Genomic DNA, 262,546 nt, shown 5'->3' with positions numbered 1-262,546 from the left:
TCAAGGTGATGGTGTCAAATTCCATGGGTACTGATGGCACCTCTGGTGCCTTACCCCAAGTGGGCCTTTTTCATGTGTGAGCATGTCAAGCTGTGCTTGATCCTGCTCTCACTCTCCGTCCATGTACATGCAATCTGAACAATGTCACTGGATAGTATTTAGGAGTGGCAACACTGGGAGCTCCCGAGGACCCTTTCCATTGTAGACAAACACCTAGAAGTGGTTAGGATACAGCGCAGGAATGAGATGAATGGTCCAAGTGGGGAAGACAGTCAAGAACTACGTTAAAGAAAGCCTTGCCCTTATATAAAGCACCTCTCATGAACTCAGAATGTCAGAAAAGTGCTTCACAGACATTGAGGTACTTTTGAAAGATGGCCGTAAAGCACCTTTGCGACATCCTGAGGTTGTGAAAGGCGCTATATAAATGCAAGTTCTTCTTCGAAGTGTGGTCACTTCAAAATGTAAGGAAATTCAGCAGCCAATTTGCACACAGCGAGATCCCACTAACTGCAATGAGATAAATGAGCAGATAATCTGTTTTTTCAGTGATGTTGGTTGAGGGACAAATATTGGCCAGATCACCAAGGAGAATTCCCCTGCCCTTCTTCGGATAGTGCCATGGGATCTTTTACGTCCAGCTGAGGGAGCAGATGGCATCTCAGTTAGTTTAATATCTTATCCGAAAGACGCCCCCCCCCCCCCACCCCCCGACAGTGCAGCCCTCCCTCAGCACTAGCATCTGGAGTGTCAGCCTAGATGATGGGCTCAGGTCTCTGGAGTGGGGCTTGAACACACGACCTTCTGGAGTCAGAGGCTGCCACTCAGCCAAGGCTGAGTCTTCAGATCAAACATTGCTCCTGCTGAACCAATGAGCACCTTGAGGTAGGAAGGGAGTTCCAGGATTTTGACCCAGCGACGATGAAGGAACGTCGATATATTTCCAAGTCGGGATGGTGTGTGACTTAGAGGGGAACATGCAGGTGGTGTTGTTCCCATGTCCTAAAGGAGGAGGGAGATTTGGAGAGGTGGAGACGTTTAGGCAGGCAACTCCAGAGCCTAGTTCCTAGAGTCTGGCAGCAGAAGTATCTAGGAATCTTGTTCTGCTTTCGAGGTCGAAGCAGAACAAACATGGACAAAAGAGCTGAATTCCAGAGGTGAGGTGATAGTGACTGCCCTCGACATCAAGGCAGCATTTGACCGAGTGTGGCACCAAGGAGCCCTAGTAAAATTGAAGTCAATGGGAATCAGGGGGAAAACTCTCCAGTGGCTGGAGTCATACCTTGCACAAAGGAAGATGGTAGTGGTTGTTGGAGGCCAATCATCTCAGCCCCAGGACATTGCTGCAGGAGTTCCTCAAGGGAGTGTCCGAGGCCCAAACATCTTCAGCTGCTTCATCAATGACCTTCCCTCCATCATAAGGTCAGAAATGGGGATGTTCGCTGATGATTGCACAGTGTTCAGTTCCATTCGAAACCCCTCAGATAATGAAGCAGTCCGTGCCCGCATGCAGCAAGACCTGGACAACATCCAAGCTTGGGCTCAAAAGTGGCAAATAACATTCGCGCCAGACAAGTGCCAGGCAATGACTATCTCCAACAATAGAGTGTCTAACCAACTCCCCTTGACATTCAATGGCATTACCATCGCTGAATCCCCCACCATCAACATCCTGAGGGTCACCACTGACCAGAAACTTAACTGGACCAGCCATATAAATACCGTGGTTACAAGAGCAGGTCGGAGGCTGGGTATTCTGTGGCGAGTGACTCACCTCCTGACTCCCCAAAGCCTTTCCACCATCTACAAGGCACAAGTCAGGAGTGTGATGGAATACTCTCCACTTGCCTGGATGAGTGCAGCTCCAATAACACTCAAGAAGCTCGACATCATCTCGGACAAAACAGCCCACTTGATTGGCACCCCATCCACCACCCTAAACATTCACTCCCTTCACCACCGGCGCACTGTGGCTGCAGTGTGTACCATCCACAGGATGCACTGCAGCAACTCGCCAAGGCTTCTTCGACAGCACCTCCCAAACCCACAACCTCTACCACCTGGAAGGACAAGAGCAGCAGGCACATGGGAACAACACCACCTGCATGTTCCCCTCCAAGTCACCCACCATCCCGACTTGGAAATATATCGCCGTTCCTTCATCGTCGCTGGGTCAAAATCCTGGAACTCCCTTCCTAACAGCACTGTGGGAGAACCTTCACCACACAGGCGGCTCACCACCACCTTCTCAAGGGCAATTAGGGATGGGCAATAAATGCTGGCCTCGCCAGCGATGCCCACATCCCATGAATGAATAAAAAAAAAAATCTTGTTCTGCTTTCGAGGTGGCAGGACCCATAGGGCTCTGTAATTGCCTTATTACCTCCTGGCATTGACTGCACTTTTTGGTGAACTGGTGCAGAGTGCAACAGTGCCCGCCTGCTGTCGAGGCAGGGGAAGTGATGCTTCAGACCTGTGCTGATGAAACTTGCTGGTTCTGTGGTGTCTTGAGAGTGATCGTTCAGCCGACCTTTAGCAGGAACAGAGCAGCGGCTGTTTTAATAGGAGGCGGAGCTGGCTCACAAGTCAGACAATGCTCCTGGCTGAGTAATGGCAAAGTACTTAGAGATTGTTTGCAGAGCTCAGATAAATTAGATAAATATGTACCATCCAGTAAGATTGGTTCCTGTTGGTTTGGTTTGATTTGCTTCAAAGCTCTGAACAGCAGACAGCATCTGATAATGTGCCAATGGTGTGCTTGCATGAATATTGTACTTTTGACCAGTGCAACAACAACTTGCATTTATATAGCGCCTTTAACGTGGTAAAACATCACAAGGAGTTTCACAGGAGCGTAATCAAACAAAAATTGACACCGAGCCACATAAAGAGATATTAGGGCAGGTGACCAAAAGCTTGGTCAAAGAGGTAGGTTATAAGGAACTTCTTAAAGGAGGAGAGGTTGAGAGGTTTAGGGAGGGAATTCCAAAGCTCACGGCCTACACAGCTGAAGGCACGGCCGCCAATGGTGGAGCAATTAAAATCGGGGATGCGCAAGAGGCCAGAATTGGAGGGACGCAGAGATCTCGGAGGGTTGTAGGGCTGGAGGAGGTTACAGAGATAGGGAGAGGGGCGGGCGGGGGGGGGCGAGGCCACGCAAGGATTTGAACACAAGCATAAGCATTTTAATATCGAAGTGTTGCTGGACCAGGAACCAATGTTGGTCAGTGTAGTTAGGTGATGATGTGAACAGGACTTGCTGTGAGTTAGGATACGGGCAGCAGGGCACATTTACACTTGTATAAATGTTTTAACTGGACTGAGAGATCCAGTCCAGTGTGATTACTTTGGGGTAGAAAACAATATCCTTGGCCTTGCACATCATGGAGTTTCTCTGGCATCTTTCTAAAATCATTTAAATTATGCCAAGCAGTTTTTTTCCCTGTGTAATTTTTCTGCTAATTAAGTTTATTTTCAAGTTCTGTTAGAATTTCTTTTTATTAATTGACTTCTAAGAACAGTACAACATAGGCTTCAAAGCGCTTTGGGACATCCTGAGGTCACGAAAGGTGCTATATAAATGCAAGTTCTTTGTTTCTAATGGCTCCTCACCATGGCAAGAGTGTTAAACTTATGTGGGAAATTGAGAAGTGAGTTTTCAGTGGCAAAACATAGAAACACAGACCAATATTTCAAAGCGCATATATAAATATATATGGAAAAGGAGATTCACTGGCCCAAAGCACCACAAATAAATAAATAAACTTTTTATTAGATTTTTAAAAATCAGTCCAGCTGTCAACAAGTCAGTTACAAGCATCAAAAGTATAAAAGGATTAAACACCTAACAAAAAGTAAAGTTCTTATTTGTACAAGAATACCTCTGTTCAAAAACACCAAGATACTAAATACCCTGACCCTTGTCGATAAGAAATCGGCAAATCAATACATCAAGTTATTTAAATTTAGACAAGACAGCATAACAAAGCTACAGGACAGCTAACAAAAGGCACTGTCATCATAATTGTGCTATTACAGTTGAAAGAGATCGCTCAGTGTCTACATGACAGCATCTATCACAGCGATGTCCTCCACTGTCAGTCATAGGCTCCCGTAAATATAACAGTGCATCAGAGAAATATAAGTGAAGAGTTCAAAAATTGTGGCTTCTTGGATTCCAAAAGATTTACAGTCCTTTTTAATCCACCTCCTCCACAGTTGGACCTGTGGAAGTGGCTTTTCCAGCCTGGGCTCTGCAAGATCCCCCTGCTGCTCCTCCTTGGTACAGATTGGCAATGATGGGTTGGCAGAGTTTTTCCAGCTCTTTCAGCTGGTGCTCAAACTCCTCCTTCTCTGCCATCTGATTGTTCTCCAGCCACAATATTGCCTGGTTGCACTGGTCAATGATCTTCTTCTGGTCTTCCTCACTGATCTTGCTTCTCACATTCTCATCCTCCACTGCACTCTTCATATTGAAGGCATAGGACTCCAGGGAGTTCTTGGCTGCGATTTTCTGCCGCTGGACTTCATCGTCAGTTTTGTACTTTTCTGCATCCTGCAGCATTCTCTCAATTTCCTCCTTACTCAGCCTGCCCTTGTCATTGGTGATGGTAATCTTGTTTGTTTTGCCAGTGCTCTTGTCAACAGCAGAAACATTTAGGATGCCATTGGCGTCAATGTCAAAGGTGACCTCAATCTGCGGCACTCCGCGAGGTGCAGGAGCGATGCCACTCAACTCGAATTTGCCCAGTAGATTGTTGTCCTTGGTCATGGCTCTCTCGCCTTCATAGACCTGAATAAGGACACCAAGCTGGTTATCAGAGTAGGTGCTGAAGTTCTGTGTTTGCTTGCTGGGAATGGTGGTGTTACGCTTGATGAGTGTGGTCATGACCCCTCCTGCTGTCTCCAGACCCAGAGACAGAGCAGCGACGTCCAGGAGAAGCAGATCCTGAACATTCTCCGACTTGTCCCCCATCAGAACAGCCGCTTGTACGGCTGCCCCATAGGCCACGGCCTCGTCGGGATTGATGCTTCTGTTCAGCTCCCTGCCGTTGAAGAAATCTTGCAGCAGTTTCTGAATCTTGGGGATTCGGGTGGAGCCCCCGACCAAGACAACGTCATGGATCTGTGATTTGTCCAACTTGGCGTCTCTCAGAGCTTTCTCCACTGGCTCCAGAGTGCCTCTGAACAGGTCGGAATTGAGCTCCTCAAACCGAGCCCTGGTGATGGAGGTGTAGAAGTCTACGCCTTCAAACAGAGAGTCAATCTCGATACTGGCTTGGGTGCTGGAAGACAGGGTTCTCTTTGCTCTCTCGCAGGCTGTCCTCAGCCTCCTGACCGCCCTCTTGTTCCCACGGATGTCCTTCTTGTATTTACGCTTGAACTCCTCGATGAAGTGGTTGACCAAGCGATTGTCAAAGTCCTCTCCCCCCAAGTGGGTGTCACCGGCCGTCGATTTCACTTCAAAGATACCGTCGTCAATGGTGAGAATAGACACGTCGAAGGTTCCACCACCCAAGTCAAAGATGAGAACATTGCGCTCCCCTCTGCCCTTCTTGTCTAGGCCGTAAGCAATGGCAGCTGCAGTTGGTTCATTGATGACACGGAGGACGTTGAGACCAGCGATCACACCGGCGTCTTTGGTCGCCTGGCGCTGAGAATCATTGAAGTAAGCCGGCACGGTGATAACAGCATTGGTGACAGTGTGGCCCAGGTAAGCCTCAGCTGTTTCCTTCATCTTCGTCAGCACCATGGAAGAGATTTCCTCGGGGTAAAAGGTTTTATCCTCACCCTTGTACTCAACCTTCACCTTGGGTTTCCCTGCATCACTCACCACCTCAAAAGGCCAGTGTTTCATGTCAGACTGGACCACTGGGTCATCGAATTTCCTCCCGATCAGCCTCTTGGCATCAAAGACGGTGTTGGGTGGGTTCAGAGCCACCTGGTTCTTGGCCGCATCCCCGATGAGCCTCTCGGTGTCGTTGAAGGCCACGTAGCTGGGGGTGGTGCGGTTTCCCTGGTCATTGGCGATGATCTCCACCTTGCCATGTTGGAAGACCCCCACGCAGGAGTAAGTGGTACCCAGGTCAATACCAATGGCTGTTCCCTTGGCTACAGGCATCTTTCTCTGGATAAAGTCGCCTAATTGAGTCCCTTGTGCAGCTACAGCCGAGTCTTCTGCTGGTAATAATCGAGCTGCCAACCGGTCTCTTCTCCACTCGATTGTCGCTCCTGCTCTCAGCTCCCCCTTTAAATAGTCTCAGCGACGCGGGGTGGGCGGCGCCCGACCGGTGATGGACGGCGACGCGGACCAATCAGAGCGCCGCTCGGTGACCTCACCGTCGGACGTTCGGGAACGTTCTGAGGCCCGCGGCCAATCGCAGCGCGGTGAGTCCGCGAGAGGCCGAGAGGCTTCTGGAAGGGGCGAGCCCGGGGGAGAAACTTCTGGAAAGAGCGAGAAGTTTCACCCGGGATTCGGGGAGAGGGAGGAGCGGAGGGAAAGGGAGAGGATGGCGGGGACAGGACTGTGGGCTTTGATCTGCTGCGGTGTCAGCGGCATCGGGACATTAAGGACCGCAGATGGAAGAGGAGACGGTGCCGAGGCCGCTCTCAGCACCAACCAGCCGTTGCCAACTCTCCAGGATTGGTCTGGAGTCTCCAGGAATTGAAGATTAATCTCCTGGACACTGCTGCAATAACACTTGGGGGGAGGAATCATAGGGGCATTGAAAAAATTGTCGGATATTTTCATTTTCTTTGAGCTTTTGTTTATTAGTTATAAAAATATAGGAGTTGGGGGAAAAACAAGCTGTTTGACAGTCAAGAACCATCTAGTTGAGTCATGAAGAGTCTGTTTGAGCGCATAACCTAGGCTGACACTCCAATGCAGCCTCTATACTGGCCTCCCACTTTCCACCCTCCGTGAACTTGAGCTCATCCAAAACTCTGCTTCCTGTATCGTGAGGATGGACGTGTTAGGTTATCAATGGTGGGGGCAGGACAGTGCGAGGCAGGACGTCATGTACTGAAACCAGGAATGCCTCCGACCAGGGTTGGCAAGCCTAGCGCAAACCCTGACCCCTTCACGGCAGTGATGACTGTATAATCCCCCACCATTGTCTGCAAAGCCATGATGGGGTTTGGCTTGCTTCTTGAGAGCAACCTCTGCTACCATCTCCTATTTTACATACGCTGCATCACTTTGGCCAGCAGTGATTCAGTGGGTAGCACTCTCGCCTCTGGGTCAGAAGGTTGTGGGTTCAACGTCCCACTCCAGAGACTTGAGCGCATAACCTAGGCTGACACTCCAATGCAGCCTCTATACTGGCCTCCCACTTTCCACCCTCCATGAACTTGAGCTCATCCAAAATTCTGCTTCCTGTATCCTACCTTGCACTAAGTCTCGTTCACCCAGCATCCCTGTGCTCACATTCCGCCAATGCCTTAAAATTCTCATTCTTGTGTTCAGATCCCTCCATGGCCTCGCCCCTCCCTATCTCTAATCTCCTCCAGCCCGATAACCCTCCGAGCTCTCTGCGTTCCTCCAATTCTGGCCTCTTCCATGTAGTGGATTTCTTTCGATTCACCATTGGTGGCTTCAGCTGCCTAACCCTAAGCCCTGGAATTCCCTCCCTAAACCTCTCCTCCTTTTAAGACACTCCTTAAAACCTACCTCTTTGACCAAGCTTTTTATCACCTGTCCTAATATCTCTATGTGCCTTGGTGTCAAATTTTGTCTGATAATTGATCCTGTGAAGCGCCTTGGGCCGTTTTACTATGTTAAAGGCTCTATATTAATGCAACTGATTGTTGTTTGGTAATCTTTCACCTCCTGGGCCTGCAAATATCAGGACCAGACGCACCCGATAGGTTCTCCAACCAGCTTTCTCCACACAAAAGTGGTTATCACATAACAATCAACAACTTTATTGCTTTGGCAATGTAGTGGAGGGTGGCTGCAAAATCGGGGACAGCACTTTCTGGAGGGTGGAAATGAGTTGGGATTTACACACCATTGGGAGGAAAAACTTTGCTCACTTTTAAGTGTCATTGGTGCTACTCGCATACAAAAATCACAATTGTTAAAGAAGCATGTCCTAAACAATTTTAAAGTAAAACAGCCTTAGCCATCAATGGTTTTACCCAGGGGCCATCACAACAGGACTCCCATTAAATTTTCATCCAACATCAACACATGCACCTTTCAAACAGAGTCACTGGTCGCTAAACAGGAGTGGAAGCTTCCCCTTCCTAACCTAGGGGCCGATTGTAGCACCCATACTGCTAACCCTGCCAAGATTAGAAGGCTTAGCACATAGTGAAGATCCTTCCCAGTCTGTGTGGTTCAGTTACTCACTGGTTAAACTCTCAGCCATTAGAGACATATTTTCCAGTTTTATATATTCATTCAAAAGGGAATTGGATAAATACATGAAAGGGAAAAATTTGCAGAGCTATGGGGGAACAGCAGGGGGAATGGGACTAATTGAATAGTTCTGACAAACAGCTAGCACAGGCACACTGGGCCGAATGGCCTCCTTCTGTGTTGTGTCATTCTACGATTCTATATACACACACACCCCAATTTGAACAAATGATGCAAATGAGGAACTTTGCAATCAAACGTAGATTTTATTCAAGTACAAATTACTCAATTTTCTCTTCCTTAGATAGTGTAAACATTTAAACAGAAGAGTTGCAGTTAATTTAAGGTGCATACATAATCAGATAAAGCAATTACAGAAATGGAAGATAATGTGATATCTACTTAGTAACCAGCACAGGTAATACTGGGCCCAATATTAATCATCTTCGCTTACAAGGTAATTTTTAGTGTTGTTCAGGCTGAGCACTAAGACGGATGACTTGTGGTCCAACAAGAAGTTAAATGTGAACAGCAGAATGTTCAAGACACAACTAAACCCTGCGATAGCCATTTTGTTCAGCTGCTTCTGACGAGCACCAAGGCTAAACGGAAGTATGGAACGAGAAGTGGACTTTCCGCCCATTAAGCCCATTCCTTCTAAAGACCATGTACGCTCTACATGGACATGGACTCTACCCATTTAATCCCCACTTACATAAAATGGAATCAATAATGGACCAATAACGTGGAATATCTCCTAGGTTAGGTCCAGGTTGGAAATCAGGGAAGGCACAACAGAAAGGATTTCACACGGATGGCATGGCCATTCTAACCTTAAATAATTCAAAGGTGTAGGCATAACTCTCCAATGGTTTTGGGGAAAGAAAGAACTTGCATTTATATAACACCTTTCACAACCTCAGGATATCCCAAAGCACTTTGCAGCCAATGAAGTATACTTTTGAAGTGTAGCCACTGATGTAATGTAGAAAACATGGCAGTCAATTTGCGCACAGCAAGGTCCCACGAAGAGCAACAGGATAATGACCAGATAATCTGTTTTAGTGATGTTGGTTGAGGAATAAATATTGACCAGGACACAGGGGAGAACTTCACTGCTCTTCTTCGAAATGGGATCTTTTGCATCCACCTGAGAGGGCAGACGGAGCCTCGGTTTAACTTCTCATCCGAAAGACGGCACCTCCAACAGTGCAGCGCTCTCTCAGTGCTGCACTGGGAGTGTCAGCCTGGATTATGTGCTCAAGACTCTGGAGTAGGACTTGAACCCATGACGAGAGCACTGCCCACTGAGCCACGGCTGACACAAGAGTCAGATGTACCATATAACCCTGGAGACCATGGTGTTCCCAGGTTCAGTGACCAGTCTGTACTGACCTTCTTGATCTCATTTGGTGCAACATCAATGGGCTCCGTATCCCTAATTTAGGCGGGGGGGCAGTAGGTCAGCTATTGATCCTGCAGCTCATCACCATCCAGTAGCCCTTTTTGGGAAGTCACCAGACGAGCACAAAATCAGACTCAGCTTCAATGCAACCCACAGTTCAATAGTCTACCATCTGGGCTCACGTATAAAAGCAGCTACTTTGGTGAGAAACTGGCTGCTAGGGCCCCATGGAACGATAAGCAGACAAATAAGCCACGTGTAATCTATTTTCTTCGGACCACTTCACTGTTTGAACCCACTTTCATAGGGCTCCTCCTCACAGCCCAGGGTTCATCCATTTCATTAAAGCAGACACGCTGGGGCAAGTTCAGCTAAGTGAAATCCACTTGCTGCAATGTCTACTGAATATTCAGCTCAAGGGTTTAAGTCGTTTACAGGCAATCATGCAGACTTTCAGTTACCGCCACGCAACTGCTACACTACCGTGGCACTTAAGCTCCCCTTTAGATACAATGAAAAAATATGAATTTATACGTGCAACTTACAACACAATAATGACATAACTTCCCTTTATCCTGTCTCAAGACCATCTGTTTTACTGACCTTGATCTGAATCAGTGATGAAATGAGGGTGGATTGATAGCTTTTGCAACTGTTACACTTCCTACTCCACTTGCTCATTGGCAATTCATTTACATTGCAAGGACAAACTTGCATCAAACACTCTGCCCCCGAGTCTACGAAGCAGGCATACAGCTTGATGAGCAGCAGTCTGTCAGTCATTATCACCTCCTCCTCCCCCCTCCGCCAAAAGAAACTAACATTTTATTTTTAATATTCAAACCGAGCAAACGCAGTCCAGACAGATCAGGACCAGAAAGTGTCACAAAGAGCATAGGAACATTGGTCCCAGCAACTGGTGCTGCAGGAATTCAGAAGCTAATTTCAGTGAAAACAAAGATCAACAAAACTATAAAGAGAAAAAGTCCTACATATTCCCCATTAAAAAAATAAAATCACAGTTGCTTTCAGAAAGTAAGCACGTGCCAGGAGAAAAAGACCCCACAGGGATGCTGACTCCAGGCCCTGGAACTCACTCCTCACTCCTCTAGGGAACACAATGCCCAAAAGGCACGCAATGCTTTCACTAGATTTAGGAACGGTGGGGGGTGGAGAAGGGGCTTGTGAAAAGTTCATACTATGTCCAAATTTGACCTGCATCTTAAAGGGTATTTTGGGCTGTACAAAACTAGCTTCAATTACTGACGACTGCAGGTCTGTCACTGGTGGAGGGACCAGTTTGAGGGTGGGAATTATACCTCCCCATTTCGATGCGAAGTGGTCACCGTGACACAGAAATCCAGAGTCATATCCCAGATTGGCTCTGGAATGCAGCACTGCGAGAAGCCTCTGAGTGGGTAGCCTCACGCCGCTCGAGCTCCACGCCGTGTGGAGTATAACTCCTTGTGTGGCGTTAAGCCAGGTTTTAAAAAAAAAAGTTTAAAATAAGAGGCCTGTTGCACATAGTGGGGACTTTACAAACTTAAAACAGGGTCTTTTAATATTTTGACAAATTGGACAATCCCGCCAGTGCTCCCAAGACATCACCAGTCTGGAAACACTGCGGATGTGTACTCTGGTGCTCCCAAGACAGTAGAGTAAAACTGGGAACCCATGGCACAACACGTTTCTACCGCCTGCATCTATCAGTCTCACGACCAGCAATATAACTGCAGCACGAGTATCACACATTAAAGCGTGTTGCCTTCTGTATGTTACCAGTATGCTAAATAGCCCCAGCAACAACACTGATGTTGGAACCAACCAGTTCAGACATAAAATAATTTACAATCATCGCTCGCAATGCAAAAGTGACATTTCTGCAATAGCGTCTTAATAAAACAAAAGATTTTTTTTTAGAAGTTACAAACATTTTTTTCCAAACATTAAAAAAAGCCTCTCTTAAAAATATTACAATTAAAATTAATGCACGTTAGAAGTTACTTAATTAATCGCTTCAAAGCTGATCGATTGCCCCTATTGAGAAATTCTTGCCGCACAAGGGAGCAGAAATTCTTGCGTGCTGTTTTAACAGTCGCCAATCCATCTGCTTGAAACAGGTTAAAAACTTAAAATGGCAAATATGGGAATGTCATCCAAATATTTTGACTTACGTGTTAAAAATAGGATGCCAATGAATTTCTGCCTCAATGTTGCTACTGAGTAAATAATAAAGCCACGAGGACAGTCTGCATTTTCTTTCCCTCAATATTAAGCCACAGAGTAAAGTACTTGAACACGTGCTAGTTTTGGCTAAGTTGTAAACCGGTTCTTTTTGTGGTGCCACTACTCAGTCCTACGATATATATTTTTTTACATTGTGTTCATTCACCTGTGATTTACCACTTGCAATTTATCAAAGTATATTTTGCATAATATTCAGTGTTTCTAAAGATAATTTAATGGGGGAGAAAAGTGTTTTTATTTTCCCAGAGAAGCTGGGATTGTTCTCCTTAGAGCAGAGAAGGTTAAGGGCAGATTCAATAGAGGTGTTCAAAATTATAAAAAGTTTTGATAGAGTAAATAAGGAGAAACTGTTTCCACTGGCAGGAGGGTCGGTAACCAGAGGACACAGATTTAAGATAACTGGCAAAAGAACCAGAGGGGGAGATGAGGAGAATTTTTTTTAACGCAGCGAGTTGTTATGATCTGGAATGCGCTGCCTGAAAGAGTGGTGGAAGCAGATTCAATAATAACTTTCAAAAGGGAATTGGACAAGCACTTGAAGAGGAGAAATTTGCAGGGCTATGAGGAAAGAGGAGAGTGGAACTAATTGGATTGCTCTTTCAAAGAGCAGGCACAGACACGATGGGCCAAATGGCCTCCTTCTGTGCTGTACGATTCTGTGATTTTATGTGCTTTTGATTCACATTGATTTCCTTGCCACTCCCCTCCGCCCGCAGTGAATGTTCGTTCTCAACAGCGGGAGGGATATTAAAACCCGGGGAATGCAACAATATCAAGCACTCCCACATTAAGGAATGGCACATTTCAGATGAGTAAAGCTCAATCCACCGTAACCCAACCGCAGAGGCAGAGCCCTGACTATATCAGTCAATGAATGACAGGGAGTTTTGTGCTCTGGACTTGTGCCAGTGAGGAGCTAAAATAAGACGACTGAGATTCATTTTGCTTAGAACGGGTTAGCTAGCAGAGAGGGAAGACTTTCATCCAATATTCTAGGCTGGATTAAAAACGATGGTTGTGCTAATCCACTGCGCCACCCAGTTCCTCCAGTCACAGACTTTCAAAAGTTTACTGGGGTTTCAAAAAGAAATTGGTGTGTAATTCTCGTGCGCACATTTGTACTACTCGTCACGAGTATCTTACATAAAATTTGCCCTCCGTGTAATTCACGTGGACCAGCAATTTAGGGGTGCCCAAGCTTTTCATAGGGGTGCAGCACGAGTTTAAATCCACAGTTCAGCTAGTTCACATAAATTTCAAAATTGCTGAAACCAAGAGATCTTGGGGTTCTGATTTAGGAATTGTCCACTGATGAGGTAACTGCACCAACAACCCCATTCCTACAGCTCACAAACCAGGAATAAGCACAAATAGGACCCAATCTGCCTTAGGCTTCATGGACCAGGCTACATCCCACATGGACAACCCCGCAACAGTTTATGAAGAAGAGCCTCACAGTAAAGATTTTGATAGCAAGTGGGCTAAGGACAGCCAACAAAGGAATACAAGTCGCCAAAACTTAAACCATCCACGTTTAAAATGGGCGGTCGCTAATATCAGCCAAAACGCCATGACCATTATCTATTTGCATTAACGTTAATTTCAAGTGGTTACAGCGTCTTATGGGCTCCATTTATTTCGGGCAGGAACAGCTGTGCTTACTCACTAGTTCGCACCTGATTAAAGTGCACTGAATGCAAGAACAAACATAAGTAAATGACACCTGGTTAATGTTCAATTACCTTTTGTGTACTTAAACCCTTCTAATTCCCTCTAAGTGGTGTGGGGGTTACAGTTTGTACCATGCACTGATTGCAATTGAAATAAAGCTGCAGGTCAGAGAGAAGCAGGAAACAACTGGGTAAAAGGCCAAACCACAGAAGGAGCATTCTTGTTATATAGTAGAGTACTGTAATAGCGCTACCATGTTATACCGGCCATCGTGTATAGCGGGCAAATCCCGTGCGCACGAACGCGTCCACTATAAGCGGTGGGGACTGTGTGTAAAACAAATACATTTTCAGCAGTTCATACAGAGAACAGAATTCTAATGCTGTTCACAGCAAAGTGGTCGATTTATGTGATAGCTCCCATTAACAAAATACACACAGGCCGAGTGGATATATATTTCCCCCCCGCCCCCCAATCCCATCCCACTGTGATACTGAGCCATAAAGACAAGAAGGTCCCAGAGAGTGGTTAGAATGTGGAACTCGTTACCACATGGAGTGCTCGAGGCGAATAGCATAGATGCATTTAAGGAGAAGCTAGATAAGTACATGAGGGAGAAAGGAATAGAAGGATACGCTGATGGGATTAGATGAAGAAGGGTGGAAGGAGGCTGGTGTGGAGGATAAACACCAGCATAGACCAGTTGGGCCGAATGGCCCGTTTCTGTGCTGTACATTCCATGTAGTTCTACGTAATTTGATCTCTGATCTGTGCTCAGATAGCTGATCGCAGCTGGGCTTGGCAATTGTCCTGTGCCCCTGGATTGAGGTTTGGCACTAGAGATAAAAGTGAAACATGTTTCCCATTCCTCATTGCTCTCTGGTAACCCCAACAGAAGGAGGCCTTCTCTTGTCCGTCATGTCTGTGCTGGCTTTTTTTTTGTGAGAGCGTTTTTCCAGACAGAAAGGAACAATGCCCGTCAGGGTCAGTCTGCCAACACACTCTCTGGAATCATAGGTGAAGAATGGAAATTTGGAGCAAGGTACTGGCGACTCGTGGACCCCACCCCCTCCCCAGCGAAAATTGGCACCTTCAGGAGAGATCTGGGGTGGAATACGAGAGACGGTATCGGAGTGGGGGGGGGGGGGGGGGGAAGAGGAGAAAGATAAACAGACGCCCAGCTAAGAAGCTGCTGGTTGAACTGATCCCCAGCTCCGCACAGATTACTCATAAGTACAGGTGCTGTATTCTCAGCATCCCATTGTTGCTCTTGACTGCCTTCAAGCCAGGGTAAAAGAAAGGATAGACCTTCTCTGTGAAGGTGACGTGGAAAGTGAAGAGGTGAGAAAAGTTATCCGCATCGTAGAAGGAAACCCTTCCTCCTTCATAGTCCAGGTAAACGCCAATCCGGGTGGGATTGCCCTTCACCTCGATCGTTTTAGGATGAACAAGAAACGCACCAAAGTTATCCTTCTCCCGGTATATGGTCCAGTAGCCATGCTTGGGAGACTGCCGGATGTCGCCCTTCCGGTTGATGGATTCCTTGGCAATGCCCAGACTCCAGTCTGTGCCGTCCCCCACATCCACTTGCCAGTAGCGCTTTCCCGACGTGAACCCATCGGAGCCCAGGATGAAGGCGGCATCGTTGAACCTTTCCGGGGTGTCGGGAACCACCTTTGGCTTCTCGTTGTACCTCACTCTGGTCGGGCCACAGAGGGAGAGGTGGGAGCAGGCAGTGGCAGGGTTGAAGGTCAGATTCGACAGAGCTGTAAAGATTACTAAACATCAGAATAGATCAAGACAGACAAACAGTTGCTTCATTGCTGTCAATTTTAATAATAACAGCATGGGCATGTTAAGAAAAAAACGGGCCCGTTTTCTCTCTTGCTCTGAAAGAAAGAACTTGCATTTATATAGCGCCTTTCACAACCTCAGGACGCCCCAAAGCACTTTACAGCCAATGAAGTACTTTTGAAGTGTAGTCACTGTTGTAATGTAGGAAACACAGCAGCCAATTTGCACACAGCAATGTCCCACAAACAGCAATGTCCCACAAACAGCAATGTGATAACGACCAGACAATCTGTTTTTTTGATTGAGGGATAAATATTGGCCAGGACACCAGCGAGAACCCTCCTGCTCTTCTTCGAACTAGTGTAATGGGATCTTTTTAGTGTCCACCCGAGGGGTTAGACGGGGCCTCGGCTTAACGTCTCATCTGAAAGATGGGACTTCCGACAGTGCAGCACTCCCTCAGTATTGCACAGGGAGTGTAAGCCTAGACTTCTGTGCACAAGTCTCTGGAGTGGGACTTTAACCCACAACCTTCTGACTCAGAGGCGAGAGTGTTGCCCACTGAGCCATGGCTGAAGAGGGATTACTCTTGCTGGAGCGCAGATCCACAAGCTAGTCTCCATTACCCTTAACCCAAGTACCCACTCTCCATGTGAGCATTCGATAAGGTGCCACATAAAAGGTTGTTGTGCAAGGGCTCGCGGGGTTGGGAGGAATATATTAGCGTGGATAGAGGATTGATTAAAGGACAGAAAACAGAGAGTACGGATAAACGGGTCTTTTCAGGTTGGCAGGCTGTAACTAGTGGGGTGCCACAAGGATCGGTGCTTGGGCCTCAGCTATTTACAATCCATATTAATGATTTAGATGAAGGGACCGAGTGTAATGTATCCAAATTTGCTGACGGTACAAAGCTAGGTGGGAAAGTAAGCTGTATAGACAGGTGAAGTGAGTGGGCAAGAAGGTGGCAGATGGAGTATAATGTGGGGAAATGTGAGGTTATCCATTTTGGCAGGAAGAATAGAAAAACAGAATATTTTTTAAATGGTGAGAAACTAGTAAATGTTGGTGTTCAGAGGGACTTGGGTGTTGGGTGTCCTCGTACAAGAAACACAAAAAGTTAGCATGCAGATACAGCAATCAATTAGGAAAGCAAATGGCATGTTGGCCTTTATTGCAAGGGGGTTGGAGTACAAGAGTAAGGAAGTTTTACTACAGTTGTACAAGGCTTTGGTGAGACCTCATCTGGAGTACTGCGTAGTTTTGGTCTCCTTTTATAGGAAAGATATACTTGCCTTAGAGGTGGTGCAACAAAGGTTCACTAGATTAATTCCTGTGATGAAAGGGTTGTAGAATGGGCCTATATTCTCTGGAGTTTAGAAGAGAGGTGATCTCATTGAAACATATAAGGTTCTGAGGGGGCTTGACAGGGTAGGTGCTAAGAGGTTGTTTCCCCTGACTGGAGAGTCTAGACCTCGGGGACATAGTCGCAGGATAAGGGGTCGGCCATTTAAGACTGAGATGAGGAGGAATTTCTTCACTCAGAGGGTTGTGAATCTTTAGGATTCTCTACCCCAGAGGGGTGAGGATACTCAGTCATTGAGTATATTCAAGGCTGAGATAGATAGATGTTTGGACTCTAAGGGAATCAAGGGATATGAGGGATCGGGCAGGAAAGTGGAGTTGAGGTCGAAGATCAGCCATGATCTGATTGAATGGCGGAGCAGCGTCGAGGGGCCTACTCTTGCTCCTATTTCTTATGTTCTATAGACAGTGTGCATCATCAGGCTATCCCGAGTGTGGGCAGGGCAAAATAAAATCACCACCAAGCCTGATCGTATCCTCACTGGACTTCCACATACTCACTTTGTAACAAGGGCCACAGGACAGCGGTCAGGGGCAGGAACCCACACTAATTTTTCCCTCACTAACTTGGAGGCCAATTGTGGCCATAGCTGACACCGGGTAACTTGAGTGCAGACTGCCAAACGTTTCTGGGGCCTGCTGGTTTGCACGACTCTGCTGCACGCTACATTTGAACGAGCACACTTACAAATGCTTACTGACGTTCCTCCGGATGCCTGGGGTCCTGGGAGGTGTGGAACAGCTCTCCCTCTGCTCAGCTGTGCCCCCAGTGGCACAACTAAGATCAGGACCTCAAGCTTTCCTCACTGCCACGACATGATCGTAACAAAGCGTTGCATGCATTTGCATCCCTGCTTACAAAATTGCCCATCCGTGCTTTGCTCAATGCGATTTCTGTAGAAAATGTCTTTTCAAGCTCTCGTTTGAAAAAGTTTAAAAGTGATATCGTGGGTAGTGAAAATCTGGAACTCTCTCCCCCAAAAAGCTGTCGAGGCTGAGGGTCAATTGGAAATTTAAAACGGAGATTGATAGATTTTTGTTAGGCAAAGGGTATTAAGGGTTATAGAATCAAGGCGGGTAGATGGAATTAGGGTACAGATCTAATTGAACGGCGGAACAGGCTCGAGGGGCTGAATGGCCTACTCCTGTTCCTAAATGCACCATGAGGCAGCACTAAACCGTAAAGGCCATAAAGGTCCCAGTCTTGGTCCCTAGCCGGGCAGTAGTAGGACGTTAACGTACTCGTGCTTCGATGTCACTTAGTTTGGGAGAGGAAGACAATTGGCCAGACCCATGAAAGGAGGGAAGAAAGTTACTTTTTAAAAAAACACACACACACACAAACAGGACTGAGAAAAGAACTCAAAATGGGGTTTGTTTTTAATTTAACAAAATGCTTCCCTGGATTAACTCTCCTCCCCAGAAACAACATACTCGCACAAATGCCAACACACGTTGGGTAGATTTCCATCTTCATTGGCTAGGCTGTAATATGGTGCAGCAGATCGCCTGCTCGTTATAGATTTTCTTTCCTCTGATTTCAAGGGAGGGTTCTTTAAAGGGCGTGCCATCTCATGCCGCCCCGCACCAGATTACTACCCAGGCAGTGAAGGCGAAAATCGACCCTACTGACTCACCTGGGTCTAAGATCTTGAACATATTTTTCCAAGTCCAGTACTGCAGAGGACCCAGGTAGTTCTCTGGCTTTACCTTCACGAATACGTGTTCCAAGGGAGGCACGGGAATCTTGGCTCTACGTTTAAAAATTAAAGTGGAAATTAGAACCATTTATTTACCGGCTTGGCAGCATTCACGGCCAAAAGCTCCACTGGCCCAGCAGAAAGTGTCCATCAGTAAACCGATGGACCCAATGGACACACTTAATTGGGGCCACATTTTATTGAGTCAGCACAGAAAAGAACAAACGAACTTGCACTTATGTAGTAACCTTTTTCGTCCTCAGGACGTCCCGAAACTCTTCACAACTAATGAATTACTTTTGAAGTATAGTCGCTGTTGTTTTTCTAGGCAAATTTGACAGCCAATTTGTACACAGCAAGGTCCCACAAACAACAAGATTAATAATGAAGTATTTCTGGCTGGTGTTGGTTGAGGGGGGAATGTTGGCCCCTGCACTCCTTCCAAGGCCAATATATCCTTTCTAAGGACTCCTGATGTGGTCTGACCAGGGCTTTGTATAGCTGTAGCAAAACTTCCTCTCCTTTACATTCTAGCCCTCTACATATAAAGGCTAACATTACATTAGCCTCTTTGATTATTTTTTGTACCTGACCACTACATTTCAGTGATGTGTACATGGACCCCTAAATCTCTTTGGACCTTCACTGTTCATAGCTTTTTACCATTTATAAAAAGTCAGATCGATCCTTTTTTGGTCCAAAATGGATGACCTCACACTTATCTGCGGTGAAATCCAACTGCCACAGTTTTGCCCACTCACCTAATCTGTCAATGTTTCTGTAATTTTATGCTCCAGTTTACAGTACTTAGTATGCCACCAATCTTTGTGTCATCGCCAAACTTGGATATATGGCTCTCTATTGCGTTATCTAAGTCATTAATAATTATAGTGAAGAGTTGAGGCCCCACCCACAGATCCGTGTGGGACACCGCTAGTCACTTCCTTCCAATTCGAGTACAAACCCATTATCCCTACTCTCTGTCTTCTACCACCTAACCAGTCTGCTAACCAGGTCAATAATTTGTCTTTAATTCCATGAGCTTTAATTTTGTAAAGGATTCCCCTTTATAACCCTCTATCCACAACAACAACTTACATTATATTAGGGATGGGCAATAAATGCCGGCCTCACCAGTGACGCCCACATCCCATGAACGAATAATTTTTTAAAAAAATTTCCAGCCTTTTCTGTTTTTATTTCAGATTTCCAGCGCTTGCAGTTTTTTCCCTTCTTATCCTCTCAGTACTACACTGGATAAGCGCCAATAGATGGATAGATTTTTGTCAGATCAGGGCACCAAGGGACATGGAGCAAAGGTGGGTAAATGGAGTTCGGGTACTGATCAGCCATAATCTAACTGAATGGTGCAACTGGCTCGAGGGGTTGAATGGCCTACTCCTATGTGCCTATATTCCTTGGACAGCTAGTTCCAGTTTTAAGTGAGCAATAAATGAGCGGATCTCTCTGCCAACAGACAGGATGCTGCCTGTGTCTTAAAAAGTGAGTGTCAGCTTTGCCAAGGGGAGCTAAGCTAGATTGTTTGTTTGTTTCCTGTAGCCAACTCTGTTTGGAGAGACTGAGAGTTGAGTCTTTGTTGAGGACTGTACAGAAATATAACCGTGTCGTAGCATGTTGCATAATCCCAGTAGCCATTGTACAGAGAAAAAAGTTACTGAAATCCCTGGGTCTTCCATCGTTGACCTGGATATTGATCTGCTTACAGGAGTGCCCAGTGTCACTGAACACGAGAAAATATCTTGTGTAAAAACAAGTATTTTTTTTCTTAAACTTCATTGCTTACAGCTGCCCCACTGACTTGTGGGATGCCCTTTATAACTCTCTATCTACAACAACTTGCATTTATACAGCGCCTTTAACATAGTAAAACGTCCCAAGGCGCTTCACAGGAGCGATTATCAAACAAAGCTCGACACCGAGCCACATAAGGAGATATTAGGACAGGTGACCAAAAGCTTGGTCAGAGGGGTAGGTTTTAAGGAGCATCTTAAAAGGAAGAGGGAGAGGTAGAGAGGCGGAGAGGTTCACGGCCTAGGCAGCTTAAGGACAAGGCCGCCAATGGTGGAGCGAAGAAAATCGGGGACGCGCAAAAGACCAGAATTGGAGGGACGCAGAGATCTCGGAGGGTTGCAGGGCTGGAGGAGGTTACAGAGATAGGGAGGAGCGAGACCATAGAGGAATTTGAAAACAAGGATGAGAATTTTAAAATCGAGGTGTTGCCGGACCAGTAGCCAATGTAGGTCAGCAAGCTCAGGGGGTGATGGGTGAACGGGACGTGGTGCGAGTTAGCATACGGCAGCAGAGTTTTGGATGAGCTCCAGTTTACGGAGGGTTCTAGTTGCTTTATGAAGTTAAGAGTTAGTTAAGAGTAAGTCGTAAAATTATATAACTGAATACTAATAAACCTAGAATCTCATTGCTTGTGGTGTCTTAACATGCAACAAAATGTAGCTAGAATTCATTACCTTTTCTGTGTTTCCTTCAGATTCTGTGAAAACAAAAATAATTCGAATATAAATAGACAAAAACCCATTTTTTGCACAAGGTATGTGAAGGGGCGATTTCATATAAAACAAAACCTTTTGGTTTGTTTGGACACTCTTAGTAACACGCCTGCAAGTTAATTCACTCAATATCGGCAGGGTTTCTGCAGAGTGAACTGATTAATGTAGATGGGACGCATTTTTTTTTTAAAAGGCGTATCTCCCCCGATGGCTCAGCTGGATGAGGAAGTGAGCAGCTGTGCCATACACGGCAGGAAGGTCGGAGGTTCGACCCCCAAGTCCATCCAGAGTTAGTCAAGAACAGCCAAGCAGCAACAGAAGCGCCTGGGGTCAGCAAGGGGTGGGGAAAGAGAGTGGGGGAACTGTAACGGACTGAGTTCCCATTCCTAATAACTATCCGGCGACTCATGTAAATGTTAGCCAAGGAACGGATTGGAATCTACTGCGATGCCACCACAGTTGAATATCCTGCCGTAGAATTTACAGCACAGAAACAGGCCATTCAGCCCAGCTGGGTAAAGAGGTTTCTCCTGAGTTCCTTTTGGATTTATTAGCGACTATCTGATATTTATGGCCCCAAGTTTTGGACTCCTCCACAAGTCTCACACCTAAAGAGCAGCCTCTTGGGTTGGATAGAGAGGGATGGGCGACGCCCATGGAACTGTGCCCAGCATGAGTCGGTGCCACCCGGAGAGTAATTTTTGTGATGGCCGCGTTGACCGAGTGCACTGGCCGCTTACGGGGCTGATAAACTGAGAATGATTTACCAGTAGAAAGGCAATGTTGTCCTGCTGGCTGATTTCCTCCTCTATAGCCTTGATGCTGGCGTCTAGCGAAGACAAATCCCTGGGGATCTGATCGATCTTCCCCTGCAGCTGCGTGCTCTGTTGGTTCACCTCAGCTTTCAGCTGCTGGAGCAGAGCAGACTCTTCCTTGTAGAGGAAACTGTGAAGCTCTTCAAAGCTTTTCTTGATGCTCTCCACTATATTCTGGGTCACATTCTGGGCCCAAGCAAATAAATGCAGTTAGCAAGATTCATCTAAAAAAAACATTCAATTCATTAATGGCTTTATTAATAGAGGCATAGAGTACAAAAGCAAGGAAGTTATGCTAAACCTTTATAAAACACTGGTTATGCCTCTGCTGGAGTATTGTGTTCAATTCTGGGCACCACACTTCGGGAAGGATGTCAAGGCCTTGGAGAGGAGATTTACTAGAATGGAATCAGGGATGAAAGACTTCAGTTATATGGGGAGACTGGAGAAACTGGGGTTGTTCTCCTTAGATCAGAGAAGGTTAAGGGGAGATTTAATAGAGGTGTTCAAAACTATGTGGGGTTCTCCCTATTTACTCTGTTTCCACTGGCAGGAGGGTCGGTAACCAGAGAACACAGATTTAAAGTAATTGGCAAAAGAACCAGAGGGGAGATAAGGAGGAGAATTTTTTTTACGTAGCGAGTTGTTATGATCTGGAATGTACTGCTTGAAAGGGGGGGTGGAAGCAGATTCAATTGTAACTTTCAAAAGGCAACTGGATAAATACTTGAAAAGGGAAAAAAAATTACAGGGCTATGGGGAAAGAGAAGAGAAGTGGGATTAATTGGCTAGCTCTTTCAAAGAGCCAGTACAGGCATGATGGGCCAAATGGCCTCCTTCTCTGCTGCACAATTCTATGATTCATGCTGGATTCACAGTCTAGAACATCGAAATTTCATTTCAAAGCATTCCTGGCTGTGATTCACTCCCCAAAGACTGTGATGTTATCAATCTTTCTCCCTGAAAGCTCTTTACTTATTCTGGGGTGCAATTCCACAGTCGGAGGAAAGATAGAGATATTTATTGGGCCAGAAATTACCGGGATTATAATGGCGCGTCAACGTCACTCGCCATTATTCATTCATTAAAAAAAATCCAGCAATTTACAGAGTAAAAGAGAAACGGGCGTGAGCTCCGATTCACCGCAAATTGCTGGACGATTTGCTCCACTCTGCCGTTAGCCTTGCCAAAGCTGCTAAAAGTCCCTTCTCACCGCGAGGCTCCTCACTGAAGTTAATGGTGGCCGTGGAACTGCTGCATTTACGACGTTAATATGAATTATTCCCGCCGCAGCCATTTAGGGCTGGCAATTAATGTCGCAGGGGACCCCGTTAATGACATGATTTATGGTCCTGACATGACACTCAACCTTGGAGGCCCTGAAAGGGACCAAGGAAGCTGTGGAGTCTCACTCCGATGGGTAGTGAATTGTTCCTAGAGATTTTTGTTTAAATTCTTTTTATTTGTCTTGGCCGTCTTTTTGTGCCAGTCTTGCCATCCACACTCCTGTTAGCTTCGGAAGGCAATAGTTTTCAGGATGCAGAACTGTTTCGACACTCAGCGATGCAAATTGGATAGATTTCTTTCAGAAAATAACATTTTGGGATACAGTATATGGCTAATTTGAGAAATGACACGTGGCCAGTGTATTATGCTTGGGGGGAAAGAGGTGTCTTTGGACCTATGGTTCCCAAAGCTCTCCACCACTGGGGGTTTCCTCGCCTCATGTCTGGGTCTGTTGTAGACTAATTGATAGAGATTGATTGTGACTGGATGGTAGAAAGCGAACTAGATGGACCTTGGTCTTTTTTTTAATCTATCAATTCCTGTGATCCTAATAAGTCCCCATGTTAAGTTAACCCTTATTTTCTCTCTTAACAGAAACATATAGGAAGTTCAGGTTCAGGTTTCTTGGGAAAATGGTTCAGAACAAAATGGACACGAACAGAAATGCAACTTGTATCAAGAGTTCGACATAAAGAAGCAGAGTCAAATCGGTAGGCATGATGCTCAGTACGGTACAAAGCAAACTCACTTACCAAGATATCCTCCAGCATACCCTCGTATTTGCTTTTTGCTAGATTGCGTTTATCAATCATGCCTTGCAGTTTGGCCACAGATTTCCGAAGTTGTGCCTAAGCGAAAGGATTAAAACACAGTATATCGAAAGCCTGCACGAGCAACGGGAGACGCAAAGCAGTATATCAGGAATTTGGTGCCTTTTTTGTCTTTTAAGTGACGACAGCACTAGGGAATTGAACTCTTCCACTTTCAGACAACAAGTGTCGGTATCAAGCACTCCTAGATCCTCAACAGCACCAATGTGGCACTTCTATTTTCCATACCAGCCATCCTGTGGCCTTTACGACTAATCATAGAACCATACAGCACTCAAGGAGGCCATTCGGTCCACCGTGCCTGTGCCGGCTCTTTGAAAGAGCTATCCAATTAGTCCCACTCTGTTGCTCTTTCCTCATAGCCCTGCAAATTTTTCCTTTTCAAGTATATCTCCAATTCCCTTTTGAAAGTTATTATTGAATCTGCTTCCACTACCCTTTCAGGCAGATACACCAGATCGTAACAACTCACTGCATAAAAAAAAATTCTCCTCATCTCCCCCCCAGACAAAACTAAGACTGTTAAGAAGTGCTGAATTAGGGACAGTTCTGTGCAATGTTCTGCAAAGAGCATTAGCAACCGGACTGAGGCTGCTTAAGCTCATTTCACATAGCGTCCTTACAGAATGGGGATGAAAGTCTCTTGCTTATAGCCAGCGGGCAAAGGAATCTCTCACTCCATCAGTCTGGGCTGGATTTGAACCCAGGCCCCAGTGGTGAAAAGAGAGTGTTTAAACCACTGTGCCATCCAGATCCTCATACAGAAACTTCTTAAGAATATATACCAAATGCATCACTCAGCAATGAGAGGAAGAACCAGTTAATCTGTTTTAGCAGTGTTGGTTAAAGGGAGAATGTTGGCCAGGCTGCCCGAACTCCCTGCTTTTCTTCAAATAATGCCACACGATCCTTTATGTCCACCAAAATCAGACAGAGGTGGCCTCAGTTCTAATGGGGGTGATTTTAAACCCCAAGAACGGGTGGGTCGGGGGTCGGGTGGGAGTTGAAAAAAGTTGTTTTTGGGTTGCGACCGCAACCCGGCTTTATTTCCGGGTTTAACTTCGGTGGGAATGCAAAGTCTGAAAATTTTGCGGTTTCTACCCAAAAAAAAACAATTTTCAACTCCCACCCGCCCCCAACCCACCCATTTTTGGGGTTTAAAATCACCCCCAATGTCTCAATTGAAGGACAGCACCTCCTGCAAGGCAGCACTCCTTCAGTGATGCACTGGGCCATCAGCTTAGATCGTGTGCTCAGTTCCTGACTCAGAGGTCAGAGTGCTGCCAACTAAGTCAAATTGACACTTGGCCAAGTGGGCGATGTGCCAGATGACTGCTGGTGTGAGACCCCAGTGTGAGCCAGCACCTTCAGGAGACATCGGGGGGTTGGGGGGGGGGGGGGGGGGGGAGTCTGATGCAAAAAAAAATTGCTAGCTGGAAGAAGGGGTCGTACTCCGTACCTTAAACTCTTCAGCAGCCTCCTGCACATTGAGAACATCGTGATGCAAGTGCTTCCTCGAATCCCGACAGTCCAGGCAGATCACCTCAGAGTCGGTGACACAAAAACGTTCCATTTTCTTGTGGTGCTCCGGACAGGTATGCTGGCCTGGTGCATTCTCCTCCAGCTTTGCATGCTCTTTGCAGATCGTTGCCACGATGTTCGAAAGCTTGCGGTTACTCTTCAAAGTGGTCGAAGTTGAGACATCGGTGCAAACTGCGCAAATGGGCTGACCCTGCTGTTCCCAGTGTTTGGTAATGCAGTCCCTGTGAACAGAGATGATTACCAAAGTACATCGCCATATGGAGTACTGATCACACATTCAGCTATAAGTTTTTCTGTTAAACTTAAAAGTAAATATTTTCTGACTAGGGTAATAAAAACACAAGCACTTGGCAGAAGTCTTGCCTTTCACGACCTCAAGACATCCCAAAATGCTTTACAGCCGGTTAAGTACTTTTTTGAAGTGTTGCAACATGGGAAACATGGCAGCCAATTTGCGCACAGTAAGGTCCCACAAACAGCAATGTAATAAATGACCAGATAATCTGTTTAAGTGATGTCAGTTGAAGGATAAATATTGGCCAGGACACCGGGGTGAATTCCCCAGCTCTTCTTTGAAATAGTTCCATGGGATCTTTTACGTCCACCTGAGAGGGCAGACGGGGCCTCAGTTTAATGTCTGATCCAAAAGACGGCACCTCCGACAATGCAGCGCTCCCTCAGTGCTGCAGTGGGAGTGTCGGCCTAGATTATGTGCTCAAGGCCCTGGAGTGGGATTCGAACCCACAACGTCCAGAGGCGAGAGTGCTACCCACTGAACCACCGCAGCTCTTGTGATCATTTTCTGGCGCAAGCCCAAAAATTACCAGGTTTCTTGAACTCAATTTCACAATTTACCATGGCGGAATTTGAACTCGCCACCACTGCATTGCTAATCCAGCAGCAAAACCCTGCCCTGTTTTGGATCCAAGACCCCGATTCAGAATAGATCGGGATCCCAGACCAGATCCAGATCCCAGACCAGATCCAGATCAGATCCCAGACCAGATCCAGGATCCCAGACCAGATCCAGATCCCAGACCAGATCCAGATCCAGATCCCAGACCAGATCCAGGATCCCAGACCCCAGACCAGATCCAGATCCCAGACCAGATCCCGGATCCCAGATCCCAGATCCCAGACCGATCCAGATCCCAATCAGATCCACATCCAGACCCAGACCCAGACCCACCCTGTAGTTCTCAGGCCCAACCACCGCAGACACTCCTGGCTCCAGGAAAGTACCTGCAGAAGTAGTGCTCACACTCCAGCTCCACGGGATCGGTGAAGATGGCCAGGCAGAGCGGGCAGGTCAGGTCCTGGAAGAGTTGGGAAATCCCCTCTGCCAGCGCCGCCATCTTCGCACCAGCCTCGGTCAGCGCCGGCAACCAATCACAGCACCAGACCTATCCGGCCCGTCACAGGCCACCAGCCCCGCAGGCAGCCAATCACGGCGCCGAACCGGCCACAGCAGCCAATCACAGCTTCCGGCCAATCATAAAAGCCCAATTCCGCCAACGAAGCAGCCAATCACAGTCTTCGTCTCGCTAGCCCCGCCCACGTGGGGGGGGGAACAATCTCACACACGTCACGGGTGCTCCAGGCCCACCAATCGAAAACGGCGGCTGAGCTGCCCGCTCAAGTCACGTGAGGCCTCAGCCAATTAACGGCGTGAAAATGAGACTGGGCGGGGCAGCAGGGGCGGAGCCACATCTGTCGGACGAACCAATCATAGCGCTCTTTCCCCTGAGTGACAGGCCGAGTCTTCCAAGCCCATGACCATTGACTCCAAATCTCTCCCAGCAGAAGAGGGGGAACAGAGAGTGTTGCAAAGTAGTTTTGCTTGTCCAGGGCTCCAAGAGACTGTATGAAATCAGTCTCCTATTACTTTTTAAATTATGATTTGTATATTCATGTTTGATTCGGAGGGGTTGGTGTGAGCACAGCACTATTCTGCTCTCTTGAGTTCTTCCCCCTCTCCCGGTGTGGTGGCTTGCGTGCTGCCGGCTCGGTCAGGTGGCGGAGGTTAAGCAGCACGGGTTATCAGTGCAAGTTCCTAGTCGGTCAGCTACTCTGAACGATAAGGCACAACTGCCGTCAAATTTGGTTGCATACCATATGGCAAAAAGAAAATGGCCCATACAGTTGCCGAAAAACTTATTCTTCCAGCGTCTCTGGATATGGTGCTGACAATTTTCTACGAGACGTCTGCTGAAAAATTGAGAAGCATTCCACTCAGTGACAATGTCTCGGCGAATATGTTCAATTGCAGAGCATTTAGAAGCCAAGCTTATTTCTCAGTTACAGTCAGCTGGGGATTTTGCTATCCAACTTGACGAGAGTACTGATATTTCAAATTGTGCAACACTGCTAGTTTACGTGAGATATATATGGCAAGATGGCTTTATGGAAGATTTGCTGTGTTGTCTAACTTTACCAAAAAATACAACAGGAGCACAGATATTCAAAGTACTGCATGACTGCATGGTTGGAAAACACAAATTAGACTGGGCTAATTGCAAAGGAATTACAAGTGATGGTGCAGCAAATATGACAGGTAGAAATAGCAGAGTTGTGAGAAGAATATCTGAGGCGGCAGGTAATGATGTTGTTTGGAATCACTGTTTCATTCACCGCGAAGCTTTGGCGTCTAAGGGTATTCCCCCTGATTTTATAGCAGTACTGAAGGAAGTAGTGAAAATTGTTAATTTCATTAAAGGAAGCTCACTGAACAGCAGGCTTTTTGAAGCATTATGCTCGGAAATGGGAGCGGAGCATACTCATTAAATGTTTCACACTGAAGTACAATGACTGTCAGGGGGCAGGGTGCTTACAATAGTGTATGACCTCAGGAAAGAAATTCACATTTTTCTGGTAAACAGTCTAACTTGGCAAATTTGTTTCACGGTGACAATTGGTTAATGAACTTGTCATATCTAGCTGACATTTTCTCAATTTTAAACAAACTGAATTTGAAGTTACAAGGAAGGGGTAGTGATTTGCGAACAGATACAAGCATTCCAAAAGTCATTAGAACTGTGGCAAGCACGACTGAAAAGTAATGGCCCGAACTATTCCATGTTCCCAACACTATTACAACACATTGAGGAGAACAGCATCAATGAAGAAAAAGTGAATGAAATAAAATGCGTCATACAGTTCCATCTCGCTGCTCTGTCTGACCATTTTAGTCGCTACTTCCCTGCAGAGGGGTTTGAAAATTTGAAGGAAAAGCATTGGGTGAAAGATCCTTTTGCTTTCGAAAATCCTGAATCAATAATGAAGCTAAACTCGATGCCTGAGCAAGAAAACGAGCTGGTGCAACTCACCTGTGGCAGCACACTGAAAACACGCCACACGTCATTCAGTTTGTCATCTTTTTGGATCAGTGCTTTCAAAGAATATTCTCTGTTAAGTAAGATTAGTGTTCTGTTGTTGCTGCCGTTCACAACGACCTACATCTGCGAGCTGGGATTTTCGACTTCGACAAGGTTAAAGAGAAAGAAACTGACTCATCAGCGCACCTGATAGGCGTGTAGTGCTTTCATCTTGTGATCCAGATTGGAACGAGATCATGAACAACAGGCAGACCTACCTGTCACATTAAGTGAAACGCAATCTGATCATTTTTTTACTGTATTTATACTGTGTTAAAAATATTTTTTAAGTGATGTCGAAGTCTAATTTTAGTTATTACTTGAAGTGAAGTGGTTAAAGCTAGCATGTATTGCCCTTTGTTGTGATTTTATGAAAACTCTAGTCAGAAGAGTCCCTGGGATAAGCGTTTTTCTTCCACTGGGTCACTAGGAAAAAAGATTGGAAAGCACTATTCCAGGGAATTAATCAATCAGGGACTTGCTACACTGTTGAACTTGGTTGCTAATAAAGTAAAGTAATTAAACAAGCTTTGGGTAAATTATATTCCTATTAATTAAGTAAAACTTCCAGTATTTTTCACCTTAAATTGTTCCTGAGGTTTTTTAAAAATATTATTTTTCTGACTAGAGTAAAATTAACACTTTTGAAAACTTTTATAGTTTTTCATTTAAACTCTCTTCAATAATAGACATACATAGACCTGAATTTCTTCTTCCTCAAAATACTTCTAACAAATATAACTACTATTCAAAATAAATAATATATCAATGTAAATGCAAAATACTGCCGATGCTGGAAATCTGAAATGAAAACAGACCATGCTTGAAACACTCAGCCAGTCAGGCAGCATCTGTGGAGAGAGAAACAAGGTTAACGTTTCAGGTCGATGATCTTTCATCAGAACTGGAAGATGCTGTTGATGAACATCTTTTAAGCAAATACAGAGCCAGGGAAAAAGTGGAGGGACAGGAAAAACCTGTGACAGGGTGGAGATCAGGGTCCAGAGGAGGTGTTTCAAAGACATTATTTAAAAACTCACCTGTTCCTCTGTGGCTCCATGGATTACAGCAGGTGCAAGAGAAAATGGGAGCGCTGGTTTAGATCCAAAGTTGTTAAACTGAATGTTAAGGATGAAAGGCTGTAAAGTGCTTATAAGATGCGGATCCTCGAGCTTAGTTCTTACTTTAACATATGTCAGTCTTGGTACAGTGGGAAGCATTAGAACATAAGAACATAAGAAATCGGAGCAGGAGCAGGCCAGATGGCCCCTTCAGCCTGCTCCGCCATTCAATCAGATCATGGCTCAACCTCAACTCCACTTTCCCACCCAATCCCCTTTGAATTCTTGCCTTTGAATCACAAGTTTGTGGGTTCAAGCCCCACTCTAGATTTGAGCACATAATCCAGGCATCGGTGCAGTACTGAGGGAGTGCTGCATTGTCACAGGTGCCGTCTTTCAGATGATACATTAAACCAAGGCCCCGTCTACCCGCTCAAGTGGACGTAAAAGATCCCATGTCATTATTTCAAAGAAGAGCAGGGGAGTTTTCTTCGGTGTCATGGCCAAAATTTATCCCTCAACCAACATCACAAAAACAGATTAGCTGCTCATTTATCTCAGTGCTGTTTGTGGGAACTAGCTCTGAACAAATTGGCTGCCGTGTTTCCTATATTACAACAATAACTACACTTAAAAAGTGCTTCATTTGCTGTAAAGCGCTTTGAGATGTCCTGAAAGGCTTTATATAACTTGCATTTATATTGCGCCTTTAACATAGTAAAGCATCCCAAGGCGCTTCACAGGATCGATTATCAGACAAAATTTGACACCGAGCCACGTAAAGTGATATTGAGACAGGTGACCAAAAGCTTGGTTAAACAGGTAGGTTTTAAGAAGCGTCTTAAAGGAGGAGAGAGAGGTGGAGGGGTTTAGGGAAGGAATTCCAGAGCTTAGGACCTAGACAGCTGAAGGCTCGGCCGCCAATGGTGGAACGATGAAAATCGGGGATGCTCAAGAGACCAGAATTGGAGCGCAGAGATCTCGGAGGGTTGTAGGGCTGGAGGAGGTTACAGAGATAGGGAGGGGGGAAGCCGTGAAGGGATTTGAAAACAAGGATGAGAATTTTAAAACCGAGGGGTTCCCGGACCAGGAGCCAATGTGGGTCAGCGAGTGCATGGGGTGATGGGTGAAGGGGACTTGGTGCCAGTGAGGAAAATGCAATCTTCTTTCCCTTTTTCCTTTCTGCTTCCCAGGTGAGCTCAGGGGTTCGACATGAAACCTCCCCAATGCCCCCAGTCACTGCCGGCCAAAGTCATGCCCTGGGGGTAAAGTGGGAGAGGGTGGCAGAGGCGCCTCTCAGCAACCCCCAGCTGATCAAAGCCCACAGTCCTGTCCCCGCCATCCTCTCCCTTTCCCTCCGCTCCTCCCTCTCCCCGGATCCCGGGTGAAACTTCTCGCTCTTTCCAGAAGTTTCTCCCCCGCTCTCGCCGCTTCCAGAAGCCTCTCGGCCTCTCGCGGACTCGCCGCGCTGCGATTGGCCGCGGGCCTCAGAACGTTCCCGAACGTCCGACGGTGAGGTCACCGAGCGGCGCTCTGATTGGTCCGCGTCGCCGTCCATCACCGGCCGGGCGCCGCCCACCCCGCGGCGCTAAGACTATATAAAGGGGGAGCTGAGAGCAGGAGCGACAATTGAGAGGAGAAGAGACCGGTTGGTAGTTCTATTATTACCAGCAGAAGACTCGGCTGTAGCTGCACAAGGGACTCAATTAGGCGACTTTACCCAGAGAAAGATGCCTGTCGCCAAAGGAACAGCCATCGGTATCGACCTGGGTACCACTTACTCCTGCGTGGGGGTCTTCCAACATGGCAAGGTGGAGATCATCGCCAATGACCAGGGAAACCGCACCACCCCCAGCTACGTGGCCTTCAACGACACCGAGAGGCTCATCGGGGATGCGGCCAAGAACCAGGTGGCTCTGAACCCACCCAACACCGTCTTTGATGCCAAGAGGCTGATCGGGAGGAAATTCGATGACCCAGTGGTCCAGTCTGACATGAAACACTGGCCTTTCGAGGTGGTGAGTGAAGCAGGAAAACCCAAGGTGAAGGTTGAGTACAAGGGTGAGGATAAAACCTTTTACCCCGAGGAAATCTCTTCCATGGTGCTGACGAAGATGAAGGAAACAGCTGAGGCTTACCTGGGCCACACTGTCACCAATGCTGTTATCACCGTGCCGGCTTACTTCAATGACTCCCAACGCCAGGCGACCAAAGACGCCGGTGTGATCGCTGGTCTCAACGTCCTCCGTGTCATCAATGAACCAACTGCAGCTGCCATTGCTTACGGCCTAGACAAGAAGGGCAGAGGGGAGCGCAATGTTCTCATCTTTGACTTGGGTGGTGGAACCTTCGACGTGTCTATTCTCACCATTGACGACGGTATCTTTGAAGTGAAATCGACGGCCGGTGACACCCATTTGGGGGGAGAGGACTTTGACAATCGCCTGGTCAACCACTTCATCGAGGAGTTCAAGCGTAAATACAAGAAGGACATCCGTGGGAACAAGAGGGCGGTCAGGAGGCTGAGGACAGCCTGCGAGAGAGCAAAGAGAACCCTGTCTTCCAGCACCCAAGCCAGTATCGAGATTGACTCTCTGTTTGAAGGCGTAGACTTCTACACCTCCATCACCAGGGCTCGGTTTGAGGAGCTCAATTCCGACCTGTTCAGAGGCACTCTGGAGCCAGTGGAGAAAGCTCTGAGAGACGCCAAGTTGGACAAATCGCAGATCCATGACGTTGTCTTGGTCGGGGGCTCCACCCGAATCCCCAAGATTCAGAAACTGCTGCAAGATTTCTTCAACGGCAGGGAGCTGAACAGAAGCATCAATCCCGACGAGGCCGTGGCCTATGGGGCAGCCGTACAAGCGGCTGTTCTGATGGGGGACAAGTCGGAGAATGTTCAGGATCTGCTTCTCCTGGACGTCGCTGCTCTGTCTCTGGGTCTGGAGACAGCAGGAGGGGTCATGACCACACTCATCAAGCGGAACACCACCATTCCCAGCAAGCAAACGCAGAACTTCAGCACCTACTCTGATAACCAGCCTGGTGTCCTTATTCAGGTCTATGAAGGCGAGAGAGCCATGACCAAGGACAACAATCTACTGGGCAAATTCGAGTTGAGCGGCATCGCTCCTGCACCTCGCGGAGTGCCGCAGATTGAGGTCACCTTTGATATTGACGCCAATGGCATCCTAAATGTTTCTGCTGTTGACAAGAGCACTGGCAAAACAAACAAGATTACCATCACCAATGACAAGGGCAGGCTGAGTAAGGAGGAAATTGAGAGAATGCTGCAGGATGCAGAAAAGTACAAAACTGACGATGAAGTCCAGCGGCAGAAAATCGCAGCCAAGAACTCCCTGGAGTCCTACGCCTTCAATATGAAGAGTGCAGTGGAGGATGAGAATGTGAGAAGCAAGATCAGTGAGGAAGACCAGAAGAAGATCATTGACCAGTGCAACCAGGCAATATTGTGGCTGGAGAACAATCAGATGGCAGAGAAGGAGGAGTTTGAGCACCAGCTGAAAGAGCTGGAAAAACTCTGCCAACCCATCATTGCCAATCTGTACCAAGGAGGAGCAGCAGGGGGATCTTGCAGAGCCCAGGCTGGAAAAGCCACTTCCACAGGTCCAACTGTGGAGGAGGTGGATTAAAAAGGACTGTAAATCTTTTGGAATCCAAGAAGCCACAATTTTTGAACTCTTCACTTATATTTCTCTGATGCACTGTTATATTTACAGGAGCCTATGACTGACAGTGGAGGACATGGCTGTGATAGATGCTGTCATGTGGACACTGAGCGATCTCTTTCAACTGTAATAGCACAATTATGATGACTGTGCTTTAGTTTGCTGTGTTATGCTGACCTTTGTAAATTCAAATAACTTGATATATTGATTTGCTGAGTCTTATCGACAAGGGTCAGGGTATTTAGTACCTTGAGGTTTTTGAACAGATTTATTCTTGTACAAATAAGAACTTTCTTAAGAGTTTTATCCTTTTATACTTTTGATGCTAGTAACTGACTTGTTGACAGCTGGACTGTTTTTTTTGTTTAAAAAAAATGTAATAAAATGTTTATTGATGTGAGGTGCTTTCTGCCAGTGAATCTCTTTTTCGATTATATATTCGTGTGCTCTGACATAGTGGTCTGTTTCTTTATTTTGCCACTGCAAATTCACTTCCCAATTTCCCACATAAGTTTAACACCATCGCCATGACGAGGAGCAATAGGTTATTCAATTTAGGTGCAATTAAGAAAGAATTTGTATTTATATAGCACCTTTTGTGACCTCAGGACATCCCAAAGCGCTTTGCAGCCTATGTAGTCCTGTTTTTGGTGTGGTCAATTGATTAAAAATAAATTCTAACCCAACTGGAAAAGAAACTTCTATTAACAGAAAAATTACACCAGAAAAAAATTGTGTGGCAGAAGTTAAATGATATAGAATAGTTACAGCACAGAAGGGGGCTATTCGGTCCACCGAGCCCGTACTGGGTCTTTGTAAGAGCAATTCAGTTAGTCCCATTCCCCTGCTCTTTCCCTGTAGCCCTGCAAATTTTTTGCCTTCAAGTATTTATCCAATTCCTTTTTTTGAAAGCCATGATTTAATCAGCTTCCACAGCACTTTCAGGCAGTGTATTCCAGAGAATAACTGCTCGCTGCGTAAAAACATTTTTCCTCACGTCACCTTTGGTTGTTTTACCAATCATAAATCCGTGACCTCTGGTTCTCAACCATTCTGCCAATGGGAACAGGGTCTCATTATTTACTTTATCTAAACCCTTCATGATTTTAAACACTTCTATCAAATCTCCTCTCAACCTTCTCTGCTCTAAGGAGAACAGCCCCAGCTTCTCCAGTCTATCCACGTAACTGCAGTCCCTCATCCCTGGAACCATTCTAGTAAATTTTTTCTGCACCCTCTCTTAAGGCCTTCACATTCTTCCTAAAGTGCGGTGCCCAGAATTGGACATGATATTGCAGTTGTGGCTAAACCAGTGTTTTATAAAGTTTCAACATAACTTCCTTGCTTTTGTACTTTATGCAGGTTTGGGTTTTTTTTTAACCATTTTCTCATTTTGTTTTCCCACCTTCAATGCTTTTTGCACATATACCCCGATATCTCTCTGTTCCTGCACCCACTTTAAAATTGTACCATTTAGTTAATATCGCCTCTCCTCATTCTTCCTACCAAAATTTATCACTTTGCAATTCTCGGCGTAAAATTTCATCTGCCATGTGTCTGCCCATTCCATCAGCCTATCTATGTCCTCTGTTGTAGTCTGTTATTATCCTTCTCACTGTCACTGCTCTTCCAAGTTTTGTCATCTGCAAATTTTGAAATTGTGCCCTGTACACCCAAGTCCAAGTCATTAATATATATCAAAAAAAGCAGTGGTCCTAGTACTGACCCCTGGAGAACACCACTGTACACCTTCCTCCGGTCCGAGAAACAACAGTTCACCGCTACTCTCTGTTCCCTGTCACTTAGCCAATTTCGTATCCATGCTGCCACTGCCCCTTTTATTCCATTGGCTTCAATTTTGCTGACAAGCCTATTATGTGGCACTTTATCAAACGCCTTTTGAAAGTCCTTATACACAACATCAACTGTATTGCCCTCTTCGACCCTCTGTTACCTTATCAAAAAACTCAAATCAAGTTAGTTAAACACGAATTGCCTTTAACAAATCCATGCTGGCTTTCCTTTATCAATCCACACTTGTCCAAGTGACTATTAATTTTGTCCCAGATTATCGTTTCTAAAAGCTTCCCCACCACTGAGATTAAACTGACTGACCTGTAGTTGCCGGGATTATCCTTACACCCTTTTTTGAACAAGGGTATAACATTTGCAATTTTTCCAGTCCTCTGGCACTACCCCCATATCTACGGATGATTGGAAGATTATGGCCAGTACCTCCACAATTTCCACCTTTACTTCCCTCAGCAACCTAGGATGCAGCCCATCCAGACCGGGTGACTTATTTACTTTACGTACAGCCAGTCTTTCTAGTACCTCCTCTTTATCAATTTTTAGCCCATCCAGTATCTACCTCTTTTAATGTGACTTTGGCAGAGAGGCTACAAGATCTACAAGGCCGAGGATATTATTTTCTACCTCAAAGTAATCACACTGGACTGGATCTCTCACTCCAGTCAAAACATTTACACAATTGCGAGTGCCCCGCTGCCCACATCCTAAATCGCACCAAATCCCATTCACCCATCACCCCTGTGCTCGCTGACCTACATTAGCTCTCGGTCCGGAAATGCCTCGATATTAAAATTTTCATCCTTGTTTACAAATCCCTCCATGGCCTCGCCCCCTCCCTATCTCTGTAACCTCCTCCAGCCCTACAACCCTCCGAGATCCCTGCGCTCCTCCAGTTCTGGCCTCTTGCACAGCCCGGATTTTCATCACTCCACCATTGGCGGCCGTGCCTTCTGCTGCATGGGCCCTAAGCTTTGGAATTCCCTCGCTAAACCTCTCTACCTCTCCTCCTTTAAGATGGTCCTTAAAACCTACCTCTTTGACCAAGCTTTTAGTCACCTGCCCTAATATCTCTTTATGTGGCTCGGTGTCAATTTTTGTTTGATTACGCTCCTGTGAAACTCCTTGTGATGTTTTACCACGTTAAAGGCGCTATATAAATGCAAGTTGTTGTTGCACTGGTCAAAAATACAATATTCATGCAAGCACACCATTGGCACATTATCAGACGCTGTCTGCTGTTCAGAGCTTTAAAGCAAATCAAACCAGACCAACAGAAACCAATTTTACTGGATGGAGCATATTTATCTAATTTATCTGAGCTCTGCAAACAATCTCTAAGTACTTTGCCATTACTCAGCCAGGAGCATTGTCTGACTTGTGAGCCAGCTCCGCCTCCTATTAAAACAGCCGCTGCTCTGTTCCTGCTAAAGGTCGGCTGAACGATCACTCGCAAGACACCACAGAACCAGCAAGTTTCATCAGCACAGGTCTGAAGCATCACTTCCCCTGCCTCGACAGCAGGTGGTAGTGTTGCACTCTGCACCAGTTCACCAAAAAGTGCAGTCAATGCCAGGGAGGCAATAAGGCAATTACAGAGCCCTGTGGGTCCTTCCACCTCGAAAGCAGAACAAGACTCCTAGATACTTCAGCAGCCAAACTCTAGGTCCTATGCTCTAGAATTCCTTCACCTTAAAACCTACCGTGAACGAGTTGCCCATTGGTACAGCAAGAGCAGTGTTTGATCTGCCTTGGCTGAGTGGCAGCCTCTGACTCCAGAAGGTTGTGAGTTGAAACCCCACTCCAGAGACTTGAACCCATTATCTAGGCTGACACTCCCGGTGCAGTACTGAGGGAGTGCTGCACTGTCGGAGGTGCCGTTTTTCGGATCAGACATTAAACCGAGGCCCCGTCTGCCCTCTCAGGTGGATGTAAAGGATCCAATATTTCTATTAGTTGTGATGTGGAGATGCCGGTGATGGACTGGGGTTAACAAATGTAAGGAATCTTACATTTGTTAACCCCAGTCCATCACCTGACGAAGGAGAAAGCCTCCGAAATCTTGTGATTTTCAAATAAAACTGTTGGACTATAACCTGGTGTTGTAAGATTCCTTACATTTCTATTAGTTGAAGAGCAGGGGAGTTCTCCCCAGTGTCCTGGGCCAATATTTATCACTCAAGCAATATCACTAATAAAACAGATTACCTGGTCATTATCTCATTGCTGTTTGTGGGACCTTGCTGTGCACAAATTGGCTGCTGCGTTTCCTACGTTACAACAGTGACTACACTTCAAAAGTACTTCATTGGCTGTAAAGCCAATGGGATGTCCTGAGGTTGTGAAAGGCGCTATGTAAATGCAAGTCTTTCTTTCTTTAGAGGAGGGGAGAAAAAGGGGGAAAAACACAAAGGATTCATTTTACAAACAGAACAGGCTCCGTGGGTGAGCAAAATGGTTGTTACATTTCAGCCTTTGTTTTGACCATTTGGTGGGGACTAGTTGGCGGCAACAACTTCACCAAGAAAGGGCAATACCTCTCCTATCTCTTCCCTACCCACCCACCCGCCCACCCACCCGATTATGCGGGGTCCCTAACACAACATAGAGATGGCCGGGGTATCAGACAATTTAATGTGGATGATTGGTGGGCGTAGAATCCTGACAGTGGAGGCTGAGAGAGGGCATGAGGTAGCGACGTGAATGCCAGGTGAGGCAGGAGACCCCGCCTCTCCTCTCCGTGCAAGGGGGCCAGCGACGTGGAAGACCCCAGACCCCCACCCCCCCACCTCCTCAACACAGGACTGACTGATAGTCTGGCATTTAAAGGGTTATGTGTAGGAAAAAAAATGCTCTGAATGAGCAGCGCTTACCTCACCCTAGTGACTGCTGGGAAACTCGGTAGCCTAGCAACGGCACGGCCAAGCAGGCAAAAGTCGACTGCATGTTTGTGATGCTGTCTATCACAAAGCCAAGCAGCAGAGTGGCAGGGACGGACAGCATTTGTCTCCTCGGCTCTCCAGCTGTATACCCACGGGTGAATCCACCCATTTTCCTTTGGGTGGGACTCACTGCCAGAGTTCAAAACTGTCGCACTCAGAAACCAACAGGTCTGGGCCTGCGTTCAGCTCCAGCCAAAGGCTATTGTCAACGTTTGCTCGAGACACAAAAGGGTTCGACCTGTTAAAAACAGACACCCCGTTGACCAAGTGGGTAAAGAAAGTGAAGAAAGAAAGAAATTGCATTTATATATCGCGCCTTTCGTGACCTCAGGACGGCCCAAAGTGCTTTACAGCCAATGGAGTACTTTTGAAGTGTAGCCACTGTTGTAATGTTGGAATCGCGGCAGCCAATTTGCGCACAGCAAGATCCCACAAACAGCAACGTGATAAATGACCATAAAATCTGTTTTTAGTGACACTGATTGAGGGATAAATATTGGACAGGACACCAGGGAGAACGTCCCTGCTCTTTTTCGAATAGCAACCGCAGGATCTTTTACATCTACCTGAGAGGGCAGATGGGTGTCAGTTTAACGTCTCATCCAAAAGTTAGCACCTCCGACAGTGCAGCACTCCCTCCGTACGGCACTGGGAGTGTCGTGGATCATGTGCTCAAGTCTCTGGAGCGGGGCTTGAACCCACAACCTTCTCGGTATCAAATGTGAGAGTGCTACCCACTGAGCCACGGCAGAACCAGGAGTTACCCCTGTACAAACTGGAAGCTCTGAGCTTGGATGGTGGTAGGGACGTTACACTTGGCCTCAGTGTTCCCGGGTTGGGGGCAGGAGGAAAGTGCAGGGTTCCTACTCCTAATCCCTCTCCAGGGTTCCTACTCCTGGTCCCTCTCCAGCTAATCCTGCTGGGAAGTGTGTGTGGGTGAGATGAGGACACAGCTGCGATGGCCTTCCATGGTCAAATAGCCAGCTGACACTACAATCATGCACGAAGAACTGCCTATTGCACGAGACACCATTGCAGTACTGAGGGAGAGCTGCACCGCCGGAGGTGCCGTCTTTCGGATGAGACGTTAAACCGAGGCCCCCGTCTGCCCTCTCGGGTGGACGTAAAAGATCCGATGGCCGCTATTTCGAAGAAGAACAAGGGAGTTCTCCCCGGTGTCTTGGCCAAAATTTACCCCTCAACCAACATCACTAAAAAAACAGATTATCCGGTCATTATTTCATTGCTGTTTGTAGGATCTTGCTGTGCACAAATTGGCTGTCGCATTTTCCTGCATTTTAATAGTGACTACACTTCAAAAGTACTTCATTGGCTCTTTGAGATGCCCTGAGGTTGTGAAAGGCACTATATAAATGCAAGTCTTTCCGTCCTTTTTCCACCTCTCCGGGTGCGCTGTGTTCGCTGGTGACACCCCTACTGCTACCCTGCTCAGATCAGCTAACTGCTGATGGAACCTGTGTCCTTCCTGGCTATGCCTCAGTACCACATAGGATTGCCAACCCTCCAGGATTGTCCTGGAGACCCGGAGTCTCTGGACATTAAACATCGATCTCCTGGACGCTGCTGCAAGCAATCTGGGAGAAAAATCATAAGGGCATTAAAAAAAATGTGTGCTTTTTTTCCCATTTTCTTCAAACACTTTTGTTTATTAGTTACAAAAATATTGGAAATGTTGGGGGGTGGGGTTTGGGGAGGGCTGTTTGACTGGGTGAGGCGGTTGGAAGTGGGAGGTCACTTGATGAAACCTCCAGGAATACTTTCGAACTAGAATCGGCAACATAGGAACAAAAGGAGGCCATTCGGCCCCTCGGGCCTGTTCCGCCATTCAATCAGATCATTGTAAACAATTTTACAACACCAAGTTATAGTCCAGCAATTTTATTTTAAATTCACAAGCTTTCGGAGGCTTCCTCCTTCCTCAGGTGAACGATGTCGAAATCAGATCATAACTGACCCGCACCTCAACTTCATTTACCCGTCTTTGCTCCACATCCCTCGATACCCTTACCTAATAGGGGCCACCCTAGTTCCACGCAAGGCAGTGCAGTCTTCACTAAGCCACCCTGAGAAGTAAATTGAGGGCAATTCGACCCCTATTGATGGTAGGGTTGCCAACTCTGGTTGGACATATTCCTGGAGGTCTCGTCACATGGCCTCCCACCTCCAAAAGCCCCGCCCAGTCAAACAGCCTTTATTCCCATCTCCAATATTTTAATAACTAATAAATGAAAGTATTCAAAGAAAATGAAATAAAAGACACAGGCAATGTTTTGTTTAATGCCCCCTGCGATTTTTCTCAGGGCCGTAGCTCGTAGTAGTGTCCCGTAGATCGACCTTTAATTCCTGGAGACTCCAGGGCAATCCTGGAGGGTTGGCAACCCTAATTCATGGGGTTGAGAAGGCGCAGATTGAAATGCATAGTGAATTCCCACCCCTGCCTAAACTCTGCATCAGGTGCAATCACCTCATGCCTTCCCCCTCGCTCTGAACTCCAGGTGTGTCGTTCACAGCTCCAAAATGCATTCATTTATTTATTTATTTATGACTGGCAACAACATCCTTCATTCATGAATGGAACAGTCTCTCCTCCCCCTCCAGTTCCTCAGTAGCAGTCTTACCCCGTTCACTTCAAACTGACCATGGATTCTGTGAGGGTGATTCTCAACTCACCCAGCCTCTGCGTTTGTCTCTCGTTTATATTCTTGGGGCTTTCAGATTCAGGTAAGGCAATGGGAAGGGAGATTATTTCTATGCAGCTGTCCACACCTCATTTGCAGTCGGGTTTCAAACATACAATCCTGAAATAAATGCAAAAAAACGTCAGGCTGGCTGAGATCGATATACTTGCTTTGTTTAAATATAGAGGCAAAAATATTTTTGGAAACTGCAATGATGTAAACAGGGGCAACAGAGCTACGGTTTAGTCCCACGACTTGTTGGAAATAGATGTTGTTTTGCAGTCAGGGGCGAAGTGAAATGTGCGAATGATTATTTCGTTTATTAAAGGCATTTACAGTGTTAAGGAACCTGCAGAATTTATCATCTCTGTCTGCCAAGTAAGATTCACGTTTCGTATGACACAGACGGAGTGGGATTTGGAAAAGAAAAATCATTTGTTTTTTTTAGTTTTGTCAATTTTAATTTTTTTTTTAAGAAAAAGCATCCCAAATTAAACTGTTTAAAGGAAAAGGGGAAGTCTGGGGAAAGCGACGGGCGCATTCCCCGCTCTACCTGGAGATCGGCGCAAGAAACGGGAAGGCGAGGGGGACCATGCACTAGGGAAGAGGTTGTGAATAAACATGCTGGAGAGGTTCAAGCCGAGGAGGGTCGGGATGAGGGCTGCGATGACTGACCCCTGCCTGTAAAAGGAGGCACCTCGGAGTCCAACTGCCCACTGTGCCTTGGCACACGATGCCCACTCGCTGTAAGGGTTACCAGGGCTCCGAGGGTTAACTTATGAGGAGCGATTACATAAACTAGACTTGAATTCCCTGGAATATAGACGGGTTAAGGGATGATTTGATTGGGGTTTTTAGGATCTTGAAAGGAATTGATAGGTTAGATAGGGAGAAACTTTTTCCGCTGGTGGGGGGCGTCTAGGACAAGGAGACATAACCTCAAAATCAGAGCCAGGTCATTCAGGAGAGAAGTTCGGAAACACTTCTTCACGCAAAGGGTGGTGGAAGTGTGGAACTCCCTCCCACAAAAGGCAGTAGATGCGAGCTCAATTAATCATTTTAAATCTGAGATCGATCCACTTTTGCTAGCCAAGGGTATTAAGGGATTTGGAGCCAAGATGGGTGGATGGAGTTAGGATACAGATCAGCCATGATCCCATTGAATGGCGGAACAGGCTCGAGGGGCTGAATGGCCTCCTCCTGTTCCTACGTTCCTATGCTGGGAAGCGCTGGCTGTCGGTTCGTTGAGTGTCACACTGGGGGTCTTATCAGCAGGAATTTCACACTGGGGCGAGGGGAGAGGGAATTTAGGATTGTGTTTTGGAGGCAGATTGCACAAAATTGGGTATGAGGGGATAGGGCACTGACATTAGCTCCTATCCAGGAACATTCCGATCGAGTGAGCGGATTAACAGATGCGTGCTTTGGTTTAAAAACAAGTCCAGAGGCTTGCGCACATAACCTAGGCTGACACTCCCAGTGCCAGTACTGAGGGAGCGCTGCACTTTCGGATGAGGCATTAAACTGAGGCCCCTGTCTGCCCTCTCGGGTGGACGTAAAAAAATCCCATGGCACTATTCGATGAAGAGCAGGGGAGTTCTCCTCGGTGACCTGGCCAATATTTATCCCTCAACCAACATCACTAAAAGCAGATGATCTGGTCATTATCACATTGCTGTTTGTGGGATCTTGCTGTGCGCAAATTGGCTGCCGCGTTTCCTACATTACAACAGTGACTGCATTTCAAAGAGTAATGCAGTGGGATGTCCTGAGGTCGTGAAAGGCGCTATATAAATGCAATTTCTTTCTTTCTTTAATTCAGTCATGGATTCTCCAGCACTATGGTGCTCTTTGTGGCAATGACTTGGTAATGTTGCTCTGTTTTTTTCTCTCTCTCTTCACTCAGGTGATATGTAATAGTTACAGTACTGCTCTAGTAACCCAGAAGGTCGTGGATTCAAATCCCTCCATAGTGAGTTGTGAACTTGAATTCAATAAATCTGCTAAATTGTGGACTGGTACCAGGAAAAATGAAAAACGCAATTGGTTCACTAATGTCTTTCAAGGAAAGAAAGAAAGATCTTGCATTTATATAGCGCCTTTTACAACCTCAGGACGTCCCAAAGTGTGTTACAGCCAATTAAATACTTTTGAAGTGTGGCCACTGTTGCATTGTAACAGAACACAACAACAACTTGCATTTATATAGCGCCTTTAACATAGTAAAACGTCCTCAAGGTGCTTCACAGGAGCGATAGTCAGACAAAAAATTGACACCGAGCCAAAGAAAGAGACATGAGGGCAGGTGACCCAACGCTTGGTCAAAGAAGTAGGTTTTAAGCAGGCGTCTTAAAGGAGGAAGGCGAGGCGGAGAGGTTTAGGGAGGGAATTCCAGAGCTCGGGGCCCAGATGGCTGAAAGCAGAGCCATCAATGGTGGGGTGAAGGAAGTAGGGGATGAGCAAGAGGCCAATGTTGGTACATGGCAGCTAATTTGCACACAACAAGGTTCCACAAACAGCAATGAACTAATAAGCAGATTATCTTATTTTTTGTGTTGTTGATTGAGGGATAAGCATTGGCCAGGACACCGGGGAGAACTCCCTCTGCTCTTCTTCGAAATAACACTGCCGGATCTTTTACGAATAGGCTGCCGATTCTCACTGCCTAGACTCACACAAGAAAAATAGCTGTTTGACAGGGGTAATGGACAGTGGCTGACAACTGAGGAACTTTTTACCCAGTGTGACACAACGCCTTCAGACGAGGAGGCGGATTTATTTCAAACGAACTGACTTCAGTATTTAGATTCCGTAATTTGATGATTCACTGTAGACACAAACTGCTATTTTCGTTCTCCCCGGTGTCCTGGCCAAGATTTTTATCCCTCAACCAACATCATTAAAAAACAGATTATCTGGTCATTATCCCAGTGCTGTTTGTGGGAGCTTGCTGTGTGCAAATTGGCTGCCGCATTTCCTACATTACAACAGTGACTACACTTCAAAAGTACTTAATTGGCTGTAAAGCGCTTTGGGACATCCTGAGGTCATGAAAGGTGCTTCTAGTGAGCGTGGAGTTTGAAGTTACCTGCTCAGTCCACCTCCTTGCCCCATTGATTCAGAGGTTTTTGAGAATTCATGAAGAATTCCCTCCATAAGCCTCTCCATCTCTCTTAAGATGCTCCTTAAAACCTACCTCTTGACCAAGCTTTTGGCCACCTGTCCTAATATCTCCTTATGTGGCTCGGTGTCTTGTTTGATAATCGTCCCCTTGGGGACATTTTATTACGTTAAAGGCGCTATATAAATGCAAGTTGTTGTAGTTGATGTTGGATGAAGACAGAATAGGTCTTGGCTTTGATTCATTGTTGCAATGTGCGTGATAACACGCATTATGTCAATGGCACATTAATTAATTGAATTGAACTCCTCTCCCAGCCGTTTGGCGATCTCAATGGTTGAACGTCGACGCCAGTGTGCTCCATGAGTCCTTGTCGATGTATCGCCGATCATTTCAATGCGCTTTCTCTTTCCTTTTCCCGTGCCATTCACGCTGAGGGGTGCTTAGTCCAATTTACACTTGAAAGCCATTCCAATCAATGACCTTTCGGTGCTGTGTCTCCTCATCAGTTCCAAAGAACGAAAGCTCGTGTCGGTGTCAATGTACTCGGGCATTCATTGAGTTGCTAGGTGATGCGAGGCTTGACACTTTATAATCTCATTAGCTACCAGGCTCTGATAATTGACTGCAGCAACTGATTGGCTGTTTGCAAAAGGGCTACTATTAATTTCCAACTCTGTTTTTATTTTTCCTTCTCGCATCGGTTGATTTTTCCAGTGGGCAATGGTTCCAAAAAACCATGCCCCCTCCACTCCCCTCCAGTTTGACTCGTATGACTCATTAACCTCCTCCAGCCCTACCACCCTCCGAGATCTCTGCGCTCCTCCAATTCTGGCCTCTTGCGCATCCCCGATTTTAATCGCCCCACCATTGGCGGCCGTGCCTTCAGCTGCCTAGGCCCTAAGCAGTGGAATTCCTTTCCTCAGCCTCTCTACCTCACTCTCTCCTCTCTCTCCCTCCTTTAAGACGCTCCTTAAAACCTACCTTTTTGAGCAAGCTTTTGGTCACCTCTTCTAATATCTCCTTACGTGGCTCGATGTCAAGTTTTGTTTGATAATCGCTCCTGTGAAGCGCCTTGGGGACGTTTTACTACGTTAAAGACGCTGTATAAATGCAAGTTGTTGTTGTTGAGGCCGGTGTTTGGATCTTGGGGACAGAATGGTAAAGTTCTGGTGCAAATCCAGCCAGAAGTGACTGCACCCAATGGGGGAGAAGTTGGTCTCTGGCATAACGGCGAAATGGTAATCGGTAGCCCGATTGGCCATTGCCCAGTTTGCACCACTGCCGAAGACCAATTTCATAGGAAACATTAGGAACAGGAGTAGGCCATTCAGCCCCTCGAGCCTGCTCCTGCTCCGCCACTCTATTAGATCATTGACTGATCAAATTTTGCCCCCACTCTTACTGGGTCAGCTCATTTCTATAATTGTTCACAGCCCCTCAGTGCAGCTTCAGCCCGTGGAAACTGGTCCCCCAGCAAGAGTCAGTGCTTTCAGGAGGGGAAGAGGAAGAAAATCGAGGGGCAGCAACTTCCCCCAAAAATAAAATGAGTGCTGTACTAAGTTACAACAACAATCTCCCATTCTCCGAAAAGCTAATCTCAGGAAAATGCTGAGTTATATTCGGCTTGTAGTAAAATTCAGCTATTTCTGATGAACTGCTCTGAGCAGCAGTGCAGCAGGTCCCCTCCCCCTTCCCCTCCCCTCCCTCACTTCCTCCCTCCCTCCTTCGCTCCCTCCCTTGCTCACTCCCCTCCGTTGCTCCCTCCCCTCCCTCTCTCCCTCCCTCACTCACTCCCTCTAGCTATCTAGCTCTCTCTCTCTCCCTCTTTCCCTCACTCACTCCCTCAATCTATTTCTCTCTCTCTCTCACCCTCTCTCCCTCACTCACTCCGTCAATCTATTTCTCTCTCTCTCTCTTTCCCTCGCTCACTCCCTCATACTATTTCTCTCTCTCCCTCCCTCCCACATTCAACCAGCAATCCAAATATTTACACAGAAAAAGTACTGGTCAGGTAGAGCATGGAGGGACGTCATCCTTCCCATGCTGCATCTGTCATTCGGTATCCATGGTTACTGAGATGGACTCAGGATCCATCCAGTTTTCAATTCATCAGACAGTCTACATTCTATCTTTTTGTATAAAATTCTAATGAGGTCAAAATGGGCAAATGTAAATTGGTTTCTGTAAACTGCGAACTGCAAGGGGTTTGCTTCTGCCTTTCTGTATGTGTGTGAATGCACAACACGCCACATAAAGCCATCGTGGTTACAGTGTCTGCTGCGGCCCAGTGGGTCGCAGTCTCACAGAGGGACCTCTGTGATCAGCAGCCTGAAAGAGGAAGACGGCTCGCTGACGTCCTCGCAGGCCGACATACCGAGGATCGGCAAATCCCTTTATGCCGGGCTGTATGACGCGAAGCCCACAGGCAGCACGGCCTCCCAATCCTTCCTGTCCTCCATCACGGAGGTCTTAGAGGACAGCGAGCGGGAGAGCACGGATCGGCCACTGACCTTGGACGAGCTGACAAAGGCCGTCCGGTCCTTCGAGAAGAGTAGAAATCCCGGAAGCGACGGCTTACCGGTCAAGTTGTACTCGACTCTGTGGGACTGGATATCCCAGACCTACTGGAAGTGTACGGGGGTATGCTTCTGGCAGGCAGCATGTCAGAGTCCATGAGGAAAGGCATCATCACCCTCATCTATAAGTGGAAGTGGGGGAGGGAAGAAATCAGAAATTGGCGACCCGTTTCCTTGCTAAATATCGACTACAAGATTCTGTCCAAGGCCATTGCCAACAGGGTCAAGTTTGCTCTGGAGCGGGTGATCCACCCAGATCAGACCTGTACTATACCCGGTAGGAAGATCTCTGACAGCCTTGTGCTGCTCAGGGATACGATCGCCTACATGCAGGACAGGGAGGGTGAACATCTGCCTCATCAGCCTGGACCAGAAGAAGGTCTTCGACAGAATATCCCACACGTACACGATGGACGTGCTCTCCAAAGTGGGGTTTGGGGAGGGAAGCCCCATTGGATCCGACCGCTCTTTGCGGACATCCATAGCGCAGTCCTAATCAACGGGTGGGAGTCAGAGAGCTTTCCGATCAGATCTGGAGTCAGGCAGGTCTACCCTCTCTCCGCAGTCTTGTTGGTATGTTGTATCGAGCCATTTGCCGCGTCCATCAGGAAGGACACAGGTATCGGGGGGGTGACGATTCCAGGCAGCGGAGGCTCGCGGGTTAAGGCTTCCCTGTACATGGACGATGTCACCGTTTTCTGCTCCGACCAGCAGTCGGTCCACAGACTGATGGGCATCTGCGACCGTTTCGAGCTGGCCTCGGGGGCCAGAGTGAAACGAAATAAAAGTGAGGCCATGTTCTTTGGCAGGTGGGAGACCCGATCCCTTGTCCACTTCACTGTCAGTTCCGAATATCTGAAGGGGCTGGGGATCTGGTTTGGGGGGCCCCTGGCCTGCATGAAGAACTGGGAGGAGCGGGTCGCCAAGGCCAAGCAGAAGCTTGGTATGTGGGTGGGGCACTCCCTCTCCATAATCGGCAGGAACCTGGTGATAGGGTGTGAGGCACTCGAGATGTTGCTCGACGTGGCCAGGGTCTGGCCCATTCCCCGCTGATCTGCCATCACAGTCACCCGAGCTATCTTCCACTTTGTCTGGAGGTCCAAGGTAGAACACGTCCACAGGGCCAACATAAACAAACCCCCAGACAAAGGGGGGAAAACTGCCCCCAATGCTGCTCTGATCCTGATGGTCACCTTTGTGTGTGGTTGCCTCAGGATATGCGTAGAGCCCCAGTACGCAAACACGTTGTCTCATTACGTGCTGGGTTTCTACCTGTCCAACATACTGAGAAGGCTGAGTCTGGCCATGCTGGCCAAGCAGGCGCAGGACGTCCCATCCAGCTAGACCGTTCCCCCCCACACCTGTCCCAGGTGGAGAAGTTCCTGAGGAGGAACCCCTTCGACCACAAGGCCGTCAGATAGTGGTTGATGTGAAACGTCCTGAGAGTCCTGCAAGGAACTGAGAGGGTGGACTCGATCAGTTTCTTCCCCGACCAGACGGTCGATGCCATTTGGCAGAACGTCTCGTTGCCGGAACTGACCAACAGGCAGCAGATGGTGGTGAGGAAGGCCCTCCCAGTGCGGTCCTTCCAACACGCACGGAACCTCGGCGCCACCGCGAGCTGCCCTCGAGGCTGTGGCGGGGAGGGGACCATTGTCCACCTCCAGATGGGCAGCCCCTTTGCACATAGGGTGTGGAGAGAGATGCGTTAGTATCTGTCCCGGTTCATCCCAAACAGCTCGGTAATACAGGACGCCATGCTCTACGGACTGTTCCTCAGACGCACACCAAGACAGATATCACCTGCGGCTGGAAGACCATCAACTCGGTGAAGGAGGCCCTTTGGTCCACCTGAAACCTGCTGGTCTTCCAGCAGAAGGAGCTGTCCACGACCGAGTGTTGCCGACTGGCACAGTCCAAGGTGTAGGAGTACGTGCTGAGGAACACACTGAAACCAGGTGCGACCTACGCAAATGTTCTATGGGGAAAGGCCACCGTGTAAGGCCATCCCACCTTGTATTGTACACCATGAACTGTATGTACAATGTATGATGTGTAACTGTATTGATTGTACCAGGACCGTTGAGTTGTACTGTATGTACCGTTGCAAATTGTATGATCTTGTATTGTTCGAAGCATGACTTTATTTTTATTCGTTCACGGGATGTGGGTGTCGCTGGCGAGGCCGGCATTTATTGCCCATCCCTAATTGCGGTGGTGAGCCGCCTTCTTGAACCGCTGCAGTCCGTGCGGTGAAGGTTCTCCCACAGTGCTGTTAGGAAGGTAGTTCCAGGATTTTGACCCAGCGACGATGAAGGAACAGCGATATATTTCCAAGTGGGGATGGTGTGTGACTTGGAGGGGAACGTGCAGGTGGTGTTGTTCCCATGTAGCTGTTGCTCTTGTCCTTCTAGATGGTAGAGGTCACGGGTTTGGGAGGTGCTGTCGAAGAAGCCTTGGCGAGTTGCTGCAGTGCATCCTGTGGATGGTACACACTGCAGCCACAATTGCATTGTATGTACCTTTACAAATTTTATGAATAAACTACATTTTGAAATTTAAAAAAAGGCTCAGTGGGTGGCACTCTCGCCTGAGTCAAAAGGTTGTGGGTTCACATCCCACTCCAGAAACTTAAGCACATAATCCAGCCTGACACTCCCAGTGCAGTACTGAGGGAGTGCTACACTGCCGGAGGTGCCGTCTTTCAAGCAAGACATTAAACCAAGCCTCATCTGCCCCTCTCAGGTGGATGTAAAAGATCCTGTGACATTATTTTGAAGAGCGGGGAGATCCCCCTGGAGTCCTGGCCAATATTTAGCCCTCAACCAACATCACTAAAACAGATTGCCTGGTCATCATCACATTGCTGTTTGTGGGACCTTGCTGCAGATTGTCTGCCGCGTTTCCTACATTACAACAGTGACTACACTTCAAGAAGTACTTCATTGGCTGTAAAGCGCTTTGGGACGTCCTAAGGTCACGAAAGGCGCTGTATAAATGCAAGTCTTTAGTGTAACGCTTCTGGTAGTAGCCTAGATGGTGTGAGGTTTAAATCCTATATTTGATAGGCAGAATTTTCCAAGACCAGCAGGGCCAGGCACAAAATGGGAGCTTATTGGAAAATCGTGAATGCACTTACCCGCGAGTTAACGGGCAGAAAATCGCGAGCACTGCACCTGTGATTTGCTGATAAGTCGTCCTCCATGTGTAAGGCCCCACCAGTGACCTGGGACCTCTGAAAACTCTGCCCACGGTCAATTGCATGGTTGGCATGGGATTGGAGTCACATATAGGCCAGACCGGGTAAGGACGGCAGGTTTCCCCTCCCCGAAAGGATTATCTCTTTACCCAACCTCTTCCAATTTAGAACTAGTGAGGGGACATTCTCATCCCAGCAAACCCTCTCCCTCATCTCTTGCCATTTACAGAAAAAAAAACAATTCAGGGTTAAGGTGCGTAGTCTGCAGGAGATCTGGGACTTACGATCTGGCAGTACATTCTAACATGCCAGCTTGCCTCAGCAGTAAGGTTCTGGGTTCAAGCCCCACCTTGGGGTTTAAGCGCGATACAGAGGGAGCACTGCATTGTGGAGGTGCTGTCTTTCGGATGAAATGTTAAACCGAGGTCCTGCCACGGGTAAATATAATCGATGGCACGATTCAAAGAGAAGGAGGTTTGCCTGGTGTCCTGGTTGGTGCCCACCCCTTCCACCAACACCACCGAAAACAGGCCATCTGGTCATTTGCTGTTTTTGGGATCTTGCTGTGCGTGAATTGACTGCTGCGTTTGCCCACAAAACAACAGTAGCTACACTTGAAAGGTAATTAATTGGCTGTGAGGTGCTTAGAGGCCTCCTGAGGATGTGAAAGGCGCTATATAAATAAATGCAAGTTCATTCTCTCCACTGTTGGGGAACAGGGAACTGCACAGTTCTGGGTCTCGCTGCTGTTGCTGTATATCAATTGCTCCTTGAATTCTCATTTTCCTTTTCCCTTCTGTCTTGCCCACAGCTTCCCAGTGCCCCAGACGTCTTGACTGTGCTCTCCGCCGTCGCCACCCCTGTCCACCAGGGTCACATGACTGCGGCCCCTGTCTTCCCCGCTACCAAGAGGATAACGACATGAAGTGTGAACTCGTGGGACATCACGGGCATGGTGGGTGGAGAATATTTAACTTAAATGGCATAGAATTCTACAACAGGCCATTCGGCCCAACTGGTCCATGCCGGTGTTTATGCTCCACACGAGCCTCCTCCCACCCCTCTTCATCTCACCCTATCAGCATATCCTTCTATTCCTTTCTCCCTCATGTGTTTATCCAGCTTCCCCTTCAATGCATCTACGCTATTCGCCTCAACTACTCCTTGTGGTAGCGAGTTCCACATTCTCACCACTCTCTGGGTAAAGAAGTTTCTCCTGAGTTCCCTATTGGATGTATTAGTGACTATCTTATATTTATGGCCCCTAGATCTGGTCTCCCCCACAAGTGGAAACATCTTCTCTACGTCTACCCTATCAAACCCTTTCATAATTTTAAAGACCTCTATCAGGTCGCCCCTCGGTGTTATCTTTTCCAGAGAAAAGAGCCCCAGCACTGTTCTCAGTTTTCATTCCCGTTCCAGTTTATATCCAGGGGCATCTGCAGTTTATCCACCAACCATCGAATCAGCGGTGTTTGAGCGGTGGTTCCATTGGAACATTCCACGGCATGTTACTGGGGGCTCCTAACTAATGAATTCAAGGACTCCGGAGGGGTCTTGATGCACTCACCAGTTTAAATGCCTACCCACCAAATTTGACCTCCTCCGCCCTGCCCCCCCCCCCCGCCATAACAAGCTGAATCCTTGGTACAGTCTGGGAATTCACCCTGCTCTAGCATCTGGTCTACTGAACTAATGGCCTAAGAGAGGAACCAGAGAAAGCTGCAGTGAAATCTGGCCCCCCTCACCTTCATTTAACACCAACTCCTCTTAAAGAGCCCCTAGCCCTCTGACAGAGCTGTTCCTATTGTTTTATTACTCACCCGGGTCCGTCTCCTTTAAACCAGCTGAACAGGGAGTAGGATAAAGGCCAGACTCGGAGTTTGAAATTTGTGGTTTGCTTTGTTAATGATGAAAATTTATTTTTACAAAATTTTATTAATCAACCGTTTTAAGGTCCCCTCACTGGGTGCATTAGCCTAGATTTTGTGGTCAAGTCTCTGGAGCGGGACTTAAACCCACAACCTTCTGACTCAGTACACCAGAGTGCTCCCCACTGAGCCGCGGCTGACACTCGATAGGGAGATTTAAGGGCCGATCCCTCGATTGGGCGCCTGTGAGTGTGGGAAGTCACGGGCCCGCGGGTCTGGACGGATAATCAGAGGGCCCTCGATTCGTGGAGCAGGGCTCCCTGTGAGAGTCGCAGCTGTCGGGAGCACCTGAAGGGCAATCAGCTCTTGAATGTCATGCAATTTCCTTTAGCAAACAGGCAGTGAAAGTTCGCAGCACAGTTACGCCAACCTTACTGTAGCAGAGAGTAAACACCACTCACTAAGTGAAAAGTTACATGCTCCTTTCGTCAGGAAACAAATTTTTTTGTTGCTTCTACCGGATTGAGCTGAGTGATCGACCCACTGCACCACCCAGTCCCAGAGGGGGAAAGGACAGTGTCTGACCCACTGCACCACCCAGTCCCAGAGGGGGAAAGGACAGTGCCTGACCCACTGCACCACCCAGTCCCAGAGGGGGAAAGGACAGTGTCTGACCCACTGCACCACCCAGTCCCAGAGGGGGAAAGGACGGTGCCTGACCCACTGTACCACCCAGTCCCAGAGGGGGAAAGGACGGTGTCTGACCCACTGTACCGCCCAGTCCGAGAGGGGGAAAGGACGGTGTCTGACCCACTGTACCGCCCAGTCCCAGAGGGGGAAAGGACGGTGCCTGACCCACTGTACCACCCAGTCCCAGAGGGGGAAAGGACAGTGTCTGACCCACTGCACCACCCAGTCCCAGAGGGGGAAAGGACGGTGCCTGACCCACTGTACCACCCAGTCCCAGAGGGGGAAAGGACGGTGTCTGACCCACTGTACCGCCCAGTCCGAGAGGGGGAAAGGACGGTGTCTGACCCACTGTACCGCCCAGTCCCAGAGGGGGAAAGGACGGTGCCTGACCCACTGTACCACCCAGTCCCAGAGGGGGAAAGGACAGTGTCTGACCCACTGCACCACCCAGTCCCAGAGGGTGAAAGCACAGTGTCTGACCCACTGTACCACCCAGTCCCAGAGGGGGAAAGGACAGTGTCTGACCCACTGTACCACCCAGTCCCAGAGGGTGAAAGGACAGTGTCTGACCCACTGTACCGCCCAGTCCCAGAGGGGGAAAGGACAGTGCCTGACCCACTGTACCACCCAGTCCCAGAGGGGGAAAGGACAGTGTCTGACCCACTGTACCACCCAGTCCCAGAGGGGGAAAGGACTGTGTCTGACCCACTGTACCACCCAGTCCCAGAGGGGGAAAGGACGGTGTCTGACCCACTGTACCACCCAGTCCCAGAGGGGGAAAGGACAGTGTCTGACCCACTGTACCACCCAGTCCCAGAGGGGGAAAGGACAGTGTCTGACCCGCTGTACCAAAATTTTAAATCACTAAGAAAAGGAGTTAAGGTTCTCGGTAAATATAATTTCTGAGGCCTGGGTTTGGGGGAGTGGCTCCTGTTGTGTGAGGGAGGGGACAGAAACCTATAAAACATCGGTGTTGTTCAACGCTTCTGTTTGCACAGGACAAGGTTATTGTGTCACATTCTAATCAGCCAGGACTCTGTTTAGAGGAGATAAAACCGAGACAAATAACATGCTGGAGGACCCACTCAGCCTCACTGCGTACGAGAGCTTCTGGCATGAGGGCTCTCCTGCACCTTTCTCTCCTCTCTTTGGTATTCGGCACACCTGTTAATTACAACTCCGGTGAGTACGACACTTTCAGGCGTGAATATTTCTGCTTAAAGAAAAAGAAAACGATGGATGGCCTTTGGTGCGATGCCTCCCGCAGTCAAACAGCCCCCGGGGTCGGGGGGGGGTGAATTTCTTCAGGGGGTTCTCTCAATCGTCCACTAAAGTTTCGATGGAAGAGACGAGAAAATGTTGCGAAATGGACGTGAACGCTTTGGGACGTTATTCTCTACGACAAAGGCGCTATATAAATGCACATCGTCCTTGTTCGTGGTTCGCCACATTCAGAAGAGGAGGGGAGAAAACCCTGGGAGAAAATCAGGCCGAAAAGATTTATCAGCATTCGCTCGACAGCGTTTACCGATCAGGGTATTTACGCGGAACTGTCCTTCAGGAGGGTCAACGGGTCTCCCACGGGCTAAATTGTACAGTGGTCTGCGGAATGAATGGGCCAAGTGGCCTTTTCGTAGGATCATAGGAACAGGAGGAGGCCATTCAGCCCCTCGAGCCCGTTCCGACATTCAATTAGATCTACCCGCCTTGGTTCCGTAACCCTCAATACCCCTCACCGAGCAAAAATCTATCAATCTCAGTTTTGACATTTTTCAATTGACCCCCAGCCTCAACAGCTTTTCTGGGGAGAGAGTTCCAGATTCCCACTCCCCTTTGTGTGAAGAAACGCTTCCTGACATCACCCCTGAACGGCCCAGCTCTAATTTTAAGGTTATGCCCCCTTGTTCTGGACTCCCCCCACCAGAGGAAATAGTTTCTCTCTATCTACCCTATCGAATCCTTTAATCATCTTAAACACCTCAATCAGATCACCCCTTAATTCCCACGATGACATGCTCTTACCAGCGGACGTCACTAGGTAGCCATCAGGAACAGGAAACCTGGCTGATTTTATTTTATTTTTGCCCCCGACCCTCAGGGGCACTGGCAAGGAGCAGGTGCATGCCGGCCTTTCACTAGATCCGCTCGACCAGGAATCTCAGTCCCGTCCTCTCCAATTGCTTCCTTTCAAACAGTGTTTTTCCCGCTGCAGATGGCCGGATTAAGTTTGCTTCCGAAATTTTTTTTAAAAAATAGGATTGAAATTGTGAGGAACTTTTCTTCTTTACTCTTGTTTCAGGTGGGAGCCCGGAAGCTGCAGGACCCGATGATGTCGTTGGCATAATCCACTCGCTATTGACCAAAGTGGAGAAGCTTGGACCCGTGGCAGTGATAGACCATGAGATAAACAGTAGGATCTCTTAGACTATTAGAAATATAACAACAACAAGGCGCATTTATACGGCACCATTAACATAGTAAAACGTCCCCAAGGCGCTTCACAGGAGCGTAATCAGACAAAATTTGACACCGAGCCACATGAAAAGATATTAAGAAAGGTTTGGCCAAAGAGGTAGGTTTTAAGAAGCATCTTAAAGGAGGAGAGAGAGGTGGAGAGGTTTAGATAGGAAATTCCAGAGGCTCGGCCGCCAATGGTGGAGCAATTAAAATTGGGGATGTGCAAGTGATCAGAGTTGGAGGAGTGCAGAGATCTCGGAGGGTGTAGGGCTGGAGGAGGTCACAGAGATAGGGAGGTGGGGGGGGGGTGCGAGGCCATGGAGGGATAGCAAGGATGAGAATGTACTAATTAGACAGTAGGGAAGGAGGGGAGAGGAAAGGGGAGGAGGGGAGGGGAGAGGGGAAGGGGAGGGGAGAGGAGAGGAGGAGAGGAGAAGAGAGGAGGGGAGGGCAGAGAGCAGGGGAGAGGAGGGGGAGCAGAGAGTAGAGGAGAGGAAGGGAGAGGAAATGAGGAGAGGGGAGAGGAGAGGAGGGGAAAGGAGGGAAGTGGAGAGGAAGGGATGGGAGGGGAGGGAAGGGGAGTGGAGGGGAGAGGAGGGGATGGGAGGGGAGGGAAGGGGAGTGGAGGGGAGAGGTGAAGAGTGGAGGGAAGGGAGATGGGGAGGGAAGAGGAAGGAAGGAAAGGGCAGAGGGGAGGGGAGAGGAGTGGAGGGGAGATGGGAGAGAGGGAGGGAGGGGAGGGGAGGTGAGGGGGCGGGGAGGGAGATGGGGAGGGAAGAGGAGGGGAGGAGAGGGGAGAGGAGAGGAAGGGAGAGGAGAGGAGGAAACTGAAGAAAGACTGATTTCGAAAAGAAATCTCCATGAGAGAATGGTTCGGAAATCCAACAGTGCCCCCACGTGTTCCAGTCCCACGGTCACATCACACTGACTGACCTTTTTCTCTCTGCCACCAGTTGCCTCCCCTCTTTACCTGGGGGAGGAGGAGAAGGGGGAGGGGGAAGGAGACTGAGGTCTGGCTTCATAGCTGAACCAGATCCTGACCTAATCAGACATCCACACCCACCTTTCCAGTCGGATAATGAACAGGGGTGAGAATCCTGGTTAATTTTTGTCCCCTCCTGATCCCAACTAAGGCTCAATCCTAGTGCCCGCACTGTCCCTCCACCTGTGATCAGCTAACGCAAACTCGGAGAGCAAACCCAAGGCCTTCCTAGTCTGCGACCCATTGGATGACATGGAATGTACAGCATAGAAACAGGCCATTCGGCCCAACTGGTCTATGCCGGTGTTTATACTCCACACAAGCCGCCTCCCATTATAATTGTCAGTCTTGGCTCAGTGGGTAGCACCCTCGCCTCTGAGTCAGAAGGTAGTAGATTCAAGCCCACTCCAGACACTTGTGCACGAAATCCAAGCTGACACTTCCAGTGCAATACTGAGGGAGTACTGCACTGTCGGAGATGCCACCTTTCAGATGAGTCATTAAACTAAGGTTCCGTCTGACCTCTCGGGCGGACATAAAAGATCCCACAGCACTACTTCGAAGAAGACCAGGGGAGCTGTCCTGGCCAATATTAATCCCTCAACCAACACCACTAAAACAGATTATTTGGTCATTAGCTTATTGCTGTTTGTGGGATCTTGCTGTGCGCAAATTGGCTGCCGCGTTTCTTACATTGCAACACGTCAAAAAGTGCTTCATTGGCTGTAAAGAGCTTTGGGACCATCCCGAGGCCATGAAAGGTGCTATATAAATGCAAGTCTTTCTTTATAGTCACCTCTTCCTATTCTGCCCCGAATCCCTCCAGTCCTTTCTCCCTCGTGTATGCATCAAGCCTCCCCTTAAGTGCATCAATCCTTCAAACACTCCACGTGGCAGCGAGCTCTGCATTCTCACCATTCTCTGTGCAAAGAAATTCCTCCGAAATTCTTCATTCTGCTGGCTTGTATCCATGGCCCCCCTTATGTTGGACTCAACCTCAAGTAGAACCAATTTCTCTACATCGACGTTAAGTTTATTCCAAGATGGTTTTATTCTCTTTGTTGAAGATGGGTCACCTCTTCCAGATTTTCCTGTCCTCCGCTACACAACCACTGGGTGCCACCTGCAGCCAACCTCCTCCCAGGCCTCTGTCGATACCGCTGAGCAAGCGGCCACTAGGGGGGGGGCGCTCTGCTGGCTCAGTGCGCCCATTCAGTGAGAAGCTGGACCTCGGAGACAAAGGGGGGTGATTTTAACCCCCAAGAGCGGGCAGGTTGGGGGCGGGTGGGAGTTGAAAATGGTTGTTTTCTTGGGTCGCAACCGCAAAATTTTCGGGCTTTGCATTCCCAGTGGGAAACCTGTACTTTTACGCTCCGACGTTAAACCCGGAAATAAAGCCAGGTTGCGGTCGCGACCCAAAAAACAACTGTTTTCAACTCCCACCCGCCCCCAACCCACCCGTTCTTGGGGTTTAAAATCACCCCCAAGGTGTGGATCCAGACGTGTTCCCCGGCCCGTGTTGAGTTATCTGATCTCGGCTGGGGCCCGCACTAGGATTGCATAGGAACAGGAGGAGGCCATTCAGCCCCTCGAGCCTGTTCCGCCATTCAATTAGATCATGGCTGATCAGTATCTTAACTCCATCTACCCGCCTTAGTTCTGTAACCCTTAATACCCTTACCCAACAAAAATCTATCAATCTCAGTTTTGAAATTTTCAATTGACCCCCAGCCTTGTTGGCTTTTTTGGGGGAGAGAGTTCCAGATTTCCACTACCCTTTGTGATTACCCCTGATTTGAGCCTAGCTCTAATTTTAAGATTACACCCTCTTGTTCTGGACTCCCTCCACCAGAGGAAACAGTTTCTCTCCATCTACCCTATCAAACCCTTTAATCATACCGCACCCTATATAATTGCTACAATTGCTATAGTTGGCTTCAGCGACCCTTGGCTATAGTGGGTAAATGTATCAACTTGGGTTCCCATTGCTGACCGTTACCCAATGCACCCTGCAGCCCAGAGACCATGTGTGAAGGTGTGTTGAGGGCAGGATTGACTTGGCTGTTCTACCATGGTATTTTACGGTATTATGACTGACATTGACTCCCGTTCCAGCAACACCTCGATTTTACAATTCTCATCCTTGTTTTCAAATCCCTCCATGGCTTTGCTCCTCCCTATCTCTGTAACTTCCTCTAGCCCTACAACCCACCGAGATCTCTGAGCTCCTCCAATTCTGGCCTTTTGCGCATCCCCGATTTTCATCAGTGCGATTGGCGGCCGTGCCTGCAGCTGCCTAGGCCCTAAGCTCTGGGATTCCCTCTCTAAACCTCTCCACCTCTCTACCTCTCGCTCCCTCTTTAAGACGCTCCTTAAAACTTACCTCATCTGTCCTGATATCTCCTTATGTGGCTCAGTGTCAAATTTTGTTTGATAATCGCTCCTGTGAAGCGCCTTGGGAAGTTTTACTATGTTAAAGGCACTATATAAATACAAGTTGTTGTCGTAATATAATACAATAGTTTATACCTCTGCCACAGAAAGAAAGAACTTGCATTTATATAGCACCTTTCACATCCTCAGGATGTCTCAAAGTACTTTACAGCCAATGAATCATTATTTTTTTGAAGCGTAGTCACTGTTGTAATGTAGAAAACACTGGTCAATTTGCACACAGCAAGATCCCACAAACGGCAATGTGATAAATGAGCAGCTAATCTTTTTCCGTCATGTTGGTTGATCAATAAGCGTTGGCCGGGACACTGGGAGATCTCTCCTCCTCTTCTTCAAATAATGCCGTGGAATTTTTTTGCATTCACTTGAACAGGAAGAGGGGCCTCAGTTTAATGTCTCATCCAAAAGGACGGCACTTCCAACGATGTGCTCGGTCAGCACTGCTCTACATGTCAGCCTAGATTATGTGGTAAAGTCCCTGCCGTAGGTGATTAAACCAATGACCTGCTGAGTCAAAGGCAAGAGTACTGAGCCAAGCTAACAATTATCCTGTGATACAACAGAGTGGTATAGAGCTGTGTTACACCTCCTGATATAATGCAGTGGTATATCATTGAGTTATACCTGCTGGTATGATACAGTGGTATATCATCGTGTTACACCTCCTGATGTAATACAGTGGTATATTATTGTATTATACCTCCTGATATAATCTAGTGGTGTATTATTGTGTTATACTGCCTGATAAAATGCAGTGGTATATAATTGTGTTATACCCAGTGATATAATACAGTGGTATATCACCGTGTTATACCCCATGATATAATACAGTGGTATATTGCTGTGTTACACCTCCTGATATAATACGGTGGTATATCATTGTGTTACACCTGCTGGTATAATACACTGGTATATTATTGTGTTTTCCCTCCTGATATAATATGGTGGTATATTATTGTGTTATACCCCATGTTATAATACAGTGGTATATCACCGTGTTATACCCCATGATATAATACAGTGGTATATCACCGTGTTATACCCCATGATATAATACAGTGGTATATCACCGTGTTATACCCCATGATATAATACAGTGGTATATCACCGTGTTATACCCCATGATATAATACAGTGGTATATCACCGTGTTATACCCCATGATATAATACAGTGGTATATCACCGTGTTATATCCCGTGATATAACACAGTGGTATATAACAATGGTGTAATGTTACGATATGCCACTAAAATTGTACAATGTACCCGAGATTCAGCACTTTTGTGGACAGAGTTGAACACTGACTCCGCTCACTTTACTTTGTCCGAGACTCGTCTACTTCCTGTTGAGATACGTAAATTGATCTGATTGGCAGTTGATGGCATCAATTGAGGCATCAAGTGTGGACCAGTTTCATAAGGGTCACGGCGGTGAAGGTCAAAGGTCACGATATGCCAGTCGCAACCACAGAGATTTTTTTATTATTATTACGACAGCAACCCCCAGTGAACCTCGCCTAACCTCCACATACAGCCGGGGTTCCACCAGCCTCGGGAATTTGTCGAGACCCTCCCAGAGCACCGAGGAACCACCGTCCACAGTGGAGACCACGGGAGAGACTCACACCGGACCCAGCAGAGAAGGACGCAAGGAGTCGTCGCGATTACTGAATGACGTGGTCTCACTGAGTAGGTATCGAGAATCCAGTCTGGATTAAGAAGGGGTGGAGGGGGAGAACAGAGAGTGGGGGGGGGGATGCTGGGGATGATGGTATTGGCACAAACCCATTTTTTAATAAAACTAATGGCGAAATGTGATGGTGGAGATATGAAAGAGGTCGGCCGCTGGGTCAGGAAGGCTGACGAATTGTTTCCGCTCCCTGGCCCAAGGGCACTGAGCCTATTGGCAGTGATCTGACTGGGATGGTGATGGCCTTCAATCACGGCCAATTCTTCACGATCTCATGGCTGCACCGTGATGCAGGCAAAGTAGGGCTTGAGTAGACAGAGCACAGCTCACCCGCTGAACCATTGTCCACTAACGATCCCTCCTTTTCACCTCTCTTCCCAGGCCTGGTTATCATCTGCACGGTGACTGGCTTCTTTGGACTGGTTGTGGCTGGTTTATGCTGGTATAGGTGAGTGCCTGCTGCTTTTAATGTCGCCGAGATCCCCTGCGCTCCTCCAATTCTGGCCTTTTGCACATCTCCGATTTTCATCGCTCCGCCATTGGCGGCCGTGCCTTCAGCTGCCTGGGCTCCGAGCTCTGGAATTCCCTCCCTAAACCTCTCCCCCTCTCTCCCCTCCTTTAAGGCGCTCCTTAAAACCTACCTCTTTGACCAAGCTTTTGGTCACCTGTCCTAATATCTCCTTATGTGGCTCGGTGTCAAATTTTGATTAATAATCGTTCCTGTTGGGACGTTTTACTACGTTAAAGGTGCTATATAAATGCATGTTGTTGTTGTTGTTGTTGTATGCTCTTTTTATGCTTGCTTTGTGCTTTTTACGTTTGACGAAGAGCCAAGCAGGCCGAGGGAAGCCCGATGACGAATCTCAACAGGGGAGAGCAGCTACATTGTCCATTTCACCCCTTGGACTTGGGTTCAAATCCAGTCCAGGTGAATGGGATGGAAAACATCCCTCTGGTCTGTCAGATATAAGGGTGCGGCAGGAATGATTTCGGGGCAGTCTCTATCCTGGAATAAAAACGGAAAAATGCTGGAAAACACGCAGCAGGTCAGGGCAGCCTCTGCGGAGAGAGAAACAGGGTTAAGGTTTCAGGTCGACGACCTTTCATCAGAACTGGAAGAAGTTAGAGATTTAACAGGTTATAAATCAGTACGGAGCCAGGGAATGGGGATGTGGATGGGAGGAAAGAACAAAAGGGAAGGTCTGTGAGAGGGTGGAGAGCAGGAGTGATTAAATGACAAAAGGGATGATGGTGCAAGGCAAAAGGGGGGTGGTAATGGGACATGTAAATAAACAAAAGATGGGTCTAGAGGAGATGTAAATAATTGCAGCAGAACCATTATCAGCACTTGCTGTCCAAGAAAATGGGAGCGGTGTCTATGATCTGAAGTTATTGAAATCAATGTTGAGTCCGGAAGGTTGTAAAGTGCCTAATCGAAAGATGAGGCGCTGTTCCTCGAGCTTCCGTTGAGATTCATTGCGTTCATCTCCAATTCCTGTTGGGTTTGGGCCCATAGCACAGAGGCATCACTAATTCAGGAGCAAATTAGTCAATCTCACCCAGAGTGACCAGAGAAAGGAATTAGGAAAATGTCACACTGGGGTGGTAAGGGGGCACTGCTCTGAGGCTGGAGGTGGGCCACGTACTTTGAGCAGAGTAGAGGGGGCTTTACATTGTATCCAATTAAGTTGTACCTGACATTCACTCAATCTTCAGAGAGGATGGAACAAGGGCAGGACAGGGAGTGTTTGATGGGACAGTGTAGAGGGAGCTTTACTCTGTATCTAACCCATGCTGTACCTGCCCTGGGAGTGTTTGATGGGACAGTGTAGAGGGAGCTTTACTCTGTATCTAACCCGTGCTGTAGCTGCCCTGGGAGTGTTTGATGGGACAGTGTAGAGGGAGCTTTACACTGTATCTAACCCGTGCTGTACCTGCCCTGGGAGTGTTTGATGGGACAGTGTAGAGGGAGCTTTACTCTGTATCTAAACCATGCTGTAGCTGCCCTGGGAGTGTTTGATGGGACAGTGTAGAGGGAGCTTTACTCTGTATCTAACCCTGTACCTGCCCTGGGAGTGTTTGATGGGACAGTGTAGAGGGAGCTTTACTCTGTATCTAACCCTGTACCTGCCCTGGGAGTGTTTGATGGGACAGTGTAGAGGGAGCTTTACTCTGTATCTAACCCTTGCTGTGCCTACCCTGGGAATGTTTGATGGAACAGTGTAGAGGGAGCTTTACTCTGTATCTAACCCGTGCTGTACCTGCCCTGGGAGTGTTTGATGGGACGGTGTAGAGGGAGCTTTACTCTGTATCTAACCCATGCTGTGCCTACCCTGGGAGTGTTTGATGGGACGGTGTAGAGGGAGCTTTACTCTGTATCTAACCCGTGCTGTACCTGCCCTGGGAGTGTTTGATGGGACAGTGTAGAGGGAGCTTTACTCTGTATCTAACCCGTGCTGTACCTGCCCTGGGAGTGTTTGATGGGACAGTGTAAAGGGAGCTTTACTCTGTATCTAACCCATGCTGTACCTGCCCTGGGAGTGTTTGATGGGACAGTGTAGAGGGAGCTTTACTCTGTATCTAACCCGTGCTGTACCTGCCCTGGGAGTGTTTGACGGGACGGTGTAGAGGGAGCTTTACTCTGTATCTAACCCGTGCTGTACCTGCCCTGGGGGTGCCTGAAATAGCATTCAGTGCCTGAAATGAGATGTATTCCAATCCCCAACATTACATCCCCCACGTTGATGAGCAGAAGATTCAACAACAAATAAACAAAGTGTTTAAAAGAACTGTTAGCTCATGACCTGTCTGGTAAAAGATGTCAGGAGGCACAACCGGTTCAAACTAAACCAAAATTCTGAACATCAGATTCAACCTTCGCTAATCTTCAATTCATTTATTCAGCAACAGCTAACTGTAAATCATTTGTCACTGCCTTTACTTCCATCAGACACCAGCAGGTGTCACACAAACCCCAAATTCAACACGAGGGGCTGGTCTGTATTACACTCCACTCCTGGTCTTACAGTAATAACCTGGACTCAGTCTGTGTTACACTCCAATCCTGCTCTTACAGTGGTAACCTGGACTCAGTCTGTATTGTACTCCACTCCTGGTCTTACAGTGAGGACCTGGACTCAGTCTGTATTACACTCCACTCCTGGTCTTACAATGAGCCTGGACTCAGTCTGTATTACACTCCACTCCTGGTCTTACAGTGAGGACCTGGACTCAGTCTGTATTATACTCCATTCCGGGTCTTACAATGAGCCTGGACTCAGTCTGTATTACACTCCACTCCTGGTCTTACAGTAATAACCTGGACTCAGTCTGTATTGTACTCCACTCCTGGTCTTACTGTAGTAACCTGGACTCAGTCAGTATTACACTCCACTCCTGGTCTTACAATGAGACTGGACTCAGTCTGTATTATATTCCACTCCTGATCTTACATTAATAACCTGGACTCAGTCTGTATTACACTCCACTCCTGGTCTTACAATGAGACTGGACTCAGTCTGTATTACACTCCACTCCTGGTCTTACAGTAATAACCTGGACTCAGTCTGTATTATACTCCACTCCTGGTCTTACAATGAGCCTGGACTCAGTCTGTATACAACTCCACTCCTGGTCTTACAATGAGGACCTGGACTCAGTCTGTATTGTACTCCACTCCTGGTCTTACAATGAGGACCTGGACTCAGTCTGTATTGTACTCCACTCCTGGTTTTACAATGAGGACCTGGACTCAGTCTGTATTACACGCCTTAAATTGGTGACCTGCTGAATTTTGTCACATCACCATGTGCCACTGTTAAAACTAGTGTAAACAATTTTACAACACCAAGTTATAGTCCAACGATTTTATTTTTAATCCCACAAGCTTTCGGGGGCTTTCCCCTTCCTCAGGCAGTGTGGAAAAGACAATTTCAAATCCTTTGCATTTTTGCGTTAAAACTAGTGTCACCGAACATGCAAATAAATGAGCGTAGCAACTCCACCAAACGCATAAAATTAGGTAAAAGGCGAACAAAAAAAGAATAGCAAATGCTAGAAATTTGACATAAAATGCTGGAGATGCACAACAGGTCGGTCAGGACCTGAACAGAGTAAAGAGCAGTTCACATTTTGTGTGTTGTCCCTTTGGCGGTTGATGAAATCCCGCCAGTCTGTGCCTACTGTTGAGTTTAGGGTTGCCAACTCTTTGGACGTATTCCTGGAGGTCTCATCACATGACTGTCCCACCTCCAACCTCCCCACCCCTACGCCCCCGCCGTTGGTCAGCCGAAAGGCCAATCCTCGCCAAGCACTGCCTTCCCTCGGCCAATTGGAAAGCCAACAGACTCTTTGTTACCCGATTGGACAATTCTTAACCAGCAGACAAACGGGCCTTTATTCCCCCATCTCCAATATTTTTATGATTAATAAACGGAAATCCAAAGAAAATGAAAAAACACACATTTCTTTTTAATGCCCCTATGCTTTCTCTCCTGAGCGTTGCTCGCGGCAGTGTCCAGGCGATCGACCTTCAATTCCTGGAGACTCCAGGGAAATCCTGGAGGGTTGGAAACTCCCTAGTTGAGCTTAACAGCAGCTCCTGGACAATCAGAGCCTTTCCATTATGGATGGTCCAGATTTCCAGCCTCGTCCTATGCTTACGGCTCATTGTTTTTTTAGGAGGTTCTTAAAACAAGCGTCTGGTCTGTTGCAGGCTACAGAAGGAGGTGAGATTGACTCAGAAGATGTCCTATGAAGCAAACAAGCAGCCTCTCCCTCAGGTAAGCTCCCCGGGCACCAATGCATCAGGCAAGGGAAGCTGGGGAGGAAGTGGAGGGAGATGGAACGGTGAAAAAGAACCAAATCTCTGTCCGTTAATGCTGGTTAAAAATAATTAAAGGCCAGCTCCAGTCGAGAGGCCAGCCACATATTAGGTACCAACCGTAGCTCAGTAGTAGCACGTCTCTGCCTTGGAGTTAGAAGATCGTGGGGTCAAACACCACTCTAGAGACTTGAGCACATAATCTAGGCTGATATTCCCCAGTGCAGTACTGGGGGAGCACTGCACTGTCGGAGGTGCTGTCTTTCGGACGTAAGAGTTGCTCCAAATGAGCATCCTCCCACCCCTCTTCAGTAACCCTACCCGCAATGAGATAATGAATGACCAGTGATGTTGGTTGAGTGATCAATATTGGCCCAGGACACCAGGGAGAACTCCCCTGCTCTTCTTCGAAGTAGTGGCCGTGGGATCTTTTACATCCACCTGGGCGGGCTTAACATCTCATCTGAAAGACAGCACCTGCGACAGTTTAGCACTCCCTCAGTACCACACTGGGAGTGTCAGCTTAGATGATGTGTTCAATTCTCTGGAGTGGGAATTGAACCCATGACTTTCTGGCATCAGAGGCGAGAGTGAGCAATTGGCTGACACTTAGTAGTCAGTATCCCCCATTCCCCATTCCCCCCCACCCCCCCAGGCCAGGGATGCAATTTTTCACACTGTTGGCTCATACTGACCTTCTCCAGCCACAATGGAAAGTCTGCATCATAACATTTGTTGGCCCCCACACAGCTAATGGTTTAAAAAAAAATTCTTCCTGTTAAAGATGGGCTCTGCATTTATACAAACAAAGAAAGCAGCAACACTGAGACCAAACCCCCAGCATCTGATTAACATCCAAATGAACCTAAATCACTGTAATCTACCAGCACCATTGTCCTGTATCTGGGACCTGGCAGGGATGGGTCGAGGGTTTAAAGTGGCTTTTACTTTTGGCGCTCCTGCAGTTGGGATCGCAGGATAGCGATGTCGGAGGTCGCTCTGCTAAAACCGGCTCCTTTATCCCGACCATAGAACTGTAGGCCCACAGAAAGAAAGACTCACTATTTACAGTGTCATCCGTGGCTCAGTGGGTAGCCGCTCACGCGCTCTGAGGCTGAAGGTCGTGGGTTCAAGCTCCACTCCAGAGACTCGACCACAAGATCCAGGCTGACACTCCCAGTGCAATACCGAGGGAGCGCTGCGCTGTTGGAGGTGCCGTCTTTCGGGTGAGACGTTAAACCGAAGCCCTCTCGGGTGGACGTAATAGATCCCACGGCCACTGTTTTGAAGAAGAGCAGGGGAGTTCTCCCCAGTGTCCTAGCCAATAATTATCCCTCAACCAACATCACTAAAATAAAAGATTATCTGGTCATTTATCTCTTGCTGTTTGTGGGATCTTGCTGTGCGCAAATTGGCCTCCGCATTTCCTACATTACGACAGTGACTACACTTCAAAAGTACTTCATTGGTTGTAAAGTGCTTTGGGATGTCCTGAAAGGCACTATATAAACACAAGTCTTTCTTATACAGTGCCTTTCATGACCTCAGGATGTCACAAAGCACTTTACATCCAATGATGTATAGTACACAGGTGAGGGGATGTATTATAAATTAGTACACAGGTAGTGGAGGTATCAGCCTACATTCTCTGTGCAAGTCTCTAGAGTGGGACTTGAATCCATAACCTCTTGACTTCAAGGCAGGAGGACTACCCACTCAGCCAAAGCCGGCACAGAGAGAAGCAAACGGCAAGTTTTTTTCACCTCTAACGTGGTCAGACATCAGCTGCGGGAACACTGAATGTTCCGAATGGAAGGAACGAGGCTCCTGCTATAGCTCATGTCTCCCTCCTTTCTCTCTCAGTTCATTGACAAGAAGATTGCCAAGAAGCTCCAGAGACACCATTACCAGCACCAGAAGAAAGTCATACAAGCCATGGAAGAGTGAGTACTCCCACCCTTTCATTTATTTCTCACTTTAAATAAGAAAATTATTTTTTTCTCCCACCCTGGCTCCTTCCCACATGACCTGCAATTTAGAGTGTGCGGACCGGACCATCTCACAGGCCTCTGACTATGTTGCTCCAAATGGGCTATTGGGAGGTGCGTCGACAATGACCCTCCCTCCCAGTCCTTGGTCTCGGCTCAGGACCTGTCCACAGTACTGCAACTGAGATAGGGAACTCGGCGGAGGGGATTTAAATCTGTGTCTCCCTCAGTGTCCCCCATTGTGTTCAAGGTTTAGTGCGTTCCACCTCTGAAAAAAGTACTCTTGCAATTGAATTCTTCCTGAGGTAGGAGAACATGGGCAATGGTCACCTTACAGTACCTCCCCATCTAGGTGACTGTTATTGATTATAGCCAATAAGTGTTGTCGGGCTATTTAACCACATACAGATATCACAGAAGAGCCCAATTCTGACCTCACTCAACTTCCGCACAAGTATCAACCTGTTTGATTCTCGCCAGAATCGCCACATCGCACCCCCCCCCCCACCCCGACCAGTGCCATCCCCCTTCTGTCCCACTTAACCCTGAGCTGAGCTTCAAACCCACCTATAGTCCATTGCCAAGACCACTTGCGCCAACCTTCCAAACATTGCCCGCCTGTTCCCCTCTTTCAAACTCTTCCATCACCAAAACCTTCATCCGTGCCTTGGTCACATCCAGACTTGATCTCTGTAGTGCTCTGCTCCACGGCCTCCCGGTTCCACCTGACACATTTTCCAACTTGTCCACAACTCTCTTGCCTAAACTTATCCCGCTCTAAGTCCTGTTCACCCATCCACTGGCTCCCCATCTTCCAATAAGCTGGCTTCAAGATTCTTATCTCCATCTACAAATTCCTCTATGGCTTTGCTCCCCTATACCTCTGCAACCTTCTCCAGCCTTACATCCCAGGTTGTATGCTGCACTCTTCTGAGTGTGGATTGCTTGTGTGTCCCCTTCTTTCCAATCTAGCATTTGGGTGGAGAGAAGACGCTTCTAGCCATGATGGCCTTGCACTCTAAAACTCCCTTCATAGGCACCCCTCGCTTTGCTACAAGTCCTCTCAAAACCTACCGCACTGACCTCACCTTCAGCCACCTCTCCTAACCTGCTCTGTTAGGGCCTCACCCCTCGGCCTATCTCTGTAACCTCCTCCAGCCCTACTTCCCTCCGAGATCTCGCCACTCCTCCAATTCTGGCCTCTTGCGCATCCCCGATTTCCTTCGCTCCACCATTGGCGGCTGTGTCTTCAGCTGCCTGGGCCCTAAGCTCTGGAATTCCCTCCCTAAACCTCTCCGCCTCTCTCTCCTCCTTTAAGACGCTCCTTAAAACCTACCCCTTTGACCAAGCTTTTGGTCACCTGTCCTAATGTCTCCTTTTGTAGCTCGGTGTCAAATTTGGTTTGATAATCGCTCCAGTGAAGAGCCTTGGGGATGTTTTACTATGTTAAAGGCGCTATATAAATGCGAGTTGTTGTTGTTGTTGTTGTTGCTGCTGCTGCGATGATTTGTCTCACAAGCTGACTGCGATTGTTGTCTATTCTCGACCCCAGGGGTAAATCCGAGGCCCAGGTGAAGCAGATGTCCACAGAGTCTGAGGCGGAGAATGAAAACGGGGAATACACCGTCTACGAGTGTCCTGGCCTGGCCCCGGTAAATCATTTCATACAATTACATAGAATTTACAGCAGACATACTGGCCATTCGGCCCAACAGGTCAATGCTGGTGTTTATGCTCCACACGAGCGTCCTCCCTCCTTATTCATCTCACCCTACCAGCGTATCCTTCTATTCCTTTCTCCCACATGTACTTATCTAGCTTCCCCTTAAATGCACCTGTGTTATTCACCTCAACCATTCCATGTTGTAGTGAGTTCCACATTCTCACCACTCTCTGAGTAAAGAAGTTTCTCCTGAGTTCCCTATTGGATTTATTAGTGACTATCTTATATTTATTGCCCCTAGTTTCGGATTCCCCCGCAAGTGAAAACATCTTCTCCACGTCTACCCTATCAAACCCCTTCAAATTTTTAGAAACCTCTATTATATCATCCCTCAGCCTTCTCTTTTCTAGAGAAAAGAGCCCCAGCCTGTTCAATCTTTCCTGATAGATATAACCTTTCAACTCTGGTATCATCCTTGTAAATCTTTTTTACATCTTCTCCAGTGCCTCTATAATCCTTTTTGTAATATGAAAACCAGAACTGTGTACAGAACTCCAAGTGTGTTCTAACCAAGGTTCTATACAAGTTTAACATAATGTCCCTGCTTCCCAATTCTATCCCGCTAGAAATGAACCCCCGTGCTTTGTTTGCATTTTTTGTATGGCTGTTGCATAGCCCCTAGTATTCTAGTCCTCTGGATATAAAGGCCAGCATTCCTTTAGCCTTTTTGATTATTTTCTGTACCTGTTCATGACATTTTAATGATTTATGTACATGGACCCCTAAGTCTCTTTGGACCTCCACTGTTTCAAGCTTTTCACCATTTGTAAAATACTCTGATCTATCCTTTTTAGGTCCAAAGTGGCTGACCTCACACTTGCCTACATCGAAATCCATTTGCCATAGTTTTGGCCATTCACTTAATCTATTAATATCTCTCTATTATTTTATGCTTCCGTCTACACTGTTTACAATGCTGCCGATCTTCGTGTCATCGACGTGAGGTGAAAATAGCTCAGCTTGAGGTTAAAATGGCTCAGGTTGAGGTTAAAATGGCTCAGATTGAGTGTTAAATACCCCCATGGCATTAATTCGAAGAAGAGAAGAGAGTTCTCACAGCATCCTGGCCAACATTCCTCGTTCAAGCAATGCCACCAAAAAAACAGATGAACTGGCCATTGCGAAATGGCTGTCGTCTCCACCCATGAAAGGTGCTCAGTGCAGTTCACTTTAGGCTGTTTCTGAGAGAAGTGATATGCTTGCAATTGGGGAAAAGTTTCTGCCTCAGTCCTCCCAACACACACCAGAAACGCGATCCAGGAAATTGATGAACGGAAAATCATGGACTGGGGGTATGCAACATGCTCTCCGCGGGCAGTGGAATATTTACCCTTATATTAAAGCAAATGGTTTCTCTCTTGACCAGAGCTGTGCTCGGAGATGCTCTTCCACATGAGGGGCGGGTTACAAATCGCCATTGTTGCCTTCTATTCACTGCAGCGACTGGCTTTGGTGAGACCACACCTGGAGTACAGTGTGCAGTTTTAGTCTCCTTATCTAAGGAAGGATATACTTGCCTTAGAGGCGGTGCAACGAAGGTTCGCTAGTTTGATTTCTGGGATGAGAGGGTCATCCTGTGAGGAAAGATTGAGTAAATTGGGTCTCTACTCTCTGGAGTTTAGAAGAATGAGAGGTGATCTCATTGAAACATATAAAATTCTAAGGGGGCTTGACAGGGTAGATGCTGAGAGGCTGTTTCCTCTGGCTGGAGAGTCCAGAACTGAGGGACATGGTCTCAGGATAAGGGGTCGGCCATTTAGGACTGGGATGAGGAGGAATTTCTTCACTCAGAGGGTCGTGAATATTTGGAATTCTCTACCCCAGAGGGCTGTGGATGCTGAGTCGTTGAGTATATTGAAGACTGAGAGCGATAGAATTTTAGACACTAAGGCAATCAAGGGATATGAGGATAGGGCGGGAAAGTGGAGTTGAGGTCGAAGGTCGGCCATGATCTTATTGAATGGCGGAGCAGGCCCGAGGGGCCCTATGGCCTACTCCTGCTCCTATTCCTTATGTTCTTATGTCCTTATGACTGTAACCTTTTGTTCTCCATCCAGACGGGAGAGATGGAGATTCATAACCCACTGTTCGACAGCTCTGTCCTCCGAGTCGTCTCATCCGGCAAACGCGACTAGCACCTCGACGCAGCCGAAGCTCATCCTGAGCACAGCTTTGAAGAGAGTCCATCGATGGCAAAGCCCTTTCCACTGCTTTGAAACATGGTCGAGCGAGGCACTGTTGTGATTGGAAATATTGGGGGGTGAATTTCCACAGGGGGTTATTCCCCTCTCCGCTGCCGTTCGCCGGAAACTGCGGTTTTACACGCGTAAGTTACAGCAGTGGAGTGGGTGAGACCCTTAAGGAAATTCACCCTGCTGCTTCGTTACAATTGTTAGAGCTCCTCCCCTCTCCCCATCCAAGTGGCTGCAGTGGTAACTGCGCTGTATGGTGCACCACTGAGCCGCGCACATAGTCCTGGGACGGTCTCAGGCTTCAGTCCCCAGCATGTGCTGAATTAAACTGATCCCATCTGGGGCGGTGGTGCTAGTTGGGACGCCAGTATCGGCCGCAGCGTACCTGCATTAGGGAGGGAGGAAATCATCCCGGGTCCCCGCTCCTGATCACTAGCCAAGAACTGTCGCTGGAAAGTGTGAACATACCGACGCCCAGGCGAGCAAGGACTAGGCACGGCTGAGAGGCCACCCATCTGCTACCTGAGCTCACCCTGTGCCGGATTCTCACCTGGCGAAGGTCCCAGAGAGTCCGCAGTAAGGGCTTGGCCCATCCAGAATTGAAGCCTTCGTGAGAAGGGGGATATATTTTTCAAAAATAAAAAAAAAACCATAAACCAGGGAAGGAAATTCCAAAACCTACCAACTCCTTAACCAATCAATGGTCACTCTAACCGTCCGTCCATGGGCTACTCCAACGCTCAGTCCAACAGTTGCTCCATTCTCCAATCCAACATCAGTCGCCCCTCCATCCGTTAGGGTTGCCAACTCTGGTTGGACATATTCCTGGAGGTTTCATCACATGGCCTCCCGCCTCCAACTGCCTCCTCCCCCCCAGTCAAACATCCCCCTCCCCATCTCCAATATTTTTATAACTAATAAATAAAAATGCTCAAAGAAAATTTTAATGCCCCCTATGATTTTTCTCCCGGGTGATTTGTTCGCAGCAGTGTCCTGGAGATTAATCCTTAATTCCTGGAGACTCCAGGACAACCCTGGAGGGTTGGCAACCCTTAATCAACCGCAGCAGAGAGGGATGGACGTACATTAACAATAAAACTCAGATGAACTTTCTGACGTTGACAGTGACTGTCTTCATTGCCCAGTGTTGCCTGCACGCAGTCACCTGGTCGTCTCGGAGGCCAGTTTTATTGAAACTTGGCTGATGGAGCAGGTCCAATTTTCTGACTTCAGACCTACCCTGAGGTCGGGGAACGATCCGCTGAGTCCAGCAGCCCCAGAAACAGTCATCGGGAGGAAAAAAACCATGGGTTTAATTGTGTAGAGGGACTGGAGAAGCTGGGATTGTTCTCCTTAGAGGAATGAAGGTTAAGCAAAGGTTTTCAAAATCATGAAGACAGAGTAAATAAAGAGAAACTGTTTCCAGAAGCAGGAGAGTCGGTAACCAGAAAACAGATTTAAGGTAATTGGCAAAAGAACCAGAGGGGAGAATTTTCTTTACATAGAATTTTACAGCACAGAAACAGGCCATTCGGCCCAACAGGTCCATGCCGGTGTTTAAGCTCCACACGAGCCTCCTCCCATCCCTCTTCATCTAACCCCATCAACATATCCTTCTATTCCTTTCTCCCTCATGCACTTAGCTACTTGCCCCTTAAACCCATCTGTGTGTTTTGCCTCAACTACTCCATGCGGTAGCGAGTTCCACATTCGCACCACGCAGCGAGTTGTTATGATCTGGAATGCGCTGCCTGAAAGGGCGGTGGAAGCAGATTCAATAGTAACTTTCAAAAGGGGAATTGGATAAATATTTGAAAAGGAAACATTTGCAGGGCTATGGGGGAAAGTGCAGGGGGGAGTGAGATTAATTGGTTAGCTCTTTCAAAAGAGGCACGAGGGACCAAACGGCCTCCTTCTGTGCTGTATCATTCTATAATGCCACAGTAGGTAGTCATCTCCGATTACTGGTGGCGGCTCTGGTGGAACGAGGTAAGAAAAGAACATATGGTTATGATTTCCAGATACACCACACCAGCGGCACAAAGCGAGCGGCTTAGCGGGAGATCTTCGGCAATGTGCCCGCAATGGTCCCGAGAGACGTCCACCGTAATACGAGGCCCCACCAGCGGATCGGGGCCTCGGAAAGTTCCATCTGCCATCTTGAGGTGGTAATCCTTGTCGCCACTGATGTCACCTCATCTATATTGCATAGCGTTACACAGTATTTACTGCACAGAAACAGGCCATTCAGCCCAACTGGTCCATGCCAGTGTTTATGTTCCACACGAGCCTCCTCCTACCCTACTTCATCTCACCCTATCAGTATATCCTTCTATTCCTTTCTCCCTCATGTACTTACAATACTGAAAGTGGGAATCAATAGAACAAAATTAGGGGTAAAAAGAAAGTAGAGTCTTAGAATCTCCCCATTGCCATTGGCCTTGGAATTATGAAATGTTTGGGAGCGTCGAAATTGCGATAGGAAGTGGAACAAAGGCGAGAGACAAATGGGAAGGAATGGGTCCAAGTTCTCTCCTTTGTCTCTGAGCACTCGTTAATTACTTTTAAGTTCTTGGTAGGGCAGAGAAGGAAGGTCGAGAGGCTCTCTGTTTAATCAGCAGCAGAGCCTCATTGTCTCTTTGAAGGTGTTTCTCATCTTATCTGTCGCACAACATCAAGAGCTGTCAATCAGCCCTCTTTCTCTGGGCTTTTGACTTGATGCCTGCATGACAATGGGAAATCTGGCCAAGGGCATTTTCAGCTGATCACTGAGGTACCAGCATCCCAAAAGCTTAACATCTGCCATTCCATCACTACAAAGAGCATCTAACCTCTGTGTGTGTGTGTGTGTGTTAAGGGGGTGGGTGGCTGTATGTGTGTGTGTGTTTGTGTGCCTGTGCATGTGTTAAGGGGATGGGTGAGTGTGTGTGTGTGTGTGTGTAAATCTCTGCCTGTGTGTGTAAGGGGGTGGGTGGGTGCCTGTGTGTGTGTAAGGGGTGGGTGCATGTGTGTGTGTGTGTAAGGGGGTGGGTGGGTGCCTGTGTGTGTGTAAGGGGTGCATGCATGTGTGTCTGTGCCTGTGTGTGTGTAAGGGTGTGTGTGTGTGTAAGGGTGTGTGTGTGTGTAAGGGGTGGGTGCATGTGTGTGTGTGTGTAAGGGGGTGGGTGGGGGTGTGTGTGTGTAAGGGTGTGTGTGCGTGTGTGTAAGGGGTGGGTGCATGTGTGTGTGTGTGTAAGGGGGTGGGTGGGGGGGTGTGTGTGTAAGGGTGTGTGTGCGTGTGTGTAAGGGGTGGGTGCATGTGTGTGTGTAAGGGGTGCATGCATGTGTGTCTGTGCCTGTGTGTGTGTAAGGGTGTGTGTGTGTGTGTGTGTGTGTGTGTAAGGGGGTGTGTGTGTGTAAGGGGTGGGTGCATGTGTATGTGTGTGTGTAAGGGGGTGGGTGGGGGTGTGTGTGTGTGTAAGGGGTGGGTGCATGTGTGTGTGTGTAAGGGGGTGGGTGGGGGTGTGTGTGTGTAAGGGTGTGTGTGCGTGTGTGTAAGGGGTGGGTGCATATGTGTGTGTGTGTAAGGGGGTGGGTGTGTGTGTGTGCTTGTGTCTGTGTCTGTGTGTGTGCCTGAGTGTGGGTGCATGTGTGTGTGTGTAAGGGTGTGTGTGTGTGTGTGTGCTTGTGTCTGTGTCTGTGTGTGTGCCTGAGTGTGGGTGCATGTGTGTAAGGGGGTGGGTGAGGGTGTGTGTGAGTGTGTGTGCAGCAACTGTTGTCAGTATGTAAATGTTACTGCCAATTTATGTACAGCAAGATCCCACAACAGCCATGAGATGAATGACCTGTTTTTTGGGTGGTGTTAGTTGAGGGAGAAATTTTAGCGAGGACACCCGGCGTATTCCATAGGAATCTTTAACATCACAAGGACAGGGAGATCGAGGGGGTCTGTTCAATGTCTCACTGAAGGATGGTACCTCCGACAATGCACCATTCCCGCAGTACTGCAATGGCGTATCAATGTTGCAAAGTGGGACTCGAACTCACATGGTTTTGTGGGGTTCGACCTCCCCCTCCCCCCAAAGAGTGCTGCCAGCTGAACCAAGCCATAAGATGATTATTGTGTAATATAACCTGCTTTTCTGGAACAGTTACCACTTGTTATCTTTGAGCAGGATTGGGTGCAAGACTTAAGTGTCAGCTGTGGCTCGGTGGGTAGTGCTCTCATCTTCTTGAGCCAGAAAGTCATGGGTTCAAGTCCCACTCCAGAGACTTGACCACAAAATCCAGGCTGACACTCCCAGTGCAATACTGAGGGAGCGCTGCACTGTCGGAGGTGCTGTCTTTTGGATGAGACGTTAAACCGTGGCCCCGTCTGCCCTCTCAGGTGGACGTAAAAGATCCCACGGCAGTATATCGAAGAAGAGCGGGAGAGTTCTCCCCGATGCACTGGCCAATATTTATCTCTCAACCAACATCACTAAAATAGATTATCTGGACATTATCACGTTGCTGTTTGTGGGATCTTGCTGTGCACAAATTGGCTGCTAAACTACGACAGTGACTACAATTCAAAATTACTTCATTGGCTTTAAAATGCTTTGGGAAGTCCCGAGGCCATGAAACGCATGATATAAATGCAAGTCTTTATTTAGAGGAGGGGAGAAAATTGGGGCAAAACACAAAGGACTAATTTTTTTAAAGCCCACTTCTGCCAGCACAAACTTGAATGGGCACCAGCCTGATATGATTTCTACCAATACAAGAGAGGGTCTGAGCTTTACCAAACCAAGAGGCTGCAGAGGGAATTATCTGTTAAATATCACGTGATGTTATATGTTAGTCACACGTCCTACTGAACATGGGAGCAGAAGGAGGCCATTCAGCTCTTTGGGCCTGTTCCACCATTCAATTAGATCATGGCTGATCTACATCTTAACTCCATTTACCCTCTCTGGGTAACCCTTGATACCCTAACAAAAATCTATCAATCTCAGTTTTGAAACTTTTTTAATTGACCCCCAGCCTCAACAGCTGGGCGAGAGTTCCAGATTTCCACCACCCTTTGTGTGAAGAAACGCTTCCTGACATCACCCCTGAACGGCCTTTGTTCTGGAATCCCCCACCAGAGCGAATAGTTTCTCTCTTTCTGCCTTAATGGCATCCTGCGGTCATGAAAGGCGCTATATAAATGCAATTGCTTTCCTTCTTTCTGATGCCAAAGATATAAAGGAAGAAAGAACTTAACATTTATATCGCACCTTTCTCACCTTTAGGACATCCTGAACCGCTTCACAGCCAATTAAGAACTTTTGAAGTGTAGTCAATGTTGTAACATAGCGAGGCACGGCAGCCATTTTGTGCAGAGCAAGTTCCGACAAACTGCAATGAGATAAATAACCAGTTAATCTGTTTTTGGTGGCGTTGGCTGAGGGATTAATCTTTGCCAGGACACGGGGAGATCCCCCAACAGCCCCCCAACCCACCCCGCTCTACTTTGAATAGCGCCATTGAATTTCTTACGTCCACCTGAGAGAGAAGATGGGGCCTTTACCTCTCCACCCTCTCTCTCCTCCTTTAAGACCGTAGAACCCTCCTCTTTGACCAATCTTTTGGTGACCCCCCTCCTAATATCTCATGCTCCGCCTTACCGTCCATTGTTTTTTCTCACAACAACAACTTGTATTTATATGGTGCCTTTAAGAAGACGCTTCACAGGAGCGATTATCAAACAAAATTTGACACCGAGCCACATATAGAGATATTAGGACAGGTGACCAAAAGCTTGGTCAAAGAGGTAGGTTTTAAGGAGCATCTTAAAGGAGTAAAAAACAGATTATCTGGTCAATATCACATTGCTGTTTGTGGGATCTTGCTGTGTGTAAATTGACTGCCGCGTTTCCTGCATTAAGACACTTCTAAAGTACTTCATTGGCATTAAAGCGCTTTGGGCTGTCTTGAGGTCGTGAAAACCGCTGTGTAAATGCAAGGCACTATCTTTGTTAAGGAAATGGGAGTCGCAGTTTCATTTCTTTGTTCACACGCACGTAGTAGTGCAAATCACATCGGAATGACGCCACTTGCAAAGATGCTATCGTGCTTCCCCAAGGACACCGCTCCTTTAAAAGAGAGAGTGTCACTTTACCCTGGCTTCTGAAAGCTGAAAGTAATTGTCTTGGGTTTAAGTGTGTCAATTTCTCGTCACTCTCCCCATTGTAAATTGTAATCTGGTGATTGTTTGACAATCTGCTGGTATCCAGCCAGTGTAAATATCTCACAGCCGGTCACCAGGGTCCTGTTGTTGAAAGCTGCGGTGTAGAATGGGTCGGAGTCAATCGGTTATTGCTTTGAAGTGCACTCGGTTAGTGAGTGTACTGCCCAGTGCGGCACTCAGCCAGGAAGGTTTCATCCCAGGTCTGTGTGGAAGAAGCACGGGGAGCGGGCAGGACATTGGACATGAATTTAGATTTGAGGTTAGGATCAGATCAGCCATGATCTTATTAAATGGCGGAGCAGGCTCGAGGGGCCAATTGGCCTACTCCTGCTCCTATTTCTTATGTTCTTATGTTCTAAGCAACAACAGTTTGCATTTATATAGCGCCTTTAATGTAGTAAAACGTCCCCAACAAGCACCTTTAACATAGGAAAATGTCCCAAGGGACGTTGCAGATGCTAAAAAGTGCCTGTCTCTGCCCCTGCTTCAGCTCATCTGCTGCTGAAACCCTCATCCATGCCTTTAATAGCTTTAGACTCGACTATCCCAATGCTCTCCTTCCCACTTTGCACCCTCCATAAATTTGAGCTCATCCAAACTCGCACCGAGTCCCATTCACCCTGTGGCTCGCTGATCTACATTAGCTCCCGGTCTGGGAACACCTCGGTTTTAAAATTCTTATCCTTGCGTTCAAATCCCTCCATGGCCTCGCCCTCTCCCTATCCTTGTAACCTCCTCCAGCCCTACAACCCTCCGAGATCTCCGCGCTGCTCCAATTCTGGCCTCTTGCGTAGCCCCGATTTCCATCGCCCCACCGTTGGCGGCCGTGCCTTCAGCTGCCGAGGTCCTAAACTCTGGAATTCCCTCCTTAAAATCTCTCCGCCTCTCTCTTCCTTTAAGATGCTCCTTTAAACCTACCTCTTTGACCAAGTTTTTGGTCACCTGTCCTAATATCTCCTTATGTGGCTCGGTGTCAAATTCTGTCTGATAATCGCTCCTGTGAAGCCCCTTGGGATGTTTTACTAGGTTAAAGACGTTATATAAATGCTCGCTGTTGTTGTCGTGGTTCAGCTTGAAATGCTGCTCAGGATTAACCTTTCCTTTCACCCTGGCATCTCCATAAGGTCCCCTTCCATTCCCTTCCTTCGAGGTCAAGAGTCCGAGTTTACCAAACCTTTCCTCGTAACTCAGTCCCTTGAAACCAAGGATCAACATCGTGACCCTCCTCAACGCCGATTTCAGACCTCGGATGCTTCATTTGTACCTCACGTGACCAGGACTGAACCAGGACTCGCAGTGCGGCCCAACAGGAGCAGTGCACAGAGTTGCCTTGGACTTTCACGCTACACACACACTTTCCCACCGAGTGCCAGCTCGTAAAGACCGGCAGTGGGAACCCAGCCTGATCTTCATTTTTTTGCCTCCCTGGCCCAAGGGCATTGAGGCCAATTATAATGGCTCTTGTGTGGCCATGGCAGCGATCAGTGCAGACTGGAGGTCAAACTTGAAACCTTCCTTCTCCTTATCTAAGGAAGGATATACTTGCTTTAGAGGCGGTGCAATGAAGGTTCACTAGATTGACTCCTGGGATGAGAGGGTTGTCCTCTGAGGAGAGATTGAGTAGAATGGGCCTAAAAGAATTAGAGGTGATCTCATTGAAACTTATAAGATTCTGAGGGAGCTAGACGGGGTAAATGCTGAGAGGCTGTTTCCCCTGGCTGGAGAGATTGGAACTAGGGGGCATAGTCTCAGGATAAGGGATGGGCCATTTAAGACTGAGATGAGGAGGAATTTCTTCACTCAGAGGGTTGTGAGTCTTTGGAATTCTCTACCCCAGGGGGCTGTGGATGCTCAGTCATTGAGTATATTCAAGGCTGAGATGGATAGATTTTTGGAATCTAAGGGAGTCAAGGGATATGGGGATCGTGGCGGGAAAGTGGAGTTGAGGTCGAAGATCAGCCATGATCTTATTGAATGGCGGAGCAGGCTCGAGGGGCCGTATGGCCTACTCCTGCTCCTATTTCTTATGTTCTTATGTTTAGAGGCTCAGAGCCACGACTCAAACCAACAGGGCTGCATCAGAGCTATCCTAACACGCTCCAGCCTGTCACTTGGTGGGTGAGCTAAAATGGTCCAAATGGCAACTTCATCTACTACTACTACTACTACTACTACAACAACAACAACTACTACTACTACTTGCATTTATATAGCGCCTTTAACGTAGTAAAATGCCCCAAGGTGCTTCACAGGAGCGATTATCAGACAAAAATTGACACCGAGCCACATGAAGAGATACTGGGATAGGTGACCAAAAGCTTGGTCAAAGAGGTAGGTAGCTGGAAGCTCACAGGACCATTGACAGAGGTCTGAGGGCATCATCTCCCCCACCCTCTCAGGCACCAGATGAGTGCAACAAAAGCAAAATGCTGCAGATGCTGGAAATCTGAAATCGAAAACCTGAACTAGAAACAGAAAGTTCTGGAAATTCTCAGCGTGTTAGGCAGCATCCGCGGAGAGAGAAACACAACAACTTGCATTTATATAGGACCGTTAACGTAGTAAAACGTCCCAAGGCGCTTCACGGGAGTGATTACCAAACAAAATTTGACACCGAGCCACATTAGGAGATATTAGGACAGGCGACCAAAAGCTTGGTTAAAGAGGTAGGTTTTAAGGAGTGTCTTGAAGGAGGAGAGAGAGGTGGAGAGGTTTAGGGAGGGAATTCCAGAGCTTAGGGCCCAGGGAACTGAAGGCACGGCCGCCAATGGTGGAGCGATGGAAATCGGGGATGTGCAAGAGGCCAGAATTCGATTTTTGGATGAGCTCAAATTTACGGAGGGGGGAAGTGAAAAGAGGGTGGCCAAGAGAGCATTGGTATAGAATAGAATCATAGAAGTTTACAACATGAAAACAGGCCCTTCGGCCCAACATGTCCATGTCGCCCAGTTTACACCGCTAAGCTAGTCCCAGTTGCCTGCACTTGGCCCATATCCCTCTATACCCATCTTACCCATGTAACTGTCCAAATGCTTTTTAAAAGACAAAATTGTACCCGCCTCAACTACTGCCTCTGGCAGCTCGTTCCAGGCACTCACCACCCTTTGAGTGAAAAAATTACCCCTCTGGACCCTTTTGTATCTCTCCCCTCTCACCTTAAATCTATGCCCCCTCATTATAGACTCCCCTACCTTTGGGAAAAGATTTTGACTATCTACCTTATCTATGCCCCTCATTATTTTATAGACTTCTATAAGATCACCCCTAAACCTCCTACTCTCCAGGGAAAAAAGTCTCAGGGAAATAGTCGAGTTAACAAGACTTAACGTGTCAGGTCGCTGACCTTTCCTTGTGAGTGTACACATATGTTTTTTTTAAATATCTAATTCGAACAATGAAAAGCGGTAAGACGAATAAACACGCAGAAGTCAGACAGATTTACACACCGGTGAGGAGCGGTACAGTGAAACTATTAGTCACACAATCAGAGCACAGTCAATCACTGGCCCATCAGTTAACAGCCCCTGATGGACTGGATAATGGCCCATTTATAACAGCAACAGGTTTGGGAGGACACACGGAGCCGGTCGAGTCTGTGACTCAGTTACTGCCCATCTCCCTGAAATGTCTGAGCGAGTCACGCAGGAATGGCACATTACATCGTCACCACAGGGGATCCTCCTCCCCACCCCCCCACTATCGACCCCCACCCACCCCCGAGCCCTTTCAGACATCAGCAGGAACGATTATCGGACAAAATTTGACACTGAGCCACATAAGGAGATATTGGGACAAGTGACCAAAAGCTCGGTCAAAGACATAGATTTTAAGGAGGGTCTTAAAGGAGGAGAGAGAGGAGGAGAGGTTTAGGGAGGGAATTCCAGAGCTTAGGGCCCAGGCACGGCCGCCAATGGTGGAGCGATGGAAATCGGGGATGCGCAAGAGGCCAGAGTTGGACGAGTGCAGAGATCTCGGAGGGTTGTAGGGCTGGAGGAGGTCACAGAGATAGGGAGGGGAGAGGGCCATGGAGGGATTTGATGAGAATTTTAAATTCGAGGCGGTCCCAGATGGGGAGCCAATGTAAGTCAGCGAGCACCGGGGTGATGGGTGAATGGGACTTGGTGCGATTTAGGATACGGGCAGCAGAGTTTTGATTGAACTGACGTTTAAGGAAGGTGGAAGCTGGGAGGCCGGCCAGGAGAGCATTGGAATAGTCGCGTCTGGAGGTAACAAAAGCAGGGGGCATGATTTTAGCCTAGAGCCCAGAAAGGGGCCGGGGGGGGGGGGGGGCGGTGGAATTCCTGATGGGAAACCCGGAAGGACGGATGTCCTTATGATTTTGACGTAAGAACGTAGTTATTTTTACGTGTCCCGCCCGACAGACCGGTCTGATTGACAGGCCGACTCACAGTCAGACGGGAGAAGAGGAAGGAAGAGGATGTGGTCAGGTAAGTGTTAGGTGGGGGAGCGGGGTTGGGGGTCACCGGGGGCGGGGGGGTGGTCGGGGGTCACCGGGGGATCAGTCATGAGGTGGTGTCAGTCATTGGGAGGGTTGGGCCAGTCATCAGGGGCTGCCAGTCATCGGTGGGCGGGGTCAATCATCGTGGGGGGGGAGGGTCAGTCATCAGTGGGTAGGGGCAGGGGTCATCTCAGGGTCGGAGATCAAAGGGGGTCAGAGATCGTAGGGGGGTCGGAGATCGTAGGGGGTGGGTCGGAGATCGTGGGGGGGGGTCACTGCAGGTAGGCTTGTTGGGCCTGGGGGGAGCACTCCTGCTCCTCTGGGCCCACAAGCTGTGCCAGAAAGGCACTTACCTGCAGTTTCGGGCCTTCTTGCCTCCTCTCACATGGCGTGAAGTAGAACGCCCGGGAATCCCGGCCCCAGGGGCTAAAATCAAAAAATCTGTATAATAGAAGCCCGCGTCCTCCTTAAAACTTTTAATGCCCGACCCACCTCCTGAGAGCGGGTTGTACACCCCTTGTCCCACCCCTGTGAAAACTGGAAATGGGCGGGTTTTAGATTTTTGCAATTATTACTGCCCCTCCCACCCCCAACCCACCCATTTTTCCAGGCTAAAATCATGCCCATGGATGAGGGTTTCAGCAATGGCCTCTGTGTATATGTTAGGTGACAGAATCAGGCTTGGCTGTGATTCCCAATCCCCACTGCCTGCCACAGTCATACCTGCAGACATTGGACGCCCTGACTCACACATGAAGAGTGGCCTCGTAGGCCAGATAGCAGAGGCCAGGACAGAAGGGCCAAAAATTGGACAAAGGGAACACGCAGTCTCTTCCCGAATAAATATCACCATGGGAAGGAATAATTTACGTAAAGGAACTCTCCGTGTGCTTTTAGAGAGACCACACTCTCGCCTCTGAGTCAGAAGGACGTGGGTTCGAGTCCCACACCAGAGGCTTGAACACAAAATCCAGGCTGACACTTCCAATGCAGTGCTGAGGGAGTGCTGCACTGTCGGAGGTGCCGTCTTTCAGGTGAGACGTTAAACCGAGACCCTGTCTGCCCTCTCAGGTGGACGTGAAAGGTCTCACGGTACTATTTCGAAGAAGAGCAGGGGATTTTTCCCCGGTGTCCTGGACAATATTTATCCCTCAACCAACATCAAGGAAATAGATTATCGGTACACAGGTTAGCTGCTGCGTTTCCTACATTACAACAGTACTTCAAAAGTGCCCAGTTCTGACAAAATGTCTTCAACCTGAAACGTTAACTCTGTTTCTTTCTCCACAGATGCTGCCTCACTTGCTGAGCTTCTCCTGCATTTTCTGTTTTTATTTTATATTAGGGTTTAAAGGCAGTTACTCAGACTGGCAAAAGGTGGGAAGTGGTGTTCCACAAGGATCGGTCCTGGGACCACTGTTGTTCACCATTTACATCAACGATTTGGACTCAGGAATCGGAAGTACAATTTCAAAATTTGCGGACGGCCCCAAATTGGGGGTTACAGTTAATACCGAGGAGGACTGCGACAAAATACAGGAAGACATTAATAAACTTCAGAATGGGCGTGTAATTGGCAAATGAATTTCAATATAGATAAGTGTGAGGTGGTACATTTTGATAGGAAGAATAAGGAGGCCACATACTGCTTGGATAATAAAAGTCTAAATGGGGTAGAGGAGCAGAGGGATCTGGGGGTACAGTTACACAAATCACTAAAAGTAGCGACCCAGGTTAATGAGGCCATTAAAAAAAAGCAAACCCAGCACTGGGGTTCATGTCTAGAGGACTAGAATTGAAAAGCTGAGAAGTTATGTTAAACTTGGAAAGAACCTTGGTTAGACCACACTTGGAATATTTTGAATAGTTCTGGTCTCCATATTATAAAAAGGATATAGAGGCACTGGAGAAGTTGCAACAAAGATTTACAAGGATGATACCAGAATTGAGAGGTTATACCGATCAGGAAAGACTCAACAGGCTGGGGCTCTTTTCTCTAGAAAAGAGAAGACTAAGGGGTGACCTGATAGAGGTCTTTAAGATTATGAAAGGGTTTGATAGGGTAGACGTAGAGAAGATGTTTCCACTTGCGGGGGAGTCCAAAACTAAGGGCCATAAATATAAAATAGTCACTAATAAATCCAATAGGGAATTCAGGAGAATCTTCTTTACCCAGAGAGTGGTGAGAATGTGGAACTCGCTACCACAAGGAGTAGTTGAGGCGACTAGCACAGATGGATTTAAGGGGAAGTTAGATAAACACATGAGGGAGAAAGGAATAGAAGGATATGCTGATAGGGTGAGATGAAGAGGGGAGGGAGGAGGCTCGTGTGGAGCATAAACACCCGCATGGACCTGTTGGGCCGAATGGCCTGTTTCTGTGCTGTACATTCTACTTAATGAGATTTAAGAATTCGGAAATAAACAGTGGAAGTGCTGAGAAGGAGGATGAATTAGAGTGGATGAATTCAATGTCTAAAAGGCGTTTGATAAAGTGCCACATAATAGGCTTGTCAGCAAAGTTGAAGCCCATGGAATAAAAGTAGCAGCATGGATACGAAATTGGCTAAGTGACAGGAAATAGAGTGCAGTGGTGAACATTTGTTTTTCGGACTGGAGGGAAGTGTACAGTGGTGTTCCTCAGTACTAGGACCACTGCTTTTCTTGATTATATATTAATGACTTGGACTTGGGTGTACAGGGCACAATTTCAAAATTTGCAGATGAAACAAAACTTGGAAGTGTAGTGAACAGTGAGGAGGATAGTGATAGACTTCATGGGGACATAGACAGGCTGGTGGAATGGGCGAACACATGGTAGATGAAATTTAATGCAGAGAAGTGCGAAGTGATACATTTTGGTCGGAAGAACGAGGAGAGGTAATATAAACTAAAGGGTGCAATTCTAAAGGGGGTGCAGGAACTGAGAGACCTGGGGGTATAGCACAGGTCAGGTTGAGAAAGCAGTTAAAAAAAGCATACGGGATCCTAGACTTTATTAATAGAGGCATAGAGTACAAAAGCAAGGAGGTTATGATGAACATTTATAAAACACTGGTTCGGCCACAACTGGAGTATTGTGTCCAATTCTGGGCACCGCACTTTAGGAAGGATGTCAAGGCCTTGGAGAGGGTGCAGAAAAGATTTTTTTTTATTATTCGTTCACGGGATGTGGGCGTCGCTGGCGAGGCTAGCATTTATTGCCCATCCCTAATTGCCCTCGAGAAGGTGGTGGTGAGCCGCCTTCTTGAACCGCTGCAGTCCGTGTGGTGAAGGTTCTCCCACAGTGCTGTTAGGAAGGGAGTTCCAGGATTTTGACCCAGCGACAATGAAGGAACGGCGATATATTTCCAAGTCGGGATGGTGTGTGACTTGGAGGGGAACGTGCAGGTGGTGTTGTTCCCATGTGCCTGCTGCTCTTGTCCTTCTAGATGGTAGAGGTCGCGGGTTTGGGAGGTGCTGTCGAAGAAGCCTTGGCGAGTTGCTGCAGTGCATTTACTAGAATGATTCCAGGGATGAGGGATAGACTGGAGAAGCTGGGGTTGTTCTCCTTAAAGCAGAGAAGGTTGAGGGGAGATTTGATAGAGGTGTTCAAAAGCATGAGGGGTCTAGACAGAGTAGATAGAGAGAAACTGTTCCCATTGGCAGAAGGGTCGAGATCCAGAGGACGCAGATTTAAGGGGATTGGCAAAAGAACCAAAGGCGACATGAGGAAAAACTTTTTTACGCAGCGAGTGGTTATGATCTGGAATGCACTGCCTGAATGGGTGGTGGAGGCAGATTCAATCGTGGCTTTCAAAAGGGAATTGGATAAGTACTTGAAAGAAAACAATTAGCAGGGCTATGGGGAAAGTGCGGGTGAGTGGGACTAGCTGGATTGCTCTTGCAGAGAGCTGGCACGGACTCGATGGGCTGAACGGCCTCCTTCTGTGCTGTAACCATTCTATGATTCCATTCTTCATTGGCTGTAAAACGCTTTGGGATATCCTGAGGTCAAGAAAGGCACTGTAAAAATGAAAGTTCTTTCTTTCTTTTCACATTCCAAACAAGATGGCAGAATCGTTCTAACAAAACTTGAAGGATTATATTCCCTGGTGATGAATAATCCCATTGATCAGAAATGGACCGATGGGCCTTCCTCCCCCCAGGGCCCTGCATTCCTGAGGAATCACCCATCCAGGCACCGGCTGCTGATCTGGCAAGTATCACATGGGAGGCATTTCTGAGTCATACAAACACTACAGACCATAATGACATAACGCTGGGACACACCCAGAGAATGTGCAGCCCCGGGTCATTGAACAGAGAGACATCTCCAGCCAATGTCCCATCAGCCAATAGCCACCTGGAACATGCCAATGGGGGAGTGATGCATTCTGTTCAACACTTTTACCTGAATCAGCCACTAATTTAGTCAATAATTACACATTGTCAGTATATCCCAGGAACCAGAGTCAACATTAATACATTCCAGGAATCCCAGTCAATATTAATACATCCCAGGAATCCCAGTCAATATTAATACACCCCAGGAATTCCAGTCAATAGTAATACATCCCAGGAATCCCAGTCAATATTAATACATCCCAGGAATCCCAGTCAATATTAATACATCCCAGGAATCCCAGTCAATATTAATACACCCCAGGAATTCCAGTCAATATTAATACATCCCAGGAATCCCAGTCAATATTAATACTTCCCGGGAATCCCAGTCAATATTAATACATCCCAGGAATCCCAGTCAATATTAATACATCCCGGGAATCCCAGTCAATATTAATACATTCCAGGAATCCCAGTCAATATTAATACATCCCAGGAATCCCAGTCAATATTAATACATCCCGGGAATCCCAGTCAATATTAATACATCCCAGGAATCCCAACAACAACTTGCATTTATATAGCGCCTTTAACGTAGTAAAACGTCCCAAGGTGCTTCACAGGAGCGATTATCAAACACAATTTAACACCGAGCCACATAAGAAGATATTAGGACAGATATTAGGAAAGCTTGGTCAAAGATGTAGGTTTTAATGGGCGTCTTAAAGGAGGAGAGGGAGTTGGGGAAGTTTAGGGAAGTAGCTTAGAGCCTAGGCAGCCGAAGGCATGGCCGCCATTGGTGGGGTGATTAAAATCAGGGATGCGCAAAAGGCAAGTATTGGAGGAGCGCAGAGATCTCGGAGGGTTGTAGGGCTGGAGTAGGTTACAGAGATAGGGAGGGGGCGAGGCCATGGAGGGATTTGAAAACAAGGACGAGAATTTTAAAATCGAGGGCTTCCCGGACCAGGAGCCAATGTCGGTCAGCGAGCACAGGGGGTGATGGAAGAACGGGACTTGATGCAAGTTAGGATATAGACAGCAGAATTTTGGATGGGCTCAAGTTTATGGAGGGTGGAAGATGGGAGGCCGGCCAGGAGAGTATTGGAATAGTCCAGTCTAGAGGTAACAAGAGCATGGATGAGAGTTTCAGCAGCAGATAAGCTGAGGCAGGGGTGGAGATGCGCAATTTTACGGACGTGGAAGTAAGCGGTCTTGGTGATGGAGCGGGTATGTGGTCAGAAGCTCATCTCAGGGTCAAATAGTACGCCAAGATTGCGATCGGTCTGGTTCAGTCTCAGACAGTGGCCGGGAAGAGGGATGGAGTCGGTGGTGAGGGAACGGAGTTTGTGGTGGGGACTAAAGACAATGGCTTCAGTCTTCCCAATATTTAGTTGGAGGAAATTTTTGCTCATCCAGTACTGGATGTCGGACAAGCAGTGTGACAAATGAGAGACAGTGTCCCAGGAATCCCTGTCAATATTAATACATGCCAGAAATCCTTATCAATGTTAACACAATCCTGGGAATTCTCTGTCAATGTTAAACACTCTCCAGTCCCTAATATCCAAAATACATTGCTAGCAATCCAAAGGAACACAGAGCTATGGAGTGTGGAAATCATTTTTATTAATATACAATTACAGAAATAACATAGTAGTAAGTTAACAAATACAGAAACAAAAATACACAATGCGGAATTCTTCAGTCACTGTGCCCATGGTACTAGCAGACATAATTCTGATGACCCCCATCAATGGACTCACACATGCTCAGTTTGAACACCTGCGACCTTAGGCCCACAACAACTTGCATTCCTTTGTGTTGCTCACGCATAAGAACACCTCGCAGCTCTTAAAAAGTGGAGAGATGGGCATCGAGCAGGAAGAGAAAATGACAAAGGCAAAGTTTAGGAGAGAGTTCCAGACAGTGGGGTGTGGCGAATGAAAGGTCAAAGGTAGCACTCTTGCCTCTGAATCAGAAGGTTGGGGGTTCAAGCCCCACTCCAGAGAGTTAATCACAAAATTCTAGGCTGAGTCCCCAGTGCCAGCACAGATGGAGGTGCCGCCTTTCAGATGAGACGTTAAACCGACGTCCCGTCTACCTTCTATTTGAAGAAGAGCTGGGGAGTTCTCCCCGATGTCCTGGCCAATATTTATCCCTAATACCAACATCAGTAAAAACAGATAATCTGGTCATTATCACATTGCTGTTTGTGGGATCTTGCTGTGCGCAAATTTGATGCCACATTTCCTACATTACAACAGTGACTACACTCCAAAAAGTGCTTCATTGGCTGTAAAGCACTCTGGGACATCCTGAGATTGTGAAAGGCGCTATAAAAATGCAAGTCTTTCTTTCTTACAGCAGAGGGAAAGGAGGTACAAGGGGTAATGCCAAATCAGGCCGGGACATGCGTCTGGAGAACGCAGCCCCTGGGGTGAGGCGTTGGAGGGGCTCCTGGCCGTCACCCAAGGAATCGTAACTCAGCATGACTCAGGGACAGAAGGAGAGCTAATTGGCAAAATTACCTGACTCAGAAGTCTCCTTTTTACTGCGCAGACAACAATCCCTTTAAGCAAACTTCAGTGAGCGTGTTATACTGGAAATTAAATCACAAGAGCTTCTCTAAATAACCCAGCATTGTGTGCGTGTGATAACAGTATTTATACGACTGGTATGGAGATATATTACAGTCAGATAAATCTGTGTTATCACACTTGAGGCCAGATATGCCGTGTCAGGGCATCGTTCCCGGACTGCCCCCTCGGATCCAGGACTTGAGATGGTAACACATTGTGGAACTGAGGAAGACAATTCGGATCATCAGGCCCCTTCCTTCCTCAGACCACATACAACCCGTTCTACCATAAAACAAAATAAAACTTGTATTTATGTAGTGCCTTTCATGACCTCAGAGTGTCCTGAAGCACTTTACAGCCAATGAAGCACTTTTGAATTGTTGTCACTGTTGCAATGTAGGAAACACGGCAGCCAATTTGCACACAGCAAGATCCCACAAACAGCAATGAGATAAATGACCAGATAATCTGTTTTAGTGATGCTGGGTGAGGGATAAATCTTGGCCGGGACACTGGGGAAAAACTCCCCAGCTCCTCTTCGAAATAGTGCCATGGGATCTTTTACGTCCAATCGAGAGGGCAGACGGGCCTCAGTTTAACGTCTGATCTGAAAGACGGCACCTCCGACAATGCAGTGCTCCCTCAGTACTGCACTGAGAGTGTCAGCTTAGAGCCTCTGGAGTGGGGCTTGAACCCACAACCTTCTGAGGCAAGGGTGCTAGAGCCACGGCTGACACAATAAATTCACTCTTGTCTTGGTAACGAGGAGGAGAAAATTCATATCGTGGGAAGTTGCCTGGGTCTGAGTGATTTGATAGAGGAAGAGGGAATTGCTGAAAGGTACAGGAAAGAATTTATGGAGAAGTTTGGGGAATAATTATAACTGCTGATGGCATTTTATTGGATTTGTGTTTTGTTAAGTGTGTTTTGATTCTGTTTCCTTTTAATAGAGTCACAATTTTTTTTAAAATTTTCAAGACAGAATTATTTTTAAAGTGGGAAATAGAATTGATGGCACAAAGACTTCATCAATCGGGCATCTCTCCATGCGGAGAGAAAGAAAGGAAATGCTTGCATTTATATAGCACCTGATTTTGTCATTAAAATGCCTCAAAGTATTTCACACAGTGGATTATTTTTGGAGTGCAGTGACTGTTGTTATGTATGTAATCACAGCTAAAACACGAACAAAACAATTGGGAGATTTTATCTTGCCCCCTTCATTATCTTGTGTGTGCGGGCATCCGTGTGTCTGTGGGTATGCGTGTGTGTCTGTGTGTGGGTGTGTGTATGTATGTATTCTCATCCTTGTTTTCAAATCCCTCCATGGTCTCACCCCACCCTATCTCCAGCCCTACCACCCTCCGAGATCTCTGCGCTCCTTCAGGCAGGATGGACCGAATGGCCTCTTTCTGTGCTGTAACATACTAGGATACCAATTTAATTTTAGAAATCAGACACCATTTCTACTTGCTGGAAACCTTTAAGGCGAGGGAGAGGTGCGGATTGCAGCAGCATTTAATTTATCAATCTCCAAAATATTTTTGGATTTTGGAAAACCAAAATATCGATTAACGATGCTGCTAATCGCTCACACACAGTTTTCACCAGTAAACTGTTGGGAACCATTAACTCCTCGCCGAAGCTGCGGGGGAGCAGAGGTGAGAAATTCATTTTTTTTTGTTCAAACGTAAAGTGTGAAGAACTTTATCGGAAGCTGATCTCCAGGAGACCATTGGAGACCAGTCAGAGAGTCTGGCCGGGGGAACATTAACATGTTGGGAGATCCTTTTCACAAGATAATGGGGCTGGGTGCCTTTGATACATTGTGAGAGGTTTCTTTGGAATGTTTTCCTTGTTTCATGGGAGTTGGATGTTGCAGCTTCGGATTTGGAGGCAAGAACGCTTTTTTTTTGTGTGTGTGTGACTGTTCTCTCAATTTTTTCACGCCTCGACTTTGAACTCTGTATCCAGGACAAAGCTTGCCGATGGGATACCATAAAGCTTGACTTTTAAGGATGGTGCCAACCCTGTCTATTGTTTCCCCTCTTTTAAATTACAACACTGAGTGAAAATAGCACTTCTGGGACGCCGCCCCAGGAGGGGTGGGAAAGAAATTAGCATCTTTAAAAAACACCAAGGGAAAGGAGGGAAGCGAAGTTGCTGCAGCCCAAGGGGGGTGGGGTGGGGTGAGGAGAGGAGAGGAGAGCCTTCCTTTCAAAGCCATCTCATTTGCTCTGCCTGTTTGAATCAAGGACGATTAGAATCGACCAAGTTCATTGATTGGAGTTCAACGCGATTGACTTCGCCTACCAATCGAGGGCTGATCATTTACATAAGAGCAGTTATCGTCCCAGAGTCTTGGAATCTAAAGCTTTACCTAGGGGGGTGGGGGGGTTTGCTTCTTGCTCTGCTGCTAAGTTACTTCCTTCTCCCCCCCCCCCCCCCCCCCCACTTTTGGAAGTCCCACCACCAGCCACTATGGCCGGCCGCCTCAACCATGAAGTCAACAGGTCCTTCCCGCCCCTCTCCAATGAAGGTCCACCGGCCGTTCGGCATCAGAGCAGCGGCATGGTGCCCGAGCCCGGCTCCCATTTCGCCCAGGATCGGATGGGGAGCATCCAGGCGCACGGTGCTTTCGGTTTCAAGGGGGACTACTACGGCCACTCGACTCCGGATTCTCAGTTCGCAGAGCCGAATAGGGTGGCGGGCTCTCCCGGGCTACCAAGATCTTGGTATCCCTTCCCCGCCCCTGAAGCTTGGCCACACGGGCATTATTCCAACATCCTCCCTGATGGCAGCTACGACTTGAAAGGAGAAGGCGAGTGCAAGAGCACCGAGGTCAAGCATCCACCAGCCGTCCCGCCCTTCTACAACCCCTCTTGGAATCCATGCTTCCTGACCCAGCTCGCCTCTCCCGGCTTGCCGGCTCCCACTAGGACTTCAGCCGGGATTGGGGCTCTCCACGCTGCCATGCACCAGAACCAACTTCAGTCTCAACCCCAGCCCCAGAGCCCCCAGGTCAGGACGGACTGTAGTTCGAGCAGCCCTGAGCTGGATGATAACGCGAAAGGGGCAGCTCCCGACAGTGGAGATGAGGTGAGTGACCCTACAGTGAGCGGCCAATGTAGCTCACCTGCTCTCCTATCTTCCTCGGTGAAAGTCCATATTCTATCTCCCAACATTTTCATCACGAAGACAACTTATCTGTCAAATCAAAACTTGTCTGTGATTTTCTTTGTAACCTACAAAGTTGGGGGGAAAAAAAGGCATTTTCCATTTGGTTTTTGGATTCCAATCTCTTACATGTTCCTGATACCCCAGGTTTATGAATGAGAGAAATCAAAACATCACCTCCATTAACAACACAAAATGTGCGTAAACGCACACCGTCTGGTAATCGGGATGTTCCAGGAATGTTCCCAGTAAGAGTTTAAAGTCCCCCAATTCCTGCAGATAAATGTCCCACAAAAAAACCCCAGATTGTTTGGGATTTCAGACATAAAGAAATGGATCACAAGAGTTTGGGTTAAGCCTCTTGGCTTTGTCAGTGTGAAATAAACCGGGGCCATTCCCATGACTTGATATCCCCCCCCCCCCCCCCCCCGTAAATTTTTTTTGATATATAAAGGGACGGTCAGGCTAAAAGCGGCTCCGGGGATTGTTTGCTAATAGTTAGTGCGGAGTCCCTGTTGTAACCTTGTCTGAAATATTCTCCCACCCCGCCACCGCCTTTGAGCTCGGGTTGTGCAAAGCGGTTGCGTAATCCGCAGAAACTCAGATTCAGGAATTGTAGAGTCAGAACTTCCAGCAAGATGTATTTTTTTTCGGGGGCAAGATTTCGCAGCTGGGGGGAGGGGGGGGGGAAATGAGAATCTATAGTGTAATTTTACTAAGTTAGAAAACAGTGTGTTCAGTTCGTATTCCCTCTACGGTTTTTATTAAATTTTCATGAGCTGAAGATATGTTTGTACTGCTCAGTGTGGAATAGTCCCCTCTGAGCTCTTAGTTGATTTTAGTGGGGGGGAGAGATACTATAATAGGCCTCATTGCCCCTGGGTTGGGGGGGGGGGGGTGATGGTGCAGCCAAGATTGTTGCTCCTGATCACTGGCCAGTGACCTCAACCCTCAGGAAAGTGTGGATGAAGATAGGATTGGAGTCGGTTGTGAATGCCCCTTGGACAGAGGACAGTCTAGGCTTGTGTTGAAGAGTGTATACTTTGGTTGAAGAGAGTGCCTGTGGAACCCTGTCCCAGCTGCTTTGGGAGGGAGGGGATCGGAGAGGGAAAGGAGGAGAAAATTGGGATCTTTACATGTATATATTTTTTTAAAATTTCACATTGTACAACTATCTCTTCCACAGTATAGCGGATATGTGAGATCCCATCAAAAACTGCATTCAAAGTGTGTCATAGAGCTAGATAAATAGGCCTTAGTGGTAAAGCTAATACAGGTGTAGACTTTTTATTAAAAAAAACTCAATGGACTATGAAGTTGAGTTCATCCAAAACTCTGCTGCCCATATCCTCACTCTCACCAAGTCACGTTCACCCATCACCTCTGCGCTCGCTGATCTACATTGGCTCCTGGTCTGGGAACGCCTTGATTTTTAAAATTCTCATACCTGTTTTCAAATCCCTCCATTGCCTCACTTCTCCCTATCCCTGTAACCTCCTCCAGCCCTACGCCCCTCCGAAATCTCCGCTCTCCTCCAAATCTGGCCTCTTGCGCATCTCTGATTTTCAGCACTCCGCCATTGGCGGCCGTGCCTTCAGCTCCGAGGCCCTGAGCTCTGGAATTCCCTCCCCAAACCTCTCCGCCTCGCTCTGCTTTTAAGACGCTCCTTAAAACCTACCTCTTTGACCAAGCTTTTGATCACCCGTCCTAATATCTCCTTATGTGGCTCAGTATTAAATTTTGTCCGATTTTAACGTTCCTGTGAAGCGCCTTGGGACATTTTACTACGTTAAAGGCGCTATATAAATGCAAGCTGTTGTTTGGTTCTTGTGATGTTGGAACAGTGGATGTGTCATCTGTGGAATGCAATCAGTTAGGGCTGGATAATGTGATTGCAATGGAAAAGCAAGTAAATCTCCAGCATATCCAGTGCCTTTTGAGAGGGGAGGGGAGAGGAATTTCAAACAGCTTTTATCTCGTTGGAACTTTACCTGTGGCCGTCTGCCTCTCTTGGTCGTTGGGAGAGTCTGTGGTGGAGGAGACAGAATTTAGAGGGGGGGAGAACTGAGATCAGTTGGGGAAGTGGAAAAGATTAGCCAGGGTTCCTGCTTGGGCGTCAGCCTCGGCTCAGTGGGTAGCTCTCTCTTGCCTCCGAGTTAGAAGGTTGTTCCGGGCTGACGCTCCCGGTCCAATACTGAGGGTATGCTGCACTGCCGGAGGTGCCATCTTGCGAATGAGACCTTAAACCGAGGACCCGTCTGCCCCCTCGGGAGGATATAAAAGATCCCGTGATCCCATGGCACCATTTCAAAAGAGCAGGGGAGTTCTCCCCAGTGTCCTGTCCAATGTTTATCCCTCAACAGATTGTCTGGTCATTATCTCATTCCTGTTTGTGGGATCTTGCTGTGTGCAAATTGGCTGCTGCGTTTCTTACATTACAACAGTGACTACACTTCAAAAATGTACTTGTTGGCTGTAAAGTGCTTTGGGATGTCATAAAAGGTGCTATATAAATGCAAGCTCTTTTCTTTCTTATCCAATCCCTCTTTGTGTTCTGTGCTCCCCGTTTCCCTCTTCAGTTGTGCTGTGTAATGTGGAGACCTGATTTGCTGGCTAATCAGTCTAGAGAACCCAAAAAAAAAAGTAATGGGATTCAGTCAGTTTGTGTGAGAGTGGGGGGGGGGTGAGACTGATTTGTACCCTTGATCAGAAAAAGAGAAAAATAAACCAGCATTTTAGTAAGTTGGGGGGAAGGGAAAGAACTAATAGGTGCACAAAACTGGGATTGTTCTCCTGGGAACAGAAGGTTGAGAAGAGATTTGATCGAGATATTCAAAATCATGAAGGGTCTAGACAAAGTAGATAGAGAGAAACTGTTCCCATTGGCAGAAGGGTCAAGGACCAGAGGACATAGATTTAAGGTGATTAGTAAAAGAACCAAAGGTGACATGAGGAAAAACGTTTTTACACAGCGAGTGGTTAGGATCTGGAATTCACTGCCCGAGGGGGTGGTGGAGGCAGATTCAATCATGGCCTTCAAAAGGGAACTGGATAAGTACTTGAAAGGAAAAAATTTGCAGGGCTACGGGGATAGGGCGGGGGAGTGGGACTAGCTGGATTGCTCTTGCATAGAGCCGGCCCGGACTCGATGGGTGGAATGGAATGGCCTCCTTCCGTGCTGTAACCTTTCTTTGATCACGGAGCAGGAGTTAATGGGTCCAATGAGCTGTAAACTGCTTAATAGAAGACAGGAATTAAAGATCGTTGAGTGAGATGATGGTTTTAGCAGCAATTTCTTTGACTGGGGTGGTGGGATCTCAGAATGAAGGTTAAACTTTATCATCACAAAGCACTTGCAAACACAGGAGGCCAGCTCCTTGTGTGTGCAGGGACTGACTGATTTAGAACCATAGAAAAGGTACAGCAGGGAAAGGGGCCATTCGGCCCATCGTGTCTGCGTTTATACGCAGAGTGTGACTATGGGGTAAGGTGGCCAGAATGGATCTTCTCCGAAGACTATTCCATGAACTCAATCTGAAACTGTCTTGAGAGGTCATTGAGTTCCAAGTGTCCCATTTAATTACTTTAATCTTTAACCACATTGACCAGCAAGGCCCCCAGGTTCGAGCCCCAGCCTGTGCTCAGTTAGCTGATCTCGGCCACTGTGGTATCTTGGGTTGGGCAGGGCCCTACAATTTGGCATCTACACCGCTAGGTTAGGGAGAGAAAATAATTGGCCAGATCGCTATCCAGTGCTGCCCATTGGAGGTACAAGTGTGTGGATGCTGAGCAAGGAACACAAGAGGAGGCCATTCAGCCCCTCAAGCCTGTTCCGCCATTCAGCCCCTCAAGCCTGTTCCACCATTCAGTTAGATTGTGGCTGATCTGCACCTCAACTCCATTTACCTGCTTTTGTTTCAGATCCCTTGATACCCTTACTTAACAAAAAATCTATTAATCTCAGTCTTGACCCCCCCCCCCCCCAGCCTTTTTGATAGAGGAGATTTCCACAACCATTTGTGTGACGGAGTGCTTCCTGATTTCACTCCTAACTGGCCTAGCTCCAAATTTTTAAGGTTATGTTCCCTTGTTCTGGACTCCCCTCCTCCCCAGAGAAATCGGGGCTGCCTCCACCTACAGCCCCATAGAGTAAATGTGGCATTAATTCAGCTAGGTGATTTGGTGGTGAAGGACTTAACTGGTAAATCTACTGTCCACAGTTTGGAACTGAGCCATACTGTCCGGGAAGGTCTCCGGTTCTATCATTAGCTTGCCTTGAGCTATCTGAGCTTAGCCAGGGCAACAACTTTTCAGTTGCCGGCTCTTGTAGAGTCAATGGGAGCGTCAATGTGTGCATGTTGCTGGTCCAGAAATGCTCCACCACAGCATGTTCCACCTTCGACTCAGCTGTTGATAGGGTTTGATGAAGTAGGGTGGGAGGAGGCTCGTGTGGAGCATAAATACCGGCATAAACCTGTTTGGCCGAATGGCCTGTTTCTGTGCTGTAAAATTCTATGTAATGTTTCGAGAAGTGTCATCACACACCAATGATTTCATTTTCATTACATCTGAGTCATGAGGTTTACAGCAAAAATATTTATAGACCATTTCTGACCAAAGCGTCTCCAATCTCCATGTGTGATTTTTAAAGAGGTATTGGGCGGGGAAAGTCATGTGGAAGGTATCGCTAACTAACCAACTAAGTTATTGTTCCATTACAAGGAACCAGCTCCAGTGCAGGTTCAGTTGTCCCTATGTCCCAAGCTCTGAATTTAAAAGTCTTAAATTATTTCCTTGTCAAAATTCTCTTAATTCTCCCTACCGAAATGTATCACTTTGAATTTTTCTGCCTTAAATTTCATCTGCCACGTGTCCGCCCATGCCACCAGCCTGTCTATATCCTCTTGAAGACTATCACTATCCTTCTCACTGCTCACTATACTAATAAGTTTCGTGCCATCTGCAAATTTTGAAATTGTGCCCTGTGCACCCTAGTCCAAGTCATTAATATATATCAAGAAAAGCAGTGGTCCCAGCACCGACCCCCTGGGGAACATCACTGTACACCTCCCTCCAGTCTGAAAAAACAGCTGTTCACCACTACTCTCTGTTTCCTGTCACTTAGCCAATTGTGTATCCATGCTGCTACTGCCCCCTTTATTCTATGGGCTTCAATCTTGATGACAAGCCTATTCGGCACTTTATCAAACGCCTTTTTGAAAGTCCATATACACCACATCCACCGCATTGCCCTCATCGACCCTCTCTGTCACCTCATCAAAAAACTCTATCAAGTTAGTTAAACAAGATTTGCCTTTAACAGATCTGTGCTGACTTTCCCTAATCAATCCACCCTCGTCCAAGTATCTGCTAATTCTGTCCTGGTTTATCGTTTCTAAAAGTTTCCCCACCACCGAGGTTAAACTGACTGGCCTTTAGTTGCTGCATTTATCCTTGCACCCTTTTTTGAACAAGGGTGTAACATTTGCAATTCTCCAGTCCTCTGGCACCGCCCCCGTATCTAAGGATGTTTGGAAGATTATGGCCAGTACCTGCACAATTTCCATCCTTACTTCCCTGAGCAACCTAGGATGCATCTCATCTGGACCAGGTGACTTATCTACTTTAAGTACAGCTAGCCTTTCTAGTACCTCCTCTTTATCGATTTTTAGCCCATCCAGTATCTCAACTACATCTTCCTTTACCGAGACTCTGGCAGCATCTTCTTCCTTGGTAAAGGCAGATGCAAAGTACTCATTTAGTACCTCAGCCATGCCCTCTGCCTCCATGAGTAGATCTCCTTTTTGGTCCCTAATCGGCCCCACCCCTCCTCTTACTACCCGTTTACTATTAATATGCCTATAGAAGACTTGTGGATTCCCCTTTATGTTGGCCGCCAGTCTATTCTCGTACTCTCTCTTTGCTCCTCTTATTTCCTTTCTCACTTCCCCTCCTGAACTTTCCATATTCAGCCTGGTTCTCACTTGTGTTATCAACCTGACATCTGTCACGTTCCCTTTTTTTCTGCTTCATCTTACTCTCTATCTCTTTTGTCACCCAGGGAGCTCTGGCTTTAGTTGCCCTACCTTTCTCCCTTGTGGGACTGTGCCTACACTGTGCCCGAACCATCTCCTTAAATGGCACCCATTGTTCAGTTACAGTATTGCCTGCCAATCTTTGATTCTGATTTACCCGGGCCAGATCTGTTCTCATCCCACTGAAATTGGCCCTCCTCCAATTGAGTATTTTTACTTTAAAGTGGTTCGTGTCCTTTTCCATAGCTATTCTAAACCTTATGATACTATGGTTATGAAGGTACAAATCGGAACAGGTTTTGTACTGAATCATGTCAGGCGAGGACGGGGTCAGACTTTGCTGTGACGGAAGGGGGTCAAATGTTAAACCGAGTCCCCGTCTGCCCTCAGTGGGTAGCGCTCTCGCCCCTGAGTCAGAAGGTGGTGGGTTCAAGTCCCACTCCAGAGATTTGAGCACTAAATCTAGGCTGACACTCCCAGTGCAGTACTGAGGGAGTGCTGCACTGTCGGAGGTGCCGTCTTTCAGATGAGACGTTAAACCGAGGCTCCGTCTGCCCTCTCGGGCGGATGTGAAAGATCCCATGGCACTATTTCGAAGAAAAGCAGGGGAGTTCTCCCTGGGTGTCCTGGCCAACAATTATCCCTCAACCAACATCACTATTATTAGTGACAAACATGATCTCATTGCTGTTTGTGGGATCTTGCTGTGTGCAAATTGGCTGCCGCGTTCCCTACATTACAACAGTGAGTACACTTCAGAAAAGTATTTAACTGGCTGTAAAGCACAGAGGTCGTGAAAAACGCTCTTATAAATGCAAGTCCTTTCTATCCAAAAGGCTGACCTTTGCTCTGTAAACTTGCGTATGAAGAATGGAAGGTGGATGGGGGTATTAGCGATCTTCACTACTTGCTGTGGCGCAGATCCACAAGTGAACACCCTCAGGAAAGATGGTGGCGGGCTGAGGGCAGGATGGTTGGAATTCACTAGGAGAGAGAAAACGGTACCTTGCTGTTGTACTAAATAGATTCTGTAACAGCTGGTGAATTTTTTTTTTTAAAAAACCCTGTAGGAAACTCCCACGTCCGAGGATTTGGAGCAGTTCGCTAAAGAACTGAAGAAGAAGCGGATTACCATGGGTTTCACACAGGCCGAAGTGGGCCTGGCCCTTGGGGCCTTGTACGGTGAGTCTGGTACAAGTTTGGTAGAACGTAGAGGAGTGAGAAATGTGAGAGTCGCATGCGGTTAGTATTATCTTTTTTCCCTCATTGGGTTTTTTGTGTATTGGAAATTTTAATTCTATTTGGAGAATAATGGATGCCTGGAAGTGAGTTAAGCGCTGTAATCTCGTCAAAGGCTGGGTGAGTTCTGAATGGAGTGACTAAAAGCTGAGCTGTTTGCACAGGGACTTCTGAACCACGAGATTAGATCACAGCCTGCCGTCTGCTCCTTGCTTTATTGCTACTTTTATAAAGTTTATTTAAGTTTGAAAATTGCACTTTTTTTTTTGTTTTTAAAATCCCTCTCTTCACCCCCTTGAAGCCAACTATCTCATTCTGGATATGATCCAACAAACGCCAACTGCTCTCCCAACACCCGGGGAAAGTGCTCATTCTTCGTGTGTCAGGTGGCGACTGCCGTCGCGCTATTTAACCCCGAAGGGCATCGTAGCGAGCCCGTTCCTGTCCTCGCCGGCCGGCCGTCCACAGACTTGTACCTTATCAGTGGGGGCTGCTGGATAGTAATGAGAGTGGGAGGACTGCTAGATTTCTCCTTTATCCCTCTCCCTAGCTTCATGCCCGGGGGGTGCTGAGGCCAACCTAGGACGTCTGCCTGTTCCGTGTGGCTCAGTCACCGTCTCAACCAGCTGGACGCACTGTAGCTTTAAGGGTCGCCTGCCTTTACTTGATTGCTGGGTAGTCTCTATCCACGTGCCCAGCTGCTTTTACAGTGGCCTGGTCCTGGCACCTGGGCCTCGATCAGCTGGGACCGACAAGATAAAGGCCAAATCCACTCAAGCTGGTGGCCAGGAAGACCTTTTTTTTCCCCGTTGAATGCGTCTTCCTGGCTGCTGGCCTTGGCAAATCCAGCAACATTATTCTGGTGTTGCCATTGGCACCAGCGTAGTGTTAAAGCTGCTTCGCTGTCTGTGCTCAGCTGAATCTCAGTGACTGTGCCATTTAAAATGAGACGGTGAACTCTGCTGTTTAACTGATCTCCTATGTCCTTTTAACAGTATGTTAACTAAGAGCCATTACTCTGCTTGATATGAGTCCTAATATGGGAATAAAGGATCCCCCTTCCCTCACTCCTGGTCCTAATCTGGGAATAAAGGATCCACCTTCCCTCATTCCTGGTCCTAATCTGGGAGTAAATGATTCCCCTTCCCTCACTCCTGGTCCTAATCTGGGAGTAAATGATCCCTTCCCCTCGCTCCTGGTCCTAATCTGGGAGTAAATGATCCCCTCCCCTCGCTCCTGGTCCTAATCTGGAAATAAAGGATCCCCATCCCTCACTCCTGGTCCTAATCTGGAAGTAAATGATCCCCCTCCCCTCGCTCCTGGTCCTAATCTGGGAGTAAATGATCCCCTCCCCTCGCTCCTGGTCCTAATCTGGGAGTAAATAATCCCCTCCCCTCGCTCCTGGTCCTAATCTGGGAGTAAATAATCCCCTCCCCTCGCTCCTGGTCCTAATCTGGGAGTAAATAATCCCTTCCCCTCGCTCCTGGTCCTAATCTGGAAGTAAATGATCCCTTCCCCTCGCTCCTGGTCCTAATCTGGAAGTAAATGATCCCCTCCCCTTGCTCCTGGTCCTAATCTGGGAGTAAATAATCCCTTCCCCTTGTTCCTGGTCCTAATCTGGGAGTAAATAATCCCCTCCCCTCATTCCTGGTCCTAATCTGGGAGTAAATAATCCCCTCCCCTCATTCCTGGTCCTAATCTGGGAGTAAATGATCTCCTCCCCTCGCTCCTGGTCCTAATCTGGGAGTAAATAATCTCCTTCCCTCGCTCCTGGTCCTAATCTGGGAGTAAATGATCTCCTCCCCTCGCTCCTGGTCCTAATCTGGGAGTAAATAATCTCCTTCCCTCGCTCCTGGTCCTAATCTGGGAGTAAATGATCTCCTTCCCTCGCTCCTGGTCCTAATCTGGAAGTAAAGGATCCCCCTTTCCCTTGCACTGTTAAGTGTGACAGTGAGCCGTACAGTCCAGGAAGGGTCCCAGGTAAGATCTCCAGTCTGTGCTGAATTAATGATCTCTACCAACTGAGCCATACGCTTGACAAAATGGAAGGCAGAAAATTCTGTCCGGAGTAGGTCGAGCCGTTTACGCGATCCTCGGGATCTACTCTCTGGGCGATTCTCGTGAGCGCTTATGCTCGGGTTTCCCAGGGTGGACGTTCTCAACCCTTTTTTTTTTTTTGCTTTCCCTCCAGGCAAGATGTTCAGCCAGACGACCATCTGCAGGTTCGAAGCTCTGCAGCTGAGCTACAAGAACATGTGTAAGCTGAAGCCCCTGCTGCAGCGATGGCTGGGGGAAGCCAAGGACAATAACAACTTTCAGGAGGTGAGTTGAAAGGGAGCGGAGGGAAGTCCTCACTAGGTTGGAGGAACACCCAGGGACTCTGCGTCGGCCAGCCGGCCGAGGTTACGGGAACAGGGGCCGCAGAAAACACGAACTGGCCAGAAAAGTCCTTCTTCAAACGCCGTTAAAATGGATATTTAGGCTGTGCCCTTGTGGTTTGGTGAGTGAGACCATTGCCTGGTGTGGCACTCGGGAGCTCCCTCTGGTGGCTCGGTGAGTCGGTGCATTGCCTAGTTTGGCACTTAAGTTCTGTTGGGACCAGAGACCCAAGTCTTGGGCCTTGACCTGGTCTGTGCCCTAAGCTGATCTCAGCCAGGGAGACATTTGGATGATGCTACTATGATCTCTTGGTGCCCATGTTGCAGAGAACACATCCGTGTAAGACAGGTACAGCATAAAATTATCAGGGCCAGTGATCTCCTGGACCAGTTTTGACCGCCTTGGGGGTGGTGGGGGGATGGATTCGGAGAGGGATTCCCCTCTAAATTGGCCTGGGTTTTTATATCTGGTCTTTCGCCTCTCCTGGGAGATCACGTGGTTTTGGGGTGTATATATTGTGATGCACAAAACATCGCAATTGTGTGGGACAGGCTGGATGGACCAGAGGGTCTTTTCCTGTCCCTCATTGTTCGTATATCGAGTGATCATTCTGGAAGTGCGTACACGTCCGGTCACGCGCACATTGCGTTAAAGCAGGATTATGTGTTGGTGTGATGCCCACCACAGTTGAATTGCCGGCCAGTACTTTCTGTTCAGGTTCACCTGCAAACGATTAAACCAGGCAGAGGGGACAGGCACAATTTTTTAAGTAGACCATTATGTATAATTTAAAAAAAAAAATTCCCTTGAATAGCTGTGCAGCATCGAGCAAACGCTGACACCGACCCGGAAACGGAAGCGACGAACGAGCATCGATAATAACGTGAAGGGGACGCTGGAGACCTTCTTCATGAAGTGCCCGAAACCGTCCACCCAGGAGATCTCCCAGATTGCAGATGACCTCAACCTGGAGAAGGACGTGAGTAGTTTTTGGTGCCAATCCGCCTGCCGCGGGTTAGCCTGGGTCACCCGGGATGGGAGGTATACTGGTCTGGACAACCGCTGCGTGTTGTAGACCCGTTAGCCGAGCCCGGGGGGGGGGTCTGCAGTACTCATGGGTGCTGTTGATGTTTGACCGGCCAGGCTGACCTATTGAGGGGATCCGGAGGGTTAGATCTATCAGCTACAATAACAGCTACTTGCATTTATACAGAGCCTTTAACCTAGCAAAATGTCCCGAGCAACTTCAAGCTAAGATTCCTCCAAACCCACTGCAGTTAATCTGCAAGCTAGTGCCTTCCTAGTGGTGTTGTCATCTCTCTAGGATTGTCCTGGAGTCTCTCTGATACTGCTGTGAGGAATCAGAGAAAAATCAGTTTTTATTTAGTTTTTTTTAATGTTTTCATTGAAAACTTTTTTTTATTCGTTATTAAAAATATTGGAGATGGGCTGGAGCGGGGATTGGGTGATTGGAGGCGGGAATTCTCGTTATACCTTTTTTTAAGCGGGTAATGCTGGTGTGAGGGACCTGTGTTGAGAGATGTCTTTTGTTCTGTACGTCCCCCCTCCGCTCGCCGCCCAGTGCATTAACCCAGTGTCTGCACCTCCTCCACGACAGGTCGTCCGAGTCTGGTTCTGCAATCGGCGTCAGAAAGGAAAGCGGGCGGCGTTCCAATTTGGGGAGGAGTACGAGGGGCTGGCCGGGTACGGGATGCCCCCTCTCCAGCCCCCCTTGCCAGGCCTGCCCGGTCCATTCTCCCCGCAGGGGTACAACGGGGCAGCCATTGCCGCCGCCGCCATCTACATGCCCCAGTTCCACGAGGGGGACTCCTACCAACACAGCGTGCCAGCTCAGGCCGCTCCAGTGCCGAGGACAATGCACTCGAGTTAGAACGTTGGGCATCGCCAAACCAAAGACCCTTGAAAGGCGGCGTCAAGATTCTGTGCACAGCGACCCATCGGGACGGACAATGTCTCTTTTTTTTTTAAAAAAGAAAATTCGAACACCGTACGCAGGCTGGTTTGAACGGGAACTTCTACCCAGTGCTTTTTAATACTTCTTTGAAGGAAAGGTGGTTCTACTTTAGCAATGATGACCTCCCAGACGGCCTTTTATTTGTGTCACTGTCTCCATGCTGAGCTGGTGCTGTTTCCTACTAATTATTATTTAGGTTTCTGGTGAAGGTGTTCATGTCCCCAGTGCTCATGTTTTTAAAAAAAAATATGTAATAGGTACGTTTCATCAGCTTTTGCCCAACGTTCGCTGATTGTGGAGAGTGGGATGCCAGTTGTCTATTGTGTGTGGCGTCCTCTCTCAAACACTCTTATTTGCTGCCCTGTCGGCTTAGGACAATTGTCCCCGAACCTTTTGGCTGCTAGGTGCGTTGGTTTTCAAACTTTTTTTTTCCTGCTGGCAGGGGGGGGTCTTGCTACAAATATTGAAACACTGGAGGTGTGTCACCCCTCTTTCACCCCTACCCCCCACCCTTGACCTAACACCTGAAAGACTGCTTGCTGCCCAAAGGGAAATGGTGCTTTCAATGCTGAAAATGTGTGTGCGTATTGAGCACGAGAAGCAATGTGTTAGTAACTCGACAACTGCACAGAGCTCGATGATTCCAGAATACCCCCGAGGTCTCCTTGTAGCCCCCTCCCTGGTCAGATGCTCCAGTTTGAAAATGTGGATCCTTTAGAGGTTGGGGCCAAGAAGCTGCTATGAAGAGATCTGGATTTCAGTATAAGATGTGAATCAAGCAGGGGTAGAAATTTGTCTCTGGTGTTATCGGGTCGGTCACCTGTTCTACGCCCCGAGTGGTATTCAGCCCTATTGTGGTCGATAGAATTTGAATATCGGGCAGGGCGTATAACAGGCGATACTACCCCCGTCTTTGTGCCAGCACCCAAGACTAATTTATACCCCAGTTTCTCGAGCATTTCTCCCCTGTCCCTACTTAAGGCCTCAAATGTGAATATAAAGTGAGTTTTTTTTTCTCTCTTTCCCCCCCCAACCCCCTCCCCATTTATTTCTCATGCTGCTGACGGGTGCTGTGCTCCTTATTTAATTAGTCAGCCTGAACGTCTGCCACACATGCAGAAAGTCCTGAGCAATCAACTCTGGTAACCTTATCACTCTCTTTGCCTCATTGCTGATTGGGGCAAGTCAGCTGGCGTCTTCTACTCCTGATCTACTCACTTCCCGCCCCATTTTTATCCCCGAGACAACATCAGTTAAAACAGATTACCTGGTCATTATTTCATTGCTGTTTGTAGGACCTTTCTGTACGCAAATTGGCTGCTGCATTGCCTACGTTACAACAGTGACTACACTTTGTTGGCTGCGACGGGCTTTGGGATGTCCTGAGGTCATGTAAGGCATTCTATCCATGCAAGTTCTTTTTCTGATTGGAAAGTGGATATTGGGGAGTGGGGGGCAGGGGAAAAGAGGAAAGAGCAAGAATGGGGTTGAAATCCCTGCCTGCAGTTGTACAGCCCGTCTACACTTCCGTGCCAAGGTCAGTATGTGAAAAATGGCCATTTGGAAATTTCTGGTGCCCGTGAGACCATATCACAGTCAGAAGTGGCAATCAGTAGGAGAGGAGTTAATGGAGAATGGGGACAAGTTTACTGTGTGTGTGGTGTGTGTAAAATGTTTTACCGGGGAGGGATAGTTGGCTAAGATGGGTTTTACATGACATTTGTCACTTGGGTTTAGAAATTCAACTTACGTTGTAAGGAACATCTACCACAACCTGCCTACTTGTGGGTACGATTATGGTAACGTTGAAAGTGCTCAGTGCAACATCAGTGCCCGTTCGAGAAGGTTATATCAGGAATTCCATATTTTGAGGGAATGAATGGGGCATTTTATGGGTTATCTCTGGTGGTACCATGTAATAGGGCCCGAGACACAGCCCCCTTCACCTTGGCAGAGCCACTGTTTTTGCAATTTGGATTTCTGGAGTCTGGCATCCTGTGACTTGCACCTGCTCAGTCTGCCTTCCTTATTCTGGTGGCAGTCCCAAGTTTTTCCCAGCAGCTGAAGAACAAGTAAATGACTTCATAGGAACAGGAATGGGCCATTCACCCCCTCGAGTCTGTTCCGCCATTCAATTAACCGCGGCGGATCTGTACCCTTGAAACTTTTGGGACCTAGAAGTGTTCCCAAGAGAAGCTGTTGAACAAAAAGCATGCTTAAAAGGGCCCTTGACCACTTATTGAATAACTCTGGACTGTTGGAATACCCTAGGGTTGAACATCATTCAGGTTCATTTAACCTGTGCCAGCAAGCTTTCACTGTTACTTCCAGGCTGTCGCCAAAGGTTGACTTTGCCACCTGGTGGCAGAACAAATTATTACATGAAAAGCAGAATTTTTTTTATTGCAGTTGTGGAACAAATCTTCTTAAAATGCTGAAAGATTTTTAAATAAGACTTGCTCATTCAACAATACAAACCCACATCTTCCTCCTGACTTTTTGAATCCTGTGCCAGCCTTTACACAGACAGCTGTGCGACTTTATACGAGGCCAACTTGCAACTTTTTGGTATTTTAACCTGGGAGTTGCTATTGCAGGAGAGCGAATTCCTCTCTGTTTACCGTCAGTCATTGCACATCAAGATACTGGGGAGTTGCTCATGTACGTTCCTGGGAGGGAGCTGAGCATTAGAGTTGGGGCTAGAATGAAATTGTGGTTTGAGGAAGCTCAGCTATCTGTGCACAAAATCCATGTCTTAACTTTGAATTTGAGATAGTTTGGGTTTCTATATAGAAATAATACTTTCAACTTTTTAAAGAGAATTACATTGTAATTTTAAATAAAAATGTTTTTTTAAAGTACTATTTTATCTTGCACACTTTTCCCCTTCCCTGCAATCTTAGTTATACTAACTCATTACACTGTCTCCTCCTCATTAGTTCCCAGGATCAGTTATCCACGGCTCATTTAGTAATGCTCTCCCCTCTGAGTCAGAAGGTTGTGGGTTTAAACCACACTCCAGCGACTTGAGCATGAAATCTCGGCTAACACCGAGGGAGTGCTGCACTGTCTGAGATGCTGTCTTTCTGATGAAACATTCAACCGAGGCCCCCATCTGTCCTCACGGGTGAAAGTAAAAGAGTCCATGGCACTGTTTCGAAGAAGAGCAGGGAAGTTCTCCCCCCTGTGTCCTGGTCAACATTAATCTTTCAACCAACATCACTAAAAACAGATTATCTGGTCATTTATCTCATTGCTGTTTGTGGGATCTTGCTGCTCGCAAATTGGCTGCCGCGTTTCCTACATTACAACGGTGACTAACTTCAAAAGTACTTCATTGTCTGTGAAGCGCTGTGGGACGTCCCGAGGTCGATAAAGGCGCTATATAAATGCAAGTTCCTTCTTTCCTGGGGAAAGTACAATTCAGTGTGAGGGAACCACTGATCTATAACTGGTGGATCAAAGCTGTATGAAAGCACCCCGGATCGATACCTCACAGGAAAGACCCCCGGTCTATACTGAAACCCCTCCCTCTCAAATCCTCAGGATGTCCCAAAGTGCTTTGCAGCCAATGAAGCACTTTTCGAAGTGTAGACCCTGTTGTCATGTAGGTAAGTGCAAATTGGCTGCTGCAAAGTGCTTTGGGACCTCCTGAGGTCATGCAAGATGTTTAATAAATGTAAGTTCTTTAATATTTGTGTTAGAATGACTGGTGTGGAGTCCAGATTGATCTTTCTCTAAACAACGTAGGCACTGGCTATCTAGCTGATTCCCAGGGAACTGGGCACGTTTGAATCAGCCTGCGGGCTGGAGTATCCAGATATCGTTCTGGCCACTGACCTGAAAGGGTTAAGATCTGCACTGGAGTGCTCCTAATTGTCCTCTGTAATAGCGACTGAAGTGCTGGAGAAGCAGGTCTTCAGTGGTTCTTCCAAAATTACGGCAGGGAGGCAGATGATTGGAAGAACCCCTGTGGAAATTAATAGTATTAAGACACCTCTATATGGTTCTTCTGCCAATTATCTTAAATCTGTGTCTTCTGGTTAGTGATCCTCCTGCCAGTGGAAACAATTTCTCCCTATCCACTCTATCAAAACCCTTCATAACTGAACACTTCTATTAAATCTCCCTTTAATCTTCTCTGCTCTAAGGAGAACAACCCCAGTTTCCCTTGACGTCATTACTTAAAAAGGTTTCCCAAACAAAGAGAAGGAAAAAGTGCAGGAACTGTGCAGGTATTGCAACGGGGAGAAGAAGCTCCTGTAAACTGCAGGCTCACTTTGAAAATCAAAATCCTAGTGTTTGTAACTTGAGTCACACGGAGCAGGAAGGTCTCAGGCCTTACTTCTGAATGAACTGATCTCAGCTGGGGGACGGGGACGGTAATAGGGATACATCAAATCAGCCTCTGTGTCCATGACCAGTATTCATCACTTAATTAATACCCAGGTGACAGCACTACCTTCGACAGCTCACCCAACCCACTCTGCAATCCTTTTTAAGCCTCTGCTATAGCACACCTTGTGCTGGCAATCTACTGTGGCTTAGTTTTAATTAGTTGGAGCTGCGTAAGATGGTGTGCACGAACAACAGCAGGACGTTCGGTGGGAGGACAATCCATAAAGTTCAGTATAGGGGACCCTGCGTTTTATAAATAAGAACATAAGAGCACAAAAAACAGAGATAATCCTAAACTTATACAAACTATTGCTCAGGCTGCATTTAGAATATTTGGTGTCTGGTTTGGGGGTCCCCTACTTCAGGAAAGATGTCACAGTCACAGAGAAGGTGCAGAAGAGATTCTGCTGCGAAGGCAGTAACGAGGGGTCTCAGCTGGGAGGAAAGACTGGAGAAACTGAGGGCTTCCTTCGTTAAAGAGGACAAAGTTGAAGACGAAATCTGCTTTGAGGTGTTCAAAATTATGAAGGGGTTTCATAGAATCGCAGCGCAAGAGGCCATTTGGCCCATCGTGCCTGTGCTGGCACTTTGAAAGAGCTATCCAATTAGTACCACCCCATCATATCTGAAAATTTTTCCTTTTCAAGTATATATCCAATTCACTTTTGAAAATTACTATTAAATCTGCATCCACCACCCTTTCAGGCAGTGCATTCCTGATCATCATAACTCACGTCAAAACATGTCTCCTCATCTACCCCCTGGTTCTTTTGCTGATTATCGATCTTCTTGCCAGTGGAAACAGTTTCTCCCTAGCCACTCTATCAAAACTCTTCATAACTGTGAACACTCCTATTAAATCTCCCTTTAATCTTCTCTGCTCTCAGGAGAGCAACCCCACTTTCTCCAGTCTCTACCTATAACTGAAGTCCCTCATCCCTGGTACCATTCGAGCAAATCTCTGCACCTGCTCCAAGGCCTTGACATCCTTTTTGATGAGATGAAGTTGAAAAATTATTTCTCGTAGTCAGTCAGTTACACATCAAGGAGAGGTGATTTAGAATTATTTGTTTTTACACAGAAGGTTGTTAGAAGGTGAAATACTCTACCAGAAACAGTGGCGGAATTGGAATCCATAATCCCTTTTTAAAAGGGAAGTGGATAAATATTTGAAAAAGAAACTTTTAAAGTGTTGGGGAAAGGGACTAAATGGAGATCCGAGACTACAGCTCAGGTACAATGAACTGAATGGCCTCGTGTGCGGTGAAGTTTATGATTCTAAATCCATGGAGCTAGCAACTTTCCCAATATCCCACTGCATAGACTGCAACAACTAAAATCGACTGCCAGATGTGACGATCCTCCATTTCCAGCGAACCTTAGCTGCAATCTCTAGTCCTTACCATACATGCATTGTTGCTGCAGTCCAAAATTAGGCACCAGAATAATGCAAAATTTAAAAAAAAACTGCAGATGCTGGAAATCTGAAACAAAAAACAAAGTGTTGGCAAATACTCAGGTCAGGGAGCATTTTTGAAGAGAACAGATGAGTTAATATTTTAGAGGCAGACCCTTAGTTAAACCAGAATAATGCACCTGTGCACTCAATGGAGATGTGCCCCACTCTTGGCATTATTGGCCTAAGACAATATGGGGGGGGGGGGGGAGGAAGAGAACTCCATTAAAAATGAACAGCTTGAAACAAAGAGTAGTTTTGCAAGAACCACATTTATATATAATTAATAATTTAGCATGCCACTCCATATCCTACATAACAACAGTACTTCATTGGCTGTAAAGCGCTTTTGGAAGTCCTGAGGTCATGAAAGGTGCTATATAAATGCACGTTCTTTCTTTCTAAATAGCATTCTTGCACCAGCATATTCTCTCTTTTCTCCAACATGAACATTGCATGAGCAAATGGGTCTCTCACCTGGATTTCAAAATGTGCAATTCATAACCATTTCAACAGGAAAAATAAATGCCACAGATTGGTGCTGCCACCAATAAGGCAAGAGGGAACTGCCAACTTGCTGCCCAGGAAGTGACGCCATGTGTGACCTCATGGGAGTCCCTATTCTAAGCCATGCCACTTCCCACTGGAGAGCATGTAGCCAGGAGGGAGAATCATAACTTCAGACATACCATGGCTTGTTTCGGACGGTAATGCTGGACATCCCACCAGGTCACTTGCTTATCTGGGAATGGTACAAAGGAAAATATGAAAAGAGAGGAGGGTCTTTTCTCTGCTTATTCCTTTTTATGTGCCTTATATTTATTCATTCAAAGACTGCCATAAGTTCTAATGTGCTCTCAATTATCTTGAAACTATCTGAAATCAATCACCCATCGACTCCAAAATAATCCTTAACAAGGAACAGAATTCAGTGGTAATTCTGGCCCGTTCCTTCAGATTACTCAGATTAATTTTTTTATTAAGGTGTTGCTGCTGACAGAACGTTTCCAACCTCTCCACCATCACCCTCCCTCCCCAACATTAATACATGCTGGGAAAAAGTTACATGGACCCTGACCACCCTCTGCTGCATCATTCAAATGTTTACTCTTAATATCTGAGCCTAGACAAAGAGTGACAACAGGCTTTTTAAACTTTGAAAGACATCCCAACAAAACCTGATCCTATCCACACCTGATGTGATGCCCGTTGAAAAATGCATACTACAGGGATCAGAAGCAGGAACCCTAGCTGATTTCCACCCACCCCGACCCAATTCCTCCCTCCCTCCCTCTCCCTCTCCAACCCTAGGGACACTGAAGCCAAATTGCACAAGGTCAGGAAAGACTGAACAGGCTGGGGGGTGGGGGGGAAAGAGGGGTGATCTAATAGAGGTCTTTAAAATTATGAAGGGTTCGATAGGATAGACATAAAGAGGATGTTTCTGTTTGTGGGGGAGACCAAAACTAGGGGCCATAAATATAAATATAGTCACTAATCAATCCAATAGGGAATTCAGGAGAAACGTCTTTACTCAGAGGGTGGTGAGAATGTGGAACTTGCTACCACAAGGAGTAGTTGAGGCGAGTAGCATAGATGCATTTAAGGGGAAGCTAGATAAGTACATGAGGGAGAAAGGAATAGGTTATGCTGATAGGTTGAGATGAAGTAGGGTAGGAGGAGGCTCGTGTGGAGCATAAAGACCAGTTGGGCCGAATGGCCTGTTCCTGTGCTGTACATTTTGTGTAATTTAACATAACTCAGCACAGATTGGAGACTCAAACCTGGTACCACCTGCTCTGCGTGGCGTAGTACGATGCCAGACTGTACCTTTACACACAATGAGCCCTGGGCAGAGGGGATTTGGTGCAATTTCTTCATCAGCTCTCGGTGTAATAGCCAACATTTAAAAAAAACCAAAAAAAAACTTTTGGCAGTTTAATTTGTACAACATTGGCAGTGATAGAGCAAGAATCTTTCTACATTCAGAGAACCAAGCAATTCAGATCAGACAATTATTGTGATGGAAACAGGGTTTCATTAACACTCCGAAGTCCACAACCAAACCCATTCTGACAGAGTAAAGTAAAATTCAGTGCCATTTACAAAATTCATGTTTAAAATCACACCTTCACCTAAATAGTATATGCTTTATGCTGATTGCTTGACAAAAAAAAAATCCGCTCTATATATATATATATATATATAGAGCGGATTTTTTTTTTGTTGTCGGTTAAATGTTTTGTGCATTTTGGTCCCCTGTCTGCACAATCAAAAACATTGACATACAATAGACCCCCTTTCAAATAGAGAAAATAAAAAAAACAAAAGCAAGGTTCCCTCAAAGATCGTTTGCAATGATCTGATTTGAACAAAGAGGCATTAAAAACATGATTCACACAAATCAGGGGTCAGGTGTTAGTACTGTACTCGCCGCTCGTTGAATGCCAGTGAATGAACTGACATTGTACAGAACGCAACTCAATCTGAATTGATAATTCACAAATCCTGAACTCAGATTTCTCATCTTCAGACATAAATAATCTTCACAAATATCAGGCATCCTACCCAGTGGATCCTGTTGCCAGGTTCCATAGTGTAGTGATTTTACCCCACCCTACAATGCACTCGAGTGTGCGATTACAGGGAAAAGGGAAATTGAAAAGACAAGATCTACTATTTAGCACCTTTTACAACACACCTGTATCGTGTATAGTGGAACATCACGCATCTAGATTCACAATTACAGCCAATTAGCTACTGCTGGTCAGACAAATTTGTTCCTCTAGTGTCTCACTGAGGTACCATTTCACCCTCCGGTAACTCACCCAATTGACCATTCTTTTTTTTAAGACTGATGTGGAGATGCCGGTGATGGACTGGGGTTGGCAAATGTAAAGAATCTTACAACACCAGGTTATAGTCCAACAAATTTATTTGAAAATCACAAGCTTTCGGAGGCTTTCTCCGTCGTCAGGTGAGTGCCACATTCACCTGACGAAGGAGAAAGCCTCCGAAAGCTTGTGATTTTCAAATAAATTTGTTGGACTATAACCTGGTGTTGTAAGATTCTTTACATTTTTTAAGACTGCAAGTGTTGGCCAGCTATCCAATTGCAGCAGCTATCACAGCTGAGCTGGATCTCATTCCCACCCAGCAGGCACACTTCCACCAGGAATGATTAGAATCAGCAGTGGGAACCGTATCCAATTTTCTTCCTGACCCGAGAGTGCCAAGGCTAACTGTGGGGCCGCCTGCCACCACTCTAGCTGAGACCAGCAAACTAGCACTGACCAAGAGTCGAACCCAAGACCTTTCCAGTCGGTGCAGCTCAGCTGCTCACTGTCTCAACCAGCTCGGCCGGGGGGAAAGTTCAGGCTGCCATTTCCAAATGGAAACTATCTGCACTCGTTTCAACAGCTCTGCTCACAATGTAATCCTGATGTGATCAGATACGTCACATTCCACTGTATACAACAATCTCCTACTCATCCACGTTTTATTGCAACACTTTTTAAAAATAGAGAAAAAAAAAACTAAGATACATTTGCTCTCCCCCGCCCTCCCTCCCTCCTCCATTAAGCTATATATAAAGTACAAAGTAATCTCGAACCTGCCAGTCAGCTCAATGCTGGCAGGTTACTGTGCAAATGACTCAATAAGCTTTAAGAACTAGGACACTATGTCCCCATATTCAATCCACTGTTTCATCAGTAGGAAAGTTGGTTAACAAAATTAAAATCTCTTGACTCAGCCCTGATCTTTGAAAAGCCAGTTAAAAACAAAAGAATTGTTCATTCAACATTTAGCTCAAAAGAATTTGTTTCAATCCAGCTTTCCCCCTCAATTGAAATGGTTATGCTCGTAGCACCAAGACATAGCAGTAGTGAGGCACGGGCTCCACCCTACAGGTGAGATTTCCGATCTCAGCCACAGCTAGAGGAAGAGCAGAGACGACAGAAAGGGGAAGAGAAAGTAACAGGCAGCACTGGGCTACTCTCCTATCTAGTGATCAGTTTGGAGCAGTGGAGGCCAGTTGCTTGCCCATTCTGCAGTAGGGGACAACACAGCCAAACCCAATCCTGTTCTCACCAGATGTTCCGGGTAACAATAGATGGGAAAGATAAAGAGATGGTACCCACCACCCCAAATAATTACATTTTAGCTAATTCTCTGAAGATTCCTGTCCACTTGCCATGAGAGTTTTAAAAAAAAATTGAGGTGGGTGAGGAAGGGAAGAGGGAAAGTTACATTGATGCAATTTATAATCCAAAATGTGCAGTACTCTCAATAAAAAGGGCCTCTACATCTACTTCCCAACTCACCTGCACAGAAATTAGCATTACAATGCAATACAATTCCCCAACTTATCCAAATTAATTAAACCTATTTGAAAATTCAGGGGCTGACATGAAAAATGATTGGTATAGAAAAAAAGTCAAATAGATTTGATGGGGAGGATGGTGATGACATACCTTTTTTGTCTTATTAAAATAAATATTTTCACAAGATCTACAGTTAAGTGCTTCAAACTTTGGAAATGTACAAAATGAATATACAATTAGGGAAATATATTTAAATTTTGCTAACTTAAAAAAATAATTATATTAAAAAAGGGATAATCATAGAATCATACAGCATAGACAGAGGTCATTCGGCCCATCGTGCCTGTGCCAGCTCTTTGAAAGAGCTATTCAATTAGTCCCACTCCCCTTTCTCCATAGCCCTGCAATTTTTTTCCCTTGCAAGTATTTATCCAATTCCCTTTTGATAATTACTATTTTCAGGCAGTGCATTCCAGATTGTAACAACTCGCAGCATATAAAAAAAATTTCCTCAGCTCCCCTCTGGTTCTTTTGCCAATTACCTTAAATCTGTTATCTCCTGCCAGTGGAAACAGTTTCTATCAAAACCCCTCATAATGTTGAGCACCTCTATTAAATCTCACCGTAACCTTCTCTGCTCTGAAAAGGACAATCCCAGCTTCTCCAGTCTATCCACATAACTGAAGTCCCTCATCCCTGGAACCATTCTAGTAAATCTCCTCTGCACCCTCTCCAAGGCCTTGACATCCTTCCTAAAGTGTGGTGCCCAGAATTGGACGCAGTACTCCAGCTGAGGCCTAACCAATGATTTATAAAGGTTTAACATAACTTCCTTGCTTTTGTACTATTTATAAAGCCAAGGATCCCATAGGCTTTTTTAAAAAAAACAGCCTTATGTCAGGTCATAAATGCTAATTTAATGCTTTTAGTTCCAAAATACTGCGTTGTCACAATATAGCTCAGTTGAAGTGCATTCTGTGAATGGACATCCTGCTTCTGTGTACTGTTTATTGTTAAAAGTCAATATCCTCCCCCAATCACTCTATGGCAGGAAGTCCTGCTAAGAAAACCCCTCAACATATTAGCGCAGAGAGAATTTTAACAGCAAATTGATCTTTAACCCCCCCCCCACCATAGGTACTGACTTGCATTAAAGCAACTCAACCATTCCTCCTGGGTGAGTCTAAACAGTGTCAGCACTAGGGGACAACACAGCCCAACCCAATCCTGTTCTCACCAGATGTCCATGCACACTTTCCTATAGAACTCATTGGATAGCGGTCAGGAGCACAAACCCGGGCTGATTGCCCCTTTCTTAGTTGAGAGATACTGAGCTCAATTGTGCTTCGATTGCTTCCTTGCCTAAGATAAGCTAACTCAGCACTAACTGGGAACTGACTGAGGGACTTTCTGCACTATAAAATCAGTTACATGCCACTTTTACCGTTGGAGACAATGGGTACGCGGTGTTCAAAGGTTCTAACTCCTGTATCTCTCCTTCCCCCACCCCCCCCCAAAATCCAAATGAATTCACCCTCCAGGTGACATCATAAAGCACGGGACAACATCAACTTATCACCAGAGGGGCTGCCCATTGAGAAAGCAAAGGAGCAAAGAGAATGGACAACATGCACATAGAATTTGCAATCTCTGAACATTCGGAGATCCACGCTGGTCAGGAAATTAAGAACATTCAGGCCAGCTCTGATTTATTGTGCAGCTTACTTGAAAGGGACTCTCCCAATTGGTGCCATTTTAACTTCCTTTTTTGGTTCTTCCGAAGATTTTCAAAGTAAGTTTACTGAAACCACGATTACTGAAGTCTTCGGGGGAAGATGAACCTGGCTAGTGGGAGGGAGCTGGATCAGCAATAACTGTACAAGGTACAGTCAGTCATTAAAACTGGACGTTGGCTGAGAAGAATGGAGCTTTGACACAGAGTGAGGAAGCTGAATTAACATCAGTAGAAACAATGGGGGGGAATTGAGGAAAGAAATTCAACAAACATTTTTTTGGTGAAGTTTGGTCAGTGCCCAGGAATGGAACATTTCGGGCAACCATTGGCTGCACTGAGCATGCCCAGGTCAGATGCTGCATGATCAAATTTGAAACAAAGTTCCTTCTACTCTTCCCCAAAGTTATTCAAAAGACACACCCTGTTGTATCAGCCAGTTTTGTAGCCTCGGATTGAGACTGCCAATTCATGCTGACGGTTATGTGCGGCACTAATTACGTTCCCCAAACTCATTTTATGCAAGTCACGTAGCCAGCAGAAAGAGAAGACGTTCATGGCATCTGGATTCAAATCCAGGCGCCAGAAGCAACGTGGCAAGTATCTGCAAAAATGACCTTTTCATTTCAACGCTTGTTAAATTCCAGATGCATCACATGGTTATGCTCAACCATCCAAACCAGTTACACGGTTTTTTTTAAATAATATATATTCAGGAAAAAGTATTAATGTAATCTTGGCTGGCAACATTATTGGTACTAGGGTTCTGATGAGAGCAGACAAAGACTTTAGCACTATTCTCTGTTGGAAGGCCAACAGAAACAGGCTTGGGCTTTTCACATCTCCAATGCCTGCACTTGGATCCTATGAAAAGACAGGTCTCGTTCACAGTCAGAGACTCAAGAATTTGCCTCTTTTTAAACTGTGTGCTATTCGTGTCAGAAGTAATATTCTTGGTACTGGTGACACACCTGGAATTTAAAAGCGTCTCAAGTTAATTTTATGCAAAGTATTATTCAAAATAGCACTTCAGATTCTGGCATTAAAAGCCCAAAGGGGTTAATAGCACATTTATTACTGAACACGCATTTGTTTTCTTTTAATTTTGGATAACTAATTTCTGCTACCATTCTCCATCATTCTTCCCAATGTTCAATACTGATTTCCCAATTCTCATTTAGCCAACCAAAATTGAAGATCTGGTACACACATGATCTTTTCAACTGCCCAACTCAAGAGCTTTCTGTAATCAAACAAATCAGCGCCCAGTCAAGTAGAAAATGTACAATGGGTGGAGCAGGAATGCAACTGAAATCTCCTGTAAGCAAACTGTGTTTGCCTATGTGAAAGCACATCTTGAGGACATGAAAAAGCACTATATGAATGGAACTTATTTCTTTCCTGACAGGAGAGCCTAGACTACATATGGAGTCAGCGGGCTCTGCCGAATTGACACAAAGAGGCTTGGCCCAACCAGTCTATTCCCGCTCCTTCATAGTCCAGTTGAGACAAATATCCCTGCTCTATTGCCTCCCCACTCAAATCCTTGGAAGCCCAAGTGCAATGCCAGTCAAAGGTAATATTTTCAACAAGCGCCTCCTACTAGAAAGGCTAACTTTCTGAAGTTACAGCTACCAAATCATTACTAAAAAATCTCCTGAAGGTGTCACATCATGCCGAGGTATGGTTCCACAGGTATCATGCGCCATCTGGCACGGCCTCACCCAAGTGTCCATTCTTCATGTATATCTGGAATGTTAGCAGTGTATGTAACTGTGAAGAGTACCACAGCCAAGCTGGATCCAGTCTTCACTCAACACATGCATGGCAATTTTCAACATAAAACTATTGGACAACAATCACTGGGAACAGGATTCCTGGTCGATCTTCTCCCCACCCTGGTAAACTATGCTGCTGTAAACTGTAGGACCTCTATTGTTATGGCTGCAATTAGTTAAGTTGTCAGATTGCACCTAGGACTTTTGCGGTCTCTATGGTTCAGTCCTCTGCAGTGCATTTACCAATTAAGGCATTGAGGATTGGCCCTTTATGTTTTAATTATAATAGAAGCCTGCTCCTCCATTGGATGCAGCAGGATTTGCTTTTATGCTAAATATTCAGAAAGTTAATGATAATCTTGGAGTTTTACAAGTGACATGAAAAATAGCATTTCACAAATCAAGAAAAGTTTGAGGGAATACTGATCTAGCCCTTCCCCCAAGGATATCAACACAATCAGACCTTCAGGCATTTTGCAAAGTCCAAGAGTCCATGCTGTTTGTACAAGGCTGCACTGTTGGATATGTACCAGTGGTAGCCCTCAGATGAGTGGCAGAAGTAATGGCACTCCCTCTGGTGGAACTAATATAATAACGCAACGCAACCTTTCATGGCCTGTAAGTCTGAAATTTGCTAGAGCCTCGACTCCCAGATATTAAAAGGGCAGAAAAAAGGCCAGTAGCCACAGCAGATTGTCGACATTTTCAACTCAAGCTCACAAAGCTTTAAGGAGAACCCTGACCGGAAGATAGTTATTGATTGTGTCTTTTGATTTGTACAAAGTTACTGTTACGTGCAGCCACAGTGGAATTCAGCTGAAGCCTCTTTCATAGCCGTGTAGTTGCATCCAACACAAGCCACGTGATACCACGCATCGCAATCGTCACACTGCACCCACTCCACAGTATCTTCCTGCGGCAACTGGCACCGCTCAGCAGCGCACTGCTCTGCAGTATAGAGCGTATGGGTGAAGACCTTGCACATGACTTTTGAACCCAGTGCGATGCTGCCCAGTGGATGCTTCCGAGGCCGCCCCCGCTTCTTTCTGAAAGAAAAGAAAAACCCAAAACGGTTAGCAATAGGCTGCTCATTTTCCTATTCCAGTACTACAATTCACTGCATCATAGTTTTTTTAGGGTATTGGCACAATCCTGCAATCTTTCACATGCAGGTTTCCAAACTCCTGCAAATAGAGCCACCAGACAGAACCTATAGCTTGTCCAGGGAAGTTGTGGGAGGGCGGTGTGGAGGAGTGAAAGAAATGGGGGGGGTCCAGTCATCCCCAAGAATGCTCTGTGGACACAAGTATTACACCTGTCAAGGATGAAATAAGCACAGCAAGGAGAAAACTTTTTAGAAAAAGACACTTCAGACTCAAAAACAACTACCATCCATTTGGCCATTATTTGAACCAAGCTTCATTCTGGAAAATAAGATGTTTATCATGCAATTAAGGTGAGTAGAACATGCAAGTACTGTATTACAATTAGAGAAATCCAGCCACAGTAGATCCATATTGATATTCTACCATTAGTGGACACCATTGCAATGTGTACTGCAGTCTCCAATTCTCTATATTTGCCCAAAATCAGATGGTCATCCATTCCCCATTAGCACGGATCTCTCCTCTCCACCACCAAACCTACCCATTAGATTTCCCAATGAAATTTCAACAGTCAAGCATACCCAGAGCACTCCAAGTGATAAATGATATACAGTAATTCACTTCACCAAGTCAATCAATTAATCTAACCACCCATTACTTCCTTAAAATGTTGAACTGAACATGCACAGCTCAATGCATAACTGGCAAATCATCTAAAGCGTTTTCCTCCAAAGCTCTGACCCTGCCGTTATAACAATATTCTACAAATCAAGATTATATTTAGAAACCCGGAAATCAGTGAAATTTACTATGATTTTCTGTTGCATTTTCCAATCCATAAAGTTTTAGACCTTTCCCCCCAAATTCCCCCCCTCCAGTTGTTCAATCCTGGGATATAATTCCCAAGTGGCCATTAATCATGTTTTGTCTGGACAGTGCACAATGGCAGTTTATTTGATGGGAATGGGGTGAGGGGGGAAAAAAAAAAATCACAGCTGAGCCCGACCTTTTCATTTATATTCATGAACTACCAGCAGGGATTGCTGGACAATGATTGCCTACAGGAACCTGGCCTATTGTCCCCTTCACTCTTGCCCATGGAGCAAAATATTAGTGTCCCTACCATTAGCCCAGCTGAAATCAGATAACTGAGCACAGACCAAGGATTGAACTGACCTCACTGGGCAGTCCCCTGGTGGCCAACCGAATTTATCCAGGCACAATACTTTTTACTTGTTATAGTTGATGTTGATGAAACAATAGAAGATAAAATGGGTTATGAATACAGCAACAAATGCATATGCTAGGCAACAAATTAAACAACCAGAGAATTTACAGCTAAAACCAATCAGCAAGTGTAGGTGCACCTACCATATGGAGAGGCATAAAAAAAATGTAATTTAATTGCCCAGATCATTGACACCCCCAACCAATTCTCTGCTCTCATCTCCTGAAGATAGCAAATAGGAGCAGGAACCTTGATAATTTTGCTCCTTCTAACCCAGGTATTGAGGGAGCCCAACTATTAATGTTTTCATCAAATATTTATGAAAATAAGGATTTATTATTAACTTGGTCCCAATAGTCACTGGGCAACCAGACAACCATAAACGGGGTAACTGTCCACTCATTAGTAATTCAGGCAGGTCAAACAGGTACTTAAAAGTTTGTTGAACGTTTTCCCCAGACGAGCCAGTGGCCTGGGTTCACAAGTTGGAGTAGCTCCTGTTTGGCTCTCAAGCTGGTCTGAAATCATGGGCCCCACTGCATTGAATGAAGCCATTCCAGGACACACAATGTCAGAGATATTATTGGAGAAGTCTAGACCTGATGGGTCTCTGCGCAATTCAGGAAACTAACATTTTTATTACAAAACATTTTTGCAAGTATATAATTTTTCAGAATAAAATGGAAGAGTACTTTAACAAAAGATAGTCCCCCTAATCTTTTATTTCCTTTCCCTTAAGGGTTGGATGGTTTCTATGGTTACAGTGGGAGTGTTTTGTTCATGACGACTCCAGAAGATACCAATCCATCGTCCTTAATCACGAGGCTTTACTAAGTACATCCTATAAGAAACTCTCAGCAAAGCACAAATATAACACGTTGAGCAAAAGGGCAAAGGGATCTTGGTGTACAGATACATGGATCATTAAAAGGTGGTAGTGCAAGTAGAAAAAGCCATAAAAAGGCAGAATGAATCCTTGATTTTGCAACTAGTGATACAGAATACAATAGTAAGGAGGTAATGTTGAATTTGTAAAAGATCTTGGAGCATTGTGTATAGTTTTGGTCACCCTGTTGTAGGAAGGATAAAAAAGCAATGGAAAAGGTGTACCGTAGATTTAATAGGATGTTCCCACGGTCAACGGGTTACAATTATGAAGAGGTTACAGAGCTTTTTTTAAAAAAAAAATCCAGAGTGGAGGTGGTTAATGGGTGGCCCGATATAACCCTTCATGATCTTGAAGACGTCTAAGATAAATAGATTATATCCACTGCTTGGTGAGATGGTAACAAAGAGACACAAATTTAAGACAATCAGAGAAAGAATTAAAGGGAAAGTTAGAAAAAACATCCTTACACAAAGACAGAAAATGCTGGAGACACAATAGGTCAGGTAGCACCTGTCAAGAGAGCCACAAATCAGTTGACACTTCAAGTATAAACCGTGCTTCACAATTGAAAGATATTACAGATAAACAGCATTTTAAAAAGGAACAGGACAAGGGAAAGGGGGAAGGGAAAATCAAACATGAAAATAAATAAAGACTTGCAAGGTGCTAAAGTGGGGAACAGGAAATGGTTAAATGGCAGAAGTGATATGCGCAGGAGACAAAAGGAGGCATAATAAGAAGCATACATGAGAATGAGGGTGTGAAGAGCTAAAGGAGGATAGGTAAGTAGAATGGCAAGCACGAAAAACTAAAAAGTCACTTTAGTATCAACTTTTTTCTTCCACCGTCTCTTGGGCCTGCTCTGCTTTGCCAACTTTCAGCATCTGCATTATTTTGCTTTTTGTTCTTTACACAAAGGATAGTTAGAACTTGGAATTCTCTACCGCAAACCATTTCTGTATCAGAGTCCATAAATTCTTTGAAAAGGAAATTAGATAGTTCTTAACTAGGAATATTAAAGGGTATGGTAAGCAAACAGGAAAAAGAGGGAGGGAGAGAGGGAGATTAAACTGGGGGAATTGTGGAGAAAAATACTGACAAAGAGTTTTGATGGGCTGGTCTAGTGCAAACAAGGCTGTTATGTGACTTGGGTTGCAAATATTTATCCTTTTTATCGTCTTCAAATGAGAAGTACCAATAATTATAAATACAATGCTGTAACAGGATATACGAAAGATATTTCATGGCAATGACATCTCAATTTATACCAAAATAACATTCGAAAAGATGGAGGTGACAGAAGGCTGTTCAGCCAATTGAAGCCGATCCCTCTCGAACATTAGCTCTACCTTCCTGACATCTACTTTTATTTTCTATAACCCTAATTTTATAAACCCTAGTTTATTGTCACTATTACTTGCTGGGTATAATTATTACCAACATCTATCATTCAGAGTAAAGGTTCTTTTTCCTCGTGTCTGTTAAAAGACAGGGGAATGAGATTAAGTGGACAGCTCCTTCAGCAAGCTGGTATAGTCTGATGGGACAAACGGAGTCCTTCTGTACTGTAAAATTCTACAGTTCCATGAATTTACTTTTTACTAAATCATTTCCATTTATTTCATCCAATCCTACTTTCTTAAGTGTACTTTGAGACCACATTTAAATTTACCTCATTTATTTATGCAGCTTAATATTTTATATACTTCTATGAGGCCCCCATTCTTTCTAGACTGTAAAGTCTTAATGTACCCTATAGCTCACTGTCTTTACACTTAGGATCAGCTTGTTGCTTTTTTCTGCCGCCTTTCCAATGCAGGTTTATCTTTTGTGCCGTGATCAAAACTTAACACGTGTTCTAAGCATGGCAGCAAATGCATTGCAAAGCCGTAGCATAATTTCTGTGGAGTTATCAGCCAGGGTTTTCTGCTACTATACTCACCAGTCCACAATTTTCCTGACCACTAAAATGAATGACAGGAAAATTCGCAGAAAGACTAATGTAAAAGTAGTAAACCGTGGCCAAATTCTTTTGTTTGGCTGTATATCCTAGCTTTCTGTTACTTTAATTGCTTTGTTACATTATCTGGACATTGAAAAGAATGCATCTACTGTTAGCCCAAGATCAATTGCTAGCTCTGTTTTAATTCTATTCTATTCATTGTATTTATGTCCCTAACCCTAATTTTTTCAACTTAGAGAACCATGCAGCGCAGAAGGAAGTCATTCATCCACATCTGTGATGACTCTTGCTCGAGTAATCCAAAACTAATCCCACTGCCCTGCTCTCTCCCCGTAGCCCTGTAACTTCTTCAGCTTCAGAAGTTTATCCACTGCTCCCTTCATAGATGCAATGGCGTCTGCCTCAACTGCTCCCTATGGCAAAATATTCCATGCTGTAAAAGCTCTCCATATAAAGAAATTTCTCTTTACCTTTCTCCATTCTTACTGACCATCTTTAAATTGTTGACACTTTGGCACCAATTACCCCAGCAGAGGAAAGTCTTTCCCGATTCACACTATCACAAACCCCTCTTAGTTTTTAAAACCTCTTATTAAATCTCTTATCGGCTTTCTCCGCACTAGTGGAAATAGTTCCAGCATCTCAAGCCTCTCACCTCAACTATAGTTTCTTATCCCTGGCATTTCCCTGGTCAATGTACACTACACAAAGGCCCCGGCTTTAATATCTTCTATAACAGGGCAGCCAAAACTGCACAACAACCAGAGCCTAATCGTTGTCTAGAACAAATTTAACATAACTGCTGTACTTTTGTACTCTTTGCCCCTATTTATAAAATCCAAATGCTAGCGACAGCATCACGTTATTCTGGATCTGGGGTTGCTGGGTACTCATACACAATTAATAAATGTGTATCTTGGCGAAAGGTGACAAAATCTTAACCTCAATAAAAAGTCAATGACAATTCATAGTCTGGTGTCTGAGGGAATCATGACGAGCAAGACTCTTTCCTTAATATTTTATACTCAAGGAACCCATAGGGACTTACCCAGTGGGTGTGATGTGTGCATTCTCTATCGAATCCCGGAGGACATGCCTATCGTGCTCCAGTTTATGCTTCTTGAGAACAGGTTTTGGTTCCGGTGATAACTCCCGAACACCCAAAGTCAACTGCCGGTACAGATCTGGGTCCAGATCAGACTCCGACTTACATTGCCGACGCTTGGTAGCACTTTGCTGCACCTCTACTGAAAACCGTTGGATTTCCTCCTCCAGCTCAAGGTCTGGAAGGACGGTGTGAACTGTCTTCCGCCGATGCTTGGTTACCGGTCGGTCACATGGCCTCTTTAGGGCTGGAGTGGTGATAATAGTGCTGTTATTGCAATGGTGGCCGTCCAACGAGAACTGCTGAAATTTCTCCAGGACCCCCTTTGTATCACCGCGTTGGCTTTTGTCTCCCCTTTCTGAGTGGAATGTGAAAAGTTGTGACTTCAGTTTGCTGATGCTCCCAATGGAGTTCAGAATCAACGTTGCCCGGGATGCAGTGGGTGCTTTTGTGAAGCTTCGGATCCTCGCCCCTTGGGGAGAGATACACTTGTCTGTAGAACAAACGGGTCGGAATCCATATTGTTTCTGAACCTTGGGGATTGTTATGGCATCAAAGTCTGCCGGACGAACACTGACCTTCTGGAACAGGAAATAGAACTCAGAATCCTGCTGACTTGCCAAGGAGCCCTCAGGGATATTCATTGCATCAGGATGACCAAACGTGACTGTGTCTCCATCTGCAAGCTCCATTCTTTGGCCTTTGGGAATGCGAATGTCATTCACGAAAGTACCTACAATGACAAAGCCATTAGTATGATTTTTCTTTTTAAAAGAATGAAATACCCTTTTATGAAAAACTCTATTTTTTAAAAAAGGTATTTTCTCTCTTTCCCCTTCCTTGCGTCTACACATGAAAGAACAGACAGTCGGCTTGCAAGCATCTAATACAGCTCAGAAAATGGCCACCAGAAGGAACACAATGCAATCTTGCACGCCTCTGTCTCTGGTTTTCTTTCCCTCCCAGTGAAGAAGCACCTGGCCTTTGTTCAGCACCTTACGGAGATCAATCACTACAACCCCGCACTAGTGATCTCACATCAAACAATAGCCAACTCCTTCTGATGGACCATCTGTCACAGGCATTATGGGAACAGAACTGTCATCTTATAATTTTACCACTTTGATTATAAGGAAACAAGTAGAAGATGCTCATATTTTCCCCCCAAATGACAAGTATTGTGATAGACAGCAATAGCCAGAGGGCTGTGATGATTTTCACACTGAAAAACCTCTTTCCCCATTTTACCCCTCTCTACATTAAACCCACCTCATCTATCTGATTCCACGTGAAAGCCCCTTGCTTTGTCCACTTTAAAACATCCCTTGACCTCATGTGCACTAATAACCCCTCCACATTAGCCCCCGCATTCCCATTACCCCATCTTCATAACTCTCGTAACCCCAAACAAGCCCTCACTCCTACCCACATTAGTTAGTCCTGCACTCCTACTCCCTCCATTAGAATTATGCTCTTATCCCTACATATTAACCCTCTCCTCACCATCTACTAAAATCTCTCCCCATTAACCCCCACTAACTACCCTCTCCTCCTTCACTCACCCTCTACTTTCTCACCCCACTACCCTCCTCCATTAATCCCCTCTCCTATTAATAGCTTCATCCCCATTAACCCTTCTCCCCTCATTAACCCTATTTTCCCCTTAACCCCCTCTTATTAACTCTCCCTCCCACCACTCCCTCCTATTATCCTCGCCTCCCCCCTCCTCAACGAACCCCTCCATTAACCCCCTCCCTTACCGTTCGTGCTCCTGTCCACGATGTAAACCCTCCAATCTCCGGCCGTGCCCCTCTCAGCCTGCAGCTCGGCGTGAACCCGGGAGATGAGCTCCTCGGCCCGGCCCGAGCTCAGGCACAGGTCAGTCAGGTCGGGCCGGCGGCCGAGGCGGAAGGTGCAGCGCTGCCCGGCCGGGAGGAAAGTGTAAAGGTCGCGGGCGGGGGGCCGTGACCGCGGAGAGCCGGGCGTCGTCGGGGCTAGGCCGGGGCTCTGCCCGTGCCCTGGGCTCGGACTGGGGCTGGGCGCCGGGCCGATGCGCAGCAGCTGCAGACACGGCTGCACTTCCGACAGCATCCTCGCTTTGACAGGCGGGTTTGAGGGGGGGGGCGACCGTTAGAGCATCGGGGCTCGCGCTCGGGGGGGGGACTCGATTGTTAGGTCATCGGGGCTCGCGCTCGGGGGGGGGGGGGGACTCGATTGTTAGGTCATCGGGGCTCGCGCTCGGGGGGGGGGGGGGGGACTCGATTGTTAGGTCATCGGGGCTCGCGCTCGGGGGGGGGGGACTCGATTGTTAGGTCATCGGGGCTCGCGCTCGGAGCGGGGGACTCGATTGTTAGGTCATCGGGGCTCGGGGTTGGTGGGGGGGACTCGATTGTTAGGTCATCGGGGCTCGGGGTTGGGGGGGGGGGACTCGATTGTTAGGTCATCGGTGCTCGCGCTCCGTCCGCGAGACACTGAAGGGAGAGGGGGGGGAAGGGGAAGGGTCCGCGTTGATCTTCCTCAGTACAAATCCCCTCCTCCTCCTCCTCCTCCTCCACACCCGACTTCAACAACAACAACAACAACAACCAGCTGCCACTTCGCTCTTTTTTTTCTCCTCTGTTTACAGGAAGCGCCTTTGAAAATTGGCGCGCTGGAGCAGCGGCGTGGAACCTCGCGAGATTTGAGTTACGATCGTTACGGAGGGTTGTGACGATTTCTATTTTTGCGTCGCCATCTTTGATAAAGGCGCGGTTCGAGTCTATTTGCAGCATTGCGCCAGGCAGAGCTGTCAGGTCTTATTCATTTAGGGGAAGGGGCATTTGGGGAGGGGCAAACAAGGCAAGGGAATACACAGTAAATAGGAGGATACTGAGAGGTGCAGAGGAAGTGAGGGATCATGTCCACAGATCCCTGAAGGTAGCAGGACAGGTAGATAAGGTGGTTAAAAAGGCATATTTTCCTTTATTAGCTGAGGCATAGAATATAAGAGCAGGGAGGTTATGCTGGAACTGTATAAAACACCAGTTAGGCCACAGCTTGAGTACTGGGTACAGTTCTGGTCACCACATTACAGGAAAGATGTGATGTGAGAGGGTACAGATGGGATTTACGAGGATTTTGCCAAGACTGGAGAATTTTAGCTAAGAGGAAAGATTGGATAGGCTGGAGTTGTTCTCATTGGAACAGAGGAGACTGAGGGGTGATTTAATTGAGGTGTACAGAATTATGAGGGGCCTAGATAGAGTAGCTAGGGAGGACCTATTTCCCTTAGCAGAGAGGTCAATAACCAGGGGGCATAGATTTAAAGTAATTGGTAGAAGGATTAGAGCAGAGCTAAGGAGAAATTTTTTCACCCAGAGGGTGGTGGGGTCTGGAACTCACTGCCTGAAAGGGTGGTAGAGGCAGAAATTCTCAACTCAAAAGTACCTGGATGTGCACCTGAAGTGCCGTAACCTACAAGGTTATGGACGAACTGCTGGAAAGTGGGATTAGGCTGGGTGGCTCATTTTTGGCCAGCATGGACATGATAGGCTGAATGGCCACCGTCTGTGCCATAAATTTTCTATGATTCCACGATTTAGGTTTCAAAATGGAGCTTACTTTACGTGATAGTGGGTAAGATAACACTAATCGATACAGGCCAGAAGACACTAGGAGTCATAGTCTCAGGATATGGGGTTGGCCTGAGATGAGGAGGAATTTCTTCACTCAGAGGGTTGTGAATCTTTGGAATTCTCTACCCAAGGGGGCTGTGGCTATTCAGTTGTTGAATATGTTTAGGGCTGAGATCGATAGATTTTTGGACTCTAAGGGAATCAAGGGATATGGAGATCAGGTGAGAAAGTGGAGTTGAGGTCGAAGATCAGCAATGATCTTATTGAATGGGGGAGCAGGCTCAAGGGGCCGAATGGCCTACTCCTGCTCCTATTTCTTATGTTCTTACGATCACAGGTTCGATCCAATGATTTGTGTTGAGTAATCTGACTTCAGTTAGGACGGTAGTTGGGACACTACAATTGGCCTGAGTGGTCCACCGGTAAAAGCAGGAAAATCAATCAGAGTCCCTGCTTCTCTAAGTGCTGTTGAAGTTTCAGATATATAAAAGATAATTGTCTTTATATATTGAAATGTGTACTCAAAGGATCTGAGAGATTCACACTGTCTAGTACGTAAGTACAAATGTTGAGCAAAGACAGTATCAGACTTGATTGTGATGCCCCCACACCTATCATGTGAAATAAAGAGACAAGTGTTTTGCTAGTATTCTACCTTAGGTAATAGGGACCATCTGTCCATTTGACTTGGGTAATTCTCATAGCTACTTGCACTTCATTTTTTGAACCATCTAAATTTCAGTGGAATTTTAATCCTCAGACCAACTGCTCTGCAAAAATGGTTACAGTGTCAGCAGCACACTTAGATTAAAACTAGCTGATTCACAATTCCCAGGCTCCAGGGAATCGCTTCACCCATCATTGTGGCTAACTGTGAAGGGCTTTAGTGTGTCTAGGTGAAGTGTGATGAACTCAAAACGTTTATATAGATCAATACTCACTGCAAGGCTGTGCAAACAAAATGAAACATATCGAACACAATTCTGTCGCAAATAATAGATGATTGGACAGAGGTAATCAAAAGAAAATCTAAGCGGGATTTGGAGGAAATATTGATATCTCTCCAACACATGGGCACCTTTGTTGTGCATAGCTGAAATTTTGATTTAGCATATATCATTCCTACAAATAAACAAATAGAAAGAGGGAAGGCTTGATGCATACATGAGCGAGAAGTGTTTAGAAGGATACGGCGCAGGGTTATTAGAGTGGGAGGAGGCTCATGTGGCCTGTTCCTGTGTTGAAGTTTCTATGTAATATAATTCCATGTAGAACAGAAACAGGCCATTTGGCTCATATTTTTGTTTTAAACACACATCCCTGCTTTTAAAACAAAAACAGAAAATGCTGGAAATACATTGCAATCTGTGCCACTGTTGACTACAAATTTATAACCTAGTGTTAAGAGTGCTTAAGAGAATGATTTGAGAGTGTAAAATGTGCAGGTACAGTATTGGGTTGTTTTGTTGTCGCTGAGCTCTTCCAGCCGGACTACAAAAGATGTGACAAGCGGCGGTTTCCGGCCGGACTGTTGTTGGTGCGACACCCGGGTTTGGCGGTTATGTGAAGCGGGAGAGCGAGCGAGCGAAACAAAATCAATTAAAGGGAAAAGAAAATAAACAAACAGCGATAGAGCGACCGCGGGCAGGGCGAGGGTAGCGATGTCGGAGAGGAGGGGGCCGGGACCGGGACCGGGGCCAGGCCTGGAGCCGCCGGCCGCTTTCAGTGTCCAAACTGGTAAAAGATTAATATTCAAATTAGGGCGAAACGTCATCAGTGACGCAGTACAGCCCGATACACTTGCAATGAACAGGGGGAGACACAGATCTGAGATAGAGAGAGAGAGACATATAGATCTGAGATATAGAGAGAGAGACATATAGATCTGAGATAGAGAGAGAGAGACATATAGATCTGAGATATAGAGAGAGAGACATATAGATCTGAGATAGAGAGAGAGAGACATATAGATCTGAGATATATAGAGAGAGACATATAGATCTGAGATATAGAGAGAGACATATAGATCTGAGATAGAGAGAGAGACATATAGATCTGAGATAGAGAGAGAGAGACATATAGATCTGAGATATAGAGAGAGACATATAGATCTGAGATAGAGAGAGAGAGACATATAGATCTGAGATATAGAGAGAGACATATAGATCTGAGATAGAGAGAGAGAGACATATAGATCTGAGATAGAGAGAGAGAGAGACATATAGATCTGAGATAGAGAGAGAGAGACATATAGATCTGAGATATAGAGAGAGACATATAGATCTGAGATATAGAGAGAGAGACATATAGATCTGAGATATAGAGAGAGAGACATATAGATCTGAGATATAGAGAGAGACATATAGATCTGAGATATATAGAGAGAGAGACATATAGATCTGAGATATAGAGAGAGAGACATATAGATCTGAGATATAGAGAGAGATATATAGATCTGAGATATAGAGAGAGAGACATATAGATCTGAGATATAGAGAGAGAGACATATAGATCTGAGATATAGAGAGAGAGACATATAGATCTGAGATAGAGAGAGAGAGACATATAGATCTGAGATATAGAGAGAGAGACATATAGATCTGAGATATAGAGAGAGACATATAGATCTGAGATATAGAGAGAGGGACATATAGATCTGAGATAGAGAGAGAGAGACATATAGATCTGAGATATAGAGAGAGAGACATATAGATCTGAGATATAGAGAGAGAGACATATAGATCTGAGATAGAGAGAGAGAGACATATAGATCTGAGATAGAGAGAGAGAGACATATAGATCTGAGATAGAGAGAGAGAGACATATAGATCTGAGATAGAGAGAGAGAGACATATAGATCTGAGATATAGAGAGAGACATATAGATCTGAGATATAGAGAGAGAGACATATAGATCTGAGATATAGAGAGAGACATATAGATCTGAGATATAGAGAGAGAGACATATAGATCTGAGATATAGAGAGAGAGACATATAGATCTGAGATATAGAGAGAGACATATAGATCTGAGATATATAGAGAGAGAGACATATAGATCTGAGATATAGAGAGAGAGACATATAGATCTGAGATATAGAGAGAGATATATAGATCTGAGATATAGAGAGAGAGAGACATATAGATCTGAGATATAGAGAGAGAGACATATAGATCTGAGATATAGAGAGAGAGACATATAGATCTGAGATAGAGAGAGAGAGACATATAGATCTGAGATATAGAGAGAGAGACATATAGATCTGAGATATAGAGAGAGACATATAGATCTGAGATATAGAGAGACATATAGATCTGAGATAGAGAGAGAGAGACATATAGATCTGAGATATAGAGAGAGAGACATATAGATCTGAGATATAGAGAGAGAGACATATAGATCTGAGACAGAGAGAGAGAGACATATAGATCTGAGATATATAGAGAGAGACATATAGATCTGAGATATAGAGAGAGACATATAGATCTGAGATATAGAGAGAGAGACATATAGATCTGAGATAGAGAGAGAGAGACATATAGATCTGAGATAGAGAGAGAGACATATAGATCTGAGATATAGAGAGAGAGACATATAGATCTGAGACAGAGAGAGAGAGACATATAGATCTGAGATATATAGAGAGAGACATATAGATCTGAGATATAGAGAGAGAGACATATAGATCTGAGATATAGAGAGAGAGACATATAGATCTGAGATAGAGAGAGAGAGACATATAGATCTGAGATAGAGAGAGAGACATATAGATCTGAGATATAGAGAGAGAGACATATAGATCTGAGATAGAGAGAGAGAGACATATAGATCTGAGATATAGAGAGAGAGACATATAGATCTGAGATAGAGAGAGACATATAGAGCTGAGATAGAGAGAGAGACATATAGATCTGAGATATAGAGAGAGAGACATATAGATCTGAGATATAGAGAGAGACATATAGATCTGAGATATATAGAGAGAGAGACATATAGATCTGAGATATAGAGAGAGAGACATATAGATCTGAGATATAGAGAGAGATATATAGATCTGAGATATAGAGAGAGAGACATATAGATCTGAGATATAGAGAGAGAGACATATAGATCTGAGATATAGAGAGAGAGACATATAGATCTGAGATAGAGAGAGAGAGACATATAGATCTGAGATATAGAGAGAGAGACATATAGATCTGAGATATAGAGAGAGACATATAGATCTGAGATATAGAGAGAGAGACATATAGATCTGAGATAGAGAGAGAGAGACATATAGATCTGAGATATAGAGAGAGAGACATATAGATCTGAGATATAGAGAGAGAGACATATAGATCTGAGATAGAGAGAGAGAGACATATAGATCTGAGATAGAGAGAGAGAGACATATAGATCTGAGATAGAGAGAGAGAGACATATAGATCTGAGATAGAGAGAGAGAGACATATAGATCTGAGATATAGAGAGAGACATATAGATCTGAGATATAGAGAGAGAGACATATAGATCTGAGATATAGAGAGAGACATATAGATCTGAGATATAGAGAGAGAGACATATAGATCTGAGATATAGAGAGAGAGACATATAGATCTGAGATATAGAGAGAGACATATAGATCTGAGATATATAGAGAGAGAGACATATAGATCTGAGATATAGAGAGAGAGACATATAGATCTGAGATATAGAGAGAGATATATAGATCTGAGATATAGAGAGAGAGAGACATATAGATCTGAGATATAGAGAGAGAGACATATAGATCTGAGATATAGAGAGAGAGACATATAGATCTGAGATAGAGAGAGAGAGACATATAGATCTGAGATATAGAGAGAGAGACATATAGATCTGAGATATAGAGAGAGACATATAGATCTGAGATATAGAGAGACATATAGATCTGAGATAGAGAGAGAGAGACATATAGATCTGAGATATAGAGAGAGAGACATATAGATCTGAGATATAGAGAGAGACATATAGATCTGAGACAGAGAGAGAGAGACATATAGATCTGAGATATATAGAGAGAGACATATAGATCTGAGATATAGAGAGAGACATATAGATCTGAGATATAGAGAGAGAGACATATAGATCTGAGATAGAGAGAGAGAGACATATAGATCTGAGATAGAGAGAGAGACATATAGATCTGAGATATAGAGAGAGAGACATATAGATCTGAGACAGAGAGAGAGAGACATATAGATCTGAGATATATAGAGAGAGACATATAGATCTGAGATATAGAGAGAGAGACATATAGATCTGAGATATAGAGAGAGAGACATATAGATCTGAGATAGAGAGAGAGAGACATATAGATCTGAGATAGAGAGAGAGACATATAGATCTGAGATATAGAGAGAGAGACATATAGATCTGAGATAGAGAGAGAGAGACATATAGATCTGAGATATAGAGAGAGAGACATATAGATCTGAGATAGAGAGAGACATATAGAGCTGAGATAGAGAGAGAGACATATAGATCTGAGATAGAGAGAGAGAGACATATAGATCTGAGATATAGAGAGAGAGACATATAGATCTGAGATAGAGAGAGAGAGACATATAGATCTGAGATATAGAGAGAGAGACATATAGATCTGAGATATAGAGAGAGACATATAGATCTGAGATATAGAGAGAGAGACATATAGATCTGAGATAGAGAGAGAGACATATAGATCTGAGATATAGAGAGAGACATATAGATCTGAGATATAGAGAGAGACATATAGATCTGAGATATAGAGAGAGAGACATATAGATCTGAGATATAAAGAGAGAGACATATAGATCTGAGATATAGAGAGAGACATATAGATCTGAGATATAGAGAGAGAGACATATAGATCTGAGATATATAGAGAGAGAGACATAGATCTGAGATATAGAGAGAGACATATAGATCTGAGATATAGAGAGAGACATATAGATCTGAGATATAGAGAGAGAGAGAGACATATAGATCTGAGATAGAGAGAGAGACATATAGATCTGAGATATAGAGAGAGGCATATAGATCTGAGATATATAGAGAGAGACATATAGATCTGAGATATAGAGGGAGACATATAGATCTGAGATATAGCGAGCGAGACATATAGATCTGAGATATAGAGAGAGACATATAGATCTGAGATATAGAGAGAGAGACATATAGATCTGAGATATAAAGAGAGAGACATATAGATCTGAGATAGAGAGAGAGACATATAGATCTGAGATATAGAGAGAGAGACATATAGATCTGAGATATAGAGAGAGAGACATATAGATCTGAGATAGAGAGAGAGACATATAGATCTGAGATATAGAGAGAGGCATATAGATCTGAGATATATAGAGAGAGACATATAGATCTGAGATATAGAGAGAGAGACATATAGATCTGAGATATAAAGAGAGAGACATATAGATCTGAGATAGAGAGAGAGAGACATATAGATCTGAGATATAGAGAGAGACATATAGATCTGAGATATAGAGAGAGAGACATATAGATCTGAGATATAAAGAGAGAGAGACATATAGATCTGAGATATATAGAGAGAGACATATAGATCTGAGATATAGAGAGAGGCATATAGATCTGAGATATAGAGAGCGAGACATATAGATCTGAGATAGAGAGAGACATGTAGATCTGAGATATATAGAGAGAGACATATAGATCTGAGATATAGAGAGAGGCATATAGATCTGAGATATATAGAGAGAGACATATAGATCTGAGATATAGAGAGAGAGACATATAGATCTGAGATATAAAGAGAGAGACATATAGATCTGAGATAGAGAGAGAGACATATAGATCTGAGATATAGAGAGGCATATAGATCTGAGATATATAGAGAGAGACATATAGATCTGAGATATATAGAGAGACATATAGATCTGAGATATAGAGAGAGATATATAGATCTGAGATATATAGAGAGAGACATATAGATCTGAGATATAGAGAGAGAGACATATAGATCTGAGATATAGAGAGAGAGACAGAGAGATCTGAGATAGAGAGAGACATATAGATCTGAGATATATAGAGAGAGACATATAGATCTGAGATATAGAGCGAGACATATAGATCTGAGATATAGAGAGAGAGACATATAGATCTGAGATATAGAGAGACATATAGATCTGAGATATAGAGGGAGACATATAGATCTGAGATATAGAGGGAGACATATAGATCTGAGATATAGAGAGACATATAGATCTGAGATATAGAGGGATACATATAGATCTGAGATATAGAGAGACATATAGATCTGAGATATAGAGAGACAGATAGATCTGAGATATAGAGAGAGGCATATAGATCTGAGATATATAGAGGGAGACATATAGATCTGAGATATAGAGAGAGAGACATATAGATCTGAGATAGAGAGAGAGAGACATATAGATCTGAGATATAGAGAGAGGCATATAGATCTGAGATATATAGAGAGAGACATATAGATCTGAGATATATAGAGAGAGACATATAGATCTGAGATATAGAGAGAGATATATAGATCTGAGATATAGAGAGAGAGACATATAGATCTGAGATATAGAGAGAGAGACATATAGATCTGAGATATATAGAGAGAGACATATAGATCTGAGATATAGAGAGAGATATATAGATCTGAGATATAGAGAGAGAGACATATAGATCTGAGATATAGAGAGAGAGACAGAGAGATCTGAGATAGAGAGAGAGAGACATATAGATCTGAGATATATAGAGAGAGACATATAGATCTGAGATATAGAGCGAGACATATAGATCTGAGATATATAGAGAGAGACATATAGATCTGAGATATAGAGAGACATATAGATCTGAGATATAGAGGGAGACATATAGATCTGAGATATAGAGGGAGACATATAGATCTGAGATATAGAGAGACATATAGATCTGAGATATAGAGGGAGACATATAGATCTGAGATATAGAGGGAGACATATAGATCTGAGATATAGAGAGACAGATAGATCTGAGATATAGAGGGAGACATATAGATCTGAGATATAGAGAGACATATAGATCTGAGATATAGAGGGAGACATATAGATCTGAGATATAGAGGGAGAGACATATAAATCTGAGATATAGAGGGAGACATAGATCTGAGAAATAGAGGGAGAGACTTATAGATCTGAGAAATAGAGGGAGAGACATATATATCTCAGATATAGAGAGAGACATATAGATCTGAGATATATAGAGGGAGACATATAGATCTGAGATATAGAGGGAGACATATAGACCTGAGATAGAGGGAGACATATAGATCTGAGATAGAGGAAGACATATGGATCTGAGATAGAGGGAGACATATGGATCTGAGATAGAGGGAGACATATGGATCTGAGATAGAGGGAGACATATGGATCTGAGCTAGAAGGAAACATATATATCTTAGATGTAGGGATGTATATATATATATGAGAGAGGGAGACATATATACATCTGAGATATGGAGAGATATGTAGATATCTGAGATATATGAAACAGATATCTGTGATATAGAGGGACATATAGATATCTGAGATATAGGGAGATATATAGGGAGACATAGATATCTGAGATATATGGAAACACATAGATATCTGGGATACAGGGAGATATATAGATATCCGAGATATAGGGAGACTTAGATGTCTGAGATATGGGGCAGACGTAGATATCTGATATATGGATATATGGGGCAGACATATAGCTATCAGATATGGGGCAGACATATAGATACCTGAGATATGGGTCAGACAAATATGAGATATGGATATATGGGGTAGACATATATATCTGAGATGGATATATGTGGCAGACATATAGATATCATAGATATGGATTTATGGGGCAGACATAACCTGGGATATAGATATATGGGGCATACACCATTGATATCTGAGATATAGATATATGGGGAGAAATATTGATATCTGAGCTAGGGGGCAGACAAAGATATCTGAGGTACGGATATATGGGGTAGACATATCTGCGATATAGATATATGGGACAGACATATAGATATCTGAGATATAGATATATGAGGCAGATATGTATATCTGAGATCTGAAAGAAGAAAATATAATGCTTCATTGTTCATATGCTTTAATCAATAAATTACTTAATAGAAGAATAATTAAGCCAGAATTTAGTGCAGGATTAAGAGATTTCTGCTCTTCTTTCAGGCTGTTGCAGGTTTTTAATGAAGCCTCTTAACTTCTTTGCCTACAGGACCAGAGGGTCTGATTCCCCCGTCACACTTCAAGGGTCGATCCCCCGCCCCACCGTTAGTGGACACAGACCCTTGGGCTGCTCTTTCCAAGGCTACCAAGGACATCCTGGAACTGAGGCAAGAGAACGAACGCCTGAGAGAGATGCAGAGGATGTCAAACAGGGGCACATTTAGAGGACGCACAGGAAGTGAATCAGAAGGGATTTGCAGTCGGGCCAGGTATGGTGCATGTCCGTCGATCGGGGCCTCCAGTTTTTTTGGAGCAGGGGACTGTGTAGATGTACCACAACCAGTGAGTGGGCCATATGTGATTACACAAGAGCGTAAGAACTCCCGCAAAACACACAAACGCAAGATCGCCCCCACCCCCATGTACAAAAATCTACAAGTCCACCATACACAATAAAAGGCAACATCTCCATAAAATGAAAACCTCCCTTACAAGATTTGGCCGGCTGGCTGTCTGTACCCCACTTACGTTTTTGTTCATCTTTGACCTGCGTTTCTCCACTGCTGACCTCTGTTCTTTTCCACGTGGTCTGGTCTGGGTCTAGTACACCGCTGGTCTCCATTGTCTGCCTCTCTCTCCCCTCACTGCCTTTTCATCCCTGTCTACTAGTCTATAATAGAGATGGTGCAGTAAATATAGCGGTTATGGTATTTGACTAGCAACCCAGAGGTTGTGAGTTCAAACCCAACGATTCGCAAGTTGCGAAATTGAATTTGATAAAATCTGATCATATGCACCAGGAAAAAAAAAAGAATCAGTATGAAAGCTGCCCTATTGTTTCCTAAAAGTCGACTGGTTCACCAACGTCCTACGGGGAAGGGAATCTGACACCCTTAGCCGGTCTGGCCTATTTGTGACTCCAGTCCCGCACCACACAATTGACTCTTAATGCCCTCTGAAGTGGCCTAGCGAGTTAATCAGTTGTAGAAATAGTCATCCACCATCTTTTCAGAGCCCACAGGGATGGGCAATAAATGCAGCCTTGACACCATTGCTCACATCCCAGGAATAAATAAAGAGAAGAAAATTATGATTTTTGTGTCTTTTGTCAAGTTGAGGGACTTCAGTTCTGGAGATGAAACTTTTTTTGACTTCTTTCAGAAAGGGTGGTATTTTACCCTTCCATCCGTTATGGTTGAACGGATGCTGGTTGCTCTCTGGACTTTCACGCAAGTGACCTATTTTCCCATGTGAACCTGGCTGGCTATTCAACTGTGGAGGGCACAAGAGCCGATCTTCATCTGGTCGTCACCTGACATCCACGTTCAAATTTTCCAGCAGAAGCTATGGGTTAGCGATCGGGAGTGGGAAGGAGTCCTTGCTGATTTATTTATTTTTATTCCTCCTCTCCTTAGCCAGGGTACATCTAGGCAAGTTGTTGCTTCCCTCCTGCTGGGGTGGGATCAGCTGACTCAGTAAAGACCAGGATCTTCTGGTCTGTGTAGCTCAGCTACAACGCAGCCTTCACCGACTGGTTGGGGAGTATTTAGTTGATCTATTTAACATGTTGCACCAATAAGGAGCATGCACATAGAATCATAGAACGATACAGCACAGAAAAAGGCCAATCGGCCCATCGTGCCTGTGCCGGCTCTTTGAAAGAGCTGTCCAATTTGTTCCACATTTAAGACGAAACACTTTAATATTGTGCCAGAAAACTGCTTGTGTGATACCCTTTACTCATCGCTTCAAATGGCTCCTGATGTCAGACAGGAAGCTACCAGACAGCTCAAAGTTTTCTGTCTGCAGACACAACTGGAGTTGTGAAAGGACAGAGGTTATAACTATCAGGGAAGACTGCACAGGCTGGGATTCTTTTCTCTAGAAAAGAGAAGGCCACGGGGTGTCCTAATCGAGATCTTTAAAATTATGAAGGGCATTCGATAGGGTAAATGTAGAGAAGATGTTTCCACTTGCGGCGGAGACCAAAACCAGGGGCCATGAGTACAAGATAGTCACTAATAAATCCAGAAGGGAATTCAGGAGAAACTTCTTTACTCAGAGAGTGGTGAGAATGTGAAACTCGCTATCACATGGAGTAGTTGAGGCAGATAGCATAGATGCATTTAATGAGAAGCTAGATAAGTACACGAGGGAGAAAGGAATACTGGATATGCTGATGGGGTTAGATTAAGTAAGGTGGAGGAGACTCGTGTGGAGCATAAACACCGGCATAGACCAGTTGGGCTGAATGGCCTGTTTCTGTGCTGTAAATTCGATGTACTGCTGGGTGCTTTTCACGTTACAAATGGACAGAGTAAACAAAGCTTTGGAGCTCCTTTTACTGAAATCCACGGGGCAGCAGTGAGCTGTTTAAATCCACAACGTGGTTATTTTCTCCCCCCCCCCCCCCCCCCCCCGATTGGCGCAGGTCCTTGGACAAGGAGAGGGCCCTCTTGACCTGCAAGCAGTCCACGGAGCTGGCCGAGCAGACGGAGATCATCACCGGGCAGGTCCGGGAAATCCATCGCTTGGCCGCGGAGGTGGGGCTGCTGAGAAACACGGTCGCGCAGCAGGCAGCTGTGATGGACGAGAAGGACGGGGTGGTGGGCGAGCAGCTGGAGGAACTGCGGGCTGAGCTGCAGAAGAGGAGGCTGGAGGTCAGGCACCTGGAGCTGCACCAGCGGGCCCAGGCGGAGAAGCTCGAGGGCCAGCAGCAGGCGGAAATCCAACACTTGATGTCCCAGCTGGCTGAGGAAAGGGACCAGTCTGGTCGGGAGGCGGAGCAGCAGAGGGGCGAGCTGGAAGACCTGAGGGAGCACTACAGGCGAGAACTGTCTGCACTGCAGGAGGAGTCAACGAAGCAAGTTGAAGAGGTGAGCAATAACAGTCAGTTACAGATCATCAGGCTTCAGGATGCCCAGAATCAACACACAGCCGAGGTAGTGTTTGGGCAGGAGAGGTGTTGCTGGAATTCGGTGTCTTAAAAGTAGGCGCCCTCAAGCCCCCATTGCCTCTTGCTTTTTCCTTCCGTATTTGTCCTTTTTATTCATAAGAAGGTCCAAGCCATATCGCAGGATGCCAACAAGTGTCGGTCTATGGCTCAGCCTCTCACTCTTGCCTCTGAGTCAGATGGTTGTGGGTTCAAGTCCCACTCCAGAGACTTGAGCACAAAAATCTAGGTTGACACTCCCAGTGTAGAACTGAGGGAGCGCTGCACTGTCAGAGGTGCCGTCCTTCTGATGAGACGCTAAACTGGTGCCCCGTCTGCCCTCTCAGGTAGATGTAAAAGATCCCATGGCATTATTTCGAAGAAGAGCAGGAGGAGTTCTCCCCGGTATCCTGGCCAATATTTATCCCTCAACCAACATCACTAAAAACAGATGATCTGGTCATTATCCCATTGCTCTTTGTGGGACCTTGCTGTGCGCAAATTGGCTGCCGCGTTTCCTACATTACAACAAGTGACCACACTTCAAATGTACTTCATTGGTTGTAAAGCTCTTTGGGACATCCTGAGGTCGTGAAAGGCGCTGTATAAAATGCAAGTCTTTCTTTCTGGAAAGAGTAGGAGAGAAGATGAATCAATAAGTGTTTTGACGGCAAGCTTGGATTTTAACGCCCCGTCGTTGTAGAAGAAATGGAAACCTGAGGCAGATAAGGAGGTTCACATCTTTGAGGCCCTGGGAAAGAATAAGTTAGACGAGGAGTCGGTGCGACGAGCCTTGATGTCAAAAAGTCAGATAGGAGGAAGAATATAGGACACTATATTTGGAGCAACAAAATAGGAAAATTCAAAGAGGCAATGACTTAATTAGTGTTGATTAAATAGAGACAAGAAATATCGTAATGGGGTGGGAGAGAGAGGTTGGAGGTTAGTGGTGACGTAAGGGTTGGCTAGAGGCCGACGAGTTTTTTTCTCTCTCTATTGTATCCTATCCAGGAGAGTAGATAAGTGTTGGAGGCTCCTCAGATTCAAGTTTGGGTGGACATGTGCTTGATAAAGAATTAGGAGTTTGCTGAGGGGGAAAAGAAATGCCTGGAACGAGCTGCCATTTTGGTAATTCCAGACCGTGCATCAGCTCAGAGCAGAACAAACCCTTCCCTGCCGTGGCTCAGTGAATTTAGTCAGTGAGCAGCTGATCTAGTAGAATACAAGTCAGAGGAAGTCAGGATCAAACTGTACAGTGCTCTGGTCAGACTGCGCCTTGATTGCTGTGTCCAGTTCTGGTCACTGAGGCGGAAGGGGTCATTCAAGCACTGTGGGCAGTACAGAGAAAAGCAATAAGAATGGCCCCTGGTGTTAGAGGTCTGAGTCATGAAGCAATATGGGAGAAACTTGGCTTTTCAGCCTGGAAAGGAGGCGTTTGAGAGGTGATCTTATAGAGAGGTACAGTCCCCAACTCTTACACCATCCACACTTAGCACGGGCAGCTGCCTGTATCGGGCAAATGGCGCTAACCGTTTGCCATTAACACAGGAGTCAATTACACAGGCGCCGCTTATATTAAACGTGCCGGCTGTTTCGGACAGTTCAATAAGTACTTAACGATTTAAAAGGCTCTGCTGATTTCAGGCAAAGTCGGGTCTTCAGTCAGCTGTTCGCACCGCGTTAAAGTGCCTTAGTGACGAGATTCTGGATTCAACTGCTAACAAGTAGGAGAGGCAGATGCTGAGTGGAGACTTCCCGTTGTTTTAAAAATACGTTGGTTACTTCCCTTTTTGGTTATACCGTCCACTGTGTATGGTGGGCAAAGCGCGTTAACACTAACCTGCCCGCTTTAAGGGAATGGAAAAGGTAAATCTGGAATGTTACTTTAAATTAAATTGCGTGCAAAGGACACGGGGACACACGCTCAAACTGGTAAAAGGTGAGCTGGGACTGATATCAGGAAGTTGTTCTTAGCACAAAGACTGATCAACACAACGAAATGGACTCCTGGATAGAGTAGAGCGGGCGGAAACCCTGGAATGATTTAAGAACCAGTTAGAAGCTGCAGGGGTAACTTTCTGGTCTTTTTGGATGGATGAGCCAATATGAGCAAAATGGCCTTTCTCATCTGCAATTATCTTGTGGGGGGGCTAAAAAAAACCTCTTGCTTCTCATTTCAACAGCTATTGCACTCGGCGGAATCTCACGACAAAGATCGCGCGGCACTACGGCAAACGGCGGCGGAATTGGAGGAAGAGTTGCGGCAGAGTCGAGCGAAGGCGCAGCGCGAGGTGGCGCACTTCAGAGAGAGGCTTGAGGTAGTCGGCCAGGAGCGGGACACCTTGCAGGAGGAAGTGAGGTAAGGGAGACAGGTCCGATCATTAGCTGTGTCAGTGTGGCTGCGTTTGCAGCATTCTCCCCTCGGGCTCACGAGGCCATGACTTTAAGTTCCACGTTAGAGTTTCAGTGCACAGTCTAGGACTTGAGCACCAAATCCAGGCTGACGCTCCCAGTGCAGTATTGAGGGAGTGTTGCATGGTCACAGGTATTGTCTTTCAGATGAGACGTTAAATCGAGGCCCCGTCAGCCCTCTGAGCTGGACGAAAAAGATCCCACAGCATTATTCGTAGAAAAACAGGGGCATTCTCCCTGTGTCCTGGCCAATGTTCCTCCCTCAACCAAAACAGATTAACTAGTCATTTATCTCATGACGAATAAAAAAAATGGTCACAAGGTCATGGGATGTGGGCGTCGCTGGTGAGGCCGGCATTTATTGCCCATCCCTAATTGCCCTTGAGAAGGTGGTGGTGAGCCGCCTTCTTGAACCGCTGCAGTCCGTGTGGTGAAGGTTCTCCCACAGTGCTGTGTGCAAATGGGCTGCTGTATTTGCCTATGTAACAAGTGCAATCATACGTGAAAAATATTTAGTTGGTGGGGAGGTGCTTTGGGGCATTCTGAGGTCGTGAAAGATGCCGTTAAATCTAAGTTGTTTCTTCCTTTCACCGTTTCAGTAAAACACAGTGCGAGTTGGAATCCCAAAATTCCTTGATCCAGCAACTGCGCACCTACATAGGCCAACTGGTGCCCGACGAGAGGCAGATGGAGGAGTTCAGGCAGGAGAAGGAGCAACTGAGCAACAGAGTGCAGGTTAGTGTGACCCGTGGCTGGTGTCGTAATGGGTACACAGCAGGGTTTTAGTCGGCTAAAACAAGGGGGGAAATTATTGGGGTGGAAATTAGTCCGGAGGGGGTGGCGCAAAACGGACAGCATCATATCGGTCGCCTGTTATATGCCCCGCCCGAAACTGAATTCCGTTGTGTTATCAAACTAAATTAAAACCCCAATTAAATTACTTATGAACACTAGTACTAAATTAACCAGTACTAAACTCAAGTGACAGGACTAAAACTAAGTTAAAATTTATTTACGGGACTAAACCAAGATTGGTGAGTAGGCCGCAACTTTTGAACCTGAAAATAAAAGTCTCATTCCCCCCAGCCCATCCCAACATCTCTTATGTCCTCGCGAGTTGTAAGAGGTGAATCGACAGTTGGAACGTTAAACATAAATTTTGAAGAAAAACATTTCCTCGGAACACTGGGATGAAAATATGGAAAACAAACACTGGACTAAAACGGGGACTGAAGTTCTTCCAAAAACTATAAGAATTTTTTTAAAAACATGTCAAAAATGAATGCAGCCCAGGTGGTTTGGAGTTGGGGCTGACCAGTTACTGTTGCGCCCCTTTGATTTGGCAGCATTTGGAGAAGGAGCGCGAGACGCTGAGAGCCACAGCGGAACTCCTGAACGTGCGGCTGACGTCGCTGATGGACATTCTCACCATCCAGGAAACAGACCACCGTAAAAAGGTACCTGGCAACAGACTGGGCTAGCCGGGAGGCAGGGCCTGAAAACTCCACCGGAGACTAGCTAACGGTATATTTATTTACAGTGGGTTCCAGATGTCCAACTGGAACAGTACAGTCCAGTGCTGTACTGAGCTATAGAGACCATAAAGACTCCGGGATCGATTCCTGGTCCGTGCTGGGTCAGCCGACCTCGTTCAGGGCGGTGCTAGGAGTTGGACAATTGGCCGCCATGCTCTTGGACTAGGGACAAAAGAAAGCAGCTAATATTCCTGCTCTTGACCACCATCCAGTGACCTCTGCTGGAAAGTGTGTGCGTGTAGGTTTCGATTGGGGACAGGAGTGAGCAGACTCACTGGGCGCTGCTCAAGTTCACGAGCTCGTTTCTCACATTTGTTTTCAGGGTGTGGGCGATGCTGAGATTGGCCGCCTTTGTTTCACCAGAATGATACAGTGACTAAAAGGATTAAATTATGAGGACCAAGTTGCATAGACTAGGCTTGTACTGGATGAGCAAAAATTTCCGCCAGCTGAATATTGGGAAGACCAAAGCCATTGGGGGTGATTTTAAACCCCAAGAACGGGTGGGTTGGGGGCGGGTGGGAGTTGAAATTGGTTGTTTTTTTGGGTGGCAACCGCAAAATTTTCAGACTTTGCATTCCCAGTTTTACACGCCGACGTTAAACCGCGACCCAAAATCAACTATTTTCAACTCCCACCCACACCCAACCCACCCGTTCTTGGGGTTTAAGATCACCCCCATTGTCTTTGGTCCCACCAGAAACTCCATTCCCTCACCACCGACTCCATTCCTCTCCCTGGCCACTGTCTGAGGCTAATCCAGATTGTTCGCAACCTTGGCATCCTATTTGACCCGGAGATGAGTTTCTGACCACATATCCGCTCCATCACCAAGACCGCCTACTTCCACCTCCGGAACATCGCCCATCTCCGCCCCGCCTCAGCTCATTTGCTGCTGAAACCATCATCCGTGCCTTTGTCACCTCCAGACTTGACTATTCCAATGCTCTCCTGGCCGGCCTCCCATCTTCCGCCCTCTATAAACTTGAGCTCATCCAAAACTCTGCTGCCCGTATCCTAACTCGCACCAAGTCCTGTTCACCCATCACCCCCTGTGCTCGCTGACCTTCATTGGCTCCCGGTCCGGGAACGCCTCGATTTTAAAATTCTTATCCTTGTTTTCAGATCCCTCCAGGGCATCACCCCTCCCTATCTCTGTAACCTCCTCCAGCCCTACAGCCCTCCGAGATCTCTGCACTCCTCCGATTCCTGCCTCTTGCGCATTCCCGATTTTAATCGCTCCACCATTGGCAGCCGTGCCTTCAGCTGCCTAGGCCCTAAACTCTGGAATTCCCTCCCTAAACCTCTCCACCTCTCTCTCCTCCTTTAAGACGCTCCTTAAAACCTATTTCTTTGACCAAGCTTTTGGTCACCTGTCCTAATATCTCCTTATATGGCTGTGTGTCAAATTTTGTTTGATAATCGCTCCTGTGAAGTGCCTTGGCACTATATAAAAAAGTTGTTGTTGTATTCCCATGAGTGTAGAAGATTAAGGAGTGATCTAATTGAGATGTTTAATGGGGTTTGATGGGGTGAATAGAGAAACTATGTCCTCTGGTGGGGGGGGGAGTCCAGAACAAGGTGGGGTGCATTCTGGAGCTGGACTTGAGCCCACGACCTTCGGACTCAGAGGTCAAAGTGCTACCACTGAGCCACGGTGGACAACAGAAAGTTAATTACGCACAGACTGTGGGGCACTGCTAGGAGAGGGTCGGAAATCCTGTCCCTCTGTGCAGCACCATTTGGGGACAATGGAAGACAAAGTGTTGCTGGAATTCCTTCCCTCTTGTGTTGCCAGCCCAAGCCAGACGCCCAGGATGGGGACAGCGCGAAGAGGCCGTCGCTGGTGACTCGCTGGAGAGAGAAGGTGTTTGCTCTGATGGTGCAGCTGAAATCGCAGGAGATCAGTCATACCAACGCTATCAACCGTCTCCAAGTCAAGGTATGTATTCCCTCCCCCAAGCGCTGCAAACTGGATTTGCCAATCTTGCTGCCATCCCCCAGACTGCTTAGCGTCTTGCATTTGCAAAAGAAGCGACCCTGGAAATCCCCGGAGCCCTGCTCCGCCATCGGAAGTACAGTGGGACAGCAAATTCCGACTGCCAGCCTGCATTCCGAATCCCAGGGGTGGGGGGTCAGTCGTGTCAGCCAGGGCTCAGTGGGTATCACTCTCACCTCGGAAATCAGAAGGTCATGAGTTCGGGACTCAGTCCAGAGACTTGAGCCCATAATGTAGGATGACAGTCCCAGTGCAGTACTGAGGGAGTGCTGCACTGTCGGAGGTGCCGTCTTTCGGATGAGACATTAATCTGAGGCCCCGTCTCCCCTCTCGGGTGGACGTAAAAGATTCCACGGCACTATTTTGAAGAAGAGCAGGGGAGTTCTCCCCAGTGTCCTGGCCAATATTTATCCCTCAACCAACATCACTAAAAACAGATTATCTGAACATTTTCACATTGCTGTTTGTGGGATCTTGCTGTGCACAAGTTGGCTGCCGCGTTTCCTGTATTACAACAGTGACTACACTTTTTTTTTAAAAAGTACTTTATTGGCTCTAAAGCACTTTGGGACATCCTGAGGTCATGAATTCATTCCACTCTGTTACTCTTGAGGTGAAAACATTCCGTTGAACTTTTCTCTTTTATTTATATTGTGTTTCTTTATCCCAAGTTCCTGATTTTTAAATCATATTCAACTGTTTTCAGGACACTTGACCACAGTGAACAATTCGCCTGAATCTGTTGCCAATTCCACCTCGAAGCTGCATCTTTTCCGAAGAATTCAGCAAGTCACACAGAGGCAGAAAAGGCCTTTGATGTGGCTGAATTTCTGCTTTGTTGTCTTGCCTCTTCTTAATTTAAACAATAAGGAAACCCCGGGTTGCCCCAGTATCAGCAAACAAAAACGAACAGAAGTGCCTTCTTTTAAAGGGGGCACAACTAATAGAAAACAAAATCATAAAAAACAAAGGAAACTTATCAAATTAAATAATAATGTCATTGCCAGTGTCCAGTCCCCACCGGTCGCGGAAATCCTCAAGCGTACCGGCAGACACCGTCTGCTCCTGCTCCTTCTCCTTCTCCTTCTCCAGGGCCACCCGGCCATGTACAAGACCATGAAAGACAGGCAGGCAGTTGGAGCCCCCTCCAACTCAAGTGCCGTGTCCAACCTTGGCCCAGGAGTTGTCTTGCCAGGAGATTTATTTTGTTATGAAACACGCAGAGTTCAAATTCTTGTACCTGTACAGATCGCAAACCTGGAGGAAGAGCTCAGGGAGAAAGGTCAGGAACAGGCAGTGCTGCTGCACAGCATACGAGACAGGACCGCAGAGATGAACATGGAGCGAGTGCATAATCAGGTGAGGAATCGTCTGAGACTGCGTGTGTGTGTATGTGGTAGAGAGAATGTCTGAGTGGTGTATTATATTAGTAGGTTCTTTCGTCTGTGGCATTCTGCTTTGAATCTCTCCCTTACCATGGCTTCGGTTGTCAGCTGTGGCTCAGTGGGTAGCACCCTCGCCTCCAAGTCAGAAGGTCGTGGGTTCGAGTCCCACTCCAGAGACTTGAGCATGAAATCTAAGCTAACTCTCCCAATGCAGTACTGAGGGAGTGCTGCACTATCGGAGGTGCTGTCCTTCGGATGAGACATTAAACTCGTCTGCCCCTCTCGGATGGACATAATAGATCCCACGGCACGATTTCGAAGACGAACAGGGGAGTTCTCTCCGGTGACCTGGCCAATATTTATCCCTCAACCAACATCACTAAAAACAGATTATCTGGTCATTATCTCATTGCTATTTGTTGGACCTTGCTGTGCGCAAATTGGCTGCTGCGTTTCCTAGATGACAACAATGACGACACTACAAAAAGTACTTAATTGGCTGTAAAGCGCTTTGGGACATCCTGAGGTCGTGAAAGGTGCTGTATAAATGCGAGTCTTTCTTTTCTTTACCACGATGAAGAAATTCTCTTTCTCACGATGGATAACCTCCATCTAATTTCCAGTTACTCTGAACGTACGGTGTGAACTGGCTACACAATTCTTTTTTTACTCTCTTCTCTCTCTCAGGTATATGATCTATTCTATTCTTCCTTCCAGACTCTTCATGGGGAATTGGCCGGCGCTCAGAACGATGCGGTGCGTCTTCAAGAGAAGGCGGATAGAGCCGAGAACACTCTGTGCCACCTCAAGGAGGTTGTCAGCAGGTAGATGGCGGGCTCGGCAGATTGGTGCTAGACACGTCTTTTCAAATTGATTGGCCACGAGTGCAAATTGCCAACGCACGTTGTTGTTTGGATGCAGAATGTTGTGCCCCGGTTAGTCTGCCCTCGGCCAACACCATCCCTCGGCTGAAAGATGAGGCATCGACTGGTGCTGGGGTACTGCTCGATTGGTACCAATTTCCGACTGGTAGCTCTCCCCTAAACGGTACTTGACAGCGGAGGTCATCCAAACTCTCCTCACCCAGTGCGCATACTCCCTGACTTTACAAACGCAGGGAAGTTATGCTAAACCTTTATTACCTCCTTAGAGCAGAGAAGGTTGAGAGGAGACTTGATAGAAGTGTTCAAAATCATGAAGGGTTTAGATAAAGTAAATAAAGAGAAACTGTTCCATTGGCGGAAGGGTCGAGAACCAGAGGACACAGATTTAAGGTGATTGGCAAAAGAACCAAAGGCGACGTGAGGAAAAACATTTTTGCGCAGCGAGTTGTTATGATCTGGAATGCGCTGCCTGAAAGGGTGGTGAAAGCAGATTCAATCGTGGCTTTCAAAAAGAAATTGGATAAATACTTGAAGGGAACGGGGAAAGGGCGGTGGAATGGGACTAATTGGATAGCTCTTTCAAAGAGCCGGCACAGGCTCGATGGGCCAAATGGCCTCCTCCTGTGCTGTAAGATTCTATGAAGGGTGCTGGAAGCCGATTTGCCACTGCCCAGATGAGACCAGGAATGGGACCTGGGACCGTCAGGTCAGAATGGCCTCGTTGGCCCCACTGCGCCGTCAGTCAGTTCAAAAGGCACTTCTTTTTTTTTTCTTCCCCTCCTTAGTTTTTACCAGAAGTACCTGGACCAGGAGGCAGAACTGAAGAAGGCTTTGTGCCGTTTGGTGAACCTGGGTCAGAGAGTGACCTTTGCCAACAAGCGGATTGATACCATCCATGGTGAGTGACCTTGATCAATCGGATTAGATTCAGGTCAATTGCCCACCTCCCCTCCTCTCTCCCCCGCACCCCCCGCCCACCCCCAATCCAGACCAATTGGCTTGAAAGGACCTGAGGCCCACAGACCAGGAATGTCTGTGTTGTGTTAGCTGATCTCGGTTGGGGTGGTGATGGTGCTGCTCAGCGCCGCTCAGGAGGTAACATCAGGCAGGCTTTGCTGCTCCTGATTCCTGATAGAATCGTGCATGGGCTTTGGGTGAGGACAGGATCAGGCACGGCCTCTCGATCTCCCCAACAGCTAAGTAACATGCCTTCATTCACCATCGAGGCTCACGTGTGAATCATGGAGCAAAGGTGACAAAGATGTTTGATGTAAGGTTGGTTGAAAAGAAACAATTTGCAAGGCTTTGGGGAAAGAGCAGGGGAGGACTGGGATTAATTGGATAGCTTTCAAAGAGCTGGCACAGGCACAATGGGCCGAATGGCCACCTTCTGTGCTGTAAGAGTCTATGATTCTAGTTTCAGATCGATATTATGGAGTTTTTATTGATTTATTTTGAGAAGACATTTTACAGAACCTTTGCTCAAAACTTTTAAATGGCTGGGTAGTATCAATGAGAGAGCAGATCGTACACGGTCTGTGCAAGGAATGGATTTGATGGGTCAAATGGCCCCCACTTATAAAGTTTTCTCTCTTTCTTTTCTCTCTCTCTCTCTTGGTTAGACCACACTTGGAGTACTGTGAACAGTTCTGGTCTCCATATTATAAAAAGCATATAGAGGCATTGGAGAAGGTGCAAAAAAGATTCACAAGGATGATATCAGAACTGAGAGGTTAAATCTATCAAAGACTGAACAGGCTGGGGCTCTTTTCTCTAGAAAAGGGGAAACTGAGGGGGTGATCTGATAGAGGTCTTTAAGATTATGAAAGGGTTCGATAGGATAGACGTAGAGAAAATGTTTCCACTTATGGGGGGAGACCAAAACTAGGGCCATAAATATAAGATAGTCACTAATAAATCCAAGAGGGAATGCAGGAGAAACTTCTTTACTCCGAGAGTGGTGAGAATGTGGAACTCACTATCACAAGGAGTAGTTGAGGCGAATAACATAGGTGCCTTTAAGGGAAAGCTGGATAAACACATGAGGGAGAAAGGAATAGAAGGATATGCTGATAGGATTAGATGAAGAGGGGAGGGAGGAGGTGCCTGCGGAGCATAAACACCGGCATAGACCAGTTGGGCCAAATGGCCTGAATCCGTGCGGTAGAGTCTGTGTAATTCTATGTACCTATTTTCTCCTCTCTCTCTCTCTCTCTCGTGCTCTCTTCCTTCTATGTCTGGAAGGGAGAGAGAGAGAAAAACTTGTTAAAAATCAGTTGAAAGTTGAAAGTCTCCTGTCATTCGGTCTCCGTGAAAATGGACGTGATTGTCAGGAGGTTATTTAATCGAGTGCAACTTTATCCTCCTTCAACATCTATACACACATCCAACAGGATCATTGGACAGTTCATAAGGAGCAGGGACCGTGGACAACCTCTCCCCTCCCTAACCTAACTGCAGAACCCTTACTGACATCACCCCAGCTGAAATCAGCCAGCTCGGCACAAACCGGGAATCGAGGCTTGAGACTTTCTCATCTGTGTTGTTCAGCTGCTCGCTGATTAATCTCACTGAGCCACGGGCTCCTGCTCTTTTGGCTGAAAGATGTTATGACCCTCAGGCCAACACCCATACTTTTTCTCATCTTTGTTTTCAAATCCCTCCATGGCCTCGTCCCTCCCTACCTCCTCCGGCCCTACCACCCTCCGAGATCTCTATGTCTCCGGCCTCTTGCGCATCCTCAATTTTAATCGCTCCACCATTGGTGGCCGTGCCTTCAGCTGCCTAGGCCCTAAGCTCTGGAATTCCCTCCCTAAACCTCTCCGCCTCTCTCCCTCTCTCTCTCCTCCTTTAAGACGCTCCTTAAAACCTACCTCTTCGACCAAGCTTTTGGTCACCTGTTCTAATATCTCCTTATGTGGCTTGGTGTCAGATTTTATTTGATAATCGCTCCTGTGAAGAGCCTGGGGGTATTTTATTACGTTAAAGGCGCTATATAAATGCACGCTGTCGTTTAGAATTAGCACGGGTTAATATATGCGCTGGAAACTGATCATTCAGCGACATCAGTAAATGGGACGAGGCGGGAGACTGCCCCGATCAGTGCCTGCAACAGGAGCTCCCATCGTGTGTGCGTGGAGCACGTGACGGTTTCTGTTTCCCTTTATCCAGGGTTACTTGCTCGGAAGGAGGCGCTGGTGCGGCTACGACTGCAGGAGAAAAGTGCAGAGACGGGACCTGACGTCGGCAGGTCAGTACTGTGCCAGAGCCGCGCGCCGTCTCGGGTTGGGGGCGGGGGCGGTGACTGTGTAATGTTGCCTTTTGAGTGGCCCCCCCTCCCCAACCCAGGGTAGACTTTTGCAAAGTCTTTTGCTGATGGGGCTTCACATACCTCGGGCGGCTGAGTGGACAATCGCAAGCCGCCCGCCTTCAAAGTCTCTCCTGTCCTGTTCCCACAGGCGCTCCTACGAGGATCTAGAGAAGGAGCTCGAGCTGCTGAATCGGGAACGAGACCAGTTGGCAGCTGAGTTGAAGCGGAACTCCCAGCTCATCGAGAAGAAGGTTACCGAGGCCAGGCTAAAATGTAGGTACTCGTCGCCGTCACCCTCTGATGGAGACCTCAACAATCCCCCGTCGCTCTGCATCGGAAATTCGCCCATAACGGGCAAATGGCCCTGGCCGTTTGCCATTTCCATCGGCGTCAATTACAGAGGCCCCGCTTAAACCATATTAAGACTGGGCTTGTATTCCCTCTGGTATAGAAGATTAAGGGGTGATCTAGTTGAGGTGTTTAGGACGATTAAAGTATTTGATAGGGTAGATAGAGAGAAACTATTTCCTCCGGTGGGAGAGTCCGGAGCAAGGGGGCATAACCTTAAAATTAGAGCTGGACCGTTCAGGGGTGCTGTCAGGAAGCACTTTTTCTCACAAAGGGGAGTGGAAACCTGGAACTCTCTTCCCCAAAAAGCTGTTGAGGCTGGGGGGTCAATTGAAAATTTCAAAACTGAGATTGATAGATTTTTGTTAGGCAAAGGGTATTAAGGATTACAGAACCAAATGGAGTTAAGATACAAATCAGCCACAATCTAATTAAATGGCAGAACAGGGTCGAGGGGCTGAATGGCCTATGACTGTCTTGGGCAGTTCAAGCAGCTGTTTGCACCTGGTTAAAGTGTGGTTACCTGTCATTAAGACCTTTCAGGCAGCCCCAAGTGACCAAGCCTGCTAAAGCTCATGGGCGGAGCTGCAGCTTCAGATTACTATCTGGTGACCGCCTGCCACTCCCACCACTTAGTACAACATAAAGGAGTTATAGAGGCTCCGCAGAGAGCCCTGTAAATTAAACCAGCTTCTAAACGGTAAGGTTTTTTTTTTAACTCTCTCTTCACTGCTTTAGGGGACCCAGAGGAAAGGACCAACCGAGGCTGAAAACGTTTCTAAATAATTGTTTTTATTGGCATTAAAACACCACAGTTTTACAGAGAGAGATGCTTAAAATCTTCATCAGTAATGCAACTCGAAGCTCAGAATGGTCAAATTCATAGAATTACATAGAATTTTACAGCACAGAAACAGGCCATTCGGCCGAACTGGTCTATGCCGGTGTTTATGCTCCACACGAGCTTCCTCCCACCCTACTTCATCTCACCCTATCAGCATATCCTTCTATTCCTTTCTCCCTCATGTGTTTATCTAGCTTCCCCTTAAATGCATCTGTGCTATTCACCTCAACCACTCCCTGTGGGAGCGAGTTCCACATTCCAACCACTCTCTGGGTAAAGAAGTTTCTCCTGAATTCCCTATTGGATTTATTACTGAGAATCTTACATTTATGACCCCGAGTTGTGGTCTCCCCCGCAAGTGGAGGAGTCTTCTGCTTCGCGAGACTGAGGGGTTAATTCCGACGTTTACACCCTTCTGGTCTGCCTCCTCAAACTCACGGAAATGGCTGTTTTTAAATCGTTCTGTCTGCTGCAGAAACAGTTTGATGACAGTTTCTCACAGTTTTCCAAGGCGTAGCTAGGCAGCTGTCTTATCTTCAACCTCGCCCCTTACCTCTGCGAAAGTACATCAATTCTCCGTTAACCTTCAATACCTTTCAAACTTGGTAGTAATCCAGGGACTTCAGACCATTCGTTTAGTTTCCCTTAAAACTGGTATTAAAAGTCCATACGGAAAAGTCACAAATCTTTCAAAACTAATAATGGAAAATGAATGTGGTGGTTTATGGATGGGTTTGCACGTACCAGTGATGGCACAAACCTTTCACAGACCCGGGGAGAAATGAGGAGGAAGGGAACCAGATACAGCAGGCAGATGGGCTGAAAGGGTACCAGACGAAGGAGCGAGACCAAAGGTCACAGAGACTGAGCCAGGCAGATGTCAGGGGATTAACTCAGCAGTCAGCACCATTCGCATGCCAACCAGTTCACGGGGACTAGTGACTGTAACGTGGTCACAAGCCTGTCATTCGATCCCTCTGTCCCTGTATTGGCGACAATTTATGGCACTTTCATATTATCAGGTTTCTTGCCTGGAGAGTTTGACCTCCAGGCAAGAAACAGGAGGCAGTGAGACCAGCTCCTGCCCTTCCCGTTCACCTTTGTGAAATGCTGGGGGGGGAGAGGAGGGGAGCTTAGCCTGGATGGCAAAGTCATAGAGCTATATTTTCATAGGTCTGTGCTGCCCTCTGTCCCCTGCAGGTCCCACTGTTTACGCCGTGTGCAGCTCACAGAGGACGAGCAGTGCGTTTGAATATATATATATATATATATATATCATAGTAGGTACAGCACAGGAGGAGGCCATTCAGCCCATCATGCCTGTCCCGGCTCTTCGAAAGAGCTATCCAGTTAGTCCCATTCCCCTGCTCTTTCCCCATAGCACCTGTGTAGAATTGTAGTCATTGTTATAATGTAGAGAAAGGCGGTAACTAATTTGCGCGCAGCAAGGTCCCATGGACATCAATGAGCTGTCACTCTGTTCCCATGAGGGGAGGGCGTCACATCTGAGCTCAGTTGGGTTTAGGTCAGATGTTCACACATGTGCACGTTTTGGCAGGCTCATTTGGTGCCAAGCTTCCTCTCCTGGCCTGGGCTGAGTTAGTTGGTCTCGACCGGGTTTCTGCTGCAGATGTCACAATTACCCAGGGTCCCTTCTCCTGATAGCTGTCCGGAGACGCCTGCAGGTGGGGACAGGATCGCAATCTGGGCGTTCATACACTCCACAACCAGATAACCTCCCGTCAGTCACCATCTAGGCACATACTTGAAGGGTAGCCGCTTGCATGAGGTACCGGGGGTGGGGGGGAGTTTCCAGTGCTCCTGGAACTGCGCCCGAACATAAGTCAGCACTTTCAGAAGAGATGGGGAGACAATTGGTTATCTCTGTAACCTCTTCCAACCCTCCGACATCTCTGCGCTCCTCCAATTCCAGCCTCTTGCACATCCCCGATTTTAATCGCTCCACCATTGGCGGCCGTGCCTTCAGCTGCCTGGGCCCTAAGCTCTGGAATTCCCTCCCTAAACCTCTCCACCTCTCTCTCTCCTCCGTTAAGACGCTCCTTAAAACCTACCTCTTTGACTAAGCTGTTGGTCACCTGTCCTGATATCTCCTTATGTGGCTCGGTGTCAGATTTTGTTTGATAATCGCTCCTGTGAAGCGCCTTGGGACGTTTTACTACATTAAAGACGCTGTATAAATGCAAGTTGAGAATCTAAACGTGCATTGGGAGAATTTGCTTCTATTTTCTTTTCCCCCTTCTTTTGTTTTAGTCGACGCAGATTTAAAGGATAGCCTAGCAGCGAGGGGGCAGCTCGAGGAAGCCTTGGAGGAGAAGACTCAGTGCCAGCGGAGACTGACGTTGCAACTGAGCGAGGCCCAGCAGCAGCTCGGGGAGAATCAGGAGGCCGCAGAGACCCTGCGAGTGGAGCTGTGCCGGCAGCAGGAGAAATATGAACAAGGCGAGTCTCTCCTTCTCCAAACTGGCAGGGGGCTGGAGCGATCATCCTGAGCTCTCCGTAGTGTGAGGAGAAAACCAGGTTAATTTGCCCAAGTGGGTTAAAGGCACAGTTACGGAACTCCCATCTTCCACCCTCCATAAACCTCAGCTCATCCAAAACTCTGCTGCCCCGTATCCTAACTCGCACCAAGTCCCATTCATAAGAACATAAGAAATAGGAGCAGGAGTAGGCCAATCGGCCCCTCGAGCCTGCTCCGCCATTCAATAAGATCATGGCTGATCTGATCCTAACCTCAAATCTAAATTCATGTCCAATTTCCTGCCCGCTCCCGTAACCCCTAATTCCCTTTACTTCTAGGAAACTGTCTATTTCTGTTTTAAATTTATTTAATGATGTAGCTTCCACAGCTTCCTGGGGCAGCAAATTCCACAGACCTACTACCCTCTGAGTGAAGAAGTTTCTCCTCATCTCAGTTTTGAAAGAGCAGCCCCTTATTCTAAGATTATGCCCCCGAGTTCTAGTTTCACCCATCCTTGGGAACATCCTTACTGCATCCACCCGATCAAGCCCCTTCACAATCTTATATGTTTCAATAAGATCGCCTCTCAATCTTCTGAACTCCAATGAGTAGAGTCCCAATCTACTCAACCTCTCCTCGTATGTCCGCCCCCTCATCCCCGGGATTAACCGAGTGAACCTTCTTTGTACTGCCTCGAGAGCAAGTATGTCCCTGTGCTCGCTGACCTACATTGGCTCCTGGTCCGGGAACGCCTCGATTTTAAAATTCTCATCCTTGTTTTCAAATCCCTCCATGGCCTCACCCCCCCCCCTCCCTATCTCTGTAACTTTCTCCAGCCCTACAACCCTCCGAGATCTCTGCGCTCCTCCAATTCTGGCATCTGCTGACGTTCACCGTCACCTAGTATAGTCACACATGACCTGGCTGATCTGGACAGCCTCCATCTGCCCTGCCACAAGCAGCAGGATTGTAATCCTCAACTCTTTGTTTCTGATAAACGATAGCTGTTACGTCCCGATACACGAAAGAAAGAACTTGCATTTATATAGCGCCTTTCACGACTTCGGGACGTCCCAAAGCGCTTTACAGCCAATGAAGTACTTTTTGAAGTGCAGTCGCCGTTGCGATGTAGGAAACGCGGCAGCCGATTTTGCACACAGCAAGATCCCACAAACAGCAACGTGATAATGACCAGGTCTGTATGGGATAATGACCTGTTTGTTTAAGGAGGTTGGTTGAGGGATAAATATTGGCCAGGACACCGGGGAGAACTCCCCCTGCTGTTCTTCGAAATAGTGCCGTGGGATCTTTTGCATCCACCCGAGGGGGCAGATGGGTGTAATAAATTGGATAGCCAGGTGGTGAAGGATAGAATACTAGAGCCTGATCTTCAGTTGCTTCAATGCCTTTATTAACAGAGACCCAAATTACCACACCCCACACCCTAGATAAGCTCTCGTATAAATGGATACAAGAGAGTGCTCAATTGATAAGCACCACCTGAATATAATTAACACTAATTGATATAAATCACATGGATTCAATTAACAACGAGGCCTCGGTTTAACATCTCATCAGGAAGAGTTATCAGAATTATTCCTTGCACGGTAAGGAAACATATGATTGGATTGACGGGCGTAATGCCATGTGGTTAGATCAGGCGATTTCTTGCAATAAGGTATTTGTTATCACTCATCTGCTCAAAAAACTCTCCTTTACACACTGCCTCCTGGAATCTTTCTGTGCAGAGCATCCACTGCTGCCCCTGTAATGCCCCCCCCGGGACGTTTGTTACCTGATGGGGCATTAACAAAGTCCGAGTGGCTGCTGTTATTTGCCCCCTGCCTTCGGCTCGATTCCCGGTGTGTTCAGGAGTCAGCGATTCGCTCACCACGTTCCCTGTGCTGGTTGTTGCAGCTCTTCAGGAGAAGGTGAGGGAGGCGGAGAAACGTACGACGGAGCAGCTGTCCGAAATGGAGAAACGACTCAACGAGGCCAGGAGGGAGCACACCAAGGCTGGTGAGTGGGAAGGTAGGGGAAGGGGAAGGGAAGGGAGATGTTCCCCCAGCAGAGCAGAAACATAGGAACAGGAGTAGGCCATTCAGCCCCTCTCCGCCATTTGATAAGATCATGGCTGATCTGTGATCTAACTCCATATACCCGCCTTTGGCCCATATCCCTTAATACCTTTGGTTGCCAAAAAGCTATCTATCTCAGATTTAAATTTAGCAATTGAGCTAGTATCAATTGCCGTTTGTGGAAGAGAGTTCCAAACTTCTACCACCCTTTGTGTGTAGAAATGTTTTCTAATCTCACTCCTGAAAGGTCTGGCTCTAATTTTTAGACTGTGCCCCCTACTCCTAGAATCCCCAACCGGCGGAAATAGTTTCTCTCTATCCACCCTATCTGTTCCCCTTAATATCTTATAAACTTCAATCAGATCACCGCTTAACCTTCTAAACTCCAGAGAATACAACCCCAATTTGTGTAATCTCTCCTCGTAACTTAACCCTTGAAGTCCGGGTATCATTCTAGTAAACCTACGCTGCACTCCCTCCAAGGCCAATATGTCCTTCCGAAGGTGCGGTGCCCAGAACTGCTCACAGTACTCCAGGTGCGGTCTAACCAGGGTTTTGTATAGCTGCAGCATAACTTCTGCCCCCTTGTAGTCTAGTCCTCTAGATATAAAGGCCAGCATTCCATTGGCCTTATTGATTATTTTCTGCACCTGTTCATGACTCTTCAATGATCTATGTACCTGTACCCCTAAGTCCCTTTGGACAGCCATTGTTTTTAACTTTTTACCATTTAGAAAGTACCCTGTTCTATCTTTTTTTGATCCAAAGTGGATGACCTCACATTTGTCTACATTGAATTCCATTTGCCATGATCCGCCATCTGCCAACATTCACCCATCACCCCCTGTGCTCGCTGACCTACATTGGCTCCCGGTCCGGCAATGCCTCAATTTTAAAATTCTCATCCTTGTTTTCAAATCACCTCCATGGCCTCGCCCCTCCCTATCTCTGTAACCTCCTTCAGCCCTACAACCCTCTGCAATTTCTGCGCTCCTCCAATTCTGGCCTCTTGCTCATCCCCGATTTTCATCGGTCCACCATTGGCGGCCGTGCCTTCAGCTGTCTGGGCCCTAAGCTCTGGAATTCCCTCCCGAAACCTCTCTCCTCCTTTAAGATGCTTCTTAAAACACCTACCGTTTTGACCAAGCTTTTGGTTGCCTGTCCTAATATCTCCTTATGTGGCTCGGTGTCACATTTTGTCTGATTACGCTCCTGTGAAGCGCCTTGGGATGTTTTACTAAGTTAAAGGCGCTATATAAATGTAATTTGGTGATGTTAATAAAGTGACGCTGCATGGGCGGAAGTAAACGTGCTTGATACAGAATCCACCTGGCAGTCGCCAGATGTCCACACCTTGAGCTGCTTTTATACTGGGTTTAGTAAGATGCTGGGGTCGTCGCTGGCAACCACTAAATAAACTTGCTAATTTTGCCCTTTCTTTTAAAAAAAAACATGTCTTCCCAATAGCCGGCCTTTGCAAATCTGACGAGCTTATTTGGGGTCAGCACTGGCCGCACGAGGTCATTCTTAGAGAGCTGGCGGCTCCAGCTCCCAGTATAAAAGCACCTTCACATCGTCGGTACTGGACTGAGGCCCGAGTTCCTGATCAACACATGCATTGAATGCAGTGCTTTGCAGTCATAGGCAGGTCCTGAGGTGGGAGATGTGCCCCTGTGGGTGTGCCATGCCAAGGTCTGTCAGGGTTCTGTGCTGCCCTCTGCCCCCCCCCCCCCCACATTGTGCCAGCCTCTCCCCCCTCCTGTGCTGCCCTCTTACCGCCCCCCCCACCCCCCAGTGCCTAAAGACAAACAAACCTCGGCAATACTGCATGTCCTGTAAACCGTGCAGCAGCCCGAGAGGGTCAGCAGGTGAGGTGAACCACTGTGCCTTTCCAACAAGTTACGTTCTGGCTAAAAAGCAGTGCTGGCAGAGAACGGCTCACCAAACTATTTTCACTTTGCCCCCGTTGAATCACTTTTAATTTGCCCCCACTGCGAGGGTCACTGCGCGTTATGTTGTCCTGTTTATCGTTACAGTTGTTGCTCTCCGTCAAACGGACCGCCAGGCAGCTCGCGATAAGGAACGAACGCAAGCCTGCGCAAAATTACAGGAAGAGCAGCTCCAGCGGGAAATCCAACGCCTCAGGAAACAGCTGCGGGAACTGGAGAGGGACAAGAACCTTCTTGTGGTAAGAGGGGGCCCGTCGTACAGAGGCCACTCACACGGCTGGATTGGTGGGTCCCAAAATAGCCCAGATAGTGGAACACGAGGCCACACAATCAGACAGATCAGGAGAAACTTCTTCACTTCTTTACTGGGAAACTTCTTCACTCAGAGAGTGTTGAGAATGTGGAAATTGCTACTACAAGGAGTAGTTGAGGTGAATAGTATAGGTGCATTTAAGGGGAAGCCAGATAAGCACGTGAGGGAGAAAGGAATAGAAGGATATGCTGATAGGGTTAGATGAAGTAGGGTGGGAGGAGGGTTGTGTGGAGCATAAACACCGGCACAGACTGGTTGGGCCGAATGGCCCGTTTCTATGCCGTAAAATTCTATGTAACCTATTAGAAATTCTTGACATTACTCCCAGATTACAGAATAGAAAATCCACTTCAAGCTGCCTCCCGCCGAAGCTCCCCCTTGCTGGGGTACCGTTCCACAGGAGACAGCGCCTCCCCCCCCCCACTCTCCTGTAACTCTGCCAAGTGGCCATTCGTTGAGCGAGCGTCAGGAGGCTGTTTGACCATCACGAGCCTAACACGGGCAGGCCCAATCCCGTCCTCACCCAGGCCCCCCCCCCCCCGGATTTCGTACCCGTGGCGGGACGGGACTTCCCCAGCCCAGCCCCGTTGGAATTCCCTGGGTCAGGACGTTCACGTAAAGCAAGTGCACGTCAGTGTTGGCTCCCGGATCAGAAAGTTGGGGGAGGGGGAGGGCCGCAACGTTAGTGGGTCTGACCTTAGGAATGGTTCAACCTGTCTTTTCTCTTCGTGCGGCCGGTCTCTCCGCTGCATTCAGTCGCTCTGCGATCAGTGGGAGAGACCCTGGCCCTTAGCGACGCAGCAGAATCTGATGGCCCTTAGCAACGTTGGACCCCCAGGCACACACCGGCATCCCATGCACCCAGCGTTGCTAAGGGCGTAAATGTTGGTCGTATCATGACATTTCCATGAGCCTGCCCGCAAACGCCTCGGTGATTTCGATGGAGAGAGGAAAGAGGGGCAAGGGCCCAGTGTAATCGGGTCCTGCCCCCCCCCCGCTGTGAATACCGTTCTAACTCCAGCAAGGCTGCGGAAACTCAGCAGCCCAACGCCCACACAGAGTCACTTTCCAGCAGGTAGTGATCAGGAACAGGACATCTGGCTGATATTTTGTTAGCCATTCCGCAGTCACTGAGACCGAGGGGGCAATTTTAACCCAACCCGCCCATTGAGGTCAACGGAGAGTCATATCGGGTGGGGTGTAGAACCGGCGATCCACCCGATCCTGTGGGATTCCTGCCCGGCGAGTTCGGTTAAAATTACCCCCCTCTCCACGGTGTCGTGCCCCTACCACAGACCCAGCTAAGGTTAGCTAATTCAGCGTACACCAGAGATCGATCCTTGGCGACTTCTTGGTTTCTGCGGCAATCATTGCTGACCGCACCGTGCCGTTACCAGCTGGGAAAAGCCTGCAGTATAAAATGAAGAATCTAAAATCTTCCAGCCGCTGGAGAAACCTGACCTGCGTGTGTGTGTTCTTTATTTCTTTATTTTGGACGGCAGGCTACACTGAGACAGGAAGGGCTGCTCAGCAAGTTCAAGAAAAGCCGTGCTGCAGCCATCCACTCCTCGGCTGCCCTGTCTGATGAAGAGGAGCTGGCCAGACCCTTACCACAGTCCCAGGCTTCAAAGGCCGGAAGCAAGGCCTACAGTAAAGGTAACTGCAAGGATTCAAAACCTCTTGGAATACAAATAGAAATAGAACAAAAAATGCTGTAAGCGCTCGGCAGGTCATTTATCGCTCAACCAACACCACTAAATTAGATTAACTGGTCATTTTCTCATTGCTGTTTGTGGGATCTTGCTGTGCGCAAAATGGCTGCCGTGCTTGCCCACAAAACAACAGTGACAACACTGCTAAAGTAATTCATTGGCCGTGAAGCACTTTGGGGCGTGGACGCGAAAGACGCCATATAAATGCAAGTTAGTCCAACAGGCCTGGCGTGAAGATCGAAACCATTACTCTCGGACTGAAGAATGTTACATCTGAGCCAAGCTGACAGCCTTTCCTGTCGTGCTGAACACCCGCGAAAGATGTTCTTCTCACCCACCCGCGCGCGACATCCAGTAAAACTGGTGGCTTGACTACGCTTGAAATGATGTATGAAAATGTTATTGGCATTCTGTATGAATTTTTAATTGGCAGGCTATCAGTGGTTGACTTAGCGATTCACTCTCCCCACTCCCTACTGCCTTTCCCCATTAACAGCAATGAAGGAATATCGCGCCTTTTAAATCTGAGATCGATAGAATTTTGCTAACCAAGGGTATTAAGGATTACGGAACCAAGGCGGGTAGATGGAGTTAAGATACAGATCAGTTACGACCTGATTGAATGGGCTGGAGGGGCTGAATGGTCTCCTCCTTTTCCTGCACACCGTGGCCCCATAATAAAGTAACATTCGCGCCAGACAAGTGCCAGGCAATGACCATCTCCAACAAGAGAGAGTCTGACCACCTCCCCTTGACATTCAACGGCATTACCATCGCCGAATCCCCCACCGTCAACATCCTGGGGGTCACCACTGACCAGAAACGTAACTGGACCAGCCACATAAATACTGTGGCTACAAGAGCAGGTCAGAAGCTGGGTATTCTGTGGCGAGTGACTCACCTCCTGACTTCCCAAAGCCTTTCCACCATCTACAAGGCACAAGTCAGGAGTGTGATGGAGTACTCTCCACTTGCCTGGATGAGTGCAGCTCCAACAATACTTAAGAAGCTCGACACCATCCAGGACAAAGCAGCCCGCTTGATTGGCACCCCATCCACCACCCTAAACATTCACTCCCTTCACCACCGGCGCACAGTGGCTGCAGTGTGTACCATCCACAGGATGCACTGCAGCAACTCGCCAAGGCTTCTTCGACAGCACCTCCCAAACCCGCGACCTCTACCACCTAGAAGGACAAGGGCAGCAGGCACATGGGAACAACACCATCTGCACGTCCCCCTCCAAGTCACACACCATCCCGACTTGGAAATATGTTGCCGTTCCAGGATTTTGACCCAGCGACAATGAAGGAACTCCCTAACAGCACTGTGGGAGAACCTTCACCACACGGACTGCGGCGGTTCAAGAAGGCGGCTCACCACCACCTTCTCAAGGGCAATTAGGGATGGGCAATAAATGCCGGCCTTGCCAGCGACGCCCACATCCCATGAACAAATAAAAAAAAGGTAGGTGAAGAGGCCATCTGATATGGAGGTTCTTGTGTGAAATGAGTTTGGGGGCATTGAGTGACCACCGGTTTAACTGGGGCAGCAGTTGGGGCAATATAATTAAAATCTTCCTCCCTCCTCTTCCCGGGCTGGAATGTGCAATGTCTGCCTGGCTGTGCATGTGAAGGATATTGACTCGGGCGAGGGCCCAGATGGCTGGTAGTGTCTGTTGCACCGTGTGCCAGCAAGATACAGCAGAGGAGAAAATGCCTGGCTGAGTTAATATGATCAAAATTAGCAAACGGGCTTAGAACCTACAAAAAGGGACGATGCAATCGCCTGGCTTCTTTAACCGTACCGTTCCCTTTTCCAGACTCCCTCGCTGAGGTTCTCGACGACCTGCAGGTGTTGACTGCGGCCGTGGCTGGGGACGCAGAGGAGAGAGAGACGACCGAAGAAGAGGATATCGTGTAGAGGAGAAAAGGAAAGTCCAAGACACCGGTTCTTCCTCGAAGATAACTGGCGAGCCAATCCTTAAGTGGTCAGATCGAAGGCTTCCTTTTAGTCTCCGATGGTTCGTTGTTTAATTATAAGAACACGCCGAAGGATAAGAAAAGGTCATCAAAGCTCATCCCTCCAATCAGCTCTCTGAAACAAGTGTTCTTTCCATCACACTGCTCTCTCAAAGCCATACTATGTTGTAGCTCTGTTCTAGGATTCTTGTCACGGGATACTCCTGTAGGCTGTGCGGATCCAGTCTGTCGTCTATGGGCGAGAGCTGATTTTTATTAAACAAGCACAGTGATTAATTGTTGCCAATTATCTCTCTTGTCCTTCCTCGTCGCCCGAAGGAGCCGACTCCTTACTAGAGTACAGTTCCATGGGCATCCTCCACTACATTACTCAAGTGACCATTCTTTATGGGTGAGCCGAGACGGCGAGCTATTCAGGTGAGGGGGGTGTCACCACAGCTGAACCTGCTCTCACCTTGTGCTGAAACATGCTTTCCAGCAGGAATCACTGGATAGCCATCAGGAGTGGATACCGCACACTGTTACTTTCTTTTCCCTCTCCTCCATAGTTCAAAGGGCACTGAGACCATTCATAGTCCCTCAGCTCACACAGCACAGGCCATGGATCAAACATGAGGCCTTCAGGTCTGTTTGGTTCACGTACTTTACTAGGCAGTGCCTTTTAACTTCTCATCTGGGATCTCTCTGCTTTAGCAGTACTAAAAAAAATTGAATTTAAATCAATTTAACCCCAGGTTTCTCAACAGCCTATCTGCACTACAACCAGTTGGATTGTGGGCAAACTGGTACAAGTAAGTGTAGGAAGGGATGATGATTACATGTTCACATTTGTTTAAGGAAGTGCACAAGATCAGGGAATGAGCTCCCAACATTCATCACCAAAGTGCAGATTAATTTTCCTTTAAGCCAACCAATGGGTAAGATTTAACCGTGTAAAAGTTTAACTACATAGAATGTACAGCACAGAAACAGGCCATTCGGCCCAACAGGTCTATGCCGGTGTTTATGCTCCACACGAGCCTCCTCCCGCCCCTCTTCATCTCACCCTATCAGCATATCCTTCTATTCTTTTCTCCCTCGTGTGTTTATCTCGCTTTCCCTTAAATGCATCAATGCCATTCGCCTCAACCACTCCTTGTGATATCGAGTTCCTCATTCTGAACTCTGTCGAGAGCCTTTTGGTACGACATACTTTATAAAGGTTTAAACGAAATGTCTATGTAGTGACCAGTCTTCAACTGTGTCGCACTGTCTTAGACAAAAGTTGTCTCAAATTCCTCTATTTTACCACTGTAAACTGTACATAGTTTATATTTTTTTTGATCAAAAGAAATGTTTTCTAATAATAAAGGGATGAATTATATTATTGATTTTTTTTTCGTCATTTGCTGTTTCATCTATCAGGCAGAGCTCAGCTTTACTTTCAAGCAAAATGAGCTTACTGTGTCTTTGCTTTGCAGTGCTGAGGGAGTGCTGCACTGTCGGAGGTGCCGTCTTTCAGATGAGACGTTAAACTGAGGCCCCGTCTGCCCTCTCAGGTGGACCTAAAAGATCCCATGGCCACTATTTTGAAGAAGAGCAGGGGGAGTTCTCCTTGGTGTTCTGGCCAATATTTATCCCTCAACCATCACCAAAAACAAATTATCTGGTCATTTATCTCAGTGCTGTTTGTGGGATCTTGCTGCATGCAAATTGGCTGCCACATTTCCTACAGTGACTGCACTTCAAAAGTACTTCATTAGATATGATGTGCATTGAGACATCCTGAGGTTGTGAAAGGCGCTATAGAAATGCAAATCTAGCTATCTTGTGAACATCTACAGCTTTGAGGTCCTGGTAAGGAATGAATTAGAATGGGAGGCAGGGGGATGAGTCAAAAGCAGTACAATGAGGTGCAGACTGGAGGATTTTAGTGTAAAATGTAGCTTTAGATGAACAAGTTGCTGAGCAATGACCATTGAAGTACCAAAATGAGGCGGGCAAATTACGAGGGATTGCTTGCCCGCTAACAGACTCTCGTATCCAGTGCCGCAGTAGGAGAGAAGTGTTGGAAGACATTCCCCAGATATAAGATAAAAGCAGAAAATGCTGGAAACACTCAGCAGCATTTGCGGAGAGAGAAACAGAATTAACGTTTCAGGTCGATGACCTTTCATCGGAACCCCAGATATAGATTCAGGTTTTATAAAGCGTGCAGTCTCCGGCTACTCTGAGCACACTGCGTCCAGCAGAACGGATTCCTGTCTCCAGCCTCGTTCAGGAGCCAGTGGTTCCTCAGCCTGGCTACGACTGAGGGCTCTGCTGAACGTACGTGAAGATGTATTAGAATTAAGTGTTCACGGATACTTAAAACTAAAGTGCTTACACTGCAAACAGTTTGCACTGTGATCACAAAGCAACTATTGAGATAGCCAGGTGATGGGACAAACGACCATAGTGCATTCCCATCAACGCTGGAAAGAAAGGAGGCACGGTGGGCGGAATATTCCGAGACAAGGGGGTGGGGGCTGGCACAACAATCCCATGGGAACCAGCAACCATCCGGAGTCTGATCCGGATAGACATCCTACACTCTCGAGCCCAAGTGATTGTTGGCACGAGATACCAGATGGAATTTTTTTTTTTAAATAATTAATTTTTAAAACACTCACCGAATTGGCAGGTTAGTCTCCAAATCTCAAACACGCACTAAGCTTCGATTTTCTAAATAGACATCCTTCGAGTATTTAAAAAAGTAACTTTCAAGGTATCAAAACAAATATTTATTCGGTATTTTGTCTCGCAGAAACATGATCATCGGCAAGTTATACAAAGTCATTAGAAACTCGTTATTTTTTTGTTGTTAGTTAACTGCAACAGTCGATCTGTTCCACAGGATGTTCAGGTTTTCAAATCCAGAAAGCTGCCTCAACAACACTTCTGGTACATAAAAAGAACACAAACTCGTGCTGTACAACAGTGACTACACTTCAAAAGTACCTCATTGTCCGTAAAGCGCTTTGGGACGTCCTGAGGTGAAAGGCGCTGTATAAATGCTAGAGCTTCAATGTTTCTTTATATTACAGTGAAACCTGTATAAACGGACACTTATTGGGAGACCCAAATAACTTAAAATGGTAAAATATACAAGAGGCACTCTGAAACCACAGACACCTGCAAATTCCGAACTACGGGCAGCCTTCAATGCATCAAGCCCTTTTACAACTTAAAACAAAGGACACGCAGGTCAGCGCGAGGCGGCAGTGGGTTTCGTGAAAGGAACGGCTTTTGTGGAATGGGGAGCTCTTTATCCAGCATCCATAGCGGCACAGAACATGCTCTATCTCTGGGATTGAATGCTTGCGCGTGGCTCTGTCCTGGGAATAGAGAAGTTTCTCTGGGATTGAATGCTCGCGTGTGGCTCTGTCCCAGGGAGAGAGCGGTTTCTCTGGGATTGAATGCTCGCGCGTGGCTCTGTCCCGGGGAGAGAGCAGTTTCTCTGGGATTGAATGCTCGCGGGTGGCTCTGTCCCGGGGAGAGCGCGGTTTCTCTACTGCTGTAGATGCTGGTAGATACTGAATTTTTTGACAGTACATACAGTGACCATTATGAAAATATGGACACTTGCAAAAAAAGGACAGCTAGTGCCAGTCCCCAAGGTGTCTGTAATTTACAGATTTCACTGTGTATGTATGTATGTGTATCTATCTATCTATCTATAAATATATATATATTTCTCCCTTAATGTAAAAAAGGATTCTACGATCGACTATAGGGAATGAAAACAATGCATAAGTTTCATCGTTTTCTTTTTATTACATTATGGATGAACAGCTTTAATAAAATTCCTACATCTGGTTTTGAAACCATCAGTGCTTCTTTTTCTTGCCCCTGGCTGGCTGGGTTGCAGCTGCCGTGGAACTCCGCTTTCTGCCTTTGCCCTCTGGTTTGCTGTCGACGTCCCCCTCCCCATCCAGCCGGTATCTGACCAGATCCACCGTCTGCTGGAGAATCCCCGTCAGGAGGAATTCTGCATTCACTACGGGAATGCCGGCGTCCAGGGCCGGTTTGCACTTGAGGAGGTCGGCCGGGCACGAAATCACCAGGGTCTTCTCCTGTCGCATTGCATTCCAAACAGTTACCAAAAAAACGGGTTAGAATCTCAAACCCGTTGTTATCGAGAGACGCCCTCCCCCCACTTAACCTGAGGGAAGGGCCAGTGCCCATAGTGCAGGACACCACTGAGCTTGAAAAAAAAAAGCAAGAAAGGGCTTGCATTTATACAATGCTTTTCACAACCTCAGGACATCCCAAAGTGCTTTACACCCAATTAATTAGTGTGGTCACCACTCTGACAATAGATAAATGTTGGAACCACAAACAGCCATCTCTTGATCAGTTCATCTCTTTTGGTGGTTCAAAGAGTGAGGGGGATGGATTTTGACCAGGACACCTCCACTGAACAGTGGGTAGCAGAAGAAGCCCTTCAGTGACTACCAGGAGGAAAAGCATCCAGCAGAGGAGACAGAGGGTCATTCTGGGAGAAGTCGGCTCAGTCACCTCCACTGAACAGTGGGTAGCAGAAGAACTGGTGTCGAGGAGCAGTTAAACCCGAAACACTACACTTGTGTTTCCCTCCCTCCCTCCTCCTCTAACCAAAAAAAAAGGAGGCACTGTGAGGAGGGCAAGCAAGTTGACTAGGAGGAGGATCGAGCTACTGCAGCTGCTGGAGGCACGAAGTCACAGCCAACAGGTAAGTGCTTGGCTGGTGACTGGTAAGTAGTTTTTCTTTCCTTTTTTTTCTTGACATTGTAGTTGTTGTTAAGCTAACTTAAGGGTTAAGTTATGGCAGGAGATCCCAGACCTGTGTCATGTTCCTCTTGTGGGATGTGGGAATTCAGGGATCCTTCCTGTGTCCCTGGTTCCTTCACCTGCGGGAAGTGTGTCCAGCTGCAGCTACTGTTTGACCGCTTGACGGCTCTGGAGCTGCGGATGGACTCACTTTGGAGCATCCGCGATGCTGAGAAAGTCGTGGATAGCACGTTCAGTGAGTTGGTCACACCACAGATAAAAATTACTGAGGGAGATAGTGAATGGGTGACCAACAGACAGAGGAAGAGTAGGAAGGCAGTGCAGGAGTCCCCTGCGGTCATCTCCCTCCAAAACAGGTATACCGTTTTGGATACTGTTGGGGGAGATGGCTCACCAGGGTAAGGTGACAGCGGCCAGGTTCATGGCACCGTGGCCGGCTCTGCTGCACAGGAGGGCAGGAAAAAGAGTGGCAGAGCTATAGTGATAGGGGACTCGATTGTAAGGGGAATAGACAGGCGTTTCTGCGGACGCAACCGAGACTCCAGGATGGTATGTTGCCTCCCTGGTGCAAGGGTCAGGGATGTCTCAGAGCAGCTGCAGGACATTCTGGAGGGGGAGGGTGAACAGCCAGTTGTCGTGGTGCATATAGGTACCAACGATATAGGTAAAAAACGGGATGAGGTCCTACAAGCTGAATTTAGGGAGTTAGGAGTTAAACTAAAGAGTAAGACCTCAAAGGTAGTAATCTCAGGATTGCTACCAGTGCCACGGGCTAGTTAGAGTAGGAATGACAGGATAGCTAGGATGAATACGTGGCTTGAGAGATGGTGCAAGAGGGAGGGATTCAAATTCCTGGGCCATTGGAACCGGTTCTGGGGGAGGTGGGACCAGTACAAATTGGTTCCAGTCCTGCCCAGATGCAGACCGTCCAATGTCCTAGGGGGAGTGTTTGCTAGTGCTGTTGGGGAGGGTTTAAACTAATGCGGCAGGGGGATGGGAACCGATGCAGGAAGTCAGTGGGAAGTAAAGTGGTGACAGAAACAAAAGGCAGTAAGGGAGAGTGTACAAAACATGACCGGACAGATGGTCTGAGAAAGCAGGGCAAAGACCAAGGGAAGTCTAGATTAAACTGCATTTATTTCAATGCAAGAAGTCTGATGGGCAAGGCAGATGAACTCAGGGCATGGATGGGTACATGGGACTGGGATGTTATAGCTATTACTGAAACATGGCTAAGGGAGGGGCAGGACTGGCAGCTCAATGTTCCAGGGTACAGATGCTATAGGAAAGATAGAGCAGGAGGTAAGAGAGGAGGGGGAGTTGCATTCTTGATTAGGGAGAACATCACGGCAGTAGTGAGAGGGGATATATCCGAGGGTTCGCCCACTGAGTCTATATGGGTAGAACTGAAAAATAAGAAGGGAGAGATCACTTTGATAGGATTGTACTACAGACCCCCAAATAGTCAACGGGAAATTGAGGAGCAAATATGTAAGGAGATTACAGACAGCTGCAAGAAAAATAGAGTGTTAATAGTAGGGGACTTTAACTTTCCCAACATTGACTGGGACAGCCATAGCATTAGGGGCTTGGATGGAGAGAAATTTGTTGAGTGTATTCAGGAGGAATTTCTCATTCAGTATGTGGATGGCCCGACTAGAGAGGGGGCAAAACTTGACCTCCTCTTGGGAAATAAGGAAGGGCAGGTGACAGAAGTGTTAGTGAGGGATCACTTTGGGACCAGTGATCATAATTCCATTAGTTTTAAGATAGCTATGGAGAATGATAGGTCTGGCCCAAAAGTTAAAATTCTAAATTGGGGAAAGGCCAATTTGATGGTATTAGACAGGAACTTTCAGAAGTTGATTGGGAGAGTCTGTTGGCAGGCAAAGGGACGACTGGTAAGTGGGAGGCTTTCAAAAGTGTGTTAACCAGGGTTCAGGGTAAGCACATTCCTTATAAAGTGAAGGGCAAGGCTGGTAGAAGTAGGGAACCTTGGATGACTCGGGAGATTGAGGCCCTAGTCAAAAAGAAGGAGGAGGGATATGACATGCATAGGCAGCTGGGATCAAGTTGATCCCTTGAAGAGTATAGAGATTGCCGGAGTAGAGTTAAGAGAGAAATCAGGAGGGCAAAAAGGGGACATGAGATTGCTTTGGCAGATAAGGCAAAGGAGAATCCAAAGAGCTTTTACAAATACTTAAAGGGCAAAAGAGTAACTAGGGAGAGAGTAGGGCCTCTTAAGGATCAACAAGGTCATCTATGTGCGGAACCACAAGAGATGGGTGAGATCCTAAATGAATATTTCGCATCGGTATTTACGGTTGAGAAAGGCATGGATGTTAGGGAACTTGGGGAAATAAATAGTGATGTCTTGAGGAGTGTACATATTACAGAGAGGGAGGTGCTGGAAGTCTTAACGCGCATCAAGGTAGATAAATCTCCGGGACCTGATGAAACGTATCCCAGGACGTTATGGGAGGTTAGGGAGGAAATTGCGGGTCCCCTAGCAGAGATATTTGAATCATCGACAGCTACAGGTGAGGTGCCTGAAGATTGGAGGGTAGCAAATGTTGTGCCTTTGTTTAAGAAGGGCGGCGGGGAAAAGCCTGGGAACTACAGACCGGTGAGCCTGACATCTGTAGTGGGTAAGTTGTTCGAGGGTATTCTGAGAGACAGGATCTACAGGCATTTGGAGAGGCAGGGACTGATTAGGAACAGTCAGCATGGTTTTGTGAGAGGAAAATCATGTCTCACGAATTTGATTGAGTTTTTTGAAGGGGTAACCAAGAAGATAGATGAGGGCTGTGCAGTAGACGTGGTCTACATGGACTTTAGCAAAGCCTTTGACAAGGTACCGCATGGTAGGTTGTTACATAAGGTTAAATCTCACGGGATCCAAGGTGAGGTAGCCAATTGGATACAAAATTGAATTGACCACAGAAGACAGAGGGTGGTTGTAGAGGGTTGTTTTTCAAACTGGAGGCCTGTGACCAGCGGTGTGCCTCAGGGATCGGTGCCGGGTCTGCTGTTATTTGTTATTTATATTAATGATTTGGATGAGAATTTAGGAGGCATGGTTAGTAAGTTTGCAGATGACACCAAGTTTGGTGGCATCGTGGACAGTGAAGAAGGTTATCTAGGATTGCAACGGGATCTTGATAAATTGGGCCAGTGGGCCGATGAATGGCAGACGGAGTTTAATTTAGATAAATGTGAGGTGATGCATTTTGGTAGATCGAATCGGGCCAGGACCTATTCCGTTAATGGTAGGGCGTTGGGGAGAGTTATAGAACAAAAAGATCTAGGAGTACAGATTCATAGCTCCTTGAAAGTGGAGTCACAGGTGGATAGGGTGGTGAAGAAGGCATTCAGCATGCTTGGTTTCATTGGTCAGAACATTGAATACAGGAGTTGGGATGTCTTGTTGAAGTTGTACAGGGCATTGGTGAGGCCACACTTGGAATACTGTGTACAGTTCTGGTCACCCTATTATAGAAAGGATATTATTAAACTAGAAAGAGTGCAGAAAAGATTTACTAGGATGCTACCGGGACTTGGTGGTTTGACTTATAGGGAGAGGTTGGATAGACTGAGACTTTTTTCCCTGGAGAGTAGGAGGTTTAGGGGTGATCTTATAGAAGTCTATAAAATAATGAGGGGCATAGATAAGGTAGATAGTCAAAATCTTTTCCCAAAGGTAGGGGAGTCTATAGCGAGGGGGCATAGATTTAAGGTGAGAGGGGAGAGATACAAAAGGGTCCAGAGGGGCAATTTTTTCACTCAAAGGGTGGTGAGTGTCTGGAACGAGCTGCCAGAGGCAGTAGTAGAGGCGGATACAATTTTGTCTTTTAAAAAGCATTTGGACAGTTACATGGGTAAGATGGGTATAGAGGGATATGGGCCAAGTGCAGGCAATTGGGACTAGCTTAGTGGTATAAACTGGGCGACATGGACATGTTGGGCCGAAGGGCCTGTTTCCATGTTGTAAACTTCTATGATTCTATGACACCAGGGGAATTTCTGTGAATAGTCCACGGGATCTTTTGTATCGGACGGGGCCTTGGTTTGACACCCGATTCGAAAGACGGCACCTCCGACAGTGCAGCACTCCCTCAGGAGTGTCAGCCTGGATTATGTGCTCGATTCTTGGATTGGGACTTGAACTCACGACCTTCTGACTCGGAGGCGAGAGTGCTGCCCGCTGAGTCACGGGTGACAGCAGGAGAGAAGAATCCCCCTTCACGATAAATTTGCCACTCACTATTGAGCTGTTTTCCTCGTTCTCCTCCCTTGAAGGTGATGATCCCCACTGGGGTACATTGCCGGCAGCCCTCTGGCATCTTATCCAGCTGGCCATTTGAGAGCCCACTGAGACGTCAGCAGACTATTCTAATGCTGAGGGGGTATTAAAGCACAGGCTGATCCTCTCCTCACCAGAAGTCTTATACTTTCCAGCAGGATTCACCGGATAATAATCAGGAGCAGGAAAAACCGGGCTCATCTTTTCCCCTCTCCGTAGCCCAGAGGTAATGAGGCCAATCGTTGTATCCCATCGTCACGTCTCTGTTACCACTCTGCCCAATAGCAGCTAAGGGTGTCAGCCGTGGCTCAGTGGGCAGCACTCTCACCTCTGAGTCAGGTCGTGGGTTCAAGTCCCACTCCAGGGGCTTGAGCACATAATCTAGGCTGACACTCCCAGTGCCACGCTGAGGGAGTGCTGCACTGTCAGAGGTGCCGTCTTTCGGACGAGACGTTAAACCGAGGCTCCGTCTGCCCTCTCGGGTGGACGTAAAAGATCCCACGGCAATATTTCAAAGAAGAGCAGGGGAGTTCTCCCCGGTGTCCTGGCCAATATTTACCCCTCAACCAACATCATTAAAACAGATTATCCGGTCATTGTCACGTTGCTGTTTGTGTGATCTTGCTGTTCGCAAATTGGCTGCCGCGTTTCCTACACTGCAACTGCGAGTACACTTCAAAAGTATTTCATTGGCTATAAAGCGCTTTGGGATGTCCTGAGGTTGTAAAAGGCGCTTTGGAATCATACAGCGCAGAAAGAGGCCATTCGGCCCATCGTGCCAATGTTGACTCTTTGAAAGAGCTATCCAGTTAGTCCCATTCCCCCCTGCCCTTTCCCCATGTCCCTGCAAATCAATGTAAATGGAATAGGTTTATATTAATTTATAAATATAAATACATGAATGCAGGTTCTTTCTAATTGTGGCACAGATTCCCTCCTTGCCCTTTAAAGATCTGCAGCCACAGTTATATTACAGGTTTCACTAACAATGAACACTGCAGGGGAAGCCCTGCAGCCAGCACAGCGAGTCTTACCTTGTACGCTCTGGGCATTTTGGGCAGTACACTGGCTCCGCTGCACTGGAGGATACTCTCCATCTGGCTGGGCTCGGGCTGCACCCCCGCCGTCACGTGCACCCGGTAATCCTGAGGGATTCGGGAAACAAACCAGTCGCAGTTCATCCCCCTCAACACGTTCAGCTTTTAATAACTAATTAAGTTGCCGTGAAGTTTTAAAAGCCAACCTTACCGGAGGATGGCAATTCCCCTCCCTCCTCCTTCCCCCCTCTACCATGTGGAAGAGATCTGACGTGCATCAGCTTGGCTCAATGGTACCACTCCCAGTTTAAACATTAGTTAGGCCACCAGTTGGAGCAGTGGGTAGAGTTTTGGGCACCCCATTAAAAGCATGTTAAAGCAATAGAAAGCACTCAGTGTACTTCCCCAGGGTGATGCCAAGGATGATAAACTATAGTTACATAGAATTTACAGCACAGAAACAGGCCATTCGACCCAACTGCCCCACACGAGCCTCCTCCCACCCTATCTTTCTACTCCTTTCTCCCCCGTGTACTTATCTACCCTCTCCCCTGGGTTATGATTACCGCCCCCTGCTCCCCCCACCCCGGGTTACAGTCACCCCCCCCCCCACCCCCTCCCTGGGTTACGATCACCTCCCACTCCCCCACCCCGGTTACGGTCACCCCCTCTCCTATGGCCTGGGTTACAGTCACCACCCCCCCCCCCCCCCCAACTCTGGGTTACAGTCACCACCCCACCCCACCCCACCCAGCCCTGGGTTACGGGGCAGTGCTGCCACGTACCTTTAGCAGCGGCTGTTCCTTGGCTTTCTGCAGGGACTCGGCCAGCTTGAAGTTGAAGTTCTGCTCTTGGTTGCTGTCATCCACCAAGAAACTGCTGGTGGGCAGGAAACTGCGGCTCTTCCCACACTTTTCCAGGATTTGGGGCGGAGAGTAGAATTGAGAGATGGAGAGAGAGAGAGAGAGAGAAAAAGAGAGAGAGAGAGAGAGAGAGTCCAAAATCAAAGTAGAAAACAAGGAATGAGACAAAAAAAATACCATAAGCTGTACAATGAAGAAGGGACATCAAAACTAGTTACTTAGGTAATGCAACTACAACAACCCTTAATTCATTATACACTGATTTGCTTTAGGTGTCAGCCTTGCCTCAGTTGGTAGCACTCTCGCCTCTGTGACAGAAGGTTCTGAGTTCAAGTCCCACTACAGAGGCACAAAATCCAGGCTGACACTCCCAGTGCAGTGCTGAGGGAGTGCTGCACTATCGGAGGAGGTGCCGTCTTTCGGATGAGATGTTAAACCGAGGCCCAGTCCGCCCTCTCAGGTGGACGTAAAAGATCCGCTGGCACTATTTCGAAGAAGAGCAGGGGAGTTCTCCCCGGTGCCCTGACCAATATTTATCCCTTGACCAACACCTAAAACAGATGATCTGGTCTCATTGCTGTTTGTGGGAGCTTGCTGTGTTTCCTACATTACAACAGTGACTACACTTCCAAAAGAAATACTTAATCTCCTCCTTTAAGATGCTCCTTAAAACCTACCTCTTTGACCAAGCTTTTGGTCACCTGTCCTAACATCTCATGTGGCTCGGTGTCAAATTTTGTTTGATAATCGCTCCTGTGAAGCGCCTTGGGACGTTTTACTATGCTAAAGGCGCTCTATAAATACACGTTGTTGATTGCAGAGCTGCAGAGGGGGAAACCTAATGTATCAACTGCAGCCCCAGAATTATGAGCCAAGCTTCCAAGCAGTTCCTTTCATTAAAGAAGAGTTTGACAAAACTTGGTGAGCCTCATAGTTTTGGTAGATGGCAGTTTCTAGCACAGCCGAGTTGTAATAACTGGGCAAGACTTCAGTGTACGAGTCACTATTGTAATGCAGGAAACGCAGCAGCCAATTTGCGCACAGCAAGGTCCCACAAACAGCAATGAGATAATGACCAGATAATCTGTTTTGCATCGATGTTGGATGAGGGATAAGTATTGACCAGGACACCGGGAACAACAACTCAGTTTTTCTTCGAAATAGCGCTGTGGGATCATTTACGTCCACCCGAGAGGGCAGACAGGGCCTCGGTTTAGCATCTCGTCCGAAAGGCGGTACCTCAGACAGTGCAGCACTCCCTCAGTACTAGAAGTGTCAGCCTGGATTATGTGCACAGGTCTCTGGAGTGGGACTTAAATCCACAACCTTCTGACTCAGAGGCGAGAGTGCTACCCACTGAGCCATAGGTGACATCTCTTGAGGTCCTGGGAAGGAATGAATTCAAGTTGGAGACTGTATGGTTACTCCTGACTTCAAAACAGTGGGGATGAGAGAGTCAGTGTTGGCTCCGGTAACGGATCTTAGTGGGGGTAATAGAGAGAGGAAAGTTCAGAGCAGAAATATCCATATTTGCATCGAAAGAACAGACAGACCAGGCTGCAATGGAAAGAGTGGGTTTAGATGCGAGAAATAAGGGAGAGGGGTCACTCAGAAGGGGAGATTTTCATTTTGCATTCTATCCAAGAGTGCGAGGGGAGTTCAAAGAGTTTTCCGAGGTACTGGAGCAATTTGCGAGTCTAAGACAGACCTCAAGGTTATTGAAGTTTATAGAATAAACCAACGCTCTTGGATTGGGCAGCTGTGGGGGGTGTCACCATTTGTCTCAGTGCTCCTGAACTAGGGAGATGGAGACATCCATTTCCTATCCCGGAAATCCATGCGCCACATCAGACAGGACAGGGTCAGGCTCAGCTTTGATGTCACTGCACTGAAGATACAAGGCGAAACAAAACAACAGCTCACCTTTTTCAGCCACTCTGGGGTTACCACGGGGATCCCCCTGGCAACGGCACACAGGAACTTGACCGTACGCCGGATGCGGTCTGTGACTAAGTGAGTGCTGTCGTGCACCGATTCCACCATCTCGCCACCGAGCTGCTTAATCACCTTCTCCCCGTTCTCATCGACGAGTCCTGTGAACATGATCTGAGAGTAGAGTAGAGAGAAGTTGGGGGGGGGGTGGGGGGGAGCGGGAGAGATACCGTGAGAAGGGTCAGTGAGAGATGCCAAAAGCTTTAAAAACCAGCTCAACTCCGGAAGAAAGCTTTTGGAGACCGTAAGCTGCGTAAAAGGGAACGGAAGGTCTTGGGCAGGGTCACTACAGTCGGAACAAAGATATAGTCATAAACATGCTGCGAACTGTGAAAAGCAGCAAAGGATGTTGTGTGCAAAATTAATTTAGCCGAGATATATTTGTGGCTAATGAAATACGTGAATATTTCACTGCTGAACTAGACACTAACAGGATACACAGGACCCTCACAGGCTTCACTCTCTACACACAAGCACACACAGGACCCTCACGGGCTTCACTCTCTACACACAAACACACACAGGACCCTCACGGGCTTCACTCTCTACACACAAGCACACACAGGACCGTCACGGGCTTCACTCTCTACACACAAGCACACACAGGACCCTCACAGGCTTCACTCTCTACACACAAACACACACAGGACCGTCACGGGCTTCACTCTCTACACACAAGCACACACAGGACCGTCACGGGCTTCACTCTCTACACACAAACACACACAGGACCCTCACAGGCTTCACTCTCTACACACAAACACACACAGGACCCTCACAGGCTTCACACTCTACACACAAGCACACACAGGACCCTCACAGGCTTCACTCTCTACACACAAACACACACAGGACCCTCACAGGCTTCACTCTCTACACACAAGCACACACAGGACCCTCACAGGCTTCACTCTCTACACACAAACACACACAGGACCCTCACAGGCTTCACTCTCTACACACAAACACACACAGGACCCTCACAGGCTTCACACTCTACACACAAGCACACACAGGACCGTCACGGGCTTCACTCTCTACACACAAGCACACACAGGACCGTCACAGGCTTCACACTCTACACACAAGCACACACAGGACCCTCACAGGCTTCACACTCTACACACAAACACACACAGGACCCTCACAGGCTTCACTCTACACACAAACACACACAGGACCCTCACAGGCTTCACTCTCTACACACAAGCACACACAGGACCCTCACAGGCTTCACACTCTACACACAAGCACACACAGGACCGTCACGGGCTTCACTCTCTACACACAAGCACACACAGGACCGTCACAGGCTTCACTCTCTACACACAAGCACACACAGGACCCTCACAGGCTTCACTCTACACACAAGCACACACAGGACCCTCACAGGCTTCACTCTACACACAAGCACACACAGGACCCTCACAGGCTTCACTCTCTACACACAAGCACACACAGGACCCTCACAGGCTTCACACTCTACACACAAGCACACACAGGACCCTCACAGGCTTCGCTTTATCAGTAATACTTTAAAAGTCTTGCATGTGACGCTGACTCTCTGTAACGTGGCGCTTCTGCATATCCTCAGCCTCAGCACGAGCAAATGCCATGGGATATCTGCTGATATTATAGTTTGTAAAGAGACAGGAGGCATTCTTGGCATCAGATACTCCTGGACCAACTAAATTACACGTGTGTTAACAGAAATACTCTGAACATTCACAATCTGCTGCTCACCTTAGGCGGAGCGACACTGTCCGGGAGGGAGCCCAAGGAGGGAGAGGAGAGCCGGGATGCTCGGCGACATGTTTTAACCTGCGGCGGCGTGCTGGTTTCCTTCTCACCGTCTGATGGACTAGCTGCCCGTGTGCGCCGTTTACGTCCCGACGACAATCCGGTCTCTTGTGAAGCGGGTTGTGTAAATTCCTAAAAACAGGGATAAGAAGGGAAGTGAGTGCTTTAGCAGGCTCGGGAGGTGTGGGGGTTTTGTTTTAAAAGAAAAGGATGACAGCTTGTCTTTAAGGTATCTCTTCCCCTTCTCCTTCTCCTTGCTCGAGTTTACACGCAGCACTTGGCATGCGAGATGGCATCCCTTAAAACAGACTCCAAGACAATTAACTACTTTTCTTTTGGGCTTTTGTCGATTTTCTCAATGGCGTTCCTGAAGGCACTGCCAGGGTAAAGATCCGCAAGGATCTACAGGCTTCCGATACATCACTCGAGTGCCCATATTCCAACCTAGCCAATGTCGGCAGGTTAGTTTAACAGTGGGCCTGGTGTCAGAGTGGAGCCTGAATCCCATTCTCACCCGACATCCACCATCACATGAACTTCCCAGCAGGATCGCTAGACAGTTGAGGAGCATTGTGGCTCAGTTGGTTGCACTCTCAACTCCGAGTCAGGGGATGGTGGGTTCAAGCCCCACTCCAGGCCAACATTTCAGTGTAGTACTGAGGGAGCGCTGCACCGTCGGAGGGGCGGCACCGAGGGAGCGCTGCACCGTCGGAGGGGCGGCACCGAGGGAGCGCTGCACCGTCGGAGGGGCGGCACCGAGGGAGCGCTGCACCGTCGGAGGGGCGGCACCGAGGGAGCGCTGCACCGTCGGAGGGGCGGCACCGAGGGAGCGCTGCACCGTCGGAGGGGCGGCACCGAGGGAGCGCTGCACCGTCGGAGGGGCGGCACCGAGGGAGCGCTGCACCGTCGGAGGGGCGGCACCGAGGGAGCGCTGCACCGTCGGAGGGGCGGCACCGAGGGAGCGCTGCACCGTCGGAGGGGCGGCACCGAGGGAGCGCTGCACCGTCGGAGGGGCGGCACCGAGGGAGCGCTGCACCGTCGGAGGGGCGGCACCGAGGGAGCGCTGCACCGTCGGAGGGGCGGCACCGAGGGAGCGCTGCACCGTCGGAGGGGCGGCACCGAGGGAGCGCTGCACCGTCGGAGGGGCGGCACCGAGGGAGCGCTGCACCGTCGGAGGGGCGGCACCGAGGGAGCGCTGCACCGTCGGAGGGGCGGCACCGAGGGAGCGCTGCACCGTCGGAGGGGCGGCACCGAGGGAGCGCTGCACCGTCGGAGGGGCCATCTTTCATGTGAGATGTTAAACTGAGGAACCCTCTGCTTCCTGGCTATTCAGTTCACTGTTGTTTGTGAGACCTTCCTGTGTGCGAACTGGCTGTCACATTCACTTACATCCAGTGACCACACTTCAAAAATAATTTGTAGGTTGAGACACTCCGAGGACATGAAACGCATTAAATAAATTCAAGGAATCAGGAGCAAGAAACCTGGTCCAGCTTGACCTCATTAGTTGAAATATAGAACCCCTAACCTGGTTGACACCAGCTAATTTAGCACAGATCAGAGATTGAACCTACGCTTGGTACGTTGATGTGCCACACCGGGCATTGCATCCACTAACTGAGCTGCTCACAGAGCCAAAGTAAAAGAGGAGCCCGTCAGAGAAGTTAAACTTGTATCGAACCTTGGTTAGACCACACTTGGTGTTCAGTCCTGGTCTCCATATTACAAAAAGGACATAGAAGTACTGGAGAAGGTACAAAAAAGATTGACAAGGATGATACCAGAACCGACAGGATACAACTTTCAGGAAAGACTGAACAGGCTGCCGCTCTTTTCTCTAGAAAAGAGAAGGCTAAACGGTGAACTGATAGAGGTTTTTAAAATTACGAAGGAGTTTGATAGGGTAGACGTAGAGAAGATGTTTCCACTGAAGGGGGGAAGAGACCAGAACAAGGGGCCAAAAATATAAGGTAGTCATTAATAAATCCAATAAGGAAATTAGGAGAAATTTATTTACCCAGAGAGTGGTTAGTGTGTGGAACTTGCTACCACAAGGAGTAGTTGAGGCAAATAACATAGGTGCATTTAAGGAGAAGCTTGATAAGTACAGGAGGGAGAAACAAACAAAGATATGCTGAGAGGGTGAGATGAAGAGGGGTGGAGCACAAACATTGGACTAGACCAGTTGGGCCGAATGGCCTGTTTCTGTGCTGTAACATTCTATGTAGGGAACACTGACCTGCTTCCTCCTGCCTCTGCCCGCCGGCCGTTTTTGCGCCAAGCTATCCGTTGGGGGAGTGATCTCAACATTTCCGTCCTGACTTTGTGGCGCTGCCACGGACCTCCGCTTGGCGCTCCGCCCTCTAATGGTGGGAACCTCGGGGCGTTCCTCCTCCGGGGGGGGGCCGTGTTCCTCCTCCGGGAGGGGACCGCGGTCCTCGTCTGTGGTGGATACGGAGACCGTCTTAGGCTTCCTCCCCCTGCCTCTCTTCGGCCTGGCCTCCGTCCGGTCCACCGGCGTGCCGGTATCTTCGCCCGCTGCCTCGGTGCCCAACGCCAGTGCCTTCCGCCGCTGCCCCCGGGTCTTCCGCCCGTCCCCGGCCCCTGGCTCGGACCCGGAGTCCCGCCTCTGGCTCTGGTCGCCGGGGACGGACGGATCCTCCTGGCCGGTGTTCGTCTCTGCCTCCGGCGCTGGGCCGACGGTTGGCCTCCTTCTGGTCCGCCTGCCGCTCCTTCGAATCGGAGGTCGCTTTGGGGCCGGGGTTTCGCTGCTGCGTTCCTCCACAGGAGGGTCGGCGGTTTCCCCTCCGCTGTTCGACGGTGCAGCCTCAGCCATTTGCACTGCCGATGCGACAGTTGCGTCTCCTGAATGTACTCTATTCGCGCGCTTACTGGCCTCAGTTGTGTGCTGTTCTTCTGGTGCCCGAGAGTTCATTTCTTTGTTCGCTTGCTGACTACTGTCTCTCTCTCTGCCTTTAGAAGCCACCGGCTGGTCTGTCGGTGCCGGGGGAATCGTTTTGCTCTCTACTTCGGAAGCATCTTCAGTCACGCTCCTTCTCCTGGTCTTTGCTGGGGTGTCAGGCTGGTCTTCTGACGTGGGAGCTGGGCAATCCTCAGCGCACGAGGCGGGGATCATCCCTTGAGCGATAAAGGCTTGCGTGACTTCTTCGGGTTTCACCGACTGCTCCACCTCAGAGGCCTCGTTCTGTAAACAGAAGGGCTGGGTATCTTCGACAGCCCACTGGTCTTCACGATTAGATTCTGCAGCCTCTTCCTCACCGGTCTCCGAAGGGTCCTGATGTTGAGGTGCAGCTGCAACAGGATAACAGTGTCAGCCATGGCTCAGTGGGCAACATTCTCGCCTCGGACTCGGAAGATCGTGGGTTCAAGTCCCGCTCCAGAGAATTGAGCACAAAATCCAGGCCGACACTACCACTGCAGTACTGAGGGGGAGCTGCACTGCCGGAGGTGCCGTCCTTCGGATGAGACGTTAAACCGAGGCCCCGTCTGCCCTCTCAGGCGGATGGAGTAGATCCCATGGCCACTATTCCGAAGAAGAGCGGGGGAGTTCTCCCCGGTGTCCTGGTCCAATATTTATCCCTCAACCAACATCACAAGAAACAGGTTATCTGGTCATTATCTCATTGCTGTTTGTGGGATCTCGCTGTGCGCAAATTGGCTGCCGCGTTTCCTACATTACAACAGTGACTACACTTCAGAAGTACTGCATTGTCTGTGAAGCGCTTTGGGACGTCCCGAGGTCGATAAAGGCACTGTATAAATGCAAGTTCCTTCTTTCCTGGGGAAAGTACAATTCACTGATCTATAAGCTGCCGGATCGAAGCTGTATGAAAGCACCCAGGATCAATACCTCACAGGAAAGACCCCCCCCCGGTCTACACTGAAACCCCATCCCTCTCCTCCAGCATCAGGACATGGTCCTCTCAAACCTCCGGGACAGAACTGCGCAGGCATTGCGATGAGCCCGCTGTCCCGTTTATAACCGCTATGTGATTATCTCACTGCATGAGAAACGCAGGCTTGAACTCACTCAGTGACATAGCCCCAACACGCTGCACTGCCCCATCTATGTTACCGTTCAACACTGGTTCGAAGGCTGCTCTGATTTTCTTCCTTACCTTTAGCATTTCCAAGTTGACTGCTTCTATCAAAACCGGACGTAAACGGCTCTGGAAAGGAAAAAAAAAATAAAGCTGTACGTAAGACATTGAAAATAGTGCAGAACAGGCTCAACCACTCAGTTCGTGTAGTTATCCCCCAACAGAGTTTATTGATTTTACATGCACGTATCAATAAAAGGGAAAAGAAATCCTGTCGGCATTTTACATTCCAGCGTCCATTAATGGTCACCTTTTTTAAATGTAGCTCTTAAAAACAAAGTAAAGAAATAAATGAACGAGCTTCTTCCTCAGGACGTCCCAAAGTGTTTCACTGCCACTGAAATATTTTTGAAGTGTAGTCACTGTTGTAATGAAGGGAAACACGACGGCCAATTTGTGCACAGCAAGGAGATAATGAACCATGTAATGTGTTTTAGCGGTGTTGGCATTTTAAACAGTGCCATGCCTGAGAGGCCAGGCGGGCCTTGATCTAATGTGTCACCCAAAAGACAAAAGCACTTTATTCCTGCACCCCTCCCAACCCACCCTCACCACCTCTTCTGAGGTACCGTTCCACAGTGCAGGTACCCTCCAGTACTTCATTCCAAGAGGGCATTCTTAGACCTGGCTATTCGACAGTGGCAGGAATTACTAGAGTCTGATCTGCCCTCACCCGATGTCACCACATGCTTGTTTTCAAGCAGGAGTCACTGGCTTGGGATCGGGAGCCCTGCCTGATTAGTGTCAGCCTTGGCTCAGTCGGTAGCGCTCTCGCCTCTGAGTCAGAAGATTGTGGGTTCAGGTCCCACTCCAGAGACTTGAGCATATAATCCAGGCTGACACTACAGTGCAGTACCTGAGGGAGCGCTGCACTGTTGGAGGTGCCTTCTTTCGGGTGCAACATTAAACTGAGGCCTAACCTCTCAGGTGGAAATAAAAGATCCCATCACGCTATTTCAAAGAACAACAGGGTTGTTCCCCCTGGTGTCCTGGCCAACATTTATCCCTCAACCAACATCACTAAAAAACAAATTATCAGATCATTATCTCATTGCTGTGTGTGGGATCTTGCTGAGTGCAAATTGGCTGCCATGTTTCCTACATTACAACAGTGACTACACTTCAAAAGTACTTCATTGGCTGTAAAAAGCTTTGGGACGTCCTGAGGCCGTGAAAGGCGCTGTATAAATGCGAATTCTTTCTTTCTTCTTTCCCCTTCCTAGTCCATGGACGCAGCAGAAAATTGGAACCCTCTCCGACTGCCACCCCAGCAGACGTTGGATACAGCAATAGACGTCGAACTTGGGAGCTGAACGGCTCAAGTTTCGCAGTGAAACTAATTAGGAGAAGCCCGTCACTTTTTAAAATAAATGTAGCTATTAAACTTTACACTTGCCCCTCCCTTTAACTCTACTTCACCGGCATTCGATTTTAAATAAATAGTAAATACAGGAACACATCTTCAACCCATCAACTCCCGTCGACATGGTTTGTCGTGATCAAGAGCCGAGGGCATTGGAGAGATACATGTGGCAGGGAAACTGGAGGGGTTTCCCCTCCCACCCCATCCCCAAGACCCCCTCTCCGCTCCTAAAGACCCCACTCTGACTGTTACCTATGCTACGGTTCCACGGGAACTGGCCGTCCTCTGCTACTTCACTCAAATGGTTTATTATTCAAGCACGAGTCTTCACGTTGATTGTCAGTAGGTTGTTCAATCACAGCTCAGCCCGAAGGCATTCCTCATCTGGCACATGCGCACTTTCCGGCACCGGGGTGGGGTGGTCACTGTACAGCAATCAGAAGCAGGATCCCAGGCCAACTTTTCGGCCACCCCAGGCAGGCCGAGGATAACTCAGAGCGAACCCAGAGCCCCCCCAGAGGTGGAGGCCAGCTGTCTCAGCACAGACCAGGGATTGAAAATGTCACCAGATAAACACACTTGAGAAATCAGCGTCTCTTGCTTTTATTCTCTCCAAATTAATACGAACTTAACAAACCAGCTCCTCTATCTGCCTTCTGCTGGCACGGTCGAGTAAGAAGTCCCTGCAAGCTTTATGATAATATCCATCAACATTAAAAACGACGATACCGGCCATTTGCGGTTGAAGAAATCGCGATTTTGTTTCGTTAAAAAACAAAAAAGACCTCGAGACCAAGCAGACAGTATACGCAAGATCCTCAAATCATTTAAATGTTGAATCTGACCATTTCATTGTAGCACAATAAAAGGGATTGCAAATAATCAATGCTGAATAAGATGACCACGGAAGATATGATATATATTTTTATAAAGTATATTTTCAAGCTCCTTCTTGCACCAGCTCTGCCAGCGATTTGCCCACCACAAATTTGCAGTTAATTGCCCCTTTAAAAAAAGTTTTTTTCTCATTGCAAAAGTTGCTACAATAATTCGTCAAGCTGCCAATCTGGGCAGTGTTGTCAGATGCGCCACTGAGTGGGGCCCAGCTGCCCAGGCAACAGGAAGAAAAGAAACTTGGACAGGGATCCGACCTCCAGTCACAGCTCCTGCAATCTATAAAGCAGCATTGGTAGATGGCCGCTCAAGTTAAAAAAAACACACAAACTATATACATATATAAAAAAAAATTGGAGACATCCCGATGGCTCAGTTGGTAAAAGCAGATTGCGGCAGAGACCAGGAGGTGCCAGGTTTAATCCCTGCTCTGTGCTGAATTAGCTGATCTCAGCCAGGGTGGTAGCAGGGGCACTAAAATTGGCCTTAGCGCACCTGGGTTTGGGGGGGGGGGGGAAGGAAGGGGGAAGATCAACAAGGATTCCGACTCCTGATTGCTAACCAGCGACCCCTGCTGGAAACAGCACATGGGGAGGTCAGCATCTGATTAGACTGCGATGCACCCCATGGCCAAACTGCCGGGCTACACACACTGTCTTGGGCTTATACATGAGAAATGGTCGCTTCTAAGTACCCCAGTGGGAGAAGAACTCAGTTCTGGAGAAAAAAAAGGTGGAGAGAAAAATCAACCAAAATAAAAAAAACAAACAAAATTTATAATTATTAAGAAAAGATGATAATTATCACACAGGTAATGTGTAGTATGAAGTTACTTTTTCCTTTTTGGAGAGGGTGAATTTTTGAGTGGAAAATGAGGGACATCAAAACTGGGTTATCGAGAGGACATTTTTTTTTCCAGTTCTTGCACTAGTGACATGAAGGCTGTGTACACTCTGGGTCAGATGCAGGGCAAGACTCCACGACAAATACCCAATGAGATGCTACAACACTGAACGCCTGTACTACTACACGTTATTTCCATTAACGCTGCACTCAACTATCTTGTGTCCAATTTGGTGTTGAATTACAGAACTTACACTGTGAAAGTTGTACCCAGAGGGAAATTAGATTGCCCGATAAGAACATAAGAAATAGGACCCTTACAGAAACATCCAATGCGAGAGGCTTGTGTCCGGACCCAGGTCAGACACTGAAAGCGTCTTTTAGCTCAAAGTTACAAACTCTGCTATGGGTATAGTTGTCCGAATCTTACCTTTGAAAGGGTCTTTGCCAAAGGTTGGAGGCTGAAAGGTGAATAGCTGTGTGGCCTCTTCCTCTGTACTGTTCGCTGCCGCAGCGCCACCTGTGGAAGAACAGAGCAGGTGCGTGATCGGACTCAATCCACGGGGCAAATCAGTTCATTCTTAAAAGGCCCACATTTTTCAGGGCTCTCTTACAGCTCGGTTGCTAAACACAAAAGTGCAACTGTTCCGATGCAATCAGGTTACAGGTTCCATGTCCACTCTAAACCGAGTTGATTGACGTGCCCTACAAGATACTTACAGGTGTCAGCCGTGGTTCAGTGGGTAGCTCTCCCGCCTCTGAGTCCGAAGGTTGTGGGTTCCAATCCCACTCCAGAGACTTAAGCACAACATCTAGGCTGACACTCCCAGTGCAGTAACACGGGAGTGCTGCACGGTCAGAGGTGCCGTCTTTCAAATGAGGTGTTAAACCAAGACCCCCGTCTGCCCTCTCAAATGGATGTAAAAGATCCCACGCCACTATTTCGAAGAAGAGCAGGGGAGCTCTCCCCTGGCCGATAATTATCCCTCAACCAACATCGTTAAAACAGATTATCTGGTCATTTATCACACTGGTGTTTGTGGGATCTTTCTGTGCGTAAATTGACTGCTGCGTTTCCCACATTACAACAGTTACCGCGCTTCAAAAGTACTTAATTGGCTGTAAAGCGCTTTGGAATGTCCTGAGGTTGTGAAAGGCGCTGTATAAACGCAAATTCTTTCTTCTGCCATGGAGCTGAGGTAGCGGCAGAGGTGGACAACACTGTGCAGGTAGAAGGGATTGCGGTGATGGATAGGCTGTCGAGTCTGAACAGGACACAAAACTTTGACACAACTGATGAAGGCTGCGTACATTATGGGCTAGAGGCTGCGTAAAACTCCCCGACAAATACCCAACAAGATGCTATAACACTGAATGCGTGTAGTACTGCAGGGTTATTTCCATTTACGCTGCACTCGTCTATCTCTTCTCTCAGACCGCCAATTTGGTGTTGAATTACAGAACTTACCCTATAAAGGTTGTACCCAGTGTGAAACTAGATTACCCATAACCATTTCATCCCATCCCTGCATGCGTTGGATCCCACTGAAACATCCAACCGTCTCTCTCTTGTATCTGGGCCCAGATCTGGCACTGAAAGCATCTCTTGGCTCAAAGTTTCAAACTCTGTTGTGGGTACTTTAGTCCGAATCTTACTTTTGATAGAGTCTTTGCCAAAGGTTGGAGACTGAAAGTTGAACAACTGTGTGGCCTCTTCCTCTGTACTGTTCGTTGCCGCTGCACCACCTGTGGAAGAACAGAGCAGGCGCGTGATCAGACTCGATCCACGGGGCAAATCGGAGCCTTCTAAAAGGGACACATTTTTCGGGGCTCACTTGCAGCTTGGTTGCTAAAGACAAGATTGCAACTGTTCCGATGCAAACAGGTTACAGGTTCCATGCCCACACCATACCGAGTTGATTGACGTGCCCTACAAGTTACCTACAGGTGCCAGCCGAGGCTCAGTGGGTAGCCCTCTCACCTCTGAGTCCGAAGGGCGTGGGTTCAAATCCCACCCCAGAGACTTGAGCACAAAGTCTAGGCTGACACTCCCAGTGCAGTACTGAGGGAGGTACCGTTTGCAGATGAGATGTTAAACCGAGGCCCCACGTACCCTCTCAGGTGGGCTTAAAAGATCCCACACCACTATTTCGAACAAGAGCAGGGAAGTTCTCCCCCAGTGTCCTGGCCAATAATTACACCTCAACCAACATCACTAAAACAGATTATCTGGTCATCATCTCACATTGCTGTTTGTGGGACCTTGCTGTATGTAAATTGGCTGCCGCGTTTCCTATATTACAAGAGTGACTACACTTCACAAGCACTTAAAGTGTCTGTAAAGCGTTTTGGGACGTCCTGAGGTCGTGAAAGGCGCTATATAAATGCAAGTTCTTTTTTTTTCTACAATTTAGCTCCATGACCCAAAAGCCTACCAACACTCAACATTTAGTCTCACACATGAAGAACAGGAGTTTGGTTGAGTAACGTGGGCAGACCAGCAGTCATGGAACCCGACTGGAGATCACACCTTCAACAACATGCAATTGTATAGCAGCTTTAACACAGAAAACATTCGACAGCACTTCACAGAGGAGAAACAGACTGACCACAGTAGAACAGTGCTGAAGGCATGGTCAAAAGTGAGAAGTTTTGAGGAGGATTTTAAAGGCAGCAAGACACAGAGGTTATGGATGAAAGTTCCAAAGGGCAGAGCCCAGATAGCTGAAGGCTCTGCCACCAATGGTGGAGAATAGAGCAGGCGGGAGAGAGAGGAGACCAGAACTGGGGAACCAAAGAGTGTGGCTGGGAAAAGACTAAAGAAGTAGGGCAGGGAGAGACCCTGGAGGAGTTTGCGAAGGACAATAGGATTTTGAAACACCCCAACAAAAACCCAACAAGATGTTATATCCCTGAATGCCTGTAGTACTGCAGGGTTATTTCCATTTACGCTGCAGTCATCTATCCGGTCTCTAATTTGGTGTTGAATTACAGAACCTACACTGTGAAGGCTGTACCCAATGGAAAACTAGAATTCCCCATAATCATTTCAGCCCATCCCTGCATCCGTCAGACCCCTACAGAAACATCCAATGGTCTCTCCATGAGGAATACGAGAGGCTTGTGTCTGGGCCCAGGTCTGACACTGAAAGCATCTCTTAGCTCAAAGTTACAAACTCTGCTATGGGTATAGTTGTTGAATCTTACCTTTGAAAGGGTCTTTGCCAAAGGTTGGAGACTGAAAGTTGAATAGCTGTGTGGCCTCTTCCTCTGTACTGTTCGCTGCCGCAGCGCCACCTGTGGAAGAACAGAGCAGGTGCGCAATCGGACTCAATCCACGGGGCAAATCAGTTCCTTCTAAAAAGGCCTACATTTTTCAGGGCTCACTTACAGCTCAGTTGATAAAGACAAGAGTGCAACTGTTCCGATGCAATCAGATTCCATGCCCACTCTAAACCGAGTTGATTGACGTGTCCTACAAGGTACTTACAGGTGTCAGCCGTGGTTCAGTGGGTAGCCCTCTCGCCTCTGAGTCTGAAAGTTGTGGGTTCAAGTCCCACTCCAGAGGCTTGAGCACAACATCTAGCACTGAGGGAGTGCTGCACTGTTGGAGGTGCGGTCCTTTGGATGAGATGTTAAACCAAGGCCCTTTCTGCCCTCTCAGGTGGATGTAAAGAAACACATGGCACTATTTTGAAAAAGAGCAAGGGAGTTCTTCTAGCCAATATTTATCCCTCAACCAACATCATTAAAACAGATTATCTGGTCATTTATCTCATTGCTGTTTGTGGGATCGTGTGTGTAAATTGGCTGCCATGTTTCCTACATTACAACAGTTACCATGCTTCAAAAGTACTTCATTGGCTGTAAAGTGCTTTGGGATGTGTTGAGGTCGCTATAGAAATGCAAGTCTTTCTTTCTCTTGATTTACAGAACACTTTGAACTGAGCTCCTCTGTCTCTTGGACTCTTAAGTAGTTGGTATTTCTCTCTGAAACCATTATCTTAAGTGATAGAACAACACAAATGCAGCTAAGACACATTTTTCTGATGCAAGTTGCTGAAAGTCTGTGCAACCGCTGAACAGTGTAAATGCTTGACTTACCCTTGAAAGGCTCTTTGTTGAAGGTGGGAGAGTGACAGGCGAACAGCTGCGTGGATTCCTCCTCAGAGGCAGCACCTGCTGCAACACCAGCTGTGGAGGAGAGAGAGCGAGTGAGTGATCTGTGGAGCAACTGCAGCTGACACAAGGAGGAATTTCCAAGATCAACGAGTCTTCGTATTTTAACCAGGAAAATACCAAAACCTAAACTGCGCATGTGGAAATAAACCAGCTTTTCCTGCTCAGTTTCTTCCCACTTTTTCTGTTGGGATACATTTCCATGAGGACTAACAGCCATCCAATAACTCGCTCAACTGGAGATTCTTCATACATGAGCCTCGACAGTGAATGTTAGCGGGCTATTCAACCGTGTGGGGAAGGCATCATGGCCGAGCACACCTGACATCGAATCATTTGCACGTTCCAGTAGAGCGTCACAAGATTAGGATCAGGAGAGGAAATTCTGACCGATTTCTAGGAAGCTGTGTTAGATTCTGATTAGGGCATTCTGTTGATTTTTGTTTTAAATATTATTTCCTCTCCCGAAGGTGCTGACTCGGGGCTGTGGTTAAGGATGCACACGAATTTGCCACCCTCCACTTCCACACCCAAGTGATCCCGACAGGGCACGTCAGCAGGATATTCTACCACAAGATGCACTGCAGTCGAGACAATAAATCAGGAGCAGCAGCCTTGCCGATCGATCTCCAGCCCCATCTACCCTCCGGATATCAAGGCCAATGTTGGCACCCCTAACACCGCCCAACTGAGATCAGTTAATTTGGCACAGATCAGGAACTGAATCTGAGACCTTAATGGTTTAATGGATCAGTCACACACGGGGCAGCATGTTTACCAATTGTACCATTGGAGGAGGGAGGGGAAATAAGCACAAAGCTACATTTCTGTTGATTTCATACATCCCTATTTAATTTTGCCTTCACGGTATACAAACACCAGGACTTCTCCATCTAACATAGTCAGGAAGTAGAGAACAGGTCACCAAGACCAGGAGCAAATCACAACAGCTAAGAACACGCTCAAGAGCTCTCAGGGTTCCAACAGTTAGAAACCTAGGAGAGCTGCCAACAGAAAACCCGACTGGTTTCCTACATTGACACTAAAAGGTCTCATGCCGGTATTCGAGCTCTGCCAGTGTTCTGGCCAACAACCAACAGCAACAAAGAACAAGTGAACTGTTCGGTGTTTGTGAGACTTATACTGTGTGCAAATTGGCTGCCGCGTTTCCTACAAAGCAACAGTGACTACACTTCAAAAGTACGTCGTTGGCTGTAAAAGATTTCGGGACGTCCTGAGGAAGTGATGAGATGCTCTATAAATGCAAGTTCCTTCCCTTTTCCCTATACTCCCAAATGCCCATTTTAGCTTAATGCAGCACACTTTAGTTTTGACTAAACACTACAAGCTGCAGGAACAATGCACGTGCAATTCAGCCAAACTCCTCATCTTACAGGGTTGATCAAGTGGTATGCAAAGTTCTCTGCTCCCTCCCAAAAGCCCTTTGGCTTTTCATTTCAAATCAACCGGTTGGAATTTTTGCATCAACTTTTGCAGCGGCAATGATAGCAAGGGACACAATCTTGATAACGATACTAGGTGTCAGCCGTGGCTCAGCGGTAGCACTCTCGCCTCTGAGTCACAAGGTTGTGCATTCAAGCCCCACTTCAGAGACTACATTATGAACACATAATCTAGGCTGACACTCCATACAGCACCTTTCACGACCTCAGGATGTCCCAATGCGCTTTACAGCCAATGGAGTACTTTTGAAGTGTTGTCGCTGCTGTAATGTAGGAAACGTGGCAGCCAATTTGCACACAGCAGGGTCCCACAAACAGCAATGAAATAATGACCAGATAATCTGTTTTAGTGATGTTGGTTGAGGGATAAATATTGGCCAAGACACCAAGGAGAACTCCCCTGCTCTTCTTTGAAATAATGCCATTGCATCTTTTACGTCCATCGGAGAGATCAAACGGGGCCTCGGTTTAATGTATCATCCAACAGTGCAGCATTCCCTCAGTACTGCACTGGGAGTGTCAGCTCCAAGGATTAATAAATACACATTAACTGGAAAGGAAAATCTGGGAATGCACTGACCGTCTGGTGTGTAATCACCTTCCCCCGTTGCCTCCTCCTGGGTGCTTGAAACTGTCAGCGTGAAGCACTGAGTTGGCTGCAGAGCGTATGACTCACTAATATCTGCATTCAGATATAAAGCATCACTCTTATTAAATCAATCACTAAAATCTACTATCGACAGACGTACTATTATCTACACTGCTTACACAGAATTTACAGCACAGAAACCATTCAGCCCAAGAGGGCCATGCCGGTGTTTATGCTCAACACGAACCTCCTCCCACCTTACTTCATCTCACCCTATCGACATAACCTTCTATCACTCTCTGAGTAACGAAGTTTCTCCTGAATTTCTTACTTGATTTATTAGAGACCATCTTATATTTACAGCCACATCGTTTTGGACTCCCTGACAAGCGGAAACATCATCTCTACATCTAAGCTGAAACATGTTCTCCACATCTAGTATCTTGTTTAAAATTCACACAACAGACTAAAATGGCTTGGGTATAATTCACTGATGTACTATAGTGCTGTATAGGCTGTATAGACTCTGGCCCATGTTTGAAATTTCCGAAAGAGCTAGTTCTGAATCTCTGTTGGGATGGTGTTACCCGTTCGAGGTGAGGGCGGAGGGAAAGAGAACGGAGTGCTTCGATATCGCACCTCCTAGGAACCAGTTACAGAGCAGCACTTGGGAGATTTAGAAGCAGGTTGCTCTTTCTGTGTGCGTGTGAACCATGGTTCAAGTTAGCCAATGAACCTCCTCTCCCTCTCTTCTTCCCTCCTGTGGGTGTGGAACACAGGCTGCTGTGATTATTTTAGTTCCTGCCTTGCTCCCATTTTCAGTGTTGAGTGCACCTTTCTGCCCTGCAGCTAATGCAGGAACAAGGCAGAAAAAAAAACAGGCAGTGCCAATTTAGCGAGCAGTGCTCCCACTGATCAGTATTAGTGGGGGCAGGGGAGGTTCTGAGTTTAGATTATCTGCTCCTTGTATAGGTCCAAGAATCCTCAATCCTATCCTCGAGTGACCCTCAATTTTGCACGCAGGGTTTACTAGACAGCAATCAGGAGCAGGAATCCTGGCTGGCACTTCCTTTCTCTAACTTGAGAGGTCCTGCTGCCAATCCAGGCAAGACCAACAAACTCAGCACAAAGGACCGAACCGGGAACCTCTGTATCACATCCAACGGAGCACATATCCAATGAACCGTTGGACAAACATTTTTAAAACCTACCCAACATAAACTTACCTTCGTCGATATCTGTATCGCTGTTTACGTCCAAAAACTCCCTCTTATCCACGCTGTCAGGTGTCTCTTTGGTTTCTCCCTCCGTGTCTGCATAGTGATCAACTTTACTGCTTCCTCCCTCCTCGCCTGGAGTGATCAAGCTCCCGCCGCTGGTCGCGGCGGCGTCGGCCCCTTGGACGTCAGCATCAGCACCATCAACGAGACTGGAACCCATTTTGGTGCGCGCGGTGGGGCCACTGCTGCTTGTTGCCGAGTTCTGTTCCTCCTCCACATCACTGTCGCTGTCCCTACTGAAATGAGGCAGGATCCCAGCTGTCGGCGGGATATCAGGCTCCCGTGAGGTGACCCTTCCCTCGTCGTGGTCAAGTGCGTCGCCCGAGTGGTCGTTGGCCACTTCTTCGGCGACATTTAAATGACTGATCGCGGAACCACCGGTCGCTGGCGGTGTCTTATCGGTTTCCTGCTCCTCTATGCCCCCAGTTTTGCAACTTACGTTGTTGCCGTGGACTGGCTGCCCATTGCTGGGTTCTGTCCGTTTTTCACTGGGATGCTGATCTTCTTCCAAGTCGGTATCACTGTCATAATGCAACTGCACTGATGGAATGTTGGGATGAGATGAGTCTCCCCCTTCATCATCACTGGAAGAAAGAGCAACGCGTTATTAGAAAACATACTCAACCTCCCTAGATCGTAGAATCACACAGCAGAAGGAGGCCATTTGGCCCATTGTGCCTGTGCCGGCTCTTTGAAAGAGCTAACCATTAGTCCCCCTCCCCCACCCCCCCACTCTTTCCCCACAGCCCTGCAAATTTTTCACCTTCAAGTATTTATCCAATTCCCTTTTGAAATTTACTATTGAATCTGCTTCCACCGCCCTTCCAGGCCGCGCATTACAGATCATAACAACTCGCTGCGTAAAAAAAATTCTCCTCTGGTTCTTTTACCAATTACCTTAAATCTGTGCGCTCTGGTTACCGACCCTCCTGCCAGTGGAAACAGTTTTCTCTCTATCTACTCCATCAAACCCTCATGATTTTGAGCACCTCTATTAAATCTTCCCTTAACCTTCTCTGCTCTAAGGAGAACAATCCCAGCTTTTCCAATCTCTCCATATAACTGAAATCCCTCATCCCTGGAACCATTCTAGTAAATCTCCTCTACACCCTCACTAAGGCCTTGACATCCTTCCTTAAGTGTGGTGCCCAGAATTAGACACAATACTCCAGCTGAGGCCCAACCAGTGGTTTATAAAGATTTAGTGTAACCGATGGTGTAGCAAGTTCACACATCCACTGTCCCCATTTTGGGGACCAAGTCATGGATAAAAGTTTGTGTGGAGTAAGCCCCGATTCCCCCTCAATGCCACCCCAACCCGCCTCCTGCTGCTAACGGAAGTGTTCCCGGTTTCTGCACACTGCGGGTGGGAATATTCGGAGAGCAGGAATTCTCGCCCACCGTACGCAGAGCCACAATCACTTCACGTAGCAGCGGCAGTGGCTTTGAGAAGAGCGAAGGGGAGGAAGTAGTAGGGGGCAGTATTTGAGGAGGGAGCATGAGAGAAACTGGAAGTTGTGCTCTAGGGTGGGAGGCGACGGTCCAGACAGTCTGTCGAAAAATCCGAATGTGGCATAGTTTTTCTTTCCTTTAAGATTAAAAATCCACCAGTTGCAAAGTATAAACATGTTTACAATTAACCAGAATGCAGCATATCTTAGAAATGCACCAATTTTGTGCCTTCAATATTTGAATTTCCTCTTTCAGGCTTTTCATGTACTTATGAACTCTGATGTACAATGAGTGCTCTCACTGGCCCAAAGAAATCCCATGAGCAACATCTACGCTGTTTTATCCACACAACATAATGCACTGGTTAACCAATACTGTCCCTGAATAATGTATACATTTCAGCAGAACTTACACAATGGTTGTGTGGTATCCCAGTACTGCATCATACCCATCACACAATATATTCTGTTATAACCATTCTTGCCAGACATATGGCTTCATTTCTGTGACTTTAATGGCACCACGACCATTTACAGGACAAAATTAATCCAATGAATGTGAGATTATTTAAAAATAGCACTCTCAATCCAAACAATACAAAACCATTGGTTAAGACATCATTCAGGAAACATGTAGTGCCTAGTCCCATAACCATGGGACTACAAGTCCCTTGTAACACACTTCAGCCCAAGGTTGTTCTGCTTGAACTGAGTTGCAGAAACAATCAACATAGAATTAACAGCACAGAAACAGGCCATTTGGCCCGACAGGTCAGTGCCAGCTTTTATGCTCCACAGGGGCTTCCTCCCACTCTATTTACTTCATCTCACCCTATCGACATATCCCTCTATTCCTTTCTCCCTCATGTCCTTATCCAGTGAATGCTCTTTCCAATCCCCACCCCATTCCCACATGGAACAACCACAGAATATTATATCCCATCCTGGAATCATACCTTTCAGGGACAACATTAGCAGAGGGAGTTTGGCGTATTGAAGCGTTTGGTTCTTGACCATCTCGGGAAGTGAAAGAGGCTGGGAATACAAAATGGAAGGCAACTTCTCATTACCATGTTTCAGTAGTCTCATCACAAATATTCATGGGTTGAAGGTTTACTCCACTCAGTATTTGTAACAGAGTTGTACAGGAGCTCTTTACATTTGCTTTTATGGTTCAGGCAGGGAGGAAGGAAGGCAGGGAGGAAGGAAGGAAGGAATGAAGGAAGGCTGGAAGGGAAAGGAAGGAAGGAAGGCTGGAAGGCAGAAAGGAAGGGAAAAAAAACAAAAGAAAAGTGTAGTCACTGTTGGAACGTAGGAAACGCTGCAGCCAATTTGCACACAGCAAGGTCTCAAAAACAGCGATCGTGTTTTTTGGTGTTGGTTGAGGTATAAATATTGGCCAGGGCACTGGGGAGAACTCCCTTGCTCTTCTTCAAAAAAATATTGCCATGGAACGTTTTACATCCACCTGAGAGGGTAGACGGGCCCCCGTTTAACATCTTATCTGAAAGACGACACCTCCAACAGTGCAGCACTTCCTCAGTACTGCACTGGGACTGTCAGCCTGAATTTTGTGCTCAAGTCTCTGGAGTGGGACTTGAACCCGTGACCTTCTGTCTCAGAGGCGAGAGTGATACCATTGAGCCATGCCTGACACTTGGCAGGATACAGTGATCTGGGGTATCCAGAGATATATCATCTGTAAACTCCCAAAAGCTAGTAACGTGGCACTATTTCAAAGAAGAGCAGGGGAGATCCCCCCGGTGTCCTGACCAATATTCATCCCTCATCCAACATCACCAAAAAGCAGATTATCTGGTCATTTATCTCATTGCTGTTTGTGGGACCTTGCTGTGCGCAAATTGGCTGCCACATTTCCTACATCTGGAGGTCGTGAAAGACACTATATAAATGCAAGTTTTTTCTTTCTTTAATGCCAGAAAGACCAAAGAAATGTGGCCTCAATGTCTTCAGGGGGGAAAAAAATGGAGGTGACATCAAATAAAACGAAAAGCAAAAGTGCAAGGGGACCCAAAAAGTGTAAATAAAAAAAACAATAATTTTTTTTTTTAAGAGTAATGAAGAAGGGAAGGTAGGAATCTTAAGAAGACTGTCACGTCTGCTTACCGGTCCTCTTCCACGGCGTGTCATCATCTTCAGACTCTTTCACATACGTGTCAGACTGTACCAGCTGGACCGGCAACGGCATCGACGACTTGGGTTGGTACGGCTGGGTGGGCGACAGTATAAGTGAGTCCTCCGGCGATTCTAAATCGCTATCGGCTGCCTCGGGAACCGCGTCATCGATAGCGGCCTCGTCGCTCTCCGGCCGAGCTTCCCGCTGGTCGGTCCCCGCTCCTGGCCTCAACTGGGGAAACATGGACTCCGAGCCGGTCTCCGATCCGGAGTCCACGTCTTTAGCCGGCGGCGCCAGCAGCAAATACTGGCAGGCGACATCTGCAAAAAGAAAGAGGTCCCCGTCGTTGATTGTGTAGCGGACATTGGGTTTCAGGATGGCGTTCTTCCGTCGGGTCTTGTTCAGGCTGTTGCAATCATGGATCAGGTGGGAATCCCCGTCGATTTCAATGACCGCATGCTTCTTGGACACAGACTGCACAGGAATGTGGATATGGCAACTCTCGTGTCTGCCGATGACATTCTCGCCTCTATACACCATAAAACCTGTGAGAGTGAAGAAAACAAATTGAATCAATTTGAAATCCACATACAACTCGTTTATTCCTTCTCCCACACCCTTTTTTTTCTTTCCTGGATGTATTGGAATATGGTTCCACAAGTAACAGCGACCCTCCAGTACCTCTTCCACCCGACCATACTCTCTCGCCCCGAGTCAGCAGGTTGTGAGTTCAAGTCCCCCTCCAGAGACTTGAGCACAAAATCTAGGCCAACACTTCAGTACCAACACTGAGGGAGCGCTGCACTGTCGGAGGTGCCGTCTTTTGGATAAGACAATAAACCGAGGCCCCATCTGACCTCTCAGATGGATGTAAACGATCCCACGGCACTATTCCAAGAAAGGGGGAGTTCTCCCCAGTGTCCTGGCCAATATTTATCCCTCAACCAACATCACTAGAATAGATTATCTGGTCATTATCTCATTGCTGTTTGTGGGATCTTGCGGTGGGCAAATTAGCTGCTGCATTTTCTAGATTGCAACAGTGGCTACACTTCAAACATACTTCATTGGCTGTAAAGTGCTGTGAGATGTCCTGAGGTTGTGAAAGTCGCTATGTATAAATGCAAGTTCTTTCTTTTTTATGCAAGCCTCCGCACTCCTCAAAAAAAACCTTTTAAAGCGTTTGCATATAATGTGACCGTGGAGCAGATCCTCACTCCATAGCAATTGGATAGCAATCAGGAGTAGAAACCATAACCAATTTTTCCTACCCTGGCATACTGTAGCCAACAGTAGCACACCTACTGGCATCCCAGTGAATATCAGCTAACCTGGCCCACGTTTTGGTCTGTTTGGCTCAGCTCTATAGCAGGCACTGGGCCAAATCATGAGGGAGCAGATCAAACCGTGCTGCTAGAGGGAGATGAAGGTTACGTACTCCCAACAAGGGGAGAAAAAGCCACCCCTCTGTAACTAATCTCTCACAGCAGTTGATTTTAGAATAGCATGGGCAGATTCCCGGGAGCAGGCATCCCCACCGTCCCCCCATCTACCCCGGAATTAGGTAGAGGTAAAAACACAAGTTTCATATCACAGCTTGAGGGAAGGTCACGTGAACCCCGGATCCTACCAAGTCAAGGAAATATAGGCCCTTCCTCATTGGTGACTATCCCAATGCCCCCAAAATGCACAAATGAAATAAATGAGTACATTCTTTACCTCCTCACTGGTTGCTATTTCTCCCTTCTCTTTGCCTGTTGAAATACTGAACTATGCTCAACACACCTGCAGCGCGATCATTTGTCTATACAAGCTTCTGTCTTCACCGACAGCAGGCGATATCGCTCCAGCAGTGGTACCCCGTAAGAGTTTCTCTCTTCCCAAGTGCAAGGGCTTTGGGGTTTTTACTTGACTGGAGAGCAGCTGACAACTGTCTAGCCCCGAAGCTCTGGAATTCCCTCCTTAAACTCCGTCCCTCCACCGCCTTTCAGACCTAAGCTCCTTAAAACCTACCTCTTTGACCAAGCCTTTGGTCACCTGTCCTAACGTCTCCTTCTTTGGCTCGGTGTTAACTTGTGTCTGATTTACGCAATGCCTTGGAACGTTTTACTACATTAAAGGCGCTATGTAAATGCAAGTTGTTGTTGTCAGCCTTGGCTCAGTGGGTCGCACTCTCACCTCTGAGTCAGGGGTTCAAGCCCCACTCCAGAGATTTGAGCACATAATCTAGACTGTGCAGTACTGAGGGGGTGCTGCACTGTCGGAGACGTTGCTTTTCCGGTGAGACGTTAAAGCGAGGCCCTGCCTACCCTCTCAGCTGGATGTAAAAGATCCCATGGCACTATTTGAAGAACAGTTCTTCGGGTACGGTGTGGCCGACAGCACTCATCACCACAACATGTGTGAGTATGTTGCCATTATGGACACATACTATATCCTGTTAAGAGGATCCCTCCCTCTCTCTCTCCCTCCCTCCCTCCCTCACCAGTCTCAGGTCTCTGGTTGCCTGCAAACACTCTGAGCCGGCCCCGAGGCTCACGATCAGAGACTCTCAGCTCTTCCTCCTCCACTTCTTCCTTCTCCTCCTCAGGATCCCAGTTCACCAGCTGCGTCTCGTCCATAGTTCCTCAAAACCAAACATTCACACTAACAACAAAACCATTTAAATAAAATACTTGATTATAAAATGCTCAGGTCAATCTCTGCCCCCTGGGCAGCGAGAGACTTCTTCAAAACTTCATCACTTTTTTTCCCCTCCCCCTTCCCCTCGGTTCTCCCTCTGCGCATGCGCTAGCGACCGAAGCCTCTGATTGGTCGACACCCGTGTCTGTCTAACCCTTCCCTACCAGCTGATTGGCTAATCCGAGTTGTTGACACCGCCCCCTCCCACCGCGCGCAACGCGCCTGCGCCTGTTTTCACCGGCTCCCGCCTCGACGTCAAACTCAACCCGGATCGGAGCTCCGATTGGCCAATAGCGCTGCCCATCAAAGCACGTATCCAATCGCAGCCGGGAATGTGAGACGTTCGCCGGGGACAGGAGGGTGGAGTGTAACGTCTCTTCGGATTGGACAGTTCAAACAGCGACCTGTCCTCTCCTCCAGCGGCCCCCCCCACGCTATGGTACATTTGTTTGTCTTTTTACTTTTCTTCACCTTGTTTCTCTATGTAACGGGAGTCAATGTTTCTTTGTTTAACGTCGTTCTTTCGTCTCTGACTCTTCTCCCCAGTTGGATTCCAGTCCCGCGACTAACTGTCAAATTTCGCCTCTATTTCCCCCCCCCCCCAACATTTTTCGCGGCTCGCGCATGCGCGAAGCAACATCTCCATCAAAAGGGATTCCATTTGAGAAAAAATTGTGCAAAGTCCAGGGAAATGGTGGGGACGTCGTGGCAATCATTGTTAGCCACTTTACAGTTAAAGGTAGGCTTGTCAACTCTGGTTGGAGGCTGGGACACGTGATGTTATGGCCACATGACATTTGATCACATGACGTCTGGACATGTTAATGCATTTACCCTATAATGATTGGATCCCTTATATTTAATTGCATTTACCCAATAAAAGTTGGGACCCCCCCCCCCCTACACTTAATTGCACTTTTTAATTCATGGGATGTGGGGGTCACTGGCAAAGCCAGCATTTAGTGGGAGGATAGAAGATTGGGAAGTCTTCAAAAGACATCAAAAAGTAACTAAAGGATTGATTAAGAAAAGGAAGATAGATTATGAAAATAAATTAGCAAAAAATATAAAAACAGATAGCAAGAGTTTCTACAGTTATATAAAAAGAAAAAGGGTGGCTAAGGCAAACGTAGGTCCCTTAGAGGATGAGACTGGGAAATTAATGGTGGGAAACATGGAGATGGCAAAAATGCTGAACAAATATTTTGTTTCAGTCTTTATGGTAGAGGACACTAAGAATATCCCAACACTGGACAAACAGGGGGCTCTAGGGGGGGGAAGAGCTAAATATGATTAAAATCACTAAGGAATTGGTGCTCAGTAAAATAATGGGACTCAAAGCAGATAAATCCCCTGGACCTGATGGCTTACATCCTAGGGTCTTGAGGGAAGTGGCAGTAGGGACTGTGGATGCTTTGGTAATAATTTTCCAAAATTCTCTGGACTCAGCAAAGGTCCCGGCAGATTGGAAAACTGCTAATGTAACACCCTTATTTAAAAAGGGTAGTAGGCAGAAGGCTGGAAATTACAGACCAGTTAGCCTAACATCTGTGGTGGGTAAAATTTTGGAGTCTGTTATTAAGGAGACAGTAACGGAACATTTAGATAAACATAATTTAATAGGACAAAGTCAGCATAGCTTTATGAAGGGGAAGTCATGTCTGAGTTCTTTGAGAACATAGCATACAGGGTGGATAAAGGGGAACCAGTGGACATAGTGTATTTAGACTTCCAGAAGGCATTCGACAAGGTGCCACATAAAAGATTATTGCTCAAGATAAAGAATCATTGGATTGGGGGTAATATTCTGGCATGGGTGGAGGATTGGTTATCTAATAGGATGCAGAGAGTTGGGATAAATGGTTCATTCTCGGACTGGCAACCAGTAGCCAGTGGTGTTCCGCAGGGGTCGGTGCTGGGTCCCCAACTCTTTACAATCTATATTAACGATTTTGAGGAAGGACCGAGTGTAACATCAAAGTTTGCAGATGATACAAAGGTGGGATGGAAAGTAGAGAGTGAGGAGGACAATAAAAACCTACAAGGGGAGAGACAAGCTGGGTGAGTGGGCGGAGATTTGGCAGATGCAATACAATATTGGAAAATGTGAGGTTATGCACTTTGGCAGGAAAAATCAGAGAGCAAGTTATTATCTTAATGGCGAGAAACTGGAAAGTACTGCAGTACAAAGGGATCTGGGGGTCCCAGTGCAAGAAAATCAAAAAGTTAGTATGCAGGTGCAGCAGGTGATCAAGAAGGCCAACGGAATGTTGGCTTTTATTGCTAGGGGGATAGAATATAAAAACAGGGAGGTATTGCTGCAGTTATATAAGGTATTGGTGAGACCGCACCTGGAATACTGCATTCAGTTTTGGTGTCCATACTTAAGAAAAGACATACTTGCTCTCGAGGCAGTACAAGGAAGGTTCACTCGGCTAATCCCGGGGATGAGGGGGTGGACATATGAGGAGAGGTTGAGTAGATTGGGACTCTACTCATTGGAGTTCAGAAGAATGAGAGGCGATCTTATTGAAACATATAAGATTGTGAAGGGGCTTGATCGGGTGGATGCGGTAAGGATGTTCCCAAGGATGGGTGAAACTAGAACTAGGGGGCATAATCTTAGAATAAGTGGCTGCTCTTTCAAAACTGAGATGAGGAGAAACTTCTTCACTCGGAGGGTAGTAGGTCTGTGGAATTTGCTGCCCCAGGAAGCTGTGGAAGCTACATCACTAAATAAATTTAAAACAGAAATAGACAGTTTCCTAGAAGTAAAGAGAATTAGGGGTTACGGGGAGCGGGCAGGAAATTGGACATGAAGCTGAGTTTGGATCGGTCAAGGCCCTGTGGGTGGTGGAGCGGGCCCAGGGGCTGAGTGGCCTACTCCTGCTCCTACTTCTTGTGTTCTTTAGATTTGAGGTGAGGATCACATCAGCCATGATCTTATTGAATGGCGGAGCAGGCTCGAGGGCCTGATTGGCCTACTCCTGCTCCTATTTCTTATGTTCTTATTGCCCATCCCTAATTGCCCTCAAGAAGGTGGTGGTGAGCTGCCCTCTTGAACCGCTGCAGTCCGTGTGGTGAAGGTACTCCCATGGTGCTGTTAGGTAGGGAGTTCCAGGATTTTGACCCAGCGAAGATGAAGGAACGGCGATATATTTCCAAGTCGGGATGGTGTATGACTTGTAGGGAAATGCGCCGGTGGTGGTGTCCCCCTGTGCCTGCTGCCCTTGTTCTTCTAGGTGATAGAGGTCATGGGTTTAGGAGGTGCTGTCGAAGAAGCCTTGGCGAATTGCTGCAGTGCATCTTGTAGATGGTGCACACTGCAGTCACGGTGCGCCAGTGGTGGAGGGAGTGAATGTTTAAGGTGGTGGATAGGGTGCCAATCAAGCAGGCTGCTTTGTTCTGGATGGTGTCGAGCTTCTTGAGTGTTGTTGGAGCTGCACTCATCCAGGCAAGTGGAGAGTATTCCATCACACTCCTGACTTGTGCCTTGTAGATGGTGGAAAGGCTTTGGGGAGTCAGGAGGTGAGTCGGTCACGCAGAATACTCAGCCTCTGACCTCTTGTAGACACACTATTTATATGGCTGGTCCAGTTATGTTTCTGGTCAGTGGTGACCCCCAGGATGTTGATGGTGGGAGATTCGGTGATGGTAATGCCGTTGAATGTCAAGAGGAGGTGGCTAGACTCGCTCTTGTTAGGGATGATCATTACCTGGCATTTGTGTGCCACCAATGTAACTTGCCACTTATGAGCCCAAGCCTGGATGTTGTCCAGGTCTTGCTGTATGCTGGCACAGAATTATCTAAGGAATTGGGAATGGAACTGAACACTGCAGTCATCCCCACTCTGACCTCATGATGGGAGGAAGGTCATTGATGAAGCAGCTGAAGATGGTTGTGCCTATATTTACCCTATAAAGGTTGGGTCACCCTGTAGTTGAGAATCTTTGCTTATGATTTTGTGCCAGCAGTTGCAAGAACTCGAAGGCTACCTATGAACAGGAGAAGAAGGGAAACTGAGGCCAGGGAACAGGAGAAACAGGTGGGGGAACTGATTTGCAGAGGGGAGACCAGTAACTAATGGTAACTCACTGAAATTGCACTGATAACTAATAGTAATACTGATTATCACTTAGATTCGACTCATAATACAATAATTCACTAATTGTCTATATTTAACTGGTCGTAATAGGTAAAATGCCCCGATATCCTACTTCTAATTAACAACTTGCATTTATATAGCTCCTTTAACGTAGTAAAACGTCCCAAGGCACTTCACAGGATCAGAAATCAGACAAAAAAAATTGACAACGAGCCAAAGGGGGAAGACAACATTCGGACTGATGATCAGAAGTTCAGTCAGAGGTAGGTTTTAAGGAGAGTTTTAAAGGAAAAGAGAAGCAAAGTGTTTCAGAAGGGAATTCGAGCTCAGGGACTAGGCAGTTGAAGGCACGGCTGCCAGTGGTGGGGCGAAGGAAATCTGGAATGCACAGGCGGCCAGAATTGGAGGAGCGCAGAGTTCCACGGAGGATTGTCGGGCATTGCTCGACAGGAAGCCAGTGTAGGTCAGCAAGCACAGTGGTGATGGGTGAACGGGACTTGGTGAGAGTTAGGATACGGGCAGCAGAATTTTGCATGAGCTCAAGTTTATGGACGGTGGGAGATGGGAGGCTGACCAGGACAGCATTGGAAAAGTCAAGTCTAGAGGTAACAAAAGGCATAGATAAGGGTTACAGCAGATGAGCTGAGGCAGGGGCAGAGACAGAGACAGGCAATGTCTCTGGAGGTGGAAGTAAACTAAATTTTATTTTAAAACTTTGTCTTGTATACAATATAGTTTGGTGTACATTAATGTACTGTTGACAATTTTAATAAACAAATTAAGGATAACTTACTTGTAATACATACTTTATGGTTAAATGTTATTAAATTAAAATAATTTTGCCCTACCCACTATATAGTGTATCACATCGGCAGTTAAATTCTCTTAAAGTACTTCAGATGGATGTTAAAGACTATTTCAGTAGGAGCAGGGAGCTTCCTGGTATGGCTAACAATACACATCATGATCGCATTCCTATTTGTGGGATCTTGCTGTGTGTCCACATGGCCACAAGTCAGTGCACTTCAAAGTAATTCATTGAATGTAAAGTGTTTTGAGATGTTTGAGGGATGAAGTAGTGATAAATAACTAAACATTTTAAACAGAGCTCCTGACTTATGCTTTTTTTTAAAAAAAAATGTTTTGTTGGAACTTTCAACATTGAGTGAGAAACCAAATCCAGCCTTGAAAAACAGGATTAATATGCTGTATCCAAATTTAAATACTGTTTCAAAATTTGTTATTCACAGTAATTTATAGTTCCCCAAAACAACCGCCACCCTAGGCCAAAGTGCATCCCACTCCAGCACATAATCTTGTTACTTCAGTGCAGTGCTGAGGGAGTGCTGCATGGTTGGAGGTGCTGTTAATCCAAGGTCCCATATGCCTTTTCAGGCAGACATTAAAAAAAAAACCAAGGCACTATTTGAAGAGCAGGGGAGTTCCCCCAGTGTCCTGACCAATATTTATCCTTTAGCCAACATCATTTATCTCATTGCTGTTTGTGGGACCTTGCTGTGAGCAAATTGGCCATTGCTTCTCCCTATATTACAACAGTGACTATACTTCAAGAAGTACACCATTGGCTCCAAAGCACTTTGTGAAAGGTGCTATATAAATGCAAGTACTTTCTTTTCTTTAACACCACATGTATCATTTGACAATTTTAAAGAAAGGACAATAACCAAGAGTAAATTTAACCAGGAAATTTTTTTATTGTGACCAACATGTGTGTGTATATAATGATAGAGAGCATAGATATATAGAATGCCCATGAATCCATGTAACAAATTCAATGCTAACACTATAAAAGAAATCCCAATTCAACAAAATGTAACATGCACCATTTCAAGCTATTAACCAGATGTTTAAAAAATGTTCAGTTATTTTTCTGCTTTACATAAAGAAAATATGGAATTTTTGCCATTTCATTATATATAATCTTATATTTATCTGAATACCTTTTTCATGGAAACTTCTTTGTCAGCCATCTGGCTCAGAAATAAAGACTTTATTCTCCGATCCGCACAGACCAGGTTCCACGTCCAGTCTGTGTTGAGTTACCACAGCAGCAGTAGGGGTGCTACAATTGGCTATAGCACCCCTGGGTTAGGGAAGGAAAAAAAATAGAATCAACCCAGATTTCATGCATCCGGTCGACATAAAGCAACCCCCATTGGTAATGCACATGTGGAAGCCAGGCTAGGACAGGATTGGACTCGGCTGTGATGCCCTTCACAGTCAGATAGCCTGTCAGCACATGCTATCAAGGTTCGCACACGAATAATGGGCCGGTGACCAGCACAGTTTTAGTAAATAATCCAGCCCCCAAGGCCCAGTATTTTGTAACTGTGATTATTCAACAAAATTGTGACTTAGAAAACAAGCAGCATTTAGTGATCTTGTTTGTTACGTACAGGAACATGCCCAAAATGCAATGAGTTATTGATAAAAACATACCGATTGATGTGCTGCAGAGCCATACAGATCAGCAAGGCCCAGAGTCTGACTGCTCGCATATGTTAATTTGGTTGATCTCAGCCGAGACCTGCTGTGGGGGAGCTACATTTTACCACAACAACTGGAGCTTGGGGGCGGGGCAAAGAAAAAAAATTCCCACTCCGACATGCCTTCCATTTATCGCCATTGGAAGGTGCATGTATGTGGATGATGATACCCCTCGTGGCCATGTAGCTTGCCAATTCAATCCTGGCTGACATGAATAGGCAACTTGGGAGTAAGTTGGAGTCACAGAAAAAAATTACAAAACTAGGTCAGTTGCTTTAGTACCAATATATAAACTAGGTGAGAAAAAAGTAATTGCAAACCACTTGTGGGGCAAGAAATGTGGCTTTAATAGAATTCAATTTTGTTTCTTCTATAACCTTTTGATAAATCATAGTAATAGAAGAACATTTATTCTAACACTTTTCCATATGAAAGAATATTTTCCTCATATCTAAAGTAAAATATAGAACAAAAAAGGGACCACCATCTCATTAAACAGTTTTGCAAGGCATTACTCAATGCTAACACACAGAGAAAAGCAAAATGTGGTCAGTAATACAATAACATTACCAATAGCATTTGGCACCTTTTTGTATTTAAATCTTCCTTTTTATGTACAAGCCTCATTGAAAACTTGACACTGCAGCAGATACAGTGCAAACATAAGTTTCAATGTATCACAAACAGGGGAGTGCTAAAGAAAAAAACAGCCCCATGTAACCATTTGGAGAGCTGCGTTAGAACACAGATTTGCAACCTGGGATCTTTAGATCCACAAAGGGACACTAAGTTATCTGCAAGCAAATCTGTCTACCTGGTCATCGGATTTCTATATTTGCTGAATTACTAGCAAGTTGATTTCTGTTGCTGCATATACTAATCGCAATTAAACACTGTCTTTTGGAAGTAAGGACAGGGGAACCCAGGGAATGCATGAATACTTGCAATGGCTCGTCCAAACAGAAAAGCTTAAAACTACTGCATTAGTGTGCGGCACTAGTTCTAATTTACAGTCCCTTCAATGCACCAACTAAAAATATTGAAAAAGAAAATTCTTAAAAGGGCATTGTTGTCACATTGGAGTTATTAATACAAAGACTTGTTTAAATTTGACAATCAAATGAAAAAATGTTATAAATGGCATGCAAGGAGGTCAGTTTAAGTTTTAAGATTGGACACAATGGCAGATACTAAGTGATCCAGTCTCAAAGTTAGGAAAATACAGTAATCACTTATCTGCCAAAAACAAAATCTGACCAATCCTGGACTAACACCATTTAAACAGAATTTTTTTATATATATAAACCAGTTGTGCACAAAGATCACAAATAGCTCTCCTGGAGGTGAAGTGGCTAAATATGCCACATAGTCCAAAGAAGTTCCAGCTTTAACCCTGCCTCCCCATCTAGTCTGAGCTGGGGCAAAAGCATGGGTGCTAAAATTGGCCTAAGCACCCAAGCTGGGGAGGTAGTAAATCAAGCCAGGATCCTTGTTCTTGATTGCTATCCATTGTTGGCAAGTGCACAGAGACAAAACGAGGCTGGGTTGTGATCACCTCGACAATCGAATAACCTGCTGACAACACTCACCATCGAGACTCACAAATGACCACTTGGCTGAGGGAGGAGAAAAGAACTTTGTTACAGAAACAAGAAGATACACATTTGCAGAGGTTGATTCACACTGATTTCATGTAAATAAGTGGAGACACAGTCACTAGAAGAGCCAGGGGCAGCCACCTTAAGATTCCTTGTTCAACCTTTCCCCATCTCCAACCTAGGCTTCGGAATAGTGAGGCTCCATACCTGGAGCAACGCCTTACAAAAATCACCCCATATAATTGCCCCAAACACGGAACGCTGCAATTCTTTTTTTTACATCTTTAGCTTCAGTTAAGGTAAATATAAGTACATTGTCATGTCACTGAACAAGCCACTGTATTTCTCCATTGCAAGACAACAGCGCCCTTTTAAAAATACATGCAAGTTAGTGGCTGTTGGCCAAATCACTGCATTCTAATAAACTACAGTATCTACTGTTCTGAAAAAGACGGCTTAATTCTTCGGGTGGGACCTTGCAAAACAAAATTCAATTGTACCTTTCCAAACACTGGACATACAGCCCTTCCCACTTCTTTCCTGCATTTTAGTACCTCCTCTATGATTGCGTGTATTTCACTTTAAAGAATTTTGTAACGCAATGATGATTTGCTTTGATTTTTCGGTTGTGGCACCATCATTCTTGCAAATTATATTGTTGAGAATAAATGTAATGGGTCTTCCAAGTTCAATGTAGAACTTCTCAGGGTCTTTATTTTTCTTGTAGGTCTCACCACCACAGTGCAATGCAACAAGGGATCCCTCAGAGTTAAATATTGGGGATCCCGAAGCACCATAGTGGAAATCTGTTTTGTACGTGATTACATTTGAGTATTTCAGTCTATTGAAAGCTTGACTTGCAATCAAGACCATGTCATGCGTATAATTTTCAGCATCTTCTCTGGTTATTCCAGATCTTAAGCTTTCCAGATGTTGCAGCGCATAACCAGCTGCCCGCTGATCCCCGGTCATGACCGAACAAGGACAGATTTTCTTCTTGTCTCCTTCTGGGTGGCCAGTGATGTAAAGGGTGCCGGTTTCTGGTGGGCTGGCACAGAACTCCATCAATCCCATCACCCCAGGGGAGCTCTCCAGTTCCAGGACAGCGTAATCAAGAGCTTGATCGTAAATCTCCAGCCAGGCCACCAGCTTCAAAGGTTGACCTTTCTGACCGTCCTCCTCGTAGCCGAAGAAGACTTCAGTGCAGTCGCGGATTAGAGCCGGCCAACTTTCGAACGGGGCGTTCTCCGCTATCATTTCCACCACGTGGTAGCAAGTGATCACGTACCTGTCCTTGAGGAGGAAGCAAGTGCCGCTGGCCTGAGCGGTGGAAGACCTCCAGGCAATGTAGCCCACGCTGGAGAGTCTGTCGGTGATCCGCCGATAAGCTCTGGCCGGGACGGGCGACTGGGCTTCTTGGTGAAGGCGGTTCAAATACTGCCTCTCCGACACATTTGCCTGGTCAGCGTTCCTGGAAACCGACTGCTTGAACTTCAACACGGCAGCGCGGCGGGCCTCCACGTGCCACTTTGGCAACAGATTGCGGCCGCCTTCGTACGCTTTCCCATCCAAGTCCTTCTTGGACATTTGCGCCGACGACTCCGCAGATTTACTTGCTTTAGGCTTTGGGCTCTTGCCGTCTTCACCCGCCTTTTTCTTGGAACCGCTCATTTCGATCTGAAAGCTTCTGCCGTGCAGTGCGTCCACCGCGTTATTGAACTGGATCTTCTTCGGCGGGTCCACCTTCTCCAGCAGCTTGTGAGTGTCATCCTCGATCTTGGTGTCGAAGCGACCATCGTTCACCAAAGCTTCCCGGATGGTCTCGCCTTCGAAGCCAAGGATGCAAAGCTTGGTCTGCCCCTGAGCTATCCGGTCAGCCAGAACGATCCTCTGGGTGGTGTTGCCCGCCGTTCTGCCACTGGGCTCGACATAGAAGAGGACATGGCACTTGTTGCGCGGGTACTCTGGAGGAACCGGCCGGTCACTGCTGTCGCGGTTCTGGGTCCGCAGGAACAGCAGCCTAAAATGAGACTGTTGTGGTAGATAGCGGCACAAGATGTCAAAGTTCACCAACCCTTTAAGTGGACCTTCCCCATAGGCAAGGATTGTGTTGTCATTTTTCGCCTTCTCTTCGAAGTCACAGGAAGAATTCAGCGCAAAAAGCAAGGTGTCATCTGGATCCCCAGTAAACGCATACTGGATATTATCAGGGTCCCCACACACACTGAAAGTGAACTCTTTTTTCTGGACGTTTTGTACTCCACACTTCTTGTTTGTGTATTTGTCTATTTGTTCATTCTTTAGAATTTTTCCATTCTTTGGACTCAACTCATCAGTATACCTGCCTGATTGGAGTTTCCTTTCTTCCCATGGGTTACCGTCACCCATCTTTTTGCTTCTAGCATTTTTGATCTGGAGAGACAGGAATTGATTATTACTTGTTTACATTTTTCTTTCTCTTGAACATGCCAAGCTACAGCTCAGTGGACACCTGCTGGCCAAGCAACCATTCTTAATGTACAAGCCTAGACATTAGGTGCTGTGTGTGTGAGTGAGTGAGTGAGTGATTACATCACACCATTCTGTTCACTCAATGTGCAAAGACACTAGCTTTCCTCTAGATCGTAATCAGGACCAAGAATCCCAGCTGATTTTTCCCTCCCTTGCCCAGGGTCACGAGGCCAAGTGACATCTTTACTCGCAAAGTTAGCTAGCTCAAGCACAGAAGAGAGACCAAGCTTATAACCTTCCTGTTCTGAAGTACTCAGCTTCACAACGGCAGTGTACTTACTAACAGCCATCAGGACAGCCAACCCCCACCCCCAAAAGGTGCCTTTTTCCTCTTACTTGTCACTCTCCACTGGAGAAGACAATGGGGATGTGTTTGCAAGCATCAGCCAGCACAGCTAGACCAGCTGCTGACAGCCAAGAGAGTAGCAGCTTGGGGTGACTTTCATGAGAGCAGGGTGTCAGCTGTGGCTGAGTGGGTAGCACTCTGGCCTCTGAGTCAGAAGGTTGTGGGTTCAAGCCCCACTCCAGCACAAGGCTGACACTCCCAGTGCCAGTACTGAGGGACTGCAGCGAAGCTGTCAGAGGTGCCGTCTTTCGGCTGAGAGGTTAAACAGAGGCCCCGTCTGCCCTTAGGTGGACGTAAAACATCCCATGGCACTGTTTGGAAGAGTTGGGGAGTTCTCCCCCGGTGTCCTGGACAATATTTATCCCTCAGCCAACAATAATACAGCTGATCTGGTCATTATCTCATTGCTGTTTGTGAGCGCTTGCTGTGCACAAATTGGCCGCCAAGTTTCCTATATTACAATAGTGACACTTCAAAAGTAGTTTATTGGCTGTAAAGCGCTTTGGGACGTCCTTAGGTCATGAAAGGCGCTGTATAAATACAAGTTCTCTTTCTTTGGGCCATTCAGCCCCACGAGCCTGTTCCGCCATTCAGTGAGATCCCCTTGATTCCAAAAATCTAATCGATCTCAGTCTTGAATATACTCAACGACTGAGCATCCATAGTCCTCTGGGGTAGAAATATTCACCACCTTCTGAGTAAAGAAATTCCTCCTCATCTCAGTCCTAAATGCCCGACCCCTAAATGTCCTAGACTCACCCTCAGATTGTTTTTCTCCAGCCCTATAGGGATGTGCCTCGCCTCTGGTCAGGTCATTCCAGCCACGCCTCCCCAATTACAGAGCAGGGAACAAGAGATCACCATCAGAGTAGCAACTGTACAAATCTGCATCTTCCCATTTAATACATTGCAGTGACAGTGCTCTAGCCCAATGTGTCACCCATACTCAGCACCAATTTATTCTGGAATTACCATCCCAGTAGGGTTTTGATGATCAGTTATATTAAGGACAGCCCATGGCAGTTGGATGCAGGAATAAAGCTGCTAACAAACTAGGATTTACATGTTCTACATCAGTCACCTATTGAGTTGTACCTGATAGTCCTGGTAATGTTCCTCAACACCCAAAGAGGAATATCGAATTAGGCATTCGGGGTCTGAAAGAAAAAGAAATCCAAGCTATTTTAATCAAAGTTAAAAGAAAAACTGCACATGCTGGAAATCAAATAAAAACAGAAAAAGGTTGGAAACAAACAGCTGGTTTGCGGGACAGGTTAACATTCCAGGTTAAGACCCGATTACCAGTTCTAATAACAGATCAAGCCAAAATGTATGACTGACTTTTCACTTGACAAAAAAAAATCTGGTCTGCTAATTCCAGCATTTTTTCTTGCCAATCTTCTCCCGAAGGATTCACAGTTGCACAAGTGCTGATTGCTCTCCGAAACCTCATTCAAGTGGTCATCAGGCACATCAGTCTGAAAGTGGGCACTGACGGACAGTTCAACAGCCCAGTCAAATCCCGTTCCTACTCAATGTCCACACATGCACTGCCAGCAGGGGCCACCAGATATTGCTCAGGAACAGGAATCCTGAACCGTTTTCCAATCCATAACCTAGGAGCACTGAAACCAATCATAGTGCCCGACCAGCAGGCCCCACAGTGGTATCTGGTAGCAGAAAATGCGACAGTTACAAAATCCATTGTACACGTCACACCTTTGTGCAAATCTGTGATATGAATTACAGCGCCAGGTTTGTACGTGATCTACGACGTGTCAGCTGTGGCTCAGTGGTAGCACTCCCACCTCAGTCAGAAGGTTGTGGGTTCAATTTCCACTCGAGACTTGAGTACAGTGCAGTACTGAGGGAGTGCTGCACGGTCAGAGGTGCCGTCTTTCGAATGAGAATTCAAAAAGTACTTCATTGACCGTCAAATTTGGGACTTCCTGAGGACATGAAAGCACTATATAAACGCAAGTCTTTCTTTTCGCTTGGTCATACACGTGAGCTGTACACCATCTCTTCCCCACATTTATTTTTCTCTGCTCCTCACCTGAAGCTGCTGATTCACCCTGGAGTCCAATTCCACATACACTGACAGATCTCTGGTACCCTCACCCAAGTCCTGCTCTAGACATGTGAGCCTAGTCAACTGTGTGCGAGCAAGTTATTCAATCAGAGTGTCACAGCCAAAACTCGATCCTGTCCTCACCCAACATTTCACACCTGCACTTTTCCACCAAGGGCTGCTGGATGGTGATCAGGAGCAGAAGTGGTGGGATTTATTTCCCCCTCCCTAGCGCAAGGACGCTGAGGCCAATTGTAGGAATTAGCAAATCTCAGCTGGGTGATAATCAAACTCCGCACAAACCTGGGAAAGCCCCCTTCCCCCACACAAGTCTGTATGGCTTAATACCACACCAGGCAGTACATTTATCTGCTGAATGATATGGGTTTTATTTTAAAAAGAGTAACTAAGTTTTTCAATGAATTATCAAAGCAAAACTCAAGCTAAGATTGCACAGCCTGTCTGCCCAGTTCTGGACCTGGCAAAAGCTGGCAGTTCTAAGCATATGGGATCAGCATGATTGGCAGAAATCTAAAAGACCCCCCTCTCACAAAATATGGAAAACAATCTTATTTCCAAAAATGGAAGCAAAGTAAAGCTGATCAATGCCATTGTAATATATATTGTGGAAGGAACATGGGTATGAAAATATAAACTAGGAAATTTTTTTAAAATGTATTTCATTTGATAATCTGTGGTTTCAAAATAAGGGCTATCCATGCTGGAAAATGCACATTTGATAGGAGCAGAGTTAGTTTAGTGAAAAAAAAATCACCTTCAACATTAAAATTTTCACCCCTCACCATGCACCAGTCTCTGATCTAGACAGGCAACCTACTAACTCAATCCGTCAATACCAGCTGCCAGGGTGTGTATAACTCAGCTCTCTACCTCAGTTCCGATATTCCCCCCCCACCCCATTGTCTCAAAAGGTCATCTCATACCTTGCTTTACGTTCCTTTGGAGAGGTCTCCCGTCCTTCCTGGGGCCACTTGCATCTTGCGGCTGTGCAAAACAAGGATTCATTGTGTGATACTTAACAGGAATCCTCTTCTTTCTCTCCCCCCCCTCCCCCCCACGCCTGGTCCAACAATCTTGTCTTTGGATGGGACAGTCTGGGCTGTAAACTTTGCCATTAACAGTTCTGGTCTCAGATTACTCCCCAGAGATTACCGCAACTTTTTGTCACCTACATTTTTCAGAACGTGAAACCCTTCAAGAAAATACATCAGTTTGTAAATATTTTAAAAATCGATTAAAATGTGTAATATAATTCTGGATAGGAGTTGAAGGTCACACCATTAGATTCATCCAGCAAGATTCGAGCCAAGGTTCCACCCTTGATACCCTGCCTCCCCAAGTTTTCCCTCCTCTTCTCCTGCAAGTCCTGATTCTTGGTGGAGTGCGGCTCTATAAGCCAGCAGCCCTCCAGTACCTTGCCCAAGAGGTCATTCTACATGTACGAGCTTACACAGCAAGTGATGGCAGCCCATTTAATATAAGCAATTGCCAGTGTAGTGCACTATAAAAAGAAAGCTTCAACTGACAACAAATTTTTGCAATGCGAACACCAACGCTACGCCAATTAAAACACAGTCGATATCCCACCGAGTTAAATTGTAACGACATTAGGAAGTTTTCAGGCAGCCCTAGATGCCAGAACATTCAGGTCTGAAATTTCAGCTGAGACAGTCATGCTGGTTTATCCTTAAAATGTAAAGATATGCTCCCTTGACTGCTCAGTTGGTAAATGCACTACAAGTGTGGTACTGATCCATCCAGAGGCAGTGCTCAGGTTCAATCTCCAGTAGGTGCTCTTCTCAGCCTGATTACAACTGGCCTAAGTGCCTCGGACTAGCGGAAGGGAAGAAATCAACCAGGGCTCCAGCAACTGATTCCCAAATAGCAATTAAACAACGGTTCCTGCTGGGAGTGCACGGGGGGAGTTGGGCAAAAAACGTGATTGGGCACCGTTTTGATGCTTTAATACCTTCAGACACTCACCGTCTAAGCTCACACATAAGAGTGCGGGATGGCTGAATTCACCAAGAGGGAAGGGAGCCTCATTCAACAAGAGCACAAGTTGGAAAAACGGCGCTACACTGCTGCAGCCATTATCACCATCCTGCACTTTCATCAGCTGACACTCCCCAATGGGAGATCAGGATTTTCGAACTTACCTTGTAAAAGAATTTCCATTGAGACAAGGTACCAGAGAATGGCCAACCCTGTGAAACTACACCCCAGCGTCAGTCACCACCTTCAGGAAAGCAGGGGGAGAACACTATCCCGTTGTGATTTGAACAAGGCAATTATATTACTGACTATCGCTACATCATCTTTCTCCGTTCACAAACACAAAGTGGTGAATTACTTTTTAAAAGGGACACTGCAAGGTTGCCAGGAAAGTTTTTGTTTCTCCATTTTAAAAACAATGTGACACAATGTCGGCATTGTCAATAGCAAAACATTTACCAAGACAAATCATAGCATCGAGAAAGTGATGTGGAGCCACAAACACCACTAAACTCTTCTAGGCTTTCTTCTTCTCAATGAGGAAATGAGCTACACGCAAAAATTAGAAAAGCCCAAGCTGCACAGTCTTGAAAGAATAGGATAAGGTAGAGTCTCAAGGGGTATATACAAAATATTAAATGGTATACCACACAAGTACACAGCACAAAAGGAAGCCATTCGGCCCAACATGTCTGCAAATTCTTCGCTGGAGCAATCCAATAACCTCCATATCCCTGAATCCTCCTCTTCAAATGTTTATCTACTATTCCCTTAAAAGCTGCAATGTTCTCTGCCTCAAGTACTCCCTCTTAATAGGAACAGGAGTAGGCCATTCAGCCCCTCGAGGCTGTTCCACCATTCAATTAGATCATGGCTAATCTGTATCTTAACTATCTACCCGTCTTTCTTCCGTATACCTTAATACGCTTGCCTAACAAAAATCACCCAGTTTTGAAATTTTCAATTGACCCCCAGCCTCAACAGCTTTTTTTTTTGTGGGGGGAAGGGGGAAAAAAAAAAGTGTTCCAGATTTCAACTACCCTTTGTGTGAAGAAGCACTTCCTGACATCACCCCTTAATTTTAAGGACTTTTAACAATTCTCTGCTTAAAGAATAAGGTACAGTGAGAAGAAAACACCAAGTTGAATCTGGAATATTACCTTATGAGTCAGGATAGTAGGACAAGGATACAAAATAAAACTAGTGAATGTAAATTTTAAAAAGTTTTTTTAAAAAAAAAGTTGTCTTTACTCAAAAGGTATGATAGGAATAATCTACCAGATAAGGCGGCAGAGTCAAAGACACTAGGGAAGTTGGGAAGTGGACGTCGGGGCTGGGTTGCTATTAGGACAAACTCTGATGGGCCAAAGGCCTGGTCTCGTTCTTCACTTCATGTTCTGACTCTCAGCCTTCATGGTTTTAATACCTCCGGTGCCTCCACTCGGCAAGGTTGCCAGGTCTGTGGCCATGCTGCCAGATGGAGCACAGGATCCATCTCAAGGGCCGGAAACATTGGGGGCAAGTTACCTACATGAGGTAGAAAAACCACAGGAGGAGGCATTAACCTCAAGTGATTGAGTCAGTGGGGAAAATAGAACCCAGTGGAGGGAGTCACTCAATGAAGCCACGATCTGCATCTGTGTCTCAGCTGACCCAGGAAGGGTCAAAAATCACAACATTCATGAAGAAAATTAAAAATATACCGTAGGTGTTCTGCTGCCTTCGTCACTTGAGGAACTCATCCTGTAATTTTATCTGACAGCACTGACAAGAAAAATGGAAAACTGTATTAGAGGATATCAAACCATTAGGACCCCTCAACATGTCCGACAGAAAATGGAATTCTGTACCACAAAAGCAGCTAGAAGCAGGGATTTAGGACCTCTTCGAAAGAATGCATCATCAGAACTGCTCTTAAAGAAGGTCCCTCCCCCAATATATAATGCACAGACTGTAGCACTAAGCCAAGCAATTGAAAAGATTCTAGGTTCAAGTTCTAATCTGTGTTCCAAGTTACATAATCTCACCCACTGCGACATTTGGGGTATGACAACTGCCCTCAGCATACTGGGCAAGCAAGTGCAAAGAGCAGCCAGAGTTCTTGCATCTGATCACAAGTTTACCCCTGAACAGAAAAGGTGTTGGGGCACAGGCTAACGTTTTTCAGTGATGCCCTACATAGTCGAATAACCTGTTGACGTTCACCGTCTCAGATCACACACGAACGGCCACAGGGGCAACATACTGGAGGGCTGTCTACACTCATGTAACCTCACCCCAGCATGATTTGAGCCTTTAGAAAAAGGGGAAGTAACAACACATTGTTGTAAACAGTTATACAGATCCTCAGTGACCTCATGTGCTTCCCACAGCAATCAATCCCACATGATGTCCCCAGAGTGGGATTCCAAGGACAGAGCACGATGGGGCTAATCATGTGATACTGGTGATGTACATGGGGCACTTGCCACACACACACACACAAATGTAAAGCTTTGCAATAGCCACTAACCAAAAAGTGAACAAAACGGGCTGAAGCCAACTAGTAACGCTGTACAAGTATAAGGAATAGATTTCACATTTTTCCTACTTGCAAACGTCAATTAAAACAAGTTCAGGATCACAAAACCAGCTCAAATATGAAGACCCACGGTTGTTCTCAAAACATACTTCTCCGTCACAACTTTTAAGGCCGCTGGAAAGCTGTTTCCACTTCAACATCACTACAGCTGCAATATGAATCCAGATTCAGACTCTGAACTGACTCCAGAAAGCAGCAGTGACGTGTAACCCAGGACTTCTATAAAAAAAGGCTCAAGGGCTCCCAAGGATCTCCTCTCCCTTTTTACAACGAGCTGGGGTTAATTTACACGTTCATACAGTGCAGTCTTGGCACCAGTGCTCTCCAGAAATTTAAAATGCTGGCAGAGCATCTGCAAACATGCACGTACCCATGTACATGCAGCGCTTACTCCCTGGCAGGAGGACTAGAGCTCCAGCCAGGCATTGTAAACAGAATACTGCCTGGATGGAGCCCATACTGTGGCTGCTAATATCACACGAGGTGAGGTAGAAATGCAGAGTGAAAGGCACATAAATACGAGCTACAAGCTTCATACACCCCTCACCCCATGGCTTAGTGGGCAAGTGCTCTGGTGTTGTACTCAGCCATACAGCACCAAAAGTCCAAATACTCGGTCTGTGCTGCGTTCGCTGGTGAGGAAACAGATGGTCTCAGTGCCCCTGGGCTGGGGAAGAGAAGAGAGAAAATCGGCAAGGTTTCTCATTATCCAGTGATTCCACCTAACCAGGTCATGTGGGTGAAGACAGATAGTAGTCGCCACCTGGCCTCACACAGGAAACAGCCACTGGCAGCAAAGAGAGCAAAGAGAAGGGGGGGGGGATGGAGAAAGGAAGAGAGAAGGGGGGGGGGGGAAAGGAAGAGAGAAGGGGGGGGGGAAAGGAGAGAGAAGGGGGGGGGGGAAAGGAAGAGAGAAGGGGGGGGGGGAAAGGAAGAGAAGGGGGGGGGGAAAGGAAGAGAGAAGGGGGGGGGGAAAGGAAGAGAGAAGGGGGGGGGGGAAAGGAAGAGAGAAGGGGGGGGGGGAAAGGAAGAGAGAAGGGGGGGGGGGAAAGGAAGAGAGAAGGGGGGGGGAAAGGAAGAGAGAAGGGGGGGGGGGAAAGGAAGAGAGAAGGGGGGGGGGGAAAGGAAGAGAGAAGGGGGGGGGGGAAAGGAAGAGAGAAGGGGGGGGGGAAAGGAAGAGAGAAGGGGGGGGGGGAAAGGAAGAGAGAAGGGGGGGGGGAAAGGAAGAGAGAAGGGGGGGGGGGAAAGGAAGAGAGAAGGGGGGGGGAAAGGAAGAGAGAAGGGGGGGGGGGGAAGGAAGAGAGAAGGGGGGGGGGGAAAGGAAGAGAGAAGGGGGGGGGGGAAAGGAAGAGAAGGGGGGGGGGGAAAGGAAGAGAGAAGGGGGGGGGGGGAAGGAAGAGAGAAGGGGGGGGGGAAAGGAAGAGAGAAGGGGGGGGGGAAAGGAAGAGAGAAGGGGGGGGGGGAAAGGAAGAGAGAAGGGGGGGGGAAAGGAAGAGAGAAGGGGGGGGGAAAGGAAGAGAGAAGGGGGGGGGGAAAGGAAGAGAGAAGGGGGGGGGGGGAAAGGAAGAGAGAGAAGGGGGGGGGAAAGGAAGAGAGAAGGGGGGGGGGGAAAGGAAGAGAGAAGGGGGGGGGGGGAAAGGAAGAGAGAAGGGGGGGGGGGGAAAGGAAGAGAGAAGGGGGGGGGAAAGGAAGAGAGAAGGGGGGGGGGGAAAGGAAGAGAGAAGGGGGGGGGGAAAGGAAGAGAGAAGGGGGGGGGGAAAGGAAGAGAGAAGGGGGGGGGGGAAAGGAAGAGAGAAGGGGGGGGGGGGAAAGGAAGAGAGAAGGGGGGGGGGGGAAAGGAAGAGAGAAGGGGGGGGGGGAAAGGAAGAGAGAAGGGGGGGGGGGAAAGGAAGAGAGCAGGGGGGGGGGGGAAGGAAGAGAGAAGGGGGGGGGGAAGGAAGAGAGAAGGGGGGGGGGGGAAAGGAAGAGAGAAGGGGGGGGGGGGAAAGGAAGAGAGAAGGGGGGGGGGGGAAAGGAAGAGAGAAGGGGGGGGGGAAAGGAAGAGAGAAGGGGGGGGGGGAAAGGAAGAGAGAAGGGGGGGGGGAAAGGAAGAGAGAAGGGGGGGGGGAAAGGAAGAGAGAAGGGGGGGGGGAAAGGAAGAGAGAAGGGGGGGGGAAAGGAAGAGAGAAGGGGGGGGGGAAAGGAAGAGAGAAGGGGGGGGGGGAAAGGAAGAGAGAAGGGGGGGGGGGAAAGGAAGAGAGAAGGGGGGGGGAAAGGAAGAGAGAAGGGGGGGGGGAAAGGAAGAGAGAAGGGGGGGGGGAAAGGAAGAGAGAAGGGGGGGGGGGAAAGGAAGAGAGACGGGGGGGGGAAAGGAACGGGGGGGGGAAAGGAACGGGGGGGGGGAAAGGAACGGGGGGGGGGGGAAGGAACGGGGGGGGGGGGAAAGGAACGGGGGGGGGGGGAAAGGAACGGGGGGGGGGGGAAAGGAACGGGGGGGGGGGGAAGGAACGGGGGGGGGGGGAAGGAACGGGGGGGGGGGGAAGGAACGGGGGGGGGGGGGAAGGAACGGGGGGGGGGGGGGAAGGAACGGGGAGGGGGGAAGGAACGGGGGGGGAAGGAACGGGGGGGGAAGGAACGGGGGGGGGGGGGAAGGAACGGGGGGGGGGGGAAGGAACGGGGGGGGGGGGAAGGAACGGGGGGGGGGGGGAAGGAACGGGGGGGGGGGGAAGGAACGGGGGGGGGGGGGGAAGGAACGGGGGGGGGGGGGGAAGGAACGGGGGGGGGGGGAAGGAACGGGGGGGGGGGGGGGGAAGGAACGGGGGGGGGGGGAGGGAAGGAACGGGGGGGGGGAGGGAAGGAAGGGGGGGGGGGGGGAGAACGCAAGCCGCTATGAGCCGGTGTATAATTCCCATTTGTAAAAAAAAAGGCCCAGGATTGAGGCCTGCGCCAATTATTTACCCTCCTCGCGCGCCAGCTGTATTGCCGCGGCCCCCGAGGCCTCGCTCTCAGGTTCACTCCCCGCCCGGCCCCGAGGCCTCGCTCTCAGGTTCACTCCCCGCCTCAGCCCAGCCCGGCCCGGCCCGGCCCTCGCTTTTTGTTTCCACGCCGTGGAGTGAGGCTTTGCAGGCCGCTCGGGGAAGGAAGGAAGGAAGTAGCGGCCGCGCCGGGTCCAAAGGCGTCTCGGGCTTCCCCCTCAGCATCACACCCCGAGGCTGAGAGCGGGGCCCCGCCGATCATCACTCATTCCCTCCCGCCCAGGCCCAGGCCCCGACTCACCCTCCGGTAACTCCGGCAACCAAGAGGAGCACGAGCGAGCTGGCCTGGGGTAAATGACGTAACCCCCCCCAACGCTGGCCGCGGCCGATTGGCTCTCGCTGTCATGTGACCTCCGGAGGGGGCGGGGCGAAGGAGAGAGGGGGGCGAAGGAGAGAGGGGGGCAATTTTCACCTCACTGGGAACCAGAGTCTTGGGTCAACAGCAACAGCTTGCATTGATATAGCGCCTTTCACGTCCCAAGGCGCTTCACAGGAGCGAGCATCAAACAAAATCTGACCCTGAGCCACATGAGGAGATATTAGGGACAGGTGGTCAAAAGCTTGGTCAAAGAGGTAGGTTTTAATGAGGGTCTTAAAAGGAGGAGAGCGAGGCGGAGGGGTTCGGGGAGGGAATTCCAGAGCTTAGGGCCCAGGCAGCCGAAGGCACGGCCGCCAACGGTGGGGGCGATGGAAATCGGGGACGCGCAAGAGGCAAGAATTGGAGGAGCGCAGAGATCTCGGAGGGTTGTAGGGGCTGGAGGAGGTTACAGAGATAGGGGAGGGGGCGAGGGCCACGGAGGGATTTGAACACCAGGATGAGAACTTTAAAAATCGAGGCGTTGCAGGACCGGGAGCCAACGTAGGTCAGCGAGCACAGCGGTGATGGGAGAACAGGACTTGGTGCGAGTTGGGACACAGGTAGTCGAGTTTTGGATGAAGATTATGGAAGATGGGAGGCCGGCCTGGAGGGTATTGGAATAGTCCAGTCCGGAGGTATCGAAGGCATGGATGAGGGTTTCAGCAGCAGATGAACTGAGGCAGGGGTGGAGACGCACGATGTTACGGAGGTGGAAGTAGGCGGTCTTGGTGATGGAGCGGATATGTAGTTGGAAGCTCATCTCAGGGTCAAACAGGACGCCAAGGTTGCGAATGATCTGGTTCAGCCTCAGACAGTCGCCAGGGAAAGGGATGGAGTCGGTGGCTAGGAACGGAGTTTGTGGCCGGGTCCAAAGACAATGTCTTCCCAATATTTACTTGGAGGAAATTTTTTCTCATCCAGTACTGGATGTAGGACAAGTAATGTGACAAATGAGAGACAGTGGAGGGGTCGAGGGAGATGGGGTAAGGTAGAGCGGGGTGTCGATAGCTTACATGTGGAACCTGACATTGTGTTTTCGGATGATGTCAGCGAGGTGCAACACATAGATGAGAAATAGGAGGGTGCCAAGCATAGATCCTTGTTTTATAATTTATCCAGATTGTTTTACAATCCAGATTGTTTTCCAATTCATATTATTATATAATATAAATTAATTATAAAACAACATGAATTGTAAATCCTTGGAGGACTCCTGAGGTAGCAGCGTGGGAGCAGGAAGAGAAGCCATTGCAGGTGATTCTCTGGATAGATAAGAATGGAACCAGGTGAGCGCAGTCCCAGCCAGCTGGACGATAGAGGAGAGGCATTGGAGGAGGATGGTGTGGTCAATCGTGTCAAAGGCTGCAGACAGGTCGAGATGGATGAGGAGGGATAGTTTATCATCATCACAGTCACATGGGATATCATTGTGACTTTGTTTAGGGCCGTTTCAGAACTGTGGCGGGGCAGAAACCTGATTGGAGGGATTCAAACATGGAGTTGCAGGAAAGATGGGCATGAATTTGGGAGGCGACAACACATTCAAGGACTTTGGAGAGGAAAGGGAGGTTGGAGATGGGGTGGTAGCTTGCAAGGACAGAGGGTCAAGGGTGGGTTTTTTGAGGAGGGATAATGACAGCAGATTTGAAGGGGAGGGTGACAGTACCTGAGGAGAGGGAACCGTTAACAATATCAGCAAACATGGGGACCAGGAAGTGAAGTTGGTGGTCAACAGTTTAGTGGGAATAGGGTCGAGGGAACAGGAGGTGGGTCTCATGGTCAAGATGAGCTGGGAGAGGGCACAAGGGGAGATAAGAGAGAAACTAGAGAAAGATGTGAGTTCAGGGCTAGGGCAGGGGGAAGGGAGGGAAACGGAAGAGGCAGCTGAACGGATGGTCTCAATCTTAGTGACCAAGAATGTTCAAAACAAAAAACTTCACATCAATTATCATGGGGGAGGGGTATTCAGATAATCTGGATATAAAATAATCTGAATATAAAATTATCTGAATTATAAAATAATCTCAATTATATAATATGAATTATAAAACAATCTGGATTATAAAATATAAAAATTTATATTATAATCCAGATTGTTTTATAATTTATATTATATATGAATTATAAAACAATTATATAATAATATGCATTGTAAAATAATCTGGATTATAAATATGAATTGTAAAATAATCGGAATGGTAGTGACCTGAATTATATAATAATCTGAATTATAAAATGTACACACACACACATTTAGTACAATCTGTAACACAGTGTATTATATTTATATCTCCAGACTAGTCATTAGGATCAACCGACAGACAGGAAAGCTTAACATTTGCCCACAAGCAATGAATCCTATCACAGCAATCTTTCTGTTTTCCAGTAGCTGCAGCGTCCCGGGCTAATACCTCTATGATGTTAATTTAGCTCCCTCACACTGTTGGGCAAAGGAGCTCTTTTTCACCGTTAGCTTCTCGCGATTACGCCGCCATTTACCGTTCAAATAAAAGTATACAAACAAAGAAATAGAAATTTACATAGAATCTACAGCACATAAATAGGCCATTCGGTATATGCCAGTGGTTATGCTCCTCACGATCCTCCTCCCTTTCTAACTATCTCTTCCCATCCTGCCCGCTTATTCCTCTATGCCCCCCCCCCCCATCCCCAGAAAAAACATTTTTTCACTTTGTTGGTGCATTTTCCAGAATTTTGAAGTGTAATTTAATTTGTTTTCTTGCCAGTTTTTGTTCAGAGTTTTGCAACAGCTCACAGCATGCTGGCGCAAATCAACTTTAAAAAGGTCTGTGTTTTAAAGTGCAGGCCCCACACGGAGATGCAATGTGGTTTCATTGAATTAGCTTTTCTCTGCATGCCCCTCTCCAGAAGCGGTGGGAGGTACTGGTGTCGGGTGAGGAATGCGTGAGAAAAGTCGGTGCTGCCGATAGTCCACTTTCTCCTCAGGTAAGCTCTGACTCACCTGTATCCACCGTGTCGGCCATGGCTCAGTCTCCATTAAAGGAGAAGGGGTTTTTGTCCACACGCAGAAATTTGCAGCTTCAGAAGAAATACATAGGAACAGGAAGAGGCCATTCAGCCCCTCGGGCCTGTTCTGCCATCTAATTAGATCAAGGCCGATCTGTATCTTAACTCCATTTACCCACCTTGGTTCACTAACCCTTAATACCCTTTGCCTAACAAAAATCTATCGATCTTAGTTTTGAAATTTTCAATTGACCCCCAGCCTCAACAGCTTTTTAGGGGAGAGTGTTCCAGATTTCCACTCCCCTTTGTGTGAAGAAACGCTTCCTGACATCACCCCTGAACGGCCTAGCTCTAATTTTAAAGGTTATGCCCCCTTGTTCTGGACTCCCCAACCAGAGGAAATGGTTTCTCTTTATCTACCCTATCAAATCACTTTAAACACCTCGATCACATCATCCCTCACCCTTCTAAAAACCAAGGGAACACAAGCCAAGTGTATCTTGGAATAAGAATGATGAAGAACGCTGCTGTTTAGTGATGCAGCTTCTCCATGAAGTTAGTTGGCAAAAGTAAAGAAAATGTGCAAAAGAACAAGAAAGGAGGGGAGATGAGATGAGAAGAAAATTTGTTTTACGCAGCGAGTTGTTATGGTCTGGAATGCACTGCCTGAAAGGGTGGTGGAAGCAGATTCAATAGTAACTTTCAAAAGGGAATTAGATAAATACTTTAAAAGGGAAAATTTGCAGGGACTAATTGGATAGCTCTTTCAAAAAGCTGGCAGAGGCACGATGGGCCGAATGGCCTTGTACGCTTCTATGAAAATCATGACCTAGGGGTGAGGGATTTTCTGACCATGTACCAGGAGTGCTGAAACAAAATCTGGGGCTGTGTAACTTTGGGGAGAGGGGAGGAATGAAGAGGGTTGGTGGGTCACCATAACCCAGCCTGATCCTGTCCTGGCTCAACAACCACATACGTGCACTTTCTAGTGGAGTCACTGGATAGCAGCTAGAAGTGGCAACCTGGCTGAGTTGTTTCCCTCCGAGACTTTAAGGACTGACAGTGGGACCTTTCTGGGCTGAATAGATCAATTAAATGCTGGTCACCAGTTTCACTAACAGTGTCATCATGGAAGCCCTCTAAGATTTTTGTTACAGGAAATTTCCTACAGGTGCTGGGGGCAAGTTTGTTTGGGGGGAAAAAAAAGGTCAGGGCCCCAAAGCCTCAGGGGCTCACTTGAGTATATTGTGATGAAAGCAGAGCTCTGTCAAAGCATCGAACAGTAATGTTTCTGTCTAGCATTTTTTCTTCTGGCCTCAGCCAGACAAATATTGTGAATTTAAAATGGACTTCAGTTAGCTGTTTTCTTAAAAAAAAGTTATTTTATCTTTGCAGGGGTTAATAAATTCATGAATACTGGGGCTCTGGAGTCCCCCAAGGATCTATCCTTGGCCCCCTCCTATTTCTCATCTACATGCTGCCCCTCAGCAACATCGTCCAAAGACATGACGTCCAGTTCCACATGTCCGCTGACAACACCCAGCTCTACCTCACCGCCACCACCTCCCTCCCTCAACCCTTCCATTGTCTGATTTATCACACTGATTGTCCGACATCCAGTACTGGATGAACAGAAATTTCCTCCAATTAAATATTGTAAAGACCGAAGCCATTGTCTTCGGTCCCCACCACAAACTCCGTTCCCTAGCCACCGACTCCATCCCTCTCCTTGGCCACTGTCTGAGGCTGAAACCAGACTGTTCACAACCTTGGCGTCCTATTTGACCCCGAGATGAGCTTCTGACCACATATCCGCTCCATCACCAAGACTGCCTACTTCCACTTCCCTAACATTGCCCGTCTCTGCCCCTGCCTCAGCTCATCTGCTGCTGAAACCCTCATCCATGCTTTTGTCACCTCCAGACTGGACTATTCCAATGCTCTCCTGGCCGTCCTCCCACCTTCCACACTCCATAGGCTTAAGATCATCCAAAACTCTGCTGCCCGTTTCCTAATTCACACCAAGTCCCGTTCACCCATCGCCCCGGTGCTCGCTGACCTATATCGGCTCTCGGTCCCCAAACACCTCCATTTTAAAATTCCATCCTGTTTTTGAGATCTTAATGTGAGCTTGCGGACATATCTATGAGCCAACTAAATGCTAGTGAGCAAACTGTCTGGATATTATGGAAGTCAATGTTAAAAGCAAATGAAAACACCAGAATGGCTGGGAAACTACAGGTCACACCCTATCTACTTGAATGGGAAAGTTGAAAAATAGCATTATGGCTTACCCAGTGGGAAAGAACACCTTTGGTCTGGTGTGTTGAAACCTACCTTGGAATTCTATAAGTAGATGGTTTTCCTGATATCTCCAACTCAGTGCCTCTGCCTGTTTCCATATTGCAGCATTAAAAAGGGCTCTGTGGAAAGTCTTTGCTATGTTTCACATCATTGGCTACTCAGTTAAAAGATTCTGGACTGAGCTGCTCTGAGTCAGATGATAGTGGGTTCAAGCCCCACTCCAGAGAATTGAGCACAAAATCCAGGCTGACCCTCCCAGTGCACTACTGAGGAAGTGCTGCACTGTCGGAGGTGCCATCTCTCTGTTGAGATTTTAAACTGAGGCCCCATTTGCCCTCTCAGGTGGTCGTAAAAGATCCCATGGCACTATTTCAAAGAAGAGCAGGGGAGTTCTCCCTGGCCAATATTTATGCCTCAATCACCATCACTAAAACAGATTATCTGGTCATTGTCACATTGCTGTTTGTGGGATCTTGTTGTGAAAGGCACTCTAGCAATGGAAGCCCTTTCTTCAGGCCCCCAGTGTTCATTTGGATCAGATCATTTAATTTCGATATAGCATGCTATTCACTTTTGACTAGTAGCCTACCTTCCGCTGCATCCTACCTGAAATTACTCGTTTGTAGCTCACTCCTCTACTTTTGTCAGAGCTGCACAAATCTCTTAGCCAGTTGTGCAAGTGAATGCATTATTTTGGAGAGCAATGGGTGATTCTCAGATTGCCTCTGTGAGGGTGTCTTGTTTTCTTTCCTTAACCACCCCTCCCGTAGTTTCCTTCTCTCCTGGAGACCTATATGGGTGCAATTTTAACCTAACTCACCTGTGGGGAAACTGATGGGATCGGGTGCGATGGTGGTTTTATACCCCACCCGATTTTACTCTCCCTCGAAGTCAACGGAGAGCGATATTGAGCGGGGTGTAAAACTGGCATTCCACCCCGTCCCATGGGATTCCCACCCATCAAGTTGGGTTAAAATTACCCCCCCATGGATTCCATGTACAATAGCCCCACAGGTAACCCTCAACTAGCCCAAATGCTGTTCTTCGCGTGACTAGGTAACACCATCCAGGTTTGTTCATATACAAACACGTGCTTTACAACAGAGACCCCTGGATAGAAGTCCTGCAAATTTCCCTCCCGACCTCTTGGGCTAGGTAACTGAAACCATATGGCCACTGCGGTCTGAGGTGAAATTAGCCAAGTCGATTCAAACTACACATTGATCCGAAAGACTAAAGATCCTAGGCTCAGACGTTAAACTGAGGTCCCGTCTGCCCTCTCAGGTGGGTGTAAAAGATCCCACGGCAACTATTTCGAAGAAGAGCTAAGGAAGTTGTGTCCAATATTTAATCCCTCAATCAACATCACTAAAACCTGGTCATTATCTCATTACTGTTTGCGGGACCTTGCCGAGTACAAATTGGCTGCCGTGTTTCCTACATTACAACAGTGACTAGGCTAAAAAAAAGTACTTCATTGGCTGTAAAGCATATTAGAACATCCTCAGGTTGTGAAAGGAGTTATAAAAATGGAAGTCTTTATAACGCCAAGCAGAACATTGACTTACCAAGTCCTTGAGATAGCAGGGATGAGCTATTAAAAAAGGGGACAAACACCCAAGTTTCCTTGCTGTATTAAATGAGCAATGGTGTACAGTGCAGAATATAACCAGCTCACCTCATTTTGTGAAGTTTAAAGGCCCAGGTGATGCCAGATTCAAGTTGTAGTTTTACGTGTATTTTTGGCTGTAATGGTGGAAGGGGGAAGGAATTAGGTTTTCCTTAAAAGGGAGAAGGATTAGCTTGAGTACTTCCTGTGGTAAACCATCAAAGACTTTAGATCCAAGTAAAATCCTTTGAACCTATTCCGAAACAGCCAGTTGTAAAGTCCGCACAGAGACCAGTGTCCTGCCCACTTCCGGTTACTGATGTAAGACACCGATCATTATTGTGCAAAAATGTTAATATGGAGCTACATACTGCCCCACACAATTTCCTTCCTTTTTAAATATCAGTGGTGCAGCAAGTGTGGGTGAATGCTATCCGATTAAAAAAATTGTTTATTTTAACTTTAGTTTCAGTTACAATTGCTTACCCCTCCCTATATTCTGCCCAATTTCTTGGCTCAGAAAAGTAATCCCCTGCCTTAATACATCAAAGGCAGTGAAAACAGAACTTGTAAGGCACACACTAAAGCCATATCCTGTCCTCATCTGACATTCACAAAGGTGCAATTGCAGCAGCAGAGGAATCCAGGATTGGGGGGGGGGGGGGGGGGATGGCAGGGGAGGAAAGCTATAGCCAACTTTCCCCAGGGGCACCAAGATTAATTGTAGTGCCCCAGTACAGGTGAGGTCAGCTAACAGCACAGATTAGGGATCAAACCTGGGACCTTCAGCAGCTTTGTCAAAAAAAGGCAAACTTTAGTCATCAGTAGTTCATTAATCTAGACAGCATCAGCAGGTGTGACTGTAGAGCCTGAAGTGGTCTGGATCTGGTGCTCACATATGTGTTCTAGCATCAGGTCACTGGGCATCAGTCCAGACCAGCAAGCAGAACTGGTTTTTCTCCCCACCCCTTCCTGAGATCAGGGGGTAGAGACCTATTGAAGCCCTGCTAACTTGAGTGACCATGTGATGGTGCCAGAGGCCTTTCTGAACTGGATAGTTTAGTTCTATACAAGCTATTTTTTTTTAAAAACACTCATTCTGGGACGTGGGCGTCGTTGGCAAGGTCAGTTATTGCCCATCCCTACTTACCCAGAGAAATTGGCGGTGGTGGGCCACCTTCTTGAACGTTGGTAGGGGTTTAACAGACCTGACTGGTTTGCTGGGGCCACTTCAGAGGGCAGTTAAGAGTCAACCGTAAACAAAAGCAAAGTACTACGAATGGTGGAAATCTGAAATAAAAGGCAGAAAATGCTGGAAACACTCAGCATCTGTGGGGAGAGAAACAGTTAAGGTTTCAGGTCAACTGCCCGTATGGAACGAAGCCAGAGTTCAGAAAAGTCTCTGGTACCATCACATGATCAATGCCAAGTTAGCAGGGCTGCAGTAGTAACAGTTATGATGAAAGGTCATCAATCTGAAACGTTAACTTTCTCTCTCCACAGACACTGCCCTAACCAGCTGGCTATTGCCAGCATTATCTGTATTTATTTAAGAGTCAGCCATGTAGGCCAGACTGGGTAAGCAAAGGCTTCCTTCATTAGTGAACTATTTAGGTTTTTATGACAATCAGACAAGCTTCACAGTAACCAGTTTTTTTTTGTTATTTCCAGATGTTCTTTTAGATGGAATTTGAATTCTCAAACAGCCATGGTAGGATTTGAACTCACAGTCACCGGATTATTAGTCCAGTAACAACCTGTAGACTTAAGGTACCCTGTTGATATTTTTAATTCTTTCACAAACTTCTAAAATGCAGTGAAATCTCACCCTGCAGAAATTTCTGTACATGCACAAAACAATGGAGACGACTTTTTCGCAAAAAAAAATTGTTTTATTTGTCAGTTCAGAAACAGGCTGGCTACACTTTTCAATATGAAAAGAAAAACAAAAAAAGGAAAAAAAAAAAGGGTGTGATCCAAAAACAGGTACAGGACATCCAAACAGTGAAAAAAAACAGACTGAAAGATTGAAAAGTGCTCAGCAAGAAGTATGGAAACAAGCTCGAGCACTTCTCGGTCAGAATTCTGGGCAGTATTTATTTCAAGGGTTCAGGCTTAACAGCAAAATGAAAGAGTTGCCCACACAACTTCACTCCACCCTCTTCAGGCTCCATTCACAAAATGGTCACAACCTAAATTGGCTGCCAGCACCTGTAAGGCATGTCCTTCCACTGGCATCACACACACCCACGCACCACACTAACTTAATAACACTGCTTCCTTTTGCAGTGTCCTTCAGCTGGGAAGGACTGTGTGTGGGATGCAACTTATCTCCATGCCCCAGTGCCAGCCAGCAATTGCAAAGATTGAAACAAACCTTATTTTTTTTAAAAAACACAAAAACAGAGCAAGGAGGAAGAAAGGTTGAGGATAGGAAAAAGGAGTGCAAATTATATTGGGTCAACTCCCAAATTCAAACCGAAATTCAACCACAGACAGTTTAAATTCCACATACAAAGTTGGAAAACAGGACATACTTATATTAAAAGTCTACAAGACAAAATGTTACTGTGTCACAGGTTGTCTAGCAACCTCACTAGCTGCTGGGCAAGTTGACAAATAGAGAAACAGGACTTGTTCTTCTCTACAGCAAGCACAATTCCATTAGCGAGTGAATAGAGATCAGTTTTGGGTGATTTTAAAATAAGTAATTTTAGTGCCAGGTGGGCTGGGATTCTTGCGACTTGCCTTTGGGATTGGGGGTAATTCTTGTTCCCAATGCCAGAGATCTACAACTGTGGATGCCAGGCCATGCTCCAACTCTGCAGCTCCATCCATTCCTCAGTTAACAAGGAGGTGCTACAGTCACTCAAGATCTTAAAAAGGGAGCAAGTAAGAGTCCAGTAACAGGCTATCATCCCCATAATATCCACTGGAGGGCAACTAATTGCCACCGAAACAGCAAGAGACAACCGCCTGAGTGACAAATAGGGCATTTGTGTGTACACACTATGGATAGCTCTTGTGCTTTATGCACACAGAGGATAGTTAGGTGCCAAAGACTAGGCTACAGAGCTTCAAGTAGGTCCAGAATAACTTAAGTCAGAAGAACTGAACCGAACACAACTTGGATTATGAAAAGGTTACAGATCTATGATCTGGTCTCAGAAATGCATTCCAAGGCAGGTACTAAAAGCATGCTGTGGGAAAATGGCCATTCTAATACACCCCACAGACATTTTTGGGGAAAACTAGACAGCCAATACTTAAATTTTAAACTACAAAGTGGAGAGGATCTCCAAGAAGATCACGCATATCAACACAGACATCAAGTTTCTACAGAGCTGCAAGAAAGCAGACAAGATCCCAACTACAGATCACGAACCCACTCAAGTCGACATACAACACAGACTACGTTGAGAGACTCTGCCGTCGTACCTCTCATACACCAGCTCTACAGCAGATGCCGCAACCTCGAAACCAAGATAGAGTCCATACTCTCAACCTGTGCTCAGGACACAGCAGACCAGCTACGAGACACCGCCAAACAGACGAGGCAATGGAACTACGCTGCCTACATGCAAACCAAGAGCAGGAAGCTTGAGAAACTCTGCATCGCCACCAGCAGCAACCAAGCCTCCCCCGGTACCACGGTTGCAACCACAGGGAAGTCCATAGTCAACTTGTCCGACCACACCCTTCAACCAGACGAAAATCGAAGTTCTCAGCCGAGGGCTCAATTTCTGCCCCACCACCAAAATGGACCATCGGTCTCGCGGCGGAAACAGAGGAATTCATCAGGAGAATGAGGCTCCGAGAATTCTTCCACAAATCCAAGATGCCAGCAACGAACCCAATGAGACAATCAACGACTCGGAACAGCAGACAGAGGGATCCTCGGTACAGCAACCGAAGAAGAAAGAGTCAAATTGGACCCCTCCGGAGGGTCGCTGCCCTAAGCTTGACACGTATGCTCAAGCTGTCAGGAGATGCGTCAACACCAGATTCATCAGCTGCACTCAAGACAGTCCAGAATGTCACCCGAGCACAACGCAACGCCATCGACGCTCTCAAGACCAACCGCAACAGTCATCAAACCAGCGGACAAAGGAGGAGCCATCGTCATACAGAACGGACTATTGCAAAGAATCATACCGACAACTGGACAACCAGGAACACTACAGACGGTTACCCGCAGATCCGACCAAAGAACACACCCGCCAGCTCAACAAACCGATCAAGACCTTCAATCCAGACCTTCAAAGCATCCTACGCGCTCTCATCTCACGTACTCCCCGCGTGGGAGACTTCTACTGCCTCCCAAAGATACACAAAGCCAACACACCCGGACGTCCTATCGTATCAGGCAACAGAACCCTCCGAGAGAACCTCTCTGGATACATCAAGGGCATCCTGAAACCCATCGTACAGGGAACCCCCAGCTTCTGTTGCGACACTACAGACTTCCTACAAAAACTCAGCACCCACAGACCAGTTGAACCAGGAACACTCCTCACCCACCTAACCTCAAACAGACCATCGTTCGCAGCAAATTACTCAGCTTTCAGGAGAACAGCGACCACGACACCACACAACCCTGCCACGGCAACCTCTGCAAGACATGCCAGATCATCAACACAGATACCACCATCACACAAGAGGACACCACCCACCAGGTACATGATTCATACTCCTGTGACTCGGCCAACGTTGTCTACCTCATACGTTGCAGGAAAGGATGCCCCGGAGCATGGTACATCGGCGAGACCATGCAGACACTGCGACAACGGATGAACGGACACCGCACAACAATCGCCAGACAGGAGGGTTCCCTCCCAGTCGGGGAACACACCAGCAGTCAAGGACATTCAGCCGCCGATCTTCGGGTAAGCGTTCTCCAAGGCGGCCTTCGAGACACAACAACGCAAAATCGTCGAGCAGAAATTGATAGCCAAGTTCCGCACCCATGAGGCCGGCCTCAACCGGGATCTTGGGTTCATGTCACACTACATGTAACCCCACCTGACGTAGAGTCATCCAGACTCAAGTCGTAGTTAGCTTGTTCTCCATACACAGATGCGGCCGGACCTGCTGCGATTTCCAGCAAAAAAAAGTTATCTGTTTTTAATACAAACCCCAGCATCTGCTACATTTAACCCTTTGTGACCCCACCTCAGTATTCTTGGATGTAATGTTTCCCTGACTAACCTGTTTGAACACCATTCACTCCTTTGATTGCTGTGATTATCTCTCTGCTGAGGTGTGATGAAGGGCAGTTAGAAAGATTATCTGTAATCACCTGGCATTGTTCCGACTACATATGCTGTGCCTATATGCATCTCTTCACTTCACCTGACGAAGGAGCTAAGCTCCGGAAGCTTGTGATTTCAAATAAAGCTGTTGGACTATAACCTGGTGTTGTGCGACTCCTTACATAAATTCTAGAAAGTAGAGACTCAAATGCAGGACATATATATCCTAGCATTACCAAATCTTTCCAACTAGTACTATCTTCAATTGTGACCCAAACAAGACTTGCTCCAAGTTTTAGACTAATGAATGCATTGCGAGTCTTGCTGAAGTGACACTAATAGCTACTGATTGTGATTTAGATGCTAGCAAAGCAAAAAGGGAATGAGATAGCACGTGCTCAGCAAGTCGAACGGAAGGATCAGTGTAACCATTAATCTTAAGGCACCTTTGATTTCTATTCACTTGCATGGAATTGGCTTCATTCAGAAGATGTCTTTTCAAGGAATGCTACCAACCCTATCCCAGCACTAGGAAAGAGTTTTGCTAAACTGGCTTCATGGCAGTGCCAGCTGTACCACAGGGAGAGACATCTAAAATCCTGGAAAAAAGTGGAAAAACACGGCTCAGAAACAGTTTTAAAAAAAACGAAAAACTAGAACTATCTTAGCATTGCAGTGGAATATTGTACTGCAGCACAGGGCTCGAGTTTCCCATTTCTCTAGCTTTCCCCTCCCCTTCTCCCCATTTTGATAAAGTCTGCTCAATAACCCCTTACAAAAAAAAAATGCACATCACCACACATGCACAGCAAGTGCAGCCAATTTCAACGTGCAAGTAGGACTTGGGATGAAAACCGCTGGTTATTCAGGTTTAGGATTGCGGTTCTAATCTTTGTAACTCACAGGAGTTCCTTACAGCACTGGGTGCCATTATTGCAATTTAATTTGCCAGCAGAAAAACATTTCGCAGCGGGAGAGAGTGATTTAAACTCGAGCCCTGTAAAAGCCCATGGACCCTGCTCGGTACATTTTTTTTTCAATATTTAAAAAAAAGTGACATTTTATGTACACAATGGAGGAAGAACGAGGGTTTTTTTTTTAAGCCTCATCTTGTTCGACCTCCTCTTCAAACTCTCCCTCTTCCTCGGCCGTGGCGTCCTGGTACTGCTGGTACTCAGACACCAGGTCGTTCATGTTGCTCTCTGCCTCGGTGAACTCCATCTCGTCCATGCCCTCGCCCGTGTACCAGTGGAGGAAGGCCTTGCGGCGGAACATGGCGGTGAACTGCTCCGAGATGCGCTTGAAGAGCTCCTGGATGGCGGTGCTGTTGCCGATGAAGGTGACAGCCATTTTGAGGCCGCGGGGCGGGATGTCGCAGACGGCCGTCTTGACGTTGTTGGGGATCCACTCCACGAAGTAGCTGCTGTTCTTGTTCTGGACATTGAGCATCTGTTCGTCCACCTCCTTCATGGACATGCGGCCGCGGAAGACAGCCGCCACCGTCAGGTAGCGGCCGTGGCGGGGGTCGCACGCCGCCATCATGTTCTTGGCGTCAAACACCTGCTGCGTGAGCTCGGGCACAGTCAGGGCCCGGTATTGCTGGCTGCCCCGGCTGGTCAGCGGGGCAAAGCCCGGCATGAAGAAGTGCAGGCGGGGGAAGGGGACCATGTTGACGGCCAGCTTGCGCAGATCGGCGTTAAGCTGGCCGGGGAATCGGAGGCAGGTGGTGACGCCACTCATGGTGGCCGAGACCAGGTGGTTCAGGTCGCCATAGGTGGGGGTGGTCAGTTTAAGGGTGCGGAAGCAGATGTCGTAGAGGGCCTCGTTGTCAATGCAGTAGGTCTCGTCTGTGTTCTCCACCAGCTGATGGACCGATAAAGTGGCGTTGTACGGTTCGACCACGGTGTCGGAGACTTTCGGGGAGGGCACCACGCTGAATGTGTTCATGATCCGGTCGGGGTACTCTTCGCGGATCTTGCTGATGAGGAGCGTGCCCATGCCGGACCCAGTACCCCCACCCAGCGAGTGGGTGAGCTGGAAGCCCTGCAGGCAGTCACAGCTCTCGGCCTCCTTCCGCACGACATCGAGGACAGAGTCGACCAGCTCAGCACCTTCTGTATAGTGACCTTTGGCCCAGTTGTTTCCTGCACCGCTCTGACCTGCAAAAAGAAACAAGTACCCAGGCGAGGTCAACAAGGCAACAGAGGTTGTTGGGGATCTCCCGCCCTTTAAACCCGCAGGCTGGTGTTGCTGCACAGTTTCTACGGCTCACCCAGCCCTCCAGAACCTCACCCTGGGGCCAATTGGCAAAGTGATCAGGAATAGGAACTCTGGCCAAACCCTGCTCCACAACCCAGAGGTTAAATATTGCAGCACAGACCAGGGATTGAACTTGGGCCTCCACTGACATTCCAAGCAGTGACACTTACCAACTGACCCATCTGAGAGGCTGGTTTAAAGTAAATTTATTACAGTTGACAACAAAGCTACTGTTTAGGAACTAATTTTGATATTAGCATACAAATACTCTGTTTATATACATACCTCTTAACTGAGGATTAACCTCCACTAGAGGTAATGGACAAATGAATGTCATTTAAATGCATCAAGCATTAATTGTCAGCAATAATTTCTAGCCTATATATCCACAAGGAGCTGTTGGTTGAAGAACATGGAAATCCTTCCAGGATCTGTAACATTTCCTAAAAAGTTTAAAGCACAGACTCCAAGTTTCATGAATCGTAACTATAAATTTTTAAACACAGTTCTTTCTATTTTGAAGATCATTTTCTTCCCTTCAGGTTCGCCTGTATCACATGCCATTCTCCAACAGAGAGGAAGGGAGCCAGTCTCCTAGTGCCTAGGCCTCAGTAGCGCCCAAACCTACCTTCCAACTCGCCCATCAGCAGCATTAACAGAGGTCCACCTTCCCACCCACAAATGCTGCATGAAGGGGCCTAGGGACACCCAGATAGCACAGAGGGATTTCCCAAACCCTAAAAAACAAAACAAAGTCAGTCATCGGGCAAAGGAAAAACCTGGACTTGTTCTTACCAAACACAAAGTTATCGGGTCTGAAGATCTGCCCAAACGGTCCAGAGCGAACAGAGTCCATGGTGCCAGGTTCCAAGTCGACTAGAATAGCACGGGGAACGTATTTGCCTCCTAGAAGTAAAAAAAAAAAGGACAGGGTTGTTTTGTAAATGACCTTCTCCACTTTAATTTTACTCAACTGGGAACATGTCTTCAGTGCAATCTTATATCACTTTTCCCAAATAAGAAGCATCAGTCATGACTACCCTCCAGTCTGGTCGCAGTGCAACTTCCACAAAATTTCTATCTGCCTTCACCATCATCCACCAAAATTTCCCCCAAGACAAAAGTCTTGTACAAGTCATTGTGCAGCCCACTAATATTTTTAGGAACACAAGAACAGGAGTAGGCCATTCTGCCCCTTGAGCCTGTTCAGCCATTCAATTAGATCTTGGCTGATCTGTACCGTAACTCCATTTACCCGCCTTGATTCCGTAACCCTTAGATTTTTGTTAGGCAAAGGGTATCATCAATCGCAGTTCTGAAATTTTCAATTGACCCCCAGCCTCAACAGCTTTTTTGGAGAGAGAGTTCCAGATTTCCACTACCCTTTGTGTGAAGTAGTACTTCCTGCCCAGCTCTAATTTTAAAGTTAAATCCCCTTGTTCTGGACTCTCCCACCGGAGGAAAGAGTTTCTATCTAGCCAATCAAATCCTTTAATCATCTTAAACACCTCAATTAGATCACTGCTTAATCTTCTATACTCGAGGGAATACAAGCCTAGTCTACACAACCAGTTGTCATATTTAACCCTTTTAACCCTGGTATCATTCTGGTGAACCTGCACTGCACCCTGTCCAAGGCCAATTTTTGTTATTTGTATTGTTTTCCTCTTCATTCTCATGAATATAGTCACAATTTTGGTGACTGTCCACCACCAATTTCCACTGTCTACCCAAGGGGCTTACATTGTGACAGAGAAAGAAAGGCAATCCCACTGCAATTACAATCAGTGGTCGATAAGTTTTGCAAACAGCACCAATTCGAACAGTTTCACAGGAGCCCAGTGGTACCTCACCCCCAAGTGGCTTTTCTCATGTACAGGACTTTACATGCAAGTACAGCCATCCTGTGGGTAGTTGTAGCTCCTAATGTCATACAGGGCCACTCATTGATTGACATCCCCCCCCGCCCCACCCTTTGCAGCCAACCTTGTCATACGCACATTCCATCAGAGGTGACTGAATAGCAATCAGGGGCAGGAACATTGGCCATTCTCGTCCAGCTCGGCACCAAACTGGGAACGTTCTCGATGTGCAAGGCCCAGCAGCACACAGGGAGGTGCAATTACCCAGAGGAACCAGGGGAGCTCCTTCAAAACGGGTGTTTAAACTACGAACATATGCAATTGACAGGCAGGAAAAGACCAGCTGGCCCATCAAGCCTGCCCCACACCTCATGATGGCCGGAGCATCCCTCCCTCCCCACCCCGCAGCCATGTAATCTCCTGGGAGAGTCAAAAACCCAGAAAATTAAAATTAAAAGTTGCCACAGAACTTTCTCCACGATTCATTTAAGGAGAAAGCTAGATAAACACATGAGGGAGAAAGGAATAGAAGGTTATTCTGATAGGGTGAGATGAAGGGTAGGAGGAGGTTCATGTGGAGCATAAACACCGGCATAGACCAGTTGGGCCGAATGGCCTGTTTCAAAAGACAAAGACAGAAAGATAGAATTGTATTTATACAGCGTCTTTCATAATCCCAGGACGTCCCAAAGCACTTTACAACCAATGAAGTACTTTTTTTTGCAGCGTAGTTACTGTTGTAAAGTACATTCTTTGTAAACCGTAGCCTGAGATCTGCAAGATGTCTGTCCACATGGCAGGAGCGCATATTTGGAGCAGTAACCCCCATCATTCTCCCCCCCCCCCACCCAAACCAGTACCTGTTGCCTCATTGTAGTAGACATTGATACGTTCCAGCTGCAGGTGACTGTCTCCATGGTAGGTACCAGTGGGGTCGATGCCATGCTCATCACTGATTACTTCCCAGAACTGTGGAGGAGACCAGAAGCTGGAGTTAGAACAGCCTGGGAGCTACACACAGAACAGATTGCCAGCCAAGTTCTAAACTCAAATACAGTCCCATTAAATCAAATCCATCTGTTGCCATTACAAGACAAAGTCCAGAAATTACCCATTTCCACACCCCCCCCCACCCTCGGTTTATAAACAGGCACAGTGATAGTTATAATCAAGTATTTAAGAACAAGCAGCTCTACTTTAAAATTTAAAAGGAGAAAACTTCAGCTGTGTTACTTGATACGAGGGAGGCGATCAAAACGAAATGATTGCTGAAGCAAAAACGTATCGATAGCCATTTCATTTCCTTCAGCAACTGCCTCCAGTCAGTGCCACAATAGCATTGACATGTTCAAGAATTTGTGGCAGTGCCTGGATTCATGGGTAGAATACAATGAGACAGTTCAGAGGAACAAAATGTGGAACTGCAGGACTAAGTTTGTAGACCTAGCAAAAAGAAAATCCACGATAAGTTTGTGTTAGTTAAGTGTTACAGAATCAAGGCGGGTAGATTGAGTTAAGATACAGATCAGCCATGATCGAACTGAATGGCGGAACAGTCTCTAGTGGCTGAATGACCTTCTTGCTTTCCTATGTTCCATTTTCAGTGTAATGTGGCTGTTGAAATTTTTCTACGGTGTCAATTTTAAAACTAAAAAGCACCCAGCAGTACAAATCAGATTTCATCCTCCAAACTTAGGCTGCCGTCTAGTGAGCATTTTGAGCCTTAGAATACTGGGGTCAGGTACTGGTGCTCATCATCATTGGCAGTAGAGATTTAAGCCAAATATCACATTGTGTGACATTAAAGTGCATTGGCACAAGTGCCATCTTTCCATATAACATAGGTTTTCATACTGGGGCCAAGGAGAAGAAAGAGTAAGAAGGCAAGAGAAGGGAGGGGAATGTGTCTGCAAGATCAGATTTTAGCCTGTCTTGAGCAAGAAAATCACTGGCTGTGACCAGAGTCAAGAATCCTGTGTTGTATATTTTTCTGCATTTGTCCAGTTAAAGCAAATAGTGTGTATTGTTTAAAATATATTTTCCACTACAATGGTGCTGTTGCTAGACAACATCTTTCAGAGTAAGGGCAGAAAGACCCCCCAACCCAGAGAGTATTAATATTCACGAGGGGTCACTCCATACAGACAAGTTCCAGAAATGTCACCCTACGGTATACAGGTTATTGATACAATACACAGCGACATGTTTTTTGTTCTCCTATCCAGAATTTTAACCTCTTTAAAAAAAGGACTATATTTTGCCAGCACCTCAGTGATGGCACATGAACATAGGGAACATTTCTAACCAACTCACACCACAGTTAAGATCACCACAAGTTTCAGAAACAAGAATGTGGTAGTCGCAATAAAAAGCAAGAACCAGTCACACTAATTGCCACCGCCCGACATAGTCAGGACTCAGTCAGCAAGTGAGAATTCCCTGGCCATAGCACAGTAACAGGCACAGATCCAAAAGTGACAGACATGGGCACAGGCAACAGTACAGCTGGCGAGACACTGCATTGTGACGGCCAGGGAAAATGCAACACTAGTCTTCAGCTAGCTGGAAAACTAAATTGGCATGGGATAAAAAGCAATTGCTAATGCAGGCTAGGAAACAGGGGAGGGGTTATAGACATTCAAAAACTGCACTTAAATTGGCTCGGGTTTAAGTGGCATCTGCACCAGTGAGTCCTCCTCCAGCACAAAGGCAGGAACACTCACAGCCGATTTATAAATAGCCCCTTGTTTGAGTCATTCAGGGGAACAATGCAATGATGGGGGGGGGGGGGGGAAATGACAAGTACATACACCAGAAATCACATCAACTTTGCACATGCCCAGGGCGGATCACATAGCAACAGCCAAGAGAACAGGTCTGCTCCATTTTACAGTTACCATGGGGAAATGAGCATCACTGCAAGCAGCCCCAGCTTCCATCATCTCCTCCTCCTCCTCCAACTAAAAACAAATCCACTTCAGAAATTCTTCCAATTGTAGTCATTTCCAGATTTGAAACATCCCGTTGCTTATTAGGGCATTGAAAATATACAACTGGGGTGGGGTGGTAGAGAAAGAGATCACTTAACAGGGGTGATGTCAGGAATCATTTCACACAAAGGGCAGTGGAAATCTGGAACTCTCTCCCCAAAAAGGCTGTTAAGCTGGGGGTCAATTGAAAATTTCAAAACTGCGGTTGATAGAAATTGAATGGTGAAACAGGCTCGAGGGGCTGAACAGCCTACTCCTGTTCCTAACCAATAGGTTTTATTGGCCTGCCATATGCTGCTCATGTGACACTCCAAATTCATCATCTCAAATTGCTCTCATCCCCAATAGCGATCAAGCTCAAAATAATCTCTCCATAAGATATTTGAGAGAATTGCCATGTGCTCTTCGCCATCCAAAAAGGCATTGCATTTCACTGAAATACTAGTGACAGGGTTTATACTAAGAAAAAATATCCCCCATGGTGGAAGATTGTTTGGGGGAGACAAAAGAAAGTACCGTTAGCATTTATTTTAAAGCTGAGCTTCCAAATGATACCTACTGTCAGGGGTTAACTTCATACGGCATTTAACTTGGACCAAGATCAACATTCCGTTCTTTCCCATCCCCCCAGTCTAGGCACAATCCTGATGTCTTTTGACAAGTGCTTGCCTGAGCAATGTCTACACTCTGAATTGATCGGGGCTGTGGCAGGCAAACACCTGCATTAGTCGGTGTGTGTGAGAGCGAGAGCGATCAATCCTCCAGATCTGACTTCTTATTAAAAACACAGCATAGCTTGGGGAGGGGATGGGGGCAGCTGGGAGAAGGACACCTCTGCAGCAAGCTCCAGCTAAGGGGTTCCGTGCACATGGGAAACTAGTTTCCAACAGGAGGCTGGAGAACAAAAGAACTGAGGTAAAAATAAATCTGCCAGGCTGATTACTCAAGAGGAGCATTCCGGCATCAGAAAATCCACCGGGAAACCAGAGCGAGAGAAGAATAAAGAACTGTAGGAGAAAAAAGATAAACGATATTGTCTTCAAAAGGCTTCTTTCTCCAGCACCAGCTTATCCTCAGAGAGGTTCATGCCTTCATTAAACCACTCACGAGATGATTTGATCAGCACCATGGCTCAATCAACATTAGAACAAAGGACAGCTTTAAAAAAGTAGAATCAAAAGGACAACTGGAATGGCCCATTTTGTTAAGCACAGAACTCCTGAGTTTGAACAAAGCAAGCAATGAGACAATCTGGCTTTGTTCCTCTCTCTCTCACTGCCTTCTTCCTCCTCCCCAACCCCTACTCTAGGTGGCTTGGACTCATGCTGGAGTTGCCACAGGCTGCCCTCCAGCACCTCACCCAATTGGTGATTTTTCAACCAAGCCTCCACTTTGAATCTTTGCAGGCTATTCAGCAATAACACCACAGCCAACCCTAACCTCATTCCTCCATCCCTCCTTCCCACATACTTTATGAGTATAGGTTAGTGGATTCATGGAGAGTAAATAATGACCCTCCCCTCCCACCACTCCTAGCAGTACCATGTCCAATTGTGGACAGCCCCTTCCATCAGCTACTCTCTGCAAGTCACCAAGCAGGCAAGACCAATCAGCCAGCACCGCACCAATCGCTGGCAAAGGAGAGAGAAAATTTTGATGCACAATTGCTTACTTCTCTTCACATTACCTCCCACATTCTCCCCTTCACCCAGATCAGATTTGCCCACAACTGTTGGGAGTTTTTAAAAAGAACCCCAGACAACAGGGTGGTTAGATTTCCCACCTCACCTCCCACTTACCAACAAGGCAAGGCGAGTTTTGCGTGACAAGGTCCACTAGATTTTCTTTCTTCCCCCCCTTCAGAAGATGGGTACAGTTGCAGGTGCCAGTAGGCCTCCAGTACTTTGCCGAAATGTACACTTCCTACATTAAGTTTACACACAGTGAGCATCAACAAGCCATTAAACAGTGGAGGCACAAAAGCCAATCCCAATCCTCAGCCAACATTCACACATGGCCATCCACTTTCCAATAGTAAATCATTGGATAGCAATCAGGTAAACGAACCCTGGATGTTTTTGCCTTACCTAGTCCAAGGACATCAAGGCCATTTTGACATCAAGTGTTGCCCAAACTGAGATCAGCCAACTCAGCAGAGAATGGGCATTAAGTCAGGGCTAGTCTGTCGGTCTATTGAAGGAAAGACCTTTTCCACCAAGCCATTGTTGGGCTTGAATGGTAGACTAGGTCTGGATTGACCCCACAAGCCATCTGGGGCAGTGTTCCAACACTAGGACATGTGATAACTCTGCAAAAATCCTAGCTGGAAGCCTTCTTTAAAAAAGCAAGTACTTCTGAAAAAGGTACACAAATTCAGCTGGACCTGCAAGGCAGACATGGCCCATTACTACATCCAGCACAGCCAAGGAAGGGAAGAGGTAGCAGATGACTGCAATTCAAGGAGAAATGTTCTTTTTTGCTAGTGTTCAAAACAGAGCCTCAAGTCTATTGTGCCCGAACTTAATTGACAGATCGTCAATACAAAACTAGCAAGTCTATCTACACTGAAGATATACCAACCATTGAAAAGTCCAGCCATTATAATTCAGCACCTCCAAAAATAAACTTTACATCAAACCATCTCCACCAGACTGGTTCTCTGGAGGTTTTAATGACCATTAAATCCATATTGCAGTCTTGGAAAGCATTAGCAACCTGGGGTTGAAGTAAATGCTACTTTGAATAAGGTTTTGAAAAAAGTCAAGTTATGATAAATAATTTTGATCTATGGTCTTTTATTACAGAGGAATTAACCTGCTGGTCCAAATAATAGGGATACTGGGATCTGGTGGCTTTATTGAATGAGGAAATCCACTCAGTGAGGTTACAGAGTTCACAGGAACATTACTATTTACCCCAGATCAATTTTAATTGCAATAGTGTATCTTTGTAGTATTAATTATAGCTAAATCATTTTTGTGGCTATGGAAACTCAGGATACACTGGGAGCCGGATGAGGGGAATGACAGATTAGCAGACCCATTCATCCTCTCAATTGAAAGGGACGAGGCTTCAGTTGAACCGTCGGCAATTGATTCCATTTACAAGAATATAATTTCCTCTGATAGTGATAATGTTTAATACAGGAAGGCTGGTACATATCCTGGCAAAGCACAAATCCAAGGTTAGCACACTGCTGTCACAATCTGGTCGCACCACAGGGCCGAGATCCAGTCCAACAAAAGCTTTCCCCGCGAGAGGCCCAAATGGCTACTGGCCAGCTCAACCACCACAGTTCACTACGGGCATCCACGGCACAAATCACCCAATAACTTAGTAACAACTGGCTGTCTATAACAGCTGCTGGGATGAAGCAGTGTTACAGTTTTATCCAACCCATGCCACACCTGATTTGGAAGACTGTTTAAAAAGTTAGAATCCATGTCCCGCTACCCTAAGCAGTCTGTAAAGTCAAACCAAATCTGGTGTAGCATTCAAGCTCCACAATATGCGAAGTCCCTTGTCTTGCAGGTCCTGCTGGCCAGAAGATCACAATTCAATATCCACTGTGCCCAAGTTATATAATCTCAGCTGGTGACAAATCAGCAGGGACATGTTTCCACAGGCACCAACCACCCTCTAGCCAACTGGTAATTATTCATACATTAATTTATACAGCAAGTCCCAATAGTTATTCAAATGTAGAGGACATTACAGTCTCACTAGACACATTCTGGTCAGCTTGGATTACTGGCTAGCAATCAAGACCAAGAACCCAAGTTGATTCTATTCCCATGGGCAACTGTGGTGGTCCAATTTCTGCTCTAGTTGAGGAACCAAACCTGCTCATCTTGTGGTTCACCTATCTTGGCACCTCTACTCACCAAGCCATTGGGGAAATCCATCATATCACCAACCATCGTCAAGATGATAAATCCAGTACACCAGATGCAGCTACTGTATTTAGGTAACACAAGCTTCACCTACAAATGTATTCTTTAAAAACACTTCATTGTTCATTTTCACTGCAGAACACTACTTGCTTGCCCCAAATGACATACTAAAACCTATTATACCATGGATCACCTCTTCATTCCTCCACAGATTGAGAGTTAGTCAACATACTTAAAACTAAAATTTTTATCTCATGACCTCTCACCTCCCTTCAACAATGCCCACACTTGTAGGGACGTACAATGTACTTTAACATGGAATTAGCAACAGGAACCTGACCAGCCCTGGAGAATGACATGCCCGCCGTCCTACATATGGTCAGCAGGGGGTGGGGGTTCCAAAGTGGACCTTTTCCACTGCACCGCACCCCACCCCCACTCCTCCTCCTCCTCACCCACTTGACTTGTACCAAGCGTTAATTTGTTGGCACATTCTCAAACCTGTGCAGTGCAAGCGAGCTGGATTTAAACTAATCCCTCAGCAGAGATCACAAGATAAAAATGAGGACGCCAATTTGACCCACCCAGGCTGGGACAACCAGAAAGAAATGGACAGATGCTGTAGATTCTAAAGCATACTGTGGGTTCCGCAGCATAGGTTCTCAGGACAAACAAAAGCACGTCACAGCCAATGAATCACTGCCTAAGTCTAGTGACTGTGACATACGCTGTCAACGCTCCCAATGACACCCCCCCTCCCTCTGAGTATTAACCCCCTCTAGCATCCCTGCACAAAGTTCTGAAAGACTGCCCTAGGAGGATAAAGCACATTGCAGAGACTTTTATTAGTATACAACAGAAATAAACGTACTGGCAAGTCAAGTACAGGAATCTGATGACCACGTGGACCTCCTAGGATTCAGAGTATGGGAAAAAGACCGAGAATTTTCTTCTGTGCCTGTAGGCAAGCATTTTGAAGTACTAATGGAGCATTAATCCCTTCCCCAAACATTAATACACAATGAAAGTGGAGTTGAGGTCAAAGATCAGCCATGATCTTATTGAACGGCAAAGCAAGCAGGCTCGAGGGGCCGTATGGCCTACTCCTATTTCTTCTGTTCAGTCGGTTTTATCTGTCATTAGTGGAGAAGAGTATGGAGGTTTTCCTTTGTGTACTGAAAAATGCCCGTTCAGAATATATTCTGCAGACATCTCCTTATGAGTTGAATACTTACTCATTTCCTTAGGCTATTCAGACCATGAATTAATTTTCTTAATTGTAAAATAAAAAAGGTTCCAGATTGCTTAGCAATGTTCAAATTAACTGTCTGCAATTCGACTACCAAGCCTTTCTTAGAAAGAGGGGGGGGGGGGGGAGGGAAGAGATGGGGAGAAATTTTTATTATATAAATGCAGAGTTGTTATGATCTGGAATGCACTGCCCAGATTCAATAGTAACTTTCAAAAGGCAATACAAACTTGAAAGGGAAAAATTTGTAGGGCTATGGGGAAAGTGCAGGAGGGAGTGGGACTAATTGGATAGCTTTTTCAAAGAGCCAGCACAGACAGGATGGGCCAAATGGCCTCCTTCTACACTGAAATTCTATAAATGATTTTTCTGACAAGTGGAGAGGGAAAACATTAAATTGAAAGCTAAACCACAAGACAGAATGATTTGGCACTCGCTATAATTGGAATTAGGTCATTAAACCAAGCGTCAGTGTTACAGACCGGTTGTACATCAATAGGGACGGAAGCCTACGACTTTAATAGAGATTCCTTTAGCAGTTCTCTCCACCGGGTATACAATGGTATTAGAACTAGATCCTTCATACAGGTGGGCAGGTCCAGGCAGAGTCAGCGTGCAGCTTCCCAGCTGGTTTGGAGTTTAGCAACATAACCAATCTATTCTATATTATCTACCTATTCAACGTAATATTAATCGACCCACCCAGCCAAATAAAAAAACACTTCCAGTTAATCTTATCGCCCCCAATCTACTTAATCCAAAAGCCATGATGTGGAGATGCCGGTGATGGACTGGGGTTGACAATTGTAAACAATTTTACAACACCAAGTTATAGTCCAGCAATTTTATTTTAAATTCACAAGCTTTCGGAGGCTTCCCCCTTCTCACATCGTTCACCTGACGAAGGGGGAAGCCTCCGAAAGCTTGTGAATTTAAAATAAAATTGCTGGACTATAACTTGGTGTTGTAAAATTGTTTACAATAATCCAAAAGCAGCAGAGCTGGCGCAGTTCCACTAAGCCCATCCAATAATGTTTAAATTATTAAACCAGAAGCCCGGGATGAGCACTGCTGCCTACAGGGGTTTAAAAAATACCACCAATTATTCATGGTTGCAGCTAAGTGCGGAACAACCCTGGTGCATTTGATCTCAGCGCGATCCTCTCCCATTACCGACCTGTTGAGAGCAAAGAGAGGACAACAAACGGGCGGGCAATGAGATCTTAAAAAGAAATTTAAATTCAAAAAATTAACCGTTTGGCGCCACATCTCCCTTATCCCATTGGCTAAACCACTTTGGCGTGTCTATAAGGGAACTTATTTCCCTCCAACAGTGACCAATAGGAGAACAGTTAATGCGAGTTACCAGAAAGTTACTTCCCTTCGAATTCAAGTTTTTTTTGGTTAAAAAAAAAATCGATCGTGAACATATATAAAATATTGGGACGTCCACCCCTCTAGGGACTGGTAGTATTCCCGATCCCTTGTTATACCAGGAGGGGATCATCCCCCTCCCCGACTTTTCCCTGAAGGATTCAACAAAGGAAACTGACTCTCGCAAATAAATCCCATGAGATCAATTTCCTTTCCCTGGAAATTAAAATAAGGAAATTGCAACGAACTGCACTTTTGCTATAAATAGTAATTAGGACCCAATTTTATCCTGGGCCAAGTACAAATTAGGAATAACTACATTCTAAAATTCATCTTTCTGCTTCTAGGTTCCCTCGCACAATGGAATACGCTAGATGGCGATTAGGGGCATGCACCTTGCGTTATTTTAAAATATATTTTATTAAAGTAACATTTGTAATTAGGCAGTTTTGTTACTAGTCATATTCAATTAATCTTAAAAAAAAATAATTTTTAAAAAAAGAAATCCTTCCACTAATGCAGCTCCTCAACGGGACCAATCGTTCCGCGCGAAATGCCCCTTGGATTAAGCAGCCACTTTTGATGGGCTTTAGAGATAGCTTGGAAATAAAAATAGCATTACAGGTTAAAATAAAGTGTTACTGATTGCGCAGATCGATGCTTAATTGCAATTTAAAAATTATTTGCATCGCTTTGTAGAACCGGTTACCAGTTTTATCTTTAAACCGTCCAATCCACACATGTGGACTATTTTCGACAGGTCAGCGAGCGCGTATAACTAAAATTTCGTTTCAAATTCCTGCGCTACTGACCCGTCGCTACCCACCGATCAGGGCTCACAATCTAGACTCGAAATAGATATTTTAATACATTAATTAAAGATTCAATAGCATATTAGCCTTTGAGAAACAAATACTTCTACAATTCATTCCTAAAAGAAACATTATCCTCCTTTTTTTATATATAAAGGTCGAAATCCGAGCTGAGCACGAGTCTGCTATTGTAATGCAAATTTGTATTAATCAGTTTTAATGTTGGGAATAAGAATTGCAACAAAAAAAATGATCGTGGATACATATTTACCTTGGCCCCGATCTGGTTGCCACACTGACCGGCTTGTATGTGCACAATCTCCCGCATGGTTTCTTTTTTTATTAAAAAAGCGTTATTAATTTGCACAAGGGACGATGGATTTAAAATAGCAATGTGTTGGCTACAGTGTAACGGCAGCGCTCCCAAACCCCAGACCCCGCTCGCAACAAAGCTTATAAATGCTGTGGCGCCAACCACAACGAGGCGCCCCTTCCCATTGGGCCGTGCAACCACGTGAGCCAGCACTGCCTCTGCCATTGGATCCAAAGTGTTGCAGTAATTAACTGCATGACGTCATTCCGTGAAAGGGACTCTGGGAGTTGTGGTCCATTTGTTTTCTTTGATTTCCCCCCTCCCTCCCTGAATACAGGTGCCTCTGTAGTGTTTGATGGTCAGGCTTGTTGGTTTATTGCGAGATAATCCTTATTAGTTGTGCCCCTTTAAAGGGCGCTTTTATTTGATTTATAGTTGATGATACCCAGTGTCCCATTTATTGGTTTAATTAAATAGGAGACAATAAGTAAATCCAGTTATTCTTACCTTAGGTGCTGGCATTTTTAGTACCGGTTTGGGTGAATTTCGATGCCCTTCCTTTATCATAGAAATTTACGGCACAGAAGGAGGCCATTTGGCCCATCGTGTCCATGCGGGCCGAAAAAGAGCGATCCAGCCTAATCCCACTTTCCAGCTCTTAGTCCATAGCCCTGTAGTTCACGGCACTTCAAGTGCAAATCCAAGCACCTTTTAAATGTGATGAGGGTTTCTGCCTCTACCACCCTTTCATGCAGTGAGTTCCACTGGGTTAACCCTCACATTTTTCCTCAGCTCCCTGCTAATCCTTCTACCAATTACTTTAAATCTATGCCCCCTGGTTATTGACCCCTCTGCTAAGGGAAATAGATCCTTACTATACATTCTATCAAGGCCCCTTATAATTTTTTATGCCTCAATTAAATCTCTCCTCCCCTCCCCTGTTCCAAAGAAAACAACACCAGCCTATCCAATCTTTCCTCTTAGCTAAAATTCTCCAGTCCTGGCAACATCCTCGTAAATCTCTTCTGTATCCTATCTAGTGCAATCACATCTTTCCTGTAAAATGGTGACCAGAACTGTACGCAGTACTCAAGCTGTGGCCCAACTAGTGTTTTATACAGTTCAAGGATAACCTCCCTGCTCTTATGTTCTATACCTCGGCCAATAAAGGAAAGTATCCTGTATGCCTTCTTAACCACCTTATCTACCTGCCCTGCTACCTTCAGGGATCTGTGGACATGCATTCCAAGGTCTCTCTGTGCCCCTACACCTCTCAGTATCCTCCCATTTATTGTGCATTCCTTTGCCTTGTTTGCCCTCCCCAAATGCATTACCTCACACTTCCCTGGATTGAATTCCATTTGCCACCTTTCTGCCCACCTGACTAGTCTATTGATATCTTCCTGCAGTCTACAGCTTTCCTCCTCACTATCAACCACACAGCCAATTTTTGTATCATCTGCAAACTTCAAAATCATGCCCCCTACATTTAAGTCATTAATATATACCACAAAATTCAAGGGACCTAGTACTGAGCCCTGTGGATCCCCACTGGAAACAGCCTTCCAGCCACAAAAACACCTGTCGACCATTACCCTTTGCTTCCTGCCACTGAGCCAATTTTGAATCCAACTTGCCACTTTCCCTTGGATCCCCATGGGCTTTTACTTTTGCCATGTGGGATCTTGTCAAAAGCCTTGCAGACTCATCGACCCTCCTCATTGAATTCTTTGAGTAGGTGATCAAGTTAGTCAAATACGACCTTCCCTTAACAAAGCCATGTTGACTGTCCTTGATTATGCCTTTCTAAATGACGATTAATACTGTTCCTCAGAATTATTTCCAATAATGAGCCCACCACCGAGGTTAGGCTGACTGGCCTGTAATTACTCAAGTCTATCCCTTTCTCCCTTTTTAAGTAACGATACAACATTAGTAGTCCTCCAGTCCTCCGGCACCATGCTTGTAGCCGGAGAGAATTAGAAAATGATGGTCAGAGCCTCCGCTATTTCCCTCCTTGCTTCTCTTAACAGCCTGGGATACATTTCATCCGGGCCTGGTGATTTATCTACTTTCAAAGATGCTAATCCCCTTAATACTTCCTCCCTCACTATGTTTATCGGGAACTAGTAAGAACGGGATATGACGCTCGACTCATCGATCGACAGTTCCGACGGGCCACAGCAAAAAATCGCATAGACCTCCTCAGGAGACTAACACGGGACGCAACCAACAGAGTACCCTTCGTCGTCCAGTACTTCCCCGGAGCGGAGAAACTACGCCATGTTCTCCGCAGCCTTCAACATGTCATCAATGAGGACAAATACCTCGCTATGGCCATCCCCACACCTCCACTACTCGCCTTTAAACAGCCACCCAACCTCAAACAAACCATCGTTCGCAGCAAATTACCTAGCTTTCAAGAGAACAGCGTCCACGACGCCACACAACCCTGCCACGGTAACCTCTGCAAGACATGCCAGATCATCGACACAGATACCACCATCACACGAGAGGACACCACCCACCAGGTGCATGGTTCATACTCCTGTGACTCGGCCAACGTTGTCTACCTCATACGTTGCAGGAAAGGATGCCCCAGAGCATGGTACATTGGCGAGACCATGCAGACGCTGCGACAACGGATGAACGGACACCGCGCAACAATCGCCAAACAGGAGGGTTCCCTCCCAGTCGGGGAACACTTCAGCAGTCATGGACATTCATCCACCGACCTTCGGGTAAGAGTACTCCAAGGCGGCCTTCGAGACACACGACAACGCAAAATCGTCGAGCAGAAATTGATAGCCAAGTTCCGCACCCATGAGGACGGCCTCAACCGGGATCTTGGGTTCATGTCACGCTACACGTTACCCCACCAGCGAACAAATGTTATCTGTTTTTAATATAACGGGTCAGTTGCTGTCTTTTCTATGTTTCTACCTCTCTATCTCTGTTTTTTTTTTGTTTGTTGGTTTTTTTTGGTGATTTGTATATTCTGTGAGACCTGGCAGGTAACACCTGTCTGTCTGCACACTGATTGCCTTGGCAACGGGCAGTTGAAAAAACTGTCTGTACTCACCAAGCATTGTTCTGTGAATTATAAATGCGATTTCATCTTGAGGATTTCATTTTCACATCGTTCACCTGACGAAGGAGGAAGCCTCCGAAAGCTTGTGAATTTAAAATAAAATTGCTGGACTATAACTTGGTGTTGTAAAATTGTTTACAATGTTTATCCCATCCAATATTTCATACTCCTCCTCCATAACTACAATGTCTGCATTGTCCCTCTCTTTTGTGAAGACAGACACAAAGTATTCATTAAGAACCATACCCACATCCTCCACCTCCACCTATAGGTAACCTTTTTGGTCTCTAATAGGCCCTACTCTTTCCTTAGTTTCCTCTTGCTCTTTATGTATTTTTAAAACATCTTTCACTTGCCAATCCTTGATTTTACTTTAAAATATTTTTTAATCCTCTCTCTTTGCTTTACTAATTTCCTTTTTAATTTCACCCCTGCATTTTCTATACTCCTCTAGGCTTTCTGCAGTATTGAGCTCTTGGTGTCTGATATAAGCTTCCCTTTTTTGCCTTATCCTACCCTGTATGCGTCTTGACATCCAGGGGGCTCTAGATTTGGGAGTCCCACCCTTTTTCCTTGTGGGAACGTATTTGCTCTGAATCCTCCCTATCTCCTCCTTGAATGTCTCCCACTGTTCTGACATTGATTTACCTTCAAGTAGCTGTTTCCAGTCCACTTTTGCTAAATCACTTCTCAGTTTAGTAAAATTGGTCTTTCCCCCGTAAAACTTTTACCCCTGTTCTATCTTTGTCCTTTTCCACAGCTACTCTAAATCTAACTGAATTATGATCACTACCACCAAAATGCTCTGCTACTGATAATCCTTCCACCTGCCCAACTTCATTCCCTAAAACCGAGTCCCGAACTGCCCCCTCTCTTGTTGGGCTTGCCACGTACTGGCTAAAAAAAAGTTCTCCTGAGTGCATTTTAAGAATTCTGCGCCCTCTATACCTTTTACACTGATTCTATACCAGTTAATATTCGGGTAGTTGAAATCCCCTACTATTACTGCCCGATTGTTTTTGCACTTCTCAGAAATTTGCCTACATATTTGCTCTTCTATCTCCCTCTGACTGTTTGGGGGTCTATAGTATACTCCCAGCAGTGTGATTGCCCCTTTTTTGTTCTTTAGCTCAACCCATATGGCCTCATTTGATGATCCTTCTAACATATATTCCCTCCTCAGGGCTATAATTGTTTCTTTAACCAATACTGCCATCCCCCTCCTTTTTTATCCTCCCTCTCAATCTCGTCTGAACACGCTATAACCAGGAATGTTGAGCTGCCATTCCTGCCCCTGTTTAAGCCATGTTTTAGTAATAGCTATGATATCATACATCCATGTATCTATCTGTGCCCCAGCTCATCTGCCTTATTCACTAGACTCCTTGCATTGAAGTATTTACCGTTAAGCACTGCCAAACTCTTTTGTAGTCTATTATCTGACCTTTGTTTCCTCTGCCTTCCAAACTCACTTACTAATTTTCTGCCTTCCATTTCCAGCTCAGCATCTCTCCCTTCTGAATCTATTCTCAGGTTCCCATCCCCCTGCCAAGCTAGTTTAAACCCTCCCCAACAGCACTAGCAAACCTCCCCACGAGGACATTGGTCCCGGCCCTGTTGAGGTGCAACCCGTCCGGCTTGTACAGGTCCCACCTCCCCCAGAACTGGTCCCAATGCCCCAAGAATCTAGAGCCCTCCCTCCTGCACCATATCTCCAGCCACGCATTCATCTGAACTATCCTCCTATTGCTATACTCACTTTATTATCAGACTACTGGTTTATTGTGATTGAATGAGTCACTTTTTCTTAAACATGGGATTGTGGAATTTCTTCACTGGCATTAAGGCTTGCATTCCACACTTCCTGCCATTCCCGCCATCCCTCCCCCCGCCCCACCCCACCCCCATCAAAGCAGCAGCTCTGCTAATAGTGTACAGAATATTTTCTTAATGGTGAAAGACTAGGTGTTGTAGAGGAGCAAAGGTGTCCATGTGCACTGATCACTAAAACCTAATGCACAGGTACGAAAAAAGTAATCAAGGCGGCTAATGGAACGTTGGCCTTTATCTCAAGAGGGCTGAAATGCAAATGGGAGGAAGTTATGCTTCAGCTGTATAGAGCCTTGATCAGACCCCATCTGGTGTACTGTGTTAGATTTGGGCACCGAACCTCAGGAAAGACATTGATCTTGGAGGGAGTACAGCACAGATTCACCAGAATTATACCAGGGCTTAAAGGGTTAAATTATAAGGACAGGTTGCATAAACATTTGTATTCCCTTGAATTTAGAAAGTTGAGGGATGATCTAGTCGAGGTTTTTAAAATCATAATGGGATTTGATGGGGTAGGTACAGAGAAACTATTCCCTCTGGTAGGGGAATCCAGGACAAGGGGAATAATCTTAAAATTAGAGCTAGAATCATAGAATCATAGAAGTTTACAACATGGAAACAGGCCCTTCGGTCCAACATGTCCATGTCGCCCAGTTTATACCACTAAGCTAGTCCCAGTTGCCTGCACTTGGCCCATATCCCTCTATACCCATCTTACCTAGGTCATTTAGGAGTGAAATCAGGAAGCACTTTTCCACAAAAAGAGTAATAGAAATCTGGAACTCACTCTCCAAAAGGCTGTGGATGCTGGGTCAATTGAATTTTTCAAGACTGAGATCGATAGATTTTTATTAGGTAAGGGTGTCAAGGGATATGGAATAAAAGCAGGTAAATGGAGTTAAGTATAGATCAGCCATGGTCTAATTGAATGGCGGAACAGGCTTGAGGGGCTGAATGGCCTCCTCCTGTTTCTACATCCCTCAGCATGTGTCAACATCCACAGGAGAGGAGAAAATTGATTTTAAAAAATCAGTACAGGAGCCCAAACATTGATGAGTGTAAGTTCGGAACAATGGAAATCCCAGAACGGTTAAGTCTAAAATTATACGCTGCATATGTGTGCATGTTAGTCTTGCAAATGAAACTGCCACATCACATGAAGTATATTTCCTATTTCAAGAGCAAACGATGCAAGAAAGAGGCTACTGAAAAATAAATGACCTACATTTCCTCCCCTTCGGGATCTGAAAATCACCTAGAACTCTTCAGATTGAATAGGCAGTGGGATGATTCCACAGCATCACATTTAATTATTTATTTCCCCATCTTATTCTGGTTTTGCTGAAGCTGCATAACATCCCTTCATCAGAACTGTGGAACACAGGACCAGGACATCTGATGGTGTTGAAGAGAGAGTTTGAGGGCATGCATGCTCTGATATGGTAGAGAGGATGGACCGCATGAAATGCAGAGAGCAGCAGTCAGAGTAATGTTGGATGACTCAAAGGTAACAGTGGTCGTGATTGGATCTGAAAGAGGAAGGGTGAAACTTAATCTGGAATCCATGCGGAATGAGTCAGAGCTGGATGCAGGTATTGAATAAAGAGATATGGCCATAAAAGCGGGTCTTTGCAAATACAAAGGTACAGACAAGAAAGGAAAGGAAAATCTGTTCTGATGAAGGGTACACATCCGAAACAACAAAACTTGTCTTTTCTCTTCTCAAGTGCTGACTGATCTGCTGTGTATTTCCACCTTTTTCTGTTTTTCCTTTTTAATTTTCATGCTATCCCTACCAGGCGCTGAGGCATAAACAATAGGAAGGTCTCAGGTTTGAACCCCTCGTCTAAGATCACAGACTCATACAGGACAGGAGCAGGCCATTCGGCCCATCATGGCTCTTTGAAAGAACTATCCAATTAGTCCCACTCCCCCCGCTCGTTCCCGATAGCCCTGCAAATGTTTCCTTTTCAAGTATTTATCCAATTCCCTTTTGAAAGTTACTATTGAATCTGCTTCCACTGCCCTTTCAGACAGTGCGTTCCAGATCATAACAACTCGCTGTGTAAAAAAATTCTCTTCATCTCCCCCTCTGGTTCTTTTGCCAATTATCTTAAATCTGTGTCCTCTGGTTACCGAAACTCCTGCCAGTAGAGACAGTTTCTCCCTATCTACTCTATAAAAACCCTTCATAATTTTGAATATCTCTTTTAAATGTCTTCTTAATCTTCTCTGCTCTGAGGATAGCAATCCCAGTCTCTCCACTGATCTCAGCCAGGGCAGCTGCAATTAGCCTCCATGCCACTAAGCTAGGATTCCTGCTCCTGATCACTATCCAGTGACCTCCTGCTGGAAATTGCACGCCTGTAGAAATTAGGTGAGGTGAGGGCAGGATCGGATTGGGCTCTGATGCCATCCATGGTGAAATAGCCTGCCAACGCCCACGGTTACACATGAAGAATTGGGAGCTTGAGCCAGGTGGCAGAGGGTAGCGGGTGCCCATGAAACCGTATACCAGAGAGTCGGTGGGGCAGAATTATCTGAGATCTCGCGACATTGGTGGAGAGTCACGGGCAGTGGGCGGCTTATTGGGAAGATCGAGGATGTATTGACTGAGGTTTTCTGTCCATCAATATTAGCGGATGGAAAATCACAGGCGATGCACCAGGATTTTCCAATTAGCTGCCCACTGCATTCGGAGCCCCGCTGGGACCACAGGGCCTCGGAAAATTGCACCCAACATTTTTGTCACAAAAGGAGGGGAAAAAATTGTAAAAATAAAAATAAATGTCGCCCTGTATATCTGCCCTCCACGGATAGGTGGATTCAGAGGCAGGAACCAGCCCTATCCCAGATCATTAAGGATAACTCATACGAAAATGATGAGCGGGAAAAGATCAACTGGTCCATCAAGACTACCCCACACTGGTGATGCCTGGAGCATCATGACTAGATGTTTCGTATCCCCTCTCCACTCCCCCCCACCCCCCACTCTGCAGCCATGTAATCAATCTCCTGGGAGAGGCACAAAAACAGAAAAAAAAACGCAGGACCAATAAGGGAAAAATAATTCTCCTACCCCCCTCAGGTGATCGAAACCAGTCCAGGAGATCACATTGATCATGCATAAGCTACCTGAGATTCCACTTACCTTCTATATGATTATGCGATCTCTGCCTCAGTCAATAGCGGTCCAGCTCCCTCTTGAAGGCAGAGAGTCAGCACACACCGTACAAGCCAGCAATGCATTCAAGAGGCTCACTACTCTCTGGGCAAAGACAAACTGCCTAACATCTATTCCTACTAGTTGCATGTCCCTGGTTCTCCCCAATCTGTCAAACTGAAATAATCATGTTATACAAGGCCCCAGTGCTGTACTGGTTTGCATATGGCTTTCCTGAGCAATATTTCCCAGCAAAATGTGATATGTAAGTACCCGTGTACAGTGAGACTAGTTAGCTGAGCATAAGGATGTTAGTGATTTAGATCACCTCAGGCAAATACTTGTGACTCAGAAGTGAGTGCTACTACTGAGCCAAGCTGACACTGATTGGGGGTGATTTTAACCCCCAAGAACAGGTGGGTTGGGGACGGGTAAGAGTTGAAAATAGTTGTTTTTTTGGGTGGCAACTGCAAAATTTTCAGACTTTGCATTCCCAGTGGGAAGCCTGTACTTTTACGCGCCCAAGTTAAACCCAGAAATAAAGCCGGGTTGCGGCTCAAAAAACAACTATTTTCAACTCCCACCCACCCCCAACCCACCTGTTCTTGGGGGTTAAAATCACCCCCCATTAACTCTCTGGGGGAGAGGGGTCAGTGGGCCAAAAGCAAGACTGCACAGATAAGTTTTGAGAGGACTCAGACTGTCACCACATTCCGAGACAGTGCTGTAATAAGTGGCTGTAGTGTCTGGAGATTTCTAAACCGGCCTCTGAGAACAAGCAGTGGAACATTAGGAACAGGAATAGGACATTCAGCCCCTCGAGCCTGTACTATACAATCAGATGATGGCTGATGTGTAACTCAGCTCTATTTACCTGCCTTTGCTCCATATCCCTTGATATCCTTACCCAACAAAAATCTTAGTGAACAGTGGTAACAGCAAAACATGAAGCCCAACACATTCTTTCCTTGGGTGTCCTGCAGAATGGGGAGGTTCTGGGTTTCCCAATATAAGAAAAATGGCTACCTCCGCCAGCACTAATGTGTTAATTTTCCGGCCAACTGAGTCATCCTCTTCCCCCCTACCCCCCCACCCCACCACCACCCTGTGAAGCGCCTTGGGACATTTTACTACTTTAAAGGCGCCGTATATATGCAAGTTGTTGAATGGGGTACAGTATTAAAAGCTGTAATGTTAGAAATTACTGCTAGTGATATCAACGGATGAACACTTAACATGTTTATAAGGCATTCCCCTGTGTACTGTTTCAGCGGAGGCACTAGCCCACTTGGATTGAATTGGACCCGTCTTTCATCAGTGGAGCTTGTGAGTAACCTGGGCCGGCATTTGGACACGAACCAGGATACAGGATTCTGGGACATCATCAGACAGGCTAATCTGATCAGGCAACAGTGAGGTCGCCGTCTTAATGTGGGTGGGGGGGGGGGGGGGGGGGAAATTAGAGATAAACAGCTACTTTGTGAACCTGCGCAAGAAATAGTACACAGAGAGACGATGAAGGAGGGAGGCCAGCGACCTCGGGGCTGGCTGTACAAACACTCATTACATTTCAACGTGCAATACACACAGGCCAGTTACACAAAGGAATTCATCGTAATTTCTTTGCCGTTCCTCCTTTTCTCCCCCCTTCTTCTCCAATGGTGACGGCTCATGCGTGGTTCCAGCTCCAGATGTCTACGACACTCTCAAAGTACTTTGCCTCGGCGGCCATTCTTAAGACGGTGACCAGTAGCGGGCTATTTGGCTGTGGTGGGATTCACAGTGGAGCCGCGCATGGCACCTCTGTACACACCCACTTTCCAGAAGGAGGAGGAGGAGTGGGTGGAGGGTCATTGGCAGAGTGGACGTGAATGGCCAGTGGCCCTTCCCTCATCCAGGGGTGGCTTTGAAGCCGACTGTAGTGTCCTATCCCAGGTGAGATCAGCTAACTCAGCACAGACCAGGCATTGAACCTGGGGCCTCTCCTGTCCGTGTGGCTGAGTTCTACACAGTCAAATGCCCTAATGACACTCGGGGTAATTTTTCTCTTCGTAGCTTGGGCAGTGAACCAGTGGAGGGATCGCTCTACCGTTCTAGGACTCACCTGATTTCTGTTCCATTGTTGGAAAATAGAAAAAAGAAAGAACTTGCATTTATATAGTGCCTTTCACGACCTCAGGACGCCCAAAGCACTTTACAGCCAATTAAGTACTTTTAAAGTGTAGTCACTGTTGTAATGTAAGGAATCTTACAACTGTTGGACTATAACCTGGTGTTGTAAGATTCCTTACATTTGTCCACCCCAGTCCATCACCGGCATCTCCACATCATGTTGTAATGTAGGAAACGCGGCAGCCAAATTGTGCACAGCAAGCTCCTACAAACAGCAATGTGATAATGACCAGATCATGTTTTAGTGATGTTGGTTGAGGGATAAATATTGGCCCAGGATACAAGGGAGAACTCTCCTGCTCTTCTCCAAAATAGTGCCATGGGACATTTTACCTGAGAGAGCAGACGGGGCCTCAAATAAACGTCTCATCTGAAAGATGGCACCTCCGACAGTGCAGCACTCCCTCAGTACTGCACTGGGAGTGTCAGCTTGGATTTTGTGTTCAAGTTTCTGGAGTGGGACTGCGAACCCACAACCTTCTGACTCAGAGGCAAAAGTTCTACCCACTGAGCCACAGCCCTATAATGGGCAGTCGATCAGCTCCGCCACATACCACCCCCGGGCGGTGAAGATGAGAATGACCTCCTCACTGTTTAAGCTCACACGCGAACAATACCCACTTGGGTGAAGTACCGGAGAGCAGCCAATGTATGTGGAAATATGTCGGAGCAAGGAGTCAAGAGAGGAGGGGAGAGAAGGGAAGGACCAAAAGTTCGCCGTGTCATTTTGTTCAGCCCCACCTCCTGTGCGCTATTCCCGTTGGATGGGAGGGTAAGAGAGCCCAGCCGCAGAGGTCCTGCCACCTACACACAGCTTGCATTTATACAGCGCCTTTCACTTGGTAAAACGTCCTCAAGGGAGGGAATGATTATCAGACAAAATTTGACAACAAGCCACATCAGAAGATATTAGGACAGGTGATCAAAAGCTTGGTCAAAGAGGTAGGTTTTAAGGAGCATCTTAAAAGGAGGAGAGCGAGGCAGAGAGGTTTAGGGAGGGAATTCCAGAGCTTGGGGCCTAGGCAGCTGAAGGCACCGCCGCCAATGGTGGGGTGATGAAAATCGGGGATGCGCAAGAGGCCAGAATTGGAGGAGCGCAGAGATCTCGTTGGGTTATAGGACTGGAGGAGGTTACACTCAACCTTAAGTCCTCCAGACTTATGCTCCACCCTCTGGCCTTTGATCCTCCAATTTCTGGGCTTCTCTGCACCCTCGCCTCCCTCAGCAGTAAAGCCTTTCAGCCATCTCGACCTTACTCTCTGGATCCCCCTCCCTTGGCTCCGGTGCCTTTTCCCACATTTAAAAGCCTTCTTGAAACCTTTCTATTTGACTAGGGTCTGGTCACACCGACCCCGCCCCCAGCCTGCCCACTACTGCTTGGAGCTCATGTTCCCCTCGGTGAAGCGCCTTGGGATGTTTTTCTATGTTAAAAGGTGCAATATAAATGCAAGTTATTGTAAAGGAAAGCCGAGTGTGTGACTGAGGCTCCTTCAAACCAGCTCTGGAAGGTGGGTGGTATTTCTGGTATTCGGAATAAATGCTTACTGTGTGGATTTCAATTCAAAACAGATGTAATCCTGGCACCAATCCCAGCCTGCGGGATTAACCCTTTCATCCACCTCTTTCATTCACTGTTAGTCTCCCCACAGCCCATTACCAGCCAGTGGTATTAACCCTTTCATCCATCCCGTCCTGTTAACTGTTAGTCTCCAGACAGCCTGTTCCGAGCCAGTAGGATTAAGCCTTTCATCCATCTCTGTCTATTAACTGCTAGTCTCCCTACAGCCTGTTCCTAGCCAGCCAAATTAACCCTTTTGCCCCTTCCCATTCATTGTTAGTCTTCAGATAACAGCAGAGGAGATTAACCCTTTCATCCATCTTTTCTATTCAATGTTATTGTCCCTACATCCATTCCCAGGAAGTGTGATTAACCCTTTCAGTCACCTTTTCCATTAACTTTTAGTCTGAAGACAGTCTGTTCCCAGCCAGTGGGATTAACCCTTTCATCCACCTATTCCATTCAATGTTACTGTCCCTACAGCCCATTCCCAGGAAGTGGGATTAAGCCTTTCACTCACCTCTTCCTGGCTACAGTTAATTTCGTTAGATTGCTAAACTCACAGATTCCCAATCACCCGGATTGCTGGGAAGGAGGACGATTTTTTCTCTCTGCAGGCTGCTAGGATCCTAATTTAAATCTGCTCGAGGTAGTCTCAGCCGAGTGGTTGTGGGTCACAGCACAAATTAGCATCCAATCGGCAGCCTCGCTCAAAGAGAGATCCCTCCCCACCGAGGATAGCTGATTGGGGGGAAATAGAAACATCACCGTGATGTGGGTGGGGAATTGTTTTGTGGTTAATAGATTCACGGGGAAGGGGGCTCAGTGGGTGTTGAGGCACGAGGGGGAGGAAGATCCCATATTCGATCCTCGGTCTGGGCTGGGGTAACCGACCTCAGCCAGGGTGGTGGTGGGCTACGATTGGTTTCATTGCCGAGCTGGAGGGGGAGAAATTTACTCCTACTCACCAGCCAGCCACTCCTGCGGGTGGAAAGTACGCATCTAAGCACTGGGGGAGGGACTGGCTGCCCTTAACCCCACCACGTTTGAACGGCCTCACACGTAAAGAATGGCCTCCTGGGCGAGGTACCGGAGGTACTGCCGATCACTACCCTCCCCACCACCCCCAGTAAGAGTCAGAGGGGACGGGAGTGAATTAGCAGGAAAGTAAAACATTGATAATTGTGCAGTAGTCCATAGTGCTCGCGTTATTTTGAAGGATGAAAACACCGGGCGGACGGCTCTTAGGAGGACAGGGCGATCCTCCCCATCCATGGCTGCTGACTCCACCGAGATAACCCCTCACAGCAGATGAGCACCTCAGGCTGGACACCTGGTCCTCCCCACCGCCACAGTAAAAGTGAGCCATGCAAATCCACCTCTTCAATGTTACTGTCCTTACAGCCCATTCCCAGGATGTGGGATTAACCCTTTCATCCACTGGGGAGAACACACCTGCTCTTCTTCGAAATAGTGTCACGGGATCTTTTATGTCTACCTGACAGGGCAGCCGGGGCCTCGGTTTAACGTCTTAAACGAAAGACAGTACCCCCAACAGTGCAGCACTCCCTCAGTACTAGCACTGGAGTGTCAGCCATGGGTCAACAAAGCCCGGGGCTATTATATGTGGTCAGAGACACATATATAGAACAGAATTTTCCGTGCACCACCAGTGGTTAACTCATCTAAAAATAGTACGCATTTTAACAGAAAACGCTGTGATAAACTTCCGATTGCATTTGAGGCCCTGTCTCATGCAGTGGGTTGGAAAATCACAGAATCGTACAGCACAGGAGGCCGTTCAGCTCATCGTGCCTGTGCCGGCTTTTTGAAAGAGCTATCCGATTTGTCCTACTCCCCCCTGCTTTCTCCCCATAGCCCTGCAAATTTGTCTTTTTCAAGTATATAACCAATCTCCCTTTTGGAAGTTGTTATTGAATCTGCTTCCACCACCCTTTCAGGCAGCACATTCCAGATCATAACAACTCGCTGAGTAAAAAAAATTCTCCTCATCTCCTCCCTGGTTCTTTTGCCGATTATCTTAAATCTGTGTCCTCTGGTTGCTAACCCTCCTGCCAGTGGAAACAGTTTCTCCTTTTTTACTCTATTAAAAACCCTTTGTAATTTTGAACACCTCTATTAAATTTCCCTTTAACCTTCTCTGCTCTAAATCAGACTATAACAGTAGATTGAGATCCTGAAGTTTACCTCTGGTGTATCTTGCCAGAAAACTTTCTTCTCCTTGGTTGTTCTCGCCACCGTTCTCATCTCCCTTTGGTGTGTGTGGGTGTTGGGTGAGGACTGGATTGGATTTACCGTGATGCTTCTCACTGTGGAATAGCTTGCTAACACTCACTGTTACATAATACAAATTGATTATCTCTCCAGCAAAATGCAGTGAGTGGAGGATAGTTACATAATACAAAATATGTGTGTAAAATCCAGTCACTTACAGCACTGCGGTCTCCAGGCGTGATTGACGGGGGAATTACCCAATCACCTCCATTCTGGCCGGGAATAGTGGTGCCACTATACGCAGCCAACTAAATGGTACAGTTGAGACTGGATTCTGACACTGTAAATGGCTGGTGATTGTTGTATTTCAGGGCAAGTGGCAACCTGTGCCATCTGCTGGCAGCAATACAGTACTACACAGAACAAAAAGAAGCTTTTGGTTTTAAAGAGAAAGGACCATAGTTTGGCTGGTCCCGTCGCTCAACTCTTAAAGAGACACACACTTGTCGTCATTGAAATTAGAAAACTATCACAGAACACAGCATGACTGATAGTCAGTTGCTGGTGTGATATGTAAGGTCCTACATATAGAAAGCAACTGCATGAAGATGAAGATGAAGAATGAAGGAACTGAGAGGTGATACCTATCAGGATAGGCTAGGGCTCTTTTCTCTAGAAAAGAAAAGGCTGTGGGGTGACCTGATAGAGGTTTAAAATTATGAAAGGGTTTGATAGGGTAGATGTAAAGAAAATGTTTACACTTGCCGCAGAGACCAAAACTAGGGGACATAAATATAAGATAGTCACTAATAAATCCAATAAAGAATTCAGGAGTAACTTCTTTACCCAGAGATTGGCTAGAATGTGGAACTCGCTATCACCTGGAGTGGTTGAGGTGACTATCATAGATGCATTTAAGGGGAATCTAGATAAACACGTGGGAGAAAGGAATAGAAGGATATGCTGATAGAGTTAGATGAAGTAGGGAGGGAGGAGGCTCGTGTGGAGCATAAACACCGGCATAGACCAGTTGGGCTGAATGGCCTGTTTCTGTGCTGTACATTCTATGTAATTCTATGTGAAGAATGTAGGTTGTAAGGTTCGATTGACAGCATGTGTTTCACTCGGTTATCTATGGAGGGGACAGGCTGTAATATCCCCTACCCCATCAGTTAATCACACATCCATGATTTTTGGATTTTTCCCCCCTAATATTTGTGATCAATGTGAGAGAGTTTTAAACTGTATCTTTAGGTGTCAGTGGTAGCACTCTCACCTCCGAGTCAGGTCGCGGGTTCAAGTCCCACTTCAGAGACAAGAGCACAAAATCCAGGCTGACACTCCCAGTGCAGTACCGAGGGAGTGCTGCACTGTCAGAGATGCCGTCTTTTAGATGAGATGTTTAACCGAGCCTCCAATTGCCCTCTCAGGTGGACGTAAAAGATCCTACGGCCACTATTTTGAAGAAGAGAGGGGAGTTCTCCCCGATGTCCTGGCCAACATTTATCCTTCAACCAACATCACTAAAAATAGATAATCTGGTCATTTATCTCATTGCTATAGATGGACCTTGCCGTGTGCAAATTAGCCTCCGTGTTTCCCTACATTGCGACAATAACTACACTTCAAAAGTATTTCATTGGCTGTAAAGTGCTCTGGTAGTTCCTGAGGCTGGAAAAGTCACTATATAAATGCAAGTTATTTCTCTTCTTTTGGCGGCCTGGGCTCCACAGGTGACCTGCAAATTCCGGCTTGGATATGGTGCAAGAACTCTGAAAATGGTGGGGAACACTGCACAATAGGCTGTGGAGAGAGCGGGACTGACAACAACTAAATTCCACTTATAAAATGCCTTCAACACAGTAAAAAAACAGACACCGAACATGGGAGACTGAGAAAATGGGTGAATAGAAAGTGATAGTGCTTAAAGGTGAAGAGAGAGAAACTAAGGTGGTGGGAGAGTAGGACAGAGGCAAGGTAGGGCTGAGGAAGAGCAGGTAAGGGAAACAGTAAGATGTATTTATTAACGACTTAGATGATGGGATAGAGAGCCACATATCCAAGTTTGCCGATGACATAAAGATAGGCAGCATTGTAAGCAATATAGATGGAAGCACAAAATTACAGAGATATTAATAGATTAAGTGAATGGGCCAAACTGTGGCAAATGGATTTCAATGTAGCCAAGTATGAGGATAGATCAGAGTACTTCCTAAATGGTGAAAAGCTTGAAACAGTGGAGGTCCAAAGAGATTTAGGGGTCCATGTACATAGATTATTAAAATGTCATGGATAGGTACAGAAAATAATCAAAAAAGCTAATGGAATGCTGGCCTTTATATCTAGAGGACTAGAATACAAGGGGGTAGATGTTATGCTACAGCTATACAAAGCCCTGGTTAGACCACACCTGGGGTACTGTGTTCAGTTCTGGGCACCGCACCTTAGGAAGGATATATTGGCCTTGGACGG

General features: G+C 46.7%; 10 protein-coding genes across 15 annotated transcripts; 4 read left to right on the top strand and 6 right to left on the bottom strand.

Moving 5' to 3' along the window:
* Positions 1-3,752: 3,752 nt before the first annotated feature.
* LOC137305133 (heat shock 70 kDa protein-like) lies at positions 3,753-6,236 on the bottom strand. The gene has a single exon (XM_067973923.1). It carries the CDS (start codon positions 6,119-6,121, stop codon positions 4,199-4,201), a length of 1,923 nt encoding a protein of 640 aa, XP_067830024.1. The 5' UTR covers positions 6,122-6,236; the 3' UTR covers positions 3,753-4,198.
* Positions 6,237-11,263: 5,027 nt separating this feature from the next.
* Positions 11,264-26,913, bottom strand: LOC137305131 (nuclear factor 7, brain-like). The gene is made up of 7 exons (XM_067973922.1): positions 26,789-26,913; positions 25,464-25,767; positions 23,927-24,022; positions 21,840-22,073; positions 21,034-21,056; positions 18,485-18,600; positions 11,264-15,454 (listed from the first exon to the last, which is right to left on the bottom strand). The coding sequence occupies exons 1-7, from the start codon at positions 26,899-26,901 to the stop codon at positions 14,916-14,918; spliced, it is 1,425 nt and encodes a 474-aa protein (XP_067830023.1). The 5' UTR covers positions 26,902-26,913; the 3' UTR covers positions 11,264-14,915.
* Positions 26,914-31,599: 4,686 nt separating this feature from the next.
* LOC137305130 (heat shock 70 kDa protein) lies at positions 31,600-34,070 on the top strand. Its single transcript, XM_067973921.1, has one exon. The coding sequence runs from the start codon at positions 31,712-31,714 to the stop codon at positions 33,632-33,634; it is 1,923 nt and encodes a 640-aa protein (XP_067830022.1). The 5' UTR covers positions 31,600-31,711; the 3' UTR covers positions 33,635-34,070.
* A 7,011-nt stretch (positions 34,071-41,081) lies between these two features.
* On the top strand, positions 41,082-71,967 carry LOC137304886 (neural proliferation differentiation and control protein 1-like). Its single transcript, XM_067973679.1, has 9 exons — positions 41,082-41,163; positions 50,831-50,974; positions 54,880-54,990; positions 59,971-60,162; positions 60,545-60,611; positions 64,878-64,944; positions 66,849-66,928; positions 68,526-68,625; positions 70,754-71,967. Exons 1-9 carry the CDS (start codon positions 41,082-41,084, stop codon positions 70,829-70,831), a joined length of 921 nt encoding a protein of 306 aa, XP_067829780.1. The 3' UTR covers positions 70,832-71,967.
* Positions 71,968-101,094: 29,127 nt separating this feature from the next.
* On the top strand, positions 101,095-103,213 carry LOC137304885 (POU domain, class 5, transcription factor 3-like). The gene is made up of 3 exons (XM_067973678.1): positions 101,095-101,218; positions 102,090-102,254; positions 102,894-103,213. Exons 1-3 carry the CDS (start codon positions 101,150-101,152, stop codon positions 103,164-103,166), a joined length of 507 nt encoding a protein of 168 aa, XP_067829779.1. The 5' UTR covers positions 101,095-101,149; the 3' UTR covers positions 103,167-103,213.
* Positions 103,214-117,305: 14,092 nt separating this feature from the next.
* On the bottom strand, positions 117,306-125,321 carry tcf19l (transcription factor 19 (SC1), like). Its single transcript, XM_067973677.1, has 3 exons — positions 124,991-125,321; positions 123,174-123,963; positions 117,306-117,985 (listed from the first exon to the last, which is right to left on the bottom strand). The coding sequence occupies exons 1-3, from the start codon at positions 125,319-125,321 to the stop codon at positions 117,730-117,732; spliced, it is 1,377 nt and encodes a 458-aa protein (XP_067829778.1). The 3' UTR covers positions 117,306-117,729.
* Positions 125,322-128,385: 3,064 nt separating this feature from the next.
* Positions 128,386-163,583, top strand: LOC137305129 (coiled-coil alpha-helical rod protein 1-like). The gene is made up of 17 exons (XM_067973920.1): positions 128,386-128,581; positions 136,108-136,327; positions 138,490-138,934; positions 141,174-141,349; positions 142,002-142,137; positions 142,749-142,859; positions 144,736-144,879; positions 146,185-146,295; positions 147,039-147,145; positions 147,991-148,103; positions 150,377-150,455; positions 150,664-150,788; positions 153,979-154,167; positions 156,104-156,205; positions 158,301-158,452; positions 160,029-160,182; positions 162,061-163,583. Exons 1-17 carry the CDS (start codon positions 128,506-128,508, stop codon positions 162,159-162,161), a joined length of 2,541 nt encoding a protein of 846 aa, XP_067830021.1. The 5' UTR covers positions 128,386-128,505; the 3' UTR covers positions 162,162-163,583.
* A 2,408-nt stretch (positions 163,584-165,991) lies between these two features.
* On the bottom strand, positions 165,992-198,082 carry mdc1 (mediator of DNA damage checkpoint 1). Of its 2 annotated transcripts, XM_067973918.1 has the most exons (16): positions 197,812-198,082; positions 195,317-195,871; positions 194,146-194,224; positions 191,685-192,322; positions 190,450-190,551; positions 188,332-188,421; positions 187,435-187,524; positions 185,884-185,973; positions 184,658-184,747; positions 181,146-181,196; positions 179,246-180,318; positions 176,950-177,138; positions 175,138-175,320; positions 173,137-173,262; positions 172,349-172,459; positions 165,992-166,314 (listed from the first exon to the last, which is right to left on the bottom strand). In XM_067973918.1, exons 1-16 carry the CDS (start codon positions 197,945-197,947, stop codon positions 166,069-166,071), a joined length of 3,849 nt encoding a protein of 1,282 aa, XP_067830019.1. In that variant the 5' UTR covers positions 197,948-198,082; the 3' UTR covers positions 165,992-166,068. The 2 variants fall into 2 exon arrangements, with proteins under 2 accessions (XP_067830019.1, XP_067830020.1); XM_067973919.1 differs by lacking the exon at positions 190,450-190,551.
* A 5,723-nt stretch (positions 198,083-203,805) lies between these two features.
* On the bottom strand, positions 203,806-219,088 carry LOC137305126 (serine protease FAM111A-like). 4 transcript variants are annotated; one of them, XM_067973914.1, is made up of 5 exons: positions 219,001-219,088; positions 214,868-214,928; positions 212,093-212,153; positions 210,173-210,234; positions 203,806-208,632 (listed from the first exon to the last, which is right to left on the bottom strand). In XM_067973914.1, the coding sequence occupies exons 2-5, from the start codon at positions 214,904-214,906 to the stop codon at positions 206,797-206,799; spliced, it is 1,998 nt and encodes a 665-aa protein (XP_067830015.1). In that variant the 5' UTR covers positions 214,907-214,928; positions 219,001-219,088; the 3' UTR covers positions 203,806-206,796. The 4 variants fall into 4 exon arrangements, with proteins under 4 accessions (XP_067830015.1, XP_067830016.1, XP_067830017.1 ...); XM_067973915.1 differs by lacking the exon at positions 219,001-219,088 and adding an exon at positions 218,683-218,946; XM_067973916.1 differs by lacking the exon at positions 219,001-219,088 and adding an exon at positions 216,293-216,321.
* Positions 219,089-227,888: 8,800 nt separating this feature from the next.
* Positions 227,889-260,142, bottom strand: LOC137305125 (tubulin beta-4B chain). Of its 2 annotated transcripts, none has more exons than XM_067973912.1 (4): positions 260,048-260,142; positions 236,252-236,360; positions 234,325-234,435; positions 227,889-233,429 (listed from the first exon to the last, which is right to left on the bottom strand). In XM_067973912.1, exons 1-4 carry the CDS (start codon positions 260,105-260,107, stop codon positions 232,369-232,371), a joined length of 1,341 nt encoding a protein of 446 aa, XP_067830013.1. In that variant the 5' UTR covers positions 260,108-260,142; the 3' UTR covers positions 227,889-232,368. The 2 variants fall into 2 exon arrangements, with proteins under 2 accessions (XP_067830013.1, XP_067830014.1); XM_067973913.1 differs by lacking the exon at positions 260,048-260,142 and adding an exon at positions 245,981-246,127.
* Between the last annotated feature and the right edge of the window lie 2,404 nt (positions 260,143-262,546).

The sequence above is a fragment of the Heptranchias perlo genome, chromosome 39, assembly GCF_035084215.1.
Source record: "Heptranchias perlo isolate sHepPer1 chromosome 39, sHepPer1.hap1, whole genome shotgun sequence".
Classification (NCBI taxonomy): domain Eukaryota; kingdom Metazoa; phylum Chordata; class Chondrichthyes; order Hexanchiformes; family Hexanchidae; genus Heptranchias; species Heptranchias perlo.
This window is presented reverse-complemented; position numbering and strand designations above follow the sequence as displayed.

Bases quoted from the DNA above. Each gene is read 5' to 3' on its own strand.
- LOC137305133 (XM_067973923.1), bottom strand. From the start codon at position 6,121: ATGCCTGTAGCCAAGGGAACAGCCATTGGTATTGACCTGGGTACCACT.
- LOC137305131 (XM_067973922.1), bottom strand. From the start codon at position 26,901: ATGGCGGCGCTGGCAGAGGGGATTTCCCAACTCTTCCAGGACCTGACC. The intron at 25,768-26,788 runs GTACTTTCCTGG...CTCTGTTCACAG, and splicing joins TGTGAGCACTACTTCTGCAG to GGACTGCATTACCAAACACT. The intron at 24,023-25,463 runs GTACGGAGTACG...CCTTTCGCTTAG, and splicing joins AGGCTGCTGAAGAGTTTAAG to GCACAACTTCGGAAATCTGT.
- LOC137305130 (XM_067973921.1), top strand. From the start codon at position 31,712: ATGCCTGTCGCCAAAGGAACAGCCATCGGTATCGACCTGGGTACCACT.
- LOC137304886 (XM_067973679.1), top strand. From the start codon at position 41,082: ATGGATTCTGTGAGGGTGATTCTCAACTCACCCAGCCTCTGCGTTTGT. The intron at 64,945-66,848 runs GTAAGCTCCCCG...TTTCTCTCTCAG, and splicing joins ACAAGCAGCCTCTCCCTCAG to TTCATTGACAAGAAGATTGC. The intron at 66,929-68,525 runs GTGAGTACTCCC...TCTCGACCCCAG, and splicing joins GTCATACAAGCCATGGAAGA to GGGTAAATCCGAGGCCCAGG.
- LOC137304885 (XM_067973678.1), top strand. From the start codon at position 101,150: ATGTGTAAGCTGAAGCCCCTGCTGCAGCGATGGCTGGGGGAAGCCAAG. The intron at 101,219-102,089 runs GTGAGTTGAAAG...TCCCTTGAATAG, and splicing joins ACAATAACAACTTTCAGGAG to CTGTGCAGCATCGAGCAAAC. The intron at 102,255-102,893 runs GTGAGTAGTTTT...CCTCCACGACAG, and splicing joins ACCTCAACCTGGAGAAGGAC to GTCGTCCGAGTCTGGTTCTG.
- tcf19l (XM_067973677.1), bottom strand. From the start codon at position 125,321: ATGCTGTCGGAAGTGCAGCCGTGTCTGCAGCTGCTGCGCATCGGCCCG. The intron at 123,964-124,990 runs GTAAGGGAGGGG...TTGTCATTGTAG, and splicing joins CGTGGACAGGAGCACGAACG to GTACTTTCGTGAATGACATT. The intron at 117,986-123,173 runs GTAAGTCCCTAT...CTTTTCTTTCAG, and splicing joins GCACACATCACACCCACTGG to AAAGAAGCGGGGGCGGCCTC.
- LOC137305129 (XM_067973920.1), top strand. From the start codon at position 128,506: ATGTCGGAGAGGAGGGGGCCGGGACCGGGACCGGGGCCAGGCCTGGAG. The intron at 128,582-136,107 runs GTAAAAGATTAA...CTTTGCCTACAG, and splicing joins CGCTTTCAGTGTCCAAACTG to GACCAGAGGGTCTGATTCCC. The intron at 148,104-150,376 runs GTGAGTGACCTT...CCCTTTATCCAG, and splicing joins GCGGATTGATACCATCCATG to GGTTACTTGCTCGGAAGGAG.
- mdc1 (XM_067973918.1), bottom strand. From the start codon at position 197,947: ATGGACGAGACGCAGCTGGTGAACTGGGATCCTGAGGAGGAGAAGGAA. The intron at 185,974-187,434 runs GTAAGATTCAAC...GTTCTTCCACAG, and splicing joins TGGCAAAGACCCTTTCAAAG to GTGGTGCAGCGGCAACGAAC. The intron at 173,263-175,137 runs GTGAGCTGTTGT...ATCCTGGAAAAG, and splicing joins CCCCAGAGTGGCTGAAAAAG to TGTGGGAAGAGCCGCAGTTT.
- LOC137305126 (XM_067973914.1), bottom strand. From the start codon at position 214,906: ATGAGTTCCTCAAGTGACGAAGGCAGCAGAACACCTACG. The intron at 210,235-212,092 runs GTATGAGATGAC...TTTTTCTTTCAG, and splicing joins CCAAAGGAACGTAAAGCAAG to ACCCCGAATGCCTAATTCGA. The intron at 208,633-210,172 runs GTACAACTCAAT...CTGTCTCTCCAG, and splicing joins AACATTACCAGGACTATCAG to ATCAAAAATGCTAGAAGCAA.
- LOC137305125 (XM_067973912.1), bottom strand. From the start codon at position 260,107: ATGAGAACGGTGGCGAGAACAACCAAGGAGAAGAAAGTTTTCTGGCAA. The intron at 236,361-260,047 runs GTAAACTTCAGG...TCTCCTCCACAG, and splicing joins TCTGGCAAGATACACCAGAG to TTCTGGGAAGTAATCAGTGA. The intron at 234,436-236,251 runs GTACTGGTTTGG...TTTTACTTCTAG, and splicing joins CTACTACAATGAGGCAACAG to GAGGCAAATACGTTCCCCGT.